This window comes from Tyto alba, unplaced genomic scaffold (assembly GCF_018691265.1).
Source record: "Tyto alba isolate M040663 unplaced genomic scaffold, T.alba_DEE_v4.0 Super-Scaffold_23, whole genome shotgun sequence".
NCBI classification, from domain to species: Eukaryota; Metazoa; Chordata; class Aves; order Strigiformes; family Tytonidae; genus Tyto; species Tyto alba.
Window position 1 is genome coordinate 26,071,950 of NW_024881297.1, and position 288,358 is coordinate 26,360,307.

At 38.1% G+C, this 288,358-nt stretch overlaps 2 protein-coding genes and 1 long non-coding RNA gene across 5 annotated transcripts; 2 read left to right on the forward strand and 1 right to left on the reverse strand.

Moving 5' to 3' along the window:
- Positions 1-3,908: 3,908 nt before the first annotated feature.
- On the forward strand, positions 3,909-58,877 carry PAPSS1 (3'-phosphoadenosine 5'-phosphosulfate synthase 1). Its single transcript, XM_032997698.2, has 12 exons — positions 3,909-4,095; positions 10,947-11,061; positions 15,644-15,879; positions 17,244-17,382; positions 19,449-19,567; positions 26,841-26,954; positions 29,306-29,417; positions 32,474-32,679; positions 34,935-35,070; positions 36,492-36,760; positions 40,594-40,823; positions 50,748-58,877. The coding sequence occupies exons 1-12, from the start codon at positions 4,036-4,038 to the stop codon at positions 50,884-50,886; spliced, it is 1,875 nt and encodes a 624-aa protein (XP_032853589.2). The 5' UTR covers positions 3,909-4,035; the 3' UTR covers positions 50,887-58,877.
- Positions 58,878-118,153: 59,276 nt separating this feature from the next.
- On the forward strand, positions 118,154-242,941 carry DKK2 (dickkopf WNT signaling pathway inhibitor 2). Of its 3 annotated transcripts, none has more exons than XM_032997860.2 (7): positions 118,154-118,373; positions 124,299-124,338; positions 168,989-169,092; positions 196,835-197,043; positions 236,918-237,068; positions 237,614-237,763; positions 238,279-242,941. In XM_032997860.2, the coding sequence occupies exons 3-7, from the start codon at positions 169,005-169,007 to the stop codon at positions 238,527-238,529; spliced, it is 849 nt and encodes a 282-aa protein (XP_032853751.1). In that variant the 5' UTR covers positions 118,154-118,373; positions 124,299-124,338; positions 168,989-169,004; the 3' UTR covers positions 238,530-242,941. The 3 variants fall into 3 exon arrangements, with proteins under 3 accessions (XP_032853751.1, XP_032853752.1, XP_032853753.1); XM_032997861.2 differs by lacking the exon at positions 118,154-118,373 and adding an exon at positions 119,129-119,194; XM_032997862.2 differs by lacking the exons at positions 118,154-118,373; positions 124,299-124,338; positions 168,989-169,092 and having other exon boundaries at positions 196,209-197,043.
- LOC116962821 lies at positions 220,607-229,278 on the reverse strand. Its single transcript, XR_004407832.1, has 3 exons — positions 229,169-229,278; positions 228,147-228,198; positions 220,607-220,664 (listed from the first exon to the last, which is right to left on the reverse strand). It is a non-coding gene; the product is annotated as an uncharacterized LOC116962821 (long non-coding RNA).
- Positions 242,942-288,358: the final 45,417 nt, after the last annotated feature.

The following is a 288,358-nucleotide window of genomic DNA, read 5'->3' on the forward strand; positions in this document are numbered from 1 at the left end:
CAGTCACATACAAGTAAATGGTCAGCCTTTAACAGCAGAATACTTTGTCTCTGGTCTGTAGTCAGGTCTAATTCAGGCACTCCTTTTATGTTACAATTGATCTCTGGAAGCTATTCAAAATAATCTTGTATATTTTTGAACATCCTAAAGCTTGATTTAACTCTGTTGTTTCAGTTGACATCTTGGGACAGATCGCTTGGTGAAACACTATATTAAAAAGAAAATATCAGACACAATTTTTTAATATTATGATTAAATAATTTTTCTTTAAAAAGGTGATTTTCCCCAATTCTTTGGAATATAATCTGAGACGAAATCTTCTAACCTTTTTCCTAACGTGGTCAGTAGCTCAGGTTTTACTGGAGATTGAAACTGTATTGTACCATGTGTCTCTGACAACACTAATTAGTGCACATTGGGACTTACTATATGTTTGGGGTTGATTGGTATTAGATAGTATAACTGGCTATGCAGAAGCTAACTCAGTAGAGAATTAATTTCTATGGCATTATCCCTATGTAGAATTGAAAGGATTGCCCTGAGTTGGTCTGGTCAGCATGTCTATATGTAGAATTTGCTCCCAGCTGTCAGTCCTTCTTCAGTGGTATTATGTGGGTGTAGACTGCTTTGTCTAAAACTTCATCTGTGCTCACAACCTGTTTTTCCCAACCTTTAAATCAGAATCCAAGACAGTTCCTTTAACTAGCCCTTGTACTGCCTGTGAAGACTGTAGTAATTCCTTTTTAACAAGTACCTCCATTTTAATGTAATTTCCCTTTTTGAAATGAAGCACAACAGTAGTGGATGTTTTGTTTTTGTTGCTCCTGCAAGGACATTAAATCCAAATTTATTATGTTCATTTTACAGAGTAGCTCTTTGACAGAAATATTCAGCATCACATTCAACTCAAGAATACTAAATCCTGGTGGTTATTCCAGAGATAGAGTGAGTCTTCTTTTGGGGGGCTCAGATTAGGCAAAGATTTAGCTTGTAGTATCAGTTCTGCCATCATTCTCTTACCAGACTTTTACATTTAGTAAGGGCACAGGCATGCAGCACATTAGCTCCATAGAGAAGAGTTGCAAGAGCACCTGCTGTCATGAGAACAGTTTTTGAACTCAGGTTGGAAGCAGATTAAGAAATAACAGCAATTCATCAGAGATTATCTATTGATGTGAATTTCACTAAGGGCTCCCACAGAAATTTGCTTTTGAAGTTCAGAAAACACCTGGCTTGGATATCGAAATCAATCCTTCATGAAGGATTTCAGGAAAGTGGAATTGGAACTTACCTCTTAATAGACATGCAGAACTACACATAACCTTACAAAGAATTATTAGGCTGTTCATTTTTTTTTTCCCAAATCTTTGTATAAATTAACATATATTTGCTTCCTATGTTTAAAGAATGCTCTTTTCATCTCCCTCCTTAATAGTTTAAGGAGGTTAAGATGTTAGAGAGGCAAAATGTATGGGCAGCTCTGGATGGATTTATATGTCAAACTTCTGTACACCAAAAATATATTTACATTTTCACAGCAACAACATTGACAAGAACTGATGAAATAAGACCTATGTTTGAGACATCAGACTTTGCAAATTATGTAAAGGTTGGTTATTGCCTGATATACCTCATCTATGCACATGGTTTTACTATATAGTTAATATTTTACTATATGATACACACATACATATGTCTACATTATTTTAGAATGTTAATGTAATCATAAAAGGTGATCTGGTTTAGGAATTGCTGTTCAGAAATGGTTTTTTATTACCTCTAGAATTATGTCATCTGTCTGGCCACCAGTGTCTATATTTGCAGTCGCACTTCAGATTTCACTAGTATCTGGACCATTCATCAGTTTTTCTGCAAGATTTTGTGGAAGGAATCATCCAGCTCCCTGCCTTCAGTCATTTTGGGCACTATTGTGCATCCATCTTGATTAATACAACTGCATTTTCTTCTCTTGTGATTTTCCAAACTGTAAATACTGTTGCCTACAACTTGCCCTGTGCTCAAAGCCTCATTTTCTCAATCTTCAAATCAGAATCCAACACAGTTTCTTTAGAAACTAGGTGGTAAAAAAAAACAAAACAAAACAAAACAACGTGGTGGGATGGAACTCCTTGCTGGCCCACAGCTGACCAAACTCCTATTTAAAAAAATCCAATGTGTCTTGCTCCCAGTCAATGTGTGAATATTACAGGGCAGCAAATGTACCTGCAAGAAGTCACTTGCGTAGTTACAACTCTTGCAAACTACCGTCTTCCTACTATTGTCTCTCAGACTGCAGAATGAACAGTATCAAGGAACAGTAGAATTTTAAAAAGAATGTGATGACATGTAATGTTTACTTACTCTTAAGCCACCATGTTGTGCAAAGTGCAGTTAACCAAGAGTGCCTGAGGCATAACTGCATAGTCAACAGGGAGGAGCCCTGAACTCACTGTTCCACAGTGTGCTGGTTCTCTTTCTATGCTTTGGAGAGCATCGTGTGAGAGATTTTGCTAATTAAAATCCAGGCCCTGCGCCTCTGTTGCTGTCATGGTCAGAATGGCCGTATACAGCCAGGAAGCATGTGAATGGTTATTTGCAGGGCAGTATGCTGTACAACCTTATCACACGAGTCAAGCCTGACTAAATAACTGTAATTGCTGTATTTCTTAGTTACATTAACTCAATCTGACCTTCAAATTGCCTGAGAGCATTTCTGATAATTTTTCTTGATTTCAGAGAGGTCACGTACCTTGCATAAGGATTTTAAGCTTTTAATCTGAATTTCAAGGTATGCTTTAAAACCAACACCTTTGGAAGGATGTCTTTCTGATAGAGCAGGAATAAACATTTGTCCACAAAGAGGGACTTTACATTTCCTGTTTAAACAGTCAGAGAACAAACATTCTACAGACACATTGTAAACAGGCTAATATTTTTATAGTAAATGCAACGCATGTTAGTACAGCACCATTTCCACCTTAAGATTAGCACTTCAGTGCTAGAGCAATTTTTTTTTTTTTTAACTAATATAATACAGCAAATGTAACTCCTGTTAGTATGGCATCATCTCCACTTTCAGATTAGCACTTGAGTGCTGAACCAGTTCTCTTCTGGAAGTAAGACTTCAAGAACTTTGCGTCCTAAATTCATGCATGCAAAAAAGACATTTCCTAGAAGGCAGCACAGGATCAGCTTTGTTTGTTGGGAAAATTCTTGCAAGGCGGGAGATTTCATTGAAGCAATCCTTGCTTTACAAGTCACTCATGTCTACATCACCACCGGTGCCCACTCTGCTGCTTCTGAAGTCTCATCGCCTCCGAACTTAAGCTTTGCAGCAAAGCCCTGTCTTTCTTCAGAGGCGGGGGAAAGAGGGCTCTGCTTTGGCTATGTCCTTAGCCTGCTCCGTCATGGAAAAACGAGCAGCCGCCTCGCCCCACCGCGCCCCCCCCCCCCCCCCCCCCCCCCCCCCACCTTTTTCTAAGGGGCATAACAGCCTTTCCTGCGCCTGAGCGTGGTAACGGGGGCAGGCGGGGAGCTGCGGAGCGGCCGGTGCCCGCGGAGGGCCCCCGCCAGCAGGAGCAAGAGCAAGAGCAGGAGGAAGAACAGGAGCGGGAGGAGGACCAGGAGCAAGAGCAGGAGGAGGAGGAGCAGGAGCAAGAGCAGGAGGAGGAGGAGCAGGAGGAAGAGGAGCAAGAGGAGAAAGAGCAAGAGGAGCACGAGCACGAGCAGCCGCCCCGGCTCGCGCCCGCGCGCGGCTGACCGCGCAGCCCCGCGCGCACGGGCTCGCGGCTCGCCCCCGCCGCCCGCCAAGGGCAGCAGCGCGCGCAGGGGCCGCGGCGGAAACGCCCGCCTCCCGCCCCGGCGCACGCGCGCGGCCGGGCTCCGCCCTCTCTCTCCCTCCCTCCCTGCCGGCCGCGGCTCCTCCCCGCACCGCCCTCGGCCGAGGCGCAGCTCCCCGGCGGCAGCGGCGCCGATCGCGTCGAGCATCTGCGGGGAAGGCGCGTTGTCTTTCCGCTTCTGTCTGCCGCCGCGGCCATGGAGCTGCCCGAGAGCCAGTGCAAGAAAGTGAAGCTGAGCAACAGGGTGCCGAGCTGGGTGAGCTGGGGGAGCGGGCCAGGCGGCGGGGAGGGAAGGGAAGAAGCGGCCGGGCTCGGTGGTGATGTGGCAGTGGGCGGCAGTGGGAGCCGGGACGGGGAAGGTCCCCGCCGGGGCGGGGCGGGGAGGGATGCGGGCCCGAGGGCACGCGCGGGCGGCAGTTGCCAGCGCGCGGGGCGCCGCGAGCCGGGAACGTTAACGGAACGGGCGCGCGGGGCTCCCTGAGGCGACCCCGGGGGGCTGCCAGCGGGGGAAGGCGGGAGGCGCCCCCGGACTGGACCCGGGGTTTGGGCGGTTTCCTCCCTGCCTCTTCCGTCGTGAGCCTTCGGCTTCCAGCGTTTTGGGAAGAAGGAGGACTTCAGAATGCGATGTACAATGCGGCCATTCATAAACCTGGGCCGGCCAAAGACTGAGGTTCTTTGTATGGTGGGTGTGATGTGGAAAACTGTCGAGACGGGGTTTAAAAAAAAAAAATCTAACCAAAGCCTTCATTCTTGTTTATAAAGATGGGGGAAGATCGCTTTACAGTGAAGACCAAAATGCAGCTATTTAGAAGACACATTGCAGCCCTTTGAGAACATTTGATACTTTTGATGATTTAAGAGAAATGGGGGGGGGGGGAAGGGGAAGTATGATTTCTTTTAAACAGTGCTGAGCTGAAGCAGATGAGATAAGATCCAGACAACATTTGATATGAAAGTAACAGTGTAAAAGAGTCTTTGAAGTCTTGCTGTGGGTAGTACAGGTCACAACTTCATTGTTAAAATGACAAATCTATTAAAGAAGAAGAGAGTCTCATGGTTGCCTGAAAAACGGGGAGGTTGGTATTGTATTAAAGAGCATTCAGTAGATGCTGTGCCTGCCAAAGCCTCTTCCACTGTGTACAAGTTCAAACTTGTTTACATAAGAGTAACTGGTAAGTTACATTGTTTAAATTTCTATGAGGAAAAGGCAAAATTGGAATTTACCAAGATAGTGAAATAGATCATGTCTGGTGGGTGTAACAAAGTGTATTCAAAAGTTACTCTGTATCATTTAACTTGTCAGAAGCAAAACCAAGATGGATTTGTCCTAACCAGGGAGATCCTAAATTAAAAAAAAGTTAACTGACGTTAAGTGTTTGCTGAGTTCAGCTGAGGTTAGCAACCCCCTCTATGTTACGTGGCAGGCAGAGGAAGTTTTCCGCTTCCCCTTCTTTCTTCAGAAGACCTCAGATGAAGTGCTCTTTCTAACCCAATAAGCTTCACCAGGAACAAAAATGTTGCTGATTCACATGCTCCACACACAAATGTTCTGGTACTTCTGATTCCGTGTCTGTTCAGCTGAGAGCAAAGTCAAAGAGACTTCTTATACCTCGATGGAATCGACAGCCTCTAGCAGGGTAGGCAGAGCCTTGTCTTCCAAACATTCTCTGGGCATCCAACACTATTCAAAATACACCTCTGCCTGTGGAGATCCCTTCGCCAGGCCCATCTCATCACAGCAAACTCCAGGTTACCTAGCACCACCCAACAGAGCCACAAATACTGCTACTACACTGGGTAGGAAGACTTGGGGAACACTTTCTTTAGTGTAGCTCGAATTTCTAACATGTTTGAGGTGTTGCATTATTTTTCAGGTGAATTCTAATGAGAACTTGCTCTAGCTCTTGTTTCTGAGAGTATTTTCAGTGGAGACATTTCTGGCTTCATTTTTGTCTATTCCCTCTGATGCCAGCCAATGACTGTGTTCCAACATTGGTGCATAAACTGACCCTGCTTTTGGTCGTGCTGTTACTGCAGCAGGTGACAAGTGAAGATACACTCCTTATAGTACAGTTATTACTGAGTTGCTTGTATCCACAGTACTGTAGAAGATTCTGGCTGTTTTCTGTTGCTGTGATTTTTGAAATTGTCTCAGCATTAGAACATCTGGCAAAGATAAGCAAATCTGTGTAAGTGACAGGAGAGCATGCATTTGACAGATTGGGTGGTGCTATATGTGAAGGTGTTTAGATGCCTTATTGTATCAGTATCACTGTGCCAAACTGTGTTCTGGAGGGCAATTTTGAGGATAAAAGTAACAATTTTTATTGTAAGTGGGAGAAAATGTAATGAAATGGCAGAATATGGATTGGTGAATTGTTAGGTTTTTAATAACTGTAAGACATCTTATTGTTCAGTTATCATTTTTGGGCTTGCCTTCTTCATCAACCACAGTTGTCCTAATCAAAGTACAAATTTTCAAACTAGAATTTGAGAAAGTAGCTATTGGAAGGCATGCCTGGCAGATCTTATGGTGAACAGGTCCTGAAACCTCATCTAAATATGTGATCAAATAGAATCTCGGGGCAAGTGCTCCTCTTTTAACATTTGCGACAGTAAAATTTTTGTTGGAACTGTGTCTATTCTCCTTGCTTTGTAAGCAGACAAAGAAAATGAACAGTGTTCAGTCCATTTGAGTTGTTTTGCTATTGAGAAGAGCAGTTTGGAGGGAAAAAAACCCTGCCATTTGGTTATAAGTGCTGAAGAAGAAATGTCATAAAAATGTGTTGTTACTGTGGTATTGCTGGCTTATAGGAGGCACATGGTGAACAACCTGGCAAATGACCTAGAAAGTACCAAAGATCATCGGGAAATGGGAAAGGCATTAAAGCTAAGACTATATTTCAGAGGTGATGCTGGATGTGTTGCTGTTGCTAGCTTATGGGAGTTGTTAGGTATCAACACTGTCATCTTAGAGCAGAAGAATATGGAATTAGTCACAGCTTCTTGAGTGTGTATGGTTTGTATAGAAACCATGCATGTTCTTTACACAGTTCTTTCCTGATGCTTCCAAGCTCAAAGCTGTTTCAAGTTATTGCTGTACCTTAGGGAGTCTCTGCTTGCCATCGAAAGCTTTACTCCTACCCCAGAGGATCTTGCTTTGTGAAAAGATAAAATTTGGTGTAAAGTGATTGTAGAAGCACAGTGTTTCATTGTTGTTCGGAAGTAATGAAGAATAAATGCAGTTTATGACAGTGTAGAGATCTGTCTGTTAACAATGAAGCAATAAGCTTTTCTTTTTGCTCTCTGTGATCTTGGCATTGCAACTTGGGTTTGCTCTTCTTCATCTGGATGTCTGATCTGAGTTCTTATGTCAAAGGTGTTTGGCACTGATAGTCAGATTTGGCTTTGGCAAAAAAAAAAATATAGTTGCAACTGGGCAAAACATCAAGATAAGAATAAGATAAGAAAGGAAAATGAGTCGAGACTATCTTGGCAAATCTTTACATAGAGAAAGCGATAGAGTTAGTATTTCCTTTTGATGTCCATCTTTCTTCTGTTCCTATCGTTCTTAGATGTCTGTATTCATTTCCCCAGTCAACTACCTGAAAAGCTAAAAGGTTACCTTTATGCCAAAAAACGTAAGCTGCAGTGTCATCTTTTCTTGCTGTCTTATCATTACAGCTCTGCAGTGCACATCTGTGAAAGGGTTGTTACTTTAATACTCCAATTTTTTTATCTTCTGTACAAAGATATTAGCTTATTATGGCACTTCAGATTTCACGTGAGAAACAAACTAGCACAGTGGGGGAGAAGAAAAGAAGGATATGTTTACCTTCTCATTTGACATTATAGTTAGAATGAAACACAGTGGACTGGAGCATAATTTCTATTTAACATGGTGAGTAGGAGGGAAAATATTAAAATGTAGTGTTTGTATAAGTAGCGCAGAAGCAGTTAATGTGTAATGTGGGATGGAAGAAATATTTTTGTGGGTGAGTCAGGCAATTTCTGATGGTTGTAAAAAAAGCAGATAAATAGACCTTTGACATTTTTTTTCATTAGCCTTTTTACAAAAATCTAGTGTGTCCTTTCAGTAGTGGCTATTATAGTGAATGTAATTAGGTTAAGAAGTTTAAAATAGCTTTTTTTAAAGGAGTACTTGCTAATCACAATGAGGTTTTGATAGTCATTTTCTTATGTTTCATTTCTTTTAACATTTGTAATACGGATCTCCAGGCCAAGTGATGCTTTGATATAGTATAGAAGGAAATGACTGTACTTTTATTTCTGCTATCATTTTGGATGGCCATTTAATTTCAACAATTGATACTCATCAGCTGTTATGTACAGGAATTTGAAGACTGGCTAAATAATTTAAAAGCACAGCCAATGGAGCCACTGATTCCTGCTCCTGAGTATTTTTCTGTGCCACATCAATATCTGTAGTAAGTGAATGTATTGGAGATAGTAAAGAGAAACTTGTATTGTTGAGGATCCATTGTTCAGCTTTTGTTGCTCGGTGGTAGTGAATCAGCTAGCAGCAAAGTGTATGTGATTAGGAAACATTACTAGGTTTCTTTGCAGCAAGAGAGAATGACTTGCTAAATTATTAACTCTTCAGAGCACCTCTATAAAAAGCTGTTTTCTCTTGGAAGGAGGATATTGCTACTGCTTTGTCCAGGAGTAGTACTGAGCTATCTTGCTTGTGTGCACACGCACATAAACAAAAGCTGGGGCTGCTGGGGATGGGTGTGTTTTTCATTGCATTCAGACTGTTTGGGCACTTTGACCTTTAGTCTTAGGTTCCTGCTTTTGAAGTACAGATGGATTATTGTCCCACGGCTGACTCGCTGGCTGCTCTGTTGCACTTATGTGCCTTGTATTCTAGCAAGCTGTTGGCCTTCTCACTGCTGTGATTTGTAATCTCTGCTAATTCGTTACTTGATACTCTTTTTTTCGTTTTAAAAGTTGTCTCTTTGTCATAGTTTTAAGAGTCCCTCTTGTCTGCTTCCTCAGGGTTTCATGTGTTTTGTTAAGCCTAGTGCAATACTCTGATCAGATTCCTTGCTGCTTTACTAGTTCTGGAAAACAAAGAAAATTGTAACTTACTGAATACAGACTGGAAGAAGTCTTCTTGGATGAGACATTTGACCTCCAAAGTATTTGAGTCTGATATTTGACTCGTAGCCAGGAGCCAAAATCAAAACGTGTGTTTTTACGTTTTAATATAAAAAAGCTTATTGAGACAGTGGTGTGGAAGCTGTGCTTTGAGGCTGTCCTGTTTATCCAGTGCCTGGTACAATACAGTATAACTGGAATTAATGAGAAAGAATGTTGCTATTAATGTATTATTTGAATTGCTATGTACATTCATTATGCACAGTATATATTTCTTTAAATTGAAAGCTAAATACTAAATTATTTTTGTTGTTTTTTAATGCCACAATTCATGCTTGCTGAGATCTCCAGTTTTATGTAGTACATAATTGTTTCTACTATAAGAAAAAAGACTTTTAAAGTTTTTGATTATTTGACTTCTGGTTTTAGTTAGCTGCATTGCACTGACTCCATGTGCAAAACAGCTTTGTTTTAGGAGGCAAATTATTTGAAGATAACACAATCAGCAAGTATAATTTTATTTTGTATGGTTATAATGTGTTTGCAGGTGGTAGTTTCTTATGGATCGGTATTCAGACTTCATCTAATTTTAGATGCTGGACTGTCACCACTGAATTAGAGTCGTATTTAAAAATTTGAACATCTGTTCCTACCTTGAGTTTCTGTTTGTATTAACTATGAGTCCAGCTGTGTATGGAAGTGGGGACATATAATCACACAAATCATAACTTCCCAATAAGGTACAGATAACCTTGATAAGTCGTCTTCTACAGAAGAATGATGTATCAGCAGTTCTTGAAGCCACAAGTAGATGCCATTTTTCTGTTAACCCTACTTTTTGGTGTTTCTCTCTAAACTATGAATAGCTCTGTTAGTACCTTGTAGATGAATGTCTTCCCTTCTCTCTTTTATATTAAATGTCATAAGTGCTTTCCTTTCCAGGTAGCACTGATACAATGATGAAAGAGAAGATAGTGCAAGCATGTTGTGATAAGTTTGTAAGCAAGAGAAATTAAAGCAGCATTACATATATCACTAACCTATCACTAATATCTCCCTTCCCCCCAACCCTCCTTTTTTTTTTTTTCCTTTTAAGCCTTCTTTACTGTTTGATTGTTCATCCTCTGTCTGGTTATCTAAGGTCTTGATCTTTTATGAACAAAGTTCATATAACTAGATACTATTAAAACTTCAGGGAATGCTGAGGCTGATCTTCCTCGCCTTAGATTGTAAAATGTGTTTGACAACAGTGTCATCTTACTTAAGATATTTGTATAGCAGCTTATTATGATGAATAAATGGTTTTAAGAAAGTTTGTAACCAGCTTTGTTTTAATGAAAATGATATTAACAAAAATCCCATCTTATTAAAGAATTTACTTTAAAAGTCACTTGGAAATAGTACTTTCTTTAAGCATTCAGAATATATAACAGTCTCAGTTCTGGAGACCGAAGACACAATAAGTAAAGGCAGAGTGGTTTGGACATGTGTCTGCTGAACTGAACGTTGTACCATACATGTATAGTTTGCAATGAAAAAGCCTCTTAAGAATTAAAAATGAGCAAATGTGTGGCTGTTTTATGACAGAAACCTTTAGCTCAGAGAGAGGCAATCAATTTGATATTCTTAGATTTAAATTATTTTAATAGAAGTCCAGTCTAGCAGTTCATCTCTATTTTTGTAGCTGATTTTTCCTTAAATATGTTGTATTTGAAAGTGGCAGTTGATTAACCTGGCAATCCCAATTCTCACAGAAGGAGCAAAAAGGATGTGGTTTGCTATGAGTAGCTTTTCTAATTTCCTTTGTGTCCTTTGAACTGTGATGCAGCTGATGGATTGGGTATTATTTTTACTTCCATAAGATAAAAACAAGACTTTACTTCCAGAGTCTATCTCCAAGTCTTTCTGCCTGTGAATAAGTTTTAGTATGCTTTGCCAGCTCACACTTTCACAAGGTAAAGACGTAACCAACTTCTTCCTTTACAGGGAATGCAGAGGGCAACCAATGTTACCTACCAAGCTCATCATGTCAGCAGGAATAAGAGAGGCCAAGTGGTAGGAACAAGAAGTGGGTTTCGTGGATGCACAGTCTGGTTAACAGGTACGGTCACAGATTTCTGAGGATCCTTTTGTAGTTACTTTTCTGAAAAGCTACTTAGGTGTAGCTCCATTTTTCATGCAAAGTTGAATGTTTGTGGAATTTAAGACCTCAATGAAGTTTAATTACTATTTTTAAGTAGACTAGTAAGAAATTTCTCTGGGACAGATAGTAACTTGAGAATGTGTTTTTTTGGGTGCTCTAGGATCATTGTTTATTTGGCACTGTCCACTGCTTAATTCCAGTTGAGTTTTAGAGTCTGGATTTGGGTTTTTCTTGTGTTTTAATCAATTCTGGCACTTAATGTCCATTTAACCTATTAACAAATGAAACTTAAATTTTAGTCCGTGTTTCTGAATCTTTTCTGTAAAGGTCTCTTTTTGGAACATTCTTGTCTCCTTGGGTTGAAATAACATTTCAACATAAAACTATGCCTTTGGACAGAAATTGCACGTTGAGGCAATGCATACTGGGGGTTATTTTTTAAATCAGCACCATGTGTTTTTTTCAGTGAATTGTTTTGATTATAAGAAGAGGGGGTAGGTAAATTCTGGAAGACATCTTTGTTTCATAACTGTAAGAGGATTTTTTTTTGTTCAGTTTTTCAAAGTTTTTGGGAGCTTTAAGATATTTCCTTTGGAGGTTTTTTTTTGTTTGTTTGTTTTCTTTTTTTTTTAAAAAAACCCTGAAAATAAAAAAAATAAATATAACAGAATGTGTTATTTAATTAGTTTGTAAATGTAGACCAATGTTGTATTGTGATACAAAAGACCTTCATGAAGTATTAGAAGAACTTACTACACTAAGTAAGATTTGTTCCCACTTAGTGTTAAGGAACATGTGTAAAAGGTAAAGCAGTGGTTGCTAATGAATTGTGGAGAGCCATTCCAAACAGATTTGATACCGTAGCTTGCTGTCATGTATTTCTTTGGTAAAAGAATGGAACCCTTTCTCTTCCTATTCTGTCATGTAGCTCTAGCCTGTCTCTCAATGCTGGAATGATCTGGTAGGCTGCTTTTCTGTTTCTCCTTGTAATTCATTAATATCCTTTTGAAAAAGGTCATAATAAAAAATATTTTCTTTGTTACCTACATGGCAACATTTACTAGTTGTTGTGGTTTAAACCCAGAGGACAACTGAGCACCATGTGGCTGCTCGCTCATTCCTTCTCCCTCAGGGATGGGGAGGAGAAAATAAAACAAAATAAAACAAAAGGCCCGAGGACTGAGACAAGGACAGGGAGGGATGACTCACCCATTATGGTCACAGGCAAAAGACATGCTCCTTAGGGGAAGAAAAAAAAGAACATCAATTTAATTTTCACCACCACCACTTAATTTCCAAACAGAATAGGACAGTGAGAATTACAACCATATCTTAAAAACACCTCCCCCCACCCCTGTCTTCTTTCTGGGCTCAGCTTTGCTCCTGATTTCTCTACCTCCCCCCCCCCAGCAGTGCAGAGAGGTGGGGAACGGGGCTTGTGGTCAGTTCATCAAGTGTTGTTTCTGCTGCTCCTTCCTCCTCAGGGACCTTACACCCTTCCCATGCTTCAGTGTGGGGTCCCTCTCACAGGAGGCAGTCCTCCACAAACTTTCTCCAATATGAGTCCTTCCCATGGGCTGCAGCTTTTCATGATCTGCACCAATGTGGGTTCTTCCCACAGGCTGCAATCTTCCCAGCAAAAGACTTGTGCCAGTGCAGGCTTCCCTTGGTCCCGGCCTTCTTTGGGTGCAGCCACCTGCTCTGGCATGGGGTCCTCCACATGCTGCAGGTGGGCATCTGCTCTGCCATGGACCTCCACGGCTGCAGGGGCACAGCCTGCCCTCTCACCATGGGCTGCAGGGGGGTCTCCGCTCCAGCACACCTCCCTGCTTCCTCCTCTGTCAAGTGACCTTGGCGTTTGCATAGGTATTTCCCTCACAAATCCTCCATCTCCCAGGTTCCCCTTCTTAAATCCATTATCGCAGAGGCACAGCCACTATGGTTAATTGTCTTGGCCCTGGCCAGAGTCAAGTCCGACTTGGAGCTTGAAAAGTTTCTTACAGAGGCCACCTCTGTAGCCCCTCCCCCACTACCAAAACACTGCTACACACAAACCAATCATCATCCTTTTTAAACAGATGTAATCTTAATGCCCAACTTTTTTTTTTTTCAGGAGGAAGAAGGGTGGTGGTAGAATGCAGAAAAGTAGGAAGGCTCTAAGGTATTAAGAAGAGCGTGTCATGCAAGTTAGGCTACTGAAGATGTTTGAGCACTAATGTTAGGGAGTGAAATGGACTGTAGATATTGAAGTAAACAATGTTACCCATTCTAGAACTGTACAAACACAAGTCTTCAAAACTCTGCTATGTTTTAGAATAAAAGCTGAAACAGGGGTATACTCCCTTCAAGATTATCTCACCTCATCAGCACTCATGGAGTGGGAGTGCACAGAAAGTTATTTCAGAGATCACTTTTCATTTTTAAGTGAAGATTTGAGCGCTAAATTCTAATTAATATCTTGTGCTGTTGAGTCAGAGGGTCCTAGTAAAAAAATCCCTGAGGAAAGAATCAAAAAATAGGGAAAAGCGTTACTTTCATGTGTAAAATAATATGCAATTTTGAGAGTGTAAGTTATTTTAAAGACTTGTCAGCTCAAAAGCTGTTTTTAGAATTCATTATTAGATAACATTAAGTTTTGTGTTTCATTACACATTGTAGACCAAATGATGTGTGAAAAGCTAGAGCATTTGAGTGAATAGCAAGCTTGATGTGGGGACAAAAATTACAAGTCAAAGACTGCATCAATAAGTAGTAAATGACGAAGTTGGTAAAATCTTAATTTGGACTGCCATGCTTATTTTCTGGGATGGGGGTGTACTTAATTGCTGCCAGAAGAAGAGTGTTCTATTTCCAGCCTTGCTTTCATTCTCTTGCCTTGCATGAGCTGTAGTGCTTACCAGCCCCACCTTGAGCTGACTCAACTTGATAAATCACCAGTGAACTTAACACAACCACTCCACACACACAAAAAGGAAAAAAAGGTGGGGGGAAGGGAGGGAAGAAAAAATGGTTATCAAAGAGTTGATTAATGGGCACCAGAGGTGGTGGAATAACAGAGGTAGGATGGTGTGACTGGAGAGAGATCAGGACCTCCCCTTTTGAAAGCTGGTTCTGGCCTAGGTCATAACTTTCAGCTTCATCATGTAGAGCTGTTGCTCTTTTCAGAGTAGACAGGTAAACATAGATACAAGGAACTTGAGCTGTCCAAGAAAATGTAGGTAACTTTTATAAATGATGATAGGTCACTATTCACAACTCTGCAGATTTTTTTAGAGTTTTGAGTATGAGCAAAACCCTACTGAAATCTGAGAGATGGATGTGTGAGGCTCTTGAGAGGTGTTGGCTTAAGTTCTTACGTAGGACTTGTCCTAAGATACACATATTCTTACGTTTTCAGTAGACTGCTCTGCATCTTATGGATATTAGATTGAGTGAAGGAGGAACCAATGTAATGACTCCTCTTTAAATTGCCTTAAACTATTGCAGTTGTCCAGGTTTCCTTTGCATTTTGTGTTTTCTTAGAACATGCTTGTTGGCATGATTGTCATCCTTTGCTGTAAAGGTCTTAGAAGTAATACCTAACGGCAGTTTTGTGTGATTTTTTTTTTTTTTTTTTTTTTTTTTTTGCTTCTTTCTCTGAAAGCTAGAATAAATCTTAACTACCACTAATAAAGAGCAAAACGTTTTTCTTCACTCATTAGTGCTATTTTTTTAAACTACCATTACTTTTTTGTTTGTTTGTTCTTACTCAAAGGATTACTGTCATCTTATGAAGATTTAAGTTTGTGTCCCATTTAGGCATTGATTGCTCTCTATAAGCTGAAGCATGTACTCCAGATAAACTCCTGAAATATAGTCTGTAAAATTATTTAAATACATTTCCAACTTAAAGCAAACAGTAGACTTTTCAGTGCCAGCAAGACTTCACAATTGTTTAAAGGTTTGTTGCTGAAGATTCTGAACTGGACCAAAGTTTAATATTAAAATTGTCTTTGCTTGTTGTCAACACATGCTGGTTAGTGGAGCATGACTGCTGTGTGTGAATCTTGTGTGAGTTTTGTTGTATCTATGGTATTTAATTCAATGCTGTTACTCTGCAAGGAGTAAGAACAGTGTGTTGTTTGGTCTGATCCCATTTCTTTTGCTGACCGAAATTCACTTCTCTGTGAGATCGTTTTCTTCTGATGTAAATGTAACACCTTAACTCGGTGTTGGGCTTCTGAATTTAGTTTGCTCAGGTAGTAACAACTGCTAGCAGCAGCCCTGGGCAATGTGTACCACCTCAGTAAGTGTCAGCTGCTCTCAAGGCCAAACTCTCTTATCTGCTTCTAATTGCATACTTCACTTTGTGCCTTACTCTGCTTATATCTATTGTTTGTGTAAAAGGCACTGGGTGTATATTGCAGGTAAGCATCTCTGAAAGCCACTGCTGCTGATGCTTGTCACTTTGGGTTTTTCATACCAGCAGTGATATGTGTACTACAATTTGCCCTAACTTGTTTCTTTGCTTATGTATTTATTTTATTATTGAATATTCTAGGTCTATCTGGTGCTGGGAAGACTACAGTGAGCATGGCACTGGAGGAGTATTTAGTATGCCATGGCATTCCATGCTACACATTAGATGGTGACAATATTCGCCAAGGCCTTAATAAGAATCTGGGTTTCACACCAGAAGATAGAGAAGAAAATGTCCGTCGTATTGCTGAGGTTGCTAAGCTGTTTGCAGATGCTGGTTTGGTGTGCATTACTAGTTTCATCTCTCCTTATACTCAGGTAAATGCAAAAACTTTCTAGATAAAGTGAAGATAAAAGGTCACTCAGAATTTTAGTTACAGGAAACCCTCTCTAAACTTAGCCAGAACTAAATGCTTACTTTTTTTTTTTGTTTTGGTTTGTTTTGTTTGGTTTTTTTTTTTTTTTTTTTTTTTTTTGACAAATGCTTTTTAGAGATGATTACTTAAATTTTAAAAACATTAATCTTAACTATTAAAAAAGTTTGTTAATCCTATAACTGGAACTGTCCTTCAGTCTAATAGGCAGAATTATTAATCTGATATTAAGAACAAACCCAAATGATACTCCAAGAAAGTCTTAAAATGACAATATCTTGTTTGATCCATGTAGATTCCAGTATTTTATAAATATGAAGACTAGGTATGCACTTAATCTGAAGGCTCAAATTGTTTTTAAAAGCAACTTTGTCTTCAGTGAATGAATGGTATGAGCTATATTTTACCAAGTGGCTTAAAAGAAGAATATATAATTGCCATAGTTCTTTTTACTTTATTTCATGCTGTGTGTACAACATGATGTTAGATAATATGGAAAATTAAACTAAATCCATGTTCACATTGTTTTGTGAAGACTTTTTTCATCTGTGTATGAGAACACAGATGGGAGAGACAAAAAGGATATGTGAACACTGAGTATCTTGAAGAACGACTGAGGGACTGTAGCTTAGATGTTTCACAGGATGAGAGGGTGTTATTTCTTCAGTTATAGTGGTACAAATAGTTCTTTTGATAATGTATTGGGGAACTCAAGAACTTGCAGTAAAACGAAGTCTTCATATAAGAGGAAAAATAACCATACTTAGTGAGAGATGGGTTTAGTGGGTTTTTTGAAAATTTTTTTGTTCACTAAATGAAATTTACCAGTTGTTTCAATGCTCGACAAGCCATACAAATAAAATAATATTTGGAGTATACCAGTCTTGTCTGATTAAAGAATGTAGAGAAATTTGGTGCTCTGGGGAGAAGGGTGGTTGTATCAGGAGCAGCAGATAATACCTCCTCTGACTACAGGGTGTGAGACAGATGTAACTGTTGGGGATATAGCTCCTAAGATAAGGGCAGGTATAGAAAATTCTTCACTTTATACCTGGTTTTGTTTTGTTTTTATAAATCAGGTTAATGTAAAATATCTCAGATTTTCACGTCAGCTTTTACCGTGTGATGAACTGTAGCCAAACTGATGTAGCTTGCAGGGCATCAGTTGATCAAACCATATTTCTTGTTTCAAACTTTGAAAACTTGTTTACATTTTACTATCAGCTTCTTTGAAATGAACCTTGAAAGCAGAAAGACATTAACAATATGTGGGTGCTATCTTTTAGAGTTTTTTCTGTTTTCTTTCAGGATCGTAATAATGCCAGACGAATTCATGAAGGGGCAAGTTTGCCTTTTTTTGAAGTATTTGTGGATGCTCCATTGCACGTCTGTGAGCAGAGAGATGTTAAAGGACTCTATAAGAAAGCCAGGGCTGGAGAAATTAAAGGTGAACCTAGATGTGGTCACATCCTCTCTACCTAGGTGAAACATAGGTGTAATTTGACTCCACATAAGTGGACGTGCTCAAGTCTGTTAGTCTGCCACCCTTAAAAGCAGCATGGACTGGAGACAGGACTGAGCAGACTTCTAGCTTGTGCGACTGACTAGTTAAATGCATAGGGCAGTAAAGGGCAAAAGTGGCTCTCCTCACACCAAAAAACCTTGAGCAGAGTACATGGTTTCTATTTGCAAATTCTTATAATTGAGGATTAGTCTCCTTTGTGTGTCCATTGACTAATTAAAAAAGAGCCTGGTTCTCTCTCAAGTCTATAAAGAAATGCATTAATAAGAGCTCCTAACTTCTTCCAAAAAGCATGTTCACTATCTTTCTGTGAAGACCATTAAGATCACTTCTGAAGAGTCTAACTTTTATTTTGAAATTAGGGTTCTGAGCTGATGCCCATAAAAATTATTTCCTATAGCCAGCCCCAGATCAAGACTTAAGTACATCCTGCAATAAAAAAAGCTTAAATATGTGATCACTCATTGCAGATATTGTTTCGAGTGCTTCTTTGCTCTGTGTTACAGTTAGCAGAGGTTAACAATAATACTCTTCTACCCATATTAAGAAGAAAAGCACTTTTTAAAGTAATCACTTTCAGGGACTGAGTTTGCAGATGCCATAATGATGAACTCACCATTAATCAAAAGTGATATAAAAGTCAAGAAGTCTAAGACATTCCATGTTATTGGTTGCTTGATTCTTCTAGTACTACCAAATGTATCACGTGAAGATGAGGAATAAATAAGGCTGAACTCAGGTTTGCTTAGAATCAAAGCAAGATAAATTGAGATGGCATGATACAAAGATATAGTTGTGTGCAGAATCCTTATTCGTGCTGTAAAACTTCCTCAATATTTTGTTAATTTTAAAAGTCCCATGATGGAATTGGGTTACTTCAGAAATAGTAGTGAGCTATGAAGTGCCTGAGTAAGCTACAAGGGGGTCTAGCAGTAGCTGTATCTTATGACATGTCTGATATATGAAGGAGGAAAATAAGATGAATTTGCCTGTTAACAAGGAATGTTAGCAACTGTTAACTTCTATTTTCTCTGGCAACGGTAATGGGACACTTTGCCCCTTATCCCCATTCCTTCAATAATCAGATATTTACAAAGTATATGGTTTTTGGAACATATACTGGCCTTTCTTTATTACATAGGGTACTGCAACAATTGATCTTTTTCTTAGATGGTGAATGAAGCTACTAATTTTGAGTATTTAAGTCTAAAGTGAAAAACTCAAGTTTTAATGCTTGTGTGTTCAATTGTAAAGGATGTAGATGTTCAATTGCTGTAATTCAGCTGATACTTCTGCTGCAGATCTGACTTGTAGTGCTTGCATGCTTTGCCTTTGGACTTGATTTTTTTCTTGTTTATGCATGGTCAGTCAGAATCTCCTCTGTTTCAAAGCAGATTGCTAGCTAAGAAGGCCAGAACCAGTGTCACTAGTAGCTTCTACAGTCTGTGACAATAGTTATTATAACTATGATAAACGTACACATCTACTTACATTAACAGTTATCTTAAGATGGGTATAATAGCTAAACTAATGTAATAGGTGTTGGGATTTCTTACTCTTCAGAGTACTGCTCGGTGGCATGAGTGTAAACATATATATACTGGTTGTTCAACATCAGGCTTTGTGTTCAAAAAAACCCCAACAATCACAGCTAAGAATGAAGGACAGCTAATGAATGACTATCTCCATGTCAATGTGTACAGTTCTTCTGCCAGTGCTCCTTTCTTTATTCACAGTATAAATCAAATAACTTCACCAATAAAAGGTGCTAGGTATATGTTATAGAATGCTGGTTTGATGCAGTCATGTAGGATTAACAGGTGGTCTGATAAAAAACCTCTTGATTTCCCTAAGAAACCTGTATTAAAGAAGATTAAACTCTATCATCTTGCCTGTTTTGTTGCTTTAGAAACATAGAAAACTATGAACAGTGTTAAAGTTGAGTCATCTTTTGGAAAAAGTCATCAAGATTTTTGTCTTCTGTTCTGTAGGTTTTACTGGGATTGACTCTGAGTATGAAAAACCAGAAGCCCCAGAGCTTGTGCTGAAAACTGATTCCTGTGATGTGAATGATTGTATACAACAAGTTGTGGAACTTCTTCAAGAGAGGGTGAGCAGAAATTCAGATATGTCTTAGTAAATTTTTTCAAAGCATTTGTGCCTGTAATTTCTGTAGGCTTCCTTTAGTTGGAACAAGCCGTGTCTGCATGTCTTCTTTAATACTGCATTGTGATTAATAAAGAAAAAGGCTGTAGGCCAGCAGCATTAAAAATCATCTGGGATGTTTTGTTTCAGTAGCTGTGAAAAGATGTGTGTGTGTATATATATATATAGACAGATATACACAACTATATTGATTAAACAAGAATTTGAAACGTTTTTTTATAGGTACTGGAACTATTTTGGTTCTTACAGTTTTCCATAATATTTGAAAAGAGCTCTGAAACAAATTTATCAGGTCTTTTCCAAAAACATTTTCAGTCCTTTGTGGAAGAAAAACAGGTAGCCACAAAGAAATAGAAGTAACAAGCAGCTGTTAAATCTGGGAAGTTCTTGGGTTGTATAACTTGGTTTGGAGGGTTACCTGGTTTGGTTTCTTTGCATGTAAATGCAATAGATACTTCAAAATTCTTTTTAGGGACCTAGAATGCAAGGTACTAATGAGTATCTCGTAAAGCTGCTGAGTCTGAGTCATAGGAAAAGTTTTTGGTTTTGTTTTTTGTTTTTTTTTTTTTTTTTCCCCCCAACTGTTTTCAGTACTATACAAATCAGTGATTGCGTACTATTTTATTTTTTTTTTCCCCAGTCAGAAAAGCTTGTGTGGCTTTTGAGCTTGATAAATTTGAGTTTCAATCTGCTGATATTTTCCAGTGGAGTCAGGCAAGCCTAGTGCAAGTGTTTAGCTGTAAAAATTGAATTGTTTTCATATTTGTTTTTACTGTCAACAAATATAGCTGATCTAGCCCCTTGCACAAAGTTTGTATTCCCTTACTAAAGAGTAAGTTCAATATTTAGCCTGGAAAATATTTTCTGAAGAAGTTATAGCTTAGGAACGGCACTTTTATTGTTAGTGAAGTATAAAAGTGTACAAGGAAAGAGTTGGATTTCCAGTAGGTAACTTGAAACTTTTAACTACTTTTGGGTAAAAGTCTCATTCTTAGGGACACCAACTTATGGTGGCTCTGTGAATACCAACCCCCAAACTGGAAGCTGATTATATACTTCTGCTACTCTTTAGATGAATCCACCATGAGTGTACGTGAGTGTATGTCCCTTCTTCCATGTCCCACCTATCCCCCAATAGTTATAGCCAGGTTCTTATCTGAGCTTAAAATTTACTTGTGTTTGGGAAGGTGGTCCTCATAGTATCTTATAGTACTGATTTCTTAACTATATTCACATAGTTCCCTGCAACTGTACTCAAATTCCGTGTTTTGGAGTGGTGAGAATTTGGAGCAAAGTAGAAGTGTTGTTCTTTGTTGTGGTTTTATAAGATCAGTCTCTTTAAGATTTGAAGCTTAAGGCTGTTGGTTTCTTGAAAATATGTAGAAATGAATTCTGCTGTTTTGGTACACCTGTTGGGGTGTTTTTTTTTTTTTTTTTTTTTTTTTTTGTTTGTTTTTTTAACATCCAGTTATGCTGCAGCTATCACTGTAACAACACAATGATTCTTTCTGGAGCAAAGTTTTCAATCTTGTCTAGGTCCTTATTCACCTATCAAAAATTTGATAATAAATAATACTCTGATCACCTTGGTCTTTGAAATGAATTATAGCAGTCTCCAAAACATCTTTGCATTGAGAAACTTGCCAACATGGGAGCTTGGTATTTTTAATATCTGTAACATTCACATGGAGCAGACATTACAGGTTCAGTCGAGTATATTTGACACAGTTGACTATAGCCAGCTGCTTTATTTCCTGTCTCCTGCTTTCAAAATCATTTAAAAATCATATATAAATATATCTGCTGTTTGTTTGGACACAGTGTTCAAACCAAATACCTACAGCAAAAGGTGATTAGGTGGGACTACCTGGGATTCATAAGACAAAATGCAGACCATGGGGATTTTATAAATGTTTTATAATGCTGGAAGTAAGCATTTGTATGAAATACAGTACAATGACATTAACTTGCAGCATACCGAGCATTTAACTTTGATATATGCTGACATTGTGTGGAATAACTCAGCTTTTTGATAACTAAGCAAAGTATCTGTCTTCCAAAGACATGGGGAGGATACAAAAGAACTGAAATAAATTGTTCAGCATTATGAAAACATTCATCAGCATTATGAAAACATGTGCCCATGCAGTAAAGGCCAACTGCATACTGTACTGTAGTAGCAGGTTGAGAGAAGAAATTCTGCTGTTTTATGTGGCACCTGAGACCATATCTGCATACCATGTCTAGGTTTGTGCCCTTCTCCCTCATCCACAGAAGATAGACATTGATGTATTAGAGTGAGTTGAGTGAGTGGCCACCAAGATGGTCAAGGGCTGGAGCATGTCATTGTACAAAGAGAGACTGAGGGGAACTGGACTTGTTCAGCCTGGAGAAGAGAAAGTTAAAGAAGGTCTTGTTCCTGTTTCTAGCACCCCAATGGGAGAATCTAGCAAAGACCAATGAAGACTTTTTTCAGAGGTGCATGAGGGCTGGATGAGGGGCAACAGACGTGAGATGAAACACAGGAAATTGAAACTAGACATTGAAGAAAAAGACCTTTCACTACAAAGATGATCAAATATTAGAACAAGAGACTTTCTGGATGCTGCATCCTCAGTGATATTGAAAACTTGTTTGGCCAAGTTACTGAGCAGTCTACTCTACTGGTACCAGTTTTGAGCAGGAGGCTGGACTAGATGACCTTGAGAGGCCTCTCCGTGAAAAGGATAATAGTAATTTGGTTTGAGAAGTTGGGGAAAAAAACCCATGCTCTGTGTGAAGGATATACAGGATTATACTATTAGTTTTGTACTGTTACAGTGAAGATTAAAACACAACAGTAAAGATGTAAGCCAGAATTGAACATAAGCCAGTATAAGCTTTTAAGCACAATTTAAAAAAACACCCTTAGTATTCCATTTCTGTAATTCCCACATCAATAAAACACTGATTTCTTCTCATACTTAGGAGAGTAAGCAGAACTTCCTATTGTCCTGGGTTGAGTGAGAGGTGGAGTTTTTTGGTGGCAGGGGAGGGGGCTATCGGGGCGGCCCCCTGTGAGAAGCTTCTCGAAGCTCCACCAGCTCCAAGTCAGCTCCACTTCTGTTTGGGAAATTGAGCCAATCAGCTGCACCTCTGCGATAATGTATTTAAGAAGGGATGTGGTGACGTGCAGTGGGACTTGGGAGGAGGAGTTGCTGCAGCTGCATGAACACCAAGGTCAGTGGAGGAACGGAGGATGAAAGGAGGGGGGAGGTGTGCCAGAGCAGAGACCCCCCTGTATCCTGTGGTGAGACGGCAGGGCGGCCCCCTCCGCCACCCATGAAGATCTACGGTGGAGCAGACATTGATTTATGGCCTGTGGCTCCTGCTCGGCATAATCAAGGTTCTGTGCCCGAAGAAGGCCGGGGTCTCATGGGAAAAGGCAGCCCCGCTGTTGTAATTCAGTGCTGGGAGGATTGCAGCATGCGGGGGAGTCCCACGCCGGAGCAGCTCGGGAAGGGCTGCAGCCGTGGGAGGGAACCCAGTCGGAGAAAGTTAGTGACCCATGACGGAGCAGTGTGGGGAACGCTGCGGCCCATGGGAGGAACTCATGTCGGAGAAAGTTTGTGGAGGACTGTCTTCTGTGAGAGGGGGACCACGATGGAGCAGGAGGAACAAGTTCCGGACACTCCCCTCACCGAAGATGAAGAAAGTGGCAGCACTGACTGCACCCCCCATTCCCTGCCTCTGCGCCACTGGGGGAGGAGGTAGAGATATCGGGAGCAGAGCTGAGCCCGGGAAGAAGGGAGGGGTGGGGGGAAGGTGTTCTCAAAATGTGGCAATGCTTCTCACTGTCCTACTCTGTTATGTGTTGTTAGTGTGTGTAATAAATGTATGTTCTTTTTTTTTCTTCCCCTAACGAGTGTGCCTCTTGCTCATGATCATAAAGGGGAAATTTGTCCCCATCCCAGTCCTATCTCGAACCCCAAGCCTGGCTCTCTGTCCCTTCTCATTGCCGGAGGGGATGGGAGAGAGAGCTGCTGCATTGTGGTTGGCTGCCAACCAGGCCCAAACCACGACACCTATGTTCTAAGTTATGGATTTCCTATTTTTGAGGTATGTGTGCTTTGGTTGTGATAGTTCTGAAAATATACTACTGAATTTTATAGAAATAGATTTCGGTAGCTCAAATTGGTAAAAAAGCATGTATAATTTTGGAGTTATTGAAGAACAAGCTTCAGTTACATTGAACTGTGTAATTATTAAATACTGTGATGGTGTTATTTTTGTTACTTATTTATTCTGCTTTCTTTTGTTTTTAACTTTTGTATTCTGGGAAAAGGCACAGACAACATTTTGGTTCAGAGCCATTCTGTGTTAATTGCAGAGACTTCACTTAGGCAACAATCATCCAATTAGATCTGCTGACTGATAGGTTTGTTATGAGTATTTCTTGATGTTTTCAGTCAAAATGATTTAGGTTGATATAGATGCACTATGTAAGCTAAACATGACTTATTTTGACTAAAACAAACGTATAAAGGATGTCTTTACACATTTGAGAGAAATAACAGTGAACAGTCAGGGTCAGAAATTCTTCTTGTTGGCAGAAGAGAAGTGTTTCTATAGCTCAAGTGAATTTAAAATGTGATAGAGCACAACTGATGGGCAGAGAAGAGGCCTTCAGTCCAGAAAATCATACCTCTCTGTTAAGAACATGGCTGTCATTGCACTTTCCAGATTTCCCCATGCTTAAAAGTACTGACAAACTTCCCCGTGAACTGTAGGTACCAAAACTTCAGTGATTATTATAGTCAAGCAAATACTTCTGTTTGTTTTTTCCATATATAAATAATTCAGTGGCCTCACACTTCAATTAATGTGAATTTATAAGACTAGACATTCAGTAAAGTAAATTGGGTGTCACTTGTGAATGCCTGTCTACTGGAAACTTGCCTGACAGCCCTTTCTCTACAGGCTGTTGAGGATGTTAGCATCAGCAAAGTACCTACTGCCATAGTCTGAGGAGGCACATTCCCATAAAGCATCTAGTTGGTGTGTGTGGTTTTTTTTTTTTTTTTTTATTATTTTCCTGTTTATATGAATCCATTGAGAAATAATAAATGTTGAGGAATATTGTAGAACTTGTCCTTTGGTAGAATGAACCTTTGAGTAAAGTTACTACTTGCAAGTGGTCACTAGATGGCTTGCTAGCCTAGCATTTTCCTAAAATTTATTACAGTTTCAAGACCTATGGATTCAGTTCCTCTTGCCACTGTGTTTTGATGTTGTTGGGTTTTTTTAATCTAAGATGTTGTTTCAAATACCATTTTTATGTCTGCAAGGGAGTCTAGGTTTACTAATCCTACAAATTCTCTAAATGTCTGACTCAGTGTTGCTAGGACTGTCTTCAAGCTGTTTTAATCCTTATAATGAGGTAGGTTGACAGAAACTGTAGTGTGAAACCTTTTTCTCCGTTGTTTTTCCCATTAGTGGGACACTAAAAACAGGATAATATTTGAAGAGACCTTTTTAATAGGCACATTAATTTTAAGCTTTTAATGGTTTGTAAAATTAGGACATTCAAGCATAGTAATGAACTAGGGTTCAAAGGGGAATCTTCTGTGAAGCAACATAATGTGTACTCAGTCATTATACTGTGCTTGTAAGGTCTGTTGTTCTTTACAGCAAGCAATACCTTTATTTGGTTCTGGGATTATTGCTGTGACAGGAGTTTGCAGCTCTCCTGGGCTGTAATGCTGCTACTCAGGCAGAGAAAATAGAAGGCAGGTTTTGTCTAACTTACTATCTAATAAAATCAGCATCCCAAATGATGTCTGATTTGTAATGGAATGGACATTTCTATATGAAACACAACTTCTAAGTGCTAGTTTAATTTGTTTTTCTTTTATTTGTCTGTGAAGATACGAATAATGTAAGTCAGTGAGACTCACCATGTCTTTTTACTTCCGCAGTTATTTTATCTCCCGCTTGCTTTCATCATCCCTCTCCCTTTGTTTTACTTTCCACAGAGGTAGTGCCTAATGTCTGATAAATGCCTGGATAAATGCTTTACAATTCTTCAGCAAACTTTGTGTTTGCTACATGCATACCTGTTTACTCTGGGCTGCATATACTGGAAAAATAAATACAATATCTTTATTCTTGTTATGGGTTTATATACACTTTGTTGTAAGGTTGAGCTTTTTTTTTTTTTTTTTTTCCTCAAAAAGTAAAGCATTACTTTACAAAAGTTTCCAAAACTTTGAAAAACATGTTTTAAAAAGAACTGTCTGCTGCTATTCACTGTTTTTTTTTTTTTTTTTTTTTTTTGCTACTGTATATCATTTGAACATTTGACTGGGTTTTGACATTTTACACCATCCTTTGTCAGAGGAGACTCTTTAAAGTTTTGTCATGATAGCCTTCTGCCTTTTTTTTTTTTTTAAATTATCGTTTTAATCCTTATATTCATATCTTAGGAGAAGTTTAAGGTGTTGAGTCTTGAGCATTATGGAGTGAGGATGTCTTGTTTAAAAAGCATGGAGGAAAATGAATTTTTTTCAAATAAAAAATTTGATATTCTGTAGTATTCTGGTTATAAAACTAGATTTCAGTTCATTGCATATGTATTGACAGATGACCTCACATTTAAATGTTCTAAGTGATAGTATATAGATTAGGATACTGGTGTTATGTCATTAGCTGTAGGTAATACATTTAATCTATATTCCTGTATTAATCACTTTCAGTTGAGAAAGATATTTTTTTTTTTTTTTTTTTTTTACTTCCATGTTACCACTTCTAATGCATGTTGTGTAGTGAATGACTTAAATTTAGAAAGGCTCAGTCTCTTTTTTTTAAACTTCTTTAGCAAGTATAAAATCATTGAGTCTTCCTTTCTACTGTAGATAATGTACGCATCAATAAGTCATAAAAAGTGCACCTAATGCTGAAATGCTTACTAGGTGAATGTTATATGGGGTACTTAAAGTTTAGAAGAAAACCCAGTCTCTTGTCAGAATGTTTCACTCTAGTTACTCAAGCCAACAGCTTGGCTAACAATGTGTCATAATCTTGCAAAAGTGATAGTTTTTAAATGAGTAAAAATTGCTTAATGAACAAGGTCTTGCTACAGAATAGAGCAAAATTAGAATTTTCCTTCTTAACCACATGTTCAGTGTTGAAGAAGTATTCTGAGCACATGTTAAGGTCTGTTTATTCATTTTATCCAGGATATTGTACCAGTGGATGCTTCTTATGAGGTGAAAGAGCTTTATGTGCCAGAAAACAAGCTGCAGTTGGCCAAAACTGATGCTGAGTCTCTGTTAACCTTGGAAATAAATAAGGTATTGTGTGTTCAGTTGTCTCAATTGCTGAAGTTGAAAGGCAGCCTATCTGTTGCTCAGTGAAATTAGATACAGTCGAAATACCTATACTGATTACAGAATATATCTCAATATATTTTTTCCCCTCTTTTCTTGAGAGAAATCTCATCATATGTGTTTTCTTTGATCACTTACTAGAGATAATAATTGTATGTTTGTAATTTCTTAAATGTCTGGTATAGTGTTACTTAGTTTATCCCAAGCCTGGATATTAAATTTACAGTGACTTCCTCTCATGCCTCCCCTCCTGCTCCATGGACTAAACCATGCCTGGCATGGCTTGTATGAGTAGTTGTTTCTAGAATAATTACTGACTTTTTTGGTTTTAGTTTACCTACACAAATAACTTTTTTTTTTTTTTTTTTGGTTTGGTTAGAACATACTCATGCTTTTTTTCTGGCTTCCAGCAGAGAAAATATGGAAAAGCATGGATCGACTCGATAACTCTGTTCTTATTTCAGTTAAATGCGTTGTTTGCCAACTCAGATTAAGATGCAGCTGCTTCTGGCTGTGTTTCTGTTCATCTTCTTTTTCTGAAGAACTAGGCCTAAACACAGATACGATAAAAAAAAAAAAAAAATCATGAATTTTTTCACTGGCTTTTTGACAGTATTACTAGAACTTAAAGCTAAATATTTGATCTAGTAACTAAGCTCAGAGCTGAGCATTTGAAGTGAGTAACTTGACTTTGAAAGATTGAGATGACATACTAAGCACTGAATTAAATAGTTTTAAAATTTGCCTAGACTTCTGCTACTGATAAATTTTAATACTTCCTTTTGCTGCATCTTACTAGATTCCTTTCATATGTGTCTGTAAAACTATTTATTGCTTTGAGGCATAAGGTCACCATTATTAAATTTCTGTAGTGTACTGTTCTAAATTGCTCCCTATCTAGAAAAATAAATCTTTTCTCCCTCCACCTGCAACGAGTGGTTTGTTAAATATCAAGCAAGCATATAACATAAGATTGGGAAGAAAATGTGTGTTGTACTGACATCAGCATAAATTAAACAATGTAATACAATTATTCATGTTCTTTGACAAGGACAGGATTTGCTTGTGCAAGTCTCTTTTGCAAAGTCTTGACTAAGTCTATAGTAATGCATATGCAGAAATAATAAGTCCACACACTAAGTCGTAGTGCGACTGTCTAAGTGCTAAGGAAGGAAATTCCCTGTAAGCTGATACCTTTTAAACTTAAATTAAGTACTAGTCCTGAGAGAATTTTACTTCTGGATAGTCTCACTAGTTTCTGCAATAAAAATTTTCTTTCGAATATGTTTTAAGATAAGTTCTCTTACTATTCAGCCCCATAATTCTGATATTTTTGTGGTAATTGTTTGTATGTGGGTTTTTTAACCTCTTGGTTATTTTGCTTTGTTAAAAAAATAAATCAAAGTGGGACCCTCTAATTCTGTTAAGTTCAACGTTATCAAACAAAGAAAGTTTGTTGTCGTGGGTTTCTCTTTGTTGGTGTTGTGGTTTAGCCCCAGCCAGCAATAAGCACCATGCAGCTGCTTGCTCACTCCTCCCCCCTCCCAGTGGGATGGGGAGAAGAATAGGGAAAAAAAGTAAAACTCGTGGGTTGCGATGAGAATGGTTTAATAACTAAACTAAAATATAATAATAGCAACATTAATAAAATATAATAGTAATGAAAAAGAGTACAATAGAGAGAAAACCTCCAAAAAGCAAGTGATGCACAATACAATTGCTCACCACCTGCTGTCCGATGCCTGAGCAGCGATCCATCCCCCAGTCAACTTCCCCCCCATTTATGTGCTGGACATGATGTTCTATGGTATGGAACATCCCTTTGGCTGGGTCAGGTCAGCTCTCCTGGCCAGGCTCCCTCCCAGCTCCTTATGCCCCAGCTCACTGGCAGAGCAGAGGAAGCCAAAAAATCCTTAACTTAGGAGAAGCACTAGTTAAAACATCAGTGTGTTATCAACATCATTCTCACACTAAGTCCAAAACACAGCACTGTACCAGCTACTAGGAAGAAAATTAACTCTATCCCAGCCAAAACCAGGGCAGTTTGCTTTTTAACACATGGAAATTTGATCTAGTGTAAGGACTGGAAAATAGCCAAAAATATGAACAGTGAAGAACAAGTAGTTATTTTCGTCTTACTTGTAGAAACTTTGAATTCTTTGTGATTAAAAACTGTAATACTGAGAAATATTCCATTTATATTGTCCTGCATTTTATGGCTAAATCATGATCTATTATGATTAATACCTAATATCAAATATTAAGCAACAACTTTTATTATCTGATTTAAGTCTATTTCTCTATTTCTTTACAAGGTGGATATGCAATGGGTGCAAGTGCTCGCAGAAGGTTGGGCGACACCCCTGAATGGCTTTATGAGGGAGAGAGAATACCTACAGTGCCTTCACTTTGACTGTCTCCTTGATGGTAGGGTAAAATTTACCATTGTAAAACCGGGCAAATTAATCCTACTTCTGTAACATAGTTGATGCTTTACTTCATGGTGGTGCCGTTACACACTTATCAGGCTTGTGCACAACTTGGGGCAAGAGAATAGGCTGTTGTAATCACCAGTTTTAAATTTGATGGTTTTATTCTTTTTATACCTACCATCATGTTGGAGTTTGAATGCCTTGGTTTTTTTGCCTTTACAAATCATATTTTTCAAATGTTTTCAGTTTTGAAAAACCTTTAAACCTAGAATATATATTTCTAATTTGTTTTGAAGAAATTGATTTTAAAATTCAGAACCGCAATTTAATGGCTGTTTAGCTCTGTGTGCCAAAAGATTTGTTCCATACTAGTAATGAAGGAAAGGACAACAAACTGACTTGAGTGCTGGAGCTATTGCAAGTATAAAATCAGAATCTGAGGAGGTGACTTGAGTATAGACAGTTGTCACATGCAATTGAATTACTATGACTTCCTTTAAATCATCACATGATAATTACTAATATATTTTATTTTGCATTGCCAATTCGCTAAGGGCAAGCATTGGTTAAGGTAGTCAACAAGTGATAACATGCTCAGGTTTTGAAATTTGATTATGATCCTCTCATTTTTCATTTATTCCTCTTTGAAGGCTCTGTTTTACTCCAGCCTTTTTAGGGTTCTTTTTAGGATTTTTTTTCTCTATATCAAAAAGGGATAGTAAAAATACCTGTCTCCATACTTCCTTCTGTATTACTCTTCTCTTGCTGGAGACCAAATAGCAGAAAAAGAATGCCATTTGTCTTTCAAGTATATGATCCAGATATTTGTTGTCCCTCTTATATTTTCTAGTTCCCTTTTCTAAAGTCTGTTGGGTACTATCCTAGGAACATAATGCCATCCATTATTTTGGAGTATCTAAAGTTTGAAGTAGCATTTTGGACTGCTAGTTTTGTTTTCATTCCATTTACCTTCTGTGTGTCCATCCAGGTGAAACATACTCTGCAGATGGCATGCTATGCATTCAACTGCTAAAATAGCTTGTAACTCATTCTGCCCTGTAGTCTTCTGTAAATCAGAATTTTTATAAGGCTTATAAGACACTGTACAAGTGAGTGTTTCAGATATGGCAGTATTACAAGTTTTTAAACTTCTCTTGCAATTGTTTTTTAATACCTCATATATGCTGCAAAAAAAATGAGTAATGAAAAATGAGTAACTTACTGGTGGAAACAATTTTCAGTCCTAAGCTTGAATAGAACAGTCATGGTCCTCTAGATGCTACCATATTTCCTCCTCTTAGATATCTACTGCAGCATTTACATATGAGAACCTTTTTAGAAAGAGCTGCTTTGCTACTTGAAGCAGTGGCAGTGGTTAAGTCAAAACAACATCCTGAAAGTTTCCTCCATGCTTGGTATGTTCTGGATTCTCACAGCAACAGTCATTTTCCAGGGTTTTGAATTGGAAGAGAGAGAGAACGTTTAGTATCTGCAGTGCATCTCATCTTCTGGGCTCTAAATGCAGTGTTCCTACTGACTGACATACATATTATGGAGATCAGTGCAGGTGTGTTGATATTCTCACTGTAAAGCTTAAGTTATCTGAAATTGTCTGAAGCTGATACTGTGCTCATCTGTCACTTGACAAACTCACTCCACTACATTGCCTCAGTCTCTCATTTGTACAGTGGCTGAAGACAGTTGTCAAAGATATTATATATTTATTATTGGTCACTGACAAAATTTTAAAAATAGACAGGTTTGAGATCTCTTCCCTGTTTGAAATATTTATTTACTTGTTTGCAAAGCAAAAGGTTTTTTTTAATTATCAAGTTAGGGGTGGGTGGCAAATTGCCTTCTCTGGGACTGTTGCCAAGCTCAATTTATCACCCAGTTGCTTTGAAAATAACTGAGCACTAAGACTGAACTTAGGAGAAGACGCACAGCACGCTTTTCATTTTGCATTATTAAGGAAGGGAGTACCTATTTTTCTCTTAAACTTTTCATCCAGCTTCATAGTTTTTAACTTCCTACCACACTTAAGGTAGTATTGAGAAAAGGTTATAAAAATGTATTGCTCAAATAATGGGGAAATCAGCCTTATTTAGAGTCTTGGTCTCACTAAAGCCAGTAACAAAGGCCCCATTAGCTTCCAGGTGCCCATGACTTTTCTCCTGGAGACCACCCAGAAGTTTTGTACTCTTCTGGCATGTGTATGCTCATTAGAATTTGAGCCTTTGTCTGAGACTTACAGTATTTATTCCACTGGTTTTCTCAAATCTCACTCTGGTAGTTATGAAAAACAGGACTTCTAGTATCTAGCAGTGAAGTAAATGCTTAACAATGAGGACCACACAGAACCAGATACACTCGTTCAGTTTCGGAAGTGAAGTAGCTGGGAAGCTTTCAAACAAATCGTGTAAAATGTCTGTCTGACTCAACATTTTTTTCTGAAATATATATGCTTGAATCTGAATATAGTTTTAAGTAACCCACAAAAGACACTTCTTGAAATACTTGAATTATATATGCTAACTACTTGAGTGACTACTTGTATTGTATTGTACTTCTCTTATGGACCAAAAGTATGGCTACTGAGAATGCTATTTCTTTTTTACTCATTATCTACTCTAGTAGCAATCTTGCCTAATATTTTAGATTATCTGTTTAAAAATGTCAACCGTGTATTTCTGCTTCTGTATATAGCTTCTTGAACAAGGTACTCATTTGAGATCCCCCAAAAAGCAGAATCTTAACCTGAATATTGGTGTGCAGCTAGAAATACTTGCTATTTTCAGTACTTTCTTTGCTCTTTCTCAAACCTCAGTGCTTGCACGTTTTTATAGCACACACATCTTATGCAAGAGTTCATTCTAAAAGTTGCGGTTAACTCCTGTTAAAATAAGTAGTTGAACTACCTGTTGTGCCATACACTTAAAGCCTTGATTGTAACTTGTTGGGAGGGTAAATTTTCATAATGTCATTGATGATCATTACTAAGCATAAGGGGGGTTTGTTTGTTTGTTTGTTTCTTTTTCCTTCACTCTGCAGGGGGAGTTATTAATCTGTCAGTGCCTATAGTGCTAACAGCTACTCAGGAAGACAAAGAAAGACTGGATGGTTGTACAGCAATTGCTCTGGTGTATGAAGGTCGACGCGTGGCCATTCTCCGTAATCCCGAATTCTACGAGCACAGGAAAGAGGAACGCTGTGCTAGGCAATGGGGAACGACATGCAAGGAGCATCCCTATATCAAGGTGTGTGTTTAGAAGTTGAAGACATGGTACCATTAGCAGAACTGATTGTGGGGCTGCAAATTAAGTGAAGCTGATGTGTGTGTTGTATTTTGACATGAAAACTACTCTGAGAACTAATTAAAACATTTGAGCAGAAACCATGGTAATTTTTTTGGTTATATGCAGCTGTTGAATAGTCTGCACTTAGCGTGAAAATCTAATCTCAGTATGTACACATGAAATTACTTTTGAATGTATTGTAGAATCTGTGCTACAGAAGAGGGAACTTTGCCCTCTAGTGTGCCTAGTAAACACATCCTTCTGTGTGGCCAGATGGATCATCAAAGCTCCTTAATCAGCAGTTATATGCATTGTGAAGAAGAAAACTTCTATTCTGCTTGCATGTGGAGCACGTGAGAACTGCCTGGTTTAGATGATTTTGAAATAGGCCCAGGTCCTGGCGAGTTCATCGTTTAAATCTGGAGAGTTATTTCCCATTCATTGTGTTCAGTATGTTGTGTTACCTTGACCATATGTTTATGTCATAATGAAATACTCCAACTGTAACATACTCATCACAATGCTGTGTTTGGTTCTGCAAGCTGATGTAAATGTTGCATTTTAGCTCTGCAGAGCCAAAATATGTTTCTTTCTCCATTTGTCTCTACAATATCTTTTTATTTACAAATATGACTTAAAATCCAATGAAAAGAAATCAAACAAACTGCAAATTATGAGCTTGCTCTTAAAAGGGGAAAGCCTTTGATGTGTTCTGAAAGTATCTGTACGACTAACAGTTATACATATGTGAAAACTATGGATTTTCTTCTTTATTTTACTAATGTGTAATCAGTTTTTAAATTTATGTGTAATGACATTCTTTTATGACCTGAGGTTGTATTCAGGAGTATATCTGAAAAAGGACATCTGCTGCTAGACACAAGTAAGAACATTCTGGAAGATTTTCAAAGCCCTTGATTTGTTCTGTGCTGATGAACATAAGACTACCCCCTTATTGGAAACTTAACACTAATTTTAGAAACGCTAAGAAAATCTCATGCAAACAAGATTTGAATGACTTATTATAAAGCATTAGCAATTACAGAATGACATGGCTGAAACTAATGTATAAGATCAGGAACTATGTTCTTAGGTCTGTACTGGAGTGTATAGTAGTATCATGACAGTGTATGAATGTGTGCATAGGAGTATCATGACAGCACACGGAGCTAGTGGCCCTTCTAATAAATCTTTTGGGGTCTGAGAATTCCTGTACTGCAGAGTTTTTTCATCTTTATATCTTTATTACACCTTCCACCCACCCTGATAAGATGTCCAAGTCTGGTATTTTCTTTGGGAGGGGGGTGGTGACTGTAGTATCATTTAAGTCCAGCAGGTCCTCTATCTCAAAGCAAAAATAAATTGAAAAATCCACACCTGATTTTAACACCTTGGCTTGTGAGTTTAGTATGTAATGTCTTAAGTTACATTTGTTGTCATCTTTGAATTACATAAGGCTAAAAAATTATCAGAAATGTGTATGAAACGTCTAAGTTTTTTGTGGTTCCATCTTCAAAAGCAAATGTATTTTCACAGAAATCACAGAAAATTTAATTCTGTGGCCATTGCTAGAGTATGTTAAGCAGCTTACCATAATTATTTTGTGATAAAGGGTGAGGTGATGTTTGAAGATATCAAAAGATTTCTAGGGAGTGTACAATATATGTTGCCTTGATAAAGTGCTACTGTGAAGCATATCCAAAAGCTATTCTACTTCAAATATTCTGATTTTATTTGTGAGTTCATCAGAACTGTTTTATTTGTTACTTCATTGCTGACCAGAAGGCAGAGTGATACTGGAACTGCATTTGCTTTGACCAACAACTATGAAGTGTGCAACTTTATTTCACTTAACATATGAGGCTTTCCAGACACACTATCTTTTTTTGTCATGTAGCACTGTTGGTTAAGAATACTGGCAACTTAAATTTCTATATATTAAAAAAAAATCCTTTATTTTAAAAGAAAGGCATATGCCTAGACATTTATGCGTATCTCCTACACCATGGTATAACATGTCTGAACTACGTTACAGTGGGGGTTTTTTTGGTGTGTGTTTGTTTGTTTGTTTTAACATTGATGCTTGACTTGAGACTGTCAAATAAAATTAGATGAGAGCTCCTCCCTTGGTAAAGATGTACCCCCTTTTCAATGCTCTAGATGCTCAGGAGACGCTGACAACCAATGCTAACATGGATTTTCATTTCTTTTCTTAGATGGTTATGGAGCAAGGGAACTGGCTCGTAGGTGGAGATCTACAGGTCCTTGATCGTATTTATTGGAATGATGGACTTGATCAATATCGTCTCACTCCAGCTGAACTAAGGCAGAAATTCAAGGATATGAATGCTGGTGAGTAACTTTTTCTTGTTCTGTTCCTTCCTGCAAAGATTTATCCAAATGCCAGCTGCCTCAATATCACAGGGGCTAGCATTCTTTCAAGAACGAAGATTTTGATTGCCCTTAAGTGACAATATTTTCCTTTTACTTGTATTAATTTTTATGTATTTAGGCATTGCATTGCCTAAATACACAAGAGAAGCTGGTCATGCCTGAGGTTCTGAATTTTATCTTTCCATGCACGTTAGACATGCTACCAACGCAAGAAAAGATAACCTTAAAATGTGGTAGAATGTGATTTAAAAATTAACGGGTTTGGCTAAGACCGTAGAGTTATGGTTCCATGCTGAGTTTTCATGCTCTTATATTTTTAAGTCTGTTCCATGCTACCTCCGGGGAGCAAAGCTTGTGACAGCAATGCAGGTAGACTGGTGCAAAGTGGAATGTATCACAGTTAAAAACTGTGAGCTAACTGCTAGCTTTATATTGCAGAAAAAACAGTTTTTTTCACTAAAACATTTGTGTTAGGCAGATAAATAAGAGACCGAGTAATGTCATAGGGCAGCAGAGAACAACCAAACATACTGCTTTCATTGTGGCAGTGATTGGCAGGCAGCTGCTAAACACTTCTAAGTGTGAGGGAAGAGATCAACGTCAAGAATACAAACTGAGATTGGTCCTGAGCTTCAGTCTTTGTTCAGCGTGGTCAGTATTTCCAGGACCTGCAGGTTTGAGATACTCATCTTTGTTTTAGGTAGTCCCTAAATAAATATATTTGATACCTGAGAAAAACCCCTGTTCTCTGGATTTCATTGGTTCCTACCTGGGAAACCTCTCAGTCATGGTGATTTTGCTGTGTTTGCAGGGTGTCTTAGTTCATCTTAATTTGCAGAAGGGAGAAGTCCTGGTTGTGTCAGGGTTTTCCATCAGAGTTTAGAATATCAGTTAGCCTTGCTTTGTTCTTACTGTGCATAACCTCTACTGAGCTGTTTAAGTGAATAAAACTTATAAATGCACATTAAAACCCATTTTATTTGTTTTGCTGCAAACATGTCCATTTGTTCTCCTGATGACACACTGAGCATTTAAGATAGGTAGCATAGTTTGATTTCCTCTTAGAATATAACTTTATATTTTATGCTCATAGAAGTGAAAAATCCAGAGAGAAGATGATAGCTATTGGAGAAACCAGAGTAATTCTGAGGAAATCTCAAAAATGAAGGAAGCTGATTTATTTCATATGGTGTTTTTTATTAGTTTTGCTTATTGAGTATAATGATTTTATAATAATGTAATGACCTGTGACTACTGCTATTAGACTTGTTTAATAGAGTTCAGAAGATTGTACCATTTGAGGATTTTTCTGTGGTCATACAACTTCTGATAAAATAACTTGCTTTCCTTATATCTTTTGTCTGTTTTTTTCTCCATAGATGCTGTCTTTGCATTCCAGTTACGCAACCCAGTGCACAATGGGCATGCTCTTTTAATGCAGGATACTCACAAGCAGCTTTTGGAACGTGGCTACCGGCGCCCAGTTTTACTCTTGCATCCACTTGGAGGCTGGACAAAGGAGGATGATGTTCCTCTCATGTGGCGCATGAAGCAACATGCTGCAGTACTAGAGGAGGGAATCTTGAATCCAGAAACAACAGTGGTGGCTATATTCCCTTCCCCCATGATGTATGCTGGACCAACTGAGGTAAATACATCAAGAGTTTAAAACAGAACAAAACCCCTTTGATAGTGCACTAAACTCTTTCAGGCTATGCCTGATGCTTGTGCGTTGTTTTTTTTTAATGGAGAGAGGAGACAAATTTTCTCTGGGAAACTAGACTTTAAAGGCTCCCTCTGTCATCAAACAAAACATTCTTCTGTGAAAAACTTCTATATTGGAGGATTTTGCTGGAAACAGTGGGACATAATACTGGGTTTATGTGCTCCTTTCTTTACAGTTATAAGGGTATGATAATGAATTAATCCTTCCTTCCTCCTTTCTCACAGTCTTTTTCAGAAGGAATGATAAGATCTGTTAACATACTAAATAGTTGTCCTGAATGTTAAAATAGTTAGGTGACATCACTGTTAAGCAAAAAGTTTGTATATTAGAAGGCTATGTACAAATTGGGAAAAAAAAAAAAAAAGAACAAACAACAACAAAAAAACCCAACACCCCAACAAAACCTTCCTTATTTATTTTGGCAAAAAAATTTCAGAGAGAGTTGCTTCAAGACTTTTGTATGAAATTTCTCTGACAAAACTTTATTTAGAAGCCAGGTCTTGGGCTGGAATCCCTAGTGGTTTGTAGGAAGCAGCAGAGAGAATAAATACTCTTGCTTGAGGGCAATTGCTTTAGGTGACATTGGTTGTCCAGCTCATTACTCCCCCCACCATGAGTCACAGGAAGTGCAAATCCTGAGCAGGCTCAGGAGGCTAACTCTGTCATAGCTTTTTGATAGATAGGAGATCTCACCAGTGGAATTAGACAGGTGTCGCTTATTTTCTGTTGGCCAATTGACTGATCAAACAGAGCCTTCAGTGCCTTTCTGTCCAGAGAAAAACTGTAGTCCAGATCTAGCTGAGGAATTTTGTACTTTTGTTCTGTGGGGAATCTTATACTGTTCCCTACAGACCTTCTATGAGAATTAACAGAAATCTTCTACTTTGATTGTGTATTCATGAGCATATGATGAGGAACAAAATCCACGCTTATTCTGAAGAGTAAGTTTTTTCCAAACCTGTGTGGCACTTCCAGTGTCCTCAGAGTACATCCTGACAAAAATATTTGTAGCCAAGTAGTGAGGCACTCTTTAATAATTTTCCATAGGTCATTTAAAAGACGTTAGTACCAGCACAAGTGCTTTACAGAACAGCAGGCAGCTGTTACTATGGTTATCTACAGGATGGATGTGACCTTCCAGTCTACAAAGATTTTAATAGATGTGTTTCACAAGCATCAATTTAGTGTTTTTGTATTTGTAACATTCCTGATAATTATCTTGGAAGAAAAGAAACAGTTCTATAAGGGAAAATTGTGTATCAAAATGCAATAAATTCACCTCCTTAGGAAAGTATGTTCTGAAGTAGTATGGATGTATAGAAATGGGACAAGGGCAGTTAGTTTTATGTCTCAAACGTGATTACCTTATCTTAAATGTTCTTAGTCAAATAACTTCACTTAATCAAAATGGAGTTGTTATTTAATATTACCCAAGTGACAACATGAAACTTAAATTTCTTAACTATGCTAGAATAGTTTCAGAAGATATGCTGCTTGCTGCTGTGGTATGCTGAAATTTCATGTGTATGGCCCATTCTGTGTTTGTAACATAAATATTAAAATTATTAGCATAGCTATAAGCATCCAGATGCTTCCATAGCACCCTATATGCTTGAATAGCAGTGGAATCCATCATGTGTAATGTCTGGCTGTGGTCAAGATGAAAACTGATACCTGTGGTACACTCGTAACTCATGACTGATTCCTAATTTCATTATCTGACTACTGATTTGCTGAACTCTGTCTACATTGACTGCAAAACTTCCTCCTTGTTGAATGGTTTCTACAGTGATTAGTTATAACTAATTAACTATAATGCAGAACTAACAGTTTGTTACTACTATGAGAAATCACTTTTGAGCTTCTTGCCCAAAGCTTATTAACATAGAATAGCATGCACATTGACTGAAATATTAAACAGTGACTAAAATATGAAACACTGGTTCTGTTCTATGTAGAGATTTGCAGTAGACAGATGAGTATTTTTTTTTTTTTTTGTAATGGAAGGAACATTTATCTATCACATTGTTCATTTACTATAAAGTAGTGGCAGCAACTTCTGTTCTTTGATTTGTGGGTTTTTTCCTCCTGCCTTCCTATCTTTTTTTTCCCCCCCTTTAGTGCTTGACAGATGTTTACTACTGTTCAACTTGTGAAGCTACTTTACGCTATGTAGTTACTGGGTAGGCCCTTTAGTTTTGGGTACTTATTTCTGAAGTTAAGACTGCACATATAAGGAACTACTGTTACATACTTGCTGGGTTTTTAAACTCTTCTCTGAGTATCCTTTGGCATATACGAAGCTATGTAGATCGTACGACAATTCTTTTAGGGGAATAATTCCCAGTATGAGAACATACTGACATTTCCTGAAGTGGTGTGTTTTTGTTACCTAAAGTAATGTAATAGTTATTTTACTTTTCCTGTATTGTACAGTTAAATTTTCTACTGAAAATATTAAATATAAAACTGAATTAAGAAAAATTATCAGCAGTTCTGTAACATAGTAAGTCTAAAAAATGTCATAAGTATAATGTATCTAATAGTCTAGGATCTAGTAAATACTACAAACAGTCTTTGAGAGAAAAAAATCCTCTCACTGTATTTAGTAAGAGATGTGTTTCTAAATAATTTGGAATAATTTAATTGCTTGTAGGGTGCAAATGATTGAAGAGTCTGTGCAGAATTTACTTTGAAATATCATCTTTTTTTTTTTTTCACCTTCAGTAGTAACAGAGTTATAAGGAAAAAAGTAAAAATCAAGTTGTTATTTATGAAACCTCTCATTTTGAATTATGCAGCGAAGTAATGTGGGAAAGCTGTTTGCCAATATTTACAATACTTCAAATATTAGGTGGAAGAGAGTTGGTGCAATCAGGCAAAAATTCAGTAAAGCTAGAGTTCACGATTTTGACATTGGTTCCTCCCCAGTTCATACAGATATATTAAAATCAAATTATTTCAAAATGATCAGGAAAAAGTGACTTAAAAAAAAAACAAACAACAAACTATAGTTGATTCATCTGTTTTTGTCTTGGAACCTTGTGGTATAAATAGGCAGTCTTAGTGCTCTGAAAGCCTATTCCAAGCATTGATGTGCAGTGTGTACCTAGTGACCTTTGGGTCTCAATATTGATGCAGAAGAAGTGTTAAAGTTGTGCCTCAGACAACATCCTTGCCACATGAGCAAGGTGAAAATGCTTAGCATGGGTAGTTTTTCTATTTTAATGTGTAGATAGGTTGATTAGATCACCCATGCATGTGGTGTTTAAGTAGCCTATCTTGTCTTTCTTTGAGTGAGAAATCTGGCAGCTATCTATTGGTCAGGGTGTCTTTTTAGAGAAATTACTGTGATTAAAACAGAGCAATATATGGCTAGATCCCACTAAGCTTCCCAAAGCAGTTGCTTTTGCATTAATTTTTTTATGTGAAAGAAAAGGGATGGAGGGTTACAACATCAGGAAGAACTGAGCTAAGAAATGGATGAGATCCATCTTTCTTGCCCTGATTATGCTGCTCCAAACTGTGCTAAAGTAACTTTTTAAGTACCTTAATGTGCAAATGAAAAGGGGGAATAGTATGCCTTAGCTGTAAGTTTGGTGGTGATTTCACATAATTGATTCTTTGTTGTGGCTCCATTGTAAAAATCATGTCTGACTGGGGAAAAAGTGGTAGTTACACAATGCATGCACAATTTAAGGGTCATATTTTGTCCTTTTTCTTCTGTTAACGGTTTTTCCCTGTCTCTGTTGTAGGTTCAGTGGCACTGTAGGTCACGGATGGTTGCAGGAGCTAACTTCTACATTGTAGGGCGAGATCCAGCAGGGATGCCACACCCTGACACTGGGAAAGATCTGTATGAACCAACCCATGGTGCCAAAGTGTTGACAATGGCTCCAGGTCTCAGAGCACTGGAAATTGTACCCTTCAGAGTTGCAGCTTATAATAAGAAAAAGAAGTGCATGGATTATTATGACTCTGATCAGTAAGTTGTATTTTTGTTTCAAGACTTTTTGAGCAATAGCTGCCTTTTACCCACCACCCAAATAAAAAAATTGTTTTTAATTAAATTCATATTGCTCAAAGATGGCAGTGTTTGGATGTGGTTTTAGATCATGAGTGCAAGTTGACTTCAGCATGATCTGGGTGCGGTTTCACAGCACAACTAACCTGATCCAAGTTTAGCTGCCACTGGAAGCTCCCTTTTTCCTCCCAGGTACTGGAGTTTCTCTAATTCTGGAACATGCTGGCACAGATTGCTAAATCCATTAAAAAGTATTGCTATTTATTATAATAGTAGTAAGATTAGCTTTCTGCTGGTTTATCTTTATAAATATGCTTCTCAGGTGTGCATCAGACATGATGGAAGAGAAACAATGAGAGAGTGCAGCAGGGAGAAGGTAGTAGACACGAGAGGGTGACAAATAGCAGTTTGGTTTAACAATAATGTAAAATGATGCCCTAAATTGAATGTATGCCTCAGGGTTTTCAGCTGTGTATTGGTTTTTGTTTGTTTTTTTTTTTTTGTCTGTTTTGTTTTGGTTTTCATTTTTTTGTTTGATTGTTTTGTTGTTTTCTTTTTTGTCTGTTTGTTTGTTTTAAATTTTATTTTAAATCCAGTTACAGGACAAGTAATTTCACCTTCTTGTGTGTTTCAGTATTTTTCACTTGTGTCATAGAAGAGTCTGAAACTCACTGTATGTGTTGTGGTGCCAACAAGTGGGACTAGGAAGATGACTTGTCATTCTAGTTTAAACTTCTTTATTCAGATTATTGAACTGTACTTTTGTTTTACATACTGATTGTCAAGCAAGATGTGTTTCTAAAAAACTTGTATTCTGACCATTTCCTACTGCTTCTAACTGAAGGAGTACGTCTGTACAACATGGTTCATCTTTGAAAGCATGAAATCAGCATGGGATGGATTGATCTGTAAAAATGAACCCATCTCTTAATTCTTGTTCTTCAGCTGCTTATGCTGCAGTTACACAAAGTATAAAAGTCTCCAAGGATGCCACTGTGGCTTGTGACAGTCAACCAGCAAGTTCTATTCAGCAGCTTGTGTCTTTCTTACCATGAATTATGTTTATTAGTAGATGGTGTGCTGGCTTAACCTTGATTGTAAGTTATGTAACTGCTTTATATTTCAGCAGTAAATTCCAAGCACCTGAATTAGTCTGCTTTTATTTTCAAAAGCCACAAAGTATTATAGTCTCTTGCATAACTAAATATAACTTTATGTTCTTGTGTTGTTTGGAAATCATAAGCAGCATGATAAAGGCAAATCTGCTGAAACCTGACAAGAATTAAAATAGTTTCACTGTGTATTACTCTACGATGTCCATATGTGTTTAGAAATTTGATGATTTGCTACACTGCAGATGTTTTTAAATTGAAGCTAATCAGGGAGGCTTACTTAGTAGTTGTAGTTTGCTAATGATGTTCTTCCTTTGTTCTCCCTCCCATATAGGCAGCATTCCAGCGTAAGGTTCTCCTTAGTGCTGGGAAGCTCCTCTTTGGATGGCATTGCAGCCGGTTTTGTTATTTTTTTCTCCTCAGGTGAAGATGTTAGAGTAGCATCAGATCAGACCTATGCCCTTATACATATGGTATTTTCATTAGGATGAATACAATTGGAGGGAAGGATACTCCTAGAATATATGACATGAGAGTCTTTTCCTAAACTTAATGCCTCTTAGCTAGCTGTTGAACACTTCACTACCTTTGTGCCTTTCATTATTTGTGATGTATCTAGAAGTCCTCATTTCTGTGCACAGTAACTAGATTGTGATGGCTAGTTTTATGCAAACATGTACATGTATACATTATAACATAAGGTTCAAAAGGCTATTGAGTATTGGTCGTTTTTGTTGTCCAATTAATTCAGCAAGTTTTAGAAGATAAATACAGAAAGACTAAAGTGAAATAGTTGTGCCGGTGTGTCGCTTAATAATTTGGAATAGAAGGGGAGTAGCAGTGTGAGAAGCCAGAATTCCCATTGCATGGAACAGAAAATCTTTGTGAAAGAATATGGATCCTGTAATCATTGATACTGTACTCTTAGCAGGATAGATCTGATTTAGATAGAGAGTAAAATTGTATCTCTGTCATTAGCTAGAGCTAATTATATATAACAAAAAGGTATCTATGGTAGCAGGTTTTGCCTTTTGTCACAGACTGCATTATGCACACCCTATTATCCTTTCACCATGCCTGTGGGCATCCTTTGGTTTGAGGCATTTTTCTTACGTTTCTGTCACTGTTGTGGATAAAAGACCATGATGCTATTAGTTTGCAGTTTTGCCTTGCTGTTGTCGGAATGTAAGACCATTTGTCCTGTCCTTCCCTAGATGCTGTTTGTAAGCTGGACTGTTTGGTGGACTGGAGTGTGGCAGCAATCCTCTAGATGGCAATGCAGACACATGCAGACTTCCTGAAGAGACAGCCATTATTACTCCTGCTTGCCATAGACAGAACACTGTGGTAGGCTTCTGACAGTTAGAGCTTGGGTGGGTGCAGCTGGCTACATTTCAAGATAGTCTGCGTAATGCTGAAAATGTGGCTGACTCCTGGACCATGTGGTTTTTGACTCTGTAAGGAGGATGGCAGGGAACAGAGGATTGTCTGGAAATATGAGAGGATCAGTACTGGTAGAAGATCCTTGGGTGTGAGATAGTGATGTTTGTGGAAATCTTTTCTGAGCTCACCACTTACCTGGAGAAAAACACAGCTTGAAAATATGGGGAGGAGAGTTGTATGCATAGAAGCATTGCTCTAACTTGTTTTGGAAATAACTTGACTTCTATTGTGCCTTTCTGAGTTCTTTGAGGCTTGGAGACGTGACAGCCAAGTAGACAATTCAAAAATTTAAATCACTAATGGATTCGCATAAGGTTATGGCAAGTTGTTTCCCATGGACTGAGCTATAGCTGAGCTGCATGTCTTAGCTGCTGAAAGTAGTTATTTTCTCCCAGATTGGTCACCTCTTCTATTCTTTCAGGCCTCCTAATCTCCTCTATCTGGACAGGTGCTTGTGAGAAGCTGTAGTGGACACCATCTGCTACTTGGGGGTGTCTCTAATTTGGCAGAGTTGGATCCGCACCTGGTGTGGCAGCAAAGACCTGTAGAAGTTGTTGCAGTTGGGCTCTTTGACGTTAGTGAATTACCTTTTTGCTTCTGAAGGTAATCCCAAGCCATAGGGGTGATGGGGGGATTAATTTTTGGATGGTGGTGAGAGGTTAACAAAAGATTTATCCAACTGCCAGAAGGATGTTTGAGAAGTTGGGGCTGCAGCATTAGCAGTGGCAGAGAGATACTTTACTTGTGATATCTCTAAACATTTCAGCTTTTACAAGAATGTTGTAACACTTGCTGATAGCATTCCATGTATGCCTGTGGGGGTAGGTTTTCACATGCTGGGTTGGTACTGGTCAGCTATGTACCATAAGATACTGGGCAACTGTGTGATACCTTGCTGTGGCTAAGTTGCTCGTGATCTGATGTCAAGCCTGGGAAGCATCAAAAAGCCTACCACTGGCCCTGCCTCCAAATCAGTAATAAAGGCCCTTATTTCTCAGGTGTGTTGTGACTCTGAGAAGTCATTGTTCTTAAGGTCTTCAGCTTCCAAAGATGTCCATGCGAGTCCAGTTTTGTGGCTGATATAGAAGTTAAATTTGTTTCTCACTTCCATTAGTATCCTCTAGAATGCATGCTGCCTTTGGAGTTTCGGTTAGACCTGGTATCTCTGCTTGGAACCAGTCTGGAGAACATGACTGTTAACTTTGAGTGCCAGGGCCTCGCACTGCTGGTTAACAATGTTGAGCTGCTGTGGTGCTGTGTTGGGGCTGAAATCACTTGGCAGCAGGTGTATTGACATGTACTACTGTTTATAAGGAAAGGCAGGGATATCCTGGTTGCATTCAGGGGTAATCATGGATCATTGTGTGTGAGGAAAAGGGGTAAGAAAAGACTGATGTAAAAGCCTTTATACTAGCTGTACAGCAATTGTAGTTGCAGAGTGGTGCACAATGTTTAACTTGTATACACTGTTGGACTAAAGTTACCCTTTAAAATATTAAGACCTGTGAACAACCAATGATGTGAAACTATATTTGTATTTTAGGTCATGAAGCCACCACAATTTTTAATTTGTTTTGGGCATCCTAGTACTAGGCTTAGCACCTCATGGGACCGAAGTCTTAAAACATCTTTTTGTAAAAGGTGTATCTAAATCTTAAATTTAGAAAAGAGATTTGAAGAATACATTTGAAGTGGTGTATAGCAGCACAGGTAGAGCTAACTTCCTTACTTTTTTTTCCCCCCTTTGGTCAAAATGAGGATAATTAAAAAGAAAAAAATATCCCTCTTTATTGTTGCTGAAGGCAGATAGCAAGCCTAATCTAAGTTTCTGCGGGAATCTTGAGCATTTCCACTTGCACAGGATTCTAAAGAAATAATAGATCTAGAAACTAGCGTGAATATTGGTACAGACCTTTGCTTATCATAGTTTTTACCCTTCTAGATTTCATAGAACTTTGGGTCAATAATTTAATATGTCCAAACATGTTTTGGTAAAGTTTATAGGTAGAATTCTATTTATAATGTATAAATTCCAAATGAATGTCTGATTTGTGAGCCACTATTAGACTGAAGTATAAAGAAAAAACAGCCAAAGAACCAAGCAACCAACAAAAACGACCACCACCCCCCAAAAAAATCCCTACCCAATGCTGAAATCCCTTCAGAAAAAACAGTTAGTGTGTTTCTTCAGCCAAAAAAGCTTCTCAAACAGTTACCACAGACAAGTGTAATTTGGAATTGGTGGTTTAATAATAGTAGTTGTTTGGGTGAACAGTGATTCCCAATTCTTTACAGAAGATCAGTCCTATAAAATGCAGCCACAGGCTGCTGCTGAGAAAAAAACTCAATTAAGAAAGGAAATTAGTCTGGCAATTAAAAAAGCCACAGCAGTGTCTGGAAAAATGGTTGGTGTTGTTTTTTGGGTTTTTTTTTGTGGTGTTTTTTTTTTTTTTTTTTTTTTTTTTGTCCTGAAAGAAAATTGATGAGATCATTTTGTCTAGAAGAAACCCAGAAGTCAGGGTACTGGAACAGACTGTTAGTGCTTTTTGTAAATTGTGAATGAAGCATGGGTATCTGTGAAGAGGAGAGAGTTTAACTTTCGGTAGTTTATTGCCAGAACTGTTAATATGGTTGTCATGACTGCTTTAATACTATCAAGTCAAGGGGACAGCTGTTCCAGCCACACTGTTGGCAAATTTGTTTGGTGTGATACCTAATTTTTAAAGTGACAGTAAGAGACTGAGATAATCACACTTCACTGTCCTCCTTGATTTAACTATGTGAAATACGGTTTCTCATTTAACGTTAGTACATAATTTAGGATACATTGAAACACTACAGCAGCTTAGGAGACTTAAGCCCTCCTGCCAGTCAGAAAAGAATTTCATTCACAGCAGGTAAAGGATTTACTTTGCATATGTTGATATTAGTCACATTTTTATGTTCTACTTCCACAAAGCGTTTGCTCATGGCCAGTTAGGTTTTGAACCCAGTTGGTACTAGCTGGTTCATTCAGCATCATGGGGCATTCCCAAGGCATAACAGACTGACACAACAAAGACTTGACACTGTAAGGGACAACATTCTGTTCCTGTAGGACTTACGGTGTAAGTTATGACTTAATGCTGCAAAGGCAAATTTAAATTCAGTGAAAATCCTTCTGAAAAGGGTTATAAGGTTAGATTTCACCTCATCACAGATCCTACTCAGGAAGTGTGAAGTTGGAGAAGAAGAATTGTTGAAGAACTGAATCCCAGATAATGAGGATGTTAATTGTCCTAGGAATTAATCAGCTGAGTAGAACATGGCAATTGTTTTGAAGCCAGACCAGGGTGAATAAGTAATGTCACTGTTTTATTGCCATACATTTGTTTCCAAGCCCCATATTTTTATGAATAAGCAAAACTATGAATGAATGGTCTGTACTTTTATCATGAATCTTGTATATAAGAGCAATTTCTTAAGACATTGAGAGCACCAGACATTGCCTACCACAGAGAATGGGAATTCCAAGAAGGTTGTTTCACAGTGCCAGATACCCTAACAGAAGGTTGGGGTTCCCAAGATTATGACTGATCTTTGGTGGTCCTAAGTGAAAATTCAATTATATAATATATTTTATACTTAGATTAAACCCGTATGGAATAATTGTTGAAGTGAAAAAATTATTCTCTTCAGTCACTGTATTAAGGTGCTATACTGACACCTCAGGGATACAGCAGAGGTTTTCTGTAGGGCTGCGAGCATGTTCATGCAGTTGTTTCCCACTTGCAGACAGGTGATGATAGCTTTGTTTTGTCATAAGAACTGTATGGTTTTTTAAATCTTAGCCTCACACACTGCTCTTAGAGTGTTTGAGCTAATAACAAAGCATAAAGAGCTATTGTTGTTGGGGTCACTTGTGGTATTATAGTAAAAACCAAATGCTGAATGCACAAAAAAAGGGGAAATCCATTTAACAGATTAAAACATTAGTCTTTGTAAAAGAAAGAAAGGAAGGAACTGATGTATGAATTCTTAATCTTCTGTGCATGGTTTGTAGTGTCCTTTGAGTCTGATGCTCAGTCAGTGTGAGTAGTTTGAAGATCAATTAACAGCACAAACTTGTTCCTGTGCTATTCTGACTAAATCACTGCTTTCCAAATATTATCTTGTGCACCTATGGGTGTCTGTATATACATATAGCTCTGTGTGTGGAAGAAGGACACAATCTGAAGTGTAAGAAGAGATTGCTTTTCTCCTTTTGCTAGATGTGTGAGAGCACAGCAAAGTTAGGTATTTTCTGTTTGCCTAGACCCGTTCTCCATAAGTAAGGAGATTTCACAGCATGTGTATGTAAGGATTTTTCTGCACTGTGAGTGTTATAGGGTTTTAGGATGTCATGCCATGGAACAAATAGCAGTCTCAATGTAATATATTTCAAGACTGGTTCTCTGTTGACAAGTTTTTGTTGTGGATTTATTTCTGCCTTTTTTCCTCTTTCTTTTGCGGAACGCTTTTAATTGCATTGGCACCAAATATTACCTCAATACTAGTCAAACTCAATTGGTAGTAAGAAGTCAAATCAATGTCACAAGCATTTACTAGCATACAGTATGGTTCAAAGAAAGCTAATTCCAGCAGACACTGAATAAAAATTTCAAAGGCACTTTCCATGATCAGGAAAGGCTTAGGTTAAGTTTAATTGAGAATCATTTTACATCTCACTTGAGAGTGGAATTTGGCTTTGGCATTTATATTTCATAGCAGCTTTAATGGTCAAATGTTGCCCCCTCTCATGTTCTGCTCAAATACATTTCATGTGGAATAACTTCTAATATCCTCCAAATTAACTGTGAACAAAATTACTTGACTCTTCTTTCTGGTTTCTTTTTCCAGAAAAGCAAATTACTTAGACTGATATGTTTTATTTCAAGATGCTTGTGGTTCACATTGCACCACAGTGCTAGTACTGATAAGGCATTTCTGCTTAGTGGAAATCTCAGTTTCTGATATTCAAGAGATTTTGTTTTTACCATTAATAAAGACAATGAGTACTGAGTAGTTATTCAAATATTCTGTTGTAGGTATGAAAGTGGAGATTAAACTGGAAATAATAAAATTGCAAATGCAGTATTTTTTAAAAAGGCAAAAATTACTGTGTTGCTTCAACATATAGTATACATTGCCAGAGCTCTATTTGAGTCATTTTAGTGATTACTAATTAAGGTTTTTTTGTTGTGTTGTTTTGTTTTGGTTTTTTTAAAGAAAAACCTATTCAGAAGAGAGGTTTGAGATAATGAGAGGACATCATTAGTACTTTCATACTTTTTGATAGTGTTTTTCAAACATTTTTAGAGATGTTATGAGACACTGAATGTAGTATGTTTCTTAAATGATCCTCGCTTACTTTTTTCTTTCCTTTTCTTATAGTTTCTGTAGATCTCAGTTGCTTCTTTTCATGTTTCTCTCTTTCTTGCAATCTCCAATTCCTAGAGCTGCTTTTAATGAAAGTAGGGGCAAGAAGAAGCTAAAGGAATTGGGTGTCTTCTTGAAGCAAACTTACATGGCATGTCTAAGTTTATTGTCTTAGTATGTTTATTTTGCTTGTAGGGCATGGCAGGAAGTTTCATTTTTTCCTGAAATCTTAACAGGCAAAGGAGGGGATAAAGCAGCTAACTTCTTTTTTTAATGCTCAAACTTTGGTATTGCTACCACACTGGAGAAAAACACACATGGAGAAACGTTATAGCAGTTGCTTTACTCTTCTCTTCCTGATCATCTGAAGACTTAGTATTTTTTCACTAGAATTAACGAGACTTATCAGTTCCCCACATATATTTTATAGAAATAGTTCTTTGCAAAGAACGCAAGTTACCTTCAAGCAGTGTTTGTGATCAGTAGGAATCTCTCTGCGAAGGAATGAAATTTTCAGGTGTTATAAATAGCAGTGACATAATTTTTTCTCCCATGGGCTTATGTCAACTTTAAGTTTTCATTTTTATGTAATTTATATTTTTCAGAATTGAAGCACAGTGGGGTTTTTTGCCTTGTAACACTTCAGGAACCCACAGTCTCAATTTTAGAGCAATAAGGAAAGAGCATGTATGGTACATTTACACTGCTGCTATGTACATGTATACAATCCAAATCAAAAAATTATGGAGCTAGTGGTTTTGTGAAAGGCAACTGTGGAATGCTTTCTGCATCTTGCTAACTTCCATACCCTACTGAGCATAGCTCAGCACTTAGAGCCAAGTTCTGCCCTCTGATGCACATGCTTGGCTCTTGTTTCTATCTAAGACATGTGCATCTGAGATCAATACTTGGCTTTTCTTTCAAACAGACAAATAAAGAATGAGTAATGCATGCATGTTGCAAATTGAGCAAAATGGTACAAGTAAAATTGCATATTTAAGAATAAATTTTTTTTCCTTTGGAGCATTTGGTAAAACTCTATCATTCGTTTCTTGCTTCTTACTGTTTCAGTCCTGTGCAGGCTAAGAGTTTAACTTGTGCAGCTTTTGTTGCTTATGACCTCATACCTGAGAAGTTAATATTAATTTAGATTGTCACATTATCAATAATAAACAATCTTGATCTGGGTTCATTTGTGCATTTTTCCATCTGTGTTCTGTTTTTTAGGGGAAAACATATTTAAAAGAAGGTAATTTTATTATTCTCTTGTTTTTTTCTTTATTTTGAACTGTATGGTCCACATTACTGATATGCATATATATGTATATGCATGCTCAGTGGCTTACAATGGCTCAGCAGTGGAGCTTGCCATTAGACTCAGAGGCTTTTACTTTCTCTGTTCTGCAAACTGTCCTTCACTAAGATTTTGTGCAATGTTGTTTTTCTACATTCTCTAGTGACACTGAAATGACCTTCAACCAGCACGTAGGATGGGTCTGCTGCCATGGCAGGGCGAGGTGCAAAATAGGATGGCTGCTCTTGCTTGGCAGAGGGCTGAGACAGGAGGTGGAGGAGACAGATTTCTCTCAACAGCAGTTCTACTTTTCCTCATAGAAAACAAGCCAGGCTAGGTAGAACCACAGACTGAATTCAGTCCACAGGAGATCAATTGGACCATGCTGCTAAACCTCAGGAGTTACGCAAGCTGAACATTGTAAAGGGTGTATATTCTAGAGATTTACTGGCATTGCTGGCCAAATGTCTGGAAATGACAGTTGCTATACAGCATTATACTCACAAGAAGAAATGTATAAATTGTCAAGAAAGCAGAAGGAATATGAACAAATTTGCCTGCTTTTAAAATATATTCTTTTTCCCCCTTCTCCCTTGCTCCTCTCCCTCTCCCCCCTTGTCCCCACTCCTACTCTCTCAGCCATGAAGATTTTGAATTTATATCGGGGACCCGCATGCGCAAGCTGGCTCGAGAAGGACAAAACCCGCCGGAAGGCTTCATGGCTCCTAAGGCTTGGACTGTGCTGACAGAATACTACAAATCCTTGGAGAAGGTTTAGGCCTCTTATTAACTGCAGATCAACCTTTGACGCCTGATTTATTTACGAGAAGGGGACCACACAGTCACCGTTCATGTTGCTTTGTTGTGGTGTCTGTCAGGAAGTTCTTCTCTGAAAACAGACTCTTTCTCCCTAACTTAGCATCATTCTTTGCCTGTCCTTATGGGTTCTATTATGTCCTGGCACCTAACTAGCTGCTGGTTTTAATGTCTTCTCTTTTATTACAGTTAATATTCTTGCAGTAGGATTTTTAACTCTTGTGTTTTTTTATATTTTACTGCCTCTGTCCTATGAGTTCTGCAGCTGTTAAATAGATGCAGCTTTTTTCATATGTTATTTAAACTGCTGGGTAGTGTCTGGTTTTAGTAGTTTGTAGGAGAAAATGTAATGGTTAGACTCCTAACTATGGATAGATTATCTATAAATTGAAAAAGTAAATGATTTCTGAAACATCCGTAAAAGTGTCCTCATCTTTATCTCACTATTATCTCCAGAAGCACTTAACATTAATTTCTCACTATATGTAATCAAAAAACAGAGTTTTTTACATAGCATAATTAATCTTTTTTGCTTTCTTTGTTTAACTTTGGAGTTCGTTGAGTTGTCCAGTGATTCTTTTCTGCTTTGGACATATAAAGATGGCCAAGTAATGAATAAAAGAAAATATCTAGTTTTCACTTTGCATTGATAACTAATCCAGGTTTTTTTTTTTTTTTTGTATATGCTTGTTGCTGTAGGTGTCAGTAGGGAATGTTTTATTTCATTTGATAATTAATTTGATTATTTCATTTCTGAAAACCAGTTGTTGGTTCCAGATATACTTGTTCAGCCTACTACATCTATAAAAAAAGTATGGCAGACCAACCTTGAATTCATGTTTAATTATTTCAAGAAAAATAAAAAAATTCTTAGATCTTGGCATTTCCTGTGGTACAAATGCTTAGTCCTGAGGTTAATTTTCTGGCTGTTTTTCAAGGTCTCCATAGAGTAATCTCCTTCTCTTTGTTCAACTTCGCTTGCTTGAAAGACAAAGCACATGTTGTTCTTCTAGGATTTTTTTCAAAAATCCTGAAGCTGGTTAATTCACTGTGTGAAACAATAACTGCTAAAGGAAAACATAAAAAATGGAAAGTAAACCTCTTATTTAAATGTAAAGTAACACTGACCTATTGGGATCTGTTCAAGCATTTGCAGGTAATTAGTGGAACAGTCATAACCCCTTTTAGTCTATTAGCTAGAAACCATCTCATATCCTCACAACTTACAGAAACTTACTTTTCTGTTGTTAAACAGTGTATCTAGGAGGAACCAGCTCAAAATTGTTCTTAGAATATTGATATGGGCCTGCTGCTGAGCCTGGGTGAAGCATGTGTTCATCTACACTTTTTTGGGCAGACGGAAAGTTGTGATGGGGGGACCTGAGTAATGAATGGGACAAATGCTGCTTGCAATCTTTGTTTACTTATTCACAGTAGTATTTAAGACAAATGCTCTGAGAATTACTTTATTTTCTCTTCTTCATCTGTAGAAAGTATCTTTTAATGGGGTTCTTACCTCTGATAGAAAGTAAGGGAGAATTGGGAAAGGATAAGAGGCATGTTTATTAGTGAACCACAATTACTTGAGACTGTTTTGGTAGTGTAAAGTTTATTTCTTCACAATTGTTGAGCAGATTTTCTTTAAACTTGGCTTTCTTTTTAGATTGTATCAATATGTAGGTTGTGCGAAATTCAGAAGAAAGAATCAGTTCATCTGTGTGCAGCTGTTCATGCAAAACTTCAAGTTTAACTATGAAGGTGAACAAGAGTTATCAGCTGCTAAAATGGAATTTGCTGCTGAAAGTTGGGAATTTGGACTCTTTGCTGTCAGGTTTGATTCTTCTGCTAGCTATGATGAAAGATAATAAAAATATTTTGGCAGAATGACAAACACACGTGAAAGTCTACAGAAGTTAATGTTTTAAAAATGCTATGTGTGCTATATGAAGTCCAGAAAATAAGTCGGAGTGGTGAGCATGAATGTAAATCATCCTGTAATGTTAATTTAGAAGCAGGAATGCCTTCAAGCAAATTAATACAGTGATAACAAGCAGATCTAGTTTTTATACTTAACTGGTTTGATGCTGAGGCCTTGTTGTTATAATGCTTCTGGAAAGCATTCCTTCCAAGGCTCTGTATTAAAGAATCCTTCAGGTTTATGCTGACTTTAAGCCAACAGCCACAGCATTCTCAGCATAATGCTGATTAAGAACAGGAGCATCTTGTCAATTTGTGGGCAGGACTTGCTCTATACAACAATATTTTCCTGTATCATGTGAGTTTTCACTGTAGAGTTCAAATTTTCCCTCTTGTCTGCAGCTGCCTTATTTAAGGAAGCTGTACTTACAGGAAAGGGCTACCCCAAAAAATTATTCTTTTGTCAGTGTCTCTCTTTTAGCTTTTCTCTGCCATATCTCAGTGGATAGAATTGTCAATTGGACAGTCCTGACATTCGATTTTTAACAAAGGTTTAACTTCATTAAGGGTGTTATGGCATTTGAGGTTCTTCTGAGACAACAGTTGGGTGTCTTTCAGGAGGCAGCACCAGGACTAATAAGGTAATGGTGGTTGCACCCAACACTTGTCTTCCCACATCTGCTCTGTCACCAAAGAGCAATGATCTTAGGAACATGCCATACAAAAGTAGTAATAATCTTGAACCATGTGATGGATATGAAGACAATCAGGACCTAACTTTCCAGCTGGTAAAATAAAAAGCTGCATTGTCTCATTTATTCAGTTCCTGAAACAACTCTTTTTAAACTGGAATAATATTGATATGTACATGAATCATGAATTTAAGCAGTTATATATGTGTGTTCTTTTCTTATGAAGAACAGTGAATATGTCCTTTTTCTAAAGGTCAATTTTCTTTAACAATCAGGAGTTTTACTCTGTTCGTTAAGATGAAAAATGTCAAAAAGTGTTCCCCCTGCCTTCCACTTTCTGTCTTTACATCGATCTACCTTATAAATGGTTCTTTACTTGTTACTCTTGCACAGGATAATTTATGGCTATTATCCTGTGCTTTTTGTACAGTCTCAGGATGATTATTCACTTCCAGCTGATCATTCTCATGTGTTGGGAATGTGATGTATGAAAGTAATAACACCCTCAGTCCGTATGGCTGATACAAGGACAATCTGGACCCAGCTTTCCAAAATACAAGGATTAATGAAGTAGGTAGAGATTACCAAACCCTAATAGTTAAATAAATGGTACAAAATTATTGCCTCTCCTAGGTGAAGTGATTAATTCCACATGATGGATTCCTGCAGTACCTATGAGCAACTTAAGAAAAAAGGCAAGTTTTTTGTAAAGGATCTTATGCTTGAGAATTCTGTTTTCTTACGTGAGCTCCTGTATGCCTGTTTTTGACTAACAGTAATATTCAGGGTAACTTAAACTAATGATCTACAGCTTGTGATGGAAAAGTAGTAGATGAATGCTGAGGATGCTGACTTCTGTCTGATTTTTTTCCTTTCAATAGGGGATCTGAGCACTAACAACTCGGTAATACATCAGCAATGCGAAATGGAAAATGTAGACTAGGTCACAGGGTTTTTTTAGATGCAGTTTGGAGCTAACCAAGCTTCTACATCTGGAATAATTCATTAGAAGTCGTGGGGGGAAGGATATGAGTGGATGTCTTGGCATGGTGGTGGTGGAAATAGAACAGGGCTACCATGAGCTGTGTAGCCAATACTGTAATTGGCTTGAGTTTGGTCTTCTCTTGCATTTTTTATTTCCTTAATTTCAGAAAGTTCCACAGGTGGGTTACACACAGGGTTCGACTTACTGCCTTTCTATACTACAAAAAGAATAAAAGTTACTTTGAGCACCCTGACCAAATACTAACAGAGTAGTCCAGATCCGTTTCCCTTCCTGACGGATTAAAGATGCTAATCAATGTATTGTTCCCTTTCCCTGTAGACACTGACAGTTTCAAAAACGTGTGTGTGTGTGTGTTACTTTCAGTATTTGCACACATGGTATCCCTTGTATCTCTGGTTGTCAATTTTAAAGGTTCTTTGCTAGGCACTGTAGGAACACAGAAAAAAAGCTCTCATCTCTGCTTCCCTGTGGGTCAGAAGATAAGTTTTCTGTATCTATGGCACCATCTCCAAAAAGAAGGAAAGGGAAAACTATTCTTTCACTTAATATAGGACAATTCACAGTAGAAAATAAGATGGAAACTGAATCTTCATTTAACTTTGCATACGTGTCTGTTTATCTAACTGTAGGAACAGGATTTACTGTGGTGCTTGAACACTAGTGAGAAATGTGTAGGAATGGTATTCTGCTCCTCAAATGTAACACGCAATCCTCCACCACCACTCATAAAATAATAGGGTCTTCAGCCTGGAGTTGGCTGAATTAAATGCTAGAATGAAAGCAACTGATAGCTCAGAATTAGTACTTTGTTGTTCTTTATGAACTGATCTCGGAAACTTGCTTATTAAAGCACCTGATTTAGATGCCATTAAAAAGGAGAGTGACACTAGTTCCATTTTTCTCATGGTTAGAGTTTTTTTACAAGATGGAGCTGAGAAGCTAAATTGCCAAGGGTAAGTTGGAAGTCTTCAATGGCCAAGTCATTGGATATGAGAGTTCCTTGCCAGCAGCCAGTCAGGTGTCAGGTAAACATGTGATTTAAAGGAAGACTGTGTTGAGGTGTCTGCTCAGTTGTGCTGTTTTACGTTGCAGAAAGTCTGAGGGCTGGAATAGCAGGGCCTCTTTTAAGTTTGCTTTCTCATTTCACAAAAAAACGTTTTGATTATGAATATAGCTGGATTTTTTACTAGGCTTTTGAAGTCCATTGAAGGGTTTTCTTTGTGTCTCCAGCAAGCTCTGTGTTTGCTCTTGTGGTATTAGGATTTTTATTTTTTTTTTTACCTGTATCGGTTTTCATTATTTAGTCTTTATTAAAATAACTTTTTTCTTCTTTATGGGAAGATATATATGTGCATGAGCCAGAATCATGCCTTCAACATTTCCAGAGCTGTTTGCCCTAGAAACCTCATCTTGATATCATTTTGAAGTTGAGGGGGGAAGGCAACTACACTGAAAGCTAGAAAGCACGGCTTTAAAGCCACATCTGGAATTCTTAGACAGTAAACGGCTCCAACTTAAAACAGAGAATACAGAGATTTTATATGCCATAAAACTCAAGGAGCCTTGGATTTGGTATAAGGACTGTCACCTGACCTTCATGTTAAAATCCATCTACACAATGCTTTGAAGTATGATTGTAGTCAGAAAGCTACCTGTCTATGTATAAAAGGAGAGGAAAAAAAAAAATAAAATCAGTTTCAGTATAAACTTCAGTGGGGTGTAGGAGTAGTGCCCAATTCTTGCTTTTATCCCATGCAAGCAAAGCTGTTTTTTCTGTGGAATCCTACACTCATCACTCTAATTGCATTGTATGAGAAGAATACAAATATTTTGGCTGTATCCACTTATTTTAATCTCATAACAGCAGTTATGATTGTAAGTAAAAGATTTGCAGTCTAAGCTGTGAGTTTTCAGCTTTTGCTGAACACCTTTAGATCTACAGGCTTTTCACCCAGATGACCTATCTCTGGAATTTTTTGGTCTGAATCAATTATTTCTGTAATGATTGATAGTAAAGTTTATTGCAATAATTGTGATGAGACACACCAGTATCCTCGTGTTAATATTCCCTGAACACTGTTGCTGTGTCATTTATTACAAAACATGACATTTTGTTTAGGAGGACAAACTCACTCCTCTAACATATAAACATTTATCTGATTTCAGGAGTGCTCCTCAGAGAAAGAGAAAACATTTAGGCTTTTGTATTGTTGATTTGATTTCATCAACAGCTTTCTCAGAGGCTTAAGTGGAAGCAGAAGAGACTCCTTAACCCTTAAACATTGGGTTCAAATGGGTTGCCTCTTATAGAATGGAAAACTGCAGCCAGATAGTCCATGGAAGGTTATTTACAGGATTGCTTATGTGTCATTGAGTTCTGCCTTGCTTACATTTCATCTACTACCTGTGAAAAAAAATATTTTGATTATTTGAATCAGTTGTTTCCAGACAATGAAAAAAAACGTGAGACAAGATCATGTCTAAGCATAACTTTCCACTGGGAAAAAGTTTAGCACTATTATAGTTTATATTTAAACAAGGATATGGACTGAAAGGTCCAGTGCTATAATTACATGAGCAAAAATTTCCTATCATACTATGTGACAGCAGAGCAATAAACATGCCATCCGAGTCAACATCAGAAGTAGAGTGCAAAACGCTAAGTATTTTTGACATTTATTCATTAGAGGCAGTTATAAATAACTCCTTTGTTCATTATTTCTTCAAGGAAAAATACTGCTTCTTTCTGAAAACTGAAAATCTGATTGCCTTACTTGGTAGTTAGAGACACTCAGAATGGCAGTGATTCTTCATAGTTTTTACTGTTTTGCTGTGAGTATTTTTAAATACATACACACTTCTGAGCTCCACAATGAAGTGGCTTTGCAAAAAACACTTTTTTTTTCCTTTGTAAATATTCTTGACTATTTTACTTAGAGTAGTTAGGTTATTTTTTCCTCTGTACAAAGAAGAAAAAAAGGTCTCATAAAAGTCAACCTTATGTAGAGATGGAGTACAGAATTTCATCAATTATTAAAACAACTTTAGCTGGTTTCCTTTTCATACACGATTTTGGTTCAGGGGTATCCTTCATTTATGTTGTGAGGATTTCTTGTCAAATACTTCCTGTGCTGCAGAATAGCGTATTTAAAGATGGTGAGTTGATGGTGGAGAATTCCAGGATAGCCTCATTCAAGCACTAACAATAAAAGACCACATCTTGTAATATGTATTTCTTTCAAAAGAATATTGTGCCTTTTCTATAATCATAGTTGGGATTATATAAATGCAAATTCAAACCAGCATGTTCTGTCTAAAAGATGTGCAGAAAGAAATGAACATTCTTCAGTCAGTGGTTTTCTAGAAAAAAAAAAAAAAAGCTTCCTTCTCACATTTTTAATGTACTTGAAAACCAAAACATAAATGTCCTGATCTTTCCATTTCCATACTTAAAAGCTGTGTCTTGATGGGCGGCCAATCTGTTTTTTCTCTCTTATTTGAACAGTTGCAATGTCTTCAGTTTGAAGATTTGCTGAATATTGGAAATAAACTGAAAATCATGGTCTCTCTAGAGCAATCCTACACTAGATAGTTTGAAATAAGCAAACTCATCTTTTCATTTAGACTTACTTAATAGACTTTTTTTCACCTGTATGTAACTTGCAACAACTCCTCATTTCAGCTTTTTCTATGTAACTGTGTAACTAATGACAGAAAATTCAGCCTCTTTACCCATTCCTAGTTTGATTATTATCCTACATGTGTCTGTAGATCATGAAACTAATGCGAAGGAAGTATATGCCTTTCCCCATTGATTTAGTGATGTTAACTCTGGAAGACTTCATTGATGTTTATCAATGTGAACTTGAAGAAAGATGCGGCTGCCTGTGGAGAAATGAATCTGACTGTGTTGAGAGCCTTCAGAGCATGTGCTAACTCTCCTCTATTTAAGTCTGTGGCTGAATGTTGGAATACACAGAGCCTTTTATTTTGACAGAAAAGGGGTAAGTCACTGTTTTCTTAAATGTGATACAATGGGAGTTCCTAAAGAAATAGACTTATCTTAGCTAGCCAAATAAAGACAAAAATGTAAACTAGGGGCTTTTTAGCCAGTGGCTTACAAAATGATCAGTACAAATTAAAGAAGGCATAACCACTAAAACCCAGAGATTTGTGCCTGTATATCCCCAGAGAGACCACCACTAATGTGAAGAATTCCAGCATTGAAGAGGATTTTCTGCAGTATTGATTTATTATGCATTTCGTGATTCCTGTGTAATTTTCAATATCTGCTCAAAATCCATGTGCAGCTTTAATAAAATACGTGCTCATAGTACATTCTACTGTTGTATCTTTTCCTTCCCTTTATCATAAAATACTCTGTTATTGTTTTAGGCTGAAAATTTTCTCAACCTGTGTGTGCCAAGGGAAGCATTGCAGTTTATGAGGGAACTCATGCAATTTACAGTATTATCAGGCAGCTGTGAAAACTAAGAAAGAAGGGACTAGAGAGTGTTCTGTGACCAATGGAGTTTCTGATTTTGGTCAGGGCCAGTATAACACGGGCCTACAATCTTTTTTGGCTTTGCAGATGAATACAGGTATGTTGGATTTCTTTGGTTGTTTTACTCTTTTACCAAACATTAGTCAGCCAGTAATCTTATTGTTTAGTTATCTTCTGAGCTTCATTTAACGTTAGTCTGTGAGCCTTTCCGGGAAGTGCAGCTCACAAGTTTATAACCATTGCTCTGGAATAACAATAAGTTTTCATGAACTTTGTCTATATAAAATTACAAAGTGCAGAAACATTTAAAGAAACAAAAGTAAAGGAAAAGGAAAGAATATAAGAAGATTATAAAAGGAGTAGGCAGAGTTTAAGGTGTTAACATGTTTGCATTTAAGCCAAACTCCATTTTACATCTACCACGTACCAGAAAGTTGATGGTGTATGTTGGCTCTCTGGGTTTGTACATTACCACAAATGCAGGTAAGAACCCAGTGACAGCTAAGACAACAGCTCCAAACCAGCCAAGGCTTAGAAGTCAAACATCTGAAGGAAAGACTACTCTTGCCCTCCAGTTAAATAAGTGGAGCAGAAGAAGAACTGAGACCCTGAACTTTGGGACTGGATATCTTGTACGTTAGATATGGAGTTGGAGCCAAGGCAAATACCACTACTTTATCTGGTGGAATGCTCATCTGGAATAGTGTTGTATACACAAAATGTTGAACCTTGTTGGTATAAGAAGAAATCATGTAGAGTACTAATGTTCTTCCACATTAGAATGTTCTTTCTCATTAGAAAAGCAAGCATTGTCTGCCATGTGGTTGCTACCTTAAACTTCGCTGCTTTGGGATTGTTTGTCTTGGGCCTCATGGCCTTCAACTTCCATACTTAAGATTTACCTGGACTCTCACTATCATTGTGGGGCTCCAGAAATTGATTCTCTTTGGACTCTCAGCTGCCTTCTCACTGTGGCAGTTGCTGGATCTCTTTCACAGCCAGATTTTTTGGGTTTCCTGAGCGTGCTTTTCAGTGAGCTTTGCTATTTTTACTATCTCTGAAGCATGTTTTCATCGTCTGTGGTTTAGGGTGTGGGTTTTTTTTTTTTGCTTGCCCCTTACATTTGTGGAGCTGAAAGCAACAGTTACTGTAGTATGAACCACAGTGTCCTGGTTCACCATTTCTCTATGCTTCTGCTGCTGCTTTTCATGTCACAGCTTCCAGCCAACAGCCTGCTTGCTGAGAAACAGAGAAAACCTTGCTGCTGTGCAAGTACTGTCCAGCAATAGCCAAAACAATGGTGTGTTACCAATACTGTTTTAGTCACAAATCAAAAACGCAGTGCCATATGGGCTGCTGTAAAGAAAGTTAACTCCATCCCAATTAAACCCAGTAAATCTCTCCTTCTGAACTGGAGCTGTGTAGGCTGGAGCAGCTGCAGCTCTCCAAATCCTGAGATTTTTCCATTTTGGGCAGAAGTAGTTCTTCTGACGTAGCCAGAAAGATGGTAAAGATAGTTGCAATTGCTTGTGACTGCTCTACTTCCGTATATTTCTATATTCTATCTATGGAACACCAAGTGACAATGTAAGTGTGAAGCCTGCTGAAAGGATTTGCTCCAGATATGAAAGTAGAGCGCCGTAGTTATTTGTGGAAGGTTTTTTATTCTTGTCATGATATATCACTTTGTTAGTACAATAATCAGAATGGGTTCTCCTCAAAAATGAGGAAAACCAGTACAAGGTAAAGTGATGTGGAAGCAACTGAAATTAAGCAAGTAGGGAGCTCTGATTTTCCTTTTCCCCTTGATGTGTCTTAATAGTACATATTTTATCTTTTATCTCCATTGTTCTATATTTTTTCTCTAATGCTTCCACGATGAGCAATATGGATCAAAGACATTAAATCTTGTTTGCTACTAATCTGACATAAGGGCCATGATTCTTAGGTATTTCCATTTAAAGCAATAACTAGCCATGGTAGTGAGGAAAGTCGCCTTGTTTGCAGTATGACACAATTAAGCCACATCTGGTAGTGATTAATTTGCAAAATGTTCGCAGAACTGTTCTAACACCATCCATGGTACTGATGCACAAACAGGGAAATAATCAAAAAGGCATATTTGTTACAGCTTCATTGGAAACAAAGAGCAAAAGAGAAGCCCACTATTCTCAAAATAGGAACACAGCAATCCTGCAATGAGTGGAGGGCATGGGGGAGTGTTAGAACTTTAAATCAGAGCAGACAAAATACTAAAGGAATTTAGTATTTTCACTAATATTGGTCTTAAGCAGGTTTCTTTATTAAAGAGCCGATTGCATAAAAGCTACAAGGTTAAACTTGTTCAAGGAACCAAGTATCACCATTTCCTGTTTTTAAACTGACTTCAATTATCCAAAAGCTACTATATTTGTTTTAATCAATAGCACTTTTAAATTGTAGGAGGATAGAAAAGTCACTTGAAAAGTGATAAGTTTCTTCATGCTTCAGATTTTTCTCTTGTCTCTGGTACCATGAGTGTTTTCAACCCAGCCTGAAACTATGAAGCTGAATCTTCAGATAGATGGTTATTGCACAGGAACACGTCTGTGAGCTCTGCCACAGTCTCTCTGTGGGCTGTTGACCTTGCACTAATTAGAAGATGGCATTCCCAATGGAATAACAGCACATCTGCCCTTATTGCTCATGCTCTGGGATTAATTTAATGGGTGCAGTGCAAAATGCTGAGTAGACTTCAGTGAGAACAGGCTGCTGTGGGAACAGCTGGCTTAGCATGTTCTTGCCTTGGTAGACTTTCAAGCAACTTGGACCTCCTTTCTGTGGCACTCACTGCTGGCAAATGCCCTCTTATGTTCAGAGGTGAATCTTGTCCCTGGAAAAGTAATTTTGTATGTGCAAACCAAGGGCATTGTGGTTTCACTGCAGGAGTCAGTACTTGATCTTTTCCTGACAGTGCTGAATAGGCCCTTCTGACTTGTATGTTAGAATGACTTAGCTGGAAGATTGGAATATTGTTGAAAACTTCAGTGTCTGCTGAGGGATTTCTTTTTCCCCTTCTATCCTATGTGGTAAAACTGAACATTCTCTGTAAAAATGTGTAGAAGAAGAAAAGTCTTCCCTTTGCAGAGTTCTGCTGAACAAGCAGGACTGTATTGGTCTTCTTCAGAATTAAATACCAGCCAGACCTGCTGTTCAGATGTGACATGCCTATTTGCATTTTCTCTGATCTTTTGCCTGAATAAAAAAGCAGGAACTGAATAGGATTTAATTATGGGCTTATTTAAGTTTTCTTTTATGCAGACAGTTGTGGAGTGTATATTTATCTGAGTCAAACTTTTGAAACGTGGTCCTTTCTGCTCTCCATTTTTGTCTTTTTAAGAAAGAGATATCTAGCCACTGATGTTTGCTCTGATGGTTTATTGTTTTTTGTTTTGATGCCTTTTGATGGAAGCCTACATTTAGTGTAATGACATCAGGCTATTTCTTCCATAAAGAAAATAATGAATTAAATTATTAATTTTTCTCTCACTATAAGCCCTAAGCAAAAATATTTGCATTTTTTTTCTGGGGCATGTAGTTTTATAGGGTTCTGTTTCATCTTGAGGAATTCTTATTTATCAGAGTGTGAAAGGCATAAAAATAGACTAGATTCATCTTTCTACTGTTTGATAGGATTTTCATTACTTCTCGAAAGAACTCACGAAATATAATTTTTATCCCTTCCGTTTTTTTGGTTTCTCTGGATTTATACTAAATGGTACTTTTCCTTATCACCCATAAACCAAACTGTTTTACTTGTGGCTTAACCAGTTCAATTAACATTAAAAACAGACACAAATCTTCAGCCATCTTGAGAAGATTTTTTTTTTTTTCCAAAATAAATTCGAATTAATTTTTCATGTTGTGATGATTTTCTCATTTACTGGGAATGTGCACTAGAAATGCTAGCCTGTTTCCACAGGACAACTTGTCTGATGGGTGAGGAAAATGTACTCAGCATGGTGAAATCATGTTACTACTTGGGTTTTATCTTAACTTATGTTCAGGAGGCTTGTTACTGATCCTTTCTAGCTTGCACTTCTGTAGAGTTCTAGTGCTAAGTGTTATTTAATAGGAGTCACATAATTAGAAATACAAGAGAGCTTTTTTAAAAAACCTCTGCCTGTAATATACAGATTTTTTTTTTATAATGAAGTGACAATTGGGAGACTTTTTTTTTCAATGTTCACATTCAAGAGATACAATGGTATTTGTAAGTGTTTGTGTATACATGTATAGATATATATATAGAGAGAGATGTGGAAAGAGAGAAAGTATCTTAACCACAACATATGTTTCTATTGAGTTTCATCTGTTTTCTTCAGTGACAAAGCCACATGATTATCCCTGTTGGGATTGCAGGCTAATACAGATATGGAAGAATGAGCTGGATGCCATATTGCTTAATCAGCCTAGTGGTGGTTAATCTAGTTGTTTTGTGCATAGGACAGATGCATAACCTCTGGCAGAAATAATATAACATGATTTTTCAGATCCTGACATTTTTTCTCTGCTGGCAGTTGGGAAAAATATATGTGCTATACAACGAAGCTTTGCATATTGGACGTCAGTAGTATGAAAATCAGTGAGGAAGAGCAAACAATATTTTTTTCAGTGTTGAAATGTGTCTTGAAGATTAAGGGAGTATACAAAATATTACTTTAAGCACTTTCAGGTTACTTCAGTTGTCAAAGTTGCCTAGAAAACCCTCCAAGGTCTTTTAATATTGTCATTAGAGAACAAAGTCAACATATAACACATAACGGAAGGTTTTTAGAGTTCAAGACTTCCCTGCTCAGAGGAGCACACCCAGTATGGTTTTGCAAAACTTTAACTTAATAGTGCATGTACAATGGCAAAGAAAGAATAGTTAATATCACTGAGAAAAGTTTTCCTGTTAAGCCAGAGAGAAAGAGATTTTTTTCTGCTGTTAGATTTTATTACTGTTTAGGATTTCATAAAGGCCATTTTAGATTCAAGCAAAGCTCTTAGAATTTTTTTTTTCTTGTGATACATAGAATAGAATAATCATGGTCTGAATTAGCTTGGTATTCACAGAGGGTATAGTAAGGAAGAAGTCCACTGTTAACTTTCATTTAATCACTTGGTAAAATTCAGTTTGGTGTCATTTTAAGAGGTTAATTATACTCTAGAACACTGAGGAGTTCTATAAGAATTAACTTCTCAAGTAGATATAACTTTGTCCCACACTTAGATATTTTTTTCTGTTTAAGCTAATGACAAATCTTGAAGACAATATGTCCCTGATGATACAAGGATATTTTTCTCCATGTCCAGATTTTTAATTAAGTTGCATCACAAATGAGCATTCAAGATTTCACAGGACTTGACTGTCCTTTTCTCTTATGCCAGAGAACATGCTGGCTATTTTAACAAGAAAATGTTTGATACCTGAAAGTAGTAGTAAAGCAGAAAATGGGAGACTGATACAAATGAAAATTCACAAACGTGAAATTTAAATTTAAAAAGCTAAAAAAAAAAAAAGCCTGCTCTATTACTATGTAACAGAAATGTCAAGAACTAAAAATAATCCATTATCTGAATAGGCAGGTCATCCTGGACAGAAAAGGGTCACATAGCATAGTCTGTAACCTCTAGAAAAAGAGATCAAGGTAGTTTCCTGGGATTACTTTAGCTTGGGATCCTAATAGTACTCCTGAACAAATCCATCCATGACTCCCTTCCACCTTATTTTCTTGGTACTCTTCTGTCAACCCTGTTTCCCTCTCTATTTTGATCTTTTTGTATTTTGGTCTGATGCATCCTGTGATTCTCTGTTTGGGACTATTGTGGTTAAGAGGTATGGAACTTGTTATTGTGCACAAACTTAGTGTTTGCTAAAGTAAAGCCTTAATATGTTAAATTTTGGAGCCAGAGATCCACATCTCAGAGAAAACCTGACTTGTTTAACAATGATGGCAAAGAACACTTCTGGAACCAAAGTGTAGCGTGACTAACTGTTATTAGAAGGGAACTTATGCTTTTCTAGCTTTAAGCTCAATGGTAAAATCTATCCCTGTATGGAAGACTAATAAAGGCTTGCTTACCACTTGATCAGAAAATTCACACCAGTGCAAATGTGTGTTGCTCTGCTGACTTCATGGGAGCAATGCAAACATACTCATTTGGATTTGGCTCAGAAAATTGCGGTAATGTGGGTCCCTGAAGATTCAAGTAGAGAACAAGCCTTTTAGGCTGGTCTTTGCATAAGAATGAATTTTACCCTGGGTATATGGATTATCCTACATAAAAGGCCTTCATCAGTTTTTACCATATGGTTCAAACACATATACATATTTTTTTTGTTACCTCCAGGCACTGTGAAGCAGCTGGTACTAATGAATAAAAATAGCTAGCAAAATCATGGCATGTGATTGCTAGAAGGAACGGTTTGTAGCCAGGAATCTTGTAGATTACTAGAAAGAAGAAAAAAGGAACAACCCCAGAACACATGACCTCTGAAAACATGTATGAACTCTAAGGTTCATCTGCATTTTGGGCACCTGTACTGCTCCAAGGCAACAGAATATGAAACTGATTAGAAGATATTAATTCTATTCCTATTGCTAAAAATTATAGGGAAGGGAATCAGAGCTAGTGTGGTGTTTTGATTTTCTTTTTTAAATACCATTGCTGTAGTTTGTCTTCTGGTTGGTCATACTATCAAGATATTTGTAGCTTAATGGAGACCTTGGGAAGAAACAATGTGATTTTTGTCTCTTGGATTAAATGAAATATAATTTACAAGGTGAGCCTTGGAAGGTGGTCTTACTGTAATGCAAAGCTATGAGCAGTAGTAATTTATTTCATAGCCTTGGTTTAGATTTTTACATTCTAAGAAACAATTCTGGCCTTCTGTCCACACAGGGCAATGGCAAAATGCAAGATTCTTATGTGAAGAGTCAGAAAATGACTCTTAATAACCCTTAGTGTTTCATAATTGATAGTTACCAAGCTCAGTGGATGAGCATCAAACTTTCTTTAAACCTTCACTGAGACTCTAATTTTTTTTTGGTTTGTTTGGTTGTGGTTTTTTTGTTTGTTTGTTTGTTTGTTTTTTTATATGAGGCAGTGAATTAATCATTTATTTCTTACAAGGGCTGTGGTTCAAACAGTAGGAAGATCAATATATCATGCAAATTCTGTAGAGTGCAAACACTAAAAGGGATTATGTTGAAATGTTGAAACTTTATTTGCAGTGAGACTATAACAGCTATTTTTATAAACAGTGAACAGGAGCAGCAGTAGGAAGAGGTGTGGGATTCTGTTGTTCTACAGAACTGGGAAGACTGACACCAGATTTTATCTTAGTTTAGCACAGGGAGGGAAGAATACTAAAAAATCAGAGCAAGATCAAAATAAATTTAGAATGGGAAAATATTTTAAATGCTCCATCATTCATTCAGTTCATTCAAAAAGAAACTGAGAAGTGCCCAAGTTAGGTTGAATCTGGGGAAGAACAGAGATCCTTGATCTAGAGAGAGACACAGCAACAGTGTCTTAAAACTGGTCAAAGAAATTCAAATGAGAAATAAGAGTGTATTTTTTAGTGAGCATGATTATCAGCTGGAACAAATTACCTAGAGATGCGATGGTTTCCCTTTCTCTTGTTTCATAAAAAGGCCACATGCATTTGAAAGGTGTTGTAGACAAAGCTGGCCATGATGTAGGAGTACCAGGTGAAATACTGTAGGTAAGCGGAGGAGCTATGCAAAGGTGTACAGTTGATCCACAGGAAGGTCCCTCTACAGAATATATTCATCTGTACTATAATTTGTCCTGAATGAGAAGTTCCCAGATTGCATGTCGCTCTGACCGCAGTGACAAAGGGATGTGACTTGCAGAAGCATTCAGCTGGGAGCAAATTCTTCTTCCTTATAAGGTTGAGGGGAACATAAGCAGGCTAATGATGTCAAAAGAGGAACAACGTATTTCCTGATTATGCTGCTTGGTGGATCTATGAACTCCAGAAAAGCCAATAGGGGTAAATGTCTGGTGGTTTTGTGGCTTCATTACAGAAAAACTCTTGGAATATGGAAATCATAAACAGCAGGAAGGCCGACAATTGTAGTGAGAAATTGTTTCACGATTAAAACTGCTAAACTGTGTTTTAGCTTTTTAAATTTCTTTCAAAAGACAATGCTGTCCACTGGTTTTAAGTTTTGATTTTTGTTTACTCACTAGTGTTGGTAATGGCTTATTAAAAGTTTGAAAATATGTATATTATATATACATATATGGACATATACATGTATGGATAGTTCTGATGCACTGCTTTGGCTTTGCATTTGAAAGTTGATCACCTGCATTTTTTGCTGATTTCCAGTGACTAGTGTCAGCAACCATTTTCTGTGAGTGTCAGATTCACAAGAGTACCTAGGAGAGGCATATCTTGATTTCAGCAAGAAATGTTTGAAGATAGAAGGTACTTTTAGATTAGATGTTTGCCTAATCCTAACAGAAGATGTAATTAGAAAGAAAAAAATATAAAAATTACACTAAGGAAATTAGTCTTTTTGGTAACAAAATATTAATACAAGCCTTGAACAAAAAATAGTTCATTGTCATTTTTAAAGATGAAAATTAACATCTGTGGTAGTGAGGGACTTTAAAACCTCTTAAAACAGAAGTGTTTGTACACAGAATTGTTGCATTTTTGCTAGGCAAATTCAATTCCTAAGGTCCCACATGTGAGGCATTTCTAATTTTACCCAGTTGAAATCTATCATGCCAGCTGCCAACCCTGACTGCTGTGGTTTTTGTTGCTGGAAGAGGGTTGGAACTCTTCATTTTTGGAAAATTCTTGCTCATAAACTGCAAATTATTCTTCATTGTGGTTAAAAAAAAAAAAAAAAAGTAAAAATCCTTGAGTGTTTTATATCAACTAGTGTGACTGTTCATCTTAACATATTATTCTTACTAATGTTTTTAAGTGAAACTGCTGCTTGACAACTTGTAGTATACAAAGTGTCTTCAAGAGGAAAGCGCTGATTCACTCAGAGGCCAGTGTTGCAAACTCACAAACTGGTAGTGGAAAGCAGGGATGTTAACACAGAGCGAGCAAGCTGCCCCCTGGAAATGGCTTGTGTGTGCGAGTTCGTTCTTCTACTGCCCCGTGGTAAGTTACTTCTCTTTCAGAAGGAGTAACCCAAGCTAAGTGTGCACATCTCTGGTTCTTTCGGAGCAGTAGGCTTGCTGTAACCGCACAGTCCAGCCCCTACCAAGGCAACTTCATTATCTAGTGGTGGGGAAATGTGTAGAAAGTCAGTAACTTCTATATAAAAATCCTGGGCCCTGTGTATTCTGTTATGCCAGCGTGATGTTATTGTTTGTGACGCAGAGAGCTGTAACAGTACAAAGTAGATGCAAGCAGACAGAGATAGGGAATAAAATAATTCCTGTCCACGCCATGATCAGAATACCTTTCCCGTCTGATGGAAGCAAAAACTTTTTTTTGCACTGCAAGCACTGTTTACAAGGAATTAAAGTATTACCATTGCTAACCTAACACTGTACTTTGAATAAATCTTCAGTTCCAGACTTCTACCAAAATCCTGATAGTTCTAAGCATGGTTTTGGATGTCGCCATTAGTGCTGCTAATAGGCCCAAAGGGGAAAGGTAGGGGCACTGCACTCCAAAACCACCCAAGTCTAATGGTGGTAATTTTTCAGATGGTTTCCAAGGCTTTTGGGTGTATCTTTACGCGAGCACATAAGCACACACACACTCATAATCACAGGGTTGCCATTTGAAGAGTGGATCATTATCCAGCTAAAAATTAAATATATAAAAATTACATCGATATTCGTATCAAATGGATGTATGTATCACATCATTGCCTACTATATAGTTGTCCTGCACACAAATTGATATCAACAGTCCTGTATAGAATACTACAGTTGTTTAAATGTGCTGTTAATTCTGAAAAATAAACTTATTTTGCCACAGAATATTCTATGACATCTTAGAAATGTAGAGCATTATGATGCATCCAAAAAATCTCTAAGTTAAAAAAAAATCTGAAAAAAGAAAATCTATATAAAATCTATTTTAAAATCTATATGAAAATACAGTTTGTGTACTTTTGAAGTACATGAACTTAATACCCCTATTCTCTGTATTCAGTGTACTGGAAAGTCCATTCAGAGTATATGAGATATAAATACCTATTCATGCTTTTAAATTGACACCTGAAGATAATGTTTAAAAATCTTATTGTACGAAGTATGCTGTTATTACATCAAATTGCTGAAGCTGATAACAATTGTAAAGATCTCAGAGGCTGTTTTATTGCTGGCATACATTGCACATGCCTGCTGGAATGAACATTGTGTATTTGAGTTAACTGGGAAGCAGTCTGCTAAAGACCTCGCAGCCTTTCAGCGTCACAGAAGAAAAAAACATTGCAAGATAAGAAAACATAATGGTAATAAGGCATCCTGTGATGAAAACCAAATTCTGAGTACGTTTGGTTTCCTGTCTTCAGATTTATAAAATTTTTGATTTCCTCTATTCTCTTTCCATGCTTGAAAGAATACTCTACTGTTATTTAGCCTGAGAACAAGGTATGAGGAGGTGATTTGATTAATCTTGATAAGTAATGCTAGATACAGCTGTGGGAGGAGGTCAGAGATTTAGATGAACACCACCTGGATCCATTAGTTTTACTACAGATAGCATAGGTTTTTTTGTTAATTAACTCTGGGAGAACTTATTTGTTTTATGACATGCAAAATTAAATAAGCAAATAAAATATGTAGTCTGATACAGGAATTTCATACGATTAAAATGTTTAAAGATATGTTATAGAGGCTGCTTAAATATTTTAATGAATAATAGAGACTTTCTCTTTTTTTTTTTTTTTTTTTTTTGAATGATGAGGACAGCATATCCCCTTCCCAGAAGGCCTTTCCTTCAAAAGAGTTTCTTTATAAATTCCTCCTGTTCCTTGGTATTATGTAAGCTAAGAGTCCCTTGGCTATAACAAATATTGGTTAGCTGACCTTTATAAACAACAGTTTAAATAGTTTGGTTTCAGCCCCAAATTATTTGTAAATTAAGCAAATGAAATTATTGCTTTTATTTATTACTCACATTGAGTTGTTTGATTTTTCCACGAAAATTAGATTATTAAGATGTGATGCTGGACTGAGAAGTAAAGATATCTGATTCATTATTCATCATGCAAGGTTATGGTGGAATAGTCCCAATAACATATGCAAGAGTGCTATAATTGCAGTTTTTATATTCTAAGGATATTTGTAGGACACAGAATCTTTGCCAAATCATCTTTTCACAATTTAAGACCAAATCCAAGCTCTTCAGGAAGAGAACCGATAAAGTTTGAAGACCCTGGTAAAGTAAAAATGCTAGGATTTTTCACCAGAATGCCTACTTAAAATTCTGAATATTAACCCCTTTTTATTTTTGCTTTCGGGTTAAGTGACAACTTTGTCAAAAAGGACCTGGGCTTCCTAGGAGACACGGGTGACACGGGGCTCTGCATTGCCAGACTGCTGGAGCAGGCCCAGGATCCTCAGAGGACTGGAGCACACGAAGCACAAGAGAGATCTGGCTTTGCTCAGCCTTTGAGAAGGCTAAAGGGAGACCTCATGCCTATCCACAGCTATCTAATGGAGGGGGTTGAGAAAATACAGAGATGGACACTTGGAGGTACGTAGCAAGGAAATAGATCCAAGTGGCAACAAACGAAACTGTTAGCTATTAGGAAAAACATATTCACAGCAAGGTAGTCAAATATTAGGAAAAGTTGCCCAGGGAGGAGGGGAAATCATCCTCGGGCGTATTCAAAATTCAACTGAACAAGGTCCTGAGTTAATCTGCTTTGAACAGCATGTTGAATCAGATAAACTCCAGAGTTCCCATCTAACCTAAATTATCCTATGAACCTAGGGGGAGAAAAAGGAAAAATGGAAGGTTTTATTTAGAAAAAAAAAAAAGAATAAAAAAGTCTTACTGCTCTGATGAAGATTGCTTTTTTTTGCGGTGTTAAAACTGGCCAATGGAAGAAAATCTAGACATTTTGGGGACATGCTTTGGAATAAATACCTGCTTTTGTTTGTTCTAATAAAATTAGATATAAGATTTCCACACCCCACCCCCCACCTCCTCCCCCTCTTATAAAACAACAAGATTATTTATCTTTCAACTTTTTCACCTTCCTCAGCTGTAGAAGAACATCTGTTCCATGAGAGTTTCCATCTCTTCGTTAATCTGTATCTTCAGGTGGCAAAAAAAAAAAAGGGGGAAAAAAAAAAAGAAAGAAAAGAAAAGGTGAACTTCGGAAAAAACTAAGGAAAAATACTGTCTTCTCAATTGTTTTCTCACTGTAGTCTTTCTCTCTTGCTTTAAGGAAGAAAGTTATCCCCGCAAACAGTAAGAAAAGGCCTGGAGGCCAAAGATTGCTCAGTATTAGCATGCCTTAGACCTCCTATGATTTTCATAATATGGACTCAAGTGGTTTTAAGCTCAAGGCTAGGTTTTATTACAATAAAGAAACAAAGTAATTAACTTTTTGAGTATCATAAATCAAAAGTGATTGATAGGGAGAGGTATGACAAGTTTAAAGACTTCCCCAGGTCCCATATCACCCAGTTCTGCCTGTTCCAGCTTGGCAGGCTCGCCTTTACCATTGTCAGTTTGGTGACTGTCCCCTATGTGAAGCTGCCTGCTGCAACTGTTTGGCCTAATGCATTCTGTAATCCCTCTTGTCTATCAATCTTGCCTTGTTCCTGCCAAGTACTGTCTTTTACACTCCTCTCCAAGTTGTCCTCCTGATTTCTTAAAGAAGCAATGAGATTAAAAAAAAAAAAAAAAAAAATTAAAATATCATCTTGTCTATCACAGAGGGTTTAGACATAAATTCAGTTTCTCGGTATGAGCTTTTTCTGTAAAGAAGGGCTTGCAGGAGGTCACTGTACCCTTCCCACGGAGAGGGAAAACCAGCTTGGTTTGTGGGGAGAAGGAACCTGAATTGGAGGAAGATTTACTTTGGTTGTTGAGCAGCTGAGTTTCTGCACCTGTAAGTCAAAAAGTAATGAATATTTTGCTGCTTGTTTACCACTACAAACTCATTGTATTCAGGAAGGGAAAGAACAGAAATAACTCACCTATATTCTTATTTTTACAAGAAAGGGAACATTAAGTGTATTTTGTACCAGAGCCCAACTGTCTTGAACAACTGTATGCACGATGTTTTATTATTTCATTTTTGTCTTGGCCTTTTTTATGATTTTATTGTTTCCAGATGTGTCCTTTTCAAATAAATATCTTCCAACTTTCCTTGGAGTAGTCATAAACCAGTAATGAGCTGTTGCATAGCAGCTGTGACAGACTACTACCTGTTTTCAAGCAAATTCTCAGCTCTTCTTACTGCATTTCTTAAGATCATCTGATTCAAAGCAGCACTGGATATTTTTGATTTCTGATGAACTCAAGGGTGGTTAAAGCACGCAACATCATGCAGGATCAGCTTTATGAAGATATGTAAGATGGACTTCTGCTGATGTGTATTCAAAATGTCAACATTTGTTGCACAAACCAGCCAAAAGCTTAGGTCTTGTCCCAGTTCATGTTATAGAACAATAGGAAAAAATCAGAAGGATCACATCCTAGGATGACCGTGCTGGGCTAGGACGTATTTTTCTCTTCCACTTATTTCTGTTGCTTTGAATGTCATAACTGGTCTCGTTGGGCTGACTTTGACTAACTGCTGTCATGCATATGCTCTTTTCACTGCCACTTTCTTCTTCTCGTCCCACAGACGGCTGAACAAGTTACATGCCAGAAGCTTGATGGGAGCTGGAAAGAGCATAAAAGTGTCCTTCCTGGCTTTATTTCAATATCTTTGCCAGATCCTGATGTTGGGCGGAACCCGGAAAGTATTCACATAGAAAAACAATTAAGAAAATACCACGAACAGTATTAATTTGTTTTTTAATGTGAATTTATCTGACTCATTTGAACAATGTTTATTTCAGAGACTCAGAAACATATTTATTTTTTTTTAAATTTGCAATGCAAATGTACTACTTGTTCTATTTTGTAGGTACTAAACGAGCTGGACTCAGAGTAAAAACTTCATGATTCCTTAAATTCAGAAGGACAAAATTGGCTTCAGAATAATGAAATCCATCCTGTGTTGTAAATATTGCCCATTCTTGTTGCTTGTATTAAAGAATATGCAGGATATTAAACTATATAACAATAATTATTCTGTAACAGTCTATGGTTCAAGAAATGCCCCATATGCGCATTGACATAGATGAATTGATAAGTTCTCAAGGAAATCAAACAACTCGGGCTACTTTGACTAAGATCGACCAGCAGTGAATGAATTAATGCATATGGATAGATTGGAGACTGTAGAAGCAGAGCCTCTATACCTTAAAATAGGTATAGAATTCTTCATTGTAGCACTTGACCTTTTTCAGGTGTTGTTCGTTTGCCTTTGTCTCTGACACAGTTTTTGAAGTAATCCCTTCAGCTCTAGCTCCTCAGCCATTAATTTTCTTAACTTTAAATATACTGTTTCCCTTACAAAAAAACACATCCCATCAGTTGTCTCACCTTTTAGGCAAGCGACATTGTTGAACAGCAGTAATGCTTTAATGCTTTTTGATTCCTTTATTCTATTTTGATCATGGTGAGTATAATTCTCTTTTAGCTGGAGAACTGAAGATTGAATTTTGCTTAAGAAGGCTTCTCTTGAAATAGGATCAGCATGGCTGACTAACACTAAAGTCATGGGGTAAGAAAGTAATAAAAATGTCAGTAGCTAATCAGATGTAACATTGCAGTAGTACTACATACAGTTGTATGTACCTTTTCAAAATTCTCCGGTTTTGTTATGAAACGCATAGACTTGCATTACAGTTGCAGAGATTAAGAATTCTAAGGCTAAAGGCAAACTTCAATTCCAGACTTAATGTCAGAGAATTTCCTCTCTTGACAGCACTCATATTATCTAGATTCCAACCTCTAAAGGTGACCAACTGAACTAGAAACATTATCTCTTCAGGAATGGAATGTAATATTCCATATTTCCACTGTTTTTCCAGAATAGAATGAAATCTTTCTAGAAAAGGCAAACCTGCTTTTTAATTTCTTCAGACAAGTATGTTGTAGAAACATGAAGTCCACGTATGATCTCATCCCTTCCTCCGTTTTAGCATATATCTGGTGATTAATCTGTTTTCTTTTACTTTAATGACCTGATTCTTTACTGCATTGTTTGACTAAACGTAGTCGAGTGGGGCCTAAACTTTGCTCTGAGGTAGATACCCAGTCTGGCTTATGCTGAAGTACTTATTGAACTTGGGCCTTAAAAAAATAAAAAGAGGGGGGACAGGGTCAAGTTTGAGACAATCTTAAAACTTAGAGAAACATTCAGTGAATTTGCAAAATAATTTTACTCTAGGTTTGGTTGTTGCTTCCTTATTTTGAGTATTCTGATATACCATGTCTGTTACCTTTCTGCCTGAATTTTGGCTGTGAGCCACAGTGTAAATTGAATAATGAATCGAAACCACCTGTTTAGCATTTGGCATCTTTAAAAGAAGGCAATACTAAATTAATGTTACATACGAAGACTGAGAATATAGCACTCCAGCTGTCAGTTATTCTGACATTAAGTAAGGAAGCAATGAAAACAGGTTGGGAATGCTGTTGCAAACAATTTAACCACCATTTTACTGAGAGGAAATTACAGAGACTGAAAGCGTGCTGCTGGTGGAGAAGGATTTAAATGTAGAAGTTATGCTGTTAAACTTTTCAATGTAGCTTAAAGGCAAGAAAGCTAAGGGCAAAAGGGAATTGAAAAAAAGTAAATAATTTCCTGAGCAGTGAGGTACAGGTTGATGTCAACAAGCTTTTCAGATCAATGCTGATAAATAATTCCGAATGAAGTCATTAAGCTCATCTGGCAAAATCTCTCACTAGTTCCACAGTGAGTCTCAGGAAGACAGGAATCAAACCATTCTCTTTTGCATTTTGCTAGGAAAGCTATTCATGCCAAACCCCTTCGGTCAATGGAAAGATCATTTTTCTACGTAACAGCAAGACATTGACATTATCAGTTGCATCAAGTACCCTGTTACTTTGCAAGTTATATGCAGGATTATTACATGAACTAAAGGGTATAATTTAATAAATCAGATAGAGTTCATAAAGTTATTGTCCAAATTATAGTTACAGGAGATTTTGTACAACTGACACACTATATCTTGATAAATTAGTAACCCATTTGTTGGACAATGAACATTGAACCTCAGTGAATAGTTTGCATAGAATGCCTGAATGGTTTGAGTTTTTTCTGTGTAACGTCTCTGAATGTCTTGTGTATTTACCAGAACTGGTACTTCTACAGTGGTTTATTTGTTTGATGTGGGTTATTCATTGATAACAAGTATCATCTGTTATTTGTGATGTAGGAAATCAGAAGTCTGGAACTAACTTGCCGTATCTTTTAATGCCCCAAACCTTTCAGATCAGATGCATTAATTAAATTAACATCTCCCACCCACCCCTGTAACCTCCCCTCCTTCCAACAACAAAAAAAAAAGCCCTCAAACAAAAGAGCCTCAAACCTTTTCACTGCAATTGCAACAGCTTCCTGGGGCAAAAAAGTACATCTATGACTTAGCACTTCTCTTTCATTCTTGTCTCAATGGGCTGGGTACACTGTTTTTATTCTAAACAAAGTAAATTCAACCCCCAAGGGAAGGGCTCTCTTATGATTAAGATCTAGGCTGGATCTTGAAAGAAATAGGTTTGGCTTCACTGCCATTTCCCCATGTGACCCAGAGGAAGGCTCTGTGGCCAGATGTTCAGAGGTGCCCAGCTGAGTGGGATGCAGCTATCCCACAGGATGGGGAACTCATGCTGCTCTGTCCTACCACAGCTATTGCTTCTGCCTGGTTGATGAAGCCACTCTTTCCTGGGCATCTATCTCCTACTGTTTTCATTGTTCTGAGCCTTGTATTATCTGTCTGTTGATCCTCTGTCTGGAAGGGATCTTTTCCTCTCTATTTAAATGCTAAATTTTCCGTGTAAGCGTGACACCACTTTTCTGTAGCTGCTAGTGAATGCTGTAATATAAATATTCATCACTTAATGTGTTGAATTAAAAGACACATCTGGCAAAGCTGATGCAGAGAATAAATGACTGTATTATTCCTGTGTCCTCAATGGGTAATTCTGAACTTTTTTAGAGTCTATTTCATTAAATATACAGGATTATCAAGTGTGAACTAGTGTTGAATGGTTTATCAGTACCATAGTAATATTGTGATTTTAACATAGTTGCTGTGTAATAGTACAGTATTTGCAACACTTTTTTCTTTCTAGAGCTTGGTTTGGCCTTACTGTGCCCCTGCTCATCTCCGTGCCCATGCCCAACCCCCCCCCAAACTATGTGTGTTGAAACTTTACACATTTCTTTCTATGTCTGCAGCTGGCATTGCTCCTGTCTCTGGAAAGGACTTGGAGCAGAGTTATTGCGTTTGTGTGGTCAATGCAGTTCTGTTGGTCGGAGTCGTGTTGATATAGGGTGTTGCATATGCCCGAGGGACACAGGCTCAGCTCCCCCTGCCATCTTGAACTGCAACCTTCTGAGAAGATGAAGTTCCTTAGGGACAGTTTTGGGGAAAAGACATGGGACTAGGCAGTGGAGAGAAAAAAAGAAGTTCCCTCATACACCTGAAGCACTACTAATCCTGCTTTGGAAAGGTTTAAGAGGGATGTGAAACTGTAGTATTGGTGTCAAAACAAGATTTCAGTCTGATCTTTCCTATCTTCAAAAATGCATTTTGAATTTATTGGAGGTTTTCCACTGATGGTAGATGGTTGTTGGTATATCAGGGTCAATATAAATTTAGTTATCAGTACTGTTAGTCCCTACAGACAACAATGCTGCTGTTATTTCTCAGCAACTTTAAGTTCCTTACTGAATATATTCCGCACCTAATTTCTCATCCTGTTATTGTATGTGGTGGCCCTTACAAGGCAATGGAATGTAAAATTTCATTATTAGCTCAAAATTGTTAGAGTATTGTTGCATGTATCGAGTATATTTACTTCGGTATTGCTTATATCTTGCTTCCTAATATACACAATTGTTCAGAGGATCTCAAGGAAAACATTAACTTGTAATTACTGTACCTAAATGCAGACAGTTTTCAAACCTACACAAAGGTCTTCAACTGACTCACATTGGAATATGGGGCTACAGGGGCTATGTTTGCTCTTGTTTATGCAGAGACAAATCGTAAACAACATTATGCAAATTCAGAGAAATTTTCAACCGTGTCACTGTGTAACTGTACAATGCAGGTGACCAAAGCAAAACTAAAACTCTACCATACAAACATATTTAGGACTAGTGTACAGTTTTTAGTAGTATACAGTATTCCTTAACAGTTGAGGTGAATGAACAAGAAACAAGGAAAGACATGATTTACTGATGATACATAGCAAACGACTGAAGATCAGGATAGATCCCAGGTGCTTGGCTTTCTAGTCTGTTGGCTTTATAATCACTGGTCTATAGTATTAATAACGGACATGAAAAGTAGATATAACTTAAGAATTGTAAAGTCCATCAAATATTAAAAAGATGTTCAGAAATTTGACGATCTGCAGCCCCAGAAAGCCATGGATAGTGTTGTCAGTGTTTGAGACAAGGCAGATAATTCCCACTAGTTTTTAGCTTGATACAGATCCTAAAATCAGTAATAATCCCAATCTTGAACTGCTTTCTCAGGCAAAACTTTCACTGAAGTTTCTTTGTGTGAGTGAAGACCAGAGGATGTGACATCTTTTGTGATTAAACTCAACATTAAAAAATCTTTTCCCCTAGTCTTTAACGGTGACTTCAGAGTTGGTTCTAGTAGATTTTCCTTTTAATAATTTGCCTGCAGCAGCATGGCACCTTCTGTTGGATGATTCATAGTATTCATGAAAGGTTATAGCAGTGGATGGACCTCACTGAAGTGTTTTGCATCACTGGCAATTCAGAAATAAACATTTTTTCTTATTCAGTCCAGATCCAAACTGTTGAGTTTTTTACTTGAATGGACTTTGCATAAAGACACTGAACTAGCCAACAATACACCAGAATTGTATATTTAAAAAAACTCAATGTCAGTAGTTTGTGTTTTAAAAGTATTGTAAAAATAATCTGTGGCCAAAAAATCTGCACTCAGCTGTAACACAAGAACAATTTGCCAAACAATCAGCTGAAGCAGAAGGTTCCAATTTTGCAGAGCTTTAGGGGCTCCTGGCAGAGAGGAAAGCTGTGTTATATACATGCTGACAAACACAAGATAAGCAAGCTTTCTGCTTGCTGCAATCTTCTTGGTTTAATTACCCTCCAGTGCTTGTTTGTGATAGTCACTTGAGACGTCGGTACTGAGGATAGAAGTTTAAGTCAGATCCTGCTAGTTATCAATTGTGCATTCTGGCAGAAAAAAACAGGGCCTGGCTTAAAAGGGGTGAAAACTACCACAACAGTAAAACTCAAACCAAACATCTCTCATTAAATGATTTTCCAAACCTATGATCACCAAAATTCCCAGACCGAGATACCTGTTTGCAAAGTGAGTGAAAGCTACTCAAACATTAAACAATACTATGTCATTTGTATAACAGACAACTAACAGCAAGCTTCTCGCTATCTGCTTTAATACACATAAATATATTGGAAGGGATATATAGTATGGGTTGAAAAATACAACTTTCTATTAACATAGCCTAATTTCTGCATCATGTCATGTGAGATTGAGGCAGATTCTGTAGCATTTTGATGATTTTTTGTTTTGCTTTTTTTTTCTCACAACGATGAAGTCATATGAGGAAATATTACCTATCTGGTAAAGTAGTTGCAGTTTCCTCCTCTTGGATAAGAAATAGTTGATCTTGTTAAACAAGGAAAAAACAACATAATCGCTTTGTGATATGCTCATGCTGTAGAGGTTTGCCCTTGAGGGTGACATTCTGTTCATGTTAATAGTACATAACTGTTTTCTCTCTGCCTTTCAAAAGTACTTTTGATATTTATTTCAGTTCAAATATCCAAGTTTTCACTGTCAATGTTTGAAAAGACCTGCTAATCATACCCTACTTTGAATATTTAGCACTCTGAATTTTTCAATATAAATTAGCCCCGAGTTATTTGTAATTCTCACATTTGAGTTTCTTTCCCATTCCATTATGTTTTTCTAGTAGTGTAACTGTAAAGGGCACAGTATAAGAGCACATTGTTAACAGCTGTGACTTTATACATAATTAACACCAGAGGACCACCACTTTGGTCCGTGACATGATGTAACTTTAAGCTGTGTTTTCCTGATTTGCTGTCAGAGAAAGAAGTCTTTGGGGACTGGACTCAAGCTATTTGTTTGTTGTTTTATTTTGGTTTTACACAACTCCTAATACAGTAGGGCCATGTTCTCAGCAGGTTCTCAGGCACTGTTGCAATATAGATACGTAATAACATTAACTCTTGTTGACAATGCATTCTTTTTCCAGTTGACTATTAATGTTATCAACTATTTTTTCTCCAGCTGTACCATCTTGGCTTCCATTCCCCTCCACAATTCCACATTTATTTCAACATTTATAACTATGCTAAGTCTTTTGTAAATAATTTCTCTGTTGTTAATGAAGTTCAGAATATGTCTCAGATTGATATAATATTGTGTTTCTTTGTTGCTAGCAAGTTCAAAGACAAATAGATTATTAATTATAAAATGGAGATATAAAACATTCTTATCCACTGTGATACTTTATGTGGTTCTTGTTTTTATTTTTATTTTGCTTCCTTGAAATCTTCTGATTATAGTGACAGAGATTTGCTTAGGATGTCATTTAGTTTGGTGGTTATGTGCATGAGAGTAACCTTACTCCTTTAATATAGAAGAAGATACATTAAATCCATGCCTGTGAAGTCTGTACCATGCAAGTGATAAAGGACAAAATTTTTCTCAGCGTGGTCACATAGCAGATTAGTTATATAAAGTTAGCAAGGTCAGTGAGTCATCATCAATTGCTGTAAACCATAATTTAACATACTATGAAGGTACCGCCTGCGAAATCTTTGAAGCTGAGAAACATTAGCACCTGAAAGCATACTCTGGAACAGTGTCCCCAGCTGCTTGCTGTGTTCTAATACTGTTCCCTTGTCATGTGTCTGACCGCTTCTGGAGAAGGGGTATGGGGCTCAATGGACTGTCGATGTGATCCCATATGACTGTTCTTTCTTCCAGTGTCATAAATTTCCCACCTCTGCATATCTGTGTAAAAGAAGGAGAGAAGGAGTTCAAGAGGTAGTATAGGCAAGTTTCCCAAGAATATATTTTTCTTATCTTGCATCAAAGTTCATGTGAAACAAAGACATTAAAGCAAAGAAAATATAAATGAGGATATAGAAGGTCCCACAATGAAAGAAAAGTGAAACTCAGCTCTTAATGAACTGAGATAAAGACAATTAGATAAAGACAAATATCTTTCCTAGAGTTCTGAAAAAGCTTATAATAAAACTCTAGATATAATACCAGTAGTTCTAGAATGTCTGTTTAGACAGGTTGTTTTTCAGGAATATCTCAGATAGTATGCATATTTAAGGCAAGGCAGAAAGGAAACTTGGGATGATTATGAGCTTCATTGCAATATTATTTAGGAATTCAGAGCAAATTTCAAGGGAAAGTATAATTTCAAGGTAAGTGGAGTATGGAGTTAAGTAAAAAATGGGTTCACTAAATGTAGGTTACAGTCAACTAACCTGATAGCGTTTTTCTCAAATTATAATAACTGCCCACTGATCATTATTGGAATCACTTGTATTCCAGTAATGATCTTGCTGAAGTCAAATACTGAAATTAAGTAGACACCAGACTTTGTTGGATCAGTCCCAGAGTTTGTTTGACAAGGATCATGCAGTTCTTTCTGTTTGTCATTAACAAAAATAAAGTTGTCAGGAGAGTTTTCTTTTGCTGCTGTTGGTTTCATTGGCTTTCCAGTCTTATGCTAATAAAACCTTTGTCAGCAGATGGAAATGAGACCTTGTTTAGCAACAGCAGAATTTTTTAACAAAACTTGTTTTGTTTTGTTTTGTTTTTTTTTCATGCAGTTACATTTTAAGTGCTGAATGGAAACCACATGAACAAGGCAGATATAGATGTTCTTAATGCAAATCTGCAATGTTGTTTTTGCTGCCTTTTTTGCCACTGCTTTCATGTCCAGCCAGGTACGTCCTATTAGTGTAAGACTAACCTACCGCAGATTCTTAGAAAACTCAGATGGAGTCTGAGGGATAAAAAGTTTGATATTGTAATTTGACTAAGGTCGGTTGGAAAGAAAATGCAAATGAATCTAAACAAAATGCAGAATCACCCTGCACTAAAGATCTAAGCTTAATTGCTTAGGTCCTTATTAAATGCCGAGACAGGCTTGGAAGATTATTTTGTATGTTAAGCAAACAAACAAAGTTTCCACCTTTATATGAATTAAATCTATTTTATTATGTTCATAAAGGCAGAACACGACTGATATTTGAGACCAAAATTCTATTAAACAGGAGGAAATTATGGCTGGGTTTTGTTACAACTGTATAGCTGTCACAGGCTGCCAGGGATTCTCCATTAGCAGGAATAGTAAAGGCTTGTTCTTTGAAGAAGAAAGTCTTATGTAATATTACCATTTCATTATGAAGTTCTTAGCCAGAATTTATTTATTACAATAAATATGTTTACCAACATGAGTTCAGTATAATATGTAGAAAACTGTCATAAATGGCCTGTTCTGTAAATGAAGGAACGTTAAAAAGAATAATAAATCTCCCCAATGTCAGAAACTGAGCTGACAAGTAGAAACATACATAATGTGAAGAACTGGACAGCAGTCACTCCTGCTTCCTTCTTTTCATCCAGGCAGGAAAAAAAAAAGCAACCATTGTATCTCCCTTTTATTTGACTATCTTTGTAATCTGTGCTACATACTGAAAACATCAGGTGTATTATTTGGAAGACTACCGGAATGATATGAATGTATTTCTGTTCACAGAGTATGAAATTAAAAGGTAACAGGGCTGAAAGGAGAACATCGGAGAAGCTGAAAAATGGCAAGGACTGCCACTAATCCTGTTTGAATGCACTGACATAATGTCATATCCTAACCCAAGTCAGGCCATAGGTTGGAAAAAATGATGCCAAACAGTGCATATGATATGCAACCCACTAACCTTTTCTATTTTAACTGGGAAAAGCTGTCCACTCTAGAGACTAAACATTAATCTAGAAAATAGGAATTTCTTTGTTAAACCGCAGACAATTTATCATTCTTTAATTAGGTTGTTCTTTAGTTGGTACATCTGTAATCAGAAATGAGATATCTATTCTTATTTCCTTTGCTTTTGATGTCAGAAATCAGGCATTTTAGGGAAAAAATAAAATTTAAAAACAAATCCTGCAGAAGGAGAAGCCTTTTGCATTCCTTAAGATTCTTTATTTTAATTATCTATAGGAAATGCTTTTCATTAGATGAAGAATAAAAGAAGCAAATGTTATTCTGCATGACCAGGCTTGGCATTTGATGATAGCCAGTTAAAAAGTCAATGTGACCCATATCTCCAAACAATATGCTGCTGGGCATATTTTCTCTAATGTACTGCAAACAAGATTGTCCATTGCATAGCTAGCATGTGCATTTATTCTCTCATATTTGCCTTTGTAAAAAAATACAAAATAATATTTTACAGAGTAATGTAATTGTTTTTTCTTCTTTATCAATATTTTGCATAGAGGGTGGGGGTAATGTGATTAGTCCCCTTCCTTATAGTCATTGTCAGCAAGATGGATAAGAAATGATCATTGTGAATTATTATCTTATTTCATATCCTAGACCACCTGTGAAAATGGAAGTAGATGGTGCATTGCAGATGGGATGTTTAAGTATGGCAGTGTCTGTGGTGGCATGTGATACATGAGTTTTCCTTTAGCCATTATCTCCATCATGAGTGTTTCTCAGATCTTGCTTCTTAAAAGAGCTTGCTGATACCTGTTTGCAGAAAAAGTTTGAGCCTTCAAGCTACAGGAGAATGTGAGGGAATTTCTAGGTGGGTTGCTTGACAGAAGCATCTTTTATTTCACCTTGGTAGCTGTACCCTTGCAATCCAGCTGCATTGAACAGTTGTAGTCCAGGTAGAGAGGCAACCCTAGCCTTGTCTAATGCTGTGATCCATGCCTCATCATGGTTTAGTACTAAAGCTAAATTACTCACCCAAAAATCACCTTTAGTTTGAGAGAGGAAAATACTTTTTTTGGAATGTTTTAATTGGAAATGTTCAAATCTTTCTGTGATAACACCAATCAATAAAGCAATTGCTGAGCTGGTGATATAGGGAAAAACTGCTTGTTTTTGTGTACCTTGTGTGCTGCTGAACAAAACTTTCTCTTATTCATTATTCAAGTGTCACAGTGGAAATATGCTTGAGATACTTAGATAACCTGTTTTCTGATTCACAAATGTGTATGAAATATTCCTGTTTGCAGAAACAGTGGCCATTTTTTTCTCAACCACGACAAATTACATGGTACATTGTCATGTTTTCAGGGGTCTTCTTGCTCTTCCACTAGTGAGGTTTTAATCTAGTTCAAGGTTAGATTATTTAGAGACTAAGGAAATAGTTGGTTTATGTGCACAGGAGAAAAAAATAAATCAGGAAACCTGTAATTCTTTAGTGAATGAGATGTAGCAGTTGTTGCTAATGCTGTTTACAAAGCTTATAATGGTAGTTTGTATTTTCTTTTCACATCGGAAGTCATAAAGTTTACTTACTGTTTTTGTTGGCTTGGATAATAAACAGAGTCTCTATGACAACCAGGTGATCAGACTCAGTCAGCATGCGTTTATGAAAGGCCGGTGCTGCTTGACTGACCTGATCTCCTCCTACGATAAGGTGACCCACTTAGTGGATGAGGGAAAGGCTGTGCATGTTGTCTACATGGACTTCAGTAAAGCCTTTGACACTGTTTCCCACAGCATTTTCCTGGAGAAACTGGCTGCTCATGGCTTGGACAGGCATACCCTTCTCTGGGTAAAAAAACTGGCTGGATGGCTGCACCCAAAGAGTCATGGTGAATGAAATTAAATCCAGTTGGCAGCCGGTCAAAAGTGGTGTTCCCCAGGGCTGAGTACTGGGGCCAGTTCTGTTTAATATCTTTATCAGTGACCCAGACAAGGGGTTCAAGTGCACGCTCAGTAAGTTTGCAGATGAGACCAATTTGGGTGAGTGTTGATCTGCTGGAGGGTAGGAAGGCACTACAGGGGCATCCGGACAGGCTGGATCAATGGGCCAAGGCCAGTTGTATGAGGTTCAACAAGGCCAAGTGTCAGGTCCTGCACTTGGGTCACAACAACCCCACGCAGCGCTACAGGCGTGGGGAGCAGTGGCTGGAAAGTCCTGTGGAAAAGACCCTGGGGAGTGTTGGTCTACAGCCGGGTGACTGTGAGCCAACAGCGTGCCCAGGTGGCCAAGAAGGCCAATGGCATCCTGGCTTGTGTCAGAAATAGCATGGCCAGCAGGACCGGGGAAGTGATCATCCCCCTGTACTCAGCACTGGTGAGGCCACACCTTGAATCGTGTGTTCAGTTTGGGGCCCCTCACTGCAAGACAGAAATTGAGGTGCTGGAGCATGTCCAAAGAAGAGCAATGAAGTTCCTGAAGGGTCTAGAGCACAAGTCCTGTGAAGAGCAGCTGAGGGAACTGGGGTTGTTTCGCCTGGAGAAAAGGGGGCTGAGGGGAGACCTTATCTCTCTCTACAACTGCCTGAAAGGAGGCTGTAGAGAGGTGGGGGTCGGTCTCTTCTCCCATGTGACAAGTGACAGGACAAGAGGAAACAGCTTCAGGTTGCACCAAGGGAGGTTTAGATTGTATACTAGGAAAAATTTTGTCACTGAAAGAGTTGTCAAGGATTGGAACAGGCTGCCCAGGGAAGTGGTTGAGTCATCGTTCCTGGAAGTATTTAAAAGATGTAGTTGTGGCATTTAGGGACATGGTTTAGTGGTGGACTTGCTAGTACTAGGTTAACAGTTGGACTTGATGATTGTAAGGGTCTTTTCCAAACTAAATGATTCTATGACCAGATATAGACATCTGATTAAGAGGCTTAATTTTAATTTAATTTAATTTTACTGATTGGGCTTGAAAATTGAACCCTTTAATTAAGTGCCTTAACATTACTTTGAACAAACAGCTTCTTTCATTCCTGATCAAAGTTTGATGAGCATTGTTGAACTTTGTCTTCTAGCACTTTGTGTTATTACACAAATATAGGTAGGTGTGTATCTATACATCCATGTATATAATCTGTCCCCAGGGTAATCTCTTACAGTTCTGCAAAAGTTACAACATGAAAATCCCTCATCAGGGGCAGGGATGGTGAGGATTGAAGGCCAGTAAATCATTCACATATTCAGCAGCTTTCAAACTCACACTGAGAAACGCTTAGAGTGGGATGGAGTGAGATCTTGGGGGGACAGTGGCTAGAAATACTGTATGATGTGTCAACTGGCCAGAAGTCTTGGTGCATCTGTTAGGTATGTTCTACTTTGGACTACAGAGGAAAAATGCTGCTTCTAGTTTTACCTATGATTTTATGAACAACTTTGAAAAATGTAGAGAAAACACAAGTACCAAAAGTGGACGAGGTACTCCCTTGTGCTTCGTTGCATGCAGAGTTGAGATCCTGTCTTGTCTCCCACTTGCATTCCTTTCTTTATACATGTGAAAGGCATGACAGGCTCTTAAGTCACAGCATAGCTCTGAGAAGTTGGTTTTCATTAACTGTTTGGCTCCTGATTGTTGACCCTGATTTTGTAGGTATGGCCTGCATGTCATGTTCCCAAATGCATTACTTTATATTTCACAGAACTGCAAGTAATGTAATCTGAAAGGAGGCAGGTTACTAGGAAATGCAGATCAGTTTGTCTTAAAAACCTGTCTTCCTTGTTATTGCTATATCTGCTGTCATCGTCATTGAGAACTTCTGGAGGGTACAGACAGTGCTCGTTTGAGTGAGACTTAATACAGTAGAACCCACCAGAAATAATGCCGTTTGACCTTTTTTTCTAATACTAACTCTAACACTTTGTTTTTAAGCCATCTAAGGTGCATTTCACTTGTTCATGATTTAAACTGAATGTGATGTGGTATGAAGTCAGAGGTCTTGTAAAAGTCTGTATCTGTTACATCTGTGCAGTTACTTTTTCTGTGATAACCGTTGAGAAGGAAGTCAAGTGTCTTTGATAAGAGTATTGCTTTCTAAAACAGTATCAACTGGCATTTGTTACTGCCATAAGCTACTAGTTCAGTAGCTGTACACAAGTGTCTAAAGACAGTGTGCCAAGATAGACTAAGAGGGAAAAAAACCTTTTTCAGAGGGCTTAGATTCACAATCAGGGAGTTTCATGAGATCCATGGCAAAATACATATGGATATGGAAATTAGAAAAGGCAAAAGACCACTGTTTAGATCTGTATCAAGTTGACTCCACATAAGGTTTTTCTTAACTACGCCCTGAAGTGCTCTCAAGCTATCTGGCCTGCTGATACCTTGTTGTCTTCTGTATACTACATAATGAACAAAGTCTTTCAGGGGTTTTTTGGCACTTGGTAAGATTTCAAGATGAATTAAAAAAAAATCATATATAAAAATATATAAAATTTTAAAATATATATTTTACCTTCTATTGAAGGACTCATCAGGTCTTTTTTCTTTTCAATTCTTAATTATTGCTTCACACTATCCTTGCTTTCTTAAGTACTGGATGGTGAAAAGGCAACACCTGAAATTGCTGATAAATTTATTACATCCATTATTAAATACTTTACTATTTTCTTTTGTTCTTCACCTATGGCAAAAAAAGTATCCCTTACACTTTAAAATTATAGCTTTTGCTTCCAAAAAGCCCAGTTATGATATATTGGTTCAATAGTTTCACATGCAATTCTCCTTTGATAGATTGTTATCAACTGTAGTTGCCTTCTGTTTGTATACACTTTGTTTTCAAATCTCAGTTGAAGATGTTTGGGTTTCCTTGCTTGCTTCTAATTTCCTGTTTTGATATTTTATGACTTTGTGAGTAAGTAGTGCAAAATGTTGGGAAATATCGGTAGATACTCTCAAGACATATGATTTTGATTTTCTGCATCTTAAATTGCTTGCTTTATTCTTTCCTAAATAAATATTTCTCAATTTTTTGTTAGGTTAAAATGGTAAAGTATGAATGCAATATTTAAGTGAGGACTCAAAAAAAAAATGTCTAATCCAACTGGATAGTACGTTTTCAACTGCTCAGAAATATATGAAAAAACTATTTCATATTCACTAAAGCAGTCACCCTTGTCAATTTTTCCCAATATGCCAGCAAAGATAAGATCAGCTGCTAGTAGATTTGATTTGTTTTCTCTTTTTCCCTTGCCAAGTCTTTCTTTCTTCCTTATCATCTCATTCTATCGTTTTCTTCCTCTTTATTTTCTGCCCTTACACTACCAGAAAACTATTTATTTGGATCCATATTCTTGGTTGTGCACTTTCCAATCTCTTTTGCGTCTGTACTCAGCTTCCTGGTTGCTGAGGTTTGGACTCATGGAAGCTGCTTAAACTGGAATGTTCCTAGGTTAAGGACAACGTAGCAGTTGTAATGTGCAGCCCAGGAAGAAGGGCTTAGTGTGGCAAGAAAGGATATAACTGTAAGAGAGAGAGAGGGAGATGGAGAAAGTTGAGAAAGATGAGGTAGCTGAGTGCCTTCTCCAGGTGTGTCTTCATTAGGTCTGGCTAGAATTCTGTTTGGCATAAAACTCTGAGATTTTGGAACATATATTCATTCAGCATTGGGAAAGAGAGAGATGTGGATAAAAAAAAAAAAAAAAAAACACCAAAACAACTATAAAGTGTAACATGCTAGAGAAGAGACAAATAGACCTTCTGCAATGAAAGATTGATGTGCTTTGCCTTGTCTGATACCTTACTCAGTTTGCAGCTCGCAAAAGTTGTTTTACAACTCTTGGCTACAGCGTTAGTTTGATACAATTGATGTTTATTTGCACGGAAGACTGGCTCTAGCAGATGAGATGAACTCCATAATGTAGGTCCCTAATTTAAATCAAAGAGAAAAAGGTGCCATGAGCCATTTTCCGAGCAGTGAAACAGCATTCCGACAATGAATAGTAGGAAAAAATATAAGCTTCTGTTCCAGCATTTTTTTGTTGCTTAGTATTTAGTCTGTAGTAGGTGTATTAACAGTGGTAGCACTGTGTCCTTTCTTAGTTCAAATCCCCAAAAAGCTATTAAAGAAGCATTGACTTTGTTGCTGTTGCTCTGAACATTGTGGTTTTATTATTAGAAAATAATGGTTAAACAGGACATAGCATGCTTTATTGCCATCTGTTGTTTAAATGTTTGTCATGGATATATGTATATAAATAAAAAGTAGTATCCCTGTTAACTAAACATTAAAAAAAATACAAATGTCAAAATTTATTTTCATTTATTGTTTTCTTCCCGTGAATCTGCTGTATCTCTTAGAACACAAAGGGACAGATTTATTGCTTCTGTGTCATTATCCTGCAGACAAGTACCTGATTGTGCAACCACCATGCAGTCTTTGTCAGGTTGTTGCAATCCAATCATGAAAAAATTCATTGCATCTATCATCGTGAAAAGAATCCCACTTAGGAACTTGGTTGGAAGGTTGCACTTGAAAAGAACAATCATGACATCTCAGTTTAGTTGCAGTTGCACTGTCCTGTCTTCCTGGTTTTACTCTGGAGGGGCTCAGTGTAAAAACTTTTGATTTTCCAAAGTGCCTAGTGATTTTGAATGCCTTGCTAAAGGAGTCCACAAGTCTCCAATGGGAGGCACACAGAAGAATCTGAATTTTCTTCTGATTTCGGTAATCAAGTCCATGTCTTGTCTTTTTTCAGACTGCTCACACAGTGAGGAAATCAAAATTGGAAAAAGTTTTTCACTTTTTTCCCTATATTTGCAAAAGGAAATCATATTTCTTAGATTTTTTTTATGATTTGTTTTTTAATGTAAGTACATATTGTGAAAAACCTACTAGTGCTAATGAGTGTTTTTCCCAGAAAAGGGTTAGAGGGACAAATCTTTTAGTGAAGGAGATTTAGTATGAACCACAGCCTTCTGAAACAAATGAGTGAATTCTTGCATCTATCTCTGATAATGACTTTGGTTGTGAATTACTTTTTTTTTAGGCTTTCTGCCAGGTATGTCTTAGAAATCATTAATGAGTCACTGTTACTTTCTCATGCTCAGTTTCTGACTAGCTGAGCAGGACACTGCATTCAATGGAATGAAAAAAAAAAAGCTGAGTTGAAGTACTAGTGATTTTATGTCTTAAATTAGACACAGATCATACAGAATGCATAGCCAATTCAAAGGGTGCAGATTCATTTGTATCTATAAATACCCTTGAAAAATAGATATGTTCCCAGTTTTATGTGGATATTCTTCCAAAATTTTTGTCTTGTGGATATTTGAAGGAACATGTCTGCATTTCTTTATGGAGCCTTGAGTTTCTTCATTATAAAAAACCTAATTTGTACAGAATGAGGGAGTTGTTCTTTATGCTAACCACAATAAAACTGGAAGGAGATCTGTTCTTATTAAAACTGTTTCAGGCAAAGCAATTTATTATAACCACAAAAGTACTATTGGTGCAGCAATTGTAAGGAATGAAATTTTAGAGACATCTCTGGGGTTTTTTCACCAGCCACAAGAGTTCAGGAGGAGGCTAATGTAATGCATTCATTTATTTTGGAGGAGCAAGAGAAATTGAGGGTAATCTTTATTATTATTTTTATCATAATTGATCATATGAGAAGCCGAGAAAAAGCTACGCTAAGCCTATAAATTGTTGAATTTTGCTTTCAAGGGTCGAAGTGCAACCAGAAATTGTCTTTTTTTCAGATGCTGTTAATGGGTAGCTCCATGAAATAATGCAAGCACGTCCAAATATTTGTTTTTATTTATTGTATATTTAACTTTGCTGAAGGATTAATGCAAGGTAATGACTTTGAAAGGAAGTGTTTGTGAAATCTGCATGAAGTTACTGTGAAGTAACGATAATTGTGTTATGTTCCTTTCACAATAAGATTGAGTTTCCCAGTTTATTTTTTATGGTCCAGTGAAGATCTAATTTTTTTTTAGGTCTAAACCAGTCTCAGTTGCTTTCAGTTCACTTTTACTGTACATGCAACACCTCGGGGTCAAACCAATCACTACCACAAGCTTCAGTGAGAGTGAAATGTGTTTCTGTGTTTGCAGTTATGACATTCTTTCCCACAGTCTGCTTCCACTTTCTTTAACAATTGCCTCCATGTCTGATCCAATAAGCTAATACATAAAATGATGTCAACTTCTGAGCCATGAGTACTTTAAATGATAAAGAATTGTCTACCACACTTTTTATAAAGGCTTTATTTTAGAGTCTTTCAGAGCCTTTTGAACTGTAAAAACATTATCCTCAACAACAATTACTTCTATCATGTTGGTTGGAAATGGAAAGAGAACAAGCTTATGGGAGGTCTCTGACCCCAACACATCTGCATGCCTCCCAGTCTTGCTCCTCAAACTGCTTCATCAACAGCAGAAAAGAGGGCAAACTACCACCTCTGTTGGTCCCAGGTGCACCTTGCTCCCCCATGCAAGACAGAAGTTGGTGGGAGGACAATTTCAGTGCTTTTGGGTGGTGACCAGACTGCCATGTTTTCAGTCAGTGTGTTTCAGTGTGGATGAGTTTACTAACCAGCTGAAACCCTTTTTACTTTCTTTGCTCTTATTCTCAAAAGCCAAGGTAAAAGTGTGGTTGTTAGTAGGTGAAAGGCAACATGATTGGCTTAGTGAGTTAATTAATAGTTATACTCCCTTCTGGGGTCTTGTTCTGGTTTTGAGACAAGGGTAACTTGATAGCTATTCAGCTGTGCTTTCCTCATGCCAGATCAGGTTTCCCTGTGATCCACGTCCTACTTATCACATTTTGCTTTGTGTTTATGTATGTAACATTCCTTGCTGAAGCTGTGTAGTATCATGCCCCACGTGTCAACCAGAATGTTGTTCTCAGTGTGGGAAAATAGTGGAAAATGGAAAGATTGTTGTTGGAATTTTTTGGATTTAATGTTTATAGCTGAGAAGCCTGAGGTAAATGGTATGTCACTACCAGGCTAGGCAGTCGCCCTGTTTCCATAAAACCGATATTTGCAATGCGATATGCGCCATTGTTCAGCTCTTGGGACAAAGAAGGACTTAAGAGGTAAGGCTGTCATCCTCCTTCTCTCCCCTAGGTGCAGTGTGTTACAGAGACAAATGCACATAAGGGGAAGATTTCTGACCATGAACATGAGGAAGGTTATTCCAATGTAATTAGAGTTCATCAAGTCTGACAAAACCATGAAGACCTGTAGAACTAAAGTGAGTGCAGCTGTGTTCTCTGCATTGTACTTCATGTTGTATTTCATGGGTGACCATAACTATAGATTACAAAGCTTGTCTAATTTATACTGGCAACACTGGCTGTCTAGGAAATAGTAGTGTAGTGGTGATGTGTGAGTCTCAAAATATTGAGAGGTTTGTTCTAGTTTGGATAGCAGTAAAAAGTGCAGATGCTGATCTGAGTCTATTAGATCTCTTAAAATGGACTGGGGACCCCAGTACAGAAGTGTCCTAAGTTTTTTGGCCACTGCAAGAATTAATTTTGAACTGGATGGAGCAGCGCCCAAGGCAGCTGAAACCAAATGGTAGCAATCAGCAACAAAGACAGCCAGAGAGAAACACAAAAGCTACACAAGTAATGTAGCCAGTTTCATTTCAATTTAACTCTGGCATGTTTTTTCTTATTGGCTCTGAAATCTCTTGGCATGTAGATCAAGATATCAAAGCAGTTTGAGCAGAAGTTTACTCTTCATCTCTTTGAAATGCTTTATGTCTGCAGTTAAGGAAGTTCAACAGAAACCTGCGTCTTCAAACTGAGAGTCCAATGTCAAACTCTAGTCTGTTGTCATCCATACTAGTTCCATCAGAGCAAGTCTGTGTCCAGACGTCATGTTCCCTTCAATATTTGAAGGCACCAAAGGAGAGTAATCTGTTGTCCAGTGTGGAAGTCAGATGCCATAATTAGAGAGTTGCCTTATCTGTATAGCAAAGACAGCTGACATAAAACATTTAAGACAGAAGGGTGAAGTTACAGGATCTGAAAGAAGGAGTTTAACTACAAATTTCCAGGTTTTCTGGTATTTAAGGGATGTGTATTTTTAAAGGACAATGTATCCCCAGCCTTAATCTTGTTTTGCCTAAGATTTTTATAAAGAAATGCTTTTATCTTTACTAAAATAGAAAAAATGACTGAGTAGTTTGCACTTCTAGGTATAGTGAGACCTCCATTGATTCAGAAGTTCACCTGACACTGATGGATCTCCAGAAGTCTGTCAAGAGCGGTGGTGTCCCATGAGGCATGTTCTCAGGAGCTTACAAATTTATAACCAGAATGAACCAAAAAAGTATTGGAGGTCCCACAAAAGTTTAACAGCTTTACTGGCATGACCTGTGGAGCCTGCAACTTCTGTGAGCTCGTTTCATGCCAAACTAATGAGGCTTTTAACTTTTTGGCAAAACCTGGGCTTAAAAAAATCCTAAAATAGATTGCATATGGTCAGAACCTGGAGTCTCAAAAGCGACCACTCATTGAAGAAACCCCTTTTGATTCTATGATACTCAAGGAAATTTGTGTTGTTTAGATATGGCAGTTTCTCTATAATGAAAATTAGGGCTAGGAGTTCAATAAAAGTCTGATTTGTTAGTATTTATTCCTGTATAACTCTTTCTGGTAAAATTCTTTGGCTTAAAAATTCTGCTGTTAATCCCTAGCTGAATTAGATTTATTTTTAAGTGTCAAGTAAATTGATCAATCCTTTCTTGTTTTTATTACAGAACTTTAAAAACTGCCAGATGCTTCTGTAGAGTGGTGTTTTTTGATGGTTCTTGTCAATAGCCTGAGGCAGGGTAGAAATACAAGGGCAAGGAGGTTATTTTTGGAATATGCAATGTGGTATTTTGTGTTGCACAATTATTTTAAGAGAGGCAGTAGACTGTGAGGGCATTTTAAGTTTTCCTCTTTTTCCCCTAATAGTTTTGAGATGTTGTGTTTAGAGGAAAAATTGTTTGGTTGATTGTCTAAAGCTTGTAATTGGTCCTCTTCAGCAGTGCAGACCACATGACATTGAAGAACGAAGCAGGTCTATAGGGCAGCAGTATTACTTCTGGGTATCTATAGTTTAAGAAAATATTCTTGCTATCAGACCTTCCTAGCTCGCAGAGGCACTGAAGTTGTTGACAGTGCTGGCTGATGCTCACTGGGAAAGATGAGTTTGTGTCTATGGGTCCAGATCTTTCTGACCACACCCACGGTTCAGAGAATACCAAACATGTGGTAACTGCCCTGTCAGCTTGCAAGAAAAATACAGAACTTGGGCCAATGCAGTAAATTTGGTTTTGGTCACTTGGACCATCTGTGATTTTGGGGGGAAGAAAAAAAATCTGTGACAGTTTTACATGCTGAGCTTCTGCTTATATGCTACAACTCACTTTCGTAATGAAAAGTTAACAGATCACTTGCCTGAAGTTAGGCCCCTAAATATACAAGCGAAAATATTTTTTCAAAGATGTTGAATATCCAAATTGTTCCCATGATTAAGTGATGCAGGAATTGACCTGCAGCTGTACAGATGCAATGCACTATCATTTTTGTAAGCAAATATATCCTTGAAGATAAAATGTAGACATGTAAAACACAAATATGAAAAATTTACATAAGGCATGCCAAAGACTGTAATTTTTGCCAGTTATGTCAGGGAAGATCTGGACCCCTGTGTCAATCATTTCACTTATATCTAAATTATTCTTTTTGTTGGAAATAGCCCTTTGTACCCATTGAGGGCTGGTTTGCATGGGAAGTTTTTAATTTCTGAAGTTCTTTAGCCTTGATTAGAAGAGAGGGGGGGGGAAAAGAAGAAAAAGATAAAGAGTGTAATTTTCAAACAGCACCTTCCCCAGCTCCAAACTTTCAGATTTTTCAGTGTCTCATCATTAAAAAGTGGCTTGTCTGATTATTTTGGGATAAATATCCTCCTCTGTGTATGGTCTAGACAGAAGATATTTTAGATCGAAAAGCATCTTTCCTTCCCTCTGTTACAGGAATTCAGTGTTGAGATTATGATTTAAAGGCAACTCTTACTTTTTTGATTATGGTATTATTGGCATGGCCTCATTATAGTGTGTTGGAAAATGGTTTTACTAGTTGCTACATTCAGGATTTTTCTGGTCCCTTCACTTTAGTGGAGGAAGTCGGGTTTCTCCAGAAACCTGATGGCTGCAGTGCAGGAGCTGGTGAGGGAAAGTCCTGATCCAGTTGCTCTGGCACGTGAATGAGCAGTAAAGGATGCAAATGAGACTTTCCAAGAAGTGATAATTTGGCAGCGTTCATGTAGCAAGTGTCAGTGAAGGGAAACATACATCAGAAAGCCAGAACTACTTTGTTTGGTCATGATAAATCTCAAAAAATCTTCCAGTTCCTTTAACTTAAAAGCATTAAAAAAAAAAAAAAAAGATGTTTTATATACATATCCTTTAGCAATGTAAATCCAGCAACTACATTTCTCCTACTTAATCAGTTTATATATTTAACTGAGTGATATTACATCTAGAAAAATTCATCTGTGTTAAGTTATAAAGGGGAAAATTTTTCCTTCTCTCATTCTCTGTGGTGTAAGCTAGCACGGTTTAATGAGGGCAAGGGAGTTATCCAAGGGATTAAATTTGGCTCTGCATATAGAAAAACAGAGGCAGACCTGTAACATGAATTTCAAAGCTATGCTTGAGAACATCATTAACATGCACATGCAGAAACAAGAATTTTTATTTCCAAGTGGCTGATTTTATATCCACTAGCTGTTCATAGTGTTTGTCCACTCACCTGTGTACTACTGTTGAGAGGGGGCACAAAATTTCCACTGAAGCTCTGTTGGTTACTTCCAGAAAGCTGATGTGTATCTCTGAAAATATGAGACCGATGCTACCACCATTGGGGGAAGCTGAATTATTTACCACCAGTAAAATTAAAAAATGCCGTATCTTGCTTAAGAACTAGGATTGGTGGTAATTTCTTTCTCTTCACATCTACCTGCACTATATAGTTGTAGTTTAATAATTTGTTTTCATTGCAATGTGACTGTGCTTTGCCTATATACTGTACATCCAACCTATATCTTGATTTAAATGTGAATATCATGCTTTCTTTTTGTCTAGAGTTTGATATTCTTAACTTTGCCTTAGAATATGGGAGAAAAATTGCCTTTGAAAAGAAAGAAAAATGCTATTTTATGAGAAAATCTAGTCAGAAACCAGAATCATCTCTGGATTGCAGACTGACATCTCATTTCTTTAAGTTCCAACAACCATGCAACAATTTCAAATTAAAGCTCAATTCAAATCCAGGTCACTAGATATAAACAGTTACTCTTTTAGTAAGAATGTAGGCACTTAGTAAACATGTAAATATAAAATATTTGTCTATTACATAAAAAAAAAAAAAAACAAACCCAAAAAACCCCAAACAGTTTAAGACCAGTTTTTGATTTTTAGTTGAGTTTCTCCTATTCAGTAGAAAACTTGGAGAGTTTTTGTTTAGCGTTTCACAAAGCCATTAGGTGGAACTGCAACTTACTGCACTTTGGTTTAATCGCTTTAAGCAATCCCTGACTGCTAGATTCAAAGAAGTTCCTGAACTATACAGACTTAAATGTTTAAGTAAATCAAGGACTTTATTAATTCATAACTCCCTTGTTAGCAAGCTGGAGAAAGAATGTTTATTTTACCACATACAGCTGAACTATACAGATGGATATGTGATTTCTACTGAAGTATGATCCTCATTTGAGCTGAGTTTTAGGATTTTGTGTTTATCATGTATCAGCATATTCTAGAACAAGTTCAGTTAGTTCACAGATACCTAAAGTAGGAGTAGTAGTAGTTCAAGCATCCTTTCAGAGGATTATATTCTTATTACGTGCTCAATAATAAAGATTTCGAAATCATATACCGTTCAAACCTATGTATGTTCAAGGTCAGCACTAAAATTCTGCTATTATTGTATCTTGCTTTCACTAAGGAATAATTTGATAAAAATATATTGACTATGATATCATCATGTCCATGAAGCATGACGTAGATTATTGCATTTGTCTTTACAAAGGCAATGGGCAGATAGGACTTTGCATACACACCTTATGAAAATGGTTATTAATGGCTGTTGAATGAGAATATGCTGGGTACAAATAATTGCGTTTACAGTTTCAACTCAATTTTGGATTTGGAGACACTTCTTATCTAAAAATTGACTGCTAAGTAGTTGACTAAAAATACTACAAGATTATTCTGAAGATCTTTATGGGTAAAGCTCTAGAGAAGAAATAGAGCATAAAGAACAGGCAATTACAGATACATTGTTATTATCTAAAATCACTGGGCAAAGTGTTAGTTTGAGGTGGTCATTTGAGACTATACAAACAGTATGAACAGGTTGATATTTACTGAAAATAGGAGATAAAATTGGAGCATGTACAGTTATATACTCTCTTTTTATGTTATTTTTAGGAGAGGAATGTGCCCAGTTGTGGCTTGTGAAGACAAAACATAAAGCTGATACTATAGATTATGTTTGTCCAGTAAACATACCTGTTACCAGAAGGGAAAGGTAAGACTAACCACAAGCAGTTCTCTTAACTGAATTGTAATGTGCTTTTGATCAAAATCCCATAAATCTTCATTGTATTCATGGGCAATTGTATATTGGTTTGCATGAACTTTCAAGTCTTCATGTACCTGATGTTAGGGAAATGGGATTTCTGCCCCACATTACTCTTGGCCACTGCCACCCACAATGTGCTGCTGCATAAATAAAGTCTAAAGAGGAATCCTCCAAAGTTTTGTTGAGTCCATTTAATAAATCATGTACAAAGAAAAAGAAATAATTCCCTTAAGCCAAAGGGAAGTGATAGAGAGGAGTATGTGGGTTCATCTGGTGAGAGTCATGTAAAAATGTGTTTACTCTTCATTTTACGTGCCCTCTTTATGTTGATATGACATAATTTCCTATAAAGCTAGGAATACTGTGCACACATAACCATGAGTTTGTATGAGATGCAGTGAATATCCCATGGGAGAGGGAACAAGACATAATTTAAAGTTGGAACCTGAAGTGATTTATGAAGGTCATTGTCTTACCGATTCAGATATTTTCCATATGTTGTTGTAGAAACCCCTTTTTGTATTGTATGTGTAAAACATGTGTAGCAAATTAGTTTCCATACAACTTTCCTCCTTTAAAATGTTTTGGTTTTAAAATATTGATGTGGTTTTTATCTCCGATCTGTGATATCCCATTGTATTTTTATTGAAAGAACACTTTAAAGTGAAAGATTTTGAGGTGACTTTGCTGAAGTTTGGTGTGGTTGACAATAAACCTGGAAGTGCTTTTGATGATAAAACATCCCATTGTACTGGATTTATGGCTTGACTTCTGTATCATGCCTAGCTGATATGGAGTATGCCCTGTGTCATGCTTAAAGCCTAAAGGTACTGACCTAATATGGGAGGAACAGAAGAATTTTTCTCTTGCCAGCTGTAACACATTATAATTCTATCTCATTTTATTTTAGAAATTATTTGAAGATGGAGCTAGTTACATTAAAATTATGTGATGGGAACATGATTACTAAAAATACATTACTCTGAAACATTAAAAGACTCCATTTAATTTACTACAATATATAAAATACTTTTATTGCAGGGAAACTTTATTTTACTGGTTGCTTCGTAAGTGAATGGACATTTATTAACCAAATAAATCAACACCACCCATGGCAACTTGCCCCAGAAGTACCTGCTGAGGAGAGATGGATGAACAAAGCATGAGGAAAAAATTATCTGGTCTGTGCTGCGCCTTTCTGCTTACAGTTTTATAGAATTTATTCATTATTCAGCATTATTCACCGAACAGTGTCTGCAGAGCAGTTTGGTTTGTAGCTTATTCAGAAGTAATTTGTAGAGAGTATTCAAAATATACTTCAAATTAAGATTATTTGCCATTAATATGAGGGTCAGTTTTTGTTCGTTGTGTATGATCCCTTACTAAAAAAAGTCCATGGATCACAAATGAGACTTCTAAGTGTTACTGAACGCAAATCAATAATAACATGAATCATGATATTCCTATAGCTTGACATTATACCCTCCATAATGATCTCCACAGACTTCAGTGGTATTCAGAACAAACTTTAAGACAAATTTTTCAGCACAGGCATTTGGGACTGCTACTTTAAAATACATTAGGCACACTTTCTGTACTCCTTTTTTAGAAATCCTTGTTTCGGTGGCTGTGTCTGACATTAAACTTTTTGCTAGAGTATCCATGGAAAGTGAATTGTAAATAAGACACAAATCCACCTGAAACTAATAAGACTCAAATATCATTAAGAAATTGTGAACTTTGTTTTTCTGTAACTATAACCCATGATCTATATTTTTAGACTTTCTCCCACCTTCCTACCTTGTAAAGCTTTTAAAGGTTCTAGCTGTGAAGTTGTGTCAGAGAGCATAAACCAAGCTCATCAATACCAAAAGCTCACTGTGCAAGTGTTTAAGGTATTTTCAGAAACATAAAACACCATAAGTGCTGAAAAACAGTAATCATAATTCAGTTCCCTAATTAAATGAATCAAAAATAAGTTTGCAGCTTGAGCAACAATTGCATTTCTTTGGTTTATTTCTTTCTGTGGTGTGCAGCCATGAAGCAGTTGAGTGTGCAGAAGGCTAGGCTGAGCACAGTATCTAATTTTGAATAGCACAGTAGCAGGTCTTTGGACATCCTTTATTGTATCCTGCTCACTCTTAATGTACCAGTGCCCTATTGTTCTCCAGACTTCCACGCTGTGTGAGCTTGCTGCTGGGAGGGGAGAACACGTGCGACTTCAAAGCTTTAACATCTGCTGTAGCCGTGAGTGGTTTGCTGGATGAGCTCTCCAGCAGGTAGGAGAGCTCGTTCCTCAGATCTGCGATCATCAGCCAGAGCCACTGCTGCTCACCCTCCAAGGATTGCTAATGGATCTTTTTGGGCTTGAAAAAAGTGAGTCAGCCAAATAGGTATTTTCCTCATAGCCTAAAGGTCAGGACAATTAACTCTCTCCAAGGCAACTGTGGAAGCAGCTTCTACATGCATAGGATATAAGCCAAATTTGCTGAGCAGGTTTGTATTACTCATTTTCATTTTTATATTTCACAAAATGAACTTTATCCATGGGCAGGGGACTGAAACAGGTTGTATGTGATTATTCCACTCTCAGAAGAGGATCTGAGGTAAAAACAAGAAGTGAGGAGATAGAATGCTGGCTCTCTGAGTGGGAATTGTTTTTACATTATGGTCATCTCTTCTTGTATTACCCTTGTCTAGAGGGAAGCAGTGATGAGTCAGTGCTGTGCTCAGGCACTACCTTGCTGACCATAGATTAAAGAATTATGAGCATTTTGGTTGGAAAATTCAAAACAAGTCCGTAGTTGCATCTTCTGGGTTTTTCTCAGTGCTTAAAACAATTTAGCATCAGTTGCTTTTTCTGCTGCTTGTAGAACCACTGGAAATCCCATCCCAATCTACTGCTTATTCTCTCTAATGTCAATCAGCTTCACGTCTTTGCTCTCACTGGGTGATATGGGTAATTAAAGAAGTGGGAACTTGCACATCACAGCCCTGGGAGAGCCTCTTCCAAGCAGAGTCCATCCTAGGCAAGAACTGATCCTTTTCTCTTCGCTAGTTTGGACTTACTTTCTGCCTGATGCTTCTCTGCTTCAACAAGCTCTGTGTAAGTCTCCTCTTTTTCATTGAGAGATATGGGCATTAATTTTTCTTATTCTCTAACGGGTCTTCTTCATTGGATTCATTCAGGTTCTCAGCAGAAATGAAAGTGGAAACCAAATGCGTCCTCAGCATGGAATAATTCCAATTATCTCAGCTGAAAAGATGAATAATTTATTTTTGTTGAAGGTACTCTGTTCACTCATGAACTGGTATCCCAGCCTGAGTCATGATAGCCAGAGATTAATATTAAAGTATTTTCCTTCCAGAAACACAGTTTTTGTGTAAGTGGTATACAGCAGAAGTTTGTCTCCAAGGACTGCAATGTGTGGAAGATACAGAATTTGATCTTTTCTTGGCTCATGTATCATCAATTGTTTACTAGATTCTAGTTTCAAAATCTTTGTTATCCACAATAGTACAAGGAAAGAAACAAACAGCTAGAGTTTCAGATGGAGAGCAGGCTTTGTGGCTTTATAGCACTGACACTCAGGGGGAAAAATCATCATTCTTTGAAAACGTTTACTTTGAAAGTTTGTTCCTCGAATGATAAAATAATTTAAGTTGGACAGGCCGACAGGAGGTCATCTTTTCTAAGTCCAGGCTCATGTGTATATTCTTCCATTCAGGAAGGAAATTTGCATTTCAACTTTGGCAGACGCCCGCCTGCTCGCTCACAGCCCATGGCACGTGGACGTCTGCGGCACACGGTGTGACACCACAGGTCCCACGTCAGCTGTGGGGGGAGAGGCCGTGCTCACCCTGGTGTCTTCTAACACAGGCAGTTTAAAAGCAGCATGACAGCCCATTAAACAGGAGGGATGGGGAATAAATAATAAGAAGAAAGGAAGTTTTGGAATCAATGAAGTTATGTTGGGTATATGGACCATTATTAATTTCCTTGGAATGGCTATGATCCAGGAAAGGTTGGGATCACTGTTCTCAATGTCCTATTCTTAGTAGGAAGCACTTTACAGAATTGAGAACTTCATACCTAACAAATGCGTTCAAATATAACAAAAATTTATACGAATCTGAATTAAATCAGCACAAGAAAATAACTAGTTTATGGACAAGCAGAGACAGCTGATGATTTTTACACAAAATCCAAAAGTATTACTGAATTATGGTCTGATTTTTGTTGCTTTTTATCTTTTTTTCAGGAAAGGTGTTTCAGTTCTCTTGTGCCAAGCAAAAAAGAATTTCAATCGAGAACATGTTGCTAAATTTTCAGTTTAATCTAGCAAAAGCATGACTTTATTTTACCCTATTTGACAGAACACGAGGATTTTGGCAGTGATTTTATACTGACTGCCTCCTCTACTGACTAAATCAAAGTTAGGCAAACCTGATATTTAGGGCCATAATGTATGATTTGGAGCATTAATAACGCAGACCTGATATGCCTTGGCCCTCTGTGCAGCTGAAGGAGAAAGTAGGTGCAATTCCTCAGACACAAGACACTGTGCACTATGCATGCATATTTCAGAAGCTTTTTTGTACTTTTCTGTTCTCTGAAATAGCAGCCACTGCCTCCCGACACTCGATAATCCCTCCTATCTTTATAAAAAGACGTTTTGTTTCTTTGCAACATAGTAACTAGTAGGAAGGTGTAAATGTTAATAGAGAGGCCTGAGAAGAATGAAATTAGACATTTAAAGGAAAAAAGGTGAAAAGGAAGTAAGATCTATCTTTGTGGGTCTAAAAAAAAAAACTAATTTGCAAGCAGAGACAACGACAAAAACTGACAGGATAGGGTTTCAAGTGGGATTAGATCATTATGGGGCCATCAAAGGTGCCTCCTATTGCTGTTCTGTCTGAGTACTTACAAAGCCCTTGTAATCATGTTTCACCCGTGTGCTCTTGGAAACTAAAGAAATTGGGAAGATTGTAAATGCTATGAAGATACCAGAGATGAAGAAATTCCTATGTCATTAGCCATAATAACAAGTGGGATTCCAACTATCCCATAAGTAGGGCATTGAGGCAGGATTATTCTTTCAAATTGCAACGTAAAAAGTTTGTTAGAAAGAATTTTGTCTAACCATATTTTGTGAGTGTGTGAGGGCATAATGTTTTGTGTTTCAAAGAGATTTTTACCTGTGATTTACCTGTGATTTCTGTCACTAGTGCTGGTTTCTAGTCCTATAGTCAAGACACCAGAAAACAGGAGAAACTTGTAGTAGAAACATGTTGAATACTGAGAGAGTTTCTACTGTTGGGTGACAGAGCTGGATTCAGGCAAGTGTCTAATTTCTAGACTGCCTGACTGCCAAAATATTTCTTCTAGCACTGTGTCATTACTTCATCACGAGAGCTATTTATGGCCATTAAGCACTCCTCTTCATAAAGTGTTTTTTTTCAGAAAGATATCTAGATGGTCAGTCACATTTATGAGATTTGATGTGTCTGGCACTTCTGGCTTGTATACTTTTAGACTGGCTACACACAACTATGTCTTTGTATCTAATTTTGAAGTACTTGCCCACCCTGTACTCTCCCATGACTTGGAATGAGAGCAACCTGGTGGTATGACATTGGATACTCTGCTTGGAGGGACGTGATTTGGATTCCAATTTTCTGTTTGTGTTGTGGGCCAAATATACGTTAATAATCATGCCAGTCCATTAAAAACAAGCTATTATTTTTCATTCTCCTTTTAGAGGAAAAGGAATTAATAACTTTTCTTTCTCTATATTCTCAAAAATGTACTTAATACCTTTGCCTGGCCTTCCTTCCTTGGTAAATACTGGGCTTGACTCTTCCCTGTTGTCCATTCTGTATAGATATTATCCCTTGTCCTGAGAATCTGTACTAAATTAACATGTCAGAAACAGTGGCATTTAAAATCTATTTGTCAAAAAAATGTTAGGAATGAATCATATCTATTAACTTCACCTTAAGCTCCTGCTCAAAAAAGACTTCACCCAGAGCCATAATATTGAATTATTGGTGTAAATATAATTACAGAATATACGACCCTCAAAAGTAAGTTCAAACAAATAAATGACATGGTATATGTACTATTACTGAAAGGATACAGAGTAAAAAAACCCCAAAATCAGAACATCTGTGGCCGTTGTTTGTTATCAATGTACATTGCCATTCAAGAATGATTACAGCATACAGAAGGTTCTAAGAATAAGTGTTAATAATTTCTATCTTAAATATGAAGCCTGTACCAAGGAACAAATAGTATGCTATGGCGTACAGTTGAAACTTCCGAGTCTACCACAAATCCCAGAAGCACACATTCCCAAAACAAATGCTTTCCAGCAAATACCAAACGAAAATAACTTTTCAACAGAAGATGTCTCTGGAACGTTAGGAAAATACCAGCCCTCTAGAACACTCATGCAGGAGAAAGTTAGTAAATAGTCATCATGAACTCCAGCTTCTTCTGTGGACTCGGCCAATAACCGTCATGCCTGGGTAGTGGTGAGAAGAACAAGATTATTTTCATCTTCTCTATGTGACAAATTCTTCTGTTCTCCAGATTAAATGAAATAAAGCCCTCCACTGCATCTGGTGTAATAAAGTTATTCTATTACCCCCCTTCTAGTCCAGATGAGGCAATCAGAAATGAACACTTTTCCATTACAGCTGCTGCTGCTGCTTCTTTTGATCAAAATTGCTCTGTGTTCTTAGTGGCTGTAAATCTGAAGGAGGAAGTGTTTTTAGGAGATAGAATAGACATGCATCACCCTCTTTGGTAAGCATTCATGGCTTTCTGTACTCTGGGGATTGCAAAAAACCCTCTGCATATTTCAAGATCTCAGATGTGTTGTTCTTTATTAAAGGGATTTTCCACAGCAAAATCTCCAAGCATATAATGGATATTATTCAGCCCTAATGAATTCATAATTTAAGAGTTCAAACAAAGCAAAATCCAGGATTTTTTTGAGAATCTTAATAGATCTCACATTACTAGGCTCTTACCAGCCCAATCCAGAAGGGAATGAATAATGATTAAACCACTAAGCCATCAGGGTTTTTGAGGAAATGGAAAGCATCCATCCTATCTAAGAAATCAATTCCACAGAAATTGTTCTGTTCTCAAACAGTCTGGGAAAACAAGGCCATTGTTTGTTTTTTTTTTGTTTTTTTTTTTTTGTTTTGTTTTTGTTTTTGTTTTTTTTTTGTTTGTTTGTTTGTTTTGTTTTGAGCTAGCAGGGTTTTATCAAGACAGCTTCCTTTTTAACAGTATAATATTATGTATGTTATTTCAACATAAATTGATCTAGAATATTCAGGGTGTATTCATTAGGGTGTATTCAGGGCAAGTGCTGGCACATAGGCTATATTTCCAGATTAGTCCATTCTTACTTCTAAATAACTGGTGGCCATGAACCTTTCTTCTTACTACCTGCTGCAATAGCACCTCAAGATATTTATATGGATCTCTGCCATCTCAGAACAACAGGGATTCTGGATATATGTTATGACTGAGTGAAGGCTGAATGACAATTTGTCAGCAACTGGGAGAGAGGAAGATGAGGAGATTTAGTGCTCTGTATAGCTTCACGGATTCATATTGGGTAGCTTGGATTTCAGAAAGTCTCAGCTCGAGCAAATTTGAAGAATATTTCATCGTATCTCTGGTTTATCACAGGAGATATACTTCACTCAAATATCCCTTTTCAAGACCAATCACTTTTTATAAAGTACTTCAGACTGGGCAGGAGATTAACTCAAGGCAGAAAAGAGCAATATTTGAGGCTCTTGTAGTGACAGGAACCCAAATAGGTGGTATATTCCTCAGTGAGGCAGAAGAACTTTTCCCACAGAGTCTTTCACAGTGACATCAGACCTGATTATCTCCCTGGTCCCAAGAATTCAGTTGTTAGAGATTTCCTTTTGAGTCTGTAGGATCAGGCATGCTTCATATCTTTGCCATGTGCCCATCTGCTTTCTTGGCTATTGCTGACCACTAGAAAATTCTTTTTCTGTCTATGACTATTGGGATGCCAACTCCACAGTCTGTACAGATACTATTCTGTTACAGCCTACTAGTATTAGGGCAGTCTAGAATGAAAAGGTCCTACTTCACTCCGTTTCACATCTGCCATACCATTTGTTGAAGAATAAATTTGTATTATCCCACTATCTTTAACTCAAACTATGGTACAGTAATATGCAAACAGAATGTTTGAAAGAGACAACACAGGCAAAGATTTTTATAAGAAATATCAACTAAGGAATGTAAGAAAATCTCAGGTATTCTGTACCAAAGTAAAGCCTATGATGTGTCTCTTGGATTTGAACAGATTGATGTAGGTAGTCAGCAATCCTCTTTCCCTTGATTTTGTGCATCTCTGGTTGAGCTTCTCAAAAAGCAACCCTTCCTGATGAAATATTTGAGGTTTCACAACCAATCTCTTTTCTCAAAGTCATTTGGACACATCATGTACGTTAAGTCTCCTCTTTATTTTGTCTCATCAAGGTAAATGTCTTTAAGTTATTCAGGAGGCAGCTTTGAAATTCCTCCCATGAAAGACAGTTGCACGTCTTTGAAGGTGTGAATGCCACTTTGACAGGCTCTGCATTTCTTTCTGTACATGATTGACATGCACAAAATGCTCTGATTATGATTTTGTTTTTGTTTCTTCCACTTAGTGTGTTACATTTCAGTATGAAGTGTTGTCATCTAGGTGCAATATAATGATCATGCATTTAGATGATGAAGAGTTTGGGAAGACTACCACCCAGTATTTTTCCTGAAAAGACACAGTAAAGGAAAGCGAGACTAGCAATGTACCTAAAAGAATTCCCTGTTCACCTCATGGAATCAGGTTCACCCGATCCAGTGTCTTATCTCTGGCAGCATTCTACATCCAGTACTTCAGAAGGAGATGGAAAAAACCCTTATGCTATTAAATATCTAGCTAAATATATGTTTATATATTTGTGTAACTGTGTAACTTAGTACAGTGAAGTTAAAAAATCACTGAAAGTCATAAAAGGAGAAGGCTGTGGAGTGCTCACCAGGAATGGGAGTCTAGAGAGACAGAAGGTGATATAAAGGTTTTTGGAGAAACGTGGGTTCTGAGAAACCTCAAACTTAAAAGGAAGATATGGGACTTGGTCTAATGGCTTTTAATGGAATGTCCTGATTGGCCCACTACAATCTTTGTCACCTGGGAGACAGTAGTTTTCATCTTTTAATAGAACTTTTAAAGAAGTTGAGTAAAATAATTGTTAATTTCATTAATAGGAACCTTTGAAATGTTATCTTCCTGCTAGTATTCTTTTGAACTTAAAGACCTTGAAAGATTCTGGCTTTGCTGGAACTAATACTGGATCGTTAGCTGAGTTAACCCCAAACCAATCCTCCATGGTGATCAAAAGGGGGTGACCGTCCTGCTCCTGTTACATTACTAAATCTATACCTGGAAGAATGTATAACATAAGGAAATGAAGGCTCCTATGTCATGCTGGAAATTGTTTTTCAACTTCAGTTGCCCTTGTGGCTTTGTTGTTGACATCAGGAGCTCCTGCTGAGCAGCACTTCAGTCCAGGGAATAAGGCACAGTCTTAGACTCCAGAGAGTTAGTCCTGAGTCACCAACTCATCAATTTAAGCAAGGTGAGATTTCTGTATATCTGTTTCATTCCATGCACTGCTGCCAGACATAGTTCATATCCATTGCCAGCTGGTTCTTCCTTTGACAAGCCAGGCAGAATCAGTTTTGCTTCTGTTTTACAGTGAGAAACCTGATGCCTCTCCAAAGGTCAGGTCTCTTCAAACTGGAGTCTAGGCTCTGGCAGTGGCTGGATCCAGACCTGAATTGCAGGTAGTTCTCCTGAGCTCTATGGAACAATGGTTATAAAAAGGGGTGTAAAGTAAGAGAAGAATAAAGATATTTCAATTTTAGATAAGCTGATAAAATTCTCCATTGAAATGATTAAGTGCATATATTTTAAAAGCACAATTAATGCTTGTTCTCTTGTCCTGTTTTCTTCATCTTCACTTTGTAGGGCATATTGAGTTTATTCACTGTATATGGAAGCTACAAAGTAGACCAAAATTTACGTGTTTCATTGATTATCTCCTGAAGGACAATTGACTATAAAATCCTGATTCTCTTTTCCAACTACATTAGTAAGCCTGCAATGAAAAAGAAGAAAACCTATCAAAGTTTGTTTTGTTTTTGGTTGTTTTTTTTTTTTTGTTTGTTTGTTTTTTTTTTTTTTGTTTTTGTTTTTTTTTTTTTTTTGGTTTTGGTTTTGTTTTGTTTTGTTTTGTTTTGTTTTTTATTAGAGCTATAATGATAGAAGGTAAAATCTGTGTATTTCATATAAGAAGAAGCTTTCTAAGGCCAAAAAAAACAGCTGACTCCCTTGTGGTTTTCAGGGTTAGAGGTTTTAGTCTTGGGATTCAAACAACTCAAAAAAGTCCATTTCATTCCAAATTTTAATCTCTTTTAAAACCCTGCCTAATTTCAGATGAGTCTTGTGGTTCTGGGTGCTTTTATACTTAGATGTACTATTACAAGAGGAATAATGCAACTTATTTCATATGAAAACTACCTTTTTGATCCAGTTCTACTGTATTTAACCTGCTGCAAAAGATTTTAGCTCAGAAGAATGGAACGACATGATTATTTTTGTTTTATCAAAAAGATAAAGTCTATGGTAAGGCACAGTTAGCAACAAATGCATTTAAATATATGAACGTAAATTCTTTTTTCTGTTCAGTATCACAAACTTACTTCAATGCAAGGAATGGCTATACAAGAAGAGGCTAGAGTAGAAATAATACATCAATGTATTTAAATCACTTCTGGTACCTTTCTATTTTTTCATCCCTTTCTCTCAACCTAATGTCCATTAAAAAATTAATACGTGGAAATCTTTAAGAACATTCATTACTATCAAGATGCTCAACGTTGTGTATATCGTCCCTTTTATAAGTTTCATGTCACAACTCATGTACCTAAAGTAAAACGCATACACACCAGATCTGCAGGAACACAGACATTTATGACTAGCTTTGATCCACTGAATGCTCCACTAGTTCCAGTAGAAAGAATGTATTTGGTGCCAAAGTCAGGCAAAAGACATATTTTATGTGTGCAGAAGGGGAAAACCTGACCTAAAATGGTACTTGACAATAATTTCAGCATTTTAAGTCCATTTACATAATTTAATCTTAGTGCAATTTTAAGATATGACAGTCATTTTGTCTTAATATCTTTTCTTCCCTGCCTTGAAAATGGACTTGTGTGCAAGAAGGTGAAACAAGTAATAAAATAGCTGAATGTTTATGATTTTCATCACATCACTGCAAAGTTGCAGCCTACATGTTTCCAGGTTATTTACTGAAGGAATCGCTAGCTTCAAAGCAAAATGATGTGCTAATATTTCCTACTAGCACTTGCAAACAGCTGTTATTATCAATATTATTTTATTTTTTCAATTATATTTCTGACATTTGAGGTGCATATCAACACTTCTAAATTTTTGTATACAAAATTCCCAGCTAATTATTTCTAATGGGGTCTGTTCAAGTTTCATCATCAAAAAATGTCCATATTCCATAATTGGTGTATTGTATTCGATAACAACCCACTTCTCTCCCAAGCAACACAACCTCTTAAGAATTATTTAGCTATGGATTTTGTTTTAATGTCTCATCTATCTCATACTATCAATTTGAAAATCATGGTGTTGGTTTTTCACCCCTATGGTTTTACATCTAACCTCTAGTGATTAGATCTATTTCAAAATGAGTCCTGTGTCTAGAATGCCAAGGAGTTTCCTCCCTTTTCTTTGGTGATTAGTGATCTATACTTGTGCTTCTGAGGGAGCAGATTTAAGGCTGTAACTTCCTTTCCCTGATCTTCCAGAAACTAGCACATTTCTTCTTGTTTCTACTCCAACACTGCTCAGGGTTATATGCTCTTAAAAACGTGTATGATGGCACAGTTCACAAATTATGAAATAGTTTTGTGGACAGTTACATCACAGAAGGGTAATTTTTAATCCATATTCAGTTTTCCCTGTTGTTTGGTAGGGTCTTCTATAGAGCAAAAGAGGAAAAATACTTGTTGAAAATGACAGTGTAATTACAATAAAGAAAAACTGAAGACTTGGAGCAGGTAGACCAGGAACTAAGTTTATCTTGTTCAAAGCATTTACTAGATTTTAAGATTATGGTGACAATGTGCCGACTGTGACTAATAATTATGGTAAACTGGACATACATGGAGGTATGTATATTTGTTTTGTTAGATCTGATATGAATGTATGTTTTTATCTGTGGAGATGTAGTTTATGGCAAAAATGATTATGTTGTCTATTTGTTACATGAACAGTACTCTAAGACTGATTCTATGTATTGGAAAAGCATAGGCATCTGTAGCTGAGGAAGTTTTACATTTGTTATGATATTTGTAAAGAGTGTAAAATAAATATCTTAATTTAGATTAAATTAATTCAAAAAAGTCAAAGTCCTCAAAGGAAGTGTTTTCATAATAACCAACATAATAAAGATTTAAGGCAAAATTTTACAATTAGCTGCAACATCAAATTATAAATTAATTAATCATCCTGCAAAATGCACTGTTAAAAGTCTATTTTGAGAGAGCATAACATTATGTGAGGGCTACTTTTTTTTTCTCCTTAAAATAGAGCAGGAGTTCCTACTGCTCATATAAAACACCCCTTTGTCTGGTTCAGGCAAAATGTCACTGAAAAGATGGAAAGCCCAAAGTCAGCTCAGATCAGGTCCAATTTTATGTATCTATGTGGTCTCCAATGTTAATATTAATAATCTGTGGTTAAATGCCTTTGCATCCTGGGAAACTGGGCTAGGAAGGCACTTAAAATTAATGGTAATGTCTGCACAGAAATGGTTTTGAGGAAATCATTTTGGATGACTGATGACATTGGAAACATAGAAAGAAGATAACAAGTCCTTTTTTACTGAGCAGTTGTATATCTATAAGGACCTAACTTGTCATCACTGCTTAATATGAGAGTATAGCTCAAGTGTTTGTGCCTTTGGGAAAAAAAATTATCATTTTCCAGAAATGGCATTTGAGGAAGAACATGCCCTGTTTTACTGTTACAGCGTTTCAAAAGAGGGAAATTACAATTTCAGTGTGATCTGGAAGGCAAAGTCATCCTAGGTGTTATCTGAGACTCAACAAATGAAATCCTTATATCAGAAGAGCCTTCAGGATAAGGGGATGGTTATTGCTTGCAAATAGACATAGAAAACTGAATATGTAGGCTGACACAAGAAACTTTAGTCTGTGAAAAAAGAGAATAGTTTTTCTGCTGCACTGCAAGTGATATTTAAATGGTCTAATCTAAGGTTTATTACTGCACAAAGAGGAAAACTTGACTTCTTTCAAGCATCTGTATTTTTAATTTCTTCCTTTCTTGTTGCATTGCTTCGTATTTCTGCACACTTGTTAATAACCTTTTCCTTTATTATAGACCATCTGGTTGAGTCCTGGAGATGCTGCTACAATGACAGGTAGTCAGAGACATACATCAGGAAGAAGTTTTACCCTTTGATTTTTTGACGCAGCAAATGACGAGGTAAGCAGTGGTTTATGTGAGGACAATACTGCTGAAGGCAGTAGATGGAGGCAAAGTGCAATAAAAATCCTGTGATGTTGTACTCTAGTCCCTAGCCCAGGGGCATCCCTGGCTATTTGGTGCAGGCACACTGCTCTAAGTTTTGTAGAAGAAAACTGAAGCTTGTCCAGTGGCCAAAACCAAATGGAAGACTAGAATTGAAGTGTTTTTCTTGGATAAGGAAAAAGGATGGCCTCTGAGTTGTCTTGAGGTACCTGCTGTCTACATATGCCTCTCAGAAGTACATACAGAGAAAACACGAATTGGCTGAAAGCAAGAGATGGTTGGGGTAGTACAAAGTTCATGGCACGGCTGCCTTCTTTCCTGTGACTTGACTGCGGAAGAAGCTGGCTGCTGCATCTGTGGGAGGATTTCTGGGGTATTGGCAGTTACTAGGAACATCGCTAGGACACATGATCCTGCACATGAAAATTAGGAAAGTATAGGGTAATCTGTGAAATACATCTATTTAGAAGATGTTATCTTATATATGTGAAAACATGTATTTGAATGTCTTCATAAACTTCAGATTTTACCCTGATTTTGCAGGTGAAAGAAGAGAGTTTTGGAGCAATTTTTTTTTTTTTTTTTTTTTTTTTTTTTTTTGGTCAGCACATCTAAAGAGCAAAGGAAACAGAGGGTTTTTCAGACTAGCCAGAGGAGGAAGAGTTGTCATCATTCTTCTTTTGCCAAATAGCTCACAGGGTAAGGAATGCTTTGAAGATATTTTCTCCTGCAAATGTGATGTAACCAGTAAGCTGAAGGAGGCTGACCAGATTACAAACAAACAGTTTGGAGAAGCTGTCGAGGTTTCTGGAGTGTAGGAGCGGTGTGATACCTCACAGCAGGAGAGATTACCCTCCTGCACTGTCCTGCTTAACCGTTGTGATCAATCTTTTCCCACTGTTGGGAATAACTAACTCCCAGAATTTGCAGGTTTGGTTAGGAAGATGGAGAAAAGAGGAAAACGCCCTAGTCTAAACACACAAAGGGTGTCTGAAATGCTTACAGGACAGCAGCCCCATGCCCTGCGAGGCACCTTTTGGGTGAGGCTGGTTAGGTTTCAGCTGGGTAGGTGGGACCAGGTGTTGCCCATCTCCTTTCATGGCTTTCAGCTGCACGGCAGGGCTGCCAGCAGTGCAGCGTACGAGGCTGGGCTGTGAGGAGAGGCTCCCTGAGTGTGCTGGGAGAGGGCTGTTGGTTTTTACTTTTGCTTTGGGTTACTTCCCCTGTGGTTCCTGTGGGGTGGCGGAAAGGTGAGTGTTTCTCTTTGTACCATAGAACTGACTTAAGAAGCTGTTTTTAAGACGCATTGTAGCAGGACAGTGCAAGAAGGGGCTCAAGCCTGGTTTAAACCTGGATTTTGCTAAATATTTTGAAGTTCAAGTTCTGTCCTCTTACAACTGTGTAAATTATTTGTGCCTTTCCAGTGTTTGGATATAACACAGAGGGGAAGTTAGCCAGACATTACATTCTATTTCCCTTCTTACCCCATGTTTTGTCATTTGTTAAGTGATTGACTGGAAGAAGTTTAAAGAGGATGCATTAATATTTAACTGTGCTGCAACAAATAATTGATGTTTTTAAAGTTTTCTTTCATTCAGACTGGTCTGGAGCTCTCTAGCCTAGTTTATTTTTGATTATAGAAATTCATTTCAGTTAAATCATTCCTTTATCAGCAGGATCTGCCCACATTTGGTTAGACTAAATAGCTCTAGAAACCACAGTGTTTTTCCCAATTGCTTTGAATCAAAGTTACATTAAGAAAAAAAACTTTTGCTAAGATTGGGCTGGATCTCATTAATACAGAAAAAATTGTATTAAGGAGTCTCTAAAGTGTAGCTGTGTTGCTGTGCTAGTCACCGCTTCAGCTCAGTTTTGAGAAAAGACTCCCGATTCTTTAGTTTTTTCACCTGGAAGCTTCTATGTGCCATTTCCTTTTGTCACTCTCTTGATCAACAGTGTTTGGTAGTTCTTTTGGTGCTTTACAATGCTTTATCCAGTAAAGTTAACAGGTCAGAAATCAGAAAAATCTGTCTTATTTTGTCAGCCACATTAATGTTGATATGTCTGTTTTATACTGCTACAGAGGACAAGTTATGTTTGTTTTATAAAACCTTCACTGGACTTGTCTGATTTTACTTGCAGTTGTATATGACACCAAACACTGTGAAGTGTCCTGGGGAGGAGGGGAAGTTGTACAGCTATAAAATAGGGTTGTCCTTTAGGTTTTTTGACACTGATATTTTTTTTTTGCAAAAGAAAGGGAGGTGCAAGCTGATTTCAAGGCTGTTTTATGTACAGATCTTCAGCAAATAACTGGTAGAAGACCTAAGGGCTAGTGAGAAGGACCCCTGAGGGACACAAAAAAGGTTTTTTAACCCATAACACTGAAGTCCTCTATATCACCCCAATATGTGAAAAGGTGATAAAAGCATTCTGTAGATTTATGAGGATATTTTTCAACTCCATGTCATGTTCTGAATATCTTTGCTCCTGCCACTAATTGCTTTCAAGTATTGTGATGGATTCATAGGATTGCATCTTTGCTCTTAAGAACAACATCCAGATGTCATAAGTCAGAGCACCCCCATGGTCATGCATTTATTAGCATATTTCTTTCTAAAGTGTTTTTCTAGTTCTCAGTAAATAAGCAGATTGTGTGTGTTCTGATCCTCAAAAATATGACGTGTTTTATTTATGTATCTGATTAGTTCCTGTGTAAGACTGTATTCTTAACTTGCATCCCAGGTGTTTCACCTGCTGATGGTCCTAATTTTAGCACTGCAGAAATGCAGAACAATTTCTGCTGTGTCATGGGACTGCAGATCATATGCTATATCCATTGAGATGATTCCTCCCCCTTATTTTGTAACACTTGTTCCTGCTTCAGCCAATTAATAAATTGTCTAAAATACTGGATTAATAACATTATGCCCATTCTTAAAATGTATTCTAGGTAGAAAGAAATGACATTTATTGTGTTTGAGGCTGTATCTGTACTATAGTATATCAGTAGATTGAACTCAGAAACCTGCCACTCGAAAATTCAAGTTCATTTATCCTCGTGTTTTGTAGGCCCTGGCTCTGCCTTGGGTTAAGAGTGTAATGTGGCCCATTACTCTGGAGATAAATTCTGCCCTTTTGCAAAACAGTCCTATATCATGTTGGCCAAAAGTACCACTGTGTAAGAAATATATAAAGTGCACTTTTCTCACTGGCAGTCTTCATATTTCTAAGACATGGTCAGTGAAGGTATAGAAAATAAAAATCCCTGTGTTCTAGGAAAGGAACAGGAGTTATGGGAATGTTTCTTCTGCCCACCAACACACAAAAGGTGTTTTGTGATTTTGCTTGGAGTTGATTGAAACCGCAACTTTTCACAGGTGAGCAAGATTTGAGCCTAAATGGATCGCTGTTATAAGAACACACACGGCACCTGTAGAGTATTGCTCTTAAGTTTTTCTGATTTGTTAAAAAGACCAAAACTACTATTCCTTAGTTTTAATGTAAATACACCTTTATTTTCTTTCTTTGCACAAAGTTTGTGTTAGTTTCAGAACCTCTATGCATATTGTTGCACATTAGAACTCTAAATCCTTTTGTTCTCTGCAGTAACTTCTTCAAATGAAGCATCTGGATTCAGATTGGGATCTGAAACTCCATGGATCAGTCACAAATCTGAACTCTAAATCCATATATATATTATATATATATATCTGAAAACACATGCATGTTTGTGTATATATGAGTTTATGTAATTCTGTCTAGGTGTATACAATTCTCAAACTCTAGGAGGAAAAACCAAAAAAAATCTACATCTGCAGCTAGAGTTGCGATGCCCTGCTGTAATCGGAGAAATGATTACAGTTCTTGAGGTGTCTAAACTCTCTAATTAAAACTGGTTTATACATGGATGGCAATAGGTCTGCAGCAGAGTAGATTTGAGCTACTGAATATATGCTGGGGTTTTGTCCATCTGCTATACTATTGTGCTTTGTACCCTGGCTAAGGTAGAGCTGGCTGCTTCAGGTACATCCAAAACACATCTGTCACGGCACAGAATTGACATGTTGTTTTGAAGTTTCTATATTGTAATCTCTTAATATTGTATTAACCCTTACAACACTGAAGACTGGGCTCATCCTTGAGATTCAGTGCTTTTAATGTGTGTGTCACCTGTTCCCCCACCCCCCAATTAATTTGATCTGCCTTCTAGATGTTTGCTCTTCTTCTATCTCAGGAATATCTGTTACTATGTGATCCACCTAGATATACTAGCTGTCACTCCTGTGGCACTGACCCTCTTCTTCAGCTCTCTCCATTGCCCAGTCCTTTAGTGCCAGTACCTAGGGCATCAGCTTCCCATGTGTCACCTGTGTGGAAATCACCTGAAGTAGTTAGGATTAAGTGCTTCAAACAAAAGGGATACTTTTGTTTGTTATTTGTTGCTTCTCATAACCAACAGTCTCCTATCCATGAAAATATTCTTCTAGGATAGTTTTGAGTGAGTTCTAATTATGGAGTTAGCTGGAAAAAATCTGGTGCTATCTTAGACCATCTTTCTTCTTTGTATTTTTTTATCTCTACTCTCAAACACAGTCCATCAAGAATCAAACATGCTCAAGGGAGTAGAAGAACATATTAATAAGAAAATATAAAAGCAACTAAATGTGGGAAGTTTAGCCAAACAATTTCCAAGACAAACCATGATGATTTTGTATTTGTTACATGGAAATTCCAGGGCGGATGAAGAACTGACTTGGAAAAAAGGTGACTGTAACTGACAATAGTGGAATTGAAAAATTCTAGCCAGAGCATCTGATTGGGGAAACTGTTCTAATGGTGAGATATATTACACTGTAGAATAGTTTCTCCTGACTAAATCCTGTCATCTGAGCTTTTTATTGTTTAAAATAATGGTTTTAAAAACTAGAATGTATATGGAAGATATCTTGCACAATCAGGGATACATTGACCAGAATTCCAACCTGCTCTGGAATTTTATACGTTTACAAAATCAGCAATTAAAGAAAATGTTGTTGTTATTTTATCACTTCATTGGTAGATTTTTAGGAGTTCCAGGTTGTATCAAGCCTGCATAGTGCTCAAGCACAGACTTTTGCACAAGGGATGTGATTTATGCAGAGATGCCTGAATAAAGTAGCTTTATATAGGAAATTATGTATCTGTATGTGCACCGTATCCTGCTGCCCAGGCTAACCCAGTCTGCCTCCCTGGGTGTCCTGGTTAAGCCAGGCAGTTCTGGGCTTGTGAAGGTATGCTGATGGAGTTCCCAAGATGGGTCAGGCACTTGTGTGATCTTTTGCATGAATTATTGGCCTGAGATGACATTCTGAAGGATCCCCTCTTGTGATGGCTGCATGTTAGCGTGATCTGGTCTGATAAACCCATCAATGAATTAAACTAGTTGAAAGAAAACTTCTCTGGTCTGATAAAGAAGAGTACTCCCCCCTTTCCCTCCCTCCTCCCCCATTTGATACACTGCATCTAAAAGAAGATATTTGTTCCCCCAAAGTGTCTTTCAAATATTTTAACATCCTTTTACTTAGGCCATGTACTGTTTTTCTTTTAAGTACCTGAAGGCATAGTTTCACATGCATATAGACAGGAAAGTGCTGAATTTAAAAGAAAATCTTCAAGGATTAATTTTCTGTCTTCCAGAAAGCTTTAACAGGGGGTCCAGTCATGGAGCCTTAAAGAAGGAAAGAGCTGATTGCCTTTATCCAGAACAACCTACACCTTATGCTTCCTGTTTTGAGCACTTTCTTTTACATTGCTGGTCCTTTATTTTTATTCTGTCAAGGTTTAAACACTGAGAAAAAGACATCTTATTTCGTGTCTCAGATAAGGTGCAATAACAGTAAGAAACAGCTTTATTTTCCTGATACTTTTTGGATACTTTTTGGATTCTTTGCCATGCTTTTGTATGTCTAGTTGAAGAAAGTTCCCTTCTTATTTACCATAGAAAGAATCTTGGCCCCACTGCTCAGTATTACTTGCCATCATTTTCACAGTGAATACTCAGGTATTTATACAGGTAATTGCTTTGAAAATCTAATTCATGAGAGTGCAGTAGCTGTACGTATTCAGATGCTAAAACTGCCTGTGTTAATTTTCAGAACATTAGCTTCAATGCTTGAGCAAGGAATGCTTGTTCAGTATCTGCTTTAATGTTATTGTGAGAGGTGAGCCTAACTCATGGCATACACCAACAATAATACACTAATGTAGGCTCTACAAAGGACTCTTGTTCCGGCTGACTTGTTTTTTTCTGAAGAACTCAGCACCTCACATGTATTAACCCATCTACTGATCTGGATGCTGAAGTGAGAACTAGTTTCTGCATTTTAGCAAGAAAGCTTTATCTCCATTAAAAAATAAAAAAGAAATCACCTGCAGTTAAACAACAGTAGCATGATCTTTCTGAAGATTTGGTACATAAAAACAAAAGAAAAATGTCGCTGTCATGGTAATAATAGGATTGACTTTTATAGTAAGGAAAAACAGTTTCTGTGTCCACATTCTGTAGGTTATATTTTTCTTTTTCCTCTCACAGGCATGACTCTCATGCTACATCTTGTAAACTGTCCAGCCTCACTAACAAACCACATTTTGGAATTGATCTAGGAGTTTCTTTTCCAGTGTCATGTACAATAGCAGTGGAATAAAGCACACTAATCTCCAGCTGAAATTGGCATCTCTTCCTCAAAAATCCTTTTATTCTCTTTTGGACCCCCATGAAAGTCAAGTTTATAGAATAATGAACTCCAGGAAGGAGCTGAAGTTCGTTTACTAGTTGAACAGCACAAAACCTTTCAGAGTAAAATGACGTTATACAGTGTGCAGCAAAATGGAACTGGTGTAAAACTGCTTTTTAATAAATACTTCAGTTGTTTGTTACCATGAGGAGAAGAGATTAATTTACAAATTGTTCATCTTTCCTGTTCACAATTCCAGAACTGCTAGCCCACTTGTCTCTAGCTACTGTGCAATTACTGAGTAGGCTGCCAGGAAGAGAAATATAATGAAATAGTGTGTGTTTCAATTAACAATGGCAGATGAAATGGAAAGTATTACTAAGACAACTCCCCAGCCATTCCTCTCCAGAACACACAAGTGTGATTAGGAACAAAAGCAGAGACAGCCTCTCTAGTGCCTATTGTAGGGCATAGTTATTTGAAACAACCTGCTTAGGGTAAGAATTAATCCTTACAAAATTTAGCCCACTGTTATGAAATGCAAAACAGAGAGCCTGGAATTTTTTGGTTCCCAATTAACATGCAGCCTTTAGTGTGTTTGTTCCGCCAAGCGTGACTAGAGATAATGAGGTGCTATTTTTAATACTTAACCTGATTAAGGAGGTGAAGAGAGGTCATAAGAGACTAGGAGAGCTGGGGATGGGACCAAAACAATTCCAGGGGTGGTAGCTCAGGGCCATATCAGTTTTGCTCCTTGTCTGTCTTCTCTTTCTCCCTCTAGGAGAAAGTGACAGCACAGATGACGTGGGGACTTGGGTGCCCTACGCTTGGGTGAAGTGGCAGATTTGTGTAATCCATAACTAACTTGAAAGATGAACCTGTAGTGTGTGGAACAATGGGCCTGTTTCTTCTAGGATAGTGTAGCCCTGTGAACTGAGAGCAGTGTTATGTGTGGTGCCTTAGGGTAGGTATTTCCAGAAGTTCTCTCTCGCAGATTAGAGTGGCTCCTGCAGTGTTCTGAGGTAGCTCTGATAATAATGCAGGGTGTAATATGAAATGCTTTAAAAATGAGCTCTGAAAGTTATACACAATAAATTTTAAACGGCAAATTAATACCTGCAGCCTTCGCAGGCTGTCAGAGCCAAGTTAAAGCTTCTTCATCCAAAGGGAAGGAAGGTCAGAGAGTTGTAGCACAGTGGTACAAGGGCTATTCAGCTTCAGAGCCAGAAGACCACCTTTTCTGCTTCTTGAATTCTCTTCTAGATGCTGCTTCCTCTTGCATAAAATAGAGCACTGTTAGTTTGTACCTTTTGAGTACAATTGTCTAAAACATTAGCTTGAGAACAGAAGTGAAGGTATTTTGTCTGTGAGGCAAAAATCAAGAGTATGAACTTCTGCTGCTGTAGCCATTGACTCAGGAGCTGCTCTGCTTCCCTCCCCTTTTCCAATTTCACATGCCTTTCATCTTTCATCTCATTCCAACTTTCACGGTGGTGGTCTGTCCTTCTCCTGATTCTGTCCTCTCTGCTGGAACTGAAGCTGTAGCAGAAAAAAGAGCCTGAATACTCAATGGGAGAGTTCTTGAATTTGTAAAAAAGGACAATTTGATGCCTTTTTAATTTTGTTCTTTCTTATAGTAGCTGCTTACTTTAGAACTTTCAAACATGAGTGCAGACAGTTTGGGGATGACATATTTTATTCTGTGGTTACGTAGATGACACTTTGCAATATTTGATGTTATACTCTGTATGGATCCCAACTGAAAAAACTGGTGTAGTGCTTCAGGTAATTTAAGAGTCTGCTGGTGTTCTGTTAGAAGTTTTTGAAAGAAAATTGATCAATTCATATGTTTCACATTTCTAACTCTAGAGTTAAGCATGTCTTTCCCACTGTCATACTTAGCTCTTGTTTCTCCTTGTGGATTTTCTCTGATCAGAGTGTGATTTGCTTGATTTGAATTTTAAAATTAATGAGATGACCCTTTTTTGGTTGGACAGCACTGGGCAGTTATGGGATCCTACAAAAAAATCTCAGAGGCAGAAAATGTAACTAAGAATATTTTTGTAGATGAAAATTTGTATCTGTGAATACTCATGTGCAAAATAAAATAACATGGAAAATGAAATCAAAACAGTGCCCACATGAGGTTTTATAGTAAGATCTTACCACTATTTTGTCTTCTATAGTTTGATTAAATGACTTATCCTTCGTTTACCAAAAAAAAAATAAAAAGTATTACATAATTTCATGAAATAAGAAGCATCAATTTTCACTTTTAAGAAACTCTTTTAGTTTGAGTTACAGAAGATGACCAGATTTGCTGTCCTTTTAGTTGAAAAAAGTAATCTATTCATAATTTTTTTGTTCTAAGCCTCCCTGGCTCAAATGATCTGGATTACTCCAGTGACTGAACCTCTGATTATTTGTTTTATTCCTTTGGCTAATTCATGTTATTATGTTGGATTAACTGATGTTCTGGTTTGAATACCACCCCAAATGTGTGGAAATGGCAATATCTGAATTTTGTTGTAACAATCTCTTGGCACCATGATGCTTGTTTATCTTTACTCCTCTAATGCTTTTATTAAGCTACAGCTAACATCTTACATACTGGATACACCTTAGGTATCTTTAAAAACATCTGGTCCCTGATGAAAGACTGTGGATCCACTTTGCTGTTCAAAGTACATAATTTTTATCAGTGACACTGGAGATTGAAACTAGTAATGACTCATCAAAAGATTTTTAACAAAATGAAGACATTGCAATGGCCTAACTCCAAAAGTTTTCATTGTCCTTGCAGCTGTTGTTTTTCTCTGTTTCCTTTTTTCAAAGACTATTCTATCTGGAAATATGACACTTGAAGATTCAGGAAGAAATGACACCTCACTTACTAAGAATGTCTTTGCTTTTCCATTAATAAATGTTATATTATCTTCAGAACAAAACCTGTTTGGATGAGTATACATCAGAGCATATGATTAATGAAAATCCAAGAACAAATGTGGGTGCTTCCCTGAGTGTAGGGAATGAGTCTAACACAATTATCTGATGTTTTCCTCCTCTGTATCTCCTGGGACTTAAATATTATTGTTCACAAATCTCTGTTCTTCTCTTTGGTTATTGCAACAGTAATTGTTCAGCAATTGAACTGGGGATTGTTTATCCTGTACAAGGCTGGGTTGTTTATTATTACTCCAGGGAGACTTGTTGAAAGTGTTGTGGGTTTTCTAGTCTCATCATGATTCTGGGAATGGGCTCCAGATGCCCAAGGACTCCAGCTAGAGCTCTTCAGTGGAGCAGGATTGCTCCTTGGGTGCTAGGCTCTGCACAGAAGTGGCTTATACTGTAGGAAGGCTTGGCCAGTGCTAGCAGAACCACTTCTTTCTAGTAGTCTTGAAGGTGTTGAAGTATAATGTGTTTGGGGAAAACACAGTGTAGTTCTGACAGAGAAATATCAAATTCAGGCAAGATCCTAGTCTGGATGTGCCATGAGGGTCTTAGGAGTACCAGCTGGATCATGGTACTAATGGACAAGCAAGGGGCTCAGTTTTTATTGTTGGTCTTTCTGTTCCTTCACTGTCAATGCCGATAAAGTAAATATTACTTATACGTATACGTAAATGTTAGAATTGGCATGCTTCAGACTGTATTACTTGTTTAGGCTGTACTGTCCATGATGAAATCTATGCTCAGAGTATTTACACTGAAATGTTTTCTGTATCACAGCATTGTAGAAAGTAGGGCTAGAAAGCATCTTGAGCTGTAATTCATTTATTCCTGTACCCCAGAACAAGACATCAATACCTGGCTCCGAGCCTGGTGTCACCAGCAGAATTCTGGGGTTCTGATCATGTGTTGGTCAGCATGACACTAGGCCTGATGGTGGCAAATGTGGTACACCTGTCTCAAAGGAGAAAAAGGCTCTTTGCAGAGGAGTTAGCAAGGCTCATTGAGAGAGCTTTAAACAGGAGGTGAAGGGGTAAACAGATAAATCTAGGCTTACTAGATATAAGTCTGGGGGTGGCACACCAGTGTTTGAGGGAGGGTGTGCCAGCAAGGTCCTTCAGTCTGCCATCTTGATGGAGGTAGGGGAAGAAGATCCATGCGGCAGCAAAGACGCAAGTGTTGTTGATGTGTTAGAAACCATGGAAATGCCTGAGAAAGGTCATGTAGGAATTAGGTTTTCCCTCCCAGAGAAGGTGGTGTGATCAATAGCCCAAATGAAGTGTGTCTACACAAATGCGCACAGCTTGGGAGACAAATAGGAGGAGCTGGAAGCCCTTGTGCAGCAGGAAAACTATGATACAGTTGCCATCACAGAAACATGGTGAGATGACTCACACAACTGGAGTACTGCAATGGATGGCTATAAACTCTTCAGAAGGGATAGGCAAGAAAGGAGAGGTGGTGAGGTAGCCTTGTATGTTAGTGTTTTGATTGTCTAGAGCTTAATGATGGTAATGATATGGTTGAGTGTTTATGGGTAAGAATCAGCAGGAAGGTCAACAGGAAGATATTGAGGTGGGAGTCTGTTATAGACCACCCAACCAGGATGAAGGAGGAGATGAAATATTCTATAAGCAGCTGGGAGAAGTCTCACAATTGCTAGCCCTTGTTCTCATGGGGGACTTCAACTTACCAGATGTCTGCTTGAAATACAATACAGCAGAGGGGAAGCAGTCTAGGAGGTTCCTGGGGTTTGTGGAAGACAACTTCCTGACACAGCTGGTTAGTGAGCCAACTAGGGATGGCACCCTGCTGGACCTGTTGTTTGTGAGCAGAGAAGGACTTGTGGGTGATGTGATGATTGGAGGCTGTCTTGGACATAGAGATCATGAAATGATAGGGTTTTTTTCTAGGAGGGGTAATGAGGGGGGTCAGCAGAACTGCTACCTTGGACTTCTGGAGGGCAGACTTTAGCCTGCTTAGGATACTGGTTGATGGATTCGCTTGGGAAGCAGTCCTGAAGGTCAAAGGGGTCCTGGAAGGCAAGGCTGGACATTCTTCAAGAAGGAAATCTTAAAGATGCAGGAGCTTCCTGTCCCCACGTGTTGAAAGATGTGCCAGTGGAGAAGACTGGCCTGGCTGAACAGAAAGCTTTGTCTGGAACTCAGGAAAAAGAGGGTTTATGACCTTTGGAAGAAGGGGCAGGCAACTCAGGAGGACTACAAGAATGTTGTAAGGTTATGCAGGGAGAAAATTAGAAGGGCCAAAACCCAGCTAGAACTTAATCTGGCTACTGCCATAAGACAAGTAAAAATATTTCTCTCTATATATATTAACAACAAAAGGAGGGCTAAGGAGAATCCTTAGAATCTCCATCCTTTCTTGGATGTGGGGGGAAGCATAGTGATAAAGGATGAGGAAAAGACTGAGATACTTAATGACTTCTTTGCCTCAGTCTTTCATAATAAGAACAGTTGTTCTCCAGGTACTCAGCCCCCTGAGCTGGAAGACAGGGACAGGGAGCAGAATGAAGCCCCCATAATCCAAGGGGAAATGGTTAGCACCCTGCTACACCACTTAGACACACACATGTCTATGGGGCTGGATGGGATCCACCCAAGGTGAGCTAGTGGAAGTGCTCACCAAAGCACTTTCCATCCTTTATCAGCAGTCCTGGCTAACCAGGGAGGTCCCAGCTGACTGGAGGTTAGCAAATGTGATGCCCATCTACAAGAAGGGCGAGAAGGAGGATCAGAGAACTTGCAGGCCTGTCGGCCGGGCCTTGGTGCCAGGGAAGGTTATGGAGCAGCTCATCTTCAGTGCCATCACAAAGCACATACAGGACAACCAGGTGATGAGGCGCAGTCAGCAGTGGTTTATGAAAGGCCGGTGCTGCTTGACTGACCTGATCTCCTCTTATGACAAGGTGACAAGCTTAGTGGATGAGGGAAAGGCTGTGGATGTTGTCTACTTCAGTAAAGTGTTTGACACAGTTTCCCACAGTGTTCTGGAGAAACTGGCTACTCATGACTTGCTACAACTATAGATGCTAGCGAGTTTTCTTATTCTGGTCTCCACTCATAAGAATTTAAATTTCAATTGTTCTGATAAATCACAGAGCAGGATTTCTCTCTTTAGGTATGAGTTTTTCCTTTGGAAAAGCTTCCCATATCTTGAAAAGCATTGATGCAATCCTCAGGACAGATAACGTTGAGCTAAATTTGTTTCTTAATGAACTTGCTTGTTACTAATACCTATATTCTCCTCTCTAATTCAGCTTTCAGTCATGTTTGTGACCAGAACTTTCAATTGCATCCACTTTATGAACCTGGGTCTCCAGCTGTATAGCTCAGTATACATTTTCCTCAGAACGTTCTGTTGAGATGCTTGTGAAAAATAGGATAATTAAGTATTACAGGAATTGGTACAAATAATGTTAGCAAAACTGTAAAGGAAATTTTCTTATTAGTGACTTGTTGGTGTTCTGTATTGGATAATATAGCTGGAAAAAAATCAAATGTGACACCATCAATCTTCTGTGTTACTACACAGAATTCATTAGGTGAAAATGTTCAGATTGTTATAGAAATTTATTATATTCTGTCAACGGTGCAGCACTGAGAAACAGCTATTTTTACAAGAAAGATTGCAAGAAAAATTTGAGAGTGCTCCATATGAAGACTAAATGAAAGAGATGGAGTTAGAAATGCTTATCTGAGGATATTGGTTGATCATATCTTTAGCTGTATTGGCTTTGTCCAGCATGGCAGTGTTTGGTGACAGATGATAACATGCTGCTTTTGCTGTTTTAGAATGATCTGAAGAGAAGCAGTACAATAAATTGGAAACAGATCGATAGCAAGACATGTTTAGCCATTGAATGTTTTGTGTAGCAGAGTCAGGTCAGGTGTCTGACATGGTGACATTTTTGTTTCAACAGGAAAAGGAAACAGCATCTGGCAACCAAGTGATTGATGGTGGTGAGTTATCTTTTTTTATTTTTTTTTTTTTGTATGTAATGACAGTTTTTCTTTGCCTTTTTGCTTCTTTGACGTGAGTTTTGCATTGCAAATTGATTTCATCAAGGGTATCATTCAGGATAGGAGCCTCTTCCACCACACTGACATCCATTATCTTTAAAAAACATGAGTAGATTTCATAATCTCTGGTGTTTTCTAGCAGGGTAGTGCACACTGTTTTGTTAAATTGCAGAACAAAGGAGCAGGCCAGGCTGTGTTAAATATAAAATGTGTGACCAGCTGAAAGGTCCATAAGGAGGTGATCAGGTTGAAAAGAGAAGAGGCAAGAATATGGCTTGAGCGTACAAACTCTGCAGGCCTACTTTCTCAGCTATGTGAAGTGCATATTAAATATCCCAAAGCAGCAATGGATTTTGCTGCTCCTGTCAGGTTCTGTCACCTCTCTTCCTGCTAAAAGTGCTTGAGTGTTGGTGTTTGGCCTCTTTTGGCACAGATTCTGACATGCTGAAGATTTTTCTTTAATTCTGGCAGAGAAAGACCACTCAGGCAAAGACTCTCAGAAATAACTTGAGGTGTTACTTTGCTTTTGGAGGTCCTTGCTTGGCAAACTGGGTTTGATGGTAGTTTGAGGGAGGGATGTGGATGTTCAGGTGTTGTTTTTTGTTTTTTGTTTTTTTTTCTTGCTTGATTTCTCATACATGCTTTAAGTATGATAAAGTAAACACTTCTCAATAATTTGTCATCTTTGAAAGTTATGACTTAAAAGAATATTTTCTTAAAATAATATTGATTCTGTTGTTACACTAACACACAGTGTTATGTTCACATTAGCCATACAATGTAAGTAGCCATCATTTTGAATCCTCAGTAACATTTGTACCAAAAATAAATAAATAAAAAAATTGTAACTCGGTAATATCACAGGACTGTTATTTCTAAAAAGCATATAGTATATATTTAAAGCTAAAACACCAGAGACAAACTGATTGGGTGAGCTCTATAGGGGTGCCTTTGCTAGTATCTATATCCCTAGAGAAGTTGTTCAACAAAGCTCTGTATTGCAGCACCTTTCTTAACGCAGATTCTCCCTCTAATTCAGGGTGAATATGGCCCTGAAGTCATTGGGAAATTTGCCTCAGGGAGAAAATATAGGATTCCATACCTTTATGCATAGCACTTGAATAATTTTCAAGCCTCAGGTTCTCCCTCATAGCTTGTGCTGTCACACTCTTTTTATTGCATTAATAAGTACGTCTGTTAGGGAATAATTTTTTCTGTTCTGACAAAACACCATGACTTTTTTTCTGTCACTTTTAGTGTGTGAAATTACTGTTCCTATGTTTCATGATAGGAAAAGTAGTACCAGTATGGTGTGTCTTATGGTTTGCTAATATTCATTGAAATATCCATATTTTAGGGAAGGTGTCTAAGGGTACAAAAAGCTGAGCTGCTTTACAAAAGAAGTCCTGACAATAATTTAATTTCCAGATGTCTGAACATTCTGTGACAAATAATTTATTAGAGATGGATCTAAAAATCAAAATCTTGGATATATTCCTAAGTGTTAGAGAAACTATAAACTGATTTTTGACTTTTGCCGCTTAGGCCTACATCTGGTCGAATATATTTGAAAAAATTATTGTAAAACTAAACTTTATGATTTGTTCAGATTTAAGTTCTGAAATAAACAGCCTTATCTTGGACAGTGCTGTGACCATAGTAGTAATGTTTCCTTGAAATAGAGCTGCTTAGTTAGCTTCTGTTAATAAGGAACAAAAGAAGGAGAAATAAGCAAGCAATTACTGGGAGAGCAGAACCAGGACATGGCACAAGACGCAGCAGACACAAACCATCACTAGTTGTGTGAGCTCTACGAAAGAGTAAATTGAGACTTTACTGATATTTCCGTAATTATGGTAGTTTGACAAAATGGAGTTCAGGTCTAAACTATCAGCAGTATAGCTTGTAAACCTGAACCTGTTGTCTTGCCTAACTACAGTTTCAGACTAGTCCAGATTGTTATTGAATAGCTCAGGTAAAATTGAACATGGCTTTGTGCCATGTCTGGGCATTTATCTAACTAAGTGCATTCTCTTCAGCTTATCTTCTTGGGCACCATAGGGTTGCTTTTCTTACATTTATATTTTTCAGTAGTTTCATTTATTAATTTGTAGAATAGCTTATCTGTACATCAGACGACTAGCCACTTCACATAGAGAACAACACAAGTAGAATCTGGTTTTAGAAATCTACCCAATAAATGTTTCCAAATGTTCTCAATGTTAATCTTATTCTGTATCAGTGACTTCCTGAGGATCCAAAACAGCACATGTACTGTTCTGAAGTGTAGCTGCTTGAGGTGTTCATTTTTCTAAGTTCAATAGTATTTTTGGCTCTCAATTCTATCAGTTGGTTATATACTTTTCTTCTACACATCTTTCCCAAAGATTTTCAGAGATGTCACAATTCTTCTGGTAGGTCAGGAATATGTATCGGGCACTTCATCCTGCAGAGAGAATTCAGAAAATTCTCACTTATGGTGGCTTTTTTAATTATACAATATTTTTTGGCACTGTTTTGACTGCAGTATAGTTGCAAAAATTAGTTGCAAACAAAAAGTTTATTTCTGTTTTTGAGAGCATATTAAAATAGTATGCATGGCTATGGGAATGATCCCTAAAGATCACTCCATAAAATTCTGGCTCCAGCCAGAATTGGTACATCCTCTGTAAAATTCTGTCTCCAGACAGCAGATATTTTATGAGAACTGGTGTTAGCAGCTAGAGTGAGCCATACAGATCCTCCACTTTGTTCTAAGCTTTTCCTCAAATGTTTGTAAAACTGGCTGTTGCAATAATACTCACACAGTTATTTCACAGTTGTCAAATTAAACCCAGAACTCTCACTGATCGCCACCTACAAACATAGCAGGGAATGCAATGCAGGGCTCATTTTGATCTTTGTACAAGACATTTATTGCATGGTGATCCATGATTCTGAAGTGTAGACTCAGCACTAGTTCCTTCTGCTTCTTTTTTTCTGTACTCTAGGAATATATCCTTATTTTACACCTCTTAAAAATTAGATCAGAATCCTTTTTCCAAGGAGTTTTGTCAGGTAACAGCAGCTGAGGAACAAGTGGGACTTCTCTGTTTGTACTGGATTTCATATCATTCACCATTTTTCTCTGAATGTTTGAGTCTGTGTTTTTACTATAACTTTGAACATGTAATTTCAGCTGAATGTGTTTTTACATAATTTATTAGCCCAATTCTTTGTTTAGTTGCTTTGTCGTAGAGGGTCTGCAAACACAATGGCAATGGCTCCTGAAGAATTTCTTTGATGATGGAATAATTCCCTGAGTGACACAAGCCATTCTCTTTCATCCCTCCAGTGCTCCTAGTCTGTGTGTTTCCAGTGCAAAAGGAACACAGTTCTATTACTTCTGCAATGCAACCGTTCTGTTTTCTGGAGCAACTTTGTTCCAAAACAAATTGATGCTTTTAATCAGAAATTTGCAACCAAAACACAGAAGAGGATTAGATAACTGTCCTTTTCTATCCATTTACACCTCCTAATGGATTTATATTTAATAAAGTAAGCTGACAGTATGTTTTTCCAACTGAATTTCATGACAGAGATCATCAGGCAGAGTGTGGTGGTACCATATAGAGTGGAAAAAAGGAATTTCTGAAGAGATGAAGGAAACTTTAAACATATAAGAAATTTAGGCATGAATGGATTAATTAATGAATCTGATAAAATACTGAGTATTTCTTACTCTCTAAAGAATTATAACATGGTATAGGCGCACTCAATATATGATTAATAGCTTGTGTTGACTGGTCTAGGGATGTGAAGATAACACTATAGACAGTTTAGCACACAGCTGTGTTTGAAAATATAAGCTATACACTAGAATGTATAAGGGTGAAGGATCATATGGAAAATATTAAATGCCTTTATAGATACCTACTATGCTGTATCATTTAGAATAATGCTTTGTACTAGTTATCCTGTGGAAAATTATTCATGCAAATAAAAGAAACTAAAATGAAAATGCTAGAATTGTTCCCCTTGGACAAAGGGGAAACAGCTGCAATAAAACAATAAAAAAAGGTTTCAGAGGGGGTAGTGCAACAAGGGCACATTCATGAAATTTCAAGGATGCAAAGCCAAAACTGATGAAAAGAAATACCAACAGAATGTGTGGTTGGACTAGGAACTCTACCGTAATAAGTCATGGAAGGCAGGAATTGAGTGAGAGTCAGAAAAGAATGGGATATCTTATATTGATAACAAAGTGACTTAGAATTATCTGAACTGATTTTAGTAACTGTAAAAGTTCCGTTCCCTGTTCCAGAGATTATTTACAATTTAGTTTGAAATAGTAAATGAACGAAAAGATCCTGGGAGCATGAACCTTGACTGGGAGACAACATCACTATCTATATGCCCATCTATTGTTTTTTCTTTTTGTGTGCCAACCTTCTGGATGCATTCTCTACTAGACAGAGGTCCAGCTTCAAAAGGATGGCTAGATGGCACTTTTTCTCCCAGTGGTTCCCAAATTAGGTGTTATGACACTTTGCTGGGAGGTGGAAAGTGTAAATTTGAATCCTCTTAGTCTAATGAGTGGATTTAAGGAAGGTTTCCTCTGCTCTTTTGGTAACTGCTTTAACCTCTTTGCTCTTTTATGGTAGGCAGATAACACTCCTCTTATCTAGAAACTGTTTTTAACCCACTAAATTCTCTCCTGCATTAGGAGTGGGCTTTAGGTTTTGTGGATGAAAGGCCTCTCTACTCTTGATTGAGATATCTGAGTCCAAGAGTGTCAATGATCTGTCCTGCATAACTCCTAAGTTTGGATTCAGTCTCAGGGGTGCGACAGAGAGGAGCAGATGCTGCAGTATGTGCTACATGTGGGTGTCCAGAGCCTTTATCTGGGCTGGTCCGTCTTGTAGGCAGACTGTTATCCCATAGGCACTTTCCTCAGTGCTTTGGACCACTCTGTTCTAGCAGGTGGTGGTGACTGTAAATGTTTGGATGCTGATCTGTTGGATTTTGGGACTGATCCTTCATTACAAAGTCACCTGCTAAGTATATACTGCAATATAACTGATTTTAGCAGTTTGATGTTCATGGACTATGACACTAAAACCATATATGAAACCGAAGTCATAAACCAATTATTTCCTCTTAATCTAAAGCAATATAAGGAGAAGTCTTTGATATGGGATCTGATCCAACTTTTAATGTACTTACTGGCAGTCTTTCACTGATTTCAGAGATAGTTGCAGGACCTAAGTCTGTAGGAATAAGAAAAAATTACACTAACATTTTCCAAATTAAAAAGAAAATAAAATCCTTACTTGAACATTCTTTATTCTGATGGAAACACAGAAGTGATTATAGAGCTCAATGAGTTCAATAGACAATTGCTTGTTAGGCTTCCTGTGTCCTGGATGAGGCAACAGCAAAAAGAAAATGAACTGAGATTCTGTTTTCTTGCTACATTTTCCTAGAAGATTGATTTTTTTTTTTTTTTTAAATTAGCTTTAAACTATGAAAATTGTAACCCCTAGTTATAAAATACCTCTAGTCAAACACTTCAGCTTACAACAATGTTGTCTTTTATATAATCACCTTCATCCTTGAGCTGATAATTTTCTCATATACCAATATTCCTTAATGGCCAAGATTGTACTTTAAGCACAAATGCAGACTGGAGACTGAGAACAAAAAAACCCCAGAGAGTAGATCTATCAAACAGCAATGTGGATAAAATAAAAGCTTCATTTGGGAGTTTGCACATTTCCACAGCCTCAGGGCTGCAGTATACATTTCTGTCAACACTGTTTATGTGAAAAATAGCATTGACATAGTGTAATTGGTACAACAATGTAGCAGTTACACAGCTATGTATGATAACACATAATCTTAGGACCATATTCCTGTGAAGAAATGAAGTGCAAAACTTAAGATATTTTATTTGGGTGATCCTGTTGCACATTATACTACAAATTATTTCACATAGACTTGTCTATCTGTGCTCGCCCAAGTTTAGCCATATGTTGTCAGTCTCCAGACTTTGTCTGGTAAAGAGCACATCGTAGGTGCGTCAAGATCAGTGTGGGCGAGTTTGTGTCAAAGATTTGTAGTCAGATTTCAGAGTTTCTAATTGTTGACCAGCTCAGCAGGAAATCAAGTGGGGAAAAAAACCCCATGCCAAAATTTTACTCTTTGGTACAGAATATTTAGAAAGTAATGCTTTCTTTTTGATAAGCTTATTATCCAGTTCATTGTGTCTTTGTTTTTTTTAAATTTAAATGTTAATGAAGTGGTATGTTCCAAGATGGGAAAAGTGAAGCAGGGGTTGTACTTTTTGTACTGAATCATATCTAAACAACAGTCCTCATTCTTCCTCATTTCTCCTCCCCCCCACCCCACTGCCCCCTCAAAAAAAACCCTAAAACAACAACAGAAAAACCCCCCCAAACAAGTCAGCTCTTTTTCACTTTTTGTCTGTTACAGTTTTCATCCATTTCACTACTTTGTTTCTGTCTGTTTTTTTATTTCTCTTTTTTTTGTTTTTTTGTTTTGTTTTGTTTTTTTTTGGTTTTACACTGGCACTTTAGATTGTTGAGTATGTAGCAAGGCAAAAAAACATCAGAAATCTCAATGATATAAAATGATATAAAACTTAGCACATAATAATGTTGACAATCAGAAAATCATCCCTTTTCAGAAGGAGAAAGAACAAGAGTTATTTAACAGTTTATTTTGATTGTTCTCACATTTTTAAGCAACCAGCTGTGGCTAGCTCCTAAAAGGAACTGGTTCCGTTATAAGCAACAAGACATGGAGCTTACGAAGATGTAGGTGTAAATAGTGCATCATAACTAGTGCTCAGCTCTCCCTCTTCTCATTTATTTTTAATAATTAGTTCATTATGTGGATTATGAGGTGTTAGTTTACCACTCCAATCATGATTTCTAGTCTCTCAACACCAAAAGAAATGGTGGTGGACTGTGTGGTCTTTATCATTCAAACCATATTCCTTTGTCTGTTTTATGTTCCTTATAAAATATTTAATCTCTTACACTTCATTCTCTGCTCTTTCATTAATCTTTACAGAAGTGGGGTCTGCCTTAAATAGTTTTCTCACTGTTCCAGAGAAAAATATATAATGTTTTCCTCCCCTAAGATTAAAAAATAAGAATATCACATTGCTACAGATTTATATTTTTAGGCGATTTTTTTGAAAAGCACAGAAATTCTTATTTCAGAGTCTCCTTTTGCTAAAACTTATCCACTGCCAGTAACAAAGCACACTAGAGACTGTGAGAATATATGTATGTAGTTGTACATTTTGACAACTATAATTAATAATTAATTAATATTATTGAGTACTCATGTAATTCTTAACTGGTAACAAGGGGTATAAGTGCTGCTATTTTTTTCACGGTATCACCTACATATGCCTACATACCATTACCTACATACTGCCATTTTTGGCTCAATCCTGTTCCACCAATTTCAGTCATTACTTAGCCAGGTATTGAGAGAATAGGAAGACAGTTAAGACTGTTTGTTATATATATTTTATTTTCATCTATAGGAAGCACATATGCCGTACAGCATTGTCCATACATTATTCATATTATTTAAAAGTGGCAGGTTCATTACAGTTACAATATATTGTAAATGCTGGAAATATGTTTTTAATATACAGTAATAATATATTACAATAAAAATACATATTTCTTCCACATGCATATTTGAGGAGCTGAATGGACACTCTGTGCATCAGGATTCATCACTATCCACATTCCAGTGTCACAGTCAGGCACATGTGCCTCATTTGTCTGTTTCCTATAGCTATACTATGCTGAAACTGAGAGCTGCGTATATATCTAGTTCGATGTCACACTGATGTTAACACAAGCGTGTACCTACAGAGATGTATATGTTTCTACTTAACAGACTGTTGTGCAACCTACCTTAAAAACATTCTGCATGTATGTATTTTGTCTATATACACACAGCCTCATTTTTCAGCATTCTTTTTAGAAACTGGTCCTTAGTATTTTTTATTTATAGCATATACAAACGGTCCCTTGTTCTGTAAAATGTAGGAAGAAGCTGCAAAGGCACAACCCTAAGCCTTTCAAGAGTTTTGTCATGAGAAGGGTAGACCATTTGTAGTAAACAATATATGCAAATGTTGCCCTTTTTCAGTTTGTGGTCTGTTTAAGTGCAAGACCTAGATTTTTATGAATTTGTTCCTTGTTTTGAAATTGCTGAGAGAACGTTTCAAGCAAAACCTTTTAGCTTGTAAGTTGCTTGCAAATAATTTATTTAAATTTTCTTTCACTATTCATTATTGTTGTAGTTTGAGCCTGGTTGTCAGCCAACCACCACGAGGCCACTCTCTCTCCCTTCTCTTCCTGCAATAAGAAGGGACAGAGAGCCAGGCTTGGGGTTCAAGATAGGACTGGGATGGGGAACAATCACCCTTTATGGTCACGAGCAAAAGGCAGACTCGTTAGGAGAAGAAAAAAAGAACATACACTTATTACAGACACTAACACCATGTAACAGAGTAGGACAGTGAGAACCATTGCCACATCTTGAGAACACCTTCCCCCCACCCCTCCTTTCTTCCCGGGCTCAGCTCTGCTCCCGATATCTCTACCTCCTCCCCCAGTGGCGCAGGGGCAGGGAATGGGGGGTACAGTCAGCGCTGCCACTTCCTTCATCTTCGGTGAGGGGAGTGTCCGGAACTTGTTCCCTCCTGCTCCATCGTGGTCCCCCTCTCACAGCAGACAGTCCTCCACAAACTTTCTCCGACATGAGTCTCTCCCATGGGTGGCAGCGTTCCCCACAGTGCTCCAGCATGGGTCACCAACTTTCTCCAGCTGGATTCTCTCCCACGGCTGCAGCCTTTCCCGAGCTGCTCCGGTGTGGGACACCCCCGCATGCTGCAATCCTCCCAGTGCTGAACTACAACAGCAGGGGCTGCCTCTTCCCACAAGACCCCGGCCTTCTTCAGGCACAGCACCTTGATTATTCCAAGCAAAAAACACAGGCCATAAATCAGTGTCTGCTCCACTGTAGATCTTCATGGGTGGCAGGGGGGGCCGCCCTGCCGTCTCACCACAGGATACAGAGGGGTCTCTGCTCCGGCACACCTCCCCCCTCCTTTCTTCCTCCGTTCCTCCACTGACCTTGGTGCTCATGCAGCTGCTGCAACTCCTCACAAGTCCCACTGCACATCACCACGTCCCTTCTTAAATATGTTATCTCAGAGGTGCAGATGATTGGCTCAGTTTTGGTGCAGAGGTGGAGCTGGGGGAGCTTTGAGAAGCTTCTCACAGGGGGCTGCCAAAAAACCCCACCACTCATTCAAATCCAGGACAATTATTTATGAATTGGTGTTAATTCATGCCCACATGGATAAAGCTTCCATAAACTTTGGGAGGGAGATCAATGGCATTTCCCAAGGGTGTGCAAGCATTTCTGGGCTGAAATTTCCCACATACAAGTATTTATGATTTTGATAACTTTGCAGAATCTGTGTATTCTGGTTGACTTCATGGAGTTATGAAGCATGTTAATTTTTAAAAAATCTCTCTCAAATGTGTTTCTGATGTTTCTGACCAGGGCTTCACCACATTCCTTGCAGACCAGGAATACCTTGTGGAAGTTAGTTGCTGAGATGGAAATAGCTTGTGACAATGGGCTTAGAAAGCTAGGGGTTTTTTTCTCCCTATCTGAAGGCAGGAGGTTTGAAGTAGTGGAAAATTAATAAAGGCAGAACAAAGAAGCCAGATGTTATAAGAGGGACTAGAGGAGATTCAAGAAATACTTGCAGCAGGAGGAGAAAAAATACAGGCGTGCTTATCTGACAGGAGGTGGGTTTGTTGACCAAGGTCAAAGACAGTGGCTGTCAGTCAAAGACAAGGTCAAAGCTGGGCTGAAACAACTCTCTGTCTCTTTCTGAGAACAAATCCAAAAGTATTTGAGACAGTTTCACATCCTCTAAGGACTTTCTCAAAAACACTGCAGCATAGTAAGTAAGGACAAATGGCATTTGAATCCTGTGTGAAGCCAGTTTGTACATCTGGCTGGTTATGCATGCAAGGCCCTCCAAAGAACTAGATGGCCCAGAGGAAAATAATTCAGATTTTCCCACAGGCATAGGGTTCTGGAAGAAAGTTCACTAAAATTATGAGCTTATCACTAGACCTGCCTTGGATGAAATCTCAGAAGAGAATCCATGCCACAGAAATGTTTGTCATTTAATAAGGACTAGAGTTTTGCCTGTATCTTAGCTGTACCATATTGCTAAATATCACAAATACCTTTCTAGATCTTCCACTCACTCCCTCATCTTTCCTAATGCGAATCACTTATGGTGGAGAACATTATTTTGAATATGTATTGTGCCCGCAGATGTTAAAGGAAGGCTGCAATATGGGAGCCTGTCAAAGCCTAGGTACTCCTGCAGCCATAATTTTAATACCTTAATTTCTTTAAGGAATTAAAGTATCAGCTTCCACTGCAGTTGCTGCTGTTCATATGTGCAATAAGTTCATATAGAACTATTTATATTATGTCTAAGAATTCATAATTCTGTGAGCTCCACATTCATCAAGGTAAGAGAGATTCAGGTTGTGCTTTCCCCAGAGGTACTGAACTTTCTTTGGCTTTCTGTACTTTTATTTAGCCATTTTTAATACCTAATCAAATGATTCATCTAGTTTCTCTGCAGGCAACTTCTGGTCATCCTCCCTTATCACATGTCTCTTATGGGGCTTCTTGTGGGCTAAAGAAAATGTAGTTGTATGACCAATTTTTGACCTATATTAATGTCTTTGGGAGCTGTGTGCAACTTGGTGATCTGTCTAATATCATGTAGATTATAGCATTGTCAATTCTACGTTCATTTCTATAGAAATTGTTTACATACAGGACATAGCAAGGGTCGGCACAATATGACTAAGATTTTCCACCTCCAGCCAAATCTGACAACAGGGATAGAACTGTGGAAAAGACTGTTTTTAAACTATTGTCTGCTTAAGAAAATTTAAACCTTCATTACTAAACAGAGTATAAATTTTAGATAGTTCTTTAGGGATGACAATGTAGTTTTGGAATTGCGAGCAGATAGCACCTACTCTAGGCCCTGCAGATATTGCAAGACATTTTACCTTCATATATTAAACTAATCCTATCAGAGTAACCCATGTCTATAGGCCAAATCTTTTTATCAGGTGGATAAAATTTACTTGTATAATCAACTTATGACTAATTTATTTATCTTATTTTGGAAATTTCTAGAAAGTTTCAGAAACTTCAGAAATCTGTGAGAATGCTTAATGAATACTAAAACCAATATCATGGCATGTCTTTACCACCTTTCAGATATAATCACTAGGTTATTTAGCAAGCGAATGAATCTGAGCTAAATCATTCCCTGTTAAAATGGTAGTATCCTTGGGATTTCTGTAGACTTATACATTTTGAAAATGTACATTTTTGTCAGCTGATATTAATTTAACTGTGTGAATGCTCTACTTTTTACATGTGAGAGAATTGGTTTTTAATCAATTAATGATTTTCTCGTACATCTTGCAGAATATGTAGATTTTTTTTTTTCAGGCGTTTATTTGGACTTTGAAATAAAAAAGAAAAGATACTTTTGAGAACCATTCACCTTTTTATACCAATTGGGTATATTTACTATGTGATACTTTTCTTTATAATAAACAATATGTCCTGACACTAATCTTATGTTTTGAACTATTTAAGACTCCAACCGTCTTAGAAAGGTCTCTGTCATGTAAAAGGAAACCTGGAAAAAGAACTCAGTTTGACAATAATATTTTGAAATCTCCTTTCTCTTACCAAAGTCATATTTAGATGTAGATAAGGACTTCTAGTTTAACTGCTTATGTCCTATTTCTTTATTATTCCCTTCAAAGTAGTGCTTTTCCATTTGTGATGTTCAAAGAATATTGAAGGAACACAAGATACCCTGAGAGCAAATGAGTAGCAGAAGCTGACAGTTCCATTCATACAGCTGGGAAAAGCCAGATTTCATAGAAAAGGACTCATTTCTTTCCTCCCTTTAAGCAAGTCTTTAGGAGTTTGGTTATTTTTAAAAGAGCAAGGGATTATGCACTCTTGAGAAGAGATCTAAATCAATATAGTTGGTATACTTTTTCTGATGCTTGATAGTATATTTATCAACCTTCCAGTGACCAATCCCTCCCTTTTCTAGTCTCACGTCCCTGTCAGGCCCTTGATAACATACTGCCTACTGTGCATTGTATTATGGGGTCAGATGTAGAATGCTTCTACAACATGCCATAAAAATGTGAATTGTTTAAAACAGTAATTGCTAATAATCTGTGGGGAAAAGGGTGAGGAGAACACCCAAGGTTGGTATTTTTGTGCTTTTCCAAAATGATTATGAACAAAAAAGCCATAGTTCGAAGAGTGTTCAGTAGACATTAAACGTAAGCTTGAGATGTTTCAATGCAAAACTATTGCTTATTCATACATGCACAATGAAGGTATTCAGCAAAATTGGTTTTGAAAACATACAGTTATTATCTTGCTTTCTCTGGTGAGCTAGAGAGTGAACTATGAAAATAGAGAATTGAGTCTGTGATACACAAGGATTTTCTGTGTTTAGAAATTACTGTGGTGCCAGTGAAAGAGAGTCCTGGAAGCCTTCTCTGTAGTATTTAACATTTAACAAGCACCACCTCTTCCAAGCTTCCTCCGGAAACCTGAGCTGTGAGAGGCATACAAATCATGTAGTCTCCAGCCCCTTTCAAATGCTTGACTCCTGACTCTGGACCTCTAATAAAAAAGTTGAAAAAAATATCCGTGAAACTCACAAGTGAAGGATAGGGACATCACATTCCTAAAAAGATAAAAAGAGGAGCATGAAACATTTACACAGTTAATAGGAACAGCAGCAGTTGTATTAACAAGAATATGTAAGGAATTGAATAGCTTTGCTCTATGATGAAGTATAAAGACAACAACCTGTAAGTTCATTTACCAATGTAGCAGTCTGAGACATATTTCCAAACTGTTTGCCCAGCTTGTTGGTTGGTTCTAGTGTCCTGGTCCTGATCCTGGAGATGTAAGCATGTCTGTTAGTTTGGTAACTTGTATATGGAATGTAGTCTGATCTTTAATGTAGTATGAATTTGCTCTTGGCATATTTTGTGTTAGGTCTTTGGTTCCACCAAACTGCCACAAGGAAGCCAGCCTTCAGACAACTATTACTCCGACTGACAAGGTAGGGTTGTTCTGAACTGAGGGGTTATACACTGACCTCTAGCCAATTCCTGAAGCCATTCAATCACTAATAACATTAGCGACAGAAGCTTTGAAATTATTGCTAATTTTTGGATGTTAATAGATGATAGAATTACCAACATGTAAGTGTAGAAGATGAAGAGTGTTAGAGGACTTCCTTTCTGTTAACCCCATGTTGCCTGCAGTTAACATAATGACTACTTATAAGCTTGTGGGCTAACATCCAGGCAGTAAAAAAAATCACGTCTACCATTCCTGTTGGAGTAATAATGGGTATACCAGTTTATGCTTATTAAAGAATCCACTACTGTGGATACGTGTAGTGTTAACAAGATTATTCTAGTATCTATTTATTAACCAGTAATGTAAGACACAAACTGTCTGTAAAACTGTTACCATGCTTTACTGAGGATAACATGAACCTACATAGGAAACGGGGATTTATTCCAATGATTTTTTTATTATTTTGTTTGTATTAAAACTGATGTATGTTGAATATAGAAAATTCCTTTCCTTCTCTCCCATGTCCAAGAATTAATATTCTAAGAAAATCTGCTTCTTGAGGCTTGGAGTAACTAAATTTAATTTCCTATCTTTCTTGATAATTCTTGTAACAATGAAATTATGGGGAAATTGCATTCCTCAGTCTTTTATTAATTGCAGAGGGATAATAATTTGGGCAAAATGCTCTCTGAAAAGTGTGGGTCCAGTTTTTAAAATACTTTTATGTGAAATATTGGTCTTTTGGTTTGGGATATGTAGCTGATAGGTTCTGTATTAAACCGGTGGCTTGAACTGAGCCTTCTCTAGAAATTTGTGGATAGAAACTGACTTAAATTTAGTTAGTTCCCTCAACTAGCACAAAAAATGGTATAAATTCAAATACAATCTCTTGATTTTTGTGTATATTCACCTTTAAATCATGTTTGAATATGTAATAAAAGAAAGGAAATGAGAGGAGAAGGTGGAAACAAACCACTTCTCTAATTCTCAGGGCTTGTGAGTCTTAGGTAAAAGCAAAGAGGAAAAAGATTCACAATAGAGAATCTGATTAAAAGGTCTGGTTTAGATTGCTGTGTAAGCAGGAAATGATGAATCTTGGCAGAGTCTCAGCTGTGAAACAAAGCAGTGAAGAAAGCTGATGCTTTGGATAGACAGGAGAAAAAGAGGACCCAGAAAGTAGGAAATTGCAGACATATTTCATTTTGGCAGAGCCTGAGAAATTGGTTATCATTACCACCATTGTATGAACAGTTACTTATTATCTGTCCTGAAGAAAAACAGGGGAGAGTTAACTCTCTAACCAAAGGTTAAAAATAAAACCAGTGACTTCGACATTGAGTGTTAACATAAAATATATCTAGACTGCTTGTCCTCTATCTGAAGAAACATAATTTTAAGGGGAAAATCACATAATCGTTATTAGAAGTAAAAGGCTCAGCATGCTTACTGGGGTAACAGTAGACAAGTTTAGCAGTTGATATGCCTAATCTGAGTTAATCATCATCCTTACCACTGAAGGGGCACTCAGAATGAAATATATGCTTTTCAATTTATTAATAGTTAATCAATTTCTCTTATTCTCTCTGCTTTTAAGAAAAATTGAGGTGGTGTGTAGATTATTCTTCTGATTATTATATAGTGTTGTGTTGCTGTTGATTAAGAAATTTCTAGACTTTCTCAAAGTAAAGGGTAGTCAGTAACTTCCTGTAACTTCAAACAACCTCCAGTGCTTGCTGAAACCAAAGAAAGAACTGCAAATAGTGGGAGATGGCAGTTAAAGTTCTCTAAGAATATTTATTTTTTGTTCCATTATTATCACATGTGAAGATTCAAACTGATCAAACAAAATCAGCTGATGAGCAATGTTGTGAATCTGTTAGAGCAGCAAGCTCGTTGCTTAAAGACCTGATGCAAAGTGGGGCACACTTGAAATATACCTGAAAATGTAGCTGTAAAATATTAATTCTTCATGTTGATGACATTTGCTACTGATAAAAGCTCTGCTTCTACATTCTGTGCTTATTTTATAATTTGTTTCTCTGAATGCGATCCTGTCTGAAGTTATTCTTGTAATCTATACTGGGTGACAGTGGCTTGATTTTACTGGTCATTTCACACACCTTGTCTGAAAATACAACAATTTTAGTGCTTGTTTGACATATTTGAGCTAAAATTTCCTTGTTTTATATAGGAGAGAGTATTTTCAGTGTAATATCTTATGTCCAGAAGCTATGATTTCATTCATGCTTTCTGGGGATGATATTTGTTGACATTCACACTTTGTGGAAACAGCAATCTTTTATCTTTCTATGAAATACTAGGATGAATGGTTCTACTGCATTGTGTAGGAGTGCTGGCTTGGGATAAGTCTCTGAAATGTACAGAAACTCCTTTTATGTTTTCTTGATGAACTGTATTTGTAGCTTTAGATTAGCACTGTATTAAATAGTTCCTGCAATCTTGGGAACTGCAATTACAGTCAGCAAGGTTTTAAAAGAATGATAAATACAGCAACATTTGGCATTCTTACTGAATTCCATGTTGGAATTTTCCTAGTAAATCATAAACAATGTGTGTGTATGCTCTGGAAATGGAATTTGAAGTATATGCTGTAAATTTTAAAGCAGAGGAACTGGGATTTTTGATACATGAGATGAATGCTGAATGAACTTTGGGGAAGTCCCATCTTCATCAGCAGTCTCAAATGTTAAATACTCCTCTGTTGTGCTAGATGCAAGTGCTCTGTAGATCTGCAGAACAGACCTGAACAAACTCGTAACAATTCTGCTTTCCTGTGAGGCAGTGGAAAGAAAATGTATGAAAGAGAAAGTAAGAGAAGTTGTGTGAATGTTTGGTGTGAACCATGAGGTGAACCAAAGAGTCTAGAGGAGACTGGACTTCTGAGCGTGAGTCTAAAATATACTTGGTGTTCAGTCAGCTAATGCCCCTGGTGCCTACCCCCAAAACCAGACCAAGCTCTGTAACCCTACTGCTGCCTTCCAACCTGGGTCTTGTTTGTAAAAGTATTTTGGTCAAGTTATCTTTTTGCTAGAAAACCTCTGCCTTTCAAAAATGCTGAAGGCGAATACGGAAGGCTTTCCACATAAATGACACAAGCTTGTGGTTTATCCAGTCAAAACCCAGCTTTCATGGGAAACTGTTATATTACTGTACTGCCTGGAGCAGTCTTTGATTGTGTCAGCATCACAAATGACCAACATATATTCAGCAATGCAGTTATCAATTTTTCATTCCTCTTTGTTTATGTTTTAGGAAGAATTTCATGCTGAAAGCTAGGTAAGTTTCTGCTTGTGTATTAGCTTTTTCTCCCATCCCTGTGCTGGCTGGTATGACCCCGCTCCCCCCCAACCCCCACAAAGGGAAAAGTTACCTCTGACTAGTCCAAAGCTCTCTTTGTGGCTAACCACCAGCCTTCATATCTCTCCCCATCCAAAGTTCATACACAACAGGAATGTTTCATATAGTCACAACATGAATCTGGCAAGCTTTATTGAGGCATTTAACTTTTTTCTTCCTCTGAATTGTTTCTTCCTTTTTCCGTATGGTAACTGTAATTTGCTAAAACTAAGGGAAGTCATAATCCTTGGCAAGTTTTCTTCTCTCGTTATGTGAAATCTTTGCATTAGTGTCATTTTAACAGGAGTTTTAGAGGGCCTAGTCTTGAACGTGGTGATGCTTTGGAGCAATTGATCACTGTATTCCCACTATTGTTTTAATGGTGTTGCCTTGAGCTTTGTTACAACAGAATCCAACCAGCTCTTAAAAAAAAAAAAAGTTCTTATATTCAAATGAAACCATGCCAGCTCTTTACAAGTCTCTCAAGGGTTTTATGGCTTCATGCAAAACCCTTAAACTACGTCTTTGAGAAGCAGCTGCATTTGCCACACTTAGAAATCATTCCTATAATTTCCCTACACATGCCAAGCTAAAATAAAACACCTCTGGTGCTCCTTCTGAAACTTTCCACTCCGGATAAGGCCAGTAAGTATTTTTGGAAATGTTTCTTAGAAAGGTTGGTATAATTAGGCTTGCTTTCTTTTTTCCCCTCTGTTTATTTGTTTGGCAAAAGATCATTTTTCTACATTGATCTGAAAGGGCAATATTCCATCTGGCCTCAGATTCAGCATTCACCCCTTTCATCAGTGTGGTCTTGACAAACTGTCTTGCAATGAATGTGAAAAATGAGCCTAATTCTTCTCTCTGTTTATAAATAGCTACTTTCCAAGTACTGAGTTGTAGTGCATGTAGTTGTACAGCAGGTACTTGCTTGAGAAACAGATTTATTACCAACACTTCTTTTACAAATTCTCATTGTTGCCTTTGTTTGCTGGTTATGCTTGACATTAGAGTAGCTGAGTCTTTGATGTGGTGGTACAGGCATAGGTCTTGATGCAAGTTCAGCTGCTCTGGCTGAAGTAAAAGGGAGGAGTGAGCATGTTCCAGCCAATACAAGAGGGCATGTATTACATCAAGGTTTCCCATGAAGAGACTCTCAGAGCTAAAGTCTTCAGAAAGCACAGGCTTTGGGTAATGGCAATGAATGCTTGCATTGCCTGATAGTAGCCAGGAAACACCGTGACTCAAAAAGTGAAACTCTGCCTTCTGGTCTGCTCTTACCCTGTGACTTCTGTACCTTGTTCAGAGCTGGCTTCTGTGTGAGCCAGGCTATGCCTCACAAAGTGCTGCCTGTTCTGTATTGAAGTTACATCATATCATGGTCCTGGCTGGGTTTCCCTAAGGTGATGTTGTAGAATTATATATTAGTAGTATAAAGGGATGGTAGCAGGTCCTTCGTTCAAAAATTTAGTGGAAAAAAAAAATAGCCAAATTAGCAATCAGATTTTGTTTATTTCTAGTAACCTGGGTAATTCATTTGCCTTCTGCATGCCTGGGAGGTTTCTATATTCTCCACTTTTTCACTGAGCACTTGTACTTTGCACTGTTCTGTATAACTCTTTCATTTTATTCCATGGCGCTCTCAGAATAAAATTTTTGAAAGAAAGGACTGAATGATTGAGATAGTGAGGGAAGTAGTGTTACAGCAGTGTTGCTGAAAGGGTAGATTGGTGTCTGATAGAAGTCAGTGCATTTCTCCCCTAGCTTTGATTTCTCTACTCCAAAGTTCCTTCTGTTACCTTTGTTTTGGAAGTGTGACTGGCTAGCCAATCCTTTCCTCTCCACCTAGACAAAGAGGTAAAAACAAAGGAAAATCTAGTGACAAAAGCAGAGGTTGATCAGTAGAGGAAATACTATTGAAATAGTAAAGGGCTTTGCACCAGACTTGAAAGCTTCCTGAACTCAAGATTCCAGGCAAAAGGTTCTCCTAAAATGACATTTTGGATAGTAAATGAGTATTACCTTATTTCATTTTTGCTGGAAAAATGTATGAAAGACATGGTCAGTCATATTTTGGATCTAAGTAAGAGCCTTTCCATATACATTTAATTCCAGCAATATGAAATAATTCCATGTGGTAGGAGCCACAAAGGAAATTCAGACTTTTGATCTGATGCCTTCATGTAGATAGAGGTGTCTGGTATTAGTTGCCCAAGTCTGAATATTTGTGATTAAGGATTTTTTCTGTGAAATTTGAGATTGAATCCCAGTTTTATGGCAGACATTAGAAAATTCTCAAATTAAAAACCCAATTCCATTGTACTTGCCCCAACTATTACAGATCCTCTTAAACTACCACACCAAACAGCGAATTTTCTGTCTCTCTCCAAAACTTCAAGAATTCCTCATTGTCATTTTCTCCCCCTTGTCATTTGCACTGTTTTGTCTTCTCTTCTCTTTCTCGTTTCTCATTTACACACTGCTCATGCTCACCAGAATTCATTGCAATGTGTGCTGTGAGCAGATGTCGGACTGACCAGTTGGGCAACACTGGAGGGTGGAAACAGCTGGGAAGACTTGACAGTTCAGTTTTTTTGTCATTAGAGAACTGTAATGAATTGTGAAAGTCATTCAAGTAAGCATTTGGGCTTGCTTTTCTGAAATCATGCTGCCACTAGTGAGCAGAAAGTTCTTAAAAAACTGAATTCCACTTATTTTTTTCCAGGTCTGTCTTTACTTACCCTGTATGGCAGCATCTCATTCTTATGCATTAGTCTTACCTAGTTTATACTCTGAGAGAATTAATAATGCTATGATTTACCTGTATTCTTTGAAGTAACGTAATTTAAAAGAAAAAATTAAACAACCAATGGCTCTGATTTTTGTTAGCATTTGGATGGTTGAAGTCATGCTCAAGATTTGATAACTCCTATAAATCTTATTGAGCTAAGTCTCTTTGACTTATTTACCTTTGTAGTTGTGGCTTTGTTCTTTCCTTTGGTGAGCTATTTTCTACATCATGTACTCCCTAGTCTTGGCACATGAATGCATTCAAAGAAGACACTCTATATTATGACTACAGCAGCTGCTCTGCAGATACCTATTTGTACTGGCCAAAGTGAAATCACCAGTTGTGAGTGAGTAGCATCAAGTCCAGTTGTTTTATAGACAACATGAAACCCTTTCATATTCATTGGTCATACAAATGATTGATAGACCTCATTATTTTTAAAGAACTATTGCACCGTAATGTTTCCAGATGTTTTCCAATAGAAGTTAATGTTATTACTATAGGGAAGTATCAATCAGTAAATAATCCATGTCACTCATTGCCTTTCCATGCAATCACAGTGTTCTGATCTTGTGGTTTGGAGTCATTTAGAAAGGAATCATCGATTCAAGTAGATTGTTGTTCTGTATGTTACTCTGCAGACCAGCAGAGGGACAGTTTGAGTGTATGATATGATCAACCTCCTATCAAATAAATGGTGTCAACTGTGATCAATAGTCAGGTGAACAGTCATCAAGGAAAACTCAAAATGCTGCAAAAAATGTTTCTAATTAATCAGTAGAGGACATTAGACTGTCTGTTAACAAACTTTTGCTCCACTGTTGTGCTAGAAAGCACTCTGCTGTCAAGGCCTCTTCTTTTCAGGAAGCAGCTGTAGTGTTTGTAACTAGAGGATGAAAGTTTCTTTGCAGCAGCCTTTCTTATTTACTAAAGCTTGTTTCCAAACTATGACAGTAATTGTAACATGATAGCCAGACCGTTCTGATGTAAGTCAAGAAAAAACATAGATGCACTGATTCTCAGTGTGAGAATCAGAGGCTTGAAGGGGTTTTGTTGTTTGAGGGCCTTCCCAAGTTAATATGGACTTCTGGGTTACAATTAATTGAAATAAAATCAATTACAAATGTTGCTTTTCAAATTTTTGTTTAAGAGCATGCAAAAAGCAGTAACACCAAACCCGTAAAAACTAACACCAAACCTAAATGACTGTCCAAATTAATTCAAAACAAGGATTGGTAACCCTTGCAATTTTTATGCTAAATTCTGTGACATTTAGTCATATTGGTTTATAACCCTTGGTCTTTTTTAAAAGGACAATTCAAGATATGTTGTGGGGAAAATTCAGTCTATGGAATAAATGAAAAATGCCACTTGCATTTTCTGGTTATCTTCAGGTTCAAAACCTAGAATGAGAAATTAAATGTGTTGTGGTGAAAAATCAGTTTCATTTTACCAGTCACACGGTTCAGAGGGACCTGGTCCATGAACTTGAAGCCCTTGGAAAAGTCTATCCACAGAAATTGTGTGCAGAAGAGGGATCTACACAGGCTCACAAAGCTTAGTGATGGAGCCGTTCCATGGCTTCATCAGTTCTGATAGTTCAGTGCCAGTACCAATAGTTACCGTCCTCTACAAGGCACAACAAAGCATGAGTAGCCTGCTGCTAATATCTATATTATCACTGATGGGATGCTTTGCAGTCTTCATTTACCACTTGGCTGTGTCTGGGATTTGCTCAGATTTCAGTTACTCTCTCTTAGCAGGATAAACAGTAAACAAGTATGTCCACTCAGTATCTCTGGAGTCATGATGTGTGTAGCAAGTATTGATTTGTCATGAGACAAAGAAATTTGCCAGAAACTTTGGATTTGTTCTGAATCTGGATTATGAGTTGGACTGCTTTATCATCAATGCATCGCTATTGGAGATGGACAACCCAGACTAGATGGTATTTGACAACTGTTAAGACCTGTTGTAAAATACATTTTGAGTGTATAAAATCTTTTTACTATCAAGGACTTCTAACCAAAGGTATCAGTAGCTGCAATTGCTAATCTGGATGAAATGAATGGAGAATTTCATAGAGAACAAGTGAAGCTTTTTTTTAAAAAACATCAAGTTTTTGTGTGTGGGTACGCTTTTTAAATTGCATATTTTTATTTTCATGCTTAATGATCTTAATGATGTATGCTTAGCATCTTGTTTTCTGTATTGGTCTTGTATACATTCTTTAACATTTCTAGTATAACTTTAACTGCTAGCACAATTTCTAGACTAGAAACATCTTTTTTGATAGTTTTCTTTTTTATGTAGTTTTGTCAAATTTCCAAGCGTCTGAAATTAATACAGTGATTATATTTACATAGGCTTTTGGCAGGTCCATTTTCAATATTAATCTGTCTTCCTTTATAATATCAAACATATCTGTACTTTGGAGGATGCTGACAAGCAGAAGAATGACATACTCAATCTAGTATCCAGGTGCACTGGATATCAATCACATCCATAATGAATAACTCGGATGGGTTTGAGTACCAGGGCCAAGGGATATATACCTATAGTGGGAGGATGACATACCCTAAATCCATTTAAAGACTATAATAGTGAGACAATATGGAAAATAGAATATTTGGTCTTACAGAATTGTAGTCTTTATTTTTCTCAAAGCTTAAAGTTTTTCTGTAAAAACAATTAAATTTACTGTTGACTCTGGGCCATTGATGCTATCAGTTGCAGGTTCCTGCATGTGTTAATCCCTCTTGACTGATAGGATGCTATCTTGCTTCATTCAGTGGACAAAATGGCTCTCTTGTCTTGTCTGTCCTTCACTGCTTTTTACTGTTTACCTGAAAGGAGCTCAACTTGAGTGTAGGGAGACAACTGGGACAAGAACAACATGGCTCAAAGCATACATAACTGAAATGGGCAAGGTGACCATACCTACAAGACATCTGTCTGCATCATAAAAACACCACAACATCTGGAGTGCTTGTTTTGCTGGATGTGGCTAACTTTAAAGAAAATTGAAAGATGTTACAAAGGCTGAACTTAATAATAAGAATTTTTATTGACAATAATCCCTGAACAAATATTTGTATATGGGCACAAACTACTTGAAACTCCATATAAATGTTTCTTTTCATTAGACTTTTTCCTTTTCATATTTCCTTTGAAGTTTCTTAATAAGTTTAGAACTTTGTTTCCTCTGAGCCAACTGGGGGCAAATGCTGATTTTATTTACACTGATTTACTAATATTACTTTGAACAAAACTGATGCTTTATGTTTCTTTTGCAAGAAGCATTTTCCTATGGTACTTCACTGTTTCCAGAATGGCTGGAAGCCAAAAATTTAAGATGTGTGTATGTGTGTGTGTGTGTATGCACTCACACAAACATACCAATTAACTATTCAAATATGTCAGAACCTCACAATGTTTTAGCTTGATAAAAATGGTGGGTGTAGTTTCTCAGAAATAATACAGATTTATAAAGTGCTTTTGTTTTACCTAAGTTGATTCATGTTTCTGTAAGGAATCTCTTTGTTGTAGCCCTGCACTGCGTTATCAGCCTTCACTTGCCTCTTGTGAAGACTTTTTCTGTTTGTTGAATTTGCTCTGTGGCTGTTTTTCAGAAAGCAAAGAATTTGAATTTCCTACCACTAGAACACTGGTTCTGTCCCTGTTTTTCTTAGCTATCTTTCCTTTCTATATTAACGTCTGTATTCCCATCTTGTCACAATCTCTTTGGTCCTTGGCAGTGGCAGTATCTTTTCTTTCAGGCATGTTGACCTCTCTCATTCTCTTTGAAGCACTTATGATCATATCCAAGAGCTGCATTCCAGCTGTGGCGCCTTCTGAGGTACTGAATATATTAAGATAAAAAGAAATAAGCTCAGCTATATTAATAAGAAGCTTAAATGTTTATGCAGGCGTAAGCTTTGAGAAATAAGATACCCAAAAATAAGACTTTAATAGGAATGGTGAAGTAACTAAACTGAAAGTCCAAAGAATTAAGCTCTTTTCAGCATGTTCTGGTCCAGTCAGTGGTCATATAACACTTACCACTACTGTAACTATTTTGGTATCCAAGTGAAGGATACTTTTCTTAGAGAGCATAACATGAAAAAATTGCAGACTCTTTAGAAGTACTTTGTCTTGTTGTTTTTTGTTTTTTTTTTTTTTTTTTTTTTTGTTTTGTTTGTTTTTTGTTTTTTTTTGGGTTTTTTTTAAGTTCAGTGAAGTAATTGTAACTAACATCTATTCTCATAGCTCATTTGTCTTATGCTTCAGTATAAAAACCTACGTTGGGGTAAATTTTTACATAATCATAAAACAAATGCAAGGGGAACTTTTTTCCAATTTAAGCATTACAAAGACTGTACTCTGATCAGAATAATATCTGGCTGCAAAATTGACAGATAGGAGACCAAGGAGGAGTGAAAATGAGAAGTGGTTAAATAAGATGGCAAATCCAATTTTAGGGTGCCCAGTACAGGCTCAAATGTGTCACTGGTAAGCATTATAAAGGATCAGACTGGTCCAGAATAACTGTTCTGTTTGAGACGTGTTTGGAGAGGGAAACTCTGCCCTGGTGGGTTTCCTTTCCTGGCAGAATAAGTGACATCGTGGAGATCACAGGTTCTTTGGGCGTCTTATTACCAACTCTTTGAGTCCTACTTGTGTGTTCAGAGAGAGAGAGGTAGAAAACTGCCTGTGGCCCCATTTGTTCTGCAGCATCCTGGATGGCTAACAGGAGGCTCACAAACACTCTTCCTCCAGTATGTTGTAGCGCTCAAGACTTTTTCTCAAAGCTGCATGTAAAGCGGTCATTTATTTCTACAGCATAGATAAACAGCTTAAACAATGAGGAATGCTTCTGCGTTATGGATGACTTTACCTTCTTCATCCAACTGAGAAGGTATCATCCTTAAGCACGTATTTGCTGTACCTTATTAAATCGGAGTCAGAGAAGGTGTTTTTCTAACTCGCAGCAGAGGGAAGCTATATATACCTAAAACTCCAGTTTGGGAATAATCTCATTTGAAGCCAATACAATCAACTCATATCCTTAAAGTTATGCAGATGTTTAACTGCCTCAGTGAACTGAAAACTTTCACTATTTCTAAATATGTTTAGTTGGAACAGTTTTCAAATTGCTGATATTTAGTTTTCATACCTAAATTTGGAACTGTTGTATTTTCATCATGGCCAGAATGCACAAAAACCAGAAATAGAGTCTCCTCTGAAATTAGTTCAGAGATCATATGCAGAGCAGTGGGACTTGACAAAGTTGTATTCCAACTCTGTTTTACTTGAGGGAAGATGATTTTTCACTGTTGATACTCTGGAAAAAGAAAAACATACCTGGTTTTGGATAACTAATTAGATTTTATTTTTCCCAAAACAATTTTTTTGGCAGGTCAGGGAGTGAGAGAGTTGTTAAGAAGACTTCCTTCCATAGAAAGATCATAAATATACGAGCAACAGGTGAAATTCCTCTTGTGTATAGACCAGTATGTACCTATGTGTTATGTTAGCTTCAGGAATAACCTGTTTTGGGGATATGAGCCATGTAAATGGCCTGAACATTTATGTGAATTTTCACATAAATGGAGCATCAGCAAACATATGATGGATGTAAATAGAGAACATTAAACTTAATAAGAAATAGGTTTGCATATCAGAAAACAAGTTGATATATATTTTTATCTAAGGGTTGTATAAGTAGCTCCTCTTTTTTTTTTTTTTTTTTTTTTGTATTCTCTTTTGGCCACAAAGGACTTTTTTTTTATGTGCTATAGAAGAATGAAGACCTTAGACTTCAGATGTTGCCTTCTTTATTTCATTAATGTTAATACAGGAAATCAAAAAAGATCACAAAAACACTATGTCTCATTATCAGGATGTTTCTTTTGATTCTGAACATGCCAGCAAAGAATGCTTGATCCAGCAACATCAAAAGATGAAGCCGTTTGTGCTTAGTTGGTTTGCCTTAGATATTTTTTTCTTCAAGACAGAAGGTTTAACTTTTTTCCTAAACTCCAAAGCACAAGACTGCAAGTGTACATCTCTTATTGCATCTGTATTTTATGGGAATATCTTACTCAGAGCTCAACAGATGGACTTATTTTAGCCAAGACTCAGTGTCTTCAAATGTTATCGTATTAATATGTGGATACATAGGCTTATATTTTTATTACTGAGACAGAGGCCATTGATTTTAGTGGCTCTATACTGAGGAAAAATATCCAACAGCAGAAGGCGGCTTGCAATGTTTGGTTTTGGTTTTGGTTTTTTTTTTTAACAACAGAATTGACTACATGAGAAATAGTTGCTGAATCAATTATTTATTATTTTTATATAGCTACTGTGTTATAAATGTTATCCAATTGACCATACAGGTCATTTAAAATTGTTTTGGTTAATCTAACTGTGCAGAATTTGTCAAAAATTCCCTGTTGGGTTTCAGCCAACACGCGCTCTACTGCATTAAAACATAGAAGAGAATATTATAACTAACACATTTTAAATTACAGCAATGCCTGTGTTTTACTTCAGACCAGAAGCCAATGGCTATGTTTCAAGTTTTCAGAGAGCAGTCTTGATATTAATGTAGATGAAATATACTGATGTTTTGTATAGATGGCATAATGGACCAGAGAAGTTCAGTTGTACAGATTTCAGTGATGGCATGCAGTGAATTTGTATCTTAGAAATGAACTGGTACAGTTTGGTAACTTTAACTGTCCACACTGTACTAAAAAATGCACTGCAGGCTAAGTGTATGGCGTATACACAGGCAGTAGAGTCTTACTGCTAAAATACATATTTTATCACACTGTAATAATATCAAAATTATTGGAATTTTTGTTTGCATTGTTTCTGACCCTTGATAAAGCTTAAAACTCATCTGACAGGATTACTGTAGCTAACTTCAAGTCAGTAAAAGCTAAATGGTATAGGGAGACACTTGAGAGCCAGTTAAACATGATGAAGTGTTGTTTTGCTTATTTTGCCAGTTTGGAAGGTAGATATTTCATCTCTTGAAGGTTTTCCCATCATATTCCACATTTGATGACAAATCCAAGGTGACAGTTGGAAGACTCTTTCTATTGTTTCATGCTTTCCAGTATGCTTGGAGTGGATCAAAGTTGTAATGAATTCCAGAAAACCAAGAGAATTTCCATCATGCACAATATCAAAATGAGGATCTTTACTCAACAAGAAATGCAATAATGGAATAGTCTGGGGTACTAGAGAGCATGGGGGATTTGTAATAGGACATGGACCCTCTTGTTTGCCTTCTAAAATTTAGACCAGGTGAGAGCAGCAGCTAATAGATTTTCTTGTTAGTCATCTCCTGGGTGGCCTTTGTGAGAGGAGAGTTGCAATGTGCAAACACCCAGGTTGAGGGATGGAGGATCCAGGTGATCTCAGACACGTGCTATGTGCTCTTCTGTAGGTGGACCAGGGGGTCACAGGTGGTTTTGCAGGAACTGGTACTACTGTGCTACACCCCTCTCTGCCAGAAATGGGTGTGTGAGGAAGCGGCTGACCTCTCTCACACAGCTTGTGCAGGGCTGGCTCCAGGTGCAGACAAGGCAAGCAGAGGGAAAACTTCCAGCAACTCCAGCATGTCTTATTTGCCAATGCCGTGCTGATGGAAACCCTGAGGGTGATGGAGCAGCACTTCCTCAGTGCAGCAGTCAGGTGCAGCTTCCAGCTCCTGCCTCTCTGTGGAAGCAGGACCTGTCATCTCAGCTCTCCAAATTTGTCCCAAATTCCCCCTTTCCCTACACTTCCTGTCCCTTTTTTATTTTTCTGATGAGCGTTTCCTGTACTGATCACTTGGTTTATCTTTAAGTAAACACCATTTCAAAATATTGTTATGAAATGCCTCTCAGGCTCTGAAATAATGGTTATCCTGCCTCATAGCTGTTTAAGTTGCCTCCTGAGAAGAAAGTAGACCAACATTTTAATATAGTGGTACTGTAGAGTAAGATTAAAATTATTCATTAATTCAATTAGTTGATAATGTTACATATTTGGGCCACTATTTATACACATCAGGCATGTATATTAGTTTTCCCAGTTCTTTTGTGAATTAGCTGAAGATTTTTACCTTAGTACATGGTTTATGTCCCTCAGGATGTGCATTTGCAGTCTTTCTGTTCAAGTAGCAATAAAAGAATGGTTTGCAGGCCATTTTTTCTTCCTCTAAAGAAAATTATTTACAGAAACGGTGTGAATTACTCAAAGCAAAGTCTGAAATAGTAGTGCTTTAACATGTGCTACAGTCTGAAAACTGAGGTAAGTTGGTCTACACTGTGAATCTGAAGCATGGGACTGACTCCAGGAGGACCAGTATAGACAAATCCTACTGACTAAATATTTTACTAGGGACTTGGGACCTGAAAAATCACGGTCTTGTTATCATACTGTGCTGATATGTTTTACTTGTCAATAGAACTTAATTTATTCAGGGATTTTCCTGTTCTGACTTAACCATACTTTTCTGAAGTCAGCTTTGTTGCAGAGATCTTGAGAAACCTTTTCACAGTGCTTTCATGGGGACACCCTAAGCTAAAAACAAACCCAACATTTACTTCATGCTTTTTGAGTGATATTTATTTTCTCTTTGATGCTACATGAAATTGTATTAAGTTCACATGATTAGGTTGCTTGGACATTCAGCTAGAAAAGATCTAATGTCTTGGCTTTTTGAATTTATCATGGTTAAACCACTAATTGAAACTTTTTTAGGGAGCTGAAGGAAGGTGTGTGTGTGTGAAGTAATAAAGTCACTTCTGCAAAGAAATGATGAAAGAAAATGTTTGCCTGAGTCTGTAGGCTGTCTTGCACAGTTGTGATTGCTAAAAGTTGAACAGATCTCACCATATTTTTAAGAAACAAATAGTTGCCAATTAGATTTTTCTGTTTATACACTCTACTACTTCTGCTTCTTTTTCTTTCTCTCTTCCCTTCTATATTTTTTCTTTTTTTATCTGAACTGTCTTGATAAGAAGCAGTAAACGTAAGTTGGGGTCGCAAACTTGTTATATTTTGGCAGTGGATAGCAGTGTGAGAGCAAATTTGAAAGAAAGTGTTAAGCTTTAAAGGTCTGCAGTTTGACAGGCTGTTATCTTTTATCCTTCCCGCACAAATCTTTATGCTGACTTCTCTTGTATCCCTCCATTCCCTGGGGGAACTCGGGTTCACTTGCATGTTGCTGGACAAGAGACAAAGAAGATCTGTTCAACACATGTAGAACAGATGCTCGGGGGAGGAGGGGGGGGGAATTTTCCAGTGCAGTTACTGTAATATCCACTGCTGCTGTCTTGCTCCCCGGGTAAGCGTTGCTGGCCTCTGTAGTCTTGGGGATTTTCCCATCTTGGAGACAGCCCACCCAGAGAGCTGCCCCTGCAGATATTTGCATATTAAAAATACTCTTGTTGGGTGTCACCTGCTTCTGCAAGGAGAGTGCACTTTTTGAGAAGGAAGAATAAAATAGATTGAAATGCTGAATGTCTCCTTTTTCAAAGGCACCGCTTAGGGTATGCAAGAATGTGGGGTCAAGAGAATACTTGCTACTTGTGGTCACTCATAGCACTGGTGATCAACAAGCAGGCATCCCTATTTCATGCTCTGTGGCTGAGCAAGTTGTGGACAGCAGGAGGTGAGGAGATATTGTAAAGTCACATACTCATCTGAGGCATGTAGCTATATAATATAGTAGGTATATAATGTAGGCAGATGGAGCTAAAAATGTAGTTATTTAAGAAATACATTAACTTCTTAGGAAGTGTTGATCCTGGGAAGCATGGAAAGGCACTGTGATTGATGCTACAAGAGAGGAAAGGGAAATGGTCTTTGTCACTTGCCTGGCACCTTTTGTGCAGGTCTTTAAAGGGGTTTTCTGCCAGGGTGGTCAAACATAGGTTGAATTGGTTGCAGTAACTTCAGTCCTTGGAATAACAGCAGTGAAGATGCAAGGTATAGAACAGCAGCATTATGGTGCATTTTTATTCTGCTGTTTCCAACAGCACATGGGAGCACAACAGAAATAGATGCAGGACAGAATTTGCCCTTCCTAATCAGTAAGTGTAATGTTAGATTCCAGCCCAGCCTAGCTGAAGCAGCAAATATACATTCTGCTACAGCTTCCAAGAGGATCAAAAATGAAGTAAAAATGAAAACACAGTCTATTTCTATACATCACTGTTCTCCAGGATCGGCAATTGCATCTGGCCAGTGGAACAAACATTCACACTTAAAACCAGCTGTATACTAGACTGCTACAGTTATATGACTACTGAAAGGCTTTATCACAGTCCAGTATGGGTCAGTTACCATTTGCATAAATCAGACTTTGGGACCCCAGATTAGAGTGGGGATTTAGGGACTTGCAAAGTACCTTTCAGGTAGGACAAATATTTCAGGGGGGGAAATATTTGCAGACAAAGTTCCCAGGACAGAGAAGTGTTTCCCCAAACATAGGAAAAAAAAAAAAAAAAAAAAAAGCTTCTGGCCTTGACAGAAAACAGAAATGTCATTGTGACATGCAGCAACCTGGCAAAACTGGGGACTGTGAAACCTTACCACCCAGACTGGAAAATGGTCCAAGCTGCTTCTCATCTCCCTGAGGAAAACTGCATACAGCTGTATCTTTGTACATGTATGAATATATACAGTAGGTTAGAGAGTCTGTTTTTTTCTCAAGAAATTATGGCATGATCTGCTCAGTAGTGTGTTTTGGCTACCCTAGATCATTTGGGTTCATGAATCTCCTGGGATGACTGAGACGTAGGCTAATGCAGATGAAGCATTGCCTTGCGTTTATTAGTCACAGTGTATGATTTTGTTTAGGTGTTCAAGACTGGAAAAAAGCATTCAGATTACTTTTCAGGTAGGAAATATCTTCCTACATGGAGAATATCTCAGCTGTCTTGACAGCATCGCTTGTCGTTTCTCCCTCAGTAGTCCTGCCCTTGTACAATAGTTTGCTATGCAATGTTGACTACATATGCTCAATAGTTGTATTAATTTCTCTCTGAGATATCCCAGAAGACAATGTTGGATCTTGTTCCTCTGCCTCAATTCTTATTTTCTACCTGGTTTGGTTTTGTTACAAGCAGAGTTATTACAGGTGGTAATGACTTCTGCAAAGTAGGTACAATCTAGCCATCTCTTTCCAGCAGGCATGAAGGGGTGTTTGTTGGGATATGCTCTGAGGTGGTATATCATCCCCTTGTGTTGGATTAATTATTTCAGCTTCCTAACTGACGTACTAGAGCACGAAATTTCTCTCAGTGCATAATGAAAATTGGGGTTGGATGTTGTACAGAGCAGGCTGACAGGGCTGTTAGATCTCACGTTAAAATTGTAGCTGTGATATGCATGGTCTTTTACTTTTTGTGGAAATAAATATAACACAACCTGTAACCAGTTAGGCCATAGCCATTTAGTGTCATCAATGAGAGTGGAAAGTTTTCAAGGAGTAGGATATGTTCTGGGTTTTTGTTCAAGTGACTGAGGGCATTAAACATCTGATACTGAATGGAACTTTAACATATTTACCTATTTCATATGAAATGTTTTAAAACTGCTAGGCTCAGGACAACTGAGTTGTAGTTTATTAAGATATTCTGGTGAACCTCATAATTGTTAAGGCCCTTTACACAAATAAGGTGACCAAACAGCAAACCAGATTCTGCTTTGAGTGCTAAGCATCCTTAATTACCTTGATAATTTTCACTTGCTTTATGTGAAATTGTTTACCCTCTTTACTACTGAACATGCTAGTAGTTAAATTAGGTTTTTTATGACCTTCCCAAAAAAGTTTACAAACATGGGATTCTAAATGGAGCTGATAACAAGCAAAAAATACCCATAAACCCACACCAGGAAAAAAAGCTGTAATGTAACAATCACCTCAAAGTGTAGTAAAACGAAATGGTGCGAAACTCAAATTCTGTGGAACATAAAGGATCTTTATGTCATGGAAATGTGTACATGTCTGAGTTGGGGTTTTCTGGAACATATTTTCATAAAATCAGTAACATGGTTAAGTGACTTTACTGTTATGATTTCCTAGGGCTATTATTATTTAATAGAGATTAGTCCATTGCATGTCCCAAGTTTCTTATTTTTATTATTCACATTTTACACTGTGGTTTAGACTAAACTATCCCTTGCCAGTTTTAGAAGACATTCTTTTTACTGTCTTGATGCTTCCTTTTGTTATTACTCTATTAGGTATCATGGTGAGTTTAATTTTTAAGAACAATAACCTGAAAATACAGGGTTTTCTTTTTATTAGTCTGGTCTCCTGTTTAAACACTAGTTCAGTTGCTGCCTTTTGTTTTGTTTTGTTTTACACATTAGAATCACAGTGGTTATTAGCTGTACAGTGTGCTTTCAAAATAAAAGTTACCTTAGATACAGAACCTGCCTTTGAATCCTTGAACTGGCAAGTAAAGCACTTGCCCAGTTTCAATCATATCAGATAGATTTCAGCTGAATCTCTCAGTGCTTAAAGTTCCTGTGTTTAAGCATTTTGGTTGTGATTTCAGGATCAATTCAATATGGTCCAGAATGGTCTTGCATTTGTGTACCATCTAGTTTTGGTTAGAAGGGATCATCTGGACCTTCTGTCACTTCAGCTGCCTTTCTGAGGACGTGATGCTCTTAGTTCATCTAATGCTATGGAAACAGGCAAATCACACAGCTGTGGTTCATATAGGAGGATGCTGCATTGCCAATACTTTTACAGGATGTTTTTTGAACTTCTTGTTAGTCTAAGCCTCTATCCCTTTTCCTGTGCTCCTACAGTTGGATATTAATATATATTAAAATGTAGGATTTACTTTAAAAGTTATTTTTGAGTGTGATGTGAATACATATTTCTTAGGGGAGACTTGATATTCTTATGCCTTCGGTATTACCACTTCTATCTTGCCCCCCCGCAAAAAAGGGGGAAGTAAAAAAGGTTCATCTGACCCTGAAATTCCAGATGCCTGAGATTAAAAGAGAGGACTGGGTTATCCCATAATCTATACTGGCACTATAGCTGCTAAGTAATTTAATGTGAATGCTGTGGAAATGATGATGTATGGCATCAATTGCTGTGAACACAGCTGTGTTTCATCAATCTCTGTTTGCCATAATGAGACAGAGAACTATCAATGACTTTTACACATTTGATGTCAGCATTTGGGTAGGCCTGAAGTTTAATTATTTTATGGAGTTTTGTTTCAGTTGTCTTGGGTCCTCCCGTTTCTTATTGTTTTTATTCAGTAGTGAGGCATCATTATTTTACTAACAAAGAGAAATCTCAAATGAAAAAAATCTGCTTTGTTCATGGGAACTGAGATAGAAAGCAAGAATATTCCACTTTTAGACTGACTTTGCTGTTCTGTCATTCACCAGATGACAGTTAAATTAGTTCTCCTCCTGGCTGACAAGATATGTCAAGTCAGGTGCTCAGCCATTGTACCCTTCCAGACTAAAATTTACTTGGCTGTGGATTGCCACTTCTCTATTTTTTTTCCTCTTTTTTCTTCTTCTGTTGTCTTAAGAGCTGTATCATTATTTTCATCTCTTTTTGCCTCGACACTGTATTAAATTAATTTTCAGTAGTAACTTTCTTTTCCTCAATCAAAGTTCTCTGAATCCACACTTCAAGCTGGGGGGAGAGTTTCCCTCAAACTTCAGCTCATTGATGGATAATAGTCACAGTGGCAAGGATACCATGGTGCTGCAATAAACTGATGGAAAAATCTGAAATGATGTTGTTCTGGGGTTGCAATATTGTGTGTTTCAAAGTCACAGAGCCAAAAATGGGGTTTGATTTACTGTGGCTTAATTTAGTCATGACGTGGGGCAAAAGTCTTGATCCAAATCGTTGCAAGGCAGTGGATGGTATACCACCCTGATCCCATGTTACTGGTTTTATGTAGGAGCTGTTGCCAAGTTGTAGTACATATGCAGTGTAGTATAAAGTGTTCTAGCAGAACTCCTGTTGTCTAGATCAGGCAGTGATTTATCTTTGCTGGATGATTTAAAGCATTTTATATACTTGTCTATATTGCTGCCTTATAGACTAGCTCCGTTTATATTTATCAACTTCTCATATATAGGAAATAAAATTATCATACACTTCTCATAACACTTTTGCAATGCATATAATGAATGTAACATAATTTAAACTAAAGTCAAATAGGCCCCTCCTGTGTTTTATTTACATCTACCTATCAGAGAAAAAAGTAGATGTGTTCATTTACAGTTCATCATATTTTGGCTTCATACAAGACTGCATAAGCACTGTGGAATCTCCACAGGTAAGAGAGAAAGTGCAAACTGTGCACATAAATTTGTTCTCAGTTTAATATTAAAGGTCCCTATCTGGAGCTGTCTTTTCAGGGAAAAAAAATTGTAATACTTAGTCCATATTTAGACATATTTAACATAAGTGCAAGTAAAAAAAAAAAATCTCAGTTCTGCTATCTTAGAGATAATTTTTAATACTAATTTTGCTGTTTACATTAGAATGATACTTGCTGTCTCTGTTTTTTGATCACTTCTACCTTGATCTCTCTCCTTAGTCCAGAAGTGCGTAGTTTTGCCTACTATTTAAGCAAAGAGAGCTTTTCATTTATGAGCATATTAGGCTGGATGTTAGGCTGTATTATTAGTATGTCCTGTTGCAAACCTAATGTACAGTACTAGTGGGATGATACAACGTGTACAAACATAGTTTGGTTTTGAATCTAGTCATGAATTATCTAAGTAAGCGTCATAATGTGGGTGACTCCACAAAGCACAACATACTTGACAGTTGTGATGTCAGAGCACATCAGTGAAATGTATGATGTCAGAGGTGGATTTTTTTAGTAGCAGCATCACATTTTGTAACATGAATTATAGACCTGAAAAAAGTCAAAAAAAGACAATAGCATTATTTGTCCTAGTATGTTTTTGGTTTAGTACCTTTTTTTTTTTTTTGTATTCCTGGGCTTCAGTCCAAATATTAGGTATAATTTTACCAAACTCTTTGTAAATTTGTGTCTCAAAAATAATTACTTCTGCTTGTCTTCTGCTAGAGCATAGATATATGTCTCCCCAAGTAAGCCCAGAAAGAGACATAGAAATCTCTATAATATACTAGGATTTGACTTCCAAGGAAAAGTGAGTTATTAAAAGAAATAGAAGAAAAATGAAAGAAAACCTATGTCTTTAATGAACAGAATAAAGAAGAAAAGAGAATGTTGATTTAATCTATTGATTTGCTGTGAAGTAAAAGAACAGATGTTTTCTGTTAGGTTCCTGGATAAAATTCAGTAGGCGCCACTAATACTTACGGACTGGTGACTTCTGATAAGATTGAAAATTGATGTCTCTTCTATTGTTACCAAATGGATATGGCAGGTTACGCTGCTGTAGGTGACTCATTTCAGAGTCCTTTAATACAGAAACAATATCTTATTTTCCTAGACTGAGACAAAAACAAGAAATGTTTTGCCAAAAGTTTTTGGCTCCAAAGACATGTCAGCCATGAAGAGTTTAATGCTTATAGGAGGCAGTGGAACACATAAAGCTCTTTTGTCATAGGTTTGCATCCCTTTGAATGCCTAGAGAAAGGATAGCTTATCTTTATTTGCCTTATTTCTTTCTGTCAGTCATCTCTTTGAATGTCTAATTCAGTAATTATCTACAGAGGTGCTCAGGGAGATGTGATCAAACTGTAGAGGTGTTGGAAGCAAGTCATTTCAACATTGACCTAGTTTATCTGACTGCCTTTCCTTCGACAGATCCGAACATTAAACAGATCACGTTTAATGGAAGTTCAAAGACTTCCCCAAAAGGTTCAGAAAGCTCTGTGATCAGGCAGGGGAAAAAAAAAAAAAAGTTTCTTGTTTGGCTTCTTGGAAACCGCTTGAAGCAACGTAATTCTGGAATTCAAATTGTCCCCTGGTGCTCTTTGAGAGGCCTGAGCACAGTTTGCTGAAGTCAGCGTAGAGGCTCCCAGATGTCTCGTCAGCTTTCAGGCAAAGAGAACAGAAAATCAATGCAGAACGTCCATGAATGCAAAGAAAACACACATGTGATGTGTATGCTATACATGCACACACCTTCACATGCCTACGCATACATACAGTTTATATATATACACACATACACACACAGGTATGGAAAAAAGGCACTGGCTTCGAATGTGAAATCCACCTCGGATACTGCACTACTTGGCAGGATCTTGAAACAAGGTGACTGGTGTCTTTTCTTCACACTTCTCTTACAAGGGAGACTAGAAGGCATTTCTTCCTAGCCTCCCTGAGATTTTTGGTGTGGGCTTTTCATGTATTTAAATACATGCTCATGCACACACCCACCATATTCACTATCTTGCCTTCCTGCTGTTCCCATACCTCCTGGAAGGTGCTATGAACTGCATAGGGAAGTATTTAAAATAACAAAAACACGTTTGAAAATGATGTTTTCTTCATGAAGTGGCTTCTAAGTATGAACTTGTATTTGTTTAGCTCTGCAGTAGCAGGTCATTTCATACAGTGTGCAGGACAGACAATTCAGATTTTGGTACCATATGCAAAAAATCATTGTGGCAACTGTAGGGCACACTTGCAAGACATAGGCTATAAAACACTGTACTAGGACTCCAGCCTTGGGCAAATTAGTTCCTACTTATAGGTAAAAATTGTGGAGAATCCAGAAAACCTGTAAAAGTCTTTAAGGCTCTTAATGACTTACGTAGCATAAAATGACGTACTCTTTTTGACAGATTTGAAGAAAGCAATAAAGAATTTGAAAAGGAGCATGGCATAGGTTTAGTGTCATGTCTTAGGTATGAGCTACTCAGTATTGTTTATAAATCTCCCTTTTGTGAGGCATCAGGTCAGAAATAATACTAACTTCCAGAACATTGCTCGCTACTTAAAATGAATCTCAAACATAACCCAGATGATGTGTAATAGGCATTATAGACTTGGAATGAAGTCACATAAATGGAAACATAATTTAACTTTCCAAGATTCTTTTAAAGTATTTTAAATGTCTGATTATAACAGATTCTGTAAAGAGTAGTTGACTCTTGGCTGTTAAGCAGATCCAAATCTCTAAAGAGGTTTTCCTGAGAGGGAAAAGCATAATTCAGTCAGAACTGGGCAATGTTCCCTGTTCTTCTCGAGAATGCTATAGGATTTTTAGCTGCCGTACAATCAGCTTTACTTAGAGAGACATTTGTAACCTCCTACAAATTCTAATCACAGGCTTGTGTCAGTATTACATATAATCCCATGCTCAAATTTAAGCCATTCAGTTGTCCTGTTGAAGTCACTGAAATTAGCAAATGGAAAAGGAATTATTCACGTGTTCAATTTAATACTGAGTGTTTATAAATTTTGGAGCCCAAAGGTTGTTAAAATCATCTAGTCAGGGTCTTTGCACAATTCAGGCTGTAGATCATTAATCCGTGTTTTCTACAGTGCTTCAGGAGCTCTCTGGAACAGAATGTGTATTTTTGAAGAATATCCAATCTGGAATTAAAAGCTTTATGTGATGGACAGTCAATGCTGTGTATTGGCTGGTCGAATGGTTAACCTTCACTCAGAAGAATTACACTTCTAATGTCTAATCGGAATTTTTACAGATTCAGCCACTGGATCTTGTATTTTATCTGCTTGGTTTCAACAGCTTTTATTAGTTTCCTCCTTTTCTTCTCAGATATGCATGCAAGGACATCAATCTAATCTTCCTTTTGAAGAAAGAACATGAGCTGAATTTAAGCGAGACCTTGAATCATTCTTGTACTTGTTTTGTTAGCCCCGTCTAATTTTGTTACACTCCAAATATGTTTGCTCACTCTTCTAAATTGGGAGCAATATGCCTTGTCTGGAGAGACAACTTTCCGATGAGCAACAATGCGTGACACTCAGAAGCATGAGCAGTTTGGTTCAGATAAGGACATAAAACTCCAGACTCATAAACAAACCTCATACCAAACTCCTCATGCTATTTCAAATATGCAGTATCCATCTAGAGTCTGCACGAAAAAAGCTCCCTGATGTTGCAGCAGTGAGGCAACAGAAGATACTGAAAAGGACAACAGTTGCATACACAAACCCTGTACTTTTTAACAAGGAGAGTCGGCCCTATTGTGCAAGGTTTAAGTCCCGTTGACGTCCATGTTCTCTAGAAGCATTTGAGACCACATAACGTCTTGCAAGGCTGGGCCCCATGCTGACAGAAGATTGAAATAGAAATGAGGAGTTGTTTTAAGTGCTAGCTAGGAATTAATTGAAAAGATATGCACTAATCTGTAAGCACTTATTGACATCCTATAAAATAGCTTTATACTGATGATATGAAGTCAGTCAAATGGCTTGGCTTTGGTCTAAGACTAATCTAGGACAAATTGCAGCATCATCCGAATTCCAGGATCTAGTTTTCCACATTCAGAAGCCCCTTCCACCTGTACTATCCTTAGAACTTTTCTCCTGGAGTTCAGGTCATCCATTCTTAGCAGATTTGCGCTAGAAAGTTGCTCAACTGACACAAGTTTCCTGCTAGGATCATAAACATATCATCATGAGAGACTTTCAAGGCTGTTGATGTAGCCGATGGTCACAGTCAGAGGTTTGATCATCTTTCCACTGGGTATCAATTCGTGCAGATGCTACTATCTTTAAAGAAATAATTGTATTTATGTTCCCTGTCGTGCCTGTAGGAAGGCAGAGCTGTGATTCGCCCGGCTGCCACCAGATGCCGGTGTTTACTGGACACAAGTACCGGTGCACCCAGGCCAGCAGCGTGGCCGTGGGACACCCCAGCTCTCACAGGAGCTTCATGGTCTTACAAAATTTGTTCCTCTTGTTTTGGATGAGGATTTGGACCTACTGTGGTGATCCAGCTGCGATATTCTGATAATACACAGAATAAGAATAGCCTCCCTCTGATGCACTAAAAACAGGTAGCATCCCTCCTTCCTTCTGCAGAGTGGGAATATTGGAGAGCTACACCCTCATCAAACAAAGTCAGTGAGAGCCCCTGGTAACACCAGGATCCTGGCTGCTTCCCCAGTGCAGGAAAAGGTTTGGGGAGAACTGAAGGAGATGCCTGGCATGCTGATCCCTTGGCAGATAGGCTGAAGTAAGATAATCCAGACCCAATGAGAGACGTGCAAGTGCTGTAAGAGAGCTTTGCAGTCCTAAAAGTGCCAAAATTCAAACCAACCCACTGGCTTGTATAATGCATTCCTATTTAAAGAACTAAAAAACAACCAACAATAAAACCCTAAAATAAAATTGCAGAACAAAGACATTATTGGGGAAATTAAGGGTCAGTTCCCCATAAGATAAAGGTGTTTGATTTCTTTGAGTGAAGCAAAATTGTAGATTTGGTGTCCAAATAAGTATTTATGGGGAAAAAATATATATATAAATGTAGTAAATGTCAATTATCTTTAGCTGGTGCTATTGAAAGGTGTTAAGTTTTACCCATGAGGAGTGTATGTATCTGGCTTTGCATGACTTTGCTCCCTCAAGCCAGTTTGGGAACACGTACACTGAGTTTAACATATGATATGGAGCCAACAGGTGAAGTTTGGACTTTCACATTTCCTTTATTTTATAGTTGAAAAATTATTTACACTCTGCAAAAATTCATAGTGTTGTTTCAACAAAATTCTTGCTTTAGAAATCTTCTTATAAATAAAATGTAATTTATGATGACTTGTACTTCTAATCAAGAAAGAATAAGCACCAGAACTTGACCATGGAGGTGGTTAACTTACTATTTGTTTTAGAAAAATGCATTAATACCTTTCGTTGCAGCATAGCAAAAACCTATTTCTGTTGAGAAACCTTTCACATTTTGGTTGCAGTAACCTGTGGGCAAGCATTTTTCTCAAAGGGTTTCAGCCATCTTTTTAACTCTTGATCCATTTCCTTATTTTTGGGTAAGTATATTCCATGTAAAGTTAGATGTAAAATTGTACAGATCCTTTGCATATGAGCTTTGCGCCTCTTAAAAAAAAAATCACTGTCTTTTTCATTAATATTGTTACTGGAAATAATGTAGATTAAAAAATCAGAATATAGTTGCATTGTTCCAGCACAAAACAAAGAAGGGATTTTATTCTTCTTTATTTTCCCTAAAAGGCTACTAATATGAAATGTGCAAAGTCCCAGCTCAGGCTAGGTGCCTCTGCAACAAGTTACTCTCGTTATCAGAAAAAAAAATAGGAAAAAAGAAAATAAAATAGAAAAAAGACAGCTATGGTTATAAAACTTTCATAGAAAGTATGCAGGCTATGTGTAGAAGAGCCAACTTTATTTGGTTCCTTTCCCATAGGGAATCCAGGATGATATAAAATGTTACATGATATTTCATGTTGTGATGCTTCAAAGTTGTTCATGTAGGAATGGTATAGAGTGGAAATCATAGCTTGGAGCAGTAGCTACAGTCGAGTGGCATCATTATCCTGCAGGAATTTTACACAATCAGTTTCCTGACACCCGCTACCCTTCAGTTCAGAACAAATATCCGCAGGGCCAAGGTTCCAAAACAGCTCAAAATTGTTATTCATTGATTTATAGGTCTGGCTTAAGGGTGTATTGAATATCTGTTTTACAATCTTTTTCTGAGAACAGAATAGGGCTAATTTCAAAACCCAAAGATACTGTCCAAATATCATATCACACCATGTGTAATTAGCCATAAAATCTTACGCAGAGCACATCCTTAGTTATGCTTTCAGTTTGCAAATATGAATCAGCCCAGTGTTTGATTTAAGCTGCTTAATCCATTTAATGGAAGGTAATGAGTCAAAGGGAGAGCTGACATTTCTGTTACATTTGTTGTCATTGATTGTGATGGATTAAAACAGGGAATTACTGGCTATCCCTGAGTATCACCCTCTCAGGAGCCATTTATTTACCCTGGTCTTTGAGCTCTAAGTAAACAGAACAATACATTCCTTTCTAACATGCACTTTAAATTAGTTACAGCTCACACTTGGAAGAGGAATATTTGCAACTGAACTTTTTTGTTTTCTCTTTTCTTTTACAGATTGGTGAAGCTTTGATTGAAGACTTCCATCTTTTGGTTTTTGCTTTAGCAACGGTAATTAACATTTGTATGTAATTAATGAGGGTGGTATGTAGAATTATTAGATTAATGTATTTTCAAAGAGGCCAGGTAATCTTTAAGAAAAAGCACTGTTAAAAAAAGAATTAGAAACAATTTTCATCCTGGTGGAGATTTCTAAGCAATATCTTCTGCATGCAGTCAGGCCATGGGGAAGGGGCTTTTCGTGCAGGGGTGAAGGCAGTTACTAGGGCCAGTCCCTGTTGATGCACGTTGCTAGTGACTGGCTTTGTCACCCGGAGCTGAAGCTACTGATCCAAGTTACTGGTTTTCATGCTCTCCTGTTGCTACTGAACAGAGCTTTGAAGTATCAGAACTTGAAATACCATGAAGCTTTCTATGCCAGCCCAGATTACTTATGGGAAAGGGATCAAATAAAAAGAATACAGATACTGCAGTTAGCAACACTGACATCATCACTGGTCCACTTTCAATTCCTCTCTCAGCTTTGATTCTCCTCCTTTGCCTGATTATTTGGAAATGGTATTAAATGCTGATGAGGCAGCATATATTTCAAGTCATCAAAGCCCTGTCAGTCACTCTTAGGCAATCAAACCTTTCTTTGGGGTACCTGACATTAACCGCTCATGATCTGGTGCCTCATCATGGCCTGGAAGCTATTTCAGTACTGCTGCATTCCTGCTCTGTGGAGTAGAGCAAATGGCAATATATTTTATTTCCCTCTCATCATTGGATCACAAACTGGGTTTTTACAGCTGTAGGACAATTCATGCGCCTGAACAAAATCTTAATATTGGTTTATTCTTCTTCAAAATGAAGGGTATCATGGCTTTAAGTTTCCAAATTTAAATCTCGTAGAAGCTGAGGTATAGGAGGCTCAGCAAGTTGGATACTCCTCCAGGTTCTCACCTGCAGTTCGTTCTTAACTGAAGTTTCATTTCTTCCACAGTAGAGGGATAGCTGATGGTTACATCAAGTTTAAAAAAAAAATCATTACGGAAGGAGACAAATATCCTTCTTATCCCTGTATTCATAATAAGGGTGTAGAGATCTGTTCATGGCAATTGTTTGTTAAATCCATTTTCATTCAGACGTGTTTGCAATAGGGTTAGTGAGTAGTAACTCTGATAACTTTCACTGGAAATGTTTATTACGCTACCTCTCATAGATACCTCTGCCTTTTTTTGAAACACTTTGAGCTGGACATGAATACTTTTTAAGACCTGAGATGAAAATTGATGAAAAAACAATAGAAAAATAGACATTCTCTAGCCCTTTTGTAAAATTCAGATCTAATAGCAGATACAAAGTTAAGAAATGATACAGTCTTAAATGTAAAACTATGCCTTTGGATTGTTGATGCTGATTTGTTCCTGATTTTCTGAATCAGTAGCACTATTTCTTGGAAATAAACAGTAGGAAAAATCATTATTATGTTACTCTAAATCATACCACACCTGATTTGCTGACCTATACACAGCACTGGAAGAATATAGGCGAGTAAGTCCAGTCCAGGTATATTCACATTGTATAGTCTATTCAGTTTAAGACTTCAAGATTTTGTTTAATTTTTCCCTACTTGCCTAGCCATATTTTTGACTGTGAAGCACATTCTTCTGTACAACTATAAAACTGGCTTTGATTGGTGATTCCTTTAATGACTAGTAGACTATCTCCCATGGCAGTGTCTTAGCAGAAAGCAAAAGAACTTCAACAAATATGCTATATAAATGCCTTTATTAAGAAATAAGACAGTTTTATTCAGAAATATCTGCCCCAAGGGAGATTTTAATCAAGACAACAAAAAGCATGAAGAGAAATTAATTTTTGGGAACTAAGTGCAAATTTTTTCCGCAACTAGTTTTGAATACTTTGAGAATACATTGCCTCAGAAATCACCTCATTCCTTTAGTGGAATGACTGTGTTTGTTACGTATACCTGAAAAGACAAAAAACCATTTTGGATGTGGATCTCAGGAGTGCAGAGATCATCATACCCGTCAGCACCAGGTTCTTGTTGTTTTATGTTACAGCTATGTAATGTTTAAATAAAAGTAAATTAAGTGTTAAGTAGAAAGTCTTCCTGCCTTAGTGCAAATAGCAACATACTCCTGGCATGACAATATAGCAGTTGTTTGCTCTGTGCTGGAGATGATCTCATAGTTGGTTTAATCAAAAAGGGACATACTCTGTTAGAGGGCTATAGCTATGGAAATTGAATCTTTTATCGTTTTGCCAAGAACTTCCTTTGTTGTCCTTTGGGTCACATTGCAAGGCTCATTTTGTTGCGTTAGGGTTTTCTGAGTGAGAAATCACACAAAGTTTTGATTGTGGAGCCTCAGAAGGCTTTTCTCATGCAGGCTGGGATGCATTAAAGAAATTATTAGACTAGTGTCATATCATACATGCCTAGTTTCTCCATTGGCTGTCTGTGCCTCTTTTCCCCATTATCTTCTTAACATTGACTCAAAACTCATAAAATGGAACAAGCAGCTGTGCATTCATACAGTATATGGTGGAGTATATACTAGAGTATATTTTGATATGGAATATACCTGGAGTATGTTTTGATAGATGAGATTAATGTTATATTTATGTGGTTTGGGTGCTATTACTGTTTTTTAAAGCATTAACAAGTGCTCAGAAGATTTTATTATTTTTAATATTGAAAAATCACTAAAGAATCCACAAAGTCAAAAGCTTGCTTGTAGAGATCTCTAGTTCCTTTACGTGTGTGCTTGTAACATACAAATACTCTGTGTTTTTAGAACAACTGCTGTTAATAAGCAAGCTTTGCCAATCAGCCATGAATGGAATATTGAAACATGAATGATAGACTGTAGTTGCATCAGTTTTATTAGTTCTTATAATGTTTTTTTTTTTATACTACGCTTTTCAAGTCATTTTCTGTTTCTGTGTTTTCTAAGAAACAGATTATGTTCTATTAAGGCTGTTATTGTAGTCTAGAAGAAACCTCTTTTACATGAAAATGGAAAGATGCCTGAGGTGTCTGATGTGGGAACCTCTATCATACTGTATTATCTGGAAATATGAATGGAAAGTCAGTGTGATCCATTAGTTACTACCAAAGAAACTAGAGAGTCAAAAAAGGGAGAATCCTTCTGACCACTGCCAGATGCAGTCATGGGACCTAACGTGTATTGCAAGAATTAAAAACATCCACAAGTGCCCTCATTCAAGTTCAAATCCCATTTGTATTGTGTTAAATAGTGAAACTCCAACAGATTTTGAAGGTACTATATCAGAGACTTATTTCATAGTCTGTGGGGATGAATCCTCTTCCTTAAACCAGTTTTTATGTGTTTCTGTGTATGACCTCAAGCCTTCCTATATGACTTTATGGATCAGCAAAATACGATATTTATTGCGCAAATGGCAATATAAGGCAACACACTGTAGAAGTAATCTATATGAAATGTTTTATTTTGATAGGATATGCAGTTCAGTTTGGTGTTATAGGAGTCACACAGCAATTTAGCAGATTTATGGCTTCACTGAAAACTGTGATGACATACCCTTCCACTCCTTAGCTCTCAGTGCAATATCTGGGCCTGTGTCCAATACTTGATAAACAAGTTATCCACAAAGTGATACAAAATCTATTTTGATTTAATGCAAGAGGACATTCTTCTGTCATTTAGTATAAATTAAAGGTCCATAGGTGCATGATCCAGTCAGACACTTAGGTGTGCTTTCGTCTCTGAGTGTGCAGCCTGGGCGAGCTCTGCACTCACTTGCAGTCCCACTGACGTTCATGGGATTCAGCACTGGCGCATATCTCCAAAGCTTATTAGTGCTTTCAGGAGGTGTAAATTAAAAAAAGGTGTTTGAGCAAACCATGTTCAATTCCAATTTCATGAGACACACCTCGTCTTTATTTCTGGTGAATATGTGTCTTCCTATGTGTTTCCTGATAGTGATGGACCATATTTCATTTTGAGTATAATTGTATCTCTTGAGCATACTTTTTCCCCCGAATGCCATGCTAAGAATGTATTAATATCTCTTTGATAGGCCAGAGGAATGTGGAATGTGCATACTGACAGGGCGTTTGAACCCCAGGGGAGGGCAAGTGAGGAGAGAGGCTGGGTGGATGGAAACCCTCTTCCCTGCACGAGGTAGGAGTGGTGGGATTTGCTGTGTCATGTTTTCATATCGAGCCTCTTCTCTGTTTTGCTAGTGGCATCCCTACACAATGTTATATCATCTGTTCCCAACCCTTAACCAACATCAAGGCTGTGTGACCTTGGGGCAATTCTGGGTGAAATGTAACTGGATGATATGGTTTCTTCCTGAACTTGAAAGACATAAAACCAAACTTAAAAACAAGGAGGAGAGAAAAGAACGCAGATGTCTCTTTTATGCCTGTTTTATTTATATAATTTTAGCTGTGATTTATGCTTTTACGTTTGTGCTTCTCTAGTCCTGCTTGAAGCCCCATGGGTTGTTACAAGTTCTCACTAATTAAAAGTATGTTATATTTTCCTGGAAATTCTTTTCATGCTCCTTACATTGTCTGGTCTAACTGTGGGTAGACTTTATCAGCTGTATGCTCTTTCATGTACCTTCTATTTCTGCTAAATGAAAAAAAGGCATATTAATATACATTTTGTACTCCATAGTCACAACCCCACATAGCTGTTGTTTTATTTTGAAATAACATGGGTTATTTCTCAATGTTATCGGTATTGTCATGAAAAATAATTGTTGTTTTCATTGTCCTGGTAGCCCTTTTTCACTTAGAGCATTTATTTAATTCCCTGGATAGTGTTATGATTCAAGCCATTATTAAAAATACTGGAAACACCTGAGGACAGGCTCCTTGGGAATGTCTATATATATACACATATATGTATATATGTATTTCCAGTTAGGGAGCCATTAATAAGAACTCATTGAATGCACCATTGCTTCTAGTCTGTGTGTCTCCTTTGGTAGCTTATGAAAATGTCAAGAGAGACAGTATTAAAATACTTGCTCTGCTCAAACTGTATAACATGTATTGCATCTCTACTATCTACTAGGCATGTCTCCTGTTACAGGAGTACAAGCTGGTTTGGTGTGACTTGTACTTATCTTTTTGTCTAATTTAATTTATTTCTGTAAAATACTAACCTTTCCATTTAGAAGAATTACATACCTCCTCTCTACAGTTCATGTTAAGCCTTCTGCTTCAAACTTCCTGTCTCTCAGTATTTGTTTTAGCTCTCAGTGCTTGCTTTTCAACCTCATTCAAGTATTGTGTTGAGGTAATACTCTTCCTATCGTGTTTCTGGGTTGTGGGGTTATTTTGTTTGGTTTTTGGTAGGGATTAACTTTCTCTCATATATTATGTTGAAAGAATTTATCGCTCACAAAGAGCTGAAACTCATATCCATGTATAACTTTGTGAAGTGACGTGAACACAATTTATCTTCATCTTTGTTCTATACCCTATAAAAAGACAAAACTGTCAAAATTTTAAGCTATACGTGTAATATTTTGTTATGGTTTTGATTGGGATAGAGTTTTTTCTTAGTAGCTAGAATAGTGCTGTGTTTTGGATTCAGTATGGGATTTAGTATGAGAAGAATGCTGATAATACACTGATGTTTTTGGTTGTTGCTGAGAGATCAAGGACCCTCCAACTCCCCATGTCCTGGGAGCTGGGAGGGAGCACGGCCAGAACACTGGTCCCAAATTGGCCAAGGAAATATTCCATATCATGTAATGTCATGCTCAGTATATAACGGAGGGGCAGCTGGGAAGGGGGGTAGTTTCTCTTTCTCTTCAAGGCTTGTGATTGCTGGATCTTGGTATTTCGGGATCGCTAGCCAGGAATGGGCTGGCTATTAGTTGGTGGGTGGTGAGCAATCGCATTGCACATTACTTGTTTGTAGTTTCTATTATTGTGATTGTTTTATTTTATTTCAATTATTAAACTGTTTTAATCTGTGAGACTCTCTTTACCCCATCCAATTCTCTTCCCGGACAGGGGGAGGGTGAGCAAGAGGCTGCGTGGTGTTTGGCTCCTGGCTGGGTATAAACATTGATATATTTGATCTTGCTGGAGAGTACCTCTGTTATTTTTTTAATGACTTTATCAGTAATAATCAATAATAATTCAAAGACTGGAGTCCTTGCTAACATAGGCAGAAACCCACTCGTGTCTTTTGGAATTCTGCCTTCAAAAATGAACAAACAATTAACATCAGGATTTCTGTCTTAAGACAGTAGCTGAATGGGCACTCGAGCAGAGTGCTATTTAGGTTGTCAACCCCAAGTTTCTCTCCCCACCCAAGTCAGAGAGCTGTCTGCAATTACTGCTACATAAAGGGCTTGGACAACTGTGGGATGTTGAACACTCAAAAATCCTATTAATTTGAGAGGGAATTGTCGCTCTCGGCTTTCCTCTGGACAAGGCTGTATATGTTTCTAGCTGGATTGCTCCAGAGACCTGGCAAAGAGTCTGGAGGGCATTTTCCTAAGCAGTTACACAATGTTTTGCTCACAAATATGCAGAATACTCCCAAAGGACTAAATGTTGTTGGCAACATAACACACCCTCCCACCCACCCCCAAAGAATAATGTCTATTAAACCCTTTTTAATTTGTTATGGTATTATAGATCCTGGATAGTGCATATTCACAAAACTGTTGTGAAGCCACTGTCCTATCCCATTTCTCCATAAGAGGCCTTTGATGCTTTTGGTCCTATTCCGTGGCTCACCAGTGCTATTCAAGTCATTAGTTAGGCTTTGCAAAACCTGCCCTCAGGCTCTGAACTTCTTTGAACATGCCTCAGCTTTTCCAGTCTCTGAGTCCTTTCTTCATACTCTGTACCATGGAAGACTGTTGTGAAACACATTTTCTGCATTCTTGCCCCTTCGAGGTCTTCCATATTGAAATGTTCTCCAAACCGCTTTATTTCAGTAGAAAGCTCAAAAGTTCTGAAAGCTCTGATTTTATAGACTCGAGGGAAAAAATAAGTAGGACCTTAAAGGAGATCATCCTCTGCAAAGTTTTTGGAACAGCAGGCTTTGGGGATGGTTTAAGCAAAAAATAGATTTTCAGTTAAATCGTTGTTTTAAATTAAGTGTATGCCTCTTGCAACAATTGCAATAATTAATTGAAAAATAGTATGTAGGCAGTGTCGTCTTATTTTGGACTTTTAGACAAATACATTGAAGATATTTTTCTGAAGAATTTGCATTCTGCACAGCTGCTACTTACTTGATCAATCCTAGTATTGAAGTCTTGGCAAGAGCGAGAAAAGGACAGTGACATTTTAGAGAGGGGAAAAAAAAAAATGGGTAGCTGAAATTTTTTTTAGTGGGAAAGGAGGCAAGGCAATAGATGGTTAGGAATAGGAGCTCGCAGTTTGACTTGTTTCAGCCACAGAAGGCTGAAACATGAGGGAGCCGTCTTCAGTTGGAATGCTTGTTAAAAAGACTAGAGTTTAGCTTAATTGGAGGAAAGACTTGAGGACTGTGTTAGCTCTTCAGTGGTAAAAATAAAGTAAGTTTTGTGCTTCTCCTTAGTGTTTATTTTCTCCGCATTTAGCTCCCTTCACAAAACATTATTAAATACAGTGGGGGAAAGCAGAATTTACCTTTAAAATCTGATTTGATGGAAGGATCTTCTGAATGAAAAATGCTTAGGTGGTTGGTCCTTTTCTATGTGTTTAGAAGTACAGGATGCATGAGTATAAATGCTGGGCAGCTGGGAGCTGTTTGTTTTTGGAGAACTGGAAGCTCTTTGAAAACTGCAGGAGTAGATATGTTTCTGAAGTTTTATTTCATTGTTTAGCTTTCTGTCATCCAGAAGTGCAGTGTTTACTTAAACGTTATACAAGCTCAGTGTTGTAAATTAACAAGTACTGTTGTAAATTAGAAGGCTTGGCTTTAAACTGTTGGACTTAATGTTATAATTGCAAACAGCTCTACAAAAGCTCAGCTGTTGAGTCCTAACTTTACAGAAATACCTTGGTTTCAGAATCTGACATTCCCAGGCAGTTCTGAAAGTGTGATGAGCTAAAGCTGAGGTGTATATTTGAATTTTTGCGATCAAACCTGTCACATAAATCTGAGAAATCAATGCAATCCAGGGTTTGATGCTAGCAATGTTTGTCCTCTTTTGGGGGCGTAGCTCCTATGTAAGGTCTTGTTATTAAATGTGTGCACGATCCTAAAACTTAGACTTTAATCTACATGGCATAATTAAGACTGTTTAATTTCTGAAGGAAAATTTGTCACATTGACATTTATATTTTAGGTCATATTTCTCCATCTTGCTGCATGAAAACAGAGTCACAGTAAGAGGTGGAAGCTCAGAGCAACATATAGGAAAATGTTTGGGATAAGGTAGCTCCATAAGTGCCCTAAATGAGAGTTAAACTATCCCAAAGAGATGTGTTTTACAGATGAGATGCAATGGAGTAGAAGGAACACAAGGCAGGATACTAACAGTTTCAAAGAGTGCAACTGCAGACAGAATCAAATGGGTAAGAAGAGGCAAAGCAAAGTACAAAACTAAAAAAAAAACTGAGAAGAACTTAATAGGTAGGTAGGACTTCAATGTGCACTCTTCATATGATGATCTCTCTTCTCACTTTCCTTTAAAAAAGAATGTATACATTTTATCTGTGTCTGTCGAAGGTATTTATTTAGGAGGATAGCAGACCATGAACAATGGGAATGGAAAAGATTGAGTAGTAATAGGAGAGATATTTACCATATGGTTATCCTTACTGCAAAGTAGGCTACGTGTTTTCTGTAAAGAGAGGAGATTTCAAGTAAGACATGTAAGTTAGAGGTTACTTTAAATAATATTGCCTCAGTGATGGTTTTCCATGCTGAACTCATCACCAAAGAATTAGGAAAAAAACAAGTGAGTTAAGGCAGAAACCCTCTTGGTAAAAGGTCACTGAGGTAGGCAGAAAGCACTCATTGGTAGATCTTGCCAGGAAGAGGGACTCCTGTAGACATCACATTTGATGAGGGTTAAGAGTCAACAGTTAATAAGATTTTAATTCATTATTTCAGTAAATGGAATTAAAATTTTCCCTTGTCAGTTCTCCAGTCTACAGCTGAGAGTAATCCTCTTGTCTCAAGCATCAAGCATGAGGCATCACTCGATAACCCAGATGTTTCAAAAAATAAACAAATGTGTTCCTTGTTTCTCTCCCCATTATGCTAGAGTTAAATTTTGAGGTTACTGAGTTTGGGATGGTAGGAAGGGAACATGTCATGTGTTGCTTTGGTTAAAGAGATGGTTCATACATTTTACCTCCAATTCCTGAAGAGATGAGTTAACAGAGTTGCATACATCCTGTCATAAACTGGAGCTAAGCTCTGGGCAAAACTGCTGGTATTACTGATGTTGCAACTTTGCAAATCATGAGACAAACATAATTAATTTTTGGTTTCTTTTCTGATATTTGAAATGACAGAGGCAGTTACTGTGCTGTATTTCTGTTTGTACATTAAAAACCAACCAGTTTACCTATATGTGTGGTAGAGCATGCCATGTGGTGTCACTTCTGGCTTTCCTCCTCCCTGTTAGGAAAGATGGTATGTTCCCCAGCTGTCTTCTGCTTTCCTCTCTACAAAAGCACTCGGCTCCCATCCTATACCTTGGAGCAGGATGTAGCTGAGGCCAAAACCACCAAGGGTGATTTTGCAGTTTGGAATTTCCCCATGGCTATTGTGTCCATCTCTTAAGTATAGCAGAATAAAAGTGTTTGTCTCAGCAATTGCTTTTGTTAAGGGCTGATTTTAAATGGTGAACACTGCTGCTTTGAACTCAGCTTCATGACATGGAAATGAAGCACCATGGTTTGATTGCTGCGCAACTGCTTACTTTGTTGGCTTTCACAAAGAGTTTTAGTGTCACATCTATCTTCAGGGGACTAAGACACTCTATGTGAGCTGCTGTACATTATCCTTCAGTTTTCCATGGCAAATGAAATGATTGTTAAACCACAAGTGCCTCTGTTAGAATGAAGTTACATGTAGAGTTATGAGGCAGTATTTACATGTCTTCTTAATGAGAATGAATCTGTTGGTGACTTTATTCCGATACCAAATAAAGTCAAGACCTCTCAGGTGTTAGTCTTCACATAGAAACAGACCCCTTTTCATGTTAGATTGTAAAGGCTTCGGTGTTAAATTCTTACAAGTAAGAAGGCAAAAGCATTTTAAAGATTAGAAGCAGCCTGCAGCTCTGGGTTAAAATAACCCTTTTTGCTTTCATTTGTGTAAGATTATTTATGATTGTGCAAGATTAATTCCTTCCACATGGTCCTATGGATAGCCAAACGAGCTCAGCTGAGAGGTGGCATGGGAAGAAGGGAGCAAGAGTTACCTAAGTTGGCTCTGATACCAACAAATAGAAGGCTGGAAATGGAGCTTCGGTGTACAGGTCTATAGCACATTGACTTTGATGACAAAGCCAATTTCCTTGTTCCTGCTCTGACCCACCAATGTTTGCTGACTTCCCTTGTCTCATGCACAATCTGAACTTATTTTCTAGTGTTAGTGATGACGTTGCTACTGTGCTTGTAGACTTTTAAATAGAGATATAAACCACATAAAATTGGTCTACATTCTTATGACTTCTTATAGGTGAATTCCATGTCTTAAATGAAGGTCTTATAAGTATTGGAATTCAAGGGGAAAAATACTAGAACTTCCTGAGTATTATGTCTAGTGATCATCTTTCTAGCTCTATTTGTTTTACGTATCAATGATTTTATGTAAGAAACTAGAAAACAGACATATGATTTGTCTGCACTGAGGAGAGCATCAGAATGTACCTGAGCTGTAAAAAACTGTCTACTCATTGCTGCATGGAACCTTCCAGGAACTGATTTACCTTGTACTGCCCCAAGAAATTTGTGCTCTCCTGCCTACGCTCTATGCTTATCTTGTACTACAGAATTAAATACTGACCTTATCCATTTCCACTTTTTGTCAACCTTTGTTTATGGCTCAGAAGCAGCATATGGAGGGTGGTGGAGCTTACATTTCTTCATGTTTGTATTAGCCATTGGCTCTAGATCAAGAAATATGTGAGCAACATTTATTAAATATGATCAATTGCAGACCTGTAAATTCACATCACTTCCACTAACATTTTTCCATTTAAACTCTTAATTCTCCCTCTTGTGACCTCAAAATGGTAATTTATCACAATCTGCTAGCATTTGAACATTTCTGATGTTATAGACAGAGATTTGTGAATGCCTGAATGATCTCAAGCAAGGTCAGCAGATCCCAGTCTCCCAGATCCCTGAATATGAAGTTTAGGGACTATTTTTACAATAGGGAACATTCAGTTCAGTGAAAGCCAACTCTATTTTCAGGGTTACGGGCTGGAATTTATGCCTTCATTGAGTTGCGTAGCAAGCAGAGCGTGTGGAAACTCTCACTAAATAAGCCAGAGCAAAGGGTGACGGAGGCCTCTGCTCCAGCACACAGGATGCCGATCCGGCACAGTCAGTTCTCACATGCCTATTTTATAATAACCTGAACCATATTATGCCTGGTGATTTGTTAGACTTGCATTTAAATTTGAGTCCAAAGCTGAAACTGTGGCCAGGCTGAAGTCATCTGGAGTTTTGTCTTTGACTTCAAAGGGCCATGCTTTTTATCCAAGTCTACAGTTGCATGAGTGATTTGAAGGAGCACTTTTTTAGCTCCTTTGCAGAGACAGGTCTATTTGATGTACAGTGCTCTGCCATGGCAGCAGAATATTTTCTCTATGAAGTTTCTGTGCTCCTCTTGCTTATTCCTTCTCCTGAAGTCATAAATCTCTGTTTAGGGCACCAAAATCCTTCTCCACAACAGCTGGTATTGATTTTAAAGATGCTCCAGGTAAAGAAAAAAAAGTCAGTGGCAGGAATATAATTCCTGTTGGCAGGCATTTTTCCCTAGATATTAAAAAAAGAGAAATGGATTTTTTTCTCTCTGTCATGGTTGGTTGTTAGGAGAAAAAACATGCAAGAAGTCTCACCTCCATCCCCAGGGCAGTGGCCAGAGACACTTGCCATCACTGCTCTACCCTGCTGTGGAAAAGCCCCTCTAGGGAACACAGAGAGAGGTACCAGAACTGCAGAAAAAAGGTAGTGGGAGAGGGATGCAGGATTCCCCTAAGGAGTGATAGGGTAGATCCCTTTTTATGTAAGTTTTAAAAGTCACAGTAACTTTTGGAACAATGTGCCCCCCCCCGCAATCTCTGTGGCTAAAATACCTAACTGTGCAAATAGGCAAGATACTTAACAGCTTTCCTTCTTTCTTCCTCCTCTCCCCAAATTGCTCTGGAGGCCCTGGCAGTTCTCTTAGCTCAAATAATGTTTGACAGTTCAGTAATAAGACAAAAGACAACCTTCTCTTTTTGTCTTTTTAAATCCAGATAATTTAATACAATAAAGCAGAAACATCAAAGCAAAGAAACTATATACATTGCACAAAGCATTGGGAATCTGTTCTCCTTTCAGAATTTTGACATGTGCTATGTAGTGTGGTTACAGCTATTAAGAAACTACAGATATCGTTCCATGCAGTCCTCTTGCTATTTAAAACAATCATGTGAAATCTGTTTTGATGCTACACAGAGACACATACAGCTTTATTACTGGCTTTCAGTGAAGGTGGGTAGAATATGTTGGCCTTGTAGTTCATTAGAGCGAGAGCATGGCAGTTAATTCTGTATGAGATGTAGATTTATGACACACTACAAGATTTGTGTATGTAAACTGCTTTCTTGTTCTGTCTTCAGAGCTCTGCTTAACTTCTTTTGAAGTACGTTTGATTATCATTTATTGCCTGGGAGGGTGTTTTCAGAGACTGTTCTATACCATAAGACTCAGGCAGGACTGCTATTGAGACCTAATATGGAGATGCACAGGTCTGCCCTTATGATCTCTCTTATCTAGAGGGCAGCGTGTGAGCCTATGCCAGCTTCATCTCTAATCAGCACAACAGTTCCCGAAAGAGTTGATGGAAAAGACAAAGGTTCTAACATTGCTTTTAATTTTTCAGAAAATGTATCTTTTATTAATCAGCCGATGGCCCGTAAGACTCCCAAACCCATATCTACATTCAAGCAGTTAAAATACATACAGACTTGAACGCAGTGGGCGGCATAATTTAGTCGTTTTGGGAGGAAAGGATGAGCTGCAAGTTATGTCTTCTGCTAGGACTCCAAATGTAACCTTAACTTAGGTTTGCTATTATTATTTCTCTCCTCCAGTGTGTTTATGTCAGACCAATGGAAAGACCTTCTTGAAGGCAGGGTGAGCTGCAGGGGCTCCGTGGCTCTGAAATCTACATGCACAATTCTTCAAGTTGGGGCATGGACAAACAAAAACAATTTTAAAAATACCGCAGTCATACAGAGAAAACTCTCTAGCTTGGTTTTTTTTTTGAAAGTTAAGTCCAAGTTATCTTAGTTACCAAGATGATAATGCTTAGTGGGCTCAGGGTGTTTTGATAATTATCATCCCTAAAAGAGTTTTACAATGGTGAGGAAACGGTGTTATCAGATTACTAAACAGTAAACTAATGAGAAGGGCTGGGTTACAAGGTTTTAGATGAAGGAGAGATTAATGGTAGTTACTGTGCTGTTTTATTTAGCAGTTTATAAATTAATCATTCTGCCATATTTTGTTGCCTGTTTGTAGGTTTAGGTAAAATCATTATTATGAGTAAAGCTTTAAGAACATGGGAAAAACATTTTCACACAGAGTCAATCAGGAGAGAGTAACAAATTCCAAAGCTCTGCTTCTCACTTAGGTAAGACAGAAAGACTGATATTAAGAATAAATATGTATTTGTAAAAATGATGTGCACATACACCAGGTCAAGGCTCGCTTGGAAACTTTTCCAAATACACTGTGTTATTTCAGGATCATAAACTTTCTAGTTTGTTAAGGATACCTGGTAAGTAGGGAAATTCAACAGACCACTGTCAATACAGAAGAGATGGTCTTCCTTTCTCTCAAGTATAAATGTCGTTGTACCTCTCACTGAACACATTCTGATCTCTACTTCTGGATGAAAGCTCTGGAAATAAACAGTCATCTGTTATGAAGGCTTATAATGTGAATAGTAAAAATTTGTGGGTTTTATCCTTTGGTTATAACCCATGATGGGCTACACAAAGAAAGGAGACCATGTTTGGTAAGAATCAGACTTTGTTGCTAACAAATGTTATTCATATAAATAATGTATTTTATTGCTATAAAATATTGGCTAAAGAGCCAGGCTAGACATTGACTAAAGAGATAGGCATCCACCACCAACAGAACTGTGAACCAGACCAAGGGTATATAAGCAAAGGAATGGGGTGTTTTTAATCTTGAATCTTTTAGACGGATTTCTGAGATTATTTAGTGCTCTTTTAGCCACTAGAGTTCCCTCTGGACTCCGTTTTGTCTTGATCTGTTTCAGTCCAGACATTATTACTTAATCTTTTACATATTCCAAGAAGTCACTTGGATTACTAACCAGATTCTGTTATTCTGTCATCCATAATTTCCCCTGGAATAACTACCTTGCTGCATCCAGATAACCATCTTCATATGAAGACCATTTGTTGTTGCCCAACATGGAGAAATTCCAACTACTACTCCAGTTGGGATGACGAGGTTTTTAGACAGCAGTAGTAACTGCTACGTAAACTCCTATGTAGAGGAGATAGATTTACATTAAAAACATATTTATAATCTGCAGCTATTCCCTGTAGAAAGGTGATTTTAGGGCTGATACATCTCTTTAGATAAGTGAATCCATAAAATCAGGCTTAAATAGTTTTAAGCCACCAGCTAAGTGCACAGCTGAACCTAGTGTAGCTGAAGAAGGAAGCATATGGGTCAAGAGCTAATGGCTGGAAAATATGCCAAATCCTAATGATTGGAAAATACCTTTGCTATGCTGCTTTTTGGTACAAAGCTGGTAACATGGCAAAGTAGTGAGTGACAGTTGCTTATACTGCATAACTTGGATACAACAGTTCCTCATTTGTCACACACACAAAAAAATCAATTAACATTTCAAAAAGATATTTTATACTTTTCAGATGAGACTGACATTGCAAACATAATATTTAATTTGCATATCAGCACCTACTTTCCTGGTGTATTAAGTCATTGTTTGAGCATATCCAGAGAACCAGGATTAATATTAACCTTCTGTTTGTTGTTGTTGTTTTTGGAATAATTATAGTACAATTTTTATTAATTATGGATAATGATAATCATTATCATAAAACAGGAATCACATGTTCCGTGCATCTGTAACTTGTATGAAGTAAATAGGACACTTCATTATTGCCATTGGCAATAGCAGCAGCAATTCTTATTCTTTTCACATTAATCAGGCTTTACTAGTATCAGGCTAAATATTAGGTATTATGACATCTTCAGAGATGGGGGTAATGATGCATTGCGAGGGCACAAATGAGCAAAAAGGAACTGTGTCAAGCTTTGAGTAATCTTGTGTTTTAATCCAATTCTGTAAACTTTTAAGCACATGTTAAACTTTACTCATGTGAATGGTGAAGCTGCTGATTGAGACCTGAATTATCTAGCCAGAATGAAAGCATTGCTCTAAAGCAGAACCTACCAGCCTGCGGCATAGAGGGCACATGAAACATCTTGATGTATTTAATGAGAGCCCACTGAAGACGAAGGCTAAATATCCACCAGCCAAGCATTAGCACGGTGTAAACCTGCTGTAAGCTTTCTTTCCTCAGCACCAGCAGGGCTCCATTACCAAGTGGTTACTGCCTAAAGGTGGACAGATGATCCAGTCCAAAAGAGCACGATACAGAAGATCCTTGCCCAGGGCCTCATGCTAGGAGACGTTCAGAGATGTGCCTCAGTCCACTTCACTTAGTGGTGTGTGGATAGAGAGAGCTTATTTCCAAAACACAGAAAAGCACATCCAAACCATAATGGTACCGTGTGTATTAGTACAATTATTACAGCTTCTGAATCAGTAACATCCTGTGCAATTCTTTCTCAGGTGAGGAATATTTTTCCCCCAAGTGATATGAAAACTCTTTTGAAAATGTTCTTGATACACTGAGCCTTTGATTCTTAGCTGGAGCAACAGGACTTCCGTAGTTCCAAAGTCTATCTTTGATTTAAATGTTGCTTGCTGGACTAAGTCTTTGTGTATTCCTCCTAATTCAGGACATTTTGTTTCTTGCCCTCAAAGTAGGGACTCACAGAGAACTACACGATTCAGAAGGCCTGAGCTCAAAACCTGTTGAATACCTTTGAGAGCAGTAGCGTAAAGAAGCATCTCTTAAATGAGGTGACAGTTCTCCACCTAGCAAGATGCAGTTGCTGTGTAGCTCACTAGAGGGCATGTGACCGTATTTTATAATCCTGAAGATAAAGAATTGTGATTTAAGATTAAAGAAAAAAAAATAAAAATTCAAAAACCAAACAAACAATAAAACCAAAACAAAACCCCTAAACAAACAAACAAAACAATAGCAAAAAGATATAAAACAGATATAGCTGCATTGCAAGTAGAAAATATTAGCCTTGCAGCCCACTTAATTGCTCATTCAAGTACGTTGGAAAGGAAGTTTAAATTAGTCTTGTAGTATGTATATAGTGCCTTTACCAGGAAACTGAGGCAGAGGTATGCTCTGCAATTTACTCTGAATTAATTTTATCCACTTCTTTGTTCTTACTTTTTTTTCTTAATGTTTCTCTGGAAAAAAAAATGTAGATACCATACTGATCCTTTCTCATGGAAGCTGCCAGAATAAGCAACTCCAGATATTCACTATAAATATTTCAGAATATCTAGCATTTCTATTTGTAACCACTTAATCTTGTACACATGTTAAAGGAAATAAATTTTTAAACCCAATTATTTTAGATTTAAGTTTTCTGTAGGCAATAGAACCTGGAGGACCTGGTTATTTTTAATATATAAACTATGCCCCTACCTTAGAGCTTTAAAATATAGAGGCATTCAGCTCAGTTATTTCCATCTGCTGTATAAACAACCCCTAAATCTCTTGAATTTCCTAAGTATTTCCAGTTGCTTTCAATTTTGGGGTTAAAAATGGCATAATCCAAATAAGTCTAGGAAAACTGGTTTCTCCCTCATTTTTCTGTCGTGTCTTGTATTATGCATGAGTGCAGAGCCATTTATGTCATTTGCAACTGTAACAGCTTTGTATTTGCTGAAGTAAGAGGACACAGGTATGGTACTGATTGGTTAAGAATAGATGATAAATGAAATATGGCAGAAGACTTTGCTTTGGGAGTCCTGGGCCAAATTCTGGACTTCTTTGCTTTGGTTTTGTTTTAGTTCAAACTCTTATTGGTACAAACAGAACTTAGTTGAACAGTAGCACATGTTTTTCCAAAGCATCATTCTTCATCATCTCCTAGCTCCAAAAGCTACATCTAAAGGAGAGAAAACAAACAAACAAAAAAACAAACAAAAAGTCCAGCAGTTGTCTTGGACTTGACAGTGAAGAGCCCTGCAGAGGGGCTCTGTAACTTCATTATTTGTTGCATGTCGCGTCTATGTCCAAAGAAGCAAGAGGTGAAATATTTTTGTGGTCCACGAGTGACTGCTGAAACCTGCCAGTTTCCCTCTGGCGCGCAGTTCAGTTGAAACACATTTGCTAAGTTTTTCTCCCTGGCCCATGTCACTGATCATGACACTGTTCTCTCTCAGTTTTTCATTTGTGTGCTCCAGGTACCAGTGTCTGGTCAGCATCCAGACCCGCCCGAGCTCCAAAGCTCTTCATTTTGCCTTCCACGCCTGACGTCTATACTCACATTTCTCTGAGCTTGCTTCCTTTGCTCAGCCACTGAGTCATCCTGGATCTGCGTTCGTGTGGCTCACAGGGCTTTACTCTCCTGCACTGTTAGTATTCCCTTTGTGAACTGACACCAGTATGTTTTATGGGGGAAAAACTATAGTGCATCTGTGCAGAGGATGTTGAAAACAGAGGAGGGATAAAAAGCTGAGTTTTGGACACGTAGTATCTAAAAATTGGAATAAGTTATCCTCCTTAATCATTCCTCGAGGTTCTCTTTTGCAACACTACCTATAAAAAGCTTCTGAAAGATGATACAGCTGAGTCACAAAGACTAGATAACACTATGGCTTTAATTATAGTGCAAAAAGATGGAAAACATAAATATGAAACCTAAGCATCAGTGGCTGTAATACTGCTCCCATAGCCCTCCTATGTCGTTTTAAACAGTCTGTTTGGGCTGGAACTGATGGTGCGCTCTGCTGTGGGACGGCGAGCGTCAGCCCAGTGCTGGTACCAGTCTGGGTGGGGGAGCAGCCAGCCCAGGGCAAACCACAAAACCACTTGAGTAGCAGGGTGGGTTAACCTGCTGTCTTCTGCGGCCAGCAACCAGCCAACTTGCTTAAAAATAGCTCTTGAAGCTTGATGCGGCGCTACCGTGTGTTCACTTAGTCACATCCACTGTCTGGAGAAGGGAGGTGAAGCTGGCCGGTGCTGCCAGGTGGCATAGCAATAGCAACATTAAATAAAAATCTGCTCTGGGAGATGGGGACAGTTGTCACAGAGCCTCTGCAAAGCTCGTTTGTCATGTAACAGAAGTTCCTGGGTAAATTCTCTGTCTCATCTGTATTAGGATGGAAAACAGCTGGCGTTAAGCTGATGTACTTCAAAATTGGATTTTAAGTCAAATAGTTACATTAAGGTGGGACTGATACCAGCTATTCCCCTACGTTACCTTACATTTTCACTCAGTAAACACAACAAACCTAATTCCGTTCAGCTGTAATTAGGGGGAAAAAAAAAAAAAAAGGCAAAAAAGGAATTAAAAAAAAAAGAAGAAAAAAAAAAAAGTCAGGCTCTTTAATTAAGGAAACAAACTAGATGCATCAAACTAGCGAGAAACATTTTTTTCTCAATATTGTTTCCCTTATTAGAGAAGAAACCCGTTCTGCATCTGCCATGAAGATTTGGATGGTGGGTTGAGATCACACTGAAAGTCAGGGTGGCCTACATCAGAAAAGTCGCATTTCACAGAACATTTGCTATTGATATGTTGGGAAAGTGTCAGACTTGCGGGAGGACTGGAGAGTATTTGCATGATACATTAATAAGAAACAGTTTAGTATACTAGATTACTAAAGCATGGTTAATTTTGAAGCCAAAGCCCACACATTCTTAACTTTTTTTCCCAGCTGAAGAGCCAGTATATTCATGTATTGTACAGGAACCAGAGCATTATTCTTTGAAAGCAAACCCAGTGTTTAGAAAATCCAAAAGTGAGCTAACAGCACAGCATATAGGCATCAGACAGGATGTTATTTTAAGCTGTAATGAAGAAATGTCAGTACACTTGATATCTTTATTTGCAGCACGTGTGTTTTGAGAAAGCAGGTTACATACGTTCTTGCTTCACAAGTCCTGTGAAACTGAGAAAGTTTCACTCACCCTGGGAAGCTCAGTATCTGACAGACTGACAGGAGGTTTATTCAATAATTCTGAGAGGTTTTCAAAGATGCAGGGACATAGGCTGCCCTCCTTCAGTTTTAAGAAGGAGCTGCTTTGTGAGACTGCTCTCCTCATCCCAGGAGCATTTTGAAAAAAAAAAAAAAGTTAATTTCTGAGCTGCAGAGTTTAACTCAGTTTGCTGTACAACATCTCCAGCTACCGTACTTGTGTTCTGAAAGGCACTAATCATCTTCCCCACCTTGAAAAAAACAATAAACCTATGGGAATGTACATCCTCTAGAGCTAGTATTAACAAAGTCGTCCTATTTCCTAGGATCATATGAAGAATTAGAACTAGAGTAAATTAAATATATTCTCAGTTTAATCAGTGTGATCTGAAAATAGTACAACCTCCAAGTCAAGACCTGACATGGCATCCATGTTGCTGCAGAATGAAAAAGCTGTCAAATGCTGCTGTATTTGGCTGGTCACCTGTAAATTCAGAGTTTAGGAACTGAAAAGTCATTTTTTAAAGTCAGAGTGAGAGAGTGTGTGTCTGTGTGCGTGAGTGAGCTTCTAACTGTCTTGATCTTTTTTCCAAGAGGGAATTTTCTCCCTTTGATGATAAATGCATTGTAACAGGCAGTGGCTTTCCCTGCAGCAGCAGAGCTCCACCTCCTAGCCACTTTGGGTTGGGTACTTGCCTTACAGTTAATTTCATTGTTGCTCCAGTGAGAAACTCTTGATTTGTAGATGATGTCCTCTGAAAAGTGCCCTAGATTCTCACTTCTTTTTTCTTTTTTTTTTTTTTTCTTTTCTGAAAAATACGTAGCTCTGATAATAATCATCTGGATTGCTTTGATGGCTTGTTATTAACAAAGTGGGTTGTGTGTGGTAGCAAATTAAAAAAAAAAAAATCTCTTGGCCTTTAACTGGGTCACAAAATAGTACCAGGCAATTTGGGAGGAGGCTATTTTTGCAAAGATACTCTCCTCTCCTGCGCCAGTGATGCTGAGTAATAATCCTCTGTTAACCAGTAGGGACAGAGGTAACAGAAAAGACATGTAGTTGTTCAATATATATGTTTAAAAAATAAATAAAACAAATATTGTAACAGTAAACCCAGATTAATTTCCCTTTGATTACTTATAGAATCCATGTAAAGAACCTTCTCTTGCTCAGAGTTTTAGATAAAGTATTATGGTTTTATCATAATAGTATGCTTGTGATGCATGGATATATAAATATAAAAGATTTTTCCAGTAAATTTATACAGAATTTTAAAATTAATATCAGAATTGATGCTTTGATTTAATAAGAAGACACACATAAATGTTAACACTTTAAGTTTTTTTTCTTTTCATTCCTTCCCATTTCAGTATTGCAGACTACTTACCGTTATTTTGGGAAAAATTCCTAAGATTAAGATTTAGCATGTATCAGTAACAACTTATTTTCATTTGGTACGTAAAATTATGAAGATTGCATGTCCCAGACATAAAGTATGAGGTAGAAGTGAGATCTTTGCACATTGGCAATAAGAGCCAAATCTAGGCTGATACATAGAAGTAAAAAAATTGAGGTTTTAAAATATAAGTGGAATGTCCAAAATTGATTAGACTGGCAAATGAAGAGAGAGTCATGGTATTAAGTTTCAGGTTTGAAACCTTGGGTTTAAAGCTATTAAAAAAATAACCATAAGTAATTCCTAGATTATTATCTGATTTACTTCTTCCTGTTGACTCTTTTAGTACTTGTTCCCTTTCCCTAATAGTTTTTTACCTCTTTCTCATAATTTGAATTTCAGTGTTTTAATAATTTTATCACCTATTCCCTTACTACTGGTACTTTATACAATTTTGAGGTGGCTAGTAGTACCTTTTGTTGCAGACAAGTATTTCTATGGGGATAAAAATTCTATCATTATTGAACTGGGAAAATGAGTGATTTCAGTATCTACCGTATCAAGATTACAAATTACTAGTTTGGACTATGAACTGTTTCAAGCCTCTAGGGAAGCCTAAAAGATCTAGCCTGGGCTGAAAGAATCAGAAACATGAAGTAAGAATCATTCTAAAACCTAGCATTTCCGTGTTTCCATTAATTCATTATGTTTTGCTTTGAAAAAAAATGGAAAATCAAATTCCAAGATCAAAGTCCACATAGCTTTCTACACACAAACTTGCATTTCATCTAGATTATACATGTAAATAAAGTTGCAGCTTTCTCCTAAAACATAAAAAGCAAAGGTCAGATGATGGAAATAAAGGGAAAAACATGTAAGTCTGTTTGTTCTACATTTCTTGGCAGCCAATACATTCAGTATTCTGGTACTTGTTATGCAGAAAAATAAAGCTGCCTATTGTGGATAACAGCAAAAAAGGCAAAGGATCAGTTGTAACTCCATTGGTGTCAATGCACTTAAACCAGGAATTCATTTGGCAGGGGTCTTTGAGTCACCACTTGAGGTTCAAGTGCTAACTTCTTCAAAGACCCAGAAAAGTTATGCTGAGTAAGGCTGGCAAAGAGGTCCAATTAACTCTTTCAGCTGGAAAAATCTGGGATAGAGCAGGCCCTGGAGCACTGTGCTAGAAAGGGACAAGCTTTGGTAAGGAAGCTTAGGCTGAGGTTTATGTAGTTATTGTCTTTGAATTACCAAAGGCCAGAGTGGGGCTGAGTTACCAAATGCCAGAATGAGAGTAAATTTAGATGCTCCCTGGGGTATTTGTGTTTTGAGCAGTGAAGCAAGCTCCCGTCTCTCTATCACACTGGGCTGCACACCAAAGAGAAGTTCCCTTTCCTTCCCCTTCTGATCGTTTTTGCCCCCATCTTATGATGAGAAGAAAAAAATAGGGAAATGACTGCAACCAGGGAATGGATTGCAAACATACATGGACAAGAGGAAAATTGCAACATGTTGCTCTTACCTGTAACTGCTGAGCTTCACAGTTGCTCTCCATCACCTGCAGAACTAACCAGGAATGCAGCCTGCAGAGATCATTGAATGGCTATCCTAATTTTACCTTCTTCAAAGATTTTAGGGGGTAAAACTGTGCCATAATTCCAGATTTTGCTGCTGCTTTATTTAGCAGCCATATAGTCAGAGTCTTTAAAACAATATGGGTTGAACCCCTTTTTTTTTTTTTGTCAACACCAGATAGTGCAAAGAGATGAGGTATCTTCAGTGCTAGCTTGAGATTCTTTTTCTCTGCTATGCAAGAGTGGGATACTAATTTCTTCTTTTCCCACTTTTGTGAAAGCAGCATGTGGGACTGTTGTTTTTCTTCTTTCACAGCAAACATCACGTCCTCTGCTAAGCACACTTTCGCAGGTGGTCAGAAAGCTGTCATTAAGTTGGCATATCAATTGAAAAACTGTTTAAATGGAAACAAGCCAGAATTTTTAAAAATTCCAGAAATTAAATCCATTTGGAAAACAAAATATTCTGTTTTGGTTTTTTTTTTCCAAATTACTTTTTATTTAGACATTTACTTTATTAATATATTGCCAATTATTCCAAGCATATGGGAATGAAAAGACTAAGTTGATCAGGAATGACATTTAAAACATTATTTCATTAAGAAGTGACATGCTCCTTTTTTGGATAATTATTTATAAAGCCTATATTTTTTTTAGAACACAACCCATTTGGAGAGGCAGCTCCTAAGTGTTCAATACCAGATTATTATTTTATCAAATGCAGTCATATTAGCCTGTTAGTAGGACCGACTTTGACTCTGTTTAATGAACTAATCATTCAGCATGAATTATTATATTGCTGATGAGGAACTTTTGCCATGTCTTATTATCTCTTGATTCTACAGCAATATACTTGTGCTAAAAAAACCTGGAAGGGGGTTTATGTTCTAGAAGACTGATCTCTTTATCTTTCAGTTGTTTTCTTAAATAAAGAGGGGAGGTAAAATTGAGCAATCACACAGAGAAGGAAGCAACATCCCTAACTCCTTTTTTTGCAATGCTGAGGCTCTACTCTTTCTCTGACAGTGGGATTTTTATTACAGCCCATAGATACACCATCCTAGCTCTGAAAACATTTGTTTAAGGTAGGTTTGCAAGCCAAAGCAAATGATTTAAAATATTTTTACTTTTTCTGTTTTATGCAGTCTTCAGATGTGACTGCATTTATCAGAAAACATGAGATAAATGTAATAAAAAACAATCAGCTTTTTCAGTACTTATTATAGCTAAGGTTGCACAACGGTTTCCATTCTAACTCCCTTTTCAGCCTCATAATTTTCTGCTGCTTTCATTCCTGAGAAGGGAATTTTCCTTACGGTTATTTTTCTTTGGAAAGTTTGAGTAACTTGGCTCCAATATTGCCAAGAATATTGCAAAGATAAATGGGTGTATGTAGACTTACTAATTTTAAGTATTTTTATTGTTTTAACAACTCTTCAACATATGCAGCTGGGGGAGGGTGGATGAAATTTCAGCTATTTCCATATCAAGCCAGCCATCCTTCTGGGCTACCGCAAACTCGTGTTTTGGTTTGGGCGTTGTGATCCTCTAGAGAACTGCGTGCTGTGCGTACACAGCGTAGCTCACACACCTCTTCCTGGCGGTGCTGCACGCTGCATTTTGCTGAAACCTTTCCTTTTAGACAGTATTTCTTCCTCCGATTGACACTGAAGCATATACCGCTTCGGGAGCGTGGTCAGGCTGAGTACAGTTCGGTGACACAGTGAAGATGTTTTGGAGAAAATAACGAAGTGGCTTAAAATAATTTAAATTGACTGGTTATTACATTTGGCTTTTGCAGCAACGTTTGTCAGCAGTTATTAATTTTAGTGGGCTGGGATTGTTTCCCTTTCCTTTTGTCGTCCTCCCAGGAAATCAGTGATTCCCACTCTGAAGGGTTAATTGTTGTCAGAGGGGCTGATTCAGATCCTGAACTGTGAGTAACCAAGCCAGTCATAGCACACTCTGTGGTTAGTTAGGTGTGACACTAACCTGGACTGTTTTAATCAGGAAAAGGAGTTATTTATGAGGAATAACAGTAACAATCAGTACTCCTATTTTGGGAAAAAAAAAAAATCTCCAGACAAAAATATCATAAATATGGATTTCAAAACAGTTTTATTGCGTCATTTGCCTTCCTGCTCATGAGGAGCATGGCATCAGGAATTAGACCCAAAAATATAGGAGTCAAAGGATGTGATATTTCTTCTCTGGCTTCCGTGACTGGGGTTGCACACTGCGAACCCGCCGTTCTCAGGGTTGCGGCCGGTGCCTCCTGCTCCAGCCCCAGTTCGGGGCTCAGCCGGGCCAAGCAGCAATGCCACCAGCAGCTGTGCTCGCCGACAGTTTTGGGGAGGGGGTGACCTTTGGAGGGAGAGGTCTGAGAAAGAGGAGGAGGAGCGGGCCAGCTCTCGGGGCAGCGGTCACACCTACAGACTTCAGTGCTGGTAGAAACACGGCATAAACTCTAATGAGTGGTTCCCTGATGCATACTAATATAGAACTGTGACCCGTGGAGAAGAGTTTTGTGGTGGCTATAGACTTTATTAGTGCAGAGCTGACCGCCCCTGTCATGCTTTAGGGTATCGCACGCCCCAGCCTGTCCTCTGGGTGCTTTGCTGGGGCCACAGTCCCGGGTCACGAAATGTTTGGTGGAAATGCTGGGGCGAGGGGATCCCCTTACCCTTTGTCCCCATCCTACAACCAGTGCCTGCGCTCTCTTGCCCTTATACCGCCATGCAAGGCCTTTTCTGTGAAGGGTGGAAAATTTCTTGAGGGGGTTTGGTTGTGAGCTGAATACAAAAATGGTGAAAAAGCAAAGAAACAAACCCAAACCATGTCCCCATATAGAGCTGAGGGACAGAGGTGAAGAAGGAGCTCCTTAAATGTGCTTTTTTAAAGAAAGGCTGCAGCCTTAGGAAAACTAGGTATTGTTTGATGGTCCTGATTGAATTTTTGTAGTGAGAAATTAGATAAAAGACAGAGTAGGCCCCAGAGGCAATGCTAAGGGAGACTTGGCCGTATCAAAGTTGTAAGAGTTGCTCTAAGGGGCAATGGAAATTCAGCACAGCTGGAGAACCTCAAAAATAATAACAAAAAACAATACACCTCTGTTATAGAATGTCTTTCATACAACAAGTATCCCAAAATGCTTTATATACAATTAAAAACAGATTTAATTTGAAGAACAGGTAATTTGGTTTATTTAAGGGAAAGAAAAACATAGGATGTTAGACTGAACTAAAGCTGGTGTAAATCAAAAATGGTTTAACTGAAATCAAGTGGCTTAAAATATAAATGCTGAAAATTACACAGGATTATTATCTGGCCCATAATATTTTGCATTTACAGTGTGCAATTTTGGCCCTTTGGAGGAGGTTGGGTAAAGGATCTCCGCATTTTTATTGTATTTCCTTTTTGCCCTTAAATTGAATATATTAATTTCCTGTGTTATTTCTTGCTTTTGTCTTGGTTTCTGCTAGACTCTGCCTTTCCCAAACATTTTCTGTTTTACAAAGTTTCAGAGAATAAAGGGGGAGAAAAAACAAGAGGAAAAAAAGCTACTATTTTCCATGTCTTTCTGGCCCACCTAAAATCATCTGCTCCCCCAATAAAAATGAAAGAAGGGCCACAGTGAATCTAATGGAACTCCCTGACAAAGAATATAAGTGGGGAGTTCATATAGCAAAATAAAAAGATAGTAGAAACACAAGTAAAATTTGACATTTTTTCAATTAAAATGCCAACAAATTTATTTTTTTTTCCATTGTTTTATTTTGGCAAGAATAAGTAATAAAACTGGACAAATTCTACACAACATTTATTTAAGGCCGCTCAGTTTTTTCATTAAATTTATAAACAAGTGTAATTAAAATAAACACCAAAGCATTTGTAAAAAAAAATATGTGGAACTTTTAAACCTCCAACATTAGTTCAGGGTATGAATACCTGATTTAGAAATAAATACAAGCTGTGTCTGCTCTCCATGGGTGCAAAGAAAATGAGAGAAAAACCTACTTTTCTTACAGACCCCATGCTAATTTAGCCCCAAAGAGATACAAATGTATATTTCTGTATTAAAACATATATAGATTTTTAACATTACATGAGAACTGAATAGTTGTGGCTTGCTGATGTAGTTCTCAGTGTTTGCAGCTGGAGGTCTCACTGGTGTTTAATGAACATTTGCCCTCTTGACTGTCGAGCTTCCATGCCTGGGTTATGACCAGCATATCCTCTCTTCCTGCCTACTGGAAATCTGCAAGAAAAATTAGCAGCTAAAGCTGAGCATGGGGGGGTCTTTAAACAATCTGTCCTCCAAGCTAGGTCATAAGTGTCACCTCTGGAAGATCCCAGGAAGATTTGTGATTAGGTCCACAATGCCCAGGAGCAGGTTCGGTCTCTGCAGTATGGTACTTGATGAGAAATTTGTAGTGACCATCTCACGTGTTACATAGCATTTGCCACTAACAGCGGTTTTTGAGGTAATGCTTCTTCCGTTATTCTGTACAGTTAGCTGCAAAAGGTTTTTTTGGGCAAAAAACTGTATTGCTCTGAAATGTTTGACTACCCTCCACACACACACACAAAGTATGTGGGCCTTACCTTCTCCAAACTGGGCATCAAACTTCATGGTAAACTCTCTGCCTGATCTTCAATAGTGTGACAGCTGCTCCTTAGTGCACCTCATGCACTTAACCTCTGTTTTGTTGTAGCTGGTTCCTCTGGTACCTCCCCTATGGCACTTAAATGTTTTAGGAGTTCTTGGTGTCTCTCAAAATCTAGGCTGTAGCAGTACAGCCATAAATCTGAAAAGCAAAGATGCTTCTTGGTATTTTTGCCTCCATACCATCTTATTTGAGTAGATATTGTGAAGTAAATCTGTGTCTTTAAAGGAGTTGCTGCAGTGAGGACCATAGGAAATCCACACCTAAGTTTGGAAGTCTGTATTTGACCAGTTTGAAGTATACAAGGTGTGGGGTGAATGCTAGTTAAAAGTGAAAAAAAAAAAACCTAAAATACTAAATAGCTTGTTTCTCTACGAGTATATCTATTTATCATGCTTTTGTTAAGGAAAAAAAAAAAAAAAAAAAAAATAAAAGCTCCTCCCCAACACAGGTTCTGTCCATCTACTTCTAATTTCTTTGGTCTTGAGCAGCATGTTGGTCTGGCAGCAGCTGCCCTGCAGTAAAGTGGGTTGCTGCTTCCTCTGGAGGGAGCTGTCTGTCAGGGTAGCAAAGCAAAACCTGATTCCATTTCCTCGGAGATGCTGCAAACTATCTTCCCCTCAGAGCAAGGAGTTCCAAGATAGGTCCTGGCCTGTTGGAAAGAAACCCATTTCCATTCCTGCTCCCATGAAATTAATGTCTGGAAACTTAGATGAATCCAGCTGACTGATGAACTTCATACTTTGCCGAATCCAGACCAATTTGGAAAAATTAGTTTGGGCAATTGTTCTTAAATATCTGAAAAGCTTTGAGCATTACTCCCTAGTTTTCCTCAAATTTATAGAGTTTATGAATATATGGGGACTTTGTTATTTACATCTAAGGACATGGAATGTGGCTTGTTTTTTACATTTATTGATTTAAATAATACATTTAATAAGATATTAATAGATATATATTTAATTAATTTAGACACAGTCTACTTACAGTCGGCTCCTTGAGGTGCTGTGTGCCTCTCTTTAATACCACACATGTCCATTTATTTCAAGAAGAGCTGAATGGTACTTGCATGAGGTCATCATATTGTGTTCTTTATTGTCAAGGATTCTCTTTGCGTGTGTCATCAGTTATTTTGTTCTCTTTGTAATCTTCCCTTATTCAAAGCAACTCTGGTGGAGAATTCTCCACCACTGACTTAAAAACGTATGTTCCTTCCTGGGTAAGAGAAACACAGATGAGATAACATCCAAAAAATTTATAATTTGAGGGGGGTTGCTACTGCTGTCACTAAAGTTAACAAACAAAAAAGTTAATAGATTCAGAGCCTGGTTAAATATACCATATATTCTGAGCAGTCATAAAGGATTTTGGAGAAGGGAGCTGTTTGAAGTGTGAATTGACACAGCTTCCCATACGTTTTGATCAAACGTCTTCGGGGTGAGAAAACGACATTTTGCTTGACCAATTTTTGTGGTAATCTTGCAAAACCTGCTGACTTGGTATTTTTATAAATTCGATACCAACCACGAAGCAGGACAGATCAGGGCTGGCATATATGGAGAGTACCAGGAGGAGAGATTTGAATTGTAACTTCAGCGTTCTCCACAGTTTATTTATCCCCAGCAAGAAAATAAAATGTGACCAGGGTACTAGTTATTAGAAATCAAAGAGCTGCTACCAGTTTGTGTTTCTCCCTCTCAGCTTGATCCTACGTGAACGGGTGGGTGGACATCAGCCCTCCCGTGTCTGTGAGTGAGGCTGCCGACGCACACGTGTGTACACACTGTGCACGTGTGTCTGAGTGGATTTCATGTTTCTCTGTGGCTGTGATTTTACCCATTTTGTCTGTGTGTGTGCTGTTTATATGGCTCTCTGCCAAATTTCTATGAAGTTATCTGTTAGAGGTTTTCCTGTGGCCCTCATAGCTGTTTGCTTTTGGGTTTGGGAGGGGTGAAACACCAGAAGGGCTGGGTGTCAAAAGTCAAGTCAAAAACAGTGGAAATGGACTGGCTTTTATCACTTTCTTGTGAAATTACAAATTGCTTTCTGATCTTTATGAAACATTTCCTTACAAATGTCTTTAGGATTTATCGGGGATGAAGACAGAAATGTAATTTTAGTTTATTTAAGGCTGCACAAAGATAGAAAAAAGGAAATGCTGTGAAGGAGGCTTTTTTTTTTTTTTTTTTCATTTCTTACTCCTTGCAAAGCTGAATGAAGAAAAAAGTGACATTTTAATTCTGAACTTAATTTTCTGAAACCAAGTGCTAATAAAATTGCTTCTAGCTTCAAAACCAGTAAATGTGAGCTCATCTGAAGCCCAAGTCAGAGCAAATGCCATGCTCTGTAGAACAACTTAAAATCCAGTCTTGGGGGCTGTCATTTCAGTTACTTACAAAAAAAACAAAACAAACAAACAAAAAAAAACTAAAAAAAAAATCAGTAGTAATCCCCTAAAGTAAGAGATCATTAGATAAGAAAGGTTAAAAAAAAAAATAAATCTGCCCTGTGAGATGGGATTAAATCCTCCCAAACAATCCTAAGGTTTGAGTTGTGGAAAAAGATGTAAATTTATCTACTCTTTACAAGATGCTCTGTTTAATATAATGCAAGCCCTAATGTTAGGACACACTGCTAGCAGTCACATGTCGATAGAAAGGCAAAATTTTAAAAAACTTACCCAAGGTGGTGTGGCTCAGTGAGCCACAGAGAGCTCCCAAGCCCCCAGGACCCAGGGGCCACAAGAGTCCCTGCCTACCCCCTGGTATTTTTGTCTTAGCAACTTCCTTTTACACAGCTGTTAATTTAGAAGAAATGAAATTTTGGGTGCGCATGCCTTCTTCAACCCCTTCTGCCATGTAAAGAGGGAGAGTGGCTGGAAAGGAATGATAGCTTAGAGGAGGGACCCCTCCTCTAAGGGAGAGAGGGAAACCAGGAAAATGCTCTGTGCTGTTCCCAGACAAGGTAGCGTTTGGACTTGTGCGACAGTCAGAGCGCATCCCCTCTCGCCATCTGCTCCCTCCACTCCACTTTCACACATCCAGGGGAAGGAGAAGGGCTTGGAGCTGCTCCACTGCAGTACACAAGTGCCCCACGGTGCTGTTCTCTGCACTAAATGTTTAAGTTTAAGAGTTGGTCTTACCCCGGTTCTGTTAATTTTCCGCTCTGTGTCCCTGCTTACCTTCCGCTTTCTGGAACCCAGAGTTTCCGTGCCGTGGCAGGGAGATGCAAGGGCCTTGGCGCGAGGGGGTGGTTGTTAGCAGCCCCTGGATGTTTCACAGCCATCGGATGCGTGCTCCTGCCAGGGAACGGGGATGAATACTGAGTAAGTCTCTCAGGTCGCTAGTGGCATCGTGGCACTGAGGAGCATCACGTTTAGGAGGGGTGCAGGGCAGCATTAGTGGCTGGACGTGCCCTTTGCCTGGGCAGCGGACTTTGCAGGCTCGGGCATAAGATTTCAGAGGCTTTGTGTGCCAGCCCCACACCTCCGCAGCACTGCAGGGCTAACGTGCTTTGCCCTTCTCAGCGTTTCGGGGAGCTGGAGCACCTCGGCCCTTGGCTGCGGTTTGGCAGCACAATTCGGGGATCCCTCTGCCGCACCCGTCCCCTTTGGCGAGGCTTCGCCTCTCACCTCCAGGCCGGGTACTGGAGCGGCAGCGGGGTGCAGCCGAGAGCGGGGCACGCGTGTCTGAGGCTGTGCGTGGCCGTGTGCCCTGGGCAGACCCCGGCCGGAGAAAGGGGGAACCCGGCTGGGGGGTGAGCGGCTGCCGGAGGGGTGGGAATTGGGGGAGGAGTGGGGGACAGACACGACACGGGCGGCGGGGGAAGGGACGCTGGCTGTGATAGCGAGGGGGCAGCGGGAAGGTGCCGGAGACCCCCGAGTGCGAGGGGGGAGTCACGCAGGAAGCCCGCCATGGGGGGTGCTGCCCCTCTGCCTGTGTCCCGGTGCTCCCGCCACGGGTGGGAGGCAGCCCCGGGGCTCCCCCTGCCCTGCCCTGGATGCCCAGAGCCCCTCACCCCTCACCGGCCGGGCTGGAGGAGGAGGAGGAGAAGAAGGAGGAGAAGGAGGAGGAGGAGACCGGGCGCTTTCACTCCCGCTGGCTGCAGAGGCTGAGGCGAAAGACAGAAAAAGGAGGAGGGGAATAAAAAGTAAAGAGGGGGGAGAGAGAGCGAAAGAAAACTAAGCCCAGCTTTTGCCGGTGCTGCTTGGATTGGATCTGGTTTGAGTTTCCTCTCTGTTGGCTTGTGCAGCCGGAGAGGAGGAGTGGGGGGAAGTAACTCGCTCACTCTGCCTCTGAAGCTTAAGCAAACGTGTGCTGGTGCCTGCGCTGCCGGGGAGCTGCCCTGGCTGCAGTTGCCTCGGAGCTTGTTGCTTCAGTTACCAAAGAATTGCCTGGATTTCTTGAGGACCTGGAGGAAAAAGCCTTCACTTCACAGACCCGAGAATTGCTCAATGCCTATAGACTTGACACGTTTTTTTCCTAGGGGATTCTTCTCTTAATTATTTTTCTCCCGTGTCTCTAAGAACAGCAGTTCCTTGAGTGTGTGGCATTGAAATCCATTGCTTTGTTAACAACTTTGGGAGATATTTTTAAAAAAAACTTTTTTTTTTTTCTCTCTCTCTTTTGTTTTCTTTGCCTTAAAAAAAAAAAAAAAAAAAAAAAAAAGGAAAAAAGAAAAAGAAAAAAAAAAAAAAAGATAATCCTTTTGGGGGGAGGGGAGATGATCGTGCTGATGTGGAATAAGTGCTCCTGCTGTCTCCTCTTACTAGCCGCGGTCCTGATCGTGGAGAGCTCCCAGCTAGACAGCTCCAGCTCCAAGGTGAACTCCATCAAGTCCACCCTGATGGGGGAGGCTCCAACTCAGGCAACCAACAGATCTGCAGGCATCCACCAGGGACTGACGCTTGCTAGCAGTAAGAAGGGCAAAATGCTAGAGCAGATGGGAAAACCTCCCAAGCACTATCACCGGCAAGGAGAGGTAGGACATTGCTTCAGTGCTCGAGTGTCTGTCCGTCTGCATGGTATATACAAATAATTGCTAGTCTTCCCCTCACATTGTTTTCAAAGCTTTACTCTGTTAAATTGATTAATTTACTTTATTGGGGTTGTCTGGGATGATGCCATCTCATAACTGGCGTTAAGAACTGTGCAAGTAGGAGTTGGAAGGTTTTAAACCTTTAAGTTTTATCTGTAGGATTAACAGATGAAAAAAAGAGTAATCTAAAAGTATATAATCTTGAGCATTTCTTTGTTCAACTCCTTCAAAGGGCTGCTAGAAGTAAAGGAAGAAATTTCTTGTTAACTCAATGAATTTGAATAGGTGAGGAAAATTTGAGCGTGAAGTGAAAACTGTGTTTACAGTGGTCAAACAAACTTGGTTTTAAAAATCACACCTATCAAGTTGATCTCTCATATCTTTCTTCATGGTGAGAATAAAAAAGCATGCTATCCCAGTGGTATAGTTTGAGGCACATTCATTTGCTTAATATGACAGAAAATAAATTCTAGGTTTCTTGTCCAGAATACACTCCAGTAGTTGTGGAAGTTTTGTTTGGTTATGTCCTGTTGAGATAATCAGGGAGTAACAGCCCTGAATATGAAATTTGTGTGTAAGGAAGAAAGAAAAGCTTATAGAAATTTTTTGAAAAAAAGATCCTGACTTGCTTATGCAGTCTTCTTTCCTCTCTACCCTGCTTGGAAAAGTGGGAGTCTGATAGAAAATTATCTTCATTCAACTACCTTTGTGGTAAACTATAAAGCAGCATTTTAAGCCATCAGTCCTCCACTTCCCTATCAAGTCTCAACGTGGATGGTATGAATGTTGTGCATTGTGGTGTTGAAGGAGGTAGACTTCTTCAGAAAATATAGATTTTATACTATTGGTTACTAATACCTCTAAATACAGCTGCTTTTCATAAGAAACAAACAGCATAGCAGCAAGGGAGCTGCCAACATTCAGCACTAAAAAGGCAAAATACTCAGTGCCTTGAAGGATCTGTATCTTGCCTACATGTTCCTTAAAGCAGCAGAGAAGCTGCAAATTCAAGAAAGACACTTAGTTTTCTGAAGCGTTTCACATCAGCTTCCTACCAATTGAACGTTATAATTTGGTTTTGTGTACAGGCACAGTAACAGTGGTGGTAGTTCTGGTTTTTGTGTGCGAGAAATTTGTTTTCAAACTCCTTCAAGCTTTCTTTCCCTAGCCACTCAATTGTTTTATAATTTACCCAGAATTTGGTTGCCTCTCCTTACCTCTGAGCAAAGTTTAGTAACAGATGCTGTGCTGAAGTTTCATATTACTAAAATACTCTGCTCTTTCCTAGTGCACACTGTAACAATTACTCTATTAAATCACCTTGAGGAAATACAGCAGCATGATACACTTTCTTAAATGTTCTTCTTGGGTTTTCTTCTGTTTTCTGTGTATTCACAAGAAGTCAATATATAGGACCTATTTTCCCACTGAGTGTTATCCCAGTCTCATGAGTTTCAGTGTGGGTACTTGTGGGGCTGCTCTGTACAGCCCCAGACATGATATATAATTTTTGCCTTTTGGGGAATTCTCGACACTTTTCCCTATGTACAACATCCTTAGCACTTCAATGTGTATTCAGCACAATGTTGAGCATGATTGATTAGAATTCACCCAGTTCCCGGAAAACAAGTTGTACTGCCCACTGGTTGCATTTGCAAGATTTGCCCCTTGCTTGCCAACCTGGATTGTTTGCTGGGGATTTCTAGTTACTGGCACGGGCTCACGAGGTGCGCTTCAAGTCAGAGACAGCCCTGTAAGTATCGGTAATGGTAGAAGAGATGGCATGCACGTTGAGGTGTCCTGTCTGTAGCACAAGGAAAGACACCTGGAGAATCAGTGACTTTGGCTCCCAGGGAGCAAAGCCTGACCTCTCGTCAAGGGCTGTCGGTGCTGATTTCACCCTCACTCCCTGGGACTCTGGCCCCAGCTCCTGCACGGTCTCACACAGATGTTGTCCGTGAAAGTGACTCAGATTTGCTACCAATAATTGTAGATGCTACTTTCGGCCATCTGCCTGAAGCAACACAATTAACACAGAATTGCAATAAAAAGAAGAAATTAAAAAAAAAAAAAAAAAAAAGAAAAGAAAATAAGTAACTGTTAACTGTTGTGATAATGCTTTATCTTTGGTGATACTTCCAGTTGCAGGGTTGGTAAGCTGCTGCATTTTTTTAACAGTGGTGTCACACATCTCAACCAATTAAGACACGACATTTTTTTTTTTTTTTTTTTAAAAGTACTCTCTTATTAGTTTAAATACTTGATTTGTTTAGATTACGGGACTTTGTGCTCAAGTTTTGCATGCCATTTTCTAGGAGAACAAGCCTACCCTTTTCTTTCTAAAACAACCTGTTGCATTAGTGGAATTTATAACGTGTCAAAAGTAGGAGCACTTTTTATATCTTGGCAACATTGCATGATGAGTTGAGTGTTTTGTTTACAACTAGGAAATAGTTTTAGTAAGGACCAAGCATATGCAACCTAAAGGAAAATTAATAGAATTTTGCTGTTGTGACAGCTCTGGGCTGTGCATTCAACTCTCTGAAGATACATGTAGTAGAAATCAGAGACTCTTAACAAAACTGATGAAAGGACCATCAGCCAGCAACCTATTTGCTTATTTAGCTTGGTAGACTAATGCACTTTCAAAAGGTTTCTCTAATGTTATTGCAACATTTTCAGTTGCATTAATTCTCAGGACTAGAAACAACTTGGGAGTCTTTAATCAACAATAAATCAACGGACAAAATTGTTCATGGCTTATCTAGAGTGTTGATGTATTTCAGCTGGTAGTTACAGTGCTTCTGACCAGAAAGGGAAGATCCAGTGCTCCTTTGTCAGGCAAAGTTCCAGTTCAAATTAATGGAAATACTCACACAAACAAAGCAAACTGATCCGGCTTGCTGGAGGGAATGGCAGGGCAAATGTGGATTTTAGTGAGACCTACATTTTTATGTCTTTCTCAGGAATATTATTTATTTTCTATTCATATTCCCTTTACTGCCTTGGATCAGGAGAGAATGAGAAGCACTGATGTGCTAAATCAGTGAGATTTCACTGTCTTCCCTGTTCTTCACTGTCACTCCTGTTTTCCCCTTTCTGCAAACAATGTTTTCCCAATTTCACAGACGATCGGAAAGTATATATAGCATTTGCACAAGGGAAAAGTATGCTCAGGAATAAGACCATACAGAGCATGTTAGACTAGGCTACGTTTGGGGGGTCAGTACTATATTGATTTAGAGAAATGGCTTCTAGGAACAGATAACACCTCAGTACTGTAGCCTCTCTGGGAAATTGCTCTGGATGTATCATGTCTCTAAATAAATACAATATAGTGAGTAGAGTCATGAATGAAAAAGGCCACATTAGCAATGGCAGTGGATTATTTTTTCTGCACATTAGCTGTAGCTTCCACTGTGTTAGGGCAAGCTCTCCCATGTGAGTGCTCTCGCTCAACTTTAGAGATGCAACTTGAAAGGGAAGCCGCCACGTATCATAGCTGTGATGGAAAGGCATAGCCGTTCCATAGATTCCTGGATGATGGCTCCTCTCCTTTAGCCTCTTTAATTAATTTCATAACCCTTTTGACTTCTTGCCTCCGGGTTATAGTCCCCTCTCTCCTCTGAGGCTTGTCTCCTCCATAAGTGCTGGGGTTTGCATTCCTTCGCACTCAACTGCCTTTAATGATCTGATATGATGAGACCTAGCAAACTTTATTTCCAGCCGTTTTCCTTTAATCCGTGGGCGCTATTATCTTCTGCCCTTTCTGAGTCCTGGCCACAAGCCACAGTTTCAGCTCTTTCCCCAGCAAGATATGTCTCTCGTTCCCTTTGCTGCTGTGTAGCTGGTTGGGTTTGTGCTTCCCGCTGGGACTGTCCCTCCCACTTCCCCCACACACACGACAGAGCAGCAGCAATGAAGGGAAGAACTGGGATGGCCAAGAGAGAGGGGACTGGCAAAACTGTGGGGCTGAATAAGAGACAATGAGGTCTGGAAAAGGGAGAGAGGAGTGAAAATCTGGGACAAGTTTTAACACTGCAGAGGCACGGTAGACAGCTATCAGATAAGCCTTTGTATCCCAAATGTACTCGGTTTAATTTTTAAAATGTATTTGGTTTTGAACTCTATCACAGCTTAAGCTAAGAAGCTTGAGACCACAGAAGCCAAACGAAAAAGGCATTAATCCAAATGGCTAAGCTGACACTGATCTCATACCTATCGGCGCGTGGACATACATGTGTTTCTTGAACAGGACCTAGTTACGCACAAGGACTTGTTAGAAAATGCTTGGATGATGCTTTGTAGCAAGTAAAACAGCATGAGATGTAGTAATTGACTACAGTGCCCTGAGAATGTTACAATAAAATGTACCAAAGACACCAAAAATGTAACCACAATATCTTGAACAGCTAGCAACCATATAAATTATTTCTCCATGGGATTAAAAATAAATTAATTACAATACCTAGAAATTACATCCACCAACAGCTGCTTTTTGTTGTTTTTTGGGGGGGTTTTTAAATAAAAAAATTAATACAGAATTGCTAAATCTGCAGAGGTCACCAGAGAATGTATTTTTTGCTATTGCTGTTTGCAGTTAAGAATCTGGGAAACATACTGGCTTGCTGGCAGCAGTCTTGCTAAATAGCCGAGTGGCTTGTCTCTTGATTGTAAAAATGGGATGCAGAGTATTACCTCCTTCTTGGGTCATGCTTGGTGTCCCCTTCAATTTGTTATTATTATTTGACTTCTTAATATAGAGTAAAAGGTCCTATAAAGTGTCTTTCCTACAACTATTTCCTATGAATGTTGTAACAATGCCTAGAAGACTTATAGGACTCTGATGTGCTATTGGGTGTGCAAATACTTAGGAAGAGTTAGTTTCTGTCTGGAAAGTCTGTCAGAGTCTGAGGACAATACAAAAGATCATGAAGCATGATTACATTTTGCCCTCAGAAAAATGAGTCTGATTAACTCATTATGTTTTATTAACTGATGCTTTGCAGATGCAAATATAGCACAAGCTTAATTTTGATTTTAATTATCTCAACACCGGATGCATCTTGCAAGCACTTCATATCTCATGGTTTGTCAGTTGAGCCTTTGGTCCTTTTACAGTTGTACTTACAAATGCCTCACCCTGGAAATGTCATTTAGGAGGAATTTAACTCTGCAAAGGAGGAGTCCCATAAAGCTTCTGCTTCTGTTTTCCGAGCGTTGCTTTCCTCTCCAGGTTTTGTGTGTCCAAGAATTTTTTAAAGTATATCTAAACAAGTCCCTGCCAAGCTCATGCTACCCCCACATGAACACTCTGGTCATGACTGGCAAGAGTCAAGGTGCAAGGCCAGACTCAGAGCCAGTAGCCTGGCACATCGTTGACACATGGCTTGTCACCTCGCCCCACCGTGGTGCTGGGGAGCTTCTTGTCAGTGTCAGCACTGCAGTCATTAGACATTTATGATAGATTTGAGGAGCTGAAGTTTGTATGACACAACAGAAATGGGGAACAAAACCAGAAGCCACCTCTCTGCCTTTCCTGCAGTGGTAAAACTCCAGGTATATATAATTTTTTTTTTTTTTTTTTTTTTTTTCCCCTCTCTTAGAGGACTTAGGATAACTCTTTGGAAATCCTTGTATTTTAGTGCTATGTTCTAGACTGTGTTTCTGGTACCTTCAGGTTGAAACCAGTTCCTGTGAGCTTCATATCCATGGATGTGAAAGGTCCATACAAAAGCCAAAAAGATCAGGAAGTTTGTTTTGCTACTTTTTTAGAATTTAATTTGCCTGCAAGTGTCTTTATTTTCATTAGAGGACATGAACATCTATCTCTTTTTTTTGATCAAGTATAGGATGTGCAGTGACCATATGCGTCCCCAGACTGCCATTTTTCTTCAGTGACATTCTTCCCTTTTTTAATTGAAGGGCAGATTTATTTTAATGGAAAAAATCATGAACACAAAGCAATTTTCAAATTGCAATAAAATGTGCAAATAGGTGAATTCCAAGCTCATTGCAGAATCCTTTGCTCTATAATGAGCTGCAGAAAGTAGTGTTTTAGAGAGAGAGATGGCATAAAAGGATACATATGGTCATACTAATTGACCAAATCACAGCAGTTTTCAAATAAAATAATGAGTTTTTTTCATCTTGGTTACAGTTTTCTTGGGACTGGTCCTAAATCCATCTGTGATTTATACGTTTGTGTTCACAGAAACAGAACTTGAGTTATGAAAATTAATGGATATAAACACACAGTGGGAACGTGGAGTTCACTCATTTCACAGCTACTTTGTTCTTATAAAGGAAAGACTGGGGCAATGCTACAAAAAAGAAGAAAGTTTAAGAGTTGTTGTTTTTCCCCCCTCAAAGAGCATAATCACGTGGTTCAGCCCCTTGGGACTTTCTTAAAGCTAAGCTTTGATATGATTGAATTTTCATATGCACAGTAATGAATCTTGGAGACATGCATGTTGCACATGTGTAGTGCAAATGGCACTGGTTTAGCATTTTTAGCAATATGTGAAGGTGGACTGTTCTGCACATGCTCGGGAATGAGGTGTTGCTTTACTCTGCAAGCCCTCTGCCTCGTTCTCTGTGCATCTTGTAAGTGTGAACCAGGCTGTGCATGGTTTTAAAAGCATATTTATTGGTCCAGTGAAGGGGAGGACAGGGTTCAATTCTACAAGTTTTGGCAGCTTGTGTTGAGTGAAGCCGTGACTTGCTATCAGTGTGATCTCTTCCCTGCAAGTCTGAAATGCCTAAAGTGGAGATCTCTTAAAAGGAGTTGCAAACAGAATATATTTATTTTGCAGCAGGAAACTTCTATTCATGGAGTCTCATTCTTAACTAGAATGGCATCAGGGAAAGTAATGCATATGATGGGGGAAAAGCTCTTTTATTTTTCCTTTTGCACAGAGCAGGATAGTTTCTAGAATTTTCTTTTGCTATGTGTTCCTATAGAAAATGGTGCACCTCTTCTTGACAGCCTGCAAAGATCCTAAAGCAGGACATTTTGCTGTAAAGCAAGGTCTCTGGAAGCAGAGAGATACATGTAAAACCACTAACAAAAATGAAAATTCTAAGCCTCACTAATCTAGTTGGCATTAACTTAGTTCATTTTCAGAAGTATCAGAAAGATTTAGACTGTGTCAAAAAAAAAAAAAATGGTACTGACTGATGTGCTACCATCTTGTATTTAACTTTTTTTGCTTTCATTTGACTTTCTCCCCTCCTTTTATTGTTGTGAGGGTTTTTTGTTTGTTTGTTTTATTTTGTTTTTACAGCAAAACTAGTGTCTCATGATGTAGAGCCATGGTACTCTGGATGGCCAGTGTCAAGTACTCCTATCAACTCGATAGAAACCATAGAAATCTAAGTCTTGTGTTCTATTGGGGCTTGGGTCCCAAATCTCAAATAGCTTAGGTTGTTTTCTGAAGTCACTACTGAAAATAGATTTTGGGCTTCCTAATGCTGCATGTTCTAAGGAAGACTCCACCTGCTCTTACGGCCAAATTTACTGGTGTGTCTGAGTGCTTTCCCTGATTTTCTTACGGTGGATATGTTCATGTGGATTATAACACAGAGATGCTTTGGGTTATACGGTCCCTGTTCAGGGTGAGTTTTTATAGAGCATAGGTTTAAAAGGAGGAAAATCTCTGTCTAGTATGAGATAGGGCTGCAAGCAAGAGGTGGTGTTAGGGAGCCTTGGGCTGGGCAGACATTTTGTCTTCACAGTGTGTCTTCAGTAGCAGCTGGGTGAAAAATGGCCAAATGAAGCTTCCGTCAGCCTGATCTTGCAGGGCTAGCACAGACTACAGAACTTGCTGTATGTCTTTGTTCCTTCTCTTTTGGTTTGAAAATGAGATAACAGAGCCTGCATTCCATCCAGTTCATTATGAAATTCCTGGGAGGCTCAGGATCCTATTTTCTTAATAAAGAAAAGTTTAATTTTCTCTCTGTATTGTGGGGCATTAGGTTGTCCAGGACACAGACACTGAGCTGTAAGTCTCCTTTTCTTTGGTAGGAGGAGTACTGGGTGGATACTTACTTTCTTTTTCAAACATCATCTCCCCTCCCATTCTTCAGGGGTGAGGGAAAGAGAGAGGAGATGTCGGATGGCCATTTCCTCTTTTAGTGGTAGGCAGAGGAATGGCATTCTTTTACCAAAGAAAGAGTTGCAAATTGTGATTAAATAGTTAACATATGGCTTTCCCATAGAGAGAGACCATATGATGAGTAACATGAAGGGATAGTAGTAATGGAAGAAGCAGAAGGGAAGAAAAAGCTGGCTACTGTCCTGTGTTTGCATCAGGGAACAGGGTGACCATTTGGCAGGCTAGAGAAGGTGGCATGACTGGTGTGTTATCTGATGATAAATTCATGAGTGTTTATGAACATAAACAACCTGGCATCATTAGTCTTCTCTCTGCAGAGAGATTATCTTATTAACCCCCTGGGATGATGGGAGCCACCAAGTAAATATGAAGACTGTTTCATGTATTTAGCATAGCCTGAAGGTTTTACCAGACTTGTAGTTCTTAAATTTCAGTTTGTCATCCACTCTGGTAGTAATAATGATACCATCTGACCCACATAACCAACCACATGCCATAGTGTGTGAGCTGAACACTATGAGGTTGTCCGGCGAGACTGGAAGTTGTTCTTCCAGACCCTTTCAGATCCTGTTACTTCCAACAAAGCTAAATTTGCAATGTATATTATTCATAACCAAGTAGTTCAACCAACTCCTGTGGTGGGGAGAGTGAGTGAGTGTGGGTCAAAACTCAAGAATGGAAATCCTGGGAGCCATGGAATGACTAGAAAACCAGGAGGTTGCCATTCTCTCTCTCACACCTCCAGGGTGGAGCCAAGTGTTGAAGATGCCTTGTGTCGATTTAGGGGTAATGAGGAAAAATGCCAATCTGAAGTTAGGATTAAAAATCTACTTTATATTTTGGTGGAGGGGCTAAACTGATTAGCTGCATAAAGTGTTTTTGTAATTGTTTGAATAAATAGAGGGGGTTTAAAATGCTCTTCAGGAATGCTTGTAAACTTCTGTGCTCAGTTTTGTCCCCGTTGCTATCTTCCAGACATCCCACTTCTCGCCAAGGAAATGGCTTTTTAACAAGAAGAATCCTCTGGAAATTACTTTCTGAGGGGGTCCTTGCCACCGCAGCTGCAACAAATTGCAGCTGAACTTCAGTCCTGATTGTTTTTTATTGCTAAAAGGATAAGTGACCAAGTGAATACTTGTGTTATAGCTTTGCGACAATTTATTAAGTATCAAATTGTTGTGTGTGGTGTTGTCTAACCAGAAGATTAAGGTTTTCTGTGTGGAGGGAAATTTCTCTCAGACTTTGTACCAGTGTTTAAGCTGAAAGAGGCTGGGAAAGTCTTGCTGATTCCAAACTGTCCTGTGGTTAGGCCAACTCGGGGTTTTCCTTCCACTGAGACCTCGGTGCCAGGGCCGGGGCCCGGTCAGTGATGCCAGTGCAAGCAGAGTATAACCAGCATGAGGCGGCCGAAGAGAGAAATCATGGCTCTGCAGCCTCATGCGTGCTGATCCACTCCCCGCTGTGTAAACAAGTCTCCGGGAGGGATTTTCAGAGCAAGTTGTTTTTGAGTAGCAGCATAGTTTTAGCATAGCTCAGATTATGTTAATTGGGAAGCATTTTTAGCGCAATTTTCCAAATAAGCAACACGGAGACAAGGGAGGTCAAGGAAGGATGGAGCAAAACGTTGGGATGATACAAGCTGTTTCCTTGTGTTTTTGAGCAGGGCTTGCCAGCTGGAAGGGCGTCACATATCTGCTTACCTTCCCCTCAGCCTCTCTTTTCCAATTTCAGGGCCAGAAAGGAGGATAAAGAAGACTCTGTCCCTTCATTTCCCTAGAGAAGTGACTAGAATGGGAAAGAACATGGGAAATAAGAGGTTCTAAGTTTTGGTATTGCACAAATATATAAAATGTGCTAGATAGTGCAAAATTTTCAAAGGATTTCAGAGGTAGGAACACAGGCTTTCTTAGCTTATGTGTTTGTCTATATGCATATGAAAATACTGGTTTAAATATTATCTAGACAACAGTGGTAGGCAGAGATAAATAATAAATTTAGATGAATTATTATTATCATTATTAAAAATTCAAGAGCTTTTTTAATCTTTGGATTTCACTGAAAGTGTAGAAGAAACAACTGGCTGGAGCACTGAAGGGGGATGGTGATCAGATTGTTGGAAGAGTGAGTTTAAAAGTCAAAGTTTCATGTTTAGCTTTTCTCTGCTTGCTTTCCTGATCTACCAAACTGGGAAGCACATATTTGGCCCTGTGCTTGGCAGGGATTTTGGATGGATTTATTAAAAAACATTTGTAAAATGTTTAAAGATCTTAATGCACTGAGATGCCTTGATAGGCAGATGTTCATCTGAAATGCAACGTCAGTTATTGGTGCACTTCAATGAACTCAGGTTATGGAGAGTTTAAATACAAGACAGCAAAACTAAAGACACTCCTCAGTCCCTAGGAAAGCAGATTTCTGGTGACTTTTGTGGGTCAGATTCCCTCCTGCCCCAGGCATGCTGCCCTTATTGTCACTGCTGTAGGTTTGGGATTTGGATTTAATTTTGTTCCTTATAGTCACAAGGATGGTGCCTTTTCTTAAACACTGTCCTCTTATCAGTGGAAGATAGATAAGAGAGTCTTTATTACAGGCACACATGTGCACTGCAGGTGTGAAGGGAACTCTTAAACTGTTTATGAGCACACAAAGCCCCATGAACAAAGAGGGCAGAAAAGAATGTTGTCATTTTAAGGAAAAATATGTTTTAAGGCCCTGTTAAAAATAAAGCCAAAAAGGAATATCAAATGGGCTGCAGATTGTCTGTGTAACAGGGATTATCACTGTGAAAATCTTTAATTTTTCTGAACAAGCATGTACCACAGACAAGCCCAGCTAGCTGAGATACCATTTGATGCTGGGGGGGGTATCCCCTTTCAGGTTCTTGTCTCGGTGAGTTATCCACAAAATCCCCTTCCAACGGGAACAAACAGACAAAGAGTGTGATAGCACTGACTTAAGCTTTTAGATGAGTAGAAGCCAGCACATATGTTGTACCAACAAATATGATGGCAGCATATGAGTTCCAGGTCTGGGGTGCAGTTGTCACTCCTGAATTTGGTGGGACTGAAGTCCATTTTACAGATAAAGGGTCAGAACAGAAGGGCCAAGGGTAGGGAAAATGAGAGAAAGCTCGTTATCTTATATAACAGCTGTGTGATGATGTCTTCACTCACTCAGGAAGAGCTTTCAGGTCCACTGAGGGGAATGTCCATAGTGGTGGTGACAATTCAGTACCCAAAGAAGTGATGTAACTTACTGCCCTCCAGCACTGTTTCCCAGCAGACGCACCAAAAAAAAATGTGGCCACAGACACAAGTTCATGCTGACCAGAAATGCCACACTTCAGCTCCTTGCTCCGCAAAATGTGCTGTCTCATTGCCCATCTTATCCAAGAGGTGCCACGCGCTTCTATGCAGAAAGCCATCTCAAAAGTTAGGCCCTGTTTATAAAGAGGATGAATTTGAAGGGTATTTGTGTACCTAACTGCCTGACTGTTTTCAGTGGGAATCAGGTTCTGCATGCCTTTAGGGAGCGGGACTGTGGCCTTTTCCATGCAGAAAATGGCTCAGAGGAAATCATCTGGCTGAGATTCGCTTGCTGCAAAGTGTGCTCAGGGACAAAGAGCCCTCTTGTCTTTCATCACCTATGTGAGAAAGTCTGAATTTGTTCATCAGAATAATTTGTTATTATTAGAGAAAAAGTTCAATCACAATAATTTACACTGTTCCGTCAATGTTGAAATAATTCTATGAGAGATCAGTGATGGAACTGTATCTAATGTACCAGACAGTTCCTCTGGCCCTTCTGTACAGGTTTAGATCTCCAACCAGAGTAACCCTTTTCTTAAAGCAGTGTAACTCTTTTTCCGTGTAAAGCTGGAGAAGGATGCAGAGATGTTGCAAGCGGAGCTGTAGAGTTTCTCTTTAATGAGCCTCTTCCTGACCCACCCTATGTACAGCAGCTGACACATGATGTGTTGTACAGCTGGGACGGCTACCCGGGCACATGTATCTGACACATGAACACACCGACTTTTGCCTTTTGGAAGCACCGGACCCATGCTGTTCTCCAGAGATGTGTCTAAGTCATTTCCCAGATACTGTGGATACAGCAGCAAAAGCTGAAGTGGAATTCACTGATTCAGATTTAGCTGATCCTGTGAAAACAGATTGCACAACAGAGACTGACACTCAGTTTCTGGATTTGATTTCCTCTCTCTCCTTGGTTTGATCTCCAGTGCTCCTTCTGGCTGTTGGTCAGTATTCGGGTCTCCAGCTGTACACTTTGTGTGTGTGTGGGGGGGGGGTTGTTTGGGGTTTTGGTGCAGTTTTTTTTAGTGCAAGAATTCTGTGATGTAACACTTTAAATCTGAGTTTTGCCCTTGACCAAAGGGTGGAGCAGTTTCTGTGAGATACCAGCTGGAGCTGCTTAGTTGGCACAGGGCTGAATTTCAGCCAGGGTGATCCACACTGCTGAAGTAGCATGAGTAGCCAAGACCAGCCATGAACATGGTTTCTGCACTGTCGGTAGTACAATCTGTGTTACTACAGAACAGAGAGCTTGGCTGCTCCTGGTGCTCTTGACTTCACTGGAAGTCTTTGTGCTTGTATGCTTTGACCACTTGTCAGTAAAATATCACACTGCTTTTACTTTTGATCCCCTTCTGTCCTAAATGACCCTATTAGCAGGAAATTAATTTAAAGAGTAGCTACTAGAAGACATTTTGTGAACATTTCCTTCTTCTAAAGTTTATTTTCACAATAAGTTTTACCTGAATATTTTCAAGAACAAAAAACCTCAAATGCTATGCTGTCCTGATAACATGTGCGAAGCTGCCCTCTTCCTTCTAGCCTTCCTCCCAAAACACTCTCTTAATACTCAGCCGTAATCATATTTGTAAAGATAATATTAAGGTTAACGTGTCAAAACGGCACTCTCTTGCCAGTTTTGATCTCACAGATCAAAATCAAACTACACCATTTCTGGCAAGTAATTTACCACTGCTCTTCAAGTACTTGTGTGAACAAAGCTATAGTTCAAGTACAAAAACTGTAAAGCAGGACTAAACAGCCAGCTTTCACAATGCGGGGAGGATATAAACAAAGTTTCACATAAATCTTTTAGAGACTGATGCTGTTCAATTTTTTGGAAAATGGGGCGATTAGGTGAGGCACAGAAGTTTTTAAGGAAATTTATTCAGAACAGTAAGAACTTAAGTGGACCACAAAGAGTTGCAGTAAATGGCAGTATACTGAGCATCTGAAAAATAAAACCCACAGGTAAAATTCCTTTTCTATAGGTACAGAGCAAGGTACATAGCATAATGTGATGGCAGTTAGGTACATAGTGTGGTGACTTTTATATTAGAGTCACTTTAGCTATCTGTTAATGGTGAAGTAGCAGCAGAGAGAGACAAAAATTGAATATTAGAAAAAAAAAAAAAAAAAAGCCAAGCAGAATATCAAGAACAAAACAGAAAGCATTTTTACACTACTTCAAAGTTCATGGTGCTGAATAAGCATGATGTTAAAAGGATCTAGAAGCAGTCAGGATTAGATGGGGGAGAGGACAGCAGGGATGATCAGAGCAGCAGAACTGCTTTAACATAGGAGAAATTAAATAGGACAGAATGCCCCAGTTTGGAAAAGGGATGACCATGGAAGAATTGGACAGAAAGATATAAAATAATGAGGAATGAGGAAAAAGTGAGTGGAGTGCAATCAGTATTTACCCTAGAAGGAGGGCCAAGAGCAAACAGTGTGAAATGATCAGACAGCCAGGAACTACTTTTTCATATTGTATAGCTCATTACCACATGATGCTGTGGGAGTCATATGGAACTGCTCAAACGGAGATGAGACAGACACAGAGATGAGAGATTGCAATGGTAGGTACTAAACACAGTGGTAAAATTTCCAGCTTCAGATGTGTCTAAGCTGCTGTTGGCTGAAGGTGGCAGAATGCATCTGGGAGAAATCCTTCTGTACTTGTTTATGTTCTTACTCCATGGAGTTTTTGCAACTAGCAGGACAATGGCCTGACCACTTTGCTCTGATACATTATGGCAACTTTTATATACTTATGTACTTTATCAATAATTTATTATGTTCGTCAACATAATAAATCAGTATCAATTTATAATTTATCAGTATCATAAATAACCCAGCTTGTTACCTCAATTTATCAAGAGCTTAAGCATATGTGGTTCAATATAAGCATCCATGTTGTCTTGCTTACCTCAGTTAGGATGTGCATATATAAATATTAGGCAAATATTTAACTACTTTGCTGGACTCAATCTTTGGGCTTATGTCTGTGTGAACTGATTTTCATATCCTCTCCAATGCCCATGGACATCAGTGTGAATACTCCCACAGACTTCAGTATGGGTTTGTTATCCAGAGAGACTTCTAGTCAAAATGTTAAATATTCCAAAGAGATTGTTGCGGTGAATGGAAAACATGACTATAATGAAAAGGAAATGGAAAACTGAAGAAATAGACAAAGAGGCTTAGGACAGATTTACAAAGTATGTAGCACGTAGAAGTCAGGGAGGACTTTTCAAAGAATTTTGCTACCATTTAGTCAGCCACAGAAGTAAATAATTCCAAAAAAGTGTCAGATTTTCAAGTCATTCATTACTCAGACTAAAGGTTTGGGGGGGGTGGGGAGGTGGGTGAGTCTTCTTGCTTTTCTTTGCTACTTCCTCAAGCATTTTTTTTGCTCATGTATAAATTCTTCCTTCCCAAATTATCATTATACATAGGGTTGAGTATCTTCATAATTCATAGAAACTTCATAAATACATCCTGTAATTTTGTAGTGACCTTCTATGATAAACTCTGTATAACTTAGTCAATTGACTTAAATTTATCTTCAGCATCCACCTTTTTATTTCCGCATAGACCTTGCAGCTTTTCTGTATGCACAGTTATCTTTGAAGGCAGAGTTTGCCACAGGCAAGGTCAGCAAACTTGGACCCAACAGCAAAGTGTCACTTCCTCAGGAGGTCATGGCAGAAGCAATCAATACTTCCTCCTGCCTCTTGGTGAAGTATGTTCAAAGTTGATGAAAATATGCAACTCTGGAAGACAAAAGTAAGATTTTTCTCCTTTAAATACATGCTGTATTTCAGTGATTCATTAATAGAACACTTTACTAGTGCAAATTATAATTCTTGCTTCTGCAGTTAGAACCTTACAGCTTTTTGAAAAGTCTAATGTTTCCAAAGTTGCTGCAGTTTTGATGGAAACTACTCTCATGCCAAGGAAGCACAGGGTTGGTTGCCTCCATCCACAAATAGATACAGACAGCTGAGGACAAAGAGCAACTCAGGATGGCAGTCAAACAACCCAAGATTCTCCTACTTAATCTTTCAAATCTATTTGACCATAGATTTTAAGGAGCCTAAATAAAAGTCCCTGTGTTATAAGTCCTGGGGCAGGGCGGGGTGTGTGTGGAGTGTGTGTCTTTCCCTGCTTTCACTGGATCTCCCCTTGCATCAGGCAAAAGTGGAAATTTGCAAAGTCTAAAAAACATTGTGTTCCCTCTACTTCTCACCCTAGCTGCAGTCTCTGGTTACCAGCTCTGACTTAATGAATATCAATAGTATTAAAAAAAAAATTAAACCCCCTACTTTGATCTCCTCTTCCACCTGCAAACTCCTAACCAGCCAAGAGCCATGATTAACACACGTGTTTAAAATACTTTGGCATTCAAACCTGGATTCCGATGACGCAGGCTCAGTAATGAGCTTGGCAGAGCCACTGCCTCTCCACTGCACTTGAGAGCAAGTTGTGTCATCTTGTGACGGACTAGGTGATTGATGTGATGAATCTTGTCACATTTGTGGCTCATGCAGTTCATTATTTTTGATAGATGTGACCAAGTCCAGTTCGCTCCCTTCTTTAAAGCAGAAGTGGAAGGGAACTTGTTATCCTGAACTTGAATGCTTGCTAAAATCTCTGACTTAGACACCATTTTTTCCAGGGAAATAAAATCCCAACTAATGGTGTGTATTTGTTCATCCTGCTGACTTTGTTCTTATAGCATATTGGTTATACCATTTTAATGGGCATATAATAAATTATTTACAAAGCCCACAAATGCTTGGTTGGTTTTGTTTTTTTCAGACTAATGTGGAGCTGTCAGGTCCTTTTTAGTTTCAGGTACAGTCTGATTTTTCAAATTGAGCTTCCAGCAATACCTATAGGTTGTAGCTGAAAGGCACTGGGTACTTAGTTGCTTTTGAAAATTAGCCCACTTATCTAGATGTCTAGAGAAAGCCGGGGTCACAGCTGTGTCAGTTCTCATTTTGGCTTTTTCAAAAGTATCAAAAACTCCAAATTCTTCCTTTGTATCCTCCTCTCCAAGACAGTGGCATTATGCCTTTGAAAGACAGTATATTTAAAAGGAAAGTATTATTGTTAAATAATTATAAAAGTAGAGCGCATGGACAAACACTACACTAAATACATTCAAGAAAAAAAGAAAGTTGGTATTACATTATTTTTTTTATTAGTTGTCAATCTCCTCTATATTGATGGGCTCATGAATGCAGAAGTTCCCAAGTCCTTTCTAGCCTGCGCACTGTCAGCCACCCAAGCCAATATAGGTCTGCATGACATGGTAACAAAAACATCGATTTGCTACTTGCATCTTGATGCCACAGCATTGCTGGTGCTGGTAGAAAGGCACTGATGAGACCAATATAGATTTGAGGGTTTGGAGATTGTTTTTGGTTTTGCAATGGCGTTTCTTTGCTTAAAAAAGGATAATTTAGAATTGGTTTTATGACACAGAATTTGAAATAAGAAGTAGGCACTAAAATTTGCTGGATTTGTAGCAGAATCCCACCTCTCCTTTTCCCAAATCTATCTAGGCCTAAGTCTTCTTGTGATTCAGCATGACTTCCTACATAGGCAAAAAGAAATATTTTAACTTCAGTGTTGTATTACCTTCAAAGCATTGTATTATTAGTATTAAAGGGTACGTATGCAGAGGTTAAATTGAAATAGAAGAACCGAGTCATTCAAACAGTTCTAAGTGCACAAAATATTGGAGGAAGAGTGGAATTACCTTCCCAAGATGGTTCACTGTTAAGTGAATGTAAATTAAATTGAACACAGTGAAAATTACTCTGAGTTGTATTCAATAGATCACCATCTCATCAGAAACATAAAGGAACCACCTGTTTCACCAATGACTGGAAGCCTATTTTAAGCATAATTTTTGGATGGTTTAATCATCAGTTATACTAAACTTTTTATGGCATTGATTTCAAAACCGTGTAATTGTATGCCATCTTAATTTCTCCATCATGTAAAAATGCTCCTCTCTGAAACAAATATATAATATTTTAAGGAACTCAAAACATTTGGAAGATGATAACATAGATAACCAATCCAAACATCTACACAATGGTAAATAGAGTATTTTCAGAGAAAAAAAATACACAGGTGAAATTAATAAAGACTATCATAAATTTTAATATGAAGTACATAGGTTGAAAATGATACTATTTAAATAAATATTCCTCTAAACAGTAGTTTCTCTAAACTCGCCTTAGCAATACTTGTTTTTAAAAGATGCATACCTAACACATTATCTACTTTTGGAACTCCATTTTTTGATAAAATATTCTGGTTCCAGAATTCCTGGAAATATCAGAACTTAGTGAGTGCTTTTAGTGTTTAAAAGGAAGCAGAAAAAAAGTGTAATGGAAACTGCAAGACTTCACTGGGACTGCTCTATTTTCCCATAAAAATTCTTGGAATAAAAATCAACATTTTTCTTTTTAATCATTCAATTAAAAAAATGTGCTGCAATCACTATTTGTACAGATTCTAAGTAGAAGAATATCACAATTTATTGCAGATAGGAAAAGTATTTACTTTGGGATACTGCATTTGCTCTTGAATGAGCAGGTTGCTGCTGCACTCATTTTCCATCCTTCTCAGCTTTCACGCTCACTCATCCATCTCTTTGCAATATTATATTGCTCAGTTTAGTAAACTCTTGAGTGCATAGAAATCTAAGTTCCCAGAACTCTGAATTAGAGTGGAACTCAATTCATCTGATAGACCTTTGAAACTGGGGCTGTAATTCCCAGTTCATTTAGATACTTAGCAGTCATTTAACCTTCTGTCTGCATTTGCACTTGCTGACTCACTTTTTAGGCAGTAGAAGTCACTCAGTCTTCACCAGGAATGTGGTGCCCCTCCAGCAGACAAACATGCTTCACCAACATTTTGAAGAGAATGAGAATCTAAATAAATAACCCCCAAGGTTGATAAGGGACTATTCACCAAACATTGGTAAAGTGATTCCACAGGAAAAATAAATGTTCAGCAAAGTGATCTTTCATTTGAAAATTGGATCCAGATTTTACAAACTGAGAAGGGTGAACAATGGTGTCAAACGCAGGGCAGTGCAGTTTGTCTGCAAAGTGTGTTGTCACAGGGTACTGATGTTCTGCTTATGGAGAAGTGCAATCTGGGCAAAAAGTAAATTGTTTATCAGTGAACTGTTGAAATCACAGTACTGTGAACGCTATCCCTCATGAATTATATACAATTCATGTATACGTACAATCTGCCAGCTAGTGCAGAATGATACAGTTCAGGACAGATTCATTTGGCAACACATTGTTTTGAAAATTAAGATTTCTGTTCTTTGAAGAAAGATAATAAAATCATTATGTCTGGAGGGCAACAAAAATAGAGCACAAAATGAGACTTTCAGGAAAATCAACCATTCAGTTGCCTGTTTATCTTTTGTTCTAACATTGTTGTTCTGTGGTTAAATTCATCATTATTTCCTTTATATTTTCCTTTCATGAGGAAAAGAATTCACTTCTGCCATGGAGCTAACTGTAGTAGTAGTAGTAAGTAGTATCTAATCAAAGATGGAGGAAAGTAGTGTTGGGACTTAATGGCCAGATATTCTATTAAAATACAGTGTTATAACTGCTGCCTCTTCAAGCAGCCATTAATTTGAATGTGAATTTGAAATTCAAGGTTCTTTTTCTGAACAGAGAAATCACTGGTAAGCTATTATAACTTGGAAAACCTCATTCTCCCTGAATTGCACTAATTTTGTTCCACCTGTGCAAGTCCTCTGAATTGAAAGGAAATTTCAGCAATGCAATACTTGTAAGTTTGTGATATTTGTAAGAGCTAAATCCAATATCTTTGTGTTCTAGACTAAGGTTAATTTGTGCTGCAATCAACTTAACAAATGATCAGTCAGGATGTGGAGAAAGGTTTCCAGAAGGTAACTGAAGCATTTCTACCTTTAAAATCCTTTCAGAATTTTAGCCAAGGACATAATTTTAGGGATGATATAGTAAGGAGAATATCTCTGGATTTCCCACTCTAATAACATACCCCAATTTGGACCTGTATATTATTTTTTACATTATATCTGACATATATCTGAATACATATGCATATATATACTAAGACTATTTATGGTATGTGGATTAAACAGGAATGTTATAATTTATTTTCTGTTTTTTACCAATATTCTGATGTTATTAGAACTGCTTTTGCAATCTCTAGTACCAAGAAAAGGAAAAACGTCATAAAAGAACATTTCCATGAGAACTTTTGATAAAGACACAAAGTCTTCAGTTCTTGTTAGGGAAAAACCCCCTAGAAATTGGGTCTCTTCAAAATTAAATTATTCACAATTCTAAATTTCATTATTCAATCTTTTTCACTGCTCAAAGCATAGAAGATTTTGTTTTCTAAATAGCTTCTGAAGATAAGTTTGAAGTTTGGAATTAAAGTAGAATTATTGTGAAACAGGTTTCTTTAAAAATGGCATAATACACCTTCATGTATATTGTTTTCCGATGTTTAAATTTAGTCAGTTCACAAACAGGATGAGGACAGTATTACCTGTTGAAAATTAAAACTTTCCTGGGATCAGGCTGTGCACTTTTTCTAGTTCACTCATCACCAGTAATAATAATTCTGTGATTGTCTTTTGGTCAATATTTTTGCCGGTGATGCACACACTGGAAGAGAATTCAGTTAATTAACTGGATCCAGGTTATCATGAGTCATAAATGGGGGGGAAATATTTACTGTATTAATGAAATTCAGAAACCAGCTGATTCTAGATGGATCTGATGGGACAATTTAACATAAACCCTTATGTCAGCAACCTGATTTCAGGTGGAAAGACTAATTAAGACTAAGAGCTTTTGTAGTGCAACACTAGGGTTTCTTATGTTAAAAAAAACCTGTGAGAACAGTTGTGTTTTTCACCTTGGAGTTAGCACAATGCCAAAAAGAAAAAATAGTGTTTGCCATCCTGTTTCCCCTAATACTTTTGTCTTTTCCCGTCTCTCTCAGGTTTGTGGTCTGGTCTTGACTTGATTCTGTAAGGTGGAATTCCTTCTGTCATATCTTCAAAGCAATGGGCCCCTTACAATTTTCTTCTGTTCTAGCCACAGGGCTTCAAGTGGAGAGATACTTATATGGGACTTGTTGGAGAACAGGGTATTCTCTCTGCATTAAGGCTTTGAGGAAATTCAGAAGCAGTAAAAGAATTTCCTAAGTACTGTTGAATCAGAATATGATTTCTATAGTATCACTGATCATCACACTGCCTCTTATTTTAGAGGAAAGCTAACACAGGTAAGACTGAAGATGACTAAAATATATATACTCTGTCCCAAAGCCTGTTTAACTTAGCCTAGAGTCAACTGATTTCAGCTTGCAGGCACCATTTTGGCTAAGGTCTCCCAAAAGCAATAACCACAATAATGAGAAATGTAATGTTGATCACATATAGCTAAGCAAGAAATCTGGAATGTGAAGTACAATGTAAGTATTTGGTGCAATTTGACATGCTCCTGTGGACATGGGAGGGCGATTGCCAAATTTCCACCAACAGAAAATCTGGCCCTGCAAATAACTTTATCATCTTTTAATTATTACTGTTCCTGGACTACAAGGCCAGAAAACAAATCTGCATTAACTATTTCCTCATGTAAATGTGTATCTTGGCATATCTGTCACAGAACCACAGTTAGGGATATCAGCCAGCCTCCTATGTCTGGTTTTGTAAAATTGTATGTCAGTTGAAATTGCCATGCAAATATGTGTTGCCTTTGTCCTACTCCTTAGCATTGGAGCCAAATTTTAAAACATGGCTGTACTGCTTGTTTGCTTATATAGAGCTGTTAGCTCGTGGTGGATCTTTCTCATGTTCATCATGAAAATGTGTTGGGAAACACAGTTGTCAATTATATAGAATTATTTCTAAACAACTTCCTACTTGTTAAGCTAAGGATGGGATTGATAAAACAAAGAAATGTTCATTATACAAGAGATGTTGTCACTCTGTGGGTAAAACTATTTGTGCGATGTGACATCAGTAGGTTTTCAAACTACATCAAGGATATATTTATCAGCACGGCTGTCTTTGTGGCACTGAGAAAAGAATAAACAAGTGTGTAAAGGAACAGCTTTTTAAAGTTATTCGAGGAGAATTTAAATCCCATATTTTCCAACAAGATGAATGCGGCTGCATTTGAATTCTAAACCAGAAAGGTTTATAGTGCATATGGTACTTATTTGAAATTTTTAAATGTCTAATTTCTGCTGTGGAAATGGAGGCCAGCTTGAGTTATTTATTGTGGGATGCAGAAGGAAATCACGACCCTTTGCAGGGACACGTTAGAATCCCTGCACCATTCAGCCAGTTTTCTCCTGTCACACCTACTTAAATTTTCAAAAAGACTCTTTAATGTATTGAGTGTGCTCTGGATCATACTAGTTCCTGAGCACTTATGACAGCTTTCAGAGATTGCTGGTGGCTCCCAGTAGATTGTAATTCTAGAAACAGGAGCCTGATGCTAAGCATCACCACCTGTTCTCCATTATTTTCATTCAGAAGAAAACAATGCAAGTATAAGATTACACACTAATGGAACCTATTTTCACTAAATAGGTACATTTGGTCGCATGTAATTTGGTGGCCCATAAAAGAAAAAAAGAAAATAGTAAGCTGTTTTCAAAAGGGAGAAGCAAATAAAACTTAAATGAAGAGTTTCCTAACTACGTTAACTAAACCCATTCTTACATGGCAGGTATACCAATATGCAGTATATAAGTACATACAGATCCCTTGTTGGAATAGCTGTGTTTTCAATTTGATTTGTTGACATATCCTAAAAGACTTTGGACCTCATTCAGCTCTTTGTACATCCAATACAGAGCTAGATTTGAAGCCTTCTGGCATTTACACTGGAATTCCTATTTCTACTTTGCTTAGAACAATGCAGGTCCTGTCTCTAACTGGGGTTCCTCTACTGGTTGTCAGTAGAAGAAAATTATAAGCATATATAACATTGTTATAATGATACTTGCAAATCATGTAGTTGTTTGTTATATTCTATTATCATTTGCCATATACCAGCATGGTCCCCTGTTATTTCTCTGCTATGTATTCATGTGATATATATCTAGATAAGTGAAAGAATTTAAAAAATAAAATTGTCAATGTATTTCCGTATAGGTTTTAGCATGAGCATGTGGTATAGGTAGGCGGTATATTTTTCAAGCATGAAAGCATACATATGTCTCCCACCCTTGAAATCCTGACCATGGTAGCATTCGTATAGAACTTGTGATAGCCTGGCTTGTGGTAGTCACCAGTCCTGGTTATGGATGCAAACTAGTCTCTAAATGGTACCAATATCTGCTTTTTATCACTTTTTGTTGCTGTTTTTTTTTTTCCAATATATTATTCCCAAGGCTGTTACAAAAAAACAAACAAACAAACAAAAACAAACAAAAACAAAAAAAAAAATACAAACCACCAACCCCCCACCCCCCTGAAAAAAAAAAAAAACAAAAAAAAAAAACCCAAAACAAAACAGTTTGGTTTTTTTTTTTTTTTTTTAATACAGTTTTTTCCTGCTTGTGCTTCTTGGTGATTCTCCTCTGAGAGTCCACATCAGACTGCTGGTAGCCTTTTAGTAGTACTGCTTCTTGCAAACTCTTTGGTAAAAAGTGGTGGGGTTTTCTGAAATAACATTTGTTTTCTGAAGTGTGTTAGTTCCTGAATCTTAAAGATGAGATTCAGCAGTTAATTGAAAGGCAGCAAATGAAGTGTTACGGTACTTTACCTACAACCTTGCACTTTTGGGGACATGAGGTGTTATTATCAGGGTTTGTTTGCTGTGTGCATGCTTGGGAGGTGCCACCTGCCCACACATGCCCCATGTCTGTAGCCTTGCATCCTGGCACCCCCCCCGGGGCAGCTCCAGAGCTCCCTTGGTGGCAGGCAACCCGCTGAGTGACAAGGAAGTTTACCAGTCATTTTAGGCCCCTTTTTTTTTTTGGACAAAACTTAGGCAGAATCTGGAGAACTAAAAGGTCCGTAGTCCAGACTCCCTGTGTGATCCATGAGAAGGCATCCAGAAGGGACCTGTGGAAGAGCAACACCGCGTGCTGAAGTTAGAGCTGACAGTAGCTGGTAGGGATCCACCACCCTTCTCATCTGGGGCTTGACTACAAACCTGTGGGTCTTTTCTATTTTGCCACAAGCAGCCTGATCTATTCAAAGTACAGAGCTCCTGTATTCCCTCATTTAGGGCAAAACCTTCAATCAGTAAACCCATCCATATCGATGGAGCCATGCGTGTACTGGGTATTTTGTAGGTACTTAAATAATTTTCTAGAGTAGGTTAGGTGGCTGTATGGAGCAACCTAAATGTAAGTGCTGTCTTAGCCATAACTGCCAATGGAGAAAGGCCTAGGATCAAAAACGTATCTGGTTTATTCTCTCAAATGTGTTTGTTCTGTAGAATTGAACTGGAGTCTTAACTCTGAAATTGGAACAGGTTTTGGTCAGAGGAAGTAGAAGATGATTTATGGAGTGCTCTACAGCTGCTTTTTCTGAATGCAGTAATGTTTTTTAAACTATTTTTAGATTTGCAAATGTGTCTAATGACTTAAATATTTATAAACTTGGTTATTCTACAAAAGCAGATTATTTAAACTTTGAAAGTGTTTAATTTCAGATGTACAAAATGGATTTTTGATGACATTGTCAGACCATGACATATGCATAGATGAGTGGATGCGGTGTTTCAGAAAAATTGACACACACAGTCTTAGCTTTTCTGTGAACAAACCAGACCGTTTGTATATGCTTCTTTTCAAGAGTTTCTCCAAGTTGCTCTAAAATAACTTAAAGTGAATGCTTCCAACTAACACATATTTTACATTTCATAATATTTTTATGCTGTCATACGTTGATGATCTGCTTTTCAAATCTTTACTCATGTGCTAAGTCTTTAATGAGTAAATCTATTGTGAAGCCCAGTGAAGCCACGGGGTTATATATCACAGGGAGGACTGCTCGTGTTAGGGAGAGATTGCAAGATGATGCCTTTTTAGCCTTTTGATTTCCTAAATAAGTTAAGACCTTTGTTCTGATTTTGGCTGGGAAAACCACTTTCTTGTCCAGCCACAAAATCTCCATTTGTTTGCATCTTTTTTTTTTTTCTTTTTTTTTTTTTCCTCACAGAGCAGATAACAGCAGTGCTGGATTGAACATCTAAAAGACAGCACTCTGGCAGAGTGGGAGCCTGCACCCAAGCAACGAATGCTGTACAAATAGCTTAGCTGTTATTCATGTAGCTTGCTAATGAAAACAATGATCTGGTAGAGTCATGAACAGAGTTCTGCCTAATGGACTCTCATTAAAACAACAGTTTGCTGCTTTTCTTTTGAACTTTTCAAAAGTCTTTCTTGGGTTACACCCGATAAGAATGATAAGGGTACTACTGCACGTTCCTCAGCAAATCTGTAACACGCAGGCATTTTTCCATTCAGATGTGTGTATTTACATGAAAGACGGGCCTAAGACAGACTCTCATTTCCAAACCAGATGTACTTTGACTTGAAGACTTTAAGATAATTAACTTGAATTTTCTGGTGTATGGTAAGCAACTGTGGCTTAGCCATGAGTAAAAAGAAGCTGACACTGAAAAGAAACAAGGAAAGAACATTGGCAAATATTGGTATAAATAACTGGAAGAGGTTCTGGGAAGGATCCAGGCGTTCGTATTTTGCTCCTAGCACAGAGTCCCTCCTGGCCATCACTCTACAAACAGCTGGGTTTTATTGCTTCACTGCTGCTAATGCTGATATTTGTTGGTGCCTTCGATTTCCTTTCACTGAATTTTATAATGAGGACTTAAAATACAGGAGAAAAATAGTGAGGTCAATGATTTTAAAGGTGGGTGTGTAGACTTTATCCTCTGTTTAAAGAAAAATGGGCTAACTGTATTAGCATGTGCTGCTTCTTTATTTTTCCAGATCTCATGATCCAGCATGGTAAATCTTGTTAACACAAGATGAGGAAAAATGAGAAAAGATTTGGAAAGGGATGTATTGGAGCAGAGTGATTATGTTCTCTTAGAATTTTCTAGAAAAATGTCAAAATAGTAGTGTAGTTGTACTTGCATGTTCAAGTAATATTCTGAAGTATTCGGAGGCCTAACTGGTGATCAGTACTTGTATGGTATGGCTTACTGAGGGACTTTTCTCAGTATCTACAGTGCTCTTTTACAGATTCAACCTGTAGGCTTCAGCATGATTGCATTGGTTTAATTGGTTTATTCTATTGAATAAACCTGGATAAAGGTACTTAAATTAGATTAAATCTTTCTAAGTACGCTATAAACTATCTAAAACTTAAGCTAAGTATTAAGTAATTCATATGCCCTATTACAGCTCAAGGCAGCCTGACACTCTCAAACCAATAATTTTGACTGTTCATTTTAACTATACTGATGAAAATATATGTTTTTCTTTTAGTGACAAAGTTTACCTCTCTACAGTATATATCTACGCAGTAGAAGCTAATAGCTTCTGTTGCACTGGTACCAGGGAAAACGACAGTAATGGAAATGGCATTTCAGCATTTTCAGGGAGGGGCATTTCTACTCATGCTAGTCTCGACAGGGGTCAAAATGAGAAGTCGTAGCAACAAAGCACTAAAGAGGTCTTGTACTCTCCCCTCTCTTCCCTTCCTATGCGTGCAAGACACTGGCTTAGGAAAAGATGGCGTAACTTCATGTTTAGCCTCTAGCCACTGTATGCTGGAGACCATTTTGCATGACTCTCAGGAAGCTAAATTCCTGAATTAATGAGGCAGCAAGTAGCTGCAAGGCTGTGAAACAGTGCCTCAGTTTTGAGAGATCCTCTTTGTAGGTAAAGTGCTTGCTATCCCACATGATATGACTCCTATCCCATATGATCCTTTGAATTGGTTTCAAGGAAAATACACCAAATTTAGGAGACAGTCTAACATTTTAACAGCGATACTTTGTTACTTTATGGACTGATTTTCCTACTTGGGAGAACCTTTGGAAGCCAATGGGAATTGTGCCTGCTTTGAGACTGAGTGGCCTGTGGGTAAGGGCACATTTTCTGCTTTTTTTTTCCTGTGTGTTTTCACAAAACAAGCAAACAGGTGAATTTAGGCACTTGGATACACAAAGAGCTGTCTAGGAGTTTTTGCAGCTCTTTCAGCAGGGTAGGTGTGTAACCACCACTGACATAAATGTTCGTTCAGTGCAGGTGGAGAGAAACCCTCAGGCCTGAGTGTTTGTCAGAGCACAGTGCTGAAGACATAGTACAGAGGGCACCCTGCCAGGGAAATATGCTATCTCACTTGTTCCAAGTGCACAGGAAAGTGAAAGGGAATCGGTTGACGGGAAATACCCTCCTCATGACTGAGGAAAGCCATCTAGTGTTACTTCACTACTTTTCTGTGATGCAGTACTTGTCATTCATGTCAGTTGAGTCTACTTTTCTACCTCCTTGCAATGCAACTAGGATAATAATCTGTTGCCTAAGAGGTGAATCATACTTTGTGTACAGTAAACTATTACAAATATGCATATGTTCTCACAAGCTTAAGCATATAAATAACATCAGGCATTTGAATAATTCCACTGCTGCTAGTTTAACTACCCAAAACTTAGTTATAAATATTTTTATCTGCTTAATTAAAACTTCTTTTTTTTTTTTTTTTTTTTTTTCTTCCTGGAGTGGCATGTGAAGTACAGGGAAAACAATAAATAACGTCTCCTTTACATCTTCCAGCAAACTCTCTAGCAAAAAGGTAAGGAGGGAGATCTTTCCTTGCCATAATCACATAGCCATGGTCAATGGTTGGTTTTAGTGTGGAGTTTAAGGAGAGCTCTGCACATATCACAGAATCATAGAATGGTTTGGGTTGGAAGGGACCTTAAAGATCATCTAGTTTCAACCCCCTACCATGGGCAAGGACACCTTCCACTAGATCAGGTTACACATCCATTTTCTAAGAAATGTTTGGCAGTTGTAAAATAGGATGAGTAAGTTCATCTGTAAAATATGCTTTAGGCAATAATTTTATTTATGTAAAATATGTTTCCATAGGTATTGCTAGAAAGTAGGATTACATTTTTTCATACTTAGCTGGTAAATGTGACCACTTTGATTTGTGTTTGTATCTCTGTATAGAGGAGATAATTGTTAAAGACACCGTCACTTATATTTAGCATATCTGAAAGAAGGGCACAAGTTCAGGAAAGAATCACACAGTTAAATGGATGAGGTTTGAAGAAAATTACTTATGTATTGTAGACTTCTCATGTGGCCTTGGCATAGCCAAGCCATTTAATCTCTACTACCTTGGGTCCATCTGTTTAAAAGAAATAATTAAAAAAAAATAAGACAAACAGAACCAACCAACCAAAACCCTTAAAATCTTTTCTGCTGTTGTTTGGTCTTGCTTATGTAGACTACCTAGCAGTTCAGTAACTGATCATGTGGAATTATAAGAAAGCATGGCACCTAGGCACTGCTGCTGGGCATGGTTACAACACAGTTACCACTGACAAGAGGAGCTCCAATATGGGTTGACTCCGTGTTTGCACTCTGGGGCATCTAAATGTGAAAAATTCTTGCTAACGAAGAATGCAGTCCCCTGGAGAATCCAACTCATGCAGAATAAAAGTTGTCAAGAAGGTGGTGCAATATTACCATGGTTCCTGTTTCTTTGGCTTTCCTAACAAGTATCAGATATACACGGAAGTTTTCATTACAATAAAGTTGCGTGAACTAAAAAGTAGGATCAGGTTGCTGCATCTGGCTTAGCTTTAGAAGTGGAAATATAGTAAAGGGATAAACGAAAGGGCCACCCACTATAAAGTGTGGGTGACCAGTATAAGGAAAAAAATAATCTTTAATGGATATTTATTCCAAAGGCTGTTACAAAGCAACTGTTCTCAGTCTGATGTAGTGCCAAGCATAGAGGATTAAACTTTTTAATGACTTTTTGTTGATCAACATCCAAGACATCTAGGAACAAAGACAAGATTCCGTAACTCCACATAAAGAATATTGTTTTCAGACAAGAAGAGAGTGCTTGAAAACATAAGTTCAGAAGATACAGTAAAACGTAGCAGGGAAGAGGATAAATACAAGTGTCAGCTGCAGAACAGCCTATTTTGAGGGTGGAGAACAGATTTACAGTTAAACCAGTGTTAAATGCCAGAATCCTAGGTAATTGAATGCTGACAACTGGAATAGGACAATGTCCATTTTGGCTTGATTCAGAAATTGCATAGGATTATTCCTGTTTCTTTGGACATTTTTTTTTTTTTTTTGATACCTTTATCAAGAAATAACTGTGCCCTGTGGGTAGTGAACCTCAGTCTGAACTATTTTTTTCCCTTCTTTTTATCTCTCGTTTCTGTGACATTAGGTGTTTTTTTTTTTTTCTATGGATCAGACAATTTTTAACATCCTATTGTGCTGCCTCTTATGTCTTATGGTCCCTAGCACTGAAGGAAGTCTTGTTTGAGAATGGAAAGGGGCCCATAAGATTGAGAAGAGGGTGTAGTCAGAGTACAGCGTCTGGAATGAAAGATGGTCCCTCAGTGGCTATTGCAGACTGAAACTAAGAGCTGTCCCTCCTAACTCAGGGGCTGCAAACATGAATGTAGTCTGAAGCCACCCTGTTCTTGCCTCCTTGACCGCATGTGCTCAGCTCGCTCTTATGAGAATTGGGACCTGGGTTTGTTTGAATTAATAGTGAAGTCATTACACTATGTAAATATGTTAGTGTTCATCTGGTTTTACTCACAAGTTATTCTTGCCTCGCTGAGTTGCTCCTGTTTTCTTGTTTGTGCAAAATTAGACAGAAACATTTTAAGAGAAAAGGGAAAACAGGGTAAATAGTGTTGAAACCTTGATTGCTTACCACAGTCTGAAGTTGGGTAGCAAGTAGTAGGCAGCTCTAACTTAATCATATAATAAGAGTACAATGATCTTTTTAATGATGCTGTTAGGAGTCCTTTCCTTTTCTGCCATCTTTGGCCTCCTTTGAGTAAAGTGTGATGATTTGCCTTAATAGCCTAGTATTATAATTTTTCCTTTTACTCTTACTGAGGAGTCAGCTGAACAGCAGTATGAGCCTAACCACTTTAGAGAGGTTGCCTGTGCCCTCAGGGGGCTGTGACCAAGACCTTTCCCAGGACAGCTGCTCTTTTGCAGGTAGTCCCACTACACAAGCACTGCCAGCTCCCTGTACAAGCATAACTGCTCCCAGAATGAGTCAGAATGAGGAGCTTCGCTCTTGTATTGTAATTTTTCCTGTTGCTATGAAGGGGAAAGCCCTGAGTTGCATTATTGACTCGTCCTGCAGTCTCACTCATGCAGGCCAAGTGTAAGAACTGAAGAAATATCATCTTTTGGTTTGATTTTCTTTTTCTTTCCTTTCTTTCCTTGTCCTTAAAACCCATGAACTTCTGTGGCCACGTCATGAGACTGGAGAGTGAGAGCCGGTGCAGGTGCCCTGGCGTTGTTTGTTTGTTCTGATATTAAAGCTGGGCTGACTGATTTTTGCTGTCTGATTTCAATTCTCTGTAGGTGCTCTGGAGTTCCAAGGACTTGATCCCTCTCAGTTCCCCTCGCAATGGAGCAGTTACAGCCATCATGTTGCAGAGGGGCTCATGTAGAGCAGGAAAAGAGGGAAGGTGTTTTGAATATGAGATGGCAATGGTGGTTTCTGATGCATAGAGAAAGAACTGGGGATTGAAAGAGGCATATGGCCCAGGTGTTCTCACATGAGTGACCATCAGAGAGACAAACAATAATGCTGACATTCAGTAACCATGTTAGACTGCAGTCAGCAGTCTGTCGAGGTGGATATTGTGGTTCATCCTTCTCAGACATATGGCATCTGGCTGTCTCTCCAGCTGACACAAACTCATGTTTTCATGGCTGTCCTTTTAAATACAAGGGCCAGAGAAAATACATTTTGAAAACTGTTGCCTTAAATGCTTTGCACTCTGCAATGCAAAGTGTATTCTGCAAGGAATAACTAAGAGGAATTTCCAGGGTGAGGATTGCAGACACTGCACAATGTATACAACCTGGAAGCATTCTCTTCAGGCACTGTAGCAGACAAAGGGAGGTTTCGCATTGACTTCAGTAAGACAGGGTTTCCCCATTGCTTTTTCTAGAATTTGTGAATGTTTAAAAGCAAAGGAAGCTTACTTCCTTAGTAGCTATACTACAGAAGGTAAGGCTGTCATCTAATTTTTCTTGCTGTGAATGCATGCTTGCAGAGATAGTTCCCAATAAAAACTCCACCCTGAAAGTGCGTCATGATTTGGTGATGTTCGGACCCAGGTATTAGAACAGTAACTTACTGCCAGTTCCCAGCAGTGTTATTCTACTCCCAGTCACAATCTCTGAGTATCTACCTGCGGTTTAATGCTTGGTGCCTTGTGAGCCATAGGATGTTAGCTGTTTCTATCTGGACAGTGTTCTTAGATTAATAAAAAACTCCATAATTCTAGAGTTAATAGATCCAGTGGGAAAACTGTTTTTAGCAACTCACTGTTCATCCATTGCAGTAAACATGTTGATCAAAAAGCCAGAAGAATTTCACTCTGGAACAGATGATAAATAACCAATTAGAGACAAAACTAAAAAGCAAAACCATCAGAAAAGGGGTGGGGGAAAGGCAGAGATAATAGGGCACGAATGATCTGCTGAAAAGGCTGGACATAGAACAAAGTGTGTGTTAACAAACCTTTATTCTTTGAGCAGTCTTTGCTGATGCATTCGAAAATAACATAAAATCAAGACCTAAAGGCTTCCTGTCACATTGATTTAATACTATATTGTTGACTTCAAAGATTACCTAACGTTTTTTTGATGCTTTCTGTTGTAATGCTGCTGTTGATAGTTCACCAGATAATATGAATCACACACACACTGAGACAAAGTCAGTTTGGGGTCAAACTGACTGTTCCCCAAACTTCTGACCTTTCTTTATTCATGTCTACCTTCTGTCAGGTACCAGTCCTATGGTGCCACAAGGCTCCTTCAAAATCAAGCAGCTTATGAGGCTCATGGTCTCTCCAAATGTTGAGAGGGAAGCACCACTATATAATCTCATGGTCACAGTAGGGAGGGAAAATGAGTACCTGTGTATGCTCACTACACATGAGGCAGGAAACATAGATTGCTTCCTTTGAAATGGCAGGATTAAGCAGAGTGACACCAATATGGATCTAAGGTTGATAATTTGACTTAAAGGTGTGATAAACTAGGAAGACCCATAGCTGTGCTGCCTCGAGAACTACAATGTCTATGCGTGTCCTGGTGATAATTTTAGGCTGTTCTGTGCTATAAACAACATACATCTGTGCATATTTCAAGCATAATGTGCTGCCCTTTAAGTCATTTGGAAATATAACTCATTTCAGTTTTTACCTAGATGGGGAATTAAAGGCCAATCAAATTGAATAAACTTGTAAGGTGGATTACTTTAAGTGCCTTAAACCTTTGAGTTTGCCACAATACATGTAAAACACACTAAATTAAGGGCAATTTAATTCCGATAATAGTACCTACCCAGGAATTTAATTGATCCACTTGCAGTCTTTCATATTACTTTCTCTGTATGTCCTCCTGAAGCCAAGTCCAGCTTTAAACAGACACTATCTCCTCCGAGTGGGACACAAAATTTAGGTCTGTAAGGAAAGGTATTGAATTGTAAGCGGTTGAATGGAAGGTTCTGCTGGATAGCTAAAAATGCTCATTGAAATCCTCCATGTGGGCCAGGAGATAACATAGGGTCACGGTGGGAGTGAGATTTCATGCGAGAAAAGTCTCTGTGGGTTTCCTACCTGCACTGGAAGAGGCACCACTTGTGCTGGCTGGCTCTGTGTGCAACAGGACATCACAGCTCCCTTGTTTATTTTAAGGTGTTTGACTCTCTTTTCACCCCATGCAGCTATACGCTCCTCTTAAGCACAGATCCCCGCACAACTGCCTGCCGCTTGCAGAATGGGAAGTTATTTTCCATTACATTTTTGTTGGGATGAGAAAAGCCTGAGTCAGGGCCCATGTGAGTCCTGCAGTCTTGTTGGTTCAGAGGGACCTCAGTGAAGTTTGGTTTTTGGTTGTTAAGATCTAAGTTTTCTTTGGCTCTAGAAAATCATGAGAGTTGGACTACTGCACATTTTAGAAATGTTCTTCCCCTGGTGGTCTAGCAGTGGATTGAGTGTTACTTTGAAACATGAATATTTATTGTCTTAATAATGCAGGCTTCTGGGGCCATTAGCCACACAGTTTGAAGGAATGATCTTTGGAGGCTACAGTACATGTATCCACTATGTAGCACTCTGTGAATCAGACCTCATGAACAGCAGTGTTGTTTTAAGTTGAAGAGTTAAAAATAAGTTATTGCTAGAAGAAAGTACCTGTGCTTAATGTAGAGGTGGAAGAGGGTTTTTTCCTCTCTGGGTCTTGGCAGGGAAGCAAGTCAGAGATGTATTGTTTTAACAAGAAGGAGGTTCAGTAAGAAAAATTGAATCGTTAAACTTGTCATGGCAACTGAATGAAGTAAATCTGTTTCATTGCAACTACTGTGAGTTTTGCTTTCAGGACTGGTCTGTGCCACAGCAGTCACTGAGAGTTGAGAATTTCTGGTGAGATCAGTCTGAGACAGGATCTATGTCTGGAGCTGTCTGAGAGCACAGCATGACTTCCTCCGTGGGATAAATTAACCATGGCTTTCTGCTTGTGCACAGTGAGATCCCTCGCTATCATCTATGCTTGTGTTGAGCTAAGAATAGAAAAAAGCAACATCAGCAGTGCTGTGGGAAAACTGCATTGCTCCAGATGGCTGCTGATAAACTCTTTTCTCACTTGGGATTAAAAACAAAATAGTAGCAAATGACGGTCATTTCCCATCCACATCTTAATGTACATGTTTGCTTAGCAGCTAGGAAAGGCTAGGCTGAAGTTTGTCAGTTAGATATGGGTTTGTCTGAATACACTTCAGAAGCTATCAGAAAGTAATTTAATTGCCTTGCAGGGAAAAAAATAACCCACAGAGAGTTGGGAGTTTGTTTGGTTTGTTTGTTAAAAAGATTTGACTCCTCTCCTTTCCCCTTCCATTTTGCTTTATCACATTTATGTGGTTCTGAATGAAGAGCTCTTATTTCCATTGTTACAAAAATTTGTATGTGTTAGGTCTTCTCCTTGACTTTCATAGAGAGGATCTTCGTTCTATCTCCAAAGAGACAAGTAGGACAAATCCCATGTGTGATGCATTCATCTAGCTCTACAGGCCACATGTTGCATGCAACTGTCCCACCAATGTCCATCTGCTAAAAGCCTAAACAAATTTGAGATCCCAATTCAGAATCAGGCCCAACCGAGGAGCCAAACAATGAGTTGCATTCTTTGCAATTAGTCTTGACAGCAGGCTACTTGGTTGAAGCATATGTTTGCATTTCTTCATTTATTGACATGCTTTTACTTTGGATTAAATAATTCTTCAGAGAGAGAGAAAAGCAAAAAGCAGACCTGGCATCCCTGTGGCTATCTCATATGTTTGCTCTATGGGGATCAAGTCTTTGCTCAGAAAGATAGATCTGTCCTATCCAGAGCAGGACAGGAAGGAGGGGCTCTCACCATGATTAAGCCAGTTGGTTGCTTCATCATGCCTGATGGCTATGGAATATTAAGCAATATGCACAGTCCCGAGACTAAAGGGCAAACAAGCTCTATTGTTCATCCCTTATGCGGAGGGTGGAAACTGTCCTCTCGCCTATAGTTCAGTCCAGTTTTGATCATCTAGTTAGCACACAGGCTGTAGAGAGGTCAGATTCCACCTCTTTTACAGTCACTATTTTAAAATTTATAAAAGTATAATTAGTTGAAATAGAGAAAACAGCCTTTTTTCCTTAAGTAACAAGTGAGTAATAGACAGTGTTGCAGTACCAGTTAATTTGTGGTAAGCTGTCTCACAGGCATGTTGTGAATATAAAAGATTATGTAGGTGTGATATAAAGAGAGGTCTTTTGACTGTAGAAAAAGACATTTCTGCTGGATATGGTAGCATAACCTAGTGGCACAGGTGTTCGCATAGGCTATTAATAACTAGGGATTCCGTATGTACAAGACTGTGAGTAGCAGACTAAATCTGATTTCTAACACACTGGTACCATTCCCGGGATAATGAATGTGTCCATTTTCTTGAGCCACTTGTCTCACCTTTTCAGTAGTTCCTGCCTCTTTGCCAGGTGAGAATGATGAAGGATTGATCTGGTACCTCTACAGTGCTCTTACTTTCCGGCTGTACAACTGTCTGTGGCTTTCCTCCTGTTCTTCAGCCCAGTCCCCAGTACCATTACGAGATGATTGTATGAGACAGAAGCTGGCCAAGTGTCCAGTACAGTAACCGCAGTGATACTGTCATTTATGTGGTACGTGAGACTTCAGTTCTCTTCTTGAGTGCTGCTCGGCATCCACAGTAGAAGGGTAATGAATAACCTCCATGCTGTTTCTTCTTCTGGGAGTGGTATGTAGCCATGATCTCCTGCCAGGACCGACTCTGCACTTGGACTTTATGATGTGTTTAAAAAAAAAAAAAAACAGTTAACTGCTTCTGGGGGAGTCACTACTGATATCTGTTCCACCAAACCACTTATTTAGGCACAGCTCCTCTCAGCATTGAAGGTAGGTTTGAAACCAGCAGTGTTGTCTAGGACTGCTTGTGCTAGAGAAGTGATGACACAGCCTAGGTAAAAATGCCAGTGGATCTTTGTGCCTGTTTCTGACATAGCTAGTACAGCATGAAGCAGCTTCAGCATAAAAACAAATGAGATCTCATAATATGAGCAAATGAGAGTCTGGTGACTAAGGCACTGGCCAGGAATATTGTCTTCAAATATTTGCTGGAGGCTATGCTGAAATTCAAGCCCTTATCTCCCAAAGCTCAATAAAGTGTGTCTGCCATCGGTCTACTCACCCTTCAGCACATTACAGCGTCTGTCTTTCCCCCTGGAGTGCTTCTCCATTATGTTTTATAGTGCCAGACAGAGAGACTTGGACTGACTGACTCCACAGCACAACAGTCCCACCACTTAGTATTGCTTCAGCTTGCGGTGAAACTCTGTAGTTCAGGATGACCATATAAAATATGCGGGATAGCAAACTACTCCAGAAAAATGTCGAGAAAACCTCATTGCACTGAGAAGAGGTGCTAAGTTAGATCTCCTCTGCCAAAAGGGGAAGACAAAAGTATAAATAAATGTCACTCCTGCACGCTCCTCTAATCAAGAGAGTGATGTTAGCTACTTAGTCACAAAAGCTGGATAGTCAGTCCATTCTGCAGCCTCACTGTGAAGTTAATACACAAGGAGGATCCTCAGTAGCCTGGAAGGACTTGTTCAACTATAAAAATCCCCATGTTCTTTATCATATGCATAATTTTCCTTGAGTATTTCTATCATGTGGTCTTCACATTCTGAATATAAATTCAAGAAGGATGGGAATGGAGATTCATATTCTCTCTTTCAAAAAGAAAAGTTTAAAATTTACGTGTTGCTATGACCTGGCTGGCAAAGATTATTCTTGGTGGACTGATGCAGGGGACATCCTGGCGCACCACGAGTAGCACCCATTTAAATTTATCCTGAATCTACCAACTCTGCAAAAAGTCCAGCACATCTTTGCGGTACATTTTTGGACATGCACTCAGCAGTATCTTTTATACATGGATACAAAAGCAGTTGGAATGACTGAGGAGAAAACTTCTCAGCAAGCAATGATCTTAATCAGACAACACATTCTGAAAATGTGACTCATTATCACAGGAAAATCTAGTTTATGTCATGCTACGGGTGACTTGATTGTCTGTAATTTGGGCTAAAAAACTTAAATAAGATTGTTTAAATTCGGCTTCGGGGAGTGCTACATATTTTATCTTGGTTTCATCTGGTTTCCCATAATATCAAAGCTATGTTTAGTGTATAGAGATTTACGAGCAGAAAATGATATGTATAGCTGAAGAATGTGAAGGGATGATGTGCCTTGTAGAATTAGTTATCATTGCTGGGGAAGTAGAGCTGGTTTACAGCTTGCTTTTTCCCTCTCCATCTGGGACTGATCTGTGTCTTTGTGTTGTATATAGGAAATGTTCTCTGCAATTCTCTAAACCTAAAGACTGTGTTTCAGGCAATGTGGTGTAGGAGATTTTGCAAACCTTGAATCATGCATAGACAATTGTTGGCATGTATGTTTTTACAAGTATGTTTTCTTTATCCTGTATTTTAAAAAATATATACATATTTATACCTAGATTGGCTCAGCTACCACCAACAATGGGAAAATTATGAACATATTTTCCCTCCTGTTAGCCAAAGCTATGTACACTATATATTATTTTGTTTTATTTTTGTGTTTTAATACTGAGTACTATGCAGTGATAGAAATTACTTTGCTGGGAGCAGAAGTTATTCCAATGAATGTCTAGTGATTAGGAGACAGACACAAGGCCATGTAGACATTTTTGTTTCAAGCTCCCTGTGATTGATAGCTAGGATATCAAATGGATGGTGGTTTTGGAAGAAAGATCAAGGCAGTTGATGGCATTAGGCATTTACAAGAGGGTTTTTCCTATAGCTGGCTGGCAGCTGGTCTTTTGGGGTTTTGAATGGACTTGCCAATTGTTGTCTGAGCTACATGTAACACGCAATTATTTTTTTGATGTGCTGCAGTCATTTGCTGTAGGTAGATCAATGTTTTGGCTTATTTTTTAATTTAAAAAGTGTCACTTTTATTTAGGATGAGGCTCTATATTGGGACTAAAGGCTGATTGGGACTACATCAATTTCTTTGGCAATGTTTAATGTCAAAATTCTCTTCTGTTACTTACTTCTACCATTCTTAAAGACAGAGCTGAGAGTTGGAAATTAGATGCATATCTTAATAAGTCTCTTACACTTCATTCAGCCTAAAAAACAAAAGAAAAACGGTCACTAGATATAGTATGTAAAAGCATTCATTAGCACCATTCGGGATCAGGGAACTCTTTTTTTAAAAGCTATTTGAGGAACGAAAAGAGAACTGCAAGTAGGCTTCTTGCTGACAAGTTGCAGGTGTATACCACATGCCCATATTGGAAAAAAGATGCGGTTATGAAGGTCTTGATGACAGACAAGGGTCTAAAATGCCTTCATCTCCAGGTTTTAGCTAGTCCATCTGTTTTTTATTTGAATTTCCCCCAGCTATAACAGTGTTAGTATTTTCCAAACTCCGTATAACCATGCACAGGTCTCTATAAAATCGCTTTTCTACACTGTAAGATCCTTAGTTTAGTAAGATCTCATTTAAGTCAGGGAAGCCTTACTTTTATGGTAACTATATCATAAATTATAGAAGTCAGTGTTAATGATTTCTTTCTGGAAAAGTGAGGAGAAGGAGTGATGAGACTGAGGGGAGAGCACTTTAGTTCCGCTTTACTAGAACAGGTAGAATCCACTTATGCCTTAAGAGTACCAAACAGGTGAGTGCTAGTATTTGTCTCTTATTGCTAGTCCTAGATAAAAGATCTCACTGACTTTGATGTTCATCCTCTCAAGTATGAACTCAAGAGGAAATGTTTATTCTTAAGGGAAAAAGACTTACACATACGTCAGGTTACTCCAAACAGCTGCACTCTGGAATCATTCTTCAAAGACACAGATTCAGAGGGCAGAAGTAAAGGGGCAGCAGCACTTGGGAAATATCCAGTACTGTAAAGTACATTTTGACAAAGAAAACAACTAATGAAATCACACGGGGAATTGCATGGTTCCCCCCATCCACTAACGGCACTAGAGAAACTTGTTTGATTTCGTTATCCAACCTCTTGTTTCTTCTGCGATTCTCAACAGAATGTCACAGAGAAACAAGTTCTCCATATAAAACAACAATTTTCAAAGCAAATTCTCAACAGTCTCCAAGTTTGGTTTTTTTTGTTTGGTTGGTTGGTTGGTTTGTTTGTTTTTTTTCCTGAGAACAATATAATCAAGCCTTGATTTAAAATATTATTAGGAAAGTAATCAGCTTAATTTGAAAACTAGTCAGTTGAGCTTTTTGTTTGTGGTGAATAATTAATTGCAAAAGTCATTCTGAAAACAGTAAAAGCAATACTTTGATTTATTTAAAATGTTGGAGAAAATTAGTTGAGGAAGTGTAAACATCTTTTTACAGAAAGTGCCCAAAATTTATTCTCATCTTTTTATCTAAACAAATTCTGCAAGTGTAATTTTGAGGAATGAAAAAAAGCTATGATTAATTTAATAGGCAGTAAAATTAGATGCAGACAGAGAGCATAGTTGTAGCTGTGTGGGAGTCAGCAGAAAGGATCTTGGAGTGTGTCAGTGTGTGTTGTTATGTCTCCTTAAAGCATCATGTCTTCCTTTTGTAGTAATAAACTTTTCTTTCTCTCTCTTTGTGGGAGAATGCAGTGCTTTCGCAACTTTTTAAAAAAAGTCAGTTTTCCTGTAAGATAATGCTAGGTTTGATGAATACAGAATCGTACATGCGTGTCTTTGCTTGAAGAGAACTATGTGTGACAGTTTGTGCTCTGTAGTGTATTCCATGCTGCATACTATAGGGGTGGTATTTAGCAAGTTTAAGGAAGTGTACTAAGCCCATAAGTGAAGTAAAGGTTATCAAAGTGAAATGTTGACCGATGATGTTTGTTCACTTCCAAATAGTCCAGTTGGTGTGGGCCAGTGGGGGGTAGTGAAATAGAAAAGGAGCCTGTACCAATGTGGTGTAGATATTCACTGTGAGAACAGTGAACTTATCCACCAGTGTGCTTGACAGCTATCAAAGAAAAATGCCTACTTGGAGTTTAAACTAAAATATTACCTATTGGAGGGTGCATTTCAGGATTGTTACTAACTGAAAGGAGTTTTATGGCTCTGTTTATTCTTCAATGTGGAGTTAAATATGAGTTCTCTTGCGCCAACATATGTTTGAGGCATAAAAAGATGAAACCACCAGAGTGCTAGATGTATCTCCCTGATTCTTTAAGTAGATACATCTTCACCTGCAGTGTGAGCTTAAAGATTGTTATACGGCTGCAGCGAAGCATCCCTACCTGCATCTGCTGGCCCCAGTGAAGGATACTTCAGCTGTCAGTTTGTTTGGGGGTTTCAGTGATGGTTTTTTTGTTCTTCAGTGGTATTTTGGCTGTTTGGTTGTGGATTTTTTTGTTGTTATTATTTGGTTGGTTTTTGTTTTATTTTTAAATGGGCTGCATGCATGCCTTGTACAAAGGAATGCTTCACTGTGAACCTTTCTTTTACCCACCAGGCCTATCCTTGTACCAATGATAAGGAATGTGAAGTTGGGCGATACTGTCACAGTCCTCATCAAGCAACGTCTGCATGCATGATGTGCCGGAGGAAGAAGAAGCGTTGCCACAGAGACGGCATGTGCTGCCCTGGGAACCGCTGCAACAATGGTACATCAGTCATTTCTTGGTTTTCCTCCATAAAATCAGCATTTTGATAGCATCTGTTTCTCTGATTGTTCTCAGCAACAGTATTTTTTTCTGGGTGACTGTGCTTCTAATTTCTAAACCAAGAAAACTTCATTTTCTACTTCAGTCCTCTCCATTCAATTTTCTTTAATAGTATTTCTATATTTAAGGCTTGCATGCTTTTCCCCATTTTAGAGTGTTCAGTATGGTTAGGTCCATTGGAAGACTGTAGAGAACCCATATTTTTAAGGAAGCAAAAGAGACTTAATGAATCCTTGATCTACTCTCCTGGGAGTGGGGGTTATAACTGTACTGTTTGCATTCTCATACTCTCCTGACAGGGAGTGAAGCAGAGCTGCAGTGAAGTTAAGTGTTGGGAATCAGGGACAGAGGTGTGATTAGAGCTGAGTGCCACTGAATCCAAGCCCCAGCACTTTCGTGGTCCTGGTGTTGATCCTGGTCTGTGTATGTCTCTTGGCTGTTTTTCCTCTTGTTCAAATATTTGACTGACTGTCTTTTCCTTGCAGGTATTTGCATACCAGTAACTGAAAGCATCCTTACACCTCACATCCCTGCTCTAGAAGGGCCACGCAACAAGAAGAACAGTCATTATGCTAGCAAGGATTTGGGATGGCAAAACCTAGGGAGGCCGCGCTCCAAGCTGTCACACATAAAAGGTAAGATCACATTTGCACTACACTGCTTTGTTCCTTCATGTCATGAAGCATGTTATTTCTGTCAAGATAAAGCAATGCAAGCCAGAAATAGGCAGTAATTCCACAGGGAGTGAATATCTATCATGAAAATTCACAGCATGACTCAAAAAGTGATGTAACATCAACCAACGCTTCCTGTGACTGAAATAGCATCTGCTTTCGTCTCTGTATCAGAGGTGGACTAACAATCCATTGATTGCACGGATTCTCCTCTTGTAACAGTCATGTAATTAAGCACTTGTAATTCTGCTTACAATCCTGTAGCTGAATTTCTCCTTACTAAGTCTTCTGGCAGGCCTCACTAATTACCCCCTTGACCCTTCCTAATTCATATCTTCCCTTGTGATTTCATCTTACAAATAGGCACAGATGGAAATAACATCTCTCCTTTTTCTGAGCTTCATTTGCATCAGTCTGCACTGAACCTGTACTTTCACGATTCCCAGAAGGTAAAATAGTTTCATTACTCTTTTTAGGGCATGAAGGCGATCCCTGCCTACGGTCATCAGACTGTATTGAGGGACACTGTTGTGCTCGCCATTTCTGGACCAAAATTTGCAAGCCTGTGTTGCATCAGGGGGAGGTGTGCACCAAACAGCGCAAGAAAGGGTCCCATGGACTGGAGATTTTCCAACGATGTGACTGTGCCAAGGGGCTGTCCTGCAAAGTATGGAAAGATGCGACCTCCTCTTCTAAATCAAGACTTCATGTGTGCCAGAAAATCTGAATGAGGATTGGGAAGATAGTATTAAGTGACTGTAGCTTTACGTATTTAATGCATTACGGCATGGTGGGAAACGAGGACTGCAAATGAAAGCAGAATGGCTAAAGTAACAGTTAGGGTAGGAGTAGAAGTCACACCAAATGGATTTCTTTTTGAGCTGGTGTTAAACACAAGTGCAGCTGGAGTTCTACTGTGCAGTTCTTCTGTAAATAACTTCTACAGTTTGTGGGAAATGCTAGTATGCAAACAAGTACAGTGGAAATTAATGTCACTTACCTTGCTGTGTTGTCCCATGATGTTTCAGGGCTTCAGTGGGCTTCCAGCATGGTGATGACTGCTAAATAAACTGTATACATTATACTCCTATAGGAAGCAGTGCATGCCAGGAAGACTCATCTGTCAACACATTATTGGCCACATTGTAGGTGTGAGAAATGGAAATAAAGTTACTGTGAATGTCCACATGCCCTTGTCATTCAGGGCTGACACTTCAGCAAAGAAAGCACTCCTGCAGGACAAGAGTGCTCTGTTTTGCAGGCCCTCGTGAAAGAGGTGAAAACTTGCCATCTCACAATTTCAAGAGTGCAGCAGTTTCTCTAATAGGAGGCATTTAAACAGGTTTTGTTTCCTATACGTAGGTAAATTGAAATGCTTTATGTAGTTCAATGTCATAGTACGGCACTTAATCACTTGTATTTGCCTCAGTTTACTGCTAGTATACATTGGGTTGAACAGATGAAGCAAATACGTGCATGCTGAATCCAGAATTATATATATAATGAACAACAGGCAGTTGCTCATTAGTCCTAAATATACTTTCCTTGCCTAAGCATATTTGCTTTATAGATGTTTCCAAAAGACATAGCAGACTGTTGAAGTGCCTAACACTAAGAGCTATGAAGTTGTTTCACTGTTCTGTTGTAACAGACGACGTAGATAATTGTTGAGGTCTTTAGAGCACACTGCTACAAACTCCAATTTTTACATTTTATTCGTAGCAACAGGCTACAGATGGCACTCTGCAGAAGTATAATGGATTTGTTTCTTAGAGGCAGCAAAGAAAAAGGAGTTGGCTCTTGTGAGCACCTCCTCTCCTGCAGAGAAACATGTAAGAAGATGGTACGACCACAAATGACTTGTTAAACATCATGCGATGTCACAGCATACCAGCCTCCAGCGTGTATTCAGCCTGAACTTGATGTCCTCCCAGTCTGAACTGTTCTGCCAGGAATGATGAAAGTACATGGACTGTGGAAACAGCTGACAACTCTACATTGTTTGTGTACTGGTTAAAAAATGAACAGTCTCTACCCCTTGACTTGTCTCCCAGGTCTTTTCAAACTTGTTTCATTTTACTTATTTGCAAGTATTCCTTTGTATAGACATTGGTAAAAAGACTGGCATTTCTTTAAAGAAGTTGTAATTACCCGTTTATAATTACCCATTTTCATGTTTTGTAATACAAGGGACTTTTCTGTTTAATCAGTTCTGAACAACGCAGGTAGACCAGTATGCAGTTTAACTTTGAAGACCATGTCACCCCTACCTGACACCTTTTTCCATCAATGGTTGTTTTAACTCTATAGTCTTAGCTACATTGCCTGACTCAGACTTCCTAATTAGAACACAGACCTCAGCTATATTGCCTTTATCTTCCGTAAGAGTCTGAATACAAAGAATATTTCACACGCCTCTTTCCCTACTGGAGTTAGTTTTTATTGACCTAGAGAGACTGCTCAGAGACAGGGTCTTCTGTTTGTTAATAGTCTCAGTCAGAGTTTTATCTTGCAGTCCTATCATTGCAACTCTGCTTGTTTCAGAGTTTTTCCACTGTAACTGAAACAGGAATAAGGCTCAGAAATAGCATAATTCCAAGATATTAAAAAAATACAGAAACACATACTTGCAAGAAGCACATGCAAGCATGTACTCATCAGAGAAGCTCTATCGCTCTCACTGTGACTAAATATAAAAGGAAATAGTACTCAACGTGAGCAGGGGGGTTTGCAGAAATGGGCTCTCAGCAATTTTTAGCTCTTCTTGTCATTGGCCTACCCCCCTTTTCCTCTTGCAAAACATAGTTATTTGGGATAATTTATTTACAGGAAATGTTTAATGAGATGTATTTTCTTATAGAGATATTTCGTACACAAAGCTTTGTAGCAGAATATATTTGCAGCCTGTTGACTTTAATGTAGAAAAATGTATAATAAGATTAAATATATTAAATGTCCTTTCCCATTCCTCCCCAAATATTTTACCCATATTCTTTTCCTTACCTTCTACTTAAAAACAGTAGTTCTTTCTGGAAAGATATGCAAATCTATTGGAAAAAGAAAAAGGAAAAAAAAAAAAAAACAAAACAAACAAAACAACAAAACAAACCACAACATATATTTTAACTGTACAAGAAAAAGCATCTGATTCTACTTGTGTCTCGAAGCGCTATGTAGTCTGAGTTTTGGAAAAACATGTGAAGGTCATCTTAAAATCCCCACGCGTCTTTTCTACAAAACTGGTTTAAGTGGCAACTATCTCTATGCTTCTCTTGGGACAGTTTACACCTAAACATTCAAGAATAAGTACTGAAAATAATGTACCTGGATGCATAATGTTCAATCAACCATGTTAAACAGGAAAAGTGCCCAGACACATTCCCTGGATAGTGATACATACCAGAGAGGCTCGTGGTGGGTAAAACTGGTATTCAAATTACATGGCATTTTGCTATGGGTTACAGCATACAAATGCACTGTTGCAAGATCTGTAACTAGCAATTCTGAAATGGCAGATAACACCATTCAGCTCTAATAGCATGAAACAATCCATACATATGACACAATTGAAAATATTGCTACTAAAACCAGCCAAGTTCTGATCCCAGGAAAACCCCTGCAGAGCTCAATAAATATTGCAAAATAATGGCTGTGATTGTTGAGCAATGGTCTCAATATCTTCGTTATTTATTTCTGGTAACCCTTTGCTCAAACAGATGTACATTTGCAGGATGGAATGGTTTCCGAGTCGTGCTACTGTTTGTGCAAAATGAAAAGGTTTTGCTACTATTATTTGCAGTATTTGGTGGGTAGGCCTTTGAAAATTCTAAGACTTTTAACAATAACATAATAAAGATGTGATCATCTTCAGATCCCAATGACTTCACCAGAGCTTGAGACTGCCAAAGCCTTCAGACATTTAATCTGGGAACAAAAACAATAGGCACAGGCGGTTCGTTGCACACCACAAATGCTGAGCAACATAGTTGAACTGAATAGCGTGCAAGTAGTTTTGCAAGACTCAAATTTGATTGTTTAGAAGCCATTCAGTTAAAATTTTTGGGAAATATACATCAGTTTGAGAACAAAAGAACAGCTAAATTTGGAGATAATTGCTCTCACTCATTGTGTCACTCATCAAGGGAATTAAGAGTGACTTTGGCTCAGTAAATTTCAGAAATCTGCTCTCATGACACAAGTACTGAAAAGATCATTGCTGAACAATTCAAATACTCTTCCTATTAGCCTAGAATAGCCTCAGAAATGCAACATCTCTTTGGAAATACTTTTATTAACTTTCCTAAAAATAATGGATTTCTACTCTATAACAGCATATATTTGATTTACATTATAAATGTGGGTGTGTATCTATTACTGTACTATTTGCTTTGTCTTATGTTGCTTGCAACCTATAGTATTTATGATTTTAAACATTTTTAAATGAAAGCAATTAAAATAGATTTATACACTTACTTGTATAACAACACTTTCAACAGCATACATCCAGCACCTGACACCTAAACCACAATTCATTGAAATTCAAGCCATCTTCTGCATATTCTGACTTTTCTGCTCATGTTCTCAACGACAGCAAAAAAAAAACCCTCACCAAACACGAACTGTCCTGGGCAGAAGCTGAGGAGAGACATTCCTAAATTATTGCATGTCACCAACACACCAGCCCTCTCTGCTTTCACTTCAGAGCCCTGCATCATCACTCCCGATAGGAAAGGTAAAGTGCTACCAAAGAGAAATTGTATTTTTTATCCCTTCCTGTTCCCTTTCCTTCTAGGAAAGCCATTTGAAAAAGGATATCCTGAAGGTCAAAGTCACTGGAAACTCATACTCTAGGCCAAGACTTTTAGGAGTCTCGAGATCTATCCTCCAACTTTCAAAAACTTAATTGCTAAGAGAGTTATGTAGATGATACGACCATATTTACAAAATATAAGGCTAGCTCTTTAGATTGTCATTCAAGTGTTCTGAAAATAACTGTCCACAGTGGGGTGGGGAACCTGAACGCACCCCACCTTTCCACTCCCAAAAAACAACCTCACCTGTAGTCCCTGACAAATGGACACAAAGCCATCATTAATTTTGCTTTTAAATCACACAATAAATTTATGCTTTCTTACCTTACATACCAGTCTGACGTGTGGCATTTTTCCTGCATTAGACAGGAGTGAAGGAACAGAATTAGTCTAGAGGTCTGTGCTCCCTCATTTAAACCATAGGGTTTCACTAAGATGAACAGCAACTTTCTGCTCAAGTGCCTTATCTAATATAGTTTTTAACATGCTCACAGCTACCAAAGGGTGCTTACAGCTCAACACAGACCCTACAACCCTTTCTTACCTTATGCTTTGCCCTCACCTTCACAGGACTGTTGTCAGTCACTGAAATGTGTTGTCAAGCGTCTGCTGCAGCCCTCTCTTACCTCACTGCTCTGCCAGCTTTTTGCAGACCTGCTTAGGGCAGCAAAGCAGGAGGCAAGGAGAAAGCGTAGAAAATAGTGGTGGTGGGCTGAAGCGAGCCAGCCCAGAAGCTTGAAACGGTGGGGAGAGGGGGAAATCTCCCTCAAAGTTTTATTAGATGCTATTGCAAAACCCCATCCTGTTACCAAGAACGGAGGAAGGGCAAACGTGCTCTGTCTGTTCCTGAGCTGTGTCCCCACAGCACCGACCCGAATCAGGGAGGCCGGATTGAGTGCTTCTGGCCCCTCAAAAGCTGAAGTCTTGAGCCTGTGTCCCCCCAGGAGCAGCATGCCTCTCTCACCTTGGTCCTCAGTGTATCCAAATCCCAGTAATTCCACAGGCTTTGGATTTGCCACCAGCCCTCAGACACATTGTTCAGATGACTTTGCTATAGCTCGCAGCCTGCCCATGCCTAGGGATCCCACCGGCCGACTGCGGAGAAGGAAGGAAGAGACAAAAGCAGGAGGCAGCTGTTGCATTGCAGAACTCCAGCTGGTCCCAGAGCTGTTATTTTGACCACCACTGATGGGACTGACCCTGATGGATATACAGCATTGGATCATGCTCGTTGCAAACTTGTTTATTCTGGCAGCTCCCTGTTTTTTTTGGAATTGCTTATTGTTATAACATGAGTGTCAATTACTTATTTACAAATGTCTGGTACCAATAAACTCTTTGTTTTTTACAGTACCAGCTTGCAGCTTGACTTAGAAGTGGTTTGCTGTATGCCAACTTCCTGAAGCAAAGGAAATAATCTTTTAGAGGAAATTAATATTTTAAGAAGCACAGACTTTTTTTTTTCTTTTTAGGAAAAAACCTATTTAGAATAAGAGAAGGAAAAACACAAAAAGATTTCCTGACACAAATCTTAGTCTTTGAGTCCTTGACAAAACTCATACTGTAATTCTCCACTGCTATTATCAAAGCTGGCCAAAGAGCAGTCAACAAATCAGAAATGCATACCTGTGTGGCTGCTGTCATGTATATTCCTGTTTTCTAAACCTTATAAGCTATTCTTGATTTTTAAGCTATTCTTTATTTATGAGAGTATGTTATTCATCAGTATTCACTCAATAGGCTTGCAAACTTTTTTTTAAATCAACTGTTAATCAGACATTCATTAATTCAGCACAACTGTAAATGTAGGGCTCACAGAAATTGTTTCTTTCCTTAACGACAGTATTTTTTAATGGAATCATCAAGGTATGTAGCTACATGAAAATTAATAAATGACATGGATCTGGAAGAAATTTGTCAAGGATTTTGCAATGTATCACATTAATGAATCCAATGATCACTCAGACCTTTATAAAAATCTTAAAAAACCCCTTTTTTTTTTAGAAAAACCCTCAAAATTATTAAGGCAATGTCTTTGTCTTACTATCTGAGCAGTTATGGATATTGTAACATTGCTTCTTTAGAACAATGGATGATAAAAGAAAATCCTCATGTATGTGCTCTAGAGAACAGTTAACTCTCCTGTTTCAAATAACATTTAACTCTTCTGTTGCATTAAGTTCAGAAGAGGGTGATACTGCCTTTCCCAGTGCAGCACACTGTTAACTGGTAATACTGTGTTATGGTTGGAGGACTACTGGATTACATTATTAAAACTTTTTAAATACTTGAAAGCTAGTGCTCTTTATCCTGGAGCTTCCTTCAAACCTGTGTGGAGATCAATGTGTATGGGAGGAACAGTCTGCAAGTCATGTATGATTTCTATTAGAAATTCATCAGGAAGACTGTAAATAACTGTGAAGCAAGAGGCCTTCCCTCTGCTACCCCAGCACCCATTGAGACCTCTAAATGTATCAAAACCTATGAATTTATCAGATTAATTTTCATTTCTCTGAACCTCTGGATTTTTACTTCTGGATTTTCGCCAAAATGCAGTTCTCATTGTATCTACAGCTTGACAGTAAATAGAATCTTACAATAATAATTCTCATTGCAGAGTCTGTTTTCATGAGATTTGGAGCTCAAAACATATATTCAAAAGGCTCATAAGCTTTGGAGCGGAATCCAGAATTCTTTATGTTTGTTCATACATTTTGAGATTCACTTATGAAAAGATCTTGTAGAAATGCATGGTTATACAATTGCAATTACATACCATTTTGTACAGTGCACAGAATAATTACATCTTCAAAAATCAGAAGAAATCAAATGAAGCAATGTTCCCTCTAAAGTTTAATGCTGAAGACTAAAAATCACCCATGACAGAGTGCAACCATTTAGCACTCGTATTGTACAGGGACTACCTTAATGATTCGAACTAAAAATACGTAAGTACTTTAGTACAACTCACCTGGATGCTTGAGTGACACCAAGACTATAATATTGTCATCAGGGTACGCACTGAACTGTTGTATATCCTCCAGCATTTGCTGCAATAGGATTTCACCCTGGGTGAGTTGTGGTAATTACTAATTGAAGATAATTGGTTATAAACAGGCAATTCCCATCATGGTGCCATAAATCTGGCCATATAATTTATGTATTGATGGTCATTATCACTGTTGGTGACATAGCCTCTCTGAATAAGCAAACAGGAAGACATTCATATGAAGAAATCTTCCTCTGCATGCAAACATTTTAACAAAAGATGGAATTACTTAAGTTGCATCTTACCTTTAATGAGGGACAACTTCCCTAGTGTTGTCTTCCCCACCTGAACAAAGAGGTTCACTTGTACATGACCAAACACATATTTAATGATCTCCTCATCTGTGTTATCGGAGTAATTTTACGTGTCTTAGAAACAACACAGGAAATTAGTTTTCATCTAAGAGTTCAAATCTAATTTTATTTTTGGTTATTAATCCACAATTCTGCCTTTAAAAAAAATAGACTGTTAGAATCTCCAGACTGTTTCAGGAATATTCCATATCTAACTGCTCAATTGCAAAATTTAAATCAAAGTAATTGCATGAAATGTAGAAGAAAGCAGAACTGAACAGTTGTTTCTAATATCTACTGAGCACTAACAAATTGAGCAGGCAAACTGTCAAGGAAACATGAGATGAACTTTGCAACAGCTTGAAATAAATGTTAAAATTCCTGTTTCTTTCAGTACAGTCTAAGTATTTCTTAAAATATGTCTCTGAAACAGAAACACTTTGTGTATATAGAGGCTGATTTACCAATGATTCAATGATCCAGAAGTTCTGTAGAAGTCAGCGGCAGCAGCTGAGGTGCAGCACTTCAGTAATGTTACCAAATGTCCTTGTGGCACCATTTGGCACAGGTCACCTTTCCTGAAAAATAAAAGCAAACCCAGAACACTCAGTGCAGAACTGAAAAGACTTCAGAGATCAGCAGTAAAAATATTGCAGGAACGGAAAACTTCCCTTTTTGTAGGAAAATATTCACAGAAGAGAATAAGGAGGATTGGTTCAAGGGTCAAGGGTTTATTGACTATTTTAGAAAGAAAATTACTGTGAAGGTGATGATGAAGTGCTATAAAGTAACAAGAGATTGAGAGAAGGTAATCTGATGCAAGAATTTAAAATTCTTCATGTCAGAAAGAAATCATCATAATACTCCTGTGCATAGTAAGTTATTATGTTTTACCCACTTAGCTCTTTTAAACACAGCCATGAATACTTTCCTGAAGCACAACTTCCACATGATATCAGATAATATTTCCCTCAAAGTCATCTCAATTTGAAGTCACCAAGAGAGGAGGTGGCTTGTTCCATATTTAAATACATCTGGCTTATCCTCATTTATTTTTAATTAGATTTCTTTTTCCTACCGGATGAAGGAGATGTCTAGTACCTACTAATTTCTCCTCATCATGCTACTTCTACACTGAAAGCCACTCACATTTCAATCTCCTTATCAGACTTTGTATCATGGTTCTTTTTGCTGAAGGCCCATGTTAGCATTATAGAATAGCTGAAGGGAGGTAGCAGGAGGGTTTTGACAGCTGCACTGGGGACATCTGAGGCTTTGCAACAAGGAAAATTGGTGAGGCTGTTTGGGATTTTGGGACAAACATGATAACTGCTAAAGTGATCAGCAGGTAAGTGCTCATATCAGCTTTGTTGACATTTAAATTAATACCTGTGGAGACACTTGAATAAATGCTGTAGTTTAGAGCTGATGGGAAAACCTGTGAAAAAGATTTTTAAATTATTTTCTTCACTGCTTCCATTTGGGGGTAGAAAACATTTTTGATCATGGATTTTGTGGTCCATGAAACCCCCACATTCAGAGAGCTTAAGCAAGAAAGCATGCGTGTTGTCAGTAAATTGGGGGGAAAAAAAATAGGAGTTTGCAAACAAAAAAGAGATTAGAAGAACACTGAACTAAACCAAGAGTGAAAAACCTCATAATCCCCATAAAATTGAGCCTGTTAAAGGCTCTGGGAAGATATTCCATCTTTTCAGCGAGAATGAGAATCAAGCTGCAGGTATCTGGGAATATACACACCCTGCAAATGCAAGCGAGCTGATGGCAGTGCTTCAGTGTCTTCTCCCAGGAAGGTAGAACTGCTGTTTCTGTGGCTGTATGTTTCCATCTATGACAGCAATACTTTAAAGCATATCTTGCCATCACACTTGATATCACGCTAACTGCAGAAACTCATTATCTGCTGTTCCCATCCCATGAAAAACGTATGACTTTGCTATACTGGGATTACAAACTGCTCCTAAAACAATGTGGTGATTTAAATTCCATTTCCCAGATGGGCAATGCAAACAAGCAGTAGATGGACCTTCCAGTTAGTCTTTTTTTTAACAAATGATGCATGACAGTCATATGTTAAACTCATTTGTCAATCTTATTTTTTTATCTGTTGCCTGGAAAATGCAGCAACCTAACCCTGGACTGATGGAAGGGAGAATTCAGGGCTGCTAGGGGGAGTGAGGTGAGGTGCAGGTTTTGGCCAGATAAGGAGGTGGAGTTGTTCATTGTGAGAAGAGTCTAGACAGGACCATTAATGAGGAAGAGGGGAAGAACAAGATGCTTTGTCAAGCCAATTTTAAAACCCAGGACCTCTCACCTGAAGCACCCTGGTCCAAGTCCAGCCATGACCAAGGGGACTCCAGCTTGTCCTGATGATGTGATTGTAAAATGCTCTGCACACACAGTGGCTGGTGGTCTTGGACCTGTTCCCAGAGAAGTAGAGTTCCCAGTTTGGTTCAACTTTGGTCCAACTGGCAATCCTTGTCTTTTTTATAATGAGGCCCAAGGTTGAAATTAGCTGGAGAGGCGCATTCTTTCTTTTCTCCTGAGAGGTGCTTCTCACACTGGTGCGGCCATGTGAGTCAGGCCACAGACATCAGCTCCAGCCGCACCACGCCGAGCAAGGTGGCACAGCCTGGCCATCACACAGCCCATGAGGAGGGGCCTCCTCAGGAAAGCAAGGGGCCGTGTGCACCTTTGGTTTTATAAAAACCCTGACCAGGATCCCAGAAGCATGGTGCGTCCCACATGGAAAGGCAGAATGATTTCATTCATAGCCAATGCAAGGCAGCCCTCAAGGAGATGTGGTGGATAAGCTGAGCGGTGCAGTCCAGTAGAGCTGTTCACTTCTGGGGGGACAAGAGCAAGCACCAGACATGTATAGAAGAGCTTATGGACGTGTGTCTCCCTGCTCAGACAAAGCGACAACTCAGACATGGACAGGCCCATACGGGTGTGATTCTGCATGAGCCCACGGAGGTTGGGCACGTTGAGCCCTGTTGACCAATGCCATGACTCCTGTTTGGTGCCCTGCACTCCAGGCGGATTCATGTGGTTATTAAAAGCTATTCATCTACTAACTCAGGGAAAGGAGGTAAATCAAAATAAGCTTTGTAATACAGGAACTCATTACATTATATGAAATATAACGAGATCTAAAGGAAATCAATACTTGTCACCCATAAATTAAGTGAACATTATATAGCTTTTGATCATGAAATGATGCCAGCCTTTGAACTGTTGAGTTGGACACAGAAACATCTTTTGCATATGACTGTCATGCTTTTTATTTTCTAAGTAGAGGAACTTCCTTCCTTCTTCCCTCCCATCTTCCTAACACTATCAGTCTTTCCTTTACTAGTCAATACCAAACCATTAAAACCACAGAAGTCTCAAAGAACTATCACATCACCCCTTCACCCAAAGGGGCAAGATTTCTGTCCAGGGTAAGTTTCTTGGATATTTTTCCTTGAAGTTACTTTATTTTTAGCTTTTGGAAAGTTGTTTTGTGCCAGGACAGTTTTTCCTCTGCTGTTTAGTTGATTTTGCAGTAGAAAGGGAAGGGGTGTTTAGACTCACGAACCAGAAAGGTCGATGCTGGGATGGACGGACCTTTCAGGTATTTTCTAGGAAATCAGACTGCATCAGGCTTTTGTTTGCTGGTATTTACTGACTGAGTCTGGAGCTCTGGGACAAACACTGGACCCAGCTACGCTTGGGCAGTAACAGGAGACTGAGCTTTTACACATTATCCTTTACTTATTCCTGAGTTTACAGAACTTTCCCTTTTTAAGGGCACTTAGCAGAAGTCTATGTATCAGAGGAACGTGAGGTCAGTGACTCATAACAGAGTTTATCTGGACACATCCCTTACTCTTTGCAGCTAAGCTGAATGTCGTATTACCGTCACTGTCTTCAAAAAAATCCTAAAAGCACTAGAGATACACAGAGGGACAAAATATACAGTTCCTTTCAAATCTTGAGGTAATTCACTCAGTTCTCAAAATAAAAATATCATGTTGGATTTAACATTTTGTTTTGTTTTGTTTTTTCTTAATCAGTTGTACTGTCATACATCTGTTTATCACTCTTTCCACTATAAACCTAAAAATCACTCTCCCTTTTTAATTTGCTTCTGTTAACAAGCTCGTTTCTGTCAAAAAAAAAAAAAGTCTTAAGGTCCATACTTCTATATAATTTAAACAATTTTCAACTGCTTTTAAAAAATTTCAAAGATTGACATCATATTTCTAACAAAGACATAAACTTCTACTTGAACTAGTTTTGTCCCTTAGAGCCATTTTCATTTATTTTCAAGTGTATCTGAACCAGGAAAACCAAGGATAAATTTCAAAAATCTGTATTTAGTGATGCAAATTGTGAGACAGTATTTTGGAATTAGTTTTGATTGGTGAAGGGGGTGAAGGGAAAGATAGCCACTTTGACATAATACATAAAAATGTTTTTGGAATATACTAGACAATGCACAGGATGAATAAAGATCTTTATGTTACTTAGCTGTTCTGAAGGAAGGCAAGTTCTTAGTCAGAATGTAAAAATACAAATCCAACAGTTTAATATGCATATTTTGGACTTAAAAAATCTTAAGCATTTTAATTAATTTAACCTTATACATCAGATGTCAGGGCTAGATTTCTCCTGTATTTTTTCCTGTATATGCAGTAATTTGAACTCATTTTCTTGCCTCTGAATGAGATCACATTAAAATGGCTATAATGATTTAACTGAAATTACAATTCTAGGAAAATAAACAAACTTCCCAGTATTTGTTTCTACATGATAAGCGCTTGGTGGAGAAATAACAATTGATTTAGGACTATGTATTCAGAAGCCAAAGCTGCCAGTCCTGAAGTGGGGGGTACTTTTGATTTGTCATTTGACTAAGATGTGTAATGAAGGCAAATAAAATGAGATTTTCAGAGACACTGACTTTTCAGTAATTTTCCTGGCTCTTGAGTTGAACTTTTCAACAATTTTCATTAAATAAATTCTTCTTATGACTGCTGTAATTGTTACATTGCTGTTGTGACACTTGTACCTGCCATATTGCTAACAGACATACTTCCAGAATTACAATTTGATTTTAAATCCTATCGATAAACTTTTAATACACTGGATATAAAAAGAGTCCACTTACTTTTGTAACACTTATAAATCTTGCGTACCGTGCCAAACTTTTTACTCAAGTGCAGGATACTTTCTGTACACTTACAAGCCTTGAGTCTTATCACTCAAGCGGGAAGAACAGCTTCTCAAGGGCTCAAGCCTAGAGAAAAGGAGGTGGTGGGAGTCTCAGAGGAAAGGAGAGGGTGGAAGACCCAGAGGAAAGGAAAGGGTGGGAATCCCAGAGGAAATGAAGGAAAGGGTGGGAGTCCCAGGGGAAAGGAAAGGGTGGGGGTCTTCAAGGAAAGGAGAGGGGCCAAAGGCAACGTGTGTCCCGCAGAGGAGATCTCCTCTGACTCAAGCCACATGAGCTTTGCAAAATAAACTGCAAGGAGGCAACAACTAGGCACTGAAGCCAGCAGAGCAGCTGTGAAAAAGCTAAAGCAGGGACTGCTGATACTGAAAGTGTTTTCTCAGTTCTGACTGGACTTAAACGGCCCTTGACAACTGGCTGCTTGATCCAAGCTTGTTCCACCTTCTTCTCAGTCCCTTCACCTCTGCTGTGCTCCAGATCTGCCCTTTTTATCTTCCTCTCCTCCCCTATTATTTCCCACAAATCTCCACTTTTCCTTGTCTTTCTAATCCCTGAATAATATTCCTCTGCGAAAAGGGAGAACTAGCATGTCATTTATCATCACAACATTATCTATGTGCTATTCCTCTCCATTCCCTTCTCATTTTGTCTACATACTATGTCTTCAAGGCAGGGAGACTGTCTGTAACCCTACTATTTGTGCAGTGTCCAGTAAACTGTGCCTGGCTTTGGTTGGTCTCATAAGTAACACAATCATCTCTTCAAGATGAAAAGCAAGGAAACATCGTCTCCAGGACTTTTGACAGTGATGAGATATTTTCTCAAGCTGTACTCTGACAGAAAGTACCATGGTCTCACCATGTAGAAAATTCATATCATTAGTCATTTGGCTTAAATGGGAGAGCTGTCTGTACTCCTAGCGTAGGCTATAATTCTTTACTCATGGCCATTTCTGATGTTTACTACCTTTTCTCTTTGAATCTCTCCTTACTACTCAGATAGTACAGCTACTATACAATACACTTGGTTTCTTACAAGTCTAAAAACAGAATACAACCCATGCTTCCATTTGTCTCAAACTCCTTCATGTTGTTGCTCTACGATGATTTTAAACTGAATAATTACACCAAGATGCAGATAATCTTTGAAACGTAATTATAGCAACACCTCAAATGATCTCAACTCTGCAAGGGATATTCTTATTGGCAAACAGAAATGTAAACATAACTACAGAAATGTAAAAATAACTTACTTTTTAAGATATGTGGAGTAAAGTCAAAGATCACTAGAAAATGCTGCAGAGCTTTTGCCCCAGGGTCACCAAGGTTTGCCAGATTGCTGGAGATATCTCTGGTTTATGTTCAGTTTATAAATTTAAAAAAGAAAGATGCTTAATGAAAAATTAGACAGTATGAGAAGAGCACAACATTCTGGAAACCTGGGAAACTTTCTTCAATAAAGCTACAAAACAAACTCCCAGCAGTGTGTGCCGGGTTTTGTAATGTTCTTACCCATTAGCTTTCTGAACAGGCACTTATGGCTTTTCAGGGCTTCTGTCTTCACCAGCCATCATTCTTCTTCATGGTCCTACACAGCAATGACCGAGGCACCTCTATCAGCAGGTCTCAGTACAGATCCATTACTCAGTCACCATGCCTTCCCTAAGCCATGACTGAAATGTGCAGCAAACCTTCTCATGCCAGACGACTCATCTTCTGGTTTCTCGACTTGCCCTTCCCTGAACTGTCTCCTTTACTCTCCTATGGACACTGTCCCTTTGTTATTACCTGCAATAGCCACAAGCCCTGTGGGTTTTATGCTCTTGGCCAGGTTTCAAGTTTCAGCACTTCCCTTGCTTTTCGCCCTCCACGTGCTAATCAGGGGTTCCCTAGTGGGGTCTGGGATCTAGATGCCTGTTTAACTTCTGTCCTCGGTATTTCAAAACCATTAGTCAGGGCCTGGACTGTGGCCATCAGAATACAAGTATTGTAAGATAAACAGTAACTCCCATATTTTCTTCACCCTCTGCATCTGGAAGACAAATAATGAGTCCCACAGTGTATTGTTTATTCTCATCCCATATTAATTTTAGTTATAACGATAAGCTAATAGCTGCTTCCTGGCTATTAGTTGGAGCACAGCAAGGTACCACAGAGCATGAAGATGGATACCCTGGGACGGGAGGATGGCAGACGTGCCTTCACACACTTCACCATATTCTGAACATTCTCTCAAGTTAGCAAGCCTGGTCATTGTTGCTCTAATGAGTTACCAATGACAGTCTGTATTACCTGCAAGACAAATACTTGATCCAGACCAACCTATTGTCAGTGCAAACTTCCATGAGTAAAAATCCATTACAGCCCCAGATGACTGTGCCTCTAGCTGCACTGCTATAAATACACATCTACACTATTAAGTAGCCCAACTGTTAAACTCATCTGCAAGTACTGTGCCTTCAGCTCATCACTGTTAATTCATTCAGGCTCCCCTCTTCTTCATTTTAGATAATGTCAGGTTGCTTCTCCCTTGGGTGAGATAATGCTTTGTTTACTAACTCCCAGTTTGCGAGAAGGACAGAAGACAACATGAGCTTGTAGGAGGCATAGACAGCCAGAGAAAACCTAAAGACAATCTGCAGCTCTCCTGTCAGTCTCAGGCTTGAGACACTGGGGTCTATTGTTTTGCTTAAAATTTTCTTTGGCAACAGCTCTTTCCTAAGGTGTCCCTCATATTCTCTGATCATTGATCACATCACTTCACTTTTATATGTGCAAATCATAACATTTTCTTTCATTTTAACTTGTCCCTTTGCTTACCACCATTAAATTTTATTGCAGATCTGCTTTTTGTTCTGTATTGTGTTCTGTATTTATACTATACAAATTACAAAAAATATACTATGGTTTAATAACCTGTGTTAAACTATAGACGATTCAAACTACATAATTTTTAATAAATATCCAACAAAGTTTTAGGATCTCTTGTATTCATATCCGTTTTCTAGTAAACCCATAAACCTTCTTTATCATAACAACAAAACCTGGTCCTCAACAAGTGCCAGTGAGACTTAAGTGTATGTAAATTGATTGTATTTCATCAATATAATACTTAATCAAGTTTTGGTACACATTAATGGTGATCTTCATCACAAAAAAAAAAAAAAAAGGTAGGGAACATATGAAAATGGATACAGATGCTTTTTTAACAACTGTAACAGAAGACCAATTTACAGACTAGAAATATTTGTTTGCACGATCAAAAATCATGTAACAGGTCATGTAGCTTTTGCCATATGTTACAAACAAATGCCTCCTTTTTTGCTTTATGATAAAGGATAAGTCTCTTACCCAGATGGGTTGAGGAAAGACCAGTGAAGGAATTTCACAGAAGCAGGAAAGAGAAGATAATCACAGCTCAAAGAGGAAACTATGAGTCATCCACTCGAAAATAAAAACAAAAGCAAAATGTTATAGAGGATGAGATGGTGTTTTTGACTGCATCTATCACTATTATGAAGGTTAGATATCATAAAAATTTTGGATCTTGATTCATGCCCATACACCACACTGAAAATTCCCTTTGATTGCAATGGAAATCAATCCTTTATTGAGGATAAATATTTCTTTATAGACTATGTGTTAATTTTCATCATGATTCAACACTGGGGATTGCTTTTATGGAGAATCAAAGAAAAAAGAAATAAAAAGAGCAGAGAAATTTAACCATAACTGCTATTTCAACAAGAGTCAAGATGAAGACTTATGCCTTGAGACACTGCAATCTCAATTACTGCTACATCTCTTTCACTTGATAAACATGCAAAATATCCCAAAAGAGGTAGGAGCATAAGACCACAGATGAAACCAGTTCTACTGTGAAAGTTCTGCACAGAAGAAAGTTGTTTCAAGGAGAGGTTTAAATGACACAGAGTTCGTTCCTTGGTGCTTGATAAATTGAAAGTGGGATGACACAGAAATGATGTTTAGCTATGAAAGAAAGAAAATAAAACAGAAAGAAATTATTGACAGTCAGTAGGGAAGAGCAAGCAAAAATTCTCTAGGGATGTGGGCCCCAAGCCCCTTGAAGTTAACAGGAGATTAAATTCATCTCTGTGTAACTGAAGCACAGACTGAAGCCCAATGATTTTGCCCTTAGCTTCAGTGCTGTCAGGATTTCTGCTTATGTCAATGCATCATAAGCCCAACAATAAATTTAGCCTTGGTGGTAAACTGCTCAGTCCACACTAGGGAACAGCATCCAAAATCAAGCCTGATACTGAGCTACACTGATTTATGACATGCATAGATCCACCAGTTTCAGACACAAACGTACAGCTCGGAAATATTAGAGGAATCCATGCTTCCTACAAAGCATCAAAACCAAGCGCTCACATTAGGAAGCTGGGCTCCTGACAGCCCTGGGAGGAAGCTAAGCCCTTAAATCAGGCAGTCTGAATCATCCCTGGCAGTCCCCCCACTCTGCAGGAAGCGCCAGCACTGAGGCTCGGCAGCCCCTCCACCGTGTCCTTGGAACGCCCTTTGCGCAACCACAGAGGTAGCAGAGGATTGCACAGATCCTCACATCTTACTGAATGCCTTTGCTTTTCCTCTGAAGATTACTTTCTCACTCTCAAGCCATAAAATTAAAATGGATCAATGAAGAAACCTACATAAATTAATTTAACATGGAAGAGAAAAGCATTCAGCTCTCAATTATATGGTTCGAGCGTTATGTAGCTTGTGCACTGAGCACAGAACATCTCTGGCACAAGTGTTTCATTGGATCTCCTCTCCTAAAGAGCAGATTCACTCCCTCTCTACTCCCCCCCAAACGGATGTAGTAATGAAATAAACTATCCCAGGCCAGAAAATGCAGATGTGCTGCTCTGCGTGCCATTGACACCCAACGCCGTGTTCACCGAGAAGGAAGCCAGAAATGTCCACCACACCCAGGCCATCTCTGAAGAATTAGACAACTATGTCCTTCCTCCACCAGATAAAACATGTAAGAATTACAGGTTTTATTAGCTGCTTTCTCCATTGTCTCCTTTCTTCCCTGTCAGGCTGTTTACCTGAACAAAGGTCCCAGTGAACATCATTTCTGATCAAAAATATTTCTTCTCGGAGACACTTAATACTTTTTTCTAAGAATTACACTTGGGCTACAGCATAGACCATCTTCTGTTCCGTACATGGCTCATCTTAGAGTAAGCAAGAAATGACAAGGGTTGTGAGGAAAGGAATGTTGGAACAATAATAAGGGGAAAAGTGACTTCCAGAACGAAAAAGAAATGATTTCTTGAAGTACAAGTCCAGTCACTCCTCTTTGTTCCCTCTCCCTGCCTGCTTCTATCTCACACACACACATACAATACTTTGGGTAAATTGCAAAGCTTTGCACAGAATAAAGAGCAGTTATTCTCACTGACAGTACTATATGGAGCCAGTAACTGGGAGTAACTGGGGTCAAGCCCTTTGAGAAAAAGGTCAGCTGGATTCCAGGCTATTTTTTCTTTCAGCACTAAAGAATCTATAGGGAGTCAAAATTTATCATTATACTGGACTCATGCTTGAATCTATCAACTTTTTCTTCCAGGAACTTTGGTCCATATATAAATATAGACTAAAGATATTTCTACATGATGAAATGCTTGGCTTTTGTTTTTGCCACAGGCATTCAAACATGGTCATAAGAGAATGAACATGAGTAAATATATATGGATATATGAGCAAGAGTGTATAATATACAAAATCTATGGTCTAAGCAAAGAAATTTTTTTCTAACCATGTGTAACAGAACACGAACCTGTTTTTACTGAGAATTTATATTTACATATTTGACACTTGCATGCAGTATTATAAAATTGATCTAAGTTTCTTTATAAAATAAAGATAATTATTCAGGCATAAGATTCTGTGAAAACAGATTTTGTGGAGACAGAGGGGACAAAACCCAAAGCTCTCTCTGTAACTGTGCATATGGTCAAAAAGCTATAAATTACACAAGGGGCTTTGTTGATAATAAAAATAACATAATAATAATGTTAGCCTGTTGCTTCCCTTTTCACAGACAAGCAGCAGAAGAGGCAAATGCTGAACATTTGATGAAACACCCAGAAAACAGCCGCAACAACCCCAGAAACACGCACACGTTCCCATGGTATAAGGCGTCCAGTTCCCCCTGTGTACAACTGCTCCTCAACTTTACTCTCTAACTCTTTTTTCCCCCCAAATGATAAAACTTTCCTACATGACTCAGTTGCTGGAAACATAGAAACTCACAAATAGCTAACACATCCTGACCCGTTTCAAAATTAAAATCAATAGCCACAAACTTTCTCAAGTTCTCAAAAGCTCATTCTGAACCATAGGCTGGTCATTTACTTCTAGTTTGGCATCAGTCCATCAAGGTACTTACTCATGTAGTAAACTTTAAGCATGTGAGCAGTCCCATTGATTTCAGTGGGACTTCACGCAGGTTTGATGTTAAGCAAGGGCAAAAGTGACTTGCTGGACCAGTGCCATAGACTGAAAAGCCCTTACCCCAGAGACTGAATACTTTCATGCAAGGAGTGCCTGTCCCATTTTGTGTGAATGGATACATAAAGATAATGATAATAATCACAAGAACCTCTGCTATTTCAGGTACGGTGGGGAATGGAAAAACTTGTTGGACAGAAGAGAAAACAATCATCCATCCAAACTGGTATGACACCCACTATCAGGTGTTGTTTCCATGTTTCCTAGGACAACGAAAATAACATTATTGTGTTTCCACAGCAACACAAATGTATTATGTCATGATGCAAAATACATTCACAGTATGCAAAGGAAAAAAAAAAGTCTTATATATAGTAACATAACAGATGAAAGTTCTCTATCCAGCTAAAGTATGGTTTTTCCTCCCAGTAACCTGCATAATATAAAATCAATCTAGATTTTATATTCCTCTGTTCCTGAGCTGTGCACTGTCACAGATCTACTTCACATCAGTGAGGCAACCCACAATCTGTTGGGTTTTGAACATAGGTTCTTTGCATTATATAGTTAATCATGGATATCAGCTAGAAACTGTCTTTTTCATCCATTTACACATGTAGCTTGGAAAAGCTTTTCTGACCCACTCATTACTTTTTATATGATAAATTTGTAATACTACAGAATGGACAAAAAAATCAAGCTTGAAACTGGAGGCATACTGGTGATTGACTGGGTTTTGGCTGTCAGACTCAGCCCTAAAGAAATCACTCTGCTCACCTACAGACCAGCACCGCGGCTCAGGCACAGCTAACCTGCAATGTGCAGGGGGTGCAGCGTACTCCAGGTGTGCTAAGCTCCCTTGGCACAACAAAATCAACCCCACACAGCGTGCAATAGACTCGGTCCTAGGCTGGATTTGTTGGATTCATTAGAAGCAGCTCGCAGGGACAATTTATGTGTAGAAAGGCTGCGTCATGCATATGCAATAACTCTCATGTCCATCCAATACAGAAAGGTTGCTGTTCATGTCCCACGGACCACAAGCACCCACATTTCTGTTCAGGATGTCTCTGACAGAAATATAAAATCATTATACATCACAGATGAAAAACTACAACCAAAACTGTCACTCAATCCTTAGCAGAGGTGCCAGTAACTGAAAGGGCTGAAGCCGGAAGAACTGATTTTCCCTACAAAAACGCTGAGCTGCATGATGACTCCTGGAGGCGGACCAGCCACTGTTACTCTAAAATCTGCAAACATCACAAGAAATTGTGTTCAGTACTACCAGTTCACCCATGGATGAACCTCTGCTCCAACAGGATTTGATCAAGTGTGAGTGGCATGTGACTGAACCAAATTTATCTCTGCTTTCATAAAGTCACAGCCAGCATCTTGCTATCAGGAGCCAATTCTTCATAGCTGTGTTCTTGATTTTACTATAAAATGTCAGCTTCAGGTTACAGCAAAACCAAAATAGAACTGGTGGGACAATGTAACAAATGTTGGCTGGCTGACCCGTTGGTGAAATATAATTATTTCATTTTTGATGAGCAAAAAGAGATCAGGGTCGCAGATACAAGTATTTACAAGTGTAAGCTATTATCTTAAGAACCTTAGGATTTAGATAGGGAAAAATACGTTTACTGGAATGAACACTGACAAATGAAATATTTAATCCCCAAAGTTTTATTTCCCCTAAACATAAAATAATATTACCTTGAATGGTCCATAAATAACATTAATGGAGAGATTCTGAATGGGAAATCTCTAATGATATATGAGAGAAGACTTAAATAATTTTAACTGGGCTCTTTCTCAGACTTGGCAACTGTGTTACAAATGGTTTTGTTTTTTTTAAGCAACATTATAATCTGATATCTATTTGGATCAAATCCTAAAGAAGCTTTTCGTTCCAAATTTGCAAACGCGTCCAGTGCAGAAGCAACTACGAGAAAAATATTTTTTACTGCCCTACCAAGTCTAGATAAAGCAGTATTTTAGTACTCTGTGCTGTGATGTGAGCTCTCTATATATGCCAACGGATGGTTATGCAAAGCCTCATTTGTTCTCCAACCTAATGTACATAAAGGAAGGCTTCATAGCAAAGTACTGACAGCAGAGCTGCCACCTGAGTCTACATCCAAAGGCCAAATGGATTAAATGCTGCATTTCTTTAATTATTGTTCTAATACAGTGCTATTTGAAAAAATTTTGAGATAGTTAAGTGCTATCAATCGCATTTTTGCAGGTTAAATAAGAGAAGCAGAAAGATGGACTATCTATTTGTCCAAATTATCATAGGAATGCTTTCCTCCACCAGGTGAGGCCTTCCTAGGTCTCAACTCTATGCCTCAAGCAAAAGTAGTAATACTGGGACATAAAGCACAGGTCAAAATTTAAGCTCACGTAAACTGATGACATTTCCCCAACATGATAATTATAAGCAAAATAAAAATTCCATCAATGATGAGTCATTAGGAGAGGTTCAGTTTAGGGTTAGAAACAGGGATAAAATTGTTGCTGGAGTGGGAAAAGAGACCGAAACACTGTCGTAGAAAGGATGCAATGGATTTAGGTGATAAAGACTTTACCCACTCGCATTCACAGTGAAATTGTGCATTAATCTAACATTCTCTACTCTGCACGCTGAACAATTTTGAACCCAATAAAATAACAGTTAACTTTACTGAACTGATGATATATATATGCCATGGCTTACCCCATTGAAAATATAAAACTGCATCTAATATAATTTAGACAAGCAATGCAGAAAAAGCAGGTAGAGTATAAATAACAAAACTAAATTTCTCTAACTGGCAACCATTTAAGCATATACAAGAACAGAATTGTTCAAGAGTATAATTATGGGGGGAAATTTTGATTATGTGTAACAAAAAATATTAAAATAAACCAAATTATTTAAATTTGTGTTTAGCATGTATTAACTCAGTTAAAATGGCATATGCAGGATTTTACTAAGTCAACATTAAGATGCCTTGGTTTCAGCATTAGTAAAAAACACTATGAAAAAAAAATTCAATGACATTACTACTCTGCTATAAAATTTCTGAGTTATCTAGATTTTATGCTTGATAAATATTTCAACACTGACTACAAATCGACAAAAAAATCCACAAGCAGCAATTCCTCTGCTTCCCCTTCTTATAACTTGCACTTCCAGTGTAACCTTCTTTAATCTTTAGCAAATTTTGTACACAAATTTTTTTTCAAAAGGAACCACCTTTTTAGAATGGCTTCTACAGTATGACTCCTCAAGTTGTGCATTATTCTCTTTGTATCCGTGTGTGTATTTGTAGCACTTTTTACACATAAAACCCTAAAGTATACGGATAGTACTAATATATCCATGGAAAACATGCAGTAAGGAAGATGTTGATTTAAGAATGCCTGAGAATACAAACCTATCCCTAATGACTCAAAAAAGCAAGCAATAAAAATCTATATAAAAATAATCCTACATGTTTTGTTTGTATTTAATATATTTTGTAGCCAAAGATTTCTTAACCGATAAGATTTTGCCTAAGAATTACAAGGTGTGAAAGTTTTATATTTGAATCAGCATTATTGTGAAATAAGTACAAAATGGTAACTGTATATTTATAAACAGAAAATCTTTGCACCTATGACAACATCTTTAAAGACTAGACTGTTTGTTCTCTGCTTTTTTATCAAGTTTCATAACAGTGTGTTTTGGGTGGTAAGTAACAGTTGTAACATAGTGAACTTACAGATACCACATACATAAACTAGTTACAATATTTTCCTACAGATCACATTTTGACTGAGATACTAAAATAAAGGAATTTTGAGCAGTATTTCTGACTGCTTAAAGTTATAGTCAACTGAAGTACGTAGGTTTAGTGCAACTAAGCATGGGCATTACATTAAGCACATAATTACTCCTTTCAAAATACAAGGAATTAGGTATATATGTAGAATTTAATTCCCATTTGAACAATCAGAAAAATATAGAATTTCTATACAAATCAAACTCTTGTGCGAGATATTCTATAACAATAATAGCTCAAATGAAATCAACTTGTACTTTTACTATATAGATGTTTTCTCTCCCTCAGTCAATGGTATTTATTCTTTTTCTACTTCAGTGTAATTAATGATGTAGGTAAGCTAAACTCTGTCAGCAATTAGATCAGTTCTAAGGGATTTGAAATATTATTCAGTGGATCCGTTTCTCCAGATATTTACACTCACAAAAATTAATAATTACTCCTCTGAATAGACTTACCTGGGTAAGCATGAAAAAAGAATCCAAAGCCAGTGTATGAATAGACTTTTTGCAAATAGGCTACCATGGCCGTTGATTTTTCTCACACCATGAGATAAAATTTGCAAGGTTTGTCTCAGACACCCATTAGAGGCCTTGGAAATAATGTGTACTACAAATCCTCTATTAAAAAAATTCTATGTAAGTTTTAAATATTTTTATAACTTCTCAATCTAATTTTCACTTTACTTTTCACAAATTTTTGTGTTTTCTTTGCTTTCACCAAAGTTCTTCCATTGATCTAGCTGTGTGTAATGATTGCATTCCTTTCTGATAAGGAAAAGCATTATGTGTTTTCAGAAAATTTAAGTGTGTCAACCAAAAATGCAGACATGTTTCACCCCTCCAAAAAGGAGTCTGGAAAGCCACTCAGGTAAATAGATTTAGAGAGGGAAGACTTAGATACAGTAATGCCGAATAGAGTATTTGAGAAGGAGTTAGAAAGAATGAGATTGCACATCTTTGGACAGGGTATGAAGAATGCAGACAGAAAAAGAGAGAAAGCAGCACGCGATGTTGAATGAAGGAATCATAGAGCTAAGAAAGAAGTCACCTGCTGTATTTCTCCTTCAGTTGAGGAAACTATGCATCCTAGGTTTGTTTTAAATCATCAATGTTGCTTCAAAGGTCAATCTATTATATCAATATTCTCCCCTATTTAGGAGAACTTGTAATTCTTCCTATTTTTTACTAACTCAAAATAAATGAGGCATCTAAAATGAATGTGTCCTAATATATTACGCTCATGTTCTGACATTTTCATTTCCAGTCCTTCAGTGATTATTTAATCAGCTATTCAAGGCAGTGACCTTCCAGCTAAGTACAATACACATTTTTGTTACTTGTTATTTCAGTGAAAATACTTAAACAGAAAGAAACTAAAAAATTAGCTATATCCAAATGTTACCATTCAGGCCTTTTTGAATTGCACTGTTATTACCCCACAAATCCCATGAATGATGTTTCTGACACTCCCTGCAATAATAAGTCATATGATTAAAGCAGTTCCACACCCTTTTGTAGAACAATTAAAGTCCTGGTTATAACTCTGAAAAAAACCCCTTTGTTTGCTGTGTAAGTTTTGATCAAATTTATGAGACATTTTTATAATCCTGATGTTAATATCTCACTTTATGGAAAGTCCCATTAAAGTCACTTTTCATGGAGTAAAGAAAACTGTTCTGGTGGAGGAAAGACAGCAGAATATATCTCTTATTTTTCTCCCAGTTCATATCCACTGTGAAGTGTTTGCTGAAGGTTCAATTTTGCAGCACCCTAAGCATGGTTCAGTTGGAACTAAATTCAATGAAATTGTACACCTTCCTTCAGTTAAGTGCTGGATCATATCCCATCACAAGACAAATTATTCACTATGATTAACACTTGGGAATCAGAGTGCTCTCGGTGCCACAAAAAAATTTGTACGAAGGACTGAAATACTTTAAAGATGTAAGAAGTAAAATAAAAAATGAAGCTTCAAACAGGGCAAAGATACTGTTGATCAAGTATATTGTACAGATAAAACCTTATTTTTATGTATTTGCTTTGATTAATCAGAAACACTGATCTGGTATCCCAGAAGTTTAAATTTTCCTTATGTCTAACAACGGCAATAAATCATCCGTATTTTTAACACAGAAATGGTTTTTTAAAGTGTTGAGTTCCCTGTGCCTCAGTCACAGAAGTTCAAAATTTTCCTGCATTTAAATTAAGATCTTTGTCATTTCCAGCTTCCTTCAGGAATCTTTTCTCATAGGTCAGATTAAGATGCTTTTAGTGTGCCAGAATCATCATCTTTTTCTGTTTGTTTGTTTAAATAAGCATTCCTGTAGGAATTCTGTAAAATGTCAGAGAATAAAAAAGTTTATTTCTGTCCTTTGACTGGAACAGGGCAACTTCAAAATTTCTAAATTCAACCACAACTAGCAATTCTCTTCCTGCAGGAATTCCTGTAGTTCCTATACTCCTTGATTTCACTTCATTTTTAAGCTGTTACAGATACTATTTTATGAACCAATATATCTCCACAAATACATTACATGCATTTTTGCTTCAGAATATTTTGTAGATTGAATTGTCCTCTTTCACTCAGTCTCAGAATTTTCTCACATCTTCCTGCATATCTATTTGTTTTATTTCCCAAATATACTTCTGAACTATTTAACTGTGAAAAAAACCACAAACACTAGAGTATGACCTAACTCACACCACATAAATCATGGATAATGATACTTAAATTACTGCAGTGAAACTCATACAAATTTGGTTAGATAAAAATGGACTCTCTTTGTATATTTTGACTTAGTCTGCTTGCTTTTTAAAGGCTTGCTTATCAGCTGATGCTTCAAATCATACTTTTCTGCTGACTTGTCTTTCAAGAAATCAGCCTGCATCCTTTACTTGCTTTTGTTGTGCGTTTTTATTCCTCTATCAGCCTATTAAGCACAGTGTAATTACTGGTATCTTTTGGGTGTATTTTCAGTAGTTACTAGCGATGTACTGGTGAAGCAGAGCCCGAAGCACACACTGAGTGCATGAGAGAGAGAAGCAGGGCTGGTAATCCCTGCCGAGGGAGCCTCCTTCAGTGACAGTGGTCTGCTCAACTGCTACAACATCACTGGGGTGCTTATTCCATACATGAATTATTTCTCCCTGCTCAGAACCAAAGACTTCACGTCTGGTCTCAAATGGTCACCCCACTAAGAGATACTAGTCATAAAAAAGGAAAAAAAAAAAAAAAAAAAAAAAAAAAAAAACACGGAAAAAGGAAGCAGAGAGGGACTCACAGCAATCCTACTTTATACCTCAGGCCGAAGCAGCTCTGGGTTTGGAGTCACAGTTCCCTGGCAGTACTGCCTCTCTGCCTAAACACCATGTCTCAGATAACCACCCATGTCTCAGGGGATGAATCTCCCTTTGTGAAACAATATGGTTATTTCCAACACCACCAACAGGCACTGGATCAGCCTTTTAATGAGGAAAACTACTAGAATTGCTAAAAACACCTTAAATTCTATCTCTAAATGAAAGCACTCTAAATTAAGGTACATTTTCTGCCTTACAAAGGACTTGCTCAAACTTGTGTAAATCAGCACAGTCCTTGGCTCACACTATTTTAATAAGACCCATGTGTATTAAACCAGATTATATGACACATGTTAAGGTTCATGTTTGATATCAAATTAAGTATCCGGATGATTTATGGTAAAGAGTTCACCTCCCTTTCCCCCATGTGAGGTTTAAGACTAATCTTCAACCAGATCTTCCAACACTTTCTGCATTTAGGCCTTCCCCACTTGAAACCTTCAATGTTGTTTTTATTATCACAAGAGACCGATACCCAGCCTAGCATCTGTTATTATTCCCTTGCCTTCTCTCCCTGGGAGAACGTATGAACCTAGCATATATCACTGTGATTACTGGATGCTGCTAAATTCCTGGAAAAAAGAAGCATTGCTTTCCTTTGCCTCATAGAAGGATTTGATTGCACTATTACTCTATGCACTAATGTGCTTCCTGGCTATAAAGGGAATTGTTGAGTAGTTTCTTTTTAAAAAAACATAGCAATAAAACCCCCACAAGTTTCATAAAGTAAACGAACACCCACTATTAGCTCTTATCCCCAAGGATCAGCATGACAGCTGTATTGATAATGACAGACATTTGGCTGGAAGCAGTTTGGGAGGCAAAAGTATGAGTTACACCTCCCTCTATACATGAAGATGCTGTGCATTAGCATATGTTACTGAAAGCAAAGGCAGGTGATGCTATAGGTCATTCACCCCCTCTTGTCATTTCCACTGATGGAGAAACTTGACAGGTCACCAGGGATATTATCAGAAATTATCTCCTGAGGCTGAAACAGAAATTCATTACTTCACCAGAAAACCTTCAGCCTCCATGTTTTACTCTTTCCATGTCATAAGTGCCACAATTTGAAGTGCACTTACCCGTTGTAACCCTAAAAACTCATTTCCATTTGTTCTTCTTCTGGATGATGCAATAACCTAATTCCTGATGCCTTTATTTATGGCTTCCCACTGCAAATTCCAGCCCTAACCCTTCTCCCACTCCCTTACTACTTCTTTTTGCAACATTTGTCCCAGTGCTTTTTTTTTTTTCCTAAAAAAACAACAAAAGAAAAAAACAAAAACAAAAAACAAGAAACATGTCTGTAGGTATTTAGCCAATACTCTAATGAATTCTGATTTTGTTTTAACAACACGCATACATTTGGTTTTCCACTACTTACCATTTTCCTTCAGTGTGGAAACCAGCCTGGTGAGGACCTTGATGCATAACTTTCCTTCTTCTTTGGAACGTGATGTAAATGAGTACAGACAGGCATGTCACAAGCTTGCACAGGCAATGATCCTGTCCAGAGAAAATAGTTCAAAACAATAAATACATCTGAATGTAAATACAGGTATGGATTTATGTGATGACTTTGAATCAATGCACAGACCTGGCATTAATTAACCATGTGTCATTAGTTTCAGCAGACCCTTTTCTCAGCAGCTACCAGCAAACTAGTTCTACACATTGCCTGAGCAAAAAAAACAGACCAAAAAAGGTGTTCCAGTGAGATTTATTGCCTGAATAGTCAGGATGCACTGCAACCTTGGTATTTACACAGGATTTCAATATATGCATATCACAAGGCTCATATCCCTCTTTTACAGATGGATCTTCCAAGATAATCTGACAAGGGTTAAGTTGCTTGCATGCTGAGACCACTTGCTGTCCTTTAGACAAATATTCTTTTATTACTCTCCTCTACTATGTAGATACATTTTCCCTTGTCTTATGCAAAGACGATAAATTTTTAGGGTCACAGGCTGTCTTTTTGTTCTGCATTCTGCTATACTTCAAGCATGGAAACATGCTAACTAAGGCGTACAGGCCAAACAAATTACTAATAAATAGAAAATTCAAATTACTTGACTAAAAACACACAGAGAAAACCCAGTGAAAAAGTTGTGACAGCAAAACACCTTTATCTGTGCTGCATACGTACATAAACTACTACTTTTCTCAATGCACCTCAGACATTTGCCTCCTCTATCTGGTATCTTCGACTGAATTGGTCACAGACTGATTATATGGAAATTGTCTACTCCATGAGTTATCAGTAGCCTTTCAACCTATGGAACCACTTAAAGTTGAATCACTATCCTTTAGGATTATCTACTCTACAACTTCTATAAATATGTTCACTTTAAAAAAGTTAGAAACAGCCAAACAAAATTTTAGGAACATTCATTATGTGAGTTTTGCTTGCACATCTATTAAAAGCAGCTGCACAGTTAAATACTAGCTATTTCTGGTCCTGCCTTTCATTTGACAAAGCCATTTTAGAGCAATGTTCTGTTACTGATAACAATTTTATTCTATATTCTTTACTGATAAGACTTTAAACGGAGGATGACAGTGCATATTACAGGCAATATATCCAAAGAATTACAGATGACATTTTGTCTGTTCACAGAATGCTATGCACATTTCTTTAAACTATATTTGAGAATCTAGTCATCATCATCTAAGTATTTTTCAAAATCTTATTTTAATGAAACACATTTAGAAGCTCATTTTAATGAAACACATTTTACCTTTGCATGCACTGAAATAAAGTAGAGGTTTGCCATACTGCATGCTCCCCTTAAAGGAATCAAAGGCAGAAGACAGTTTCATCACAAAATCAGTAAAACCACCTGCACTTCCAGTTGTCTATTTTATCCCTCTTTCATTTCCTCTGCCTGACAGCAGGCCACTTTATATGCCCCCCAGATGAAAAATAAAGGTAAACTGCTCTCATCCTCTGAGATCAGGACTTAATTTTGTGTACACTCCTATGCACTGGACTTTCAAAGCCCAGTTGGCTAACAGAAGGTCACCTTTTGTACTGATGCACTTCAAGCCAACTGGGTAGCAATTAGGCTATATGAGTTAAATATTTTTAAAGCACAGTTATGGCTATGATGAAGCCACCTATCTCCTTCCAAGCCTGTCAGCCGTGGAAGTTTTGCTGACCTCATCTCCTCCATATGAGAGGTGCAGTGGTAAGGAAGGTGACTGTCCTTGTCAGTTGGGAGCCTCGTACTTAGACTCTCAACCAAGACAAAAATGCAAGACAGACAAATATGACATCAGGCTCTAACTCTGCAAATGCTTTAGCACGTGTCTAACTAATCAAAGGCAACTACCCAAGTTTTCTCAGGAACACAGCCTAGCTAATTACAGTCAAAATGTGATCACAATCTACCCAAGGACACTGTGCACAGGTCCAAGCCTATCACCATTTGAACAACATGCAGCCACTTAATTTCTCCTGACTCGTACCCCAAATACAGATAGGACTTAAGGGACACACATTTTCTCTCTTCATATAGAGGCTGATTAATCCGAAATGAAGTACAGGAATTTTATTTTAATAACATATTTGAAACTTTATTGTTCCAGTAAAACTCCTTCCAATTCAATTTGCAATTTATTACAGTTGCAGATTTGAAAATTCTAAATAAAAGTAGCAAAAGGATTTAAAATGCAAAAATAATGAAAATACTTCCAAACAAGCCCAGTGTCGGACAGAAAAATTTTGTAAATGCTCTTATAAAAAGCTTTTTACAAACACTTTATAAAACCAGAACATTGCCCTCACTTCCATTACTTCTATACTGAAATGACTGCAACAAACAGTCCTCTGCTTCTTAAAAAGCTAATCATGAGTTATGAATATCTACTAAAAGATAAAACTTAATCAACAAGTAAGAAATGAGAAGAGATACAATGATGACAAATAGGAACTTTACAGGATACTATGAAAAAGGTACATGGTTACATTGCTCAGACAGGTCTTCCACGAAGAGTGCACAATGCTATATCATTGATTTAAATGGGAACAAGATCAGACCAAAACGTGCAGAATTTTTACAAATCCTACTCCCTGAAGAAATTTCCTAGAAAATCTTTTCCTTCCTAGGCAGAAAAGCAACCTCTGGTAAACTGTATACAGCACATCTCAATTTGGGGCAGGTCTCTGGTATAGTTTTTGTGTCAAGTCACCAAATATAAAACATGGATAGATCTTATTTATGAAGGTCACTATATTCATTATAACCATACTTTATAATATGCACCCATTAGTTTTTATAGCAAGAATATTATAACTCCACCCAACCTTCATTATAAAGTCTTCAGCTTCTCTTATTGTAGGTCCAGAGGACCTAATCAAACTCCAGGAAAGAAAGTTATCAAATCATTTCTGCAAAGAATTAAAATAAACCCAAAACATCCAAAAACTCACTGCTGAACACACCAAATTAACTAAATAATGGGAAACACATTTACAACGTCCTTTAATGGAAAGCCTATCCAATTTGTGATTTAAGAGGTCAAACTATTGGTTATTTTTGCATTCCTGGTAATTTAAGAAGCAGCAGAGTGGGAAATGTGCACTCGCAGGCCTTATAAAACTGCCTTCCTTATTTTGAATAATAGACAACTATTGTAAAAAGCTTACTAGTGGAAAAGCCCCCCTCCATGTTTACACGCTTTGGCTGGAGAGCCCTCTGCCCATGAGGCTCGCAATGAAGAATGAGTGTTTAAAGAGACAAAAGAAATCAGCCACAGAAAATCCTGCCACCCATGTGTCCGGAAAATATGAATTGCACCAAGAGTTGGGACAACAAGAATTGCTGACACCAGATGGTAATGTTCCCTGCGAAAGTACCACGCCATGATCTTGTGCTGAGAACGAGGGTTTTTCTCAAGGCCCTGAGGCTAAGCCTAATAACCGAGAAAGTAATAGGAAGGAAAGGACGAGATGGGATCACGGCTACAGCTCTCGGCTGGGGCATCCCCAAAGAATTCTGCCCCCATTACACCAGGACAGGCTCCAGCCAGCCCACCCACAGAAACCACCAGCCTGGTTTTACCTGGCCTCAAGACTATTTTATAAGGCTTGAGGGCTGTTACATTGACTTCAGTGGATTACACCCTTCAATGTAAAAAAAAGCAAATTGAGGCAAATCACAACACATCTATAAAATAAATGAAAATTTTTGAAGTGTATGAAGTGCTTGATTTCTTTCCCTACTCAAGGAAGACTACAAAAATAACACAGACGAACAAGCACACATGCTACATTCTAATAAGGTAGCTGCAGACCTAAGAAACAACTTGCACAAACCATTTAGCAGTTTTTAGGAAATGGAAGTTAGCTGGGGAAATCAAAGGGCAATTAACAGATTTTATTCACCTTTCCATTGTCAGTTTAGGGACACAGCAAGGATTCAGTAATTTCTCAATTTGGTCACACAGCATTATCATTCAATGAATAGTGCTAGCTGGAACATTTCTAATTAAATTTCATTTAGTCACAGCCAAATTGGACATTGCTCATTTGAGGTTTTATATTCCAGCATGAGTGGAATATAATAGGCTGGTGGTTAGGACACTACCTTGAGGCGTGGAACAGCAAATTTCAGCTCCATGTGCTGCCTACTCAGGGCTGATCCAGCTTCAAAAGAAGCAATCTGCTTGAAGTTAGCCAGAAGAGCAGCAGGAAATGGAGCTATGTTCACCCTGTGTCTACACAGCTACAAATTTAAAGTCAGTCTTATTCTTCAAAAAATAAAGCAAATGGATTCTGTGTACATCTTTAAGTCATTTCCAGGCCAAGTATCAAGATAATTTTAATGTAATGGCCGACAAAACTGAAATTTGAGCACAAGGTAATTTTAACAAGTTCAGAACCACCTAGACTCAAAACAACATGAGCAATTCTGTCCATAAGAGATAAGCCAAAACATGGCCCGTGTTTTCTCCTGCCTGGGGCAAGAGGAGAGACAAATAACATTATGTCCTTAACTCAAGCAAATACCAAGGCTGGTTATTGCCTTCTGTGCCTTTTTAAATCAGGATAAAAAAAGTGCTGCTCTCCAGTCAGTCACTTTTCACTTTTCTGCTTTAACCTTGACTCTATCATCAAGCTTGGCCTTGAGAATAGACTGTGCACCCAGGAGAACTGTTTGTTTCTTCCAACCTTATTAGATCATCTAACGATACCTCCCCTTAATAAAGTCAAACTTGCTGAAGGCAAAAACTAAACCAAAACCAAAATCCAACCTCAACGCTCTCTTAGGTGAACTCACATGGCTGTCTGCAGGGATCTGCAGCTGTGAATTGTGGGGAACACCTGCTTGGGTTGTGCTTCTTTTAAATTTGGTAGATTACATAGGGGCTAGAGCCCACCAGCAGAGCAAAACCTGTATTGATGCACCTATTGCTTTTGCAGGGGGAGTGAATCAAAAATATCTCTTTCAAATCATAATTCAGTAAGTAAAAAAATTCCTTTTCAAGCTTTTCCATACAGGTGTCATTCTCCAGTCCTAATATTTCTTCACAACAAATTGTTACGCTATCTTATTTTTTTTTCTTTCCTCCTTGAGTTTTCCTGTAAGCCTAACCAGAAACCCAGGAGAGATGAATTTCAAATTGTTACATTTACCAGTCAAATATTAACAAAGTACCTAAAGACTTTCCACTGTTTAACAGAAAATATTTTATAAGTATTTTGTGCTTTTTTTCACAATACTTTTTGTGTGTGTGTGTGGAGATGGGTACTACAGTCTCAGATCTAGGCAGCCAAAAGATTTCCCAAAGTGGTTAAAAAATCTGTCATGATATAACAAGATGCTATAGTAATTTGATAGACACAGAATAACCCAAACAGGTTATGACATTTCAAATCCTTAAGCTACTAATATCTGAAGTAGATTTCTTTGTTACACAGAAAGTGTGAATAGAGATTATGTGTGAATAAGGGCAAAACTGCAATAAGACAAGGAAAAAAAGTTCACCTGTTGTTGCCTGACTAATGCAAGAGCTGTTCTTAGAGTAAGGGAATGTGGTCTGGCATTAACTTTCTGGAATTTAAACTGCACCGATTCCTTTCTGTGACTCCAAAGGAAAAGGAGACTTCATTATTTCTCTTCCATGTAGCACTGGCCAGGCTGTGTCAAGCATCAGTGGAAAATAATGGGCTATACCCGTTATTTCCAATTGCAAGGACAGGTGGCAGGAAGATGAGACCCACACTTTGTATCCACTACTCAGTCACCAGTAAAGCAGAGCTCAATGTTTATGGATCACTTGCTCCAGGACAGGCAGAAAAAGAAATATACTCCATGCTTGCTCAGTGAAGGGCTGACCATCATTGTGTGCTCTCAGTACACCTGATCTGTTCCAGTTCCCCTGACCCCACAAAAATTTACAGCCAAACCCAGCACAACTTCAGTCAAAATAGCTTTCTGCAAGCTGCATCTGCAGAAATTAAATTAGCAGCAATATATCCTTTGCCTCAAAGGACTGCACTGAGTCTTTGTTAGTTGAGTTTGTACAGGGTTAGAGATAGTTGGATAGGAGTGCTGCACAAGTGCAAAGCGTTATGACATTACATACTGCAAAAGTTTGCAGAGCTACAATTTTTGTGGTAGCCTGGGGATTGTCATGGTCAGAATCAATTATGTCACTCTCTACTTTTGGTTACTAAGTAAAATAAACAGATCAAACTCTTTGTTTTCAATAAGGTACATAAGTTTTACTAGTCATTTTGTTCACCCCTTACTTGTTGTCCCTCTCTATTCTGCTGTTCTCATTAAGGATCAGAGGGCCTTTCAGGCTGGAAAGGGCTTTGGGAGGTCATCCACCCAGCACATCCTCCCACACAAAGCATTCCCAAGTCTGAACTCATACCATGTTGCCCAAGGCTTTCTCCAACTGTCTCCAAGGATGGAGACCACATGGCATCTCTGGTCCAGTGCTCGACTGTCATAGTAAAAAAAAACGTTTTTCTGTGTCAAGTGGGAACCTGCCCTGTTTCACTTTATGCCCACCGTCTCTCCTCCTTTTGCCATACCCCTCCTTAAGGAGGCTGGTGGCATTTCCTCAGTAGTTTCCTTGAAGGCACTGGCTGCTGTGGAGGCTTCCAGGGCTGCCTCTCTTCCAGGCTGAACAAGCCCAGGTCCCTCTGCTGCCACTCCCAGGGTACCTGCCCAGGGCCCTGGTCATCCTGGTGGCCCTCAGCTGAACTTGCTCTAGTCTATTAAACAGCCTTCTTGTCCCGAAGCCCTAAAGTAGGACACAGTACTCCAGATGTGCTCTAATGAGTGCTGAGCAAAGTTTTCTCTTTCAATCTCTGCCTCAAAAGCAGTCTAACATTTCCAACATCAACGGTCACTAGCTTCAAAGTAAGAATCGCAGAGAACAACTGCAAAAAATTCCCACTGAAACAGTTTAAAATATTTCAGCTCTTTAATGAACTCACCCCTGGAGAACTGTTTCAAACTCAATAGGCTGAATTTCAGGAAGAGATTATTTGGAGTTAATAATTTTTTTTTTTTTTTTAAAAAAAAAAAAAAAGAAATCCAAACCTTGCACTAAAACCTGATCATTCTCTGTACGCAAGTGCGCATATGCACCATGACAGCTGTGCCATGAGTGGTGGAGCCACTTTTACAGTGCACTTTTGATCAATTTGTATGCACTTTGCCAAGTTTACCAGCTAGAAGCATCTCTGACTGTTCTGGTCTTTGAGCAGAGCTAGTCAGTCCCCATTTCTCATATCCTGTCTGATTTATGGTTTTCCTCCAGGGCAGACTTCAACAATTGACTTTGGGTTTGGGCCTACAATCTGACATATGTTAAACATTACCTAATTTTCAGGTGTTATGGGGTATAAGAACTGTGCAAATAATGACTTTTTTGGATCCATGACTGAAGTTATTTTTAATAAGACTTTGATTTCTCAGCATTTTGGACTATTTGTTTTCATTATGCTTGTAATATATTTCTGGCAACAGTACACACCTTCCCATATATGACAGAAAAATTATGAACAGCTTGATCATACAGAATGATTTATAAATCTGTTAATTAGTAACATGGATCCCTTATTTTAATCCTAAGGCTTAGCTGAGCTATATATTGGCACAGTGAACAAAGGGAACAAACATATCTTAAAATAGTAGTTACGTTATTTATTTAGTTTTAATATAAGCTGAAATTAAATCCTTGTCTGTTCCCTTGACATAATTTTAGGATTAATCAGGGTGGGACACAATTGTGAATTGGAAGAAATTGTAAATACCTAACTGTCTTTGATTTCAAAGGGTATTAACTACCTTTTACAATTCAACCTGAACTTTCTTGCTCAGTATCTCAGAGTATCTTTTTAATTACATTAGTTCTATTTATAAAAGTCATTTATCATGGCAAGGATAACAAAGGTTTGCAATAACATGATGTTACACTGATACCTCTACACAGCAGCCTCTTTCCCTTGATGAATTACAAATGCACATTAAAATTTCCTGTCATTTAAAAATAATCATTAGGAGGAATAGAGAGAATATTCTTACTATCCAGAGACTGCCTCTGTCTGTCCCCCAACTTGTCTGGGCTTCAGCACAGCAGTTTCCATCTTCTCAGCCAGACTGCCTGGGTGTCAGCAGAGAAAATGTTTGCTAGTTCTGCTTTCATTTTTTTTATGTCCAGTAGCCTCTCAAAAGACCACCCTCCTCAGCAGCTCAATCAGTCATTTTAACAAAAGCAAATAATGTTTTGACCTTAACTCTAACTTGAAAAGATTCAGTCTTGAAAATCTTGAATTAAGGTTTGGAAAAACTGAATTAATTTTCCTGAAATTTTTTTCTTGAGCAAGAAGGATGGAAGGCAAGAAATGAGGAAAAGGCTGGGAACTTCAACTCAGAAGTCTTAAGTTTAGCAAAGAATCTCTAAAAGGATCTTCTAATAGGAAACATTAGGCAACATTAAGCAGAACAAGTTATTTCCTCTTTACCTATGCAGAATGAAATAAAGGAGCAGGAAACTGGCTATTTATTTGTTTTATGGGGTGTTTTCTTCAGGTTCTGCAGCTTCCTTCCCCTGAATCCTCAATACCTGTAGGATCCAAAGAAATTGAGTTTTCTCTGACACAATAAATTTCATATATGGCTGATACTGAAATTTTCTCATGTGGTCATTGTCTTGTGAGCAGAAACTGGCTATGAACAGCCTATTTGAAAGGCAGACATATCTCCCTACTACTGTTAACATCACATTAGGAATGTCAGGAGCAGAATTCTTTAGTACCATTTGAAACTGCTTAATTTATTTCCTAAATGCTAGGAACCAGTGATGAATTTTGATCATCAAAAAGTAATTTAGCATGCCACATAGGTGTTCTATTCCTTTACTAGGGACACACGTGGAAAGCACATTTTGCCTTAAACTGTAACTTAAAAACACTAGTCCCATGCATATGTTAATGTTTTATCTAGTACTAGTTTCATAGGCTGTACAATGTTTAAAATTTTAATGACAGATTCTAGAGCCACATGAAGGAACGATATATTGGGAATTCTTGGTATTACCCTCCAAATGAAACAACTTTATCCATTGGCATTGAAAGTTTTTCTTGAAGCTGTGAGAGCTAACAGAGGTCTACAAACATTCAAATATAAGGTATCTAATTTGGCATTTGTACAAATAGAGATGACACAATCAAGCCAAAGAATGTGTCAATCATAACACTGGAAATATAACACATTTATTTTTTAATTCACTACACAAGAAACCTCTTTACAGTGTGTTTCATATCACCGCTTCTCATCCTAATTATTTAAAATCCTTTCTTTCCTTATTCACTATAAGCATGAACACTATAAGCAAAACTGCAGGTGTTTGCCAAAGAAGTTACTTCATTGTGGATATCAGTTCATAGTTTCAAAATTAATATTTACTTTGGCTTGCTTTAGGCTTTTGTTTTTATTTTTTCCCTGACCATTTAAGACAGACTTGTACAGAGTCACCCCAAACCAGCATGCAATTCTGGTTTTAAGCTACAATGGAAAATAGAAAACCCCATCAATGGTAATTAGGTTTATCCTGTAAAGAACTTACAGATTTTTTTTTTCTCTCTCTTCCCACCACCCCTCCCCCCCCCCCCCCCCCCCCCCTTCTTTCTCCCAAATCAATTCTTGGGAGCTCTTATGGTACAGCTGGTTGTTAGCTTCAACTGTATATTAAGAAGTTAAAGCTAAAGAAAATTCCTTGACTGATAATTACAAGGTGATATTAAGATGAGTAGATTTTGTTTGTTTGCTTATACAGTGTGGAAAATGATAAACAGAATGGGAGTACAACTTAAAACATTCATCTGTGTCTAACTGAAAAGCGTTTTGATTTTTTGCTTTCATTTTTAAATTTCATTTGACAGTCACAGTATTCAGAAATTATTAGCAACTTCAACATGGTGCTAATAATAATTCTGTGGCTTCTGGAAAATCATGGATTCTCTTATTTTTAAAACATTTTGATGACCAATTTATCAACTTTAAATGGATCAGCCACCTGCTAAACCACCAATGCAGCATTAAAACTAATAAACTGCATTTCACCCAAATTTCCCTTAAATAAATTAATCCATTGGCTACTATTGGTAAATATAAGTGTCCTCAGAGCGGATGAAACATCAGGTGAAATCACAGACAGAGCTGGAAAGCAGCAGGTATAGTTATATACAGCGTATGTCAGATACCTGGCTAATTTGGGTAAGGTCTTTCAGTCATACTGCTGCTGTGAGATCACACAAAGAAAGCATCTCTTCCTGCATCATCACCAGAAATATTGTATTTAGTCATTAACCCTTTTCCGATTAGGTGGCATTTCCTGATGAGGCAGTGTTAATGGCTCTCACATTAACACGTGCAGCAAGCACCCATGAGTGATGGGTGAGGAGAGGGTTAAGGAGAGTTTCTTTATGCATATGGTTCCTGTCTCAGCTGTGAGATCAGTTACAGGTCCCCGGCCAAAGATAACAGCTAAAATATAACAGATGCTGGTGCTTCCACAGCTGAGGTGAAGTATTTCCTTTCATCCTCACTAGTCACTGATAATGTCCCAATTCTCTATTCACTGGAAATGTCAAGGGCACGAGCAGGTTATTACAATGTGAAATGAATGGACTGTTTAAATTGAGCCCACGCCTGCATTTAGTGTGGTGTTCCTCCAGTCCTGAGAGATTCAGACTCAGAGTGGGGAAGACATCGCTGCGCTCATAAAGGTGGATGATGGATGCTGAAAGCCGGGGTCCTTTCTAACAGGGTACCAGTGGGGAAGAGGGGTCAGCTGTCACCATCCAGACTCTCCTGGCAAAGCCATCAGGGCAGGGCTGATGTACAAATACTCCCTCCCTATAGCTATTGCCAGACTGTCAGGGCCTGTCATTTTTCCAGCCCAGTCAAAACACAAGTATTCGAGCAAATCACCACCCTGCATGGACATAAATACTGTAAGAGAACTAAACCAGCTTCGCCGAATTTGTACTTTCCTAAATATTTCCAACATTTTATAACACTAGCTAGCACTCATTCATACTTTGCATTTTTACAGCCGTTTGCATACATCTTAACCTGTAGGGCTCTGATTTTTCTATGCTTTAAACACAACCACAAAATGTATACGCATCTGAAACCTGGTCTATGTAAAACGTTTTCCAGGCAAAGTTAATGAGCTTAGGGATGTATTATGCCAGTAGTTAATTATACTGGCAATAAAGTTGCTCTTCACCAGTGTAGTTAAAATAACTTTATAAGATACAGTGCTGGCACTAGCAGCAAATGCTTGCTCCTGTGTAAAAAAAAAAAAAGCCAAACATTCAATATGCACACATAAATATATTCATACATCAGGCAAGTTGGGATATACATAGCTACACAAATTTGGAGAGAAACTTTTTTGCTGATTTCCTACATAGATATTTATATGAGGCCAGCTAGTTATTTTTTCTTTCCCCTCCCATAAAATGAACCAAATCAAAACTAGTAACATTGCTACACCATTAAGGAAAAAGAAATAGGATGTCAAGTGCAAGATGTTCCACGGTTAAAGAGGATGGAATGGGTACGTACATTTTTGTAGTAACAATCTCGTAGGAAAATGTGGCTTTCAGTTCTGCTCATGCATGCAGCTCTAGAGTGTGATTGTACCGAGCTGCTATGCCAGGAATCAAGATGACATGAGAACCCAGAGGTAAGTAACGTTTCAGTAAAAACCATTTAGAGAAAAAAAGGACAGTGTAAAGAAACAAGTAGAAATTAACAGGTTATGGTGTCTATTTCCCTTGTATCAATTAAAGTACATTTTTAGAAGAAACTGACAGATTATAAAGCCTAGATTTTAGCCTGAAGTGTTTTCCACTCTGAAATCTCCTTGCCAGAAAGCCACAGAGATGCAACAGCAATGTGTAGAATTCGGGATTTCTCAATACCATCTAGCCACAGGTTTTGTTTGCATCTCAAGTTCTGTTTTTTTTTTAAGGTGTATCTTGATTACTAACCCAAACTAACAGAAAATTTGTATATCCAGATAAACCAAACAAAATAATAAGACCATGAAAAGTCACTTAAAAAAAAAAAAAATCTGAAAAGACTAACATTCACTAAAACTAAGAAAATCTTGTATCAAATGAAATGTTCTGTTAGTTGGAGAGGGCTCTGTGAGCTATAGATCAAGATGGATTCATATGAATATTTCTTGTCCTTATGCTTTCATTGGGACTACCTGTGTACAGAAGCTCCAGCCAGCATAAAATGTAGCTATTTACTTCGGTAACTGACTCCCAAAGACCAACATTTCCAATGGGAAAACATTCATTCAGCCTTTAAAACTCTCTCTGACACAAGTTTGTTTTTCCAAGTAATGGACATATTTCTGCAAAAACTAACAACTTTCTCTAGGAAAGTGCTGATAGGTCACTAGAAAGCGTAACAAATGAAAACCTAGAGGCAAACCTATATTGGTAAAATATTTGCTTTTGTTCATATATATGTAATGGTGCCTTGTGAAAGTTACCAACCACAGTCCTCTCCAGGCTGGGCTGCATCTCGCATGATACATCTATTCTTCTCACCAAGAAGAGGCGCCATGATTTATCATTAATATTGTAGTATGACCAAGAAACTCAAACCACAGAGGTGAAGGAGAGCATGAGACAGCCAAAGTACATTTTTCATTTTTCCACTTGAGAGTTGGGCATTATTTCAGAGAAAAAAAAAAAAAAAAAAAAATATTCTCAGCTTTGTTACTTCATTCTTTCTTTTGGCAATAAAGTTACAAGCTTCATTTTTCTGGACAGTTTGAATTACTTTTTAAAGTTCTAAATTGACTGCATTGGAAGCCACAATATGTGAGGCTGAAGGAAATTTTTATTCAGAAGAGTAAAATTTCACCTTTCAGGAAAAAATTTCCTTTTAAATTACTTGTTAGAATTTAATCTACAGGGCAGGAAATCTGCATCAAAACTTAGAATGTCTTATAACCATATCAAAGTAAAAGGAGGAGGACAGGAAAGAAATATAAGTGAATATTAATGCCAAAGGCTAAATATAATATCAAAAGCAAATAAGGTCAGAAAGAGGTGGGGGGCTTCCTTCAATATTTAAGACAGCATCTAGAAAAGAAGATGTGCAAACCATTCTGTTCATAAAGAACTACTTTAAAGGAGAACCTCTACTTGGACAGCTGCACCAAGGTTTACCTGAATCTGTAGGAGAAACTAAGCTCCAGAAAACAAACTTTAGCCACTTATTTTGATGAATTTTAGCTATTATGACCAATAACATAAAAGTCAACATTTTTCTTTAATCCTTTACTGAGACAAAGCAAAATAACAGCCTTGCAGCTGTCACAATGATGTTATATACGAGGCCATGCAAGCTGTTATATGTCATATATAACTACTGTACCACTACAGGATATTTTGTTGATAGTATCCAGATATCAGAAAGGGAACACTATTCAGAAATTTCTCAGAGGAGGTGACAATGACAAGGCATTTTGCATTCTATCGGACTGATCAAAGCTGAGAAAGTTAAACACCTGCAAGACCAGAGTTGGCATCTGAAGCAGTAGGTATTTCGGAGTGAAAAGAACACTGAACCATCTTTTCGGCCACTCCATTAATGAGTATTATCTATTCATCAAATACTTGCCCAATAATTGCACCAGAATTTTGAATTACATTACATCCTTGCAAACACCAAAAGCAGTAATACCTAATGCTTTATCAGTGGCGATTACTGACAGGCAAGACGCAAAGTCTTGAACACAAAGCATCCTTTCTGTGTTCCCAGTGATACATCCACTTTCCCCTTTGAGTTCCAGCTTGTTAGAATTTGGATCTCACAGTGTCCTTAGGCTCACTGAACATAGTCATAGTGCTCCTTGCTACCTTATAGAAACCTCAAGTAAAATCACCTCTTTTCCAAAACTAGGAGAACAACTGGAGCTCTTCTGAATTTATATTTGATAGTCTGTTGCGGTAGACAAAGATGAACTGTCTTCTCTCTCTTTTTTTTTTTTTTTTTTTTTTTCCTAAGCAACATGTGTTAAAGGTATTATTTCATAAAATATATGTTTATTATGCAGTTATCTCAGCCTGAAGGCTTATGGTTTTCCAGCATGTATAAAACAGTACATAACTATAATCCATAGAGACTCTGGGTGTATTTAAGTCTCTTGACTCTCAGCAAAAATACCAAAATAGCACAAAATAAATAGAAGGCTGACTGAATATAATAATCTTAAAAATAAACAAACACGCTTCATAAATAAACACAGAACAGCACTGTTGTCTACTTTAAGTTCCAACGCTTACTATCTCTATCCAGACACTGGTAAGAGCTATTCACATTGTTGTAAACTTACTAGTTTCAACCATGCTTTCCAAATAAATCATGTAACCATATAAAGATATTTTAATAGCCAGATGTACTTTGGTTCCTCAATCATCTGATTTAGTAAGAAACATCTGGTAAGGAACCTGTCCAGAGAACTACAATTTGCCTCCCCATAATAAACATACGTACATATACGCACAAGAAGATACCTTCCAGCCTCAAATATGCAGGTCTACCTCTAAGTCTTACATCTGCTCATGTTTAACGGTTCTCTGTGGTTTAATATTTAACTATTTTAGCATTTAGTCATATGGACAAGTGCATGTGCTTTTGTATTCAGCAAACTACCACTAGGAATAAATGATAAAGAATGATATTCTTTACTGATTGTATCTCAACCAAACACTCGGTCAAGGAACCAAAACAGATGTCAGCTTCTGAATCTCAGGAGGTGGATGTAGAGGGAACCTTCTGCAAAAGCCAAATAGGTTTTCAGACTTAACACTAGCACAAGGAGCTTTCAATGCTCCCATTGTTGAAGCTGATGCACACGGACAGTTAAATGTTGTATTTGCAAGAATAATTCTATTGCATCCAATTTTAGTTCTCTGCACAAACCATTAGTGTTTTCCCACGAAAATGAGAATGTTACTCAAAAAAAATGGGAAAGTTGTTGGAAAATCTGACAGTCTTTTGAAAGGGGATTTGGCAGCTTGAACAACACTATACCACTTCATCATGGATGAAAAAATGAGAGATGATCACTGAAATCTAATTTATCCAGACTAATTTTTACCAATACAAGAATTGGCTCCAATCTTCTTCAGAAAACTCAGCACTGAGTCTTGAACATTAGCAGTATCACAATGGTGTTAACAAGCAAAAGTATTATTATATTAGTTACTGAAAATTGTTTATAGTGACAGAGGTGACTTCAATTTGAGCTTTTATTGCTGTAAGAGGTCATTTACCTGGTGGATGTTTATTTATAGGAATTCTTATATTGTTCAGTTCAAGCGTGATAGGATGTTTTCTGGGTTTTTTGTTTTATCAATCCCTGGAAGGATCAATATACTTGCACTATTTGCACGCATTACACTGATGCAACTCTGCTCAGACCTTTATGAATAAACTATTTTTTTTCAAAGAATTTGTAGTATGGTACTTGGTTACTGCTAAGCTGATAATTGCAGGTAACTACTAAAGAATCCCAGATACAGCGGAAATAGTTTCTTTTAATTTTTCAATATACGTTTGTTTCTGTTACTGAGACTTAACAGACTGATATTCCCTGTCAAAGGACTGAGAGCGAAGACTGTGCAGCCTTAGGACAAATAACTACTGTGCCCCTTAATAAACACTTCAGTAGTAAATTGTGGGGTATGATGACTAGACCAAATGATGCAAAAGCTACAATGCAGACCTTACTTTTAGAAAGGGTACCAGACAAACTAAGCCAGGAGAACGCAGACGAGTGGTTTTTAGTAGTTATTTTATAGTCCGAGTAATAATAATAGAGACTTCTTCCTACTGTATCACTAAAGGCAACCCTTCTAAACATTGTGCATATTTTTCCTCCACTCACACAGTAGTTGGATATCCAAGTTTATTATGGAGTAGACAAAACTCCATGAAAATGAACTCAGGTGGTCAACCAATGTTAGAAAGGATAAAAAGTGAACAATATAATAAAAACAGATTACAGGTAATATTTAGGCAATAGCAACAACAAAAATGCAAAGTATTCTATTTGAGCATAGTTCTTGTCCAAAAATCAGTAAGAATTCTCCAAAACCATTGGTCATAATTCCACAGACAGTAGCACCATCCCTTTGGCTCCACAGCCAAGCTCATAAACAGTTTCAGACAGCTAACGTGCTTTATCTTGTATGATAAGGTATTTCCTTTGCTAGACAAAAGAAACACAGAAAATCTAATCCAGTGCACTTCACTGAAGCATTTGATATGGTGCCATGTGGGAAGTTATTGATTCAGATGGTAAAAGTAGAGATTAATACCAGGACTGTAAAAGAGATAGTGGACATGACTACTCATTGCAGGGAAGTACTGAAATTACAAGGCTAAAAGGAGGTTACTAGTTTAAGTCTTGGAGCTGATTATTTTCATTTAGTCATATTTTTGCAGGAATAATTTGCTAGTGAGTCTGCCAGCAGTGTAAATACAGTGGAGGGCTGGAGTATCCTACAGGAAAAAAAAAAAACAACAGTGATCTTATGGACAGATATGATACCCAAAAAAATAATTATGCAAAAAAGTAGAAAATCAGGAACAGAATTACTAGATTTCTACTGTGACAGCTCCACAGATGGAAAAAGCAGAGGACAGGATGATCTGACTACATTTTCCAAACACAAGGTCACTCTCACGCATTTATGCCATCTAACCCTGGATGTACCTTGAGGAATTTCCAGCAGGGACAAACATCTGTGTCTGGGTACAAGACATCAGCAAGGCCTCTTTTGGAAGATTGCATACACTTATGGTCAGCCAAGCTCATAAAACATTTATTTAAACCAGAACAGAGCTACCAGAACAAATAAGAGAACAGAAGGTTAGGACATTAAAAAACAGGGTGGCTTATTCAGTCTATTTTAAAAAAAAAAAAAAAAAAATAGGAAAAGGTGGTTTAAAGGGACTTCAATTTTCCTCTGCAAGCAGTCGGAGTGATTAACACTAGCAGGGGAGAAAAGCTTTTCAGGACCTTGTTGGCCATAGGTACAAATAGGTGCAAACTATCCTCTCCTAGTTTATGTTCTTCCCACTGCCATGTGAACATCTGTCCTCAGGTTCCCCCAGGCCAGTGCTGTGCTGGCAAACGCAGCCAAAAGAGCCAGCTCACATCCTTCATGGGTGCAACAAGGACCTCATCTACTCACATCACCTGCAGGCTGCTGAATGCTAAGAAAGGCTTGCCAAAAAAAGACAGGGAAAATATACACTTTCACAGATCCTCTGCAGAGCAGACTCCTGAAGAATCTCTTGCCTTGTACCTGGTATTTACCTGTGTCCTCATATTTATGGAGGAAACAAATGTCCCATGGGCAGGGACACCTTCTCCCAGCCCAGGGTGCTCCCAGCCCCGTCCAGCCTGGCCTTGGACCCTTCCAGGGAGGGGGCAGCCACCACCCTCATCATAAAAAGAACTATGTAGTCATAGTACAGGTAAGAAAGTGGTAGTGTTCCTGCTGGGAAGAAAACTGTGTATCTTCAGGAAGTCGTCTGGGATCTCATCATATTCTGTCAGTCCTTTTCACATCCAGCTGGCACAGCTGGGACAAACCCACAAACCAGCCCTACTTTCATCATTTTTCTGTCATTACACTTTTTAGGCTCAGGAAAGGTTATCTTGTCAAGCCATAAGAAAATGCAAGGTTTTTTTCCTTTCGTTAACTGTCACATCCTACCCTCTTCCATTTCTTTTTATGTTCACTGTGTTTTAGTCTTACTATATCTATCTACGCCAAATACATGGCATTTAATTTTGCAGCCCTTTGTCATACAATACTCTGCTCAGTTACTAGCAGGTTCAGATGCCCGAAAGGATGCAGAAGCAATTCAATAGCATATACTGGTTTCCTATATGGCATCTGAACAAACTGTGATTTTTTTTTTTCCTTATTTTCAAATCAGAACAAATACAAGAAATTAGAGTTTTTACTCAAATGAATAAGTAAACAGTTTCACTATAAACACTAGCAGTTTAAGCACTCATAAGAACAAAGATTTAGTGAGTCAATGGGGACCTCAATGTACCAATGAAGTCATTGGGGGATACCAGTGGAGAATGATGTAAAGACATGGCTAACTAATGCACACTTTCAAGTCACTAATGTGTTCATACATTTTCATAGGTATCTAAAACAAAGTTTGTTTTAACCCAGATGATACATATAAATCAACTTTAAAATAAAAATCCCTCCAGACTGCAGTGCCACAGAGAAGTAAACTTAAATTAAATTTAGATCTCTGACTAATCAACTATTCTAGATTAGTTGCTTAAAAATCTGATTACAACCTAGAGGGCAGCAAATACAGACAGAGTGGTGGCACTTAAATGAAACTGAAAAGCCCCATAATTAAAATCAATTCACATTTTGTTCCACCTGCTCAGAACTGAGTTCAGATTTTTGATTTAACTGCCTAAGAATACCAAATTTACACCACCTAATTAGGTGTTAATTATACTATAACCTGTCAGATGAGAACAAACGTCCACATGGTTATGTTTCACCAAAAAAAACACCCCAAACCCCAAAACATAACAAAATGGCTTTTATGGTCCCTTTAAAATTATGGGTTAGATTTGCTACTATATTAATTCACCATGCCTAATTTACAGCACTTCGGGAGCACAAGGCACCCGCAAACCTCTCCTGGCACACCTGACACTGAGCTGAGGCAAGTCAGCCATACCACAGTAAAGAAACCAGCCTGGCAGCCTCTCCTATAGCGTGATAATGCCATGCTTGTGCACGATTTATTCCTACATCAAAGGAAAAAGCTTTTACAGCCCCAGGAATTTTTACATGGCTGTGCGGTAAGGATGATCACCAAGGAACATACTTGGTCACAGGCTAGTTAAGATGGAAGAAATGACTGTATAATGTCATGTATAACATGAACGTATAATGTCATGTATAACACGCAATGATTTTCTAGAGCATCTGGGTGCCATTAGGCTGGCTTCTTTAGGTCTGATGATATCGTCAGCCAAGTAGTTTCCACATAACCTGCATTAATAAAGCTCTTTTGCCAGATAATTGTTACAAACCAGACTCAAAGATTCAAAACATGGCAATGGGTCTACTTTCTTGCTCATTACACCACCCTGTTACTGACAACAACATAAAAGCAAATAATGATGAAGTATCATGCCTTTATTATTTTCATTACCACTGAGCCCTGGAGCCCCACCACTAGGGAGGATCCCACTGTGCAAGGCATTCTACTAACAGAGTAGAATACCAGCTCTGGACAGAAAACAGTGTTCTGCAGAAAAACAGAGAGGGCAGTTAAACAATAACAATTTACATTGGGATGAAGCAGACCCAAAGAGAGAGTCAAACTAAAGAAAAGAGCAAGCAAGGAAGAGGCTGTAGAAAGAAAAAGAGATGCTCTGCTGACAGGAGAACAGAAGAGGTGGAAAAGGCAACTAAAGGAAGTCCAGAATTAGCACCTAGTAAGACTTACATTTTTAATTTTGTCTGTTACTCCTAAATTAATATAGGAGTAACTAAACTAGTTTAGTTCTACTCCTGTTTCTCTTAGACCAGGCAGAGAAAGTTCCTTATATTTTGGGGTGAGCAGCCCTACTCTGTGCAGGTGTAATTCCCTGTAACAGCGTCTTCAGAGCAATATACCTTCCAGTAGGACACAGTAATCAGTGTGACTAATACCAGCCATATGCAGTTCATCCCTCTCTCATATTGCTGCAGGGGAACAAGGGAATGTGCAGCGTATATTTTGCATTAGCAGGATTTGAGGTTTCCTGTCCTTGCACTCAATGCAGAAGACAAAGCCAGCTGAAGAAATGCATTTTAACTTTGCATCAGAAATGAGAGGCTTATGAAAGTTTTATATTCCTATGAAAGTATATTTGAAGAGCATGCCCGAACTTAAGTACAAATCACTAAAAATTCTGTTTGTTAAAATGACTTGTCTGTTTACTTGGGAGTCACTAGGTTATTTCACCCTCCGTATCTCAGAGACCTAGACCTAAAGGGACATAACCATGGCAGGTACTAATCAAGTAAAACAACAAGACGACAATATTTTCTGTGTGTGCATGTGTGCAAATGATCAAATGAGACAAAAAAAAAAGATCTGAATGCTATTTCTCATGCAGCCAGTAAAGGAAAGGTGTCATAGAAGTGAAACCACATCTATAGACAGACCCTCAAAGCCAGCAGAAACGCTGCGGGTTGCTTTCAGCAGATGAATAACCCTGCTGCAGCAATAGGCCGGTGTCTGTACTCTCAGCAAACTCCTGTGGCAGTACAGAGCACAGAGTGATGGACCACGGGCCCTTTCACTTTGCCTGTAGTAAGTGCCTCCCCCCTCAATGCCATAATGAGCACTTGCACAGAAGTAAAAACGACACCTGGGCATAAAGGCACAGCAGACAACCATGGGCCGTGGTTTTTCTGACTGGTTCAGTATGTTGGGGGAGTTGCTCAGGTAACATTCCCTCCACTGTGCAACCCTCTCCCCCTAAATCCACCTCCCTCTGTGCTTTGGAGTCACCACATTGTTCTAGCTGTGATGAGCTAACGATATAAGCAAGGCAAAGCATATATGGAGAGAAGTACCAGTGCCATTTTTATTAAACCAGTTCCTGCAGCTGAATACCTTATCTTAGCCATTCTTTCATTTCCTGTTGCTCCCCTCTCACAGCCTGTTTTGATTTAACGCTATTCATTCAGGCAGGAGTACTTCACATAGGTAATACAAAGTTTATTAGACACAAAATGTGTGTGCGCATGCACAGGCACACTTGTCCACTATTCCCACACCATCCGTATCTGTAGTCGAGACAAAGCTACAAGAACCAGAAGCGGGGAACAGGAAAGGAAAATAAAAGGTGAGGATTGCATCAGTGTCACCAGAGCCTAAACTGGGAAAATAAAACAAAGTGAAAACTTGCATGTTTCTCACTGAGCTGGGATACGACCTTCCATCAACCCTAGCACGCATAGACTCAAAAGATATTAAATCACCTCTGTGGCAGGAGCCCAGTAATCAAGAGCCACAATCCCATAAGAATTTAGTTGATGGACTAATTTGCCTTTGGGCTGCAGAAGGGCATGCTTTCAACTACAGGGTCTGAGTAGTGGCTGATTCTGTGCCACAAACAGCTGTAATGAATCTACACAAGAAAGAGGGGGTGCTAGCAGTAGTAAAAAGGCTTCCAGGGAATGGCTTAAAGTCCACAAAATCAACCAGCCCCCATTTCTCTGCTCCTTAAAAATGGGACAGCGCAACAAACCACACAGAGGGTGGGGTGGAGGGTATAGTATTCAGGCATGCTTATTAATTACTCCAAGTACAACCTTGGTTATGGAAAATATTTTTTTTTTTTAAATCACTTATTTTCTATTTATTTCTTTCATTTACCCTACTGGAAAAATAAAATAGGCAGTATAATTTCCTAAACCACAAGACTTCACCACAGACCATCTCATCTTTGTGTTGGTATCCAAACACAACAGGCATGGGATATACTCCTTCATCTCTTTGGGTGGTAAATTGCTACTCAGTCCACAGAAAATAAAAGGAACAGATGCACAAAACAAAACCGTGGTCCTCAGTTTTGCAGGTTGGGCAAGGCAGTCCCATCCCCACAGCACCACTGCTAACCCTACGGAGCAAATCCTTGACATGAGGGTGTTGGTGTGAATGACTGACAACTGTGCTGCGGTAAATACACATTAGCACTTATGGGTTGAAAGCAGCCAGGTTGACAAGAGCCCCATAGTAACAGATGAGTCAGCTTTGAGTGGATCCTAATTGAAGACAGCAGCGTGGCTGGACATTTTGCATCAATGTGCTGGCCACCTGCGCGCAGGGTAGGAGAAATGCTAGGCATGGTTCTGTGCATCTTGAGGGAGGGGGGAATATT

What these genes read in the sequence shown, in the direction of transcription:
- PAPSS1 (XM_032997698.2), top strand. Translation starts at nt 4,036, where the DNA reads ATGGAGCTGCCCGAGAGCCAGTGCAAGAAAGTGAAGCTGAGCAACAGG. An exon ending in TGGAACTTCTTCAAGAGAGG is followed by an intron (nt 19,568 to 26,840) that starts GTGAGCAGAAAT and finishes CATTTTATCCAG; the next exon opens with GATATTGTACCAGTGGATGC. An exon ending in ATTCAAGGATATGAATGCTG is followed by an intron (nt 35,071 to 36,491) that starts GTGAGTAACTTT and finishes TTTTCTCCATAG; the next exon opens with ATGCTGTCTTTGCATTCCAG.
- DKK2 (XM_032997860.2), top strand. Translation starts at nt 169,005, where the DNA reads ATGTGCATACTGACAGGGCGTTTGAACCCCAGGGGAGGGCAAGTGAGG. An exon ending in AACCCTCTTCCCTGCACGAG is followed by an intron (nt 169,093 to 196,834) that starts GTAGGAGTGGTG and finishes TCCTCTTACTAG; the next exon opens with CCGCGGTCCTGATCGTGGAG. An exon ending in TGGGAACCGCTGCAACAATG is followed by an intron (nt 237,069 to 237,613) that starts GTACATCAGTCA and finishes TTTTCCTTGCAG; the next exon opens with GTATTTGCATACCAGTAACT.